Source organism: Plectropomus leopardus, chromosome 2 (genome assembly GCF_008729295.1).
Source record: "Plectropomus leopardus isolate mb chromosome 2, YSFRI_Pleo_2.0, whole genome shotgun sequence".
NCBI classification, from domain to species: Eukaryota; Metazoa; Chordata; class Actinopteri; order Perciformes; family Serranidae; genus Plectropomus; species Plectropomus leopardus.
The window spans coordinates 7,855,608-8,133,811 of NC_056464.1; the positions used below are offsets into that span (position 1 = coordinate 7,855,608).

The following is a 278,204-nucleotide window of genomic DNA, read 5'->3' on the forward strand; positions in this document are numbered from 1 at the left end:
CAATACCATAACTAAATTAAATTTTGCTGAAAAAAATTGACTGATGTTGGTTTATTATTTGGTTGGTTTATTTCACTGTCTGCAGCAGAGTTTGGCTCTAAACACTGTGAGAGCAGATTGAGTGACTGCTTATGTTGCTGGAGCAAAGACAGAAAGGAAAGTGAAAGAAAACAAACTGACTTTAAAAAGTAAAAAATGAAAGGTGCATGAGAGAGACATAGATCAAGACATGGACCAAAACATTAACAAATAATTGAGAAAATATGTTGAATTCAGATTAATTCAAATTTTATTGATATAGCGCCAAATCGTAACAAAAATGATTTGAGGACACTTTATTTTATTTATTTATTTATTTTATTTTTTGCAGCTCTACATTTTATTGCATTACACTAAGTTGTAATTCATTATTTTTTTCCGCCCCATTAAATGTGAGGAAGGGTAAACTAAATAGGTTTTTAGAAACACTTGTCTGTACGTTTAATATGTATTTAACGGCGCTACCAACTTCGCAGCAGCTGAGATTACTTTACTGCACACTGTTGTGTTCTGGTGTGTGTGTGTGTGTGTGTGTGTGTGTGTGTGTGTGTGTGTGTGTGTGTGTGTGTGTGTGTGTGTGTGTGAGCGCGTGTATGAATTGTAACATGCAGTTATCTACTGTAATACTATGTTTTGCAGTAGGGGGGCTGAATGTGTGCCAGTTTCTTTGCCCTCCTCCTCCCGTCCAGAGGGGCGGGGTCCACATGGCACATCAACACTAGCAGCTAGCCGCAGATGTAACCCGGCGACCCACACTTTGTTTCCGCTCACTCGGACCGCTCCCGTCGCCGGTAAACTAGACTTCCACACCTTTGTGAACGAGGTGCCGTTACATAAAGTGTTTTCTTCGTCTGGTTATCTCCTAAAATACACCGCGGCTTCGAAGTCACCCGTTCTCCGGTCAGTCCGATCCCGTCGCCCCCGGGAGCAGAGGATGTGAACACCGGGAGCTGGAGGAGGACACGGCAGCTGTGTATCATATGTTATGTACGTAACTTCTGCTTTATTCTGAAATATTTGTTTTTGGCTCAGTATTCCATTGAAATACAGTCAATTTGCGGTTGAAGCATCCCATGTGTTTACACTAAACATACTAATGTGAATGCAATGTGCCTGCTGGGACTCGTAGTGTTTGACTTTATGACCAAAAAGCACTTAGAGGTGCTATTTCCTCCGATGATATCAACTTAATATTCCCAAAGTGACATACACAGCGTTCATTTGCGAGTTTGTGGTGACGTACTTTGGGACTCTTCTTTATTTTTCAGAGGAGGAGGGTGGCTGGGGTGGGATTGCACTTGTTTTTTTGCTGTTTTACCTTCCCTAAAGCTACAAATGTAGCCTATTTTTAGATGAAAGTTGAAGACAAAATCCTGCATTGGTTTTCCACTCTTGTTTTGCATGCTGGTTAGTTAGTAGTCAATAGGTATTTTACAATTTTAAATGAGACAAATAATTAAGTGGTTTTGATAAAATATTGCTTAAGCTCAGAATTGGGTAATCTTTATTTTTTAAATTTTTTTTAATTTGTTTTTCAAATATTGAACAGAAGCATCCTATACATAATGTGTTCATGTCGGACTTACTAACTGTTTAGCCATGATAAATGGTGTAATTTTGGCAAATTTGAAAAAAAAAATAGTTTTATGTTTCCCAAACCAGCCTTTCGAAGTCATGTTTTCTTTGATAATCTGCTGTAAGTGAAAAACAGTCCCTCCACAGTGCTTAAAAAATCATTTGACATGGCTACCTCATTTTGCCTCTCCCCCTCCCCTCGCATTTATAGGCTATCAAACAGTCCCAAATACGATTTTTCTTTTCTTTTTTTATGTGATATTACAGTGATAACATTTTTCATTCCCACTACGTGGTTTCTTTGACTTTTTCCTTGTGATAAAAAACAGTTCTCTTCCACCCAGGAGCATTAACTCTTTAAAACCCACTTCAACATTAGTTTTCTTGTGCTGCATTCAGTCACCTCTCACAAGCTATTTAAACCTTTGAAACCTGAGCAGATTGGTTTGATTTCTTTCCAGAAACATTGGAAAAAAGAGCAGTGACCAACTGGAAAAGAAATGTCCGACAAATTGCAAGAAATTAGTAAAAGGTGAAGAAGAAAATGACCTGAAAATTAGTTTCTAAAAAAGAGGGAGTGTTATTAGAAAATTGGGAAAAACTTGGGAAAAATGTGCAGAAATATATTCATAATTGTTTTAATTATATATTTGAAATTATTATACAGGAAAAAAAAATATTTTTTGACACCTTTTCTTTTAAGTCATTATCTTGTTTTATTTGATTATTTATTTTTAAATTTAATTTTTGCTGTTTTTCTTGTCGTTTTCTGATACATTTTTTGTAATTACTTGCTATTTTTTGGCCATGTGTTTCTTATTGACTTCTTCTCACTTTTTTTTTTTAAAGAAATCAAACCAATTTGCCCAGGTTTCAAGGGTTAAACCCCCAACAAGTGAACAAATGTGAGTGATGAGGATGTTGTGAGTTCCCAGGTGCTCTGTGTTTGGCTCATTATCTGCAGCAGCAGACCCCTGCTGCACGTTACAGCACACTGTATGCCTACTATCTGAATTAATTTCCTTCTTTCTGCTTAAAAAGATGATTGTTCTACTTGCATTTACAGCAAAAAAAGTGTGTTAATGTTCACTCAAACCCCTACCACCTGAATGAATATTTCAACATAACTCGCAAATTAAAAATACAGTGGCTCCCTGACTTACATTATGCATCGTTACACGCTGGGCCGCGATTGGCTGCAGCTCTCCATCTCTCTGTGTGGCAACAGCCTTCCCATCCGCCCAGCAACTCCCTATTCCTCATGCTGTGGTGCTTCTCTGCCTCCGAGGGCCTTTTCTGCAACATCCAGCGTGGTAACCATGGCAACGGCAGCCTGACCCTGGGTGTGCTGCTACAGTTACTACAAGCTTGACCTGAATTCGTCATCTGAGGCAGGCGCACATGACTTGGGCGACTGACCTGCTTCTCATTGTTGACGGTCAAGCAGCTCTGAGTGTTGGTGGAAGCCGAGGCGTCAATACGCTGCTGTCCAAGGATCAGTAATGATTGGCCTCGTGTTGTTAGCGGAGTCTGTGTGTTTGTTATCTTATCTCTTGAGCGTCGTCACAGGTTTGTTTAGTTGCATTTCTGGAAGTGATTGGTGAAAATAAGATGTGGCTTCTGTGAAACAGCCGGAAATGAGTTTCTAGCTTGCTAGTTTCTATAAAACGCAAAGCAAAAGTAAAAATGCCAAAAAATGTCTGGTTTTAGCCTCTCCATTGTGAGGACTGCTGCTTTTCTTTTGTTCATCTTCTAGTGAATGGGCTTCCTTTGGCTTTTACTTCGTTGGTCACACAAAAAAAGACTGAAATAATAAAAATTATGAAGGCCATTCATAACTTTTTTTCTGACATTTTATTGACTGAATTTGGGATAATGAACTTGCGTTGATTTGGAGTGGTGGTGGGATGTCAGAATGGTAGGAATCACCAGAAACCCCACAATATGATATTTTGAGGATACTACATATATTGTGATATATTAGGGTTTTATCGCCTTTGCCTCAGCTGTAGATTATGTACACTCATATGACTTGATGATCACTAAAATAAGGCAGGGAAAAAAGTGGATATATCGATATCGCCACTCATCAGACAAATGAGTTGTTATATTTGACATATCAGATATCTGCAGAAAATCTGCATCTCTTTCTCCTAATCAGTGGTCCATTTTTAAAAATTGAAAATGTGTTTATGGTGGTTATAATTGTAGGCTGCCACAAATTAAGGACTTTGTGGGACACCCAGTCTGTTTCTTTATAAGGTGAAGTTTTAAAAAATAAAGTTTCTCACTTCACTTTTACTGCAACAAGATGTAGCCATTATATTGGGAAAAAAAGATTTGTAAAAAAATATTTTTGTATCAATACTTGGCGTCACTGTATCAGTATAGTATTGTCAATTGCATATAATTGCCTGGTCAATTTTCTCCTTCACCACTACCAGTTGATAAACAAACATTAATAATGAATATATAAATAATTAGCCTGGATCTCTGTCAGGGGGCCCAGAGGACCCATCTCTGGCACTTTCATTTATTTATTTATTTTTTACAAACAAGCACTATTTTCATGCTTTGTATGCACTCTGGCACCTTATTTACATACAACAATTTGGGTGTGAATAGATATATTTTTATTGTGAATTAGAAAATGTTTGGCGAGCCACTCGGCACTCTTTTGTGGGCTGCATTTGGCACATGGGCTGTAAGTTGAGTATTACTGGACCAAACCACCAATCAATTGTGAAAATAATTGGCGGGCGAATTGATGATGAAAATGATCTTTATTGGCCCTCTTCTCCTTGTGAACATTTTGATACGAAACATTATGCTGACATGATGGCTTGTATCTATGTAAACGTACCTGACAGTTTATATCCCCGGCTGCTCCCTGCATCATTTTGTCGAACAGGAGAATGTTTTTCGGCTCGGTTTTGACCTTGTTTTTAATGTCACATATGTGCCCTTTTGCTTGGGTTGCTGTTAAGTTGGCCACCTTCCACATGCCTGCACCATCAACCCCAAATCTCTGCCAAATCCATCCTCTCCTCTGAAATATCCAAGTATAAATCGCAACACACCTCCTGCTGTCCTCCTATCATGTGACTGGGGGCAGTTATAAGTGTATGTAATTCATTTCTTAAGGGATATAAATGAGCAGATGTTGTGGATTTAGATGCAGAAAATGAAAGCCTTCACGGAGCGATCCCTGCACAGCCCACGACTCAGCTGTAGGCTCCCTGAGGTGTTAGCTTGTTGTCGGAGCCAGACTGTGTAGGAGGGCCTATTTCTGTCCTTTCTCCAAGGAACCTCTCTCTCTGTCTCTGCGTCTCTACGCCACTGAATGCAGAAGTCGGCCTCTGAGCTTCTCTGCCTGCCTGTGTGTCTGTCATTGTCATCCCACCTCTACGGCCCAGCCTGCAGCATTAAGAGAAGAGTATCGACTGACAGGATAAGCTATTGATTGACAGTCTGTGTTGATGGAGAGAAATCAAGCTTCTGTACATGATTAGTCAAATGATCTATAGGCTTATTAACCTTATTTAATTTTTTAATTTTATGTTTGCTTTGACTTTATGATAATAAACTGAATATCCTTGAGATTTAGACAAAAGAGGCAATTTAGATGTCGCCTTCAGCTCAGGGAAAACTGATGGATGATTTATCACAATTAATTATCCCCAAAATGGGGTAATGGATTAATAAAATCTTCAATGATCATTTTGCAGATACCTATAGTAATTATTTTGAAGCTTTCAGTCGCACAGGCTTTAGTTACAGCATGAAACATACAGTACTGCAGCACAGCAGTCACATGTTGTAATAATCACAGAACTCTTCCACTGATTTTTTTTGTTATCTGCGTCCAAAAACAATCAAGTACTGGAATTGTTTGACTGGATGAGTTCCAGTACTACATGGTACTGGTTTACTTGAGTTGATACCATAAAGGTATCAAGTACCAATACCAGGAGTGTATAAAACATTCAGTGGGGATAAATATATCAATTAAATAATCAATGATTCATTGTTGTAAAGACAAAACTTAGATACATATTGCCATCATTAAGTTCTGCCTTTTTTTTTTTTTTTTAAATTCCCATGGCGCCTGCGTTACCTTTTCTGTCCAAGCTCACACACTCGTTCCTAAACATTCACAGTGCTAGTGAACTAGCACCAGGAAGATAATGGCAGCATATTTAATGATATTTTGTCAAGTAAGTTGCAGACAGCTGCATTGAATTGGATCAAAATTCAGTTGAGTCAGACATTGTGACATCAGAAAATATGGTATCTTTGTCCTAAGAATCGATATATCGTATTGTGATGAAACTTGAAATTTACACCCCTAATCGATGCCAGCCCTAATTACTAATTCTATTTTTTTCATTGATGTTGAGTATTCTTTTGATTAATCAAAAATTGTTTAGTCTTAACAGCCCAAGGTGACATAGTCACGCTGCTTGTTTTGTGTGACTAAAATGTAAAACCCAAAATATATTCCATTTACAGTGTTATGAGTCTGTATTATCTGTCAGTTGATTAATGTAGAGCTGAAAGGATTAGTTGATTAATCGATTAGTCAGTGGCCAAACAAATCCAGAACATTAGTTCAGTTTTTAGTTTGATGAGTCTTCTATGATAGTAATCAGAATATATTTTGAGTTAGGACGCTTACGTATTCAAGCTTTGGCTTTTGGAATTTCTAATGGCCATTTTTCATAATTATCTGACATTTTAAAGCCCAATTAGTGAAAAGAGTCTGCTGATTAATTGATAATAAAAAAATGCAGCCCTAGATTATTGAACTAATTGTTGCAACCCTCATGAACATAAATGTGTAAATGTTTCAATATATACATTAAATAATAAATATTACGTAAAAACACTTAAACTGCAACTACAAGACACCTTCATCCCCAAAACTGGCCTTCCAAAACACAGGAATACATGTTTGTCATTACCCAAAAATAATGACAAATGCAAGAAAACAAAAATAAACAATTGCAACATGGATACACAGCGGGATGCTCTAAAAAAAATACCAAACTGTCAGCAGCAGAAGGGAAGATTTGTACAATTCTGTCACTACCGTGCTGTAGATCCACCAAGATAAGGACACAGCCTGAAACAGTGTAAAGTCATTGAGGACAGCATGCTGCAGATGTCTGCACTGACCTTAGAAAAGGCATTTGTGCTGAAGCTGATTTTATTTCTTCTCTGTGTGTCTTTAAAAAGTGCTCTATTGTCAGTGTGTTTGGGGCCAGGAGGGTCTGGCTGCCCTGAAACCATGTGAGTCACACAAAAACAATGCGATTCTCTGTCTTCTCCCCCACTGCTCGCTTCTCCTCAGAAATTAGACTGGAATCAATAAGGCATTTACAGCCAGTGACCCACATTTGCTACTCTCATACGATGATGGGGGGGATGTCAGGAGGATTCAGCCAATTGTGTTTGAAGGGATTTAAGAAATTCCTTCAGTCCTCGCCACGTCAGAGCTCTTATTGACGTTGCTGTGTTCAGGATGGATTTTTTTCCCTGCAGCCTGTGTTAATGCTGTTTGTTTTGTGTTGCAGACGTGATGGACCAGCAGAGGGCGCTACATTCAGGTTGCCTCGTCTCAGGTGTTCGCACACCTCCCGTGCGGCGCAACAGCAAGCTGGCCAGCCTGGGACGTATCTTCAAGCCCTGGAAATGGAGAAAAAAGAAAAACGAGAAGCTGAAGCCCTCGACAAGTGAGTGTGAAGCAGGACTCGTGCTTCCATCACCCAGCTGACAACCAGTGTTGTTAGACATTGAGATTTGGTTGAGACATCTGGGGACCAAAATATAATGTTTGGACAATGTCTAACTAAAAACAGATGACTATGATATTTTGTTGGTTTAAGTTTTCAAAGCCCTACATTCTCCAAACGTCTCATGCTGACAACATCTAGACGTAGAGTAACAACATTTAATCATAAGGTATAAAGTATGAAACCAAACATCTGCAAAGCAGCAAATTTTAATGTTGACATAACAGGAAATTATAACGTTGTTAGACATAGAAATTATCATCAACGCAGTTATAATTCCAACCAAAATTCATCATCTGTCAACAAGAGTCCAACATCTTTCTGGCGTCATACTAAGGTCTGGTCCTGCTGGTGGTTCATGAATGCAGTGCAGGCAGAACTTGTCATGAGCTCTTTTTTTCACCAGCAGCACTTTATGAAGTTTGAGTCATGAGCTGGATAATTGATCTGTTGATCCGATCGGAGCTGATCAGATTGATTCATAAGAGGAGCAGCTGCTGCAATTGCAAACTTTTAGACCCAGCACAATTGCGGATTAACCTTCACTTTTACTGTGCCTGCTGCTCCGTCTGTGCCCAGAATACTCTCTGTACTCCAAGATTGTGATGCAGTGAATAAACAAATGGTATATATATATATATATATATATATATATATATATATATATATATATATATATATATATATATACATATATATATATATATATATGTGTGTGTGTGTGTGTGTGTGTGTGTGTGTGTGTGTGTGTGTTCTAATAGCGCTTCTAAAGAACGGATCAGCTCCAAAAATGTAAAATCTATTTGTGGCTGCAGATGTTTACATTTATTTGCTGCAACAAATAAATAAATCTGTGGGAAACCCTGCTGTACTCAAACCTGACACTTCTATATATTATTATCTGGACCCAACCTGAGCTAGACGCAGCTAAGGTAACGTTATTTTTATTACCATGGTTACAGCTTGCTTGTATACGGTGATTGCACAATTAAAAGGCACGCACACACACACACACACACACACACACACACACACACACACACACAAACATAATGTAATTTCAAATCTTTAAATGTATTAGTCCTGAAAAATAATTTTAAAAATATAGTTTAAAAAAATACCAGTAATACTGTCTTCTTTGGTGGTCATTGTGTCAGTGAAATGAACTGAATGATCGAATTGTGGAGGGTCTTACCAAGCTAACTATGTGTGTAGCATGTCCATATTGACAAAAGTTGAAACATATATAAATATTGTATGTGTAATCCAAGCAGCTAACTAACCTTATCTTGTGTTATCTAAGTTTTACGGTAATGATTTTTGAGTCTTGCTGTTGGCGTATGTTAAGTCTGAATGTCTACAAACTCTTCTCAAACGTTAACTGCTGAACTACTTGCAATCCAACCGTAGTGTTTTATTTGGACTCATCGTGGAGGGACAGCATCCACCAAGGATGGCTTCAGTACTGTCCTCTTTTCAATAGTTCTTCCAGTAACACTTAAGTTACATTTGCTGCTGCTGCGAGCTGAAAAGGCAAGATCGTCCTGAGAAACTACACCAAGCTTCGGGTAACTTTAGGTGATGGCAACGTTTGCTTGACATCCTCCATCTTTAGCCAGTTAACTTTAAAAGATATTTATTGGCTGAAATAGCCAATATGTCGTTTTCAAGTGATGGCATGTGAATGACAAACTTTTGCACTGTACAAGAAGTAGCCAAACAAAGACAATGGGTCCCTCATTCCCAGGCTGAACCGGAACATTATTTGTAAATGTTTTGCCTGACCCATCAGGTCCTATTGGGCTCGGGTTGGGTCTCCACATATTATTGGGAACAGTGACACAGAGGGTGTATTTGAAAATGGACTCTGGCTTGTTCATGTTTTCATTGTCTGTGCAATCAGTGGACCAGTTTGATAAATGTTTGTGTTGTTTAGCGGTGGAGAAGAAGGCAGCTGTACGACAGAAGAGAGATGACCTCGTCAGGAGGAACCCCGGGGAGACGGAGACAGGTGCAAAATGAGAGATGAAAACACACACACACACACACACATGCACATGACTCCAGGCTGATCACGGTTCACTTGTTTAGCCACATGATGCTCCAACTGCTCTGCAGACTCATTCCTGTCCTCTTCCACTGTGCGCTGTGTGCAGAGTCAGACCTTGCTTGTGGGGGGAACGGTGAAGATCCAGACACCCCGACTCACTCTGATGTAGAGGACAGAGACGAGGAGCCCGTGGCACCTCTGGCCAGCACCAGCGAAGACCTGGGCAGTGATTTAGAAGCCTCAACAGGTACATTACCGAGGTCTGAGAGAACACAATCAGAAAATGTATAAGCACAGCACTTGCTTTGATGCTTTTTATGTTACGGTTTAGACAATTACACATGCAGAGAGTACAAAGAAGTAAAACAAGGTAACTGTTGGACTTAAAACTGCTCTAATCAAAAGCTCTAAGCTGTTTTAGGATACGGGGAGATCATTTCTTTTTGTTTGATCACATTATAGGTATAGTTAGGCTTTCCTTTCCACTTCCCCATTTATTATATAAAAAACAGAGAAAACAGTGAGAGACTGCATCAGCAAGATGAGAGAGAGCAACAGTGGTGCAGTGCTGTGAGAAAGCCAGTGAATGTGAGAAATTAAACCTTATTTTCTGATTGTTTCACCGTCAAACACTCAATGGATGATTTATGCTGGAAACAGAAGCTCTTAGTTTCATTCTCCTTCTTTGAATTTTATACCTTTTGTACCTTTTATACCACATCCAACTTGCAGCAGTGCCATGCAGCAGTAAATGTCGTCACAGTGAGAAGACAAAACCTAAGAGGGTTTTTTTTTGTAGATTAAGCAGGCGGGCACACTGAACTGCAGGGTGCAGAGTGTGTTCACCATTGCGACCAGCTGCAGCCGTCGTCCTGTCATGTTACGTTTTCACATGTCAAGCGGACGAATTTGCCTCATCTTCATGGGTCTTTAGATCTCGAGGAAACACAGATTACAATGGTCATGATGAATCTTTCAGTTCCTACAAAAGTTGTCCCTGGGGCTACAAGCTCTGCGAACTTTGGTTCAAAACATATCACAATTTGAAAAAAAGAAAAATATAAAGGATCCATATCAAAATGGACTGTTGAAGTGTTTGCGTAAGAAAAAAAAGATCTGCCAATAGATCGTCACTGAGTATTGGCCTCAGAACTCCTGTATCAATTGAGTAGTGCATGTCTTTGGACTGTGAGGGGAAAGCCAGACATGTAGAGATTAGAACAAACAAAGCACAGAAAAAATGCTAAATTCAAACCACAGACTTTCTTGCCATGATGCAACAGTGCTAACCTCTGCACCACTGTGGAACAGGATGTGGAGTGAGAATAAGAGCACCCTCCATAATGGACTTGAATTATCCCATGGTGCATGGTAAAATTAATGTACCACAACTTCTATCATGCATTTTGCAAGAGATGAATATAAACAAATTAAGCTGTGATGATTTCCTGTCAGTGGCCATATCCAGTGCCAGTTTCGTCATTTTTTTTCAATTTTATTTATTGTTGTTTTATGTACATTATCTATAAATGTATGTACACAAGAAGTAATCAAAGGAATAAAGGTTAGAAAAATATTATTAGAAAAATGAAGGTAAGTTAAATAAGTACATGAAAATCTCAGGTAAAGCAATAAAGTGTCAATGTCAGGCAAATCAACAAGGTGTAAAAAACACAAAAAAAGGTTTTCAGCTTGTACATATGTTACTTCAATAATGCTTGTATTTTAGGACATACCATTCTTTTGGGGGAATCCTCCATTCTTGTATTTTTAAAAAAATATTTTTTAGGCTCTCACTGAATATACTCCCTTTCAACATTTAAAGTTTTCTTTTTTTCTTAAGTTTTCATTATTGCAAATCAAAATGGAATACTTCTCTATGTTGTGGCTCCACTCAGTAATTTGGGCTGATAAAATGATTGATTATTAGTGATTAAATGAGCGATTCTGGTTGGGAAAACTGCCTTGCCATGAAAATCGTTCCTGATGCAGCTACTGTACGTGGATGGCAGCTCCAGGTACGCCATGTCCCTGATTGTCCACTAGGTGGAGACAGAGACTTCCTAAACAAACCAAACCGCCTAATCACCACTGCTGTCATTTCAGTGCAAGATGTGACTGAGGACACGAAGACGGTGGGAGATCCCAATCAGAGTGAGGACGGAGAGGATGAAAGCACCTCACTGAGCGATCCCGGTGACGGGCAGCCGAAGGGGAAGGCAGAGGCTGTCGAAGGGAAACAGGAGGCGACGGCGGCCCAGCCGGGACGAGCCAACACCTCTCCTCCACCCAACCTCCCAGTCAAACTGCTCACCAGACTGGGCAGCCTAGAGAGTGAGTTCACCAGGAGAGCTCTGGTGTGAGGCCCCGCTGGTCTGCAGCAGTCTCATGTTGATGATTTTCCTTCCCAGGTGCTCCTTCAGTGCCAGTTAAGAAGTCCCCAGCCACCTTACCCAGGAACTTCACTCTTCCCAAAGACCCTCATGGCTCCCTGTTGAGAGGCAGGATGTCCACACCCACTGGGTCCCCCCATCTCGGGGCCCTACACTCCCAGCTGCCCCCTAGCTGCATCATTGAGGAACTGCACCGCGCCCTGGCCACCAAACACAGACAGGACAGGTCAGACTTTGGAGCAAAATGTGCAGCATTTGTAGTATATGTACTTGAAAGACTCTATATTGCATCTTTTTGTATATAGTTTTTATTTTGTTGGTGTTAGCACATGAGAGCCACATTATATGGTGTATTTGCATATTTTTACATTTTTATTTAATTTATTTTATTTATTATTTCCATTTCTAATGAAAAGCAAATCCATTCAAAAGTAAGGGTGTTTGAAAAAAAATGATACAACCTAGTACACTGATACACTGTGTAGCAATATTGTGTAAATACACGGACCCCAGGTATTGATTCTTTTATTATATAGCTTACTAATATTGCAAATACAAATACAGCTTTTGGAAGCCAACTAAATCGATTGCTTTTTCAGTCCACAAGATACATTTCACTGCAATAAAAGAGATTGAACTGATGAACGCTATCGTATTAGATAAAACAGATTTTGGCAAAGTTTTCCTTTCGCAGTTGAAAAAAGGTAATTAATCACAATATTTATTATAATAATATCATATCATGGTGATCCCATGATATGATATTATGACATAATGATTCCCATACCTAAATGATATGGTGTTAGCTACATGTGAAGTGGTACAGCAGATTCACGGTTTGGTACATAGCTTTTTTGGGGGTCAGAATTTGGTACTGTACATTTTGGTACAGCAAGGAAAACAAAAATAATGTAGAAATTAATTTTGTATATTTATTCTGAAAAATGTTAACAGTCGATTGTGGCTCATTGGCCATTATCCCCAATGTAAGAGGTGAGGCACTCAAATACTGCCATATTGTCACTTTCAAAAACTGAATAACACAAATGTAATGTAAATGTAATGTTCTATCATAAGACTCTGACCTGTTTATATTTCCTGTTATTACTTTGGCATGGTCCATATTGGTAGTCGGAGGCTGCCTGAATGCTGTGGGGAGAATGACTCACCTTCCAGTCTGTTTGTGTTATATTCCGCTAATCGACACATTTGGGTGATGTCGTCATAAATGGAATGTTGAAATGTGGCCACTCGAATGGCCACTTTAGGCTGGCTCCAAACCAGAGTCAGTCCCCGTAGACCCCCATGTGAAAATGCCCAACTTTACAGCAGAAATGAACATGTTCACAGTCTGGTACAAAAAACAGTTTTGGTCACTTTAGCTAATATCAACATTCAAGACAGCTGTGCAAGGGGTGAAAACCAGTTTACATTTTATGAAGGTCCAAAGTTATTCATATTTATGTGTGGGGCCATTTGAGTGACAGGCTGTCTGCCGATAATGTTGCTCTCACCCAAACATAGCCATTTCTAACTCCAAAAAAACAAGATGGTGATATTCCAAATGCCACACTCGATGCTTTAAAACAGCAGTTGACAAACCAATGGTTGGCGTCAAGATAGCTAGGTTCATTATTTATACAGTCCATGATTTAGATTCAAATGGTTGTCAATTGAGTTTGAAAATATGAGAAGAAAATATGGAGATTTGCTTTCTTAACCTACAGTTAAATACTAACACATTCAATAGATCTGTCTATCTATCTAAGAATTCTCAGCAGCCATGGAATAATGAAGTTGTAACTGACAGGCTTGTCTTGTGATGTGTGAACTCAGTTTCCAGACAAAGGAGGCGCGCTCCTCTCTGAAACGCCGGCTGGATGGCCGTCTGTCCCGCACGTCCAGCACAGAGAGGGAGCCTGCCGGGGAGTCGGAGAGCAAGAAGGAGTCAGATGAGAACAAAGAGAACTGGCGTCTGGACGAATACTTGAGTGACCAGGACAGCTGGAACGAGTCTGTCATCTCTGGTAGGTCTGCTGACTGCACACACGCGGTGCAATATTTGCTCCGCTATTATCTGACGCTTCATGTGCAAAGCCAGCAAATTCTGGGCACCCTGTCAGTGGATAATGAAGCAGCATAATCTCTGCTGATGTTTGTTTACAGTGGGAGCATGACAAGGAGATTTACAGCGGTGATGAATAGCGGACTTACTGGTGTTAAATTTCAGCTGCCCGTCAACATCTGCTCTGGTGGCCTAATTCTTGGCCATTCATGTGGGTCATTGACGCAAAGCCGCGTGCACTTAACATGTCTGTGACCCGGGGGGATAAAAATATGGAAATGGTAGACTGTGAAGTTATGATGGATGTGACAGACACACACACCACCAGCATGAAAGTGATGTGATGCAGATATCTGCAATGTTTGTAATGTCTGGTGGAGGAGATGTTGACAGAAAAGGGAAATTAGATTTGAATTTACAGGACTAAAATTAAATTTTTGCAAGACCCCAAAATATCTATCAGTTGTGCTGACGACATTAATTGTATTGCAACGTCAAAACCGACCCAAACTGACTCAAAGCTGTGACTGTAAACTGTGATGTATTTTGACTGTTTTCTATGTGTCTTCTCACTTTTAGACTAGATGACTAAGTTTTAACTTCCATTTAACCCTTGAAAACAGACTGTATGAGGTCACATTATTCTGTTTAAATATATCTATAATAAGAACCTTAATAGCTATAACAATTATTCCTTTTGCAGCAGAGAGCCAGGACTTCTCTTTTCTTTCCCATCATGTCATGACCTTATGTGCAGTGCAAGTGTGGTATTTTGCTGCAATTATGCTGGTATTTCCTGGTAATGACCACAGGAGGTTGCTGTTTGCACAATGTCATTGAGCTATGTTACCCGTAGTGCCAAAACAAAATTTTTGCACTCTGCTTATAAAAATGAGCATATCTCAAAAGCTAAATAATATACATACATCAAATAACTTATGGAGTGTTAACAAGTAGTTTGTTTCTATATTTGAAAAAACAGTGGATCAGTATGTTTTGTGTTTCTGATGGAAAAACAACTCTGATGTTTTTTAAAAATTTCTAATGCAAAGTTAAAAGGGTTAAACATTAGGAAAATTAGTCGTAGGGAACACCCCTTTCCTTATGTCCTAAGAGGTAAGGTGACAGATAAATGTTTGCGAGCAATGTTGGCCAAAACCTACGTATGGCATATTATCTCCTACATATGGGATGTTATTTTCCATGCAGGAGATAATGCCTCCTATGAACTGACGAATGAACAATCTGTTATGGATGAATTAACGTTAAAATCGGTGCCTCCTTGCCCTCTGTGAACTGTGGTGCTGAAACAACAGCTAATAAACACCCAACTTGTTGGTTGGTATTTGAAATGCTTGCAGTTGGCCTATCAGAGTGTTCTGGTGGCATTGTATTGGTATCTTTAGTGCAACAAAACATTGATCAATCTCTCTTTCCTTTGCTCACTCAGTTGCTTTCTGAGTAGACTACGTATGTGTGTGTCCTTAGATTATCCATTAGAGTCCTGCCAGCACCACACAGTCATATTATGGTTTAAAGTGGACATTTGTAGATAATTAACTAAGATAAAATCATTTGTTTATGCTGCATTTGGCTGGGCTGTTTGAAGCACTAAGCACTTCATTCTGCATGGCTTTCTCCCTCTAAAAGCAGCCTAAATAAGCCTAAAAGTTTATCTTCTACATTGGAGGTATTATCTCTTTCATTGAAGGTATTTAAGTATTCAGATTAAAATTGTACATTATGTAATTTTTTTCTACATTGCCGCTCAGGGCTTCCGTACTGTACTGTATTCAGTTTGTTGTTAATAAATATGTTTGTCTGTAGCTAATTTTTTAAACAGAATTGTTTCATTCATTCATGATTCAGAGCTGTACTAAAATCATGAAAAGGTCTAACACTTAGTGCACACTCTAACATCTTGAAATAAGTACACAGACCTGGATTTAATTAATAAGGTGTTAGCTTAGGTCTTATGAGTGGACACAAAAGCACACTGTGTGGTGATTAGCATCAGTTCAGAAGGTTTAGCTGGAAAACCACTGTGTTGCTCCTGACCTTAATTTGTGCTCCACAACAACAGGGACCCTCCCACGCAGGATGAGGAAGGAGCTGCTGGCCGTGAAACTTCGGAACCGACCCAGCAAGCAGGAGCTGGAGGACCGCAACATCTTCCCCGTCCGCAGCGACCAGGAGCGGCAGGAAATCCGCCAGCAGATAGAGATGAAGCTGGCCAAGTGAGTTGCTCTGTGTGGACCCAGATCAGCCTGCCATCAGCCCCGCCCCCTCAGCCCCCCTCACCCTCCTCTGCACCATGTATGTCTCTGTTTTCATCACTCAACATCACTTTTGTCAACACTTTGGCTGGTGTGTGTTTCCCCTCCACCATCCCCTAATACATGCTCATTCTTTACATATCACAAAGGCTTTTCACTGCAGACGCTCACTGCAAAGCCAAAAGAAATCTGAAAAAATATCACCTTAAAATCTGAAGGTGAACCCACTCAAACTCAGTTTAATGACCATTTGTTTCAGTTTACCTGCAAATAGGATTTTTTGACAAACCATTCAGTGCTCATCATTTATCCACATTTACCCCATAAGCATCCTGGCCATATGTCTGAAATAAAAGCCAGGAAGTCTTGCACACTTAGCTTAATCCAGTGCAAGTCATGTCTGTCCTGCAGTTATAGGAACAGTGTTTATGTTTTAAAGGGATTTAGTGGCATCTAGTGTTCAGGATTTCAGATCGCAACCAGCGGAAACTTCTCCCGGTTAGAATTCCTCCAGTATTCATTGTTGAGGACGTTTTGACCAGGAGCTGAATTATCTGCAGAGGTCTCTTCCTCTCCACAAGAAATGGACCCAATGATTTAAACCAGTAAAAACACTGAATAAAGCAGTTTCATGTTACAAATCAGTGTTTCTTAAACGCTGTTCGGTATGTCAGGGACGGCTTGTTAGCCCAGCACCTGTTAATGCGCGCTCAACTTTTTTCTCAGATAACTTAAGCTCTAAATGTTCAGGAGGTTTTTTTTAGCAGCTGAATCATCTGTAGAGGTCTCTTCCTCCAAAACAAACTGGTCTTGTGATATAAACCAGAAAAAATGGAATTTTCACATTTTAAAAAAAATCAGTGTTTCGGATACATAGATGCTGCTATCTTCGATGCCTGATGCGAAAACATGAATGGCCTTATTCAGAGCCAGGGTTTTGCTTTTCTTTGTTCTGGGCTGTTGTAGAAACATGAAATAGACAAGAACTGGCTTTCTATGTAGACATAAAAGCCAAATTCTAGGGAAATGAAAACACAACAATTCCTATTTTCAGATGATTATACACTAAAGAAAACAAACTTATTATATTAAATTATTTTTCTGCCAAAAAAATCCCCCTAAATCCTACACGCAACCTGTGGTGTTTTTTGACCTGAGATAAACAGCAGTGTGCAGACAGAGCCAGGAAAGAAGAAACCGGTAAACGTGGATGTAAACAATGCAAGTTTCAAACAAATTAAAATCAGCTGTAGAATTGTTTATCAGGAAAGAAACTCACTTTACATGTTAGACCTTAATGATACACAGAATATGTTTTTGTGACTGACAATGAACATAAAAGAAAAAAAAACCCTCAACACTTTGTATATTATATTTATGCAGGGTAAATATTAGCACACCTTTTAATCACTGTATAGTACGGTACACAGTCCCAACAATGGTCAGTTACACAAAGAACCGGAAAAGGGAACAAAGCATCTTGACTTCTACTTTCCTACCAATGCACTGTGTGTATTGCTGTTTATCCGCCGCCTCTGTCTCTCACAGTTCATCATATCATCTTTCAACTCTCCGCGCATCACGGCGCTTTTCTCTCTATCATTTCTGATGCATGTTGCAGACATATACTAACAAAAGTCTTGAGAACTATGTGGTAAATTGCAGAAAATGTGACATCGTAAACAGTCACAACAAAGGGTTTTATTCAAATTTTTTCCTCTCTTTTCCTTGGACGTAGTGTTTCTGGGTCAAGTGGTCGGATATTTGGAGTGTGGAACAGGATTTTCTGAAAGGCAGAGGAGGAATGCGACAGAGAATATAATCGTATTTGTCGTGTTATGTAAAAGGCCATAGGCTGCTATTATGGTGACTTTAATAGGATTAACAGTCAAATCAGGTCTGTTTTTTTGTGAATAATACAGTGGCAGGGTGTGCTGGTGGGCTTATGCAATGCGCGGGGTGGGAGGAGAAGGCTTTGTGTTTTTGTGTTGTGTATGCAACGTAGTGACTTTATGTTAAAACAACATGGCTGCCTGCTGATATGTAAGTCAATTGTGGGGACTTGACAGTAGAACTGCAGCTCTCTTGACAGTGAGTTGTAGCGGTTTACCGTGCTGTTGTAGCGGTTTGCACTTTCCCCTCTTTCGACTATTAACACATTTAGTTGTTTTTCATACCTTTGTTAAAACAGGCAGCTGTGATAATAGCCTGTTAGCAAAATGTTCACACTTCACTGTGTGCTGAATGCTTTAATTTGAGGTTGACCTGCTTTCAGCTGCCAATTTGGGTTGAAACAGGAGCTATTCTTCTCAGAAAATGACAAACAAACCCTAAACTTCTAATTAGCATTTTCAAAATGCATCATTACCTTAAATGACAGCTCGATATAGTCGGTAGGCCTGTTGACTAGATGCAGCTTGAAAAGACCTAAGAAGCCATCACATTGTTAACATCTGTTTATGTCAGTTTGCATCATAAGAACATTATAAACACATTATAACTGCATCACGGAACATCCTATTTATACACAACAGTGTTCCATTAATCAGTATTGAGCACATTAACACACTTTGTTGTGGGATGTACTTTAAAAATGCTTGTTACTAACTATGTTTTAATTTCACTGCAACCATTTCCACCACTTCTTATTGCAGTGACAGAACTGAATGCCCTGTAAAAACACTAGTACCCTCCTGCCATTAAAACTGATGTGTGCTTGCACGGCTCTCAAAAGTGGGTAAACCCACTAAAAATAGGCTATAGACTGCTTTCCCATTGCCAGTAGAGCAGAGCTGTGTACATGGCTCTGCAGCAGACGAGTGTGCCTTTCTGTTTGTGCGTGGGTTTCTTTGGTGTGTCATTTCAAAGTCTTGGACGGGCCGGAGAACAGTTAAACAGTAGAAAACAGCATGGACAGCAGTCTGTGAAAACTTTCATTTGGTGACTCCTCTTTTTATATCTCTCTTATTTATTCAGTTTCTCTTTCAAATTTTGTGTTGACTTATTTGGATTGATGTTTTAGGTACTTAGGAGAGACAGACAGTAAGTAGTGGCGGAATGACGTTGCATCTTACTAGTTAAAGAGCTGAAATTAGTGCGTTCACCTGGGTGTTGTGTTTCCATCAATGCTGATCAGAGCTGCTGATTTGACCCATGTTGTAGCGATTGTACACTTTCCCATTGCATAAAAAAGCCGGATGTTGGCGGGTATTAGTGGTGTCTGAGACTTGACTGTTTGGGTTCAGTCTCATAGCTCCTGCAACAGCACTATTTTCAGTGAAAAGAACCATAAAAAACCCTGTTAAAGAACTGCAAAATAGATGCCTGGTACCGAATAATGCACACAAACTTAGCAGCTGATGATATTGGAACATTTAGCAGCAAAAGCCAACTTTTTCCCTCAGGAGTTGGTGGAGACCAAAATAGGGCTAAAATGAGGCGTGTCATTTTAGTCCTGTTTATTTACTTTTTATGAATTTTTTAATTTTTAATTTTTCTTTTTGAATGTATGATTAAAAGACTCCCATTTGTTATTTTACAACCACTAGTCGAGCTGACTCTGTAGATTCATATGATTTGAGCCAAGTTATTCACGTTTTGTTTTTTGGCATAGATTAATTTTATAAATATTTACTTATGTTTATTTTAATTGAATAAGAGTGCATTTATGTTTCTTGTAAAACAGTACATGCACCATCATTGTTTGTGGTGTCTTGTTCAGAGTATGTGAGCGGGGCGGAAGGATTTTTGTTGGAGTGCTTGAGTGGATTTTTTAAAAAGTTGAAGCGTCACCTTATCTCCCACTCCATCCCACTCATAAACAAACGGAAATTCTCACCGCTCCGCTCTGCTGCATGCTCTGTTCTTGATAAACCTTACAGTGACTGTGTCAATAGATAATAATAATAAATAAGCTCGAATGATTTTTAATTACATAGTCCGGGACAGTCAGGACTAGGCTTTTAAGTATTAAACATAACAGCTTGGTAGGCAAACATATGCAATAATAATAATAATAATAATAATAATATGCAATAATTAAGATAAGTGTACAGTATATGATGGAACAGTGAGAATGTGCCAGAGACCACCAAATTTGGGCTTTTACAGCCTATTTTTTTCTTGTGGAAAACCCTGCTTTCATTAACAGAAAGTCCAAATAAAAATAAAATTTAGTTTATTGTGTAAAGCTAAGCTTATGCAATTGCCGTATCTATTAGGAGATTATATTGCTTGTTGTACTGCAATCAATTTTTTTTCCAACAAAACGATAGTGTTTGTGTGGCGGAAGCTGTCGAAGGGTAGGGGGTTTGTTTTTTTGGCATCTGTTAGAGGCATCTGTAATGCCTGTGTGTCATTTGTGTCTCTCTTTCTAGAGTTGGATGTTTTTTTGCGAGTCCATGAACGCAGCAGGTGGAGCTCTGGATTTTTTTTTGTTTTTCTTTTTTTTGCTCAGCAGCAGTTTGTTTCTTGCAGAGTGTATAATTAGTTATTCTGTCGATCCATTCACAGCTGATCAGATCACATCGATGTATAAAGCGATCTGTTTTTGAGGTGAAAATAAACTTTTAGACCCAGCAGAATGAATGGTGCAACTTTAAATGCATTTAAAGCATTAAAACTGACTGCAGCTTAAAGTTGCCAGTAGATTGAAAACAATAAGCAGGCAGCAACAGTGTTACTTGTCATTTGCTAACGTAACTTAACAGCTGCAGTATGTGATATAGCTTGTGTGGCATGAAAGTCTTTCTATTTGCTGCTTGCCTTGTGTTTGGGAAGTTTAGTCAAGATCTGTTAGGATTTGAGCAGGACTCTGTTGTGTTGTCATCTAATCAGTCTTATTGGGTGAACTTCTGGGCATTTTTGGCCATTATTAGATAGGACAGCTGTATCGTGAAAGGGGGAAAGAACGAGGGGATGACATGCAGTAAAGAGCCGAGGGTGGAATCGAACCCGGAGGTGCTGGGGCAAGGACATAGCCTTTGTACATGGGGCACCCGCTCTACCAGGTGAGCTAATGGGCACCCCCAGGATGTTGTCTTGTTGAATAGCAGTCCTAAAAATACTCTGATGAGAGATGGATTAATATTCTTTCTTGTACCTTATTTTTGTTACCTTCTAGCAAAGGTATAAAAAAAACATAAAATATAATCATAAATGTTTTTATTTTCTGTTAGTTTATTACAGGGCTGTATGTTGGGCAGGGCAGTTAAGAAATGCAGGTCTGCAGCATATTTTAATATACTTAATAAGAAACAGATGATTAATACAGTATACAAAGCTTCTTGTAAAAACAAAATATGTATTTATTATTAATTCATAATGCTTTACAGACTAATGCTTCACCACAATATACTTTTAAATACATTTTATATTCACGCTTTCAAGAGTCCATGTGTCCATGTTTTCATCCACTTAAACTGATCCCAGGCTCATTTTCTGTGCTCAGGACCTGGCTACAGGTAATACAGTATCAAATAAGATAAGCCTTTAATGATACCCAGAGGGGAAATTCAGGTGTTGCAGCAACACAAGGACAAAAAATAAGCCCAGATAAATAGTAAAGAAAATAAAAACTACTATAACTACAAAACTCATTACTCAGGGACATCAGAGGAAGACAGTGTGCTCATGTTTACAATCGAGTGTGCCTGTTAACCAAACGCCTCCATTATAAAGAGACTTTGCAGTGGTGATTTTGTGTGTAATTGTTCCTTGGAGTGTGCCACAGTGGGTGCTGAGGAGGTGTCAGAGTCGAAAACAAAGTCATTACATTTCAAAAAATCTGAAGTCACTTTGCCTTCATCACCCATGGAGTGGCTCCAGAAAGTGACATAACATCACAGATGGTTTCTTTTATTGGGTCCTTCATGCTCACACATTCTTATTTTACTGTCAAGCTAAATTAAGAATGTCTACAGAGTCGTAGTGGAGTAAAAGGAAGAGAATCTACTTCTGAAATATAATAAAGTAGGAATTCAAAGTAACAAAAACTGAAATGGTCATGTAATGTACAGGTACCTCAAAACTGCGCCGAAGCACCATACTACAGTACAAAGTTATGTCGATGTCCAGTTATGCCGGTCCAGTCCGGTGTTCAAGCTTTAACAAGTTTAATTTCATGCAAATTGATTAAACCAGTATTTGTCGTTACGACATATTTGAGCAAATTAAAAAGTTGCCTATGTTAGCTGAAGGCATCACAGCACTACATGTAAATTGTACTGTAGGTTCAAAAATGTAGAGATTTAATTATAGATTGTTTTGTGATTCTCCAGGTATTCCACAAAAAACATTTTTTCATTTTTAATTTATCAATGAAAGAAAGAATGCAGAATTTTTTTTAAATTGGCAAATTAAGTTTTGAAATTTAGTGTATTTTTAGTGTCATCTTCATTGAAATGCAAATCGATTGTTTCAATTAATTTATTTATTTATTATAATTAATCACTTAAAAATGTGTATGTTCCAGTGGCACAACCCAGGCTGTAGAGCATCTTCATTTATCTAAACAATTGCAATTTTTGTCTTTTTTTGTGTAGAACAGTTCTGAATGAGAGAATGTGAATTAGTTTTAGGGAAACTACACTTCTGGTTGTAAATGGGATATAGATTTTGAGCTACAATCTGGTAAATATGTAGGTGCTTGCAAAAAGTAACAACTGTTTCATTGATATCTGAAATAATACTATATGGCCTGTGTAGAAATAGTTACTCCATAATTTGTGCAGCATAAAGGTCATGATTGGACTCAGTGAACTCCAGGGAGATTGCCCCCCTGTGCGTCCTGGGCGTAGTTTCATTACATCCCCAGCGCCATCACACAGGTCAAAGCAGCTAATTAGAGAGATGAAGACTTTGAGCTGAAAGAGGCAGAGAGATGGTTTCCGCTCCTGTCCGACCACACTGAGAGGGGAAGCAGCGAGTGTTTGATGAGGCCTAATTAATTTACGGCTCAGCCTTTTGCTCCTCGCTTTGTAACTAAACTGTGAGAGATGAGTAAGGCAGGGTGACATTCACACAGGCTAAATAATAATACTGTCCATGAGCTTCTCTGAGCCTGGCATCACGCTCCTCCATGTGCCTTTTTCCTACGCCCTCATCTGAGGCATTTCACAGCTGCTCGTCAATCTGGATAGTCGGAGCAGCTACGCGTGCATCTGATGTATGTGACGCTATCATAAACCAAAGCTGTTCCAAACACGCCTCGCTCCATGTGAGTTCTTTCGTGTGCACATGGACAAATTCCAGCGGGTAATTGCGGAATAGCGAAAGGCTTTATGCAGCATGAAGTTAATGACTGAACTTCTGTACATACCAGAGAGGATGCTGGGAGCACTCTGGCCTGCAGTCTGCAGGGGGCATTATTGTGGGACATGGCCACAAAGTGCTTACATAAACTGAACTCCTGATCACTCTTGCATAATAAAAACAGGAAATGATCAATTATGTGTCATAAGGGGGGAAGTGTGACAGTGGGATGCTGGGTTACGGACAATATGTACACAGTGCTGGTGAAGAACAGAGGTCAGAGCAGCGGGTTTGTTGTGAGCCAAGTTCCCTGCTGCTCATCGAGTTCACTCAATGTGTTACATTACTGCACTGATTAATTCTCTGACAGGGGCATCTACGTTAAGCACTTCAGATTTTTTTGAGTTGGGGTTGAGGTACTTATCCACTGAGTCAGTGTATTACTGACAGTGGATGTTGTTTAGCATGCTTCCACTTTTGGGGACAGGAAAGAGTCTGTCATGGAAGCTAAGGGGCTGTTTACACAGCAGTAGTTTGTAAAGGTCAATTGGGTTTACCTTTAGAAGAGGGCATTCTGCGATAGAGAGTGTTTTTTGCTCTGCTATCACTTGTGTGAGTGCCGAATTTTAGTTGCCTGTTTATTTACTTTATATATCAGGGCACGGTTGGACAGAGATCTGATATCATTTATGTTTGTAGAGTATTTCTGTGTATGTATATTATGTTTATTTATACTCAACTGATGTATTGTAAGGGGAAGTGATGTTGAAGAGGGGCGAGGAGTCAGTGTCCGCACTCGGTGTTTGGGAGGTCGGCACTAGGAGCTCCAGATGCGTTTTTTGTTAAAGGGTTTCAACTGCAAATTGTGGATTTTTTCTTGCATGAAACGTTTGAAAAGGCCACACCTTCTGTCACTGTGTAAACTGGCAATGCACAGATCCTGTGAGAACAGTGAAGTCACAGCCGCACTTTGCTCATGCACATTACATTTCAGACAAATAGCCGATCAACACCCTGTAATTTGGTTGCTTTACAATTAAGCATCACTCAAAGTAACAGTCCCACTTCATCGTCCATCCAGACAACGCTGTCGGCTCTGATATGTGCGTTCGACATCATCCTCTGGTCTATTTATACTCACCGCTCTGGATAAGAACACCTTTGTGTGCATGTGCGTGGTGTTCTTCTATGGTGTGTCATTACAAAGTTACACTGCCAACTACCGGCCTTGCATGCATATTTCTGTTTTAATAGGGCCGTTTTTGTCTAAACGTGTCTTAAGTAATGTATTGCTATAGAAAACCAGCAAAACCAGGGTACCTGCAGATCCTAAAAAAGTCATTTTGAAATTATTATTATTAAAAAAAGGCATTAATTGTTTTTTTTTAAAATGCCTAAAATCAAAATTTCAAAAGTCTTAAAAATGCTTTGACTTGGGAAGTAGGATTTTACGAAATAAAAAAATCCAAAAATGCATTGTAAAAAAATAATAATTTACTGAATATTTTACCAGAGCAGAGGATCCGCTGTCTGCTCTTGCTGTCATTGTACTCTGTCACCAATGGGCAATTGCGGTTATTGTAAAATTGGTATTAAATTTCCATCTGAGTGGCATTAAAATAAGTCTTGCCCTAAACCATAGGGACTTTGAACCTAGAAAAAAATCAGTCGAAGTGAACACTATATTGAGAGTATTTTCATCTTGTTTTATGCTGACAGACAGCCCTTTCCTTCGGCATGTCATTTTCTCAACCATAAAACTTCCGTTTTCATAAGCATCTCTCTTTTTCAGCTCATTCAGTCTCCCCGTGCAAAACTTCTTCTGTATACTCTGGGTCATAATGGTATCCTTTTATCTCCACAGTGAATGACATTACGTCATCGCTGTCATAATCTTTTTTTTTTCTTTGGTTTTGTCGTCTCTTACATAAACCACCGAAAGTCTGACCCAAACATCTGATCTGCGTTGTACCACAGCGAGTGGAATGCTTATGCCTAGGAATAGAGAAATACAGTTGAGAAAATGTAGTGCCAAAGGACAGTGGCTATCCATGCAAGGTAAAGTAGTGAAAACATTGTCAATATAGCATCTGCTTAACCTGATAATGATTTTTTTAAGAACTTCCTTTTTGGTGGCTAAAATATGTTTTTCTGTTAACCCTAATCCAAAGCAGTATATTACTTAGCCTCAGAGTTAGCACTCCTGCTTGTTTCTCCAAACTGGGAGCGTACTGATAGACATGTATTGTGGTTAATACATTGACTATGGAGAAGTACCTTTTACAGCCTTACTCCAAAAAGGTTTTTATAGTAGTAAACCATCCAATAAAGCAATTTGAGCTCTTCAGGTTCTGGTGTTGGGCAGCTTATCTCAGGAAACCTCCCATGACACACATAAAGTGGTCTTTTTTATGTTCTCATTAGCAAAACACTAACAACTAGATAGTTTGCATTAGCAGTGATTGCCACCGTGGGTGAACTGAAAAGAGAGCCACCCACAGAAACTTCATCAGCAGAAAGTCTGAGTGGGAGGCATCACACAGGGGGACATAGTTAGGTCTTTTCCAGGGATCTCTGTAAAGTGCAGAACAACAAAACAGCAGCAATTAGCACCCAAAACAGAGCCAACAAAATAGTATCTTAAAGAAATAGTTTGGATTTTTTGAAAAAAAGTTTTATGAAGTGCTTATCCATAGACAGTATATTGCAGTACAGTAGATGTCAGTCAGCATGCCCCCAGTTTGGAGAAGCAGGCAGGACCTGAACATAAAAGCTAATTAATGTACTGCTATGGAGGGCCCAGCAACAAAACAAATTTTAGCCTGTAGGAGCAGACCTGTGTACACAGTGCTGCAGCAGACAAGTCTGCCCTTCTGTCAGCTTGTGAGTGTGTGTGCATGTGTGTGTGTGTGGAGGGGAGTTGTTTTGTTGGTGTGTCCAGGTGATGTCGCTGATAGGCCAGAGAGCAGGTAAACAGTAGACAACAGCAGAAACATTGGTATGTGGAAACTTTATGGTGGTTACTTCTCTTTATATATCTCTTTCAAAGTCAATCGCTCTCTTAAACTTGGTGCAGACTAATTTGGATAGTTTTTTTCAGCGCTGCTTAGGAGGACACAGATTGTAATTGGTGTTGGTGCGTCATTGCATGTCCTAGGTTAGGAGCTGAAATTAGGACATTTACCTGGGTGTTGTGTTTTCATCAATACCGAGGTGGTAAATACCTGTGTCTACTGCAGAGTCATTTTACCGCGGTATGAATACTGATTATATGCATTCCCATTGCACTACAAAGCCAGATGTTAGCAGGTAGTTAGCGGGTTTTCAGTGCAGTGGGAATGAAGCTTTACTACGTGATCGAAGCAGCAGTAGACCAGCAGCTCCTGTGTTCAGAGATCTAAAATGACTGTTTTTCTCAATGGAGTCTGGTGGCTTTGACAAGAGCATAGATAGGAAACTGAAGCCATTAGCAGCTTTCCAGTGGTAACGGGCTGTGTGACAGTAAGGTAAAGCGGTAAAAATACTCTCAATATAGCATACAATTAAACTAATATAGATTTTTTAAGGTGGGACTTTTTTTTTAAGTGGCTAAAATATGCTTTGCAGTATATTGCTTAGTTTCCTTGTCTGACCTCAGTTTGCTTCTCCAAACTGGGGGCATGACTACTGACATCTACTGTATGTAATACACTGACTTTGGATAAAGATTCCCTGTAAAGCTGTAGTGAAACAGCTTGAATCAGGTATTATAAAATAACATTAAGGCACATAGACACAGAAGATTTATGCTATTTTCGAAATAGTTTCTGTCAGGTTTTTGCTTTCTCCTATGAAAAATGCTTCCAGCACAGAGAAATGGACTCAAGTTTCCAGAGTTGAAAAAGAGCATGATTGTGTGCAACAAGTGTCCGTGCTAACAGAAAAGGCTGTGGCAGAGTTCTGTGTGAATGTCACCATGGGGCCAGGTCCTGTGGCAGACGCTGTGTCTGCAGCCTGGCTCCGCTCTCTCAGGTGCTGCAGTGCTCAGCTCTGTCTGTGACTGACGGCAGGACTGGCTGGTCAACACGAGTCGTTGAGATGATCTGACTCAGAGCCGTGGACAGCTGAGGCATGCCATTGTTTGGGGTGACGGCACCATGTGCTCGTCTGCCAGCGTCTCTGTCCTGCTGACCACATGGTCTGCATGAGGACATGACGAGCCCCTCCCTGGCAGCCCGAACAGAAAAAACAACAAAAGCTGAAGGGACCCTCTCTAAACATCCATCCTGTAGCAGTGATTGTTCCATGCCGAATGAATCATACTGAATCTGTCGCATTGAATAAGTCGTGCTGAATGGAACAGGGCAGTGTTTGTGGAGGTGGATAGCACACTGTGTCCTGTCTGAAGCATTCACGCTGTGTTTGAGTGCTGTTAAGGGCCTTGGGCAGTGCAGCTGTTTGTACAACATCAGGAACAGAACAGCCTTCATCAAGGACTGAGAACAAACAGTCATTTCCACCTTAACTCCTCTGCAGAGCAGCAGCACCCAGCCAGGCAACACAATGCAGAGGCATTCATCTGAGTTACCACGTGCAGAGTCGACATCAAGGGTAAACAGAAACAGAGATGAGCTGTCTAGCTGTTTGTCACAACTGGACTGAATTGCTTTACAAACTTTTGTAGATTATAACTTTGATTTTAACCCTTAGAAACCTAGTTAAATTGTCTTGATTTTATAATTTTTTGTTTTGAAAACTGGGAAGAAGAGATTACCCAAAAATGAGCAAGAAATTAGTAAAAAGTGCAAAAATTACCTGAAAATTAGCCAACAAACATAAAATGGTGAAATTAAAAAAAAACAACAACAGGGAAATGATCCAAAAAGTGCCTAAAATATTATAATAATTCTGTAAAATATCTTTAAATATATAATCACGATAATTATAAATTTAGTGTAATTTTAGACATTTTGCCAAGCCTTCTTCGAAAGATTGGAAGAATCGAAGAATTCGAAGAATCTTTTTCCTGCTGTGACGTTCTGAAACAGTCAGACATGTTATAATAATATCCTTTATTTTTGGTCTGTGTCATGTAAAGAGTGAAGTTCAATGATGTGAACATTGTCAATCCCAGTCTTAAAGTGTGTGACGAAAAATTCACATTGTCTTTAGATTTGAAAGGGTGTCAGGCTTCAGTTTTATAATAGTTATTTTAAAGTCCTCTAGTGTATGGTAGATAAAAGTGTACATTTCTGCATTGCTGCACTGCAGTGACATTACCTGGAATACAAACACGGTGAGGACATGAGACACAAAGGTACAAAATAGGTAACTGGCATTAACCATTTGAAACCTGGAACAACATCTGTTTTCTTGTGCTGCCTTCAGATGCTTTTCACAAGCTATTTAACCCTTTAAAATCTGAGCAAATTGGTTTGATATCCTTGAAAAAAAGCATGGGGATAATGGCAAGAAATATTCCACTAATTGCAAGAACTTAGTAAAAGATGACAAGAAAATGACCTGAAAATTGGGGTATTTCAAAATTATCAAAACACTAGGTAAAAATGTCCTGAAAACTAAACTTCTAATTATTCCAATTGCATATATTCTGAATTGTGTTACCTAAAAATGTATACATATTTCTTTCATCATGTTCTTTGGGTAATTTTCTCTTTTTTTTGTTCTTGTTTTATGTTTTTTTTTTTTCTTGGTTTGTCTATTTTCAGATAACTTTCTTGTAACCATTTTTTAAAATTTGCTAATTTCTGGCTAATCTTTGGACCATGTCTTCTCATGGTTAATGCCTTCCCCCTATGTTTCTGAAAGAAATCAAACTAAAATGCTCTGGTTTCAAAGGGTTAACCTTGTAAAAGAATTATTTTAAGCATCACTTACAAATAATATATTTAATAAACTGCATTTTTCCTCTTCTGTTATTCATCAGTTAATTGTACATATACATGGATAGATTTGAATATGTTACAAAGTTGTGTCAAAGGTTGAAAGACCGAAAGAGCTAAACAAAGCTAAATGTCTTTTTTTTACATGCAGTGCATGTTTACAGTGTGCAGTGCTCTTCTCATTTGTCCTGTGATGCAACACCTCCTCTGATATACAGTGTATTGAATAGCTCTCGGCATGTTGCATTGATTTGCAGTACATAAGCGCAGCACTCTGCAGCAGAATGCAGAGCAGTGGGCTGGCCCGTGACAGCAGAAGGGAACCCTCTGTTTCTAAATATAGCTCGCATTGGCAAAATGCTGCTGCAGCAGCCATAATCAATGGCCCATGTACGTCACAGCCCAGCTCTCCTTCCCTCCGCCCTGGTACCCGCTGATGGAGAGATAACACTTTCTCTCTCCCGCTCCCCTCTCATTGAACCCTCCCCACTCCCCCTGCGGTGCTGTTCTGGAGAGCTGGACACAGTTTACTGCAATGATCTACATCTCCATCTCTGTCCCCTGTTACATGCGTCTATGCAGGCATCCTTGGCCGTGCCCTCAGCTGAGGACACTGTTATATAAATATGACAATGCGAAGACCTTTTATAACACTGGTGACATTTTGCTGCAGCCCGCATGATCCTCTGTGAAGTTGTGAGAGCGTGATCATGGGTCTGATGACTTAAGAAAAGTCCCTGAAGCATCAGTGCCCTGAACTCCCCCGAAGAAACGTGTGGCTTTTTATTTTTAGAAGGGCAACTTTTTGAATCTTTTTGAAATTGTTACCTTCTACCTGTCATGTGACAACCCTGCGGGTGACGACGCAGGAGAAAAGAGAGGGAGAGGAGCTGGAGCTGCCAGCAGGAATATAAAAGGAGGATAAGCAGATATTTTGAAGTGTATTGTATTCTTTTATGAGCATTTTTGTGCAGATTGTAAGTTTAGTTGTGCAGTCATAGCTTGGTGGCAGAGCTGCTGTGGAAGCAAAAAAAATGGGTGAATTAAAGCCAAAAGAGCAAAGCCAAGAGCCACAGTGTTAGACTGTAACCCAGTGCACACATTTACATGCACACTAATATTAATTTCTTATTTTGAATACGAAAATATTCTGAATATAATATATTTTGAATTGTATGCAGGCCATGCAGACAATATATTCTGCATTAGGTCTTATTCTGGACATAGCATTTTCAGATTAAGACATGTGGCGTATGTTGGTAATATTTGGGTTTTCGGAGCATTCTTTGGTCATGTATACAGCACATTTTGAAAATGTGTCTAAATTGGAGTTTTTACAGCGGTTTGCTATACATAGCCTCTTGCCTGTTTATGGGCCGCCCAGTGTGTTGTCATGGATACATTTTACACAAACCAACTAAGTAACGCTGTGGGGTGGAGTTGAAACACCCAAAATAAAACCCCACAGTTTTGCTCTGAAGGAGAAACACATTTAATTCTAATCTTCTTCTCCTAATCATGAAACCTTGGATATCAGTAGGTGTTTGGATATGCACTAAATCCTGCTCCTACATTACCCACAGTGTAATGTAAAGTTAGCGTGTGTTATGCTAATAGCGGCAAATGTAGCCTCGAGCTTCCTGCGTCAATCAGAGATGAGGAGCGTCTTCAGCTGACACTGACTCAAGCGACATCATTTGAGGCATTTTGGATATTTTTGACAAAATACTTTGATATCGATATTGCAACAATATTGTAGGGATGACTGTTGGTGCTTTCATAAATATTTTCACAATTAAATTTTTGATAAATAATCCTCAGTATTGTGGATCTAAAGTGGGTAAAGGCAAATAATAGAACAGCTAGAAAAGTCTGGTAAGTTCTGAAAATTACAACAATTTACTGTAATGCAGCCTTTAAAACAAGGGAAATTCACAATATTACAATATCAAAGAATCTAGGACGATATCTTGTCTCATATTTAATTTTAATATAATGTCGATAATATTGCCCAGCCCCCAGTTTATGATACGATTAAGTTAAGCCCTCACCTTAAAGCTTTCACTCACAATAACCACTTAAAGAGGAAAAAAAAAAAAAAAAAAAACAGAAAAAAACTAGTTTTAGACTATATCTTGTGATCCAGAAGGACAAAGATATAATCTCAGTAGATCAAGACGCTGTGGATGGAATAAGACATTGTTTACATGACTTAACGTGTGTGAACAAAAAACACTGTGCTCTGGCCAGATAAGCTTGTCTGAACCTCCAACTTTAGTCTAGACATGTAGCATAAAGCTATTAACATAAGCTATTTACTGTAGCTGACTGACATAACAAGATTATGAAAATCATGTTCGTGAATTCATGAATTGGACTCATGCCATTGCTATGATTGTGTTTTATTTATTTCCCCCCCCACAATATTTTTATTTAGATTTTCCATTATGTAAAGTACAGGTTTTTTTGCAATCATATAACACATTACATAACATATAATTATATCTTAATACAGAACAAAATAAAAAGAGATAGAACAAGAAAAAAAATAAAATAAAAACAAAAGTGTTCTGCATATGATAAAAAATGGTAACCTATACAAAATAAAGTACAATAATTGCGATAAATGCTGAATATGAGAGGAATTTAAAAGACAACAATTAAGTAAATAATTTACACTGGCTCAAAATCTTTACTTGATCTTGTGATAGATCTAAACACTTTCCATAATTTATCAAGGGACTCCATATATTCTAAGATATGTGCTGATTACCTTTTAATATTTAAGTTATGCTCTCTAATAGAAGACTTGCTAACATCAGTCTTATCCACGGATTCGTACTTGGTCTGTTAAAGCTTTTCCATAAAGGTGCAATATATATTTAAGCATAAAGCAAGCTAAAGTCTATAAATACTTGTTCATTTTTACTATAGTTTTGTTTCACTGGATACAGGCCCACCAAAAAAAAACCTTTGGGTCCAGTGGTTATGTTTTATTTAAATTTCCACAACAGCTCTCTGCAATTCAGATCAGCTGTTAGCTCATTTACCTACTTGTCTATGCTCATTAAGGTGTAACTCCCCAAGATCATTTCTGCCCCAGTGAATTATCTGTGCAGCTAAATCTCCAGTCAGCAGATAGTGACAGGAGCAATGGTACAGGAAGAGGAAGGCAGAGGGAGGAAGACACCCAGCAGTGATGGCGATGATTTCAGGAGCAGTGTTTTCCACAGTCCGATGAGCCACGGAGGAACCAATAATTGGATATTTGTGGCACATAGAGCAGTTTCTGCTGACACCACATCTCAGCTGCTTTCCACAATCGCTATAAATAACTGACACGGCAGCTGACTGCAAGACAGCAATATTAGCATTTTAGAAATCCCAATGCTTGTGCTTACAGTCCAGCTCTTGCCTGTTTTATTCTTCGTGAGTCACTCTGAACAGTTAGATTCAGTGGAATATTATTGTATGTCCTGAGATTTTCAGCCAGTGTGTCCACAAAGGAGGCTGCATTGATAATTTCACTGACTTCAAAAGAAACGTGATTGTTAATCCCATTCACGTTCCTTTGCAAATATTCGGTATTCGACACAAAAGCAATTTCCAGGCAACCAAGTCAGTCTGATGGCGGCTGGCTGCTCTTCCTCTTTGGAGCTGCAGAGAATATTTTCAGTTTCGTAATCCCTTTCACCCGTGATGAAATATTAATGCAGGCTCCACTTGGGTTTCCCTCCCTGTTTTTTTCCCTCCTACGGGCACATAAACTCAGCCAGGCCAGTGATCGCTTTGATACCAGAAATGTCTGTATGTTCAGCTTTCACAAGAGCACAGTCATGTCCGATGCAACAAAGACATGGCATAAAATTAAATAATTAAAGTATAATCGATGCAGAAATGAGGACCCAGGAGTCCAAACCAAGCCACCAATGGGTGGAAAATTTCAGTATCGGAGTAAAAGTTTTAGCTGTCCCCACTTTGACCTTTTTTATTCTTTTATGTAATGCTGTTTGTGTGTGTGTAAGTGTGTGTTTGACCTGCAGGAGGTAAGGGTTTTGTTAACTGGAGCATATTTTCGGATGAAGAGTGCAGAGAGAGTTATTGAGTGTCCTCTGTCCCCCCCAGACACTTCGGAGAGAGAAGGAAGCTGTACATGTATGGAAGTAAAATGGTGCCATCATATCAAAAAAGAAAAAAAAATGCTTGCTTTCTTGTCATGATACGAAGTAGTTCTTGTTATAACAAGAAAATGTTCCTGATATAACAAGATCATTTTAGTTGATAAATAATTTTCTCGCAAAAAGTAATGTAAAATTATTCAGTTTCAACAAAAAAACCTTTTGTGATATCAACAAATTACATGATCTTGTTATATCGTAGCAATTTATCTATATAACACAAAATCAGAGTATCTTGTTGGTGGTGATTATCATTCGTGTGTGCACTGCTGTTTTGAAACTTACAGTTCGACATTTGGGATGTCACCATCTTGATTGTTATTACACGAAAAGGGTTTTTTGTTCTTGGAATGGAATAATTTGGTGAGTTCTAATAATAAGAAAAATCTATCATTTTTACGACATTTTTCACAAAATTAAATATTGTTATTTTAAGCTAGTCTGTTGCAGAATGTATGCTGAACTTGTGTGGCCACAATTGGCAACTTTATTTTTCTGTTTCACTATTTATTTGCAGTTAAGTTTGTCACATTGATGACGATGATGATGCTTATCACTATTATTATTATTAATGTTTTTTGTTTGTTTTGTTTTGTTTCAGCTAACAGGTGTTAGGTTGTGTAGAACTTGAAACACACAAAACAGCAGCATTAAGTGTGTTTTGTTTTAAACTGCATTCATTGCCTGAAGGGGTGATAATATCATGTAAATAATCCAGTTTCTCTTAAATCCTTTCTGTTTATTTCTGTCCTCACTTGGTCTCCCTCCCCCAGCACCATCTGCTTGCCTTTTTACTATCCTTTTATGTGTAATTGCTCTTTTTGCATGCTTTTGTCCAGTTATGGTTACAGGCTCTCTCTTCACCTTCCTACACATGTATTTTGAGTGTAATACATTTGCCAAATAAGAGACAAAACACACACTTAACAAAGGTTGTTTTTTTTTCAAGTGAATTTTACTTACAACAGAAGTATTTCTGCCTCTTTTTTCCCAAATTTTCTATAGATATCACAATAATATCATTATTGTGAACTCTTTTGGCCATGATAATAGTGCAGTGAAAATATGATATTGTGCCTGCCCTGGATGCAACTGTAAAAAAAAAAAAAAAAAAAAAAAAAACTGTAGGTAGGAACATCAATATGTCTACATGTGCAAGTCTGAACTGCTGCTGCTATTTCTTACCTCTCCTATAGGTAGCTCAGTTTGATAGATGTGGAACTGGTCTGAAAACGGCCGCAAATCTGCAGCCTACTAAATGTGAATCAGTGTGTTTGTGAGTGACTCACAAGCTATTTATTTTATCGTGTGTGTGTGTGTGTGTGTGTGTGTTCGCAAAGAATATTTTGCAGCAACACAACAGTGTAACAGTGTGATGCTGTGCTATTTTTTTTAAAAACAAAAGAGCACTATCACTGAATATTTGTTTGCCAAAATCCCCTTGACTCCCTTTGCTTCCACCCACTACTGTAGCTGAGAACACGTCTACAGTCAGCTGAGGGTTAAAATACTTAAGACAGCATGTAGTTTTTGTCTGTGCGGTTTTCACACGAGGAACGTTCCTCTCAGGATGTGCCTCTCCACTTTCTATTTATGCCTTTGAAGCAAGCGGCATCACAGCCGGGCATCAATCCAATTACACGACTGGAGTTGGCAGATATTGTTAAGAAGTTGGAGAGACGCAAGCACCGGATGACACAGCCTGCACATATATGGCATGAAGTGAAATCCTCAAATTACACGTTGTCACCGCTTTAGACCATCCCTGTTCCACATGCAGTAATTAACGTTACACAATGGGTTTTTTTCTCGGGATCTGGCTGCAAGTACCCTCTAATTGAGATGTCAGAAGTCTCAAAGCCTCAGCACCCACTCAAGGAGCAGTGGTTGTTTTTCTCTCCTCTCTCGCCCTAAGTTGGGGTTAGATCATCAGTGATCAGGAGATGCAGCCCGTGTCATCTGCGGCTAGATTTGTTTGCTCGTCAGCTTCTGCTACATTTCTCAGGCTATAAATAAACATATACAGTAGGGTGTATATTTGCTCTCTCAGTCTGGCCTTTGTCCTTTTTTACAGCACTGATTATGGCTTCCCAGTTGACTGTGTGAGTGTTCATTATGCAAACAGAGCCACAAATTGATTTTTAAATAGGGTTCATCTGCCATGTTGGCTAATGGATGTCCATTTTTTAAGGAAATCAATATTTGGTCAGTTGTTTCCGGACAGTTAATGTACTTTGAACAGATAAGACACTCAGCTCTGACTCAGACATTTAGCCGAGCGAGTGGCATTGCTCTAGGGGTGGCCGTGTCGGTCTGTTTGATACAAATATTCAAGGTCCCCAGATGATGAATTCTAATGACTCTCTCGCCATCATGACATTTTCATTTGTTGTTATGAGTGAAATACCTCCACAACTATTGCATGGATAAAATTTGGTGCAGACAGTCATGTTCATCTTAAGATAATTTTTAGGACCTAAAAGTCCGAACCAAGGTCTAAGTCAAGGTTTGTGTTTTTGTTACATGGTATTTATTTTCATAAAGTTGGTTTTGGTTTTGCATTTTGATGATGCAGGAACACAAAAAAATTATACATGACATACCTATGTCCTGTCGCCATCACCTACCTGAGCTGCGTCTACTTGACATTGATTGGTTTTGTGTCCCATCATCCCGTATCCCCATTTTCACATCCTTAAAAATGATTGAAAAGGCTCAGAGCTTTTTCCAACTGATTCTTTCTGTTGTTGTGTTGCTTTGTTCATGGACGAACTGAAACATATACTGTACATTTTCTACCACTTGACAATAGGCTTGGGCGGTATGGGATATTTCATATCTTCGTGCTTAGCTGAAATTTCACCAGGGCAGATGGTATATGGCAGTATATACTAGTGTGGTGCTAATGAACTACCCGGAACAATGTCCGAACCAAACAACTAAACCTTGATCTGATGAGAAGAGGTAGTTTTTGTCAGAATGAAACTGAACCATGCTTTGGTTTGCTTCTCGGCTGAAAACTTTTTTTTGAATGGTTCTGACTTTTGCTTCAATTACAGGAAGTTTTGGCAGGCTGTTGTAGTGTATCGCAACAATACTACGCTGATACTGCTCTCTGTCCAAATCTTACATTGAGCATTTCAAAAAGGTAATTGCTTACACACATTTCCACTTTTGCCCTCTTTATTCCTCTTATTTCAGATGTGTGTGCCCTGCAGGTTACACCACATTTTCTTTACTGCTCCTTGGTCAAAAAACTCTTGACGGTATGGAAAAAACACAGCAAACTGAACCAGTTCCAAAAACTTTAACGATGGACAAAAGTTTTGGAGTCGGTGAGCACACATGATTGACACGGTATGAGGTTGTATTTACTTTTAAACCAGAAACAACTTTGACTCTTTGAAGGTGTAGTGGGAGATACTTCAGGGAAGTGAAGCAAGGGAGCAAATATGTCTACATGTTTCCTTGTTATGTGTATTTTTGTAATAAATAGAATAAAACACACAAGACTCATTGTGCAAGGTGTATGGGCATAATGATTTTTATTGGATGATGGATTAAGAAAAAATACATTCCAAAAATATTTACTTGGTGTGCAGAGTCCTTTAGTGTAGTCTCATAATTGTTAAACCTAGATTTAAAACCTAACTTAGGAAACAGCTACTGTGAAAGGTAATGGTGTATGTACAGAAACCTATAGTCCTCTTTAGTGTTAAAGTTTATGGATTGCTATTTGAAGTTGCCTCGTACACACTGAGCTCCCACCAGGATGTTCAAGAGCCAGACATGACCCCTCCCTCCCCCGTCCCCTTGATCTGTGGATGTGCGCTACAAGGCAAAGCCTCTCAGACAAACAACTGGCTAGATAAAGAATTGATTCTAGATTTTATGTCTGAGCCTTTGAATGTGTTCCATTCATTTCCCATCAATAGCACTGTGAGTCCTTGAACAGACAGAGTTTTAAAGGGCAGCTGGAAGGCTCTTATGTGATCAGCTTTTTCATAACTTGGAATGTAGTAATGAGTGCAGTAGAGTCTTCATTGTATATATATATATATATATATATATATATATATATATATGTATACAAGAACCATTTTCCTCACACCCAGTCTTTCATATTCTTGTGACCTAGTAACAGTTGAAACATCCAGGTCAACACTTAAACACGACCGTGTCCTGTTCCAAGTTACATAAACGTCAAGCTTCTGGTAGGCTACGATTAAAGAGGGTTCCTTTAATTATTCCTGGCAAGTACTTCCCAGCCACCCCCTCGCATCCCCCGTCCCCTGGGTGTCCTGGGCACACTCCGACTCCACATCCGACCGTGGCGCTGCTGTCCTCGGGCTCTGCCACTGAGGGGAAGAAGCGCGGGATTAGGATACACCTCAGTGGGCAGTAGCAGGCCGCCGCCTGGCCCGTGGCGCCTGACTCATCCCATTCTCCTCCACTTTTCATGGGCTGACATTCCCATCAGCACCTGCTCTCACAGGCAGCTCATTGCTTTGACATGCTGGTGAGTTCTCCAACAAAGGAGGAACTTTTACCTCTGACCAAGCAGAGTGGGTGAATACTTGTGAAGCGCGAATCGCTGCAGGAGGCTGTGACTAAAGGCCTGTTAGAGCTGTTTGGCAAAATAGAATCAGGCTGACTCACCCCAGCTTTTCTGGTGTTTAGCGTTTTTGTTATCTGCGGCACCTAAATTGTCAGATGTACACATCAGATGCATCTTTTCTGGCTTTGAGCGTGCGGCTGCAGCAGATTTGATTGGCTCTGTGAACTGAGGCAAATGCTATTGACCTGAAATGTTTTCCACTGCAGACCACACATTCTGCTATAGCTCTGCTCCATATAGCACATCCACTCCCCTCAGATTCCATTGTCATGTCCGTGGTCCTGTTTTGTAAGCCGTCAGTGGTCCCAGTTAGAGCTGAAGCTGTCACAGAACGGGAGGCTTATTTTAGAAGTACACTCTGGGTGCCATCCACCCTGTCAATTACAGGGGTGTGGACAAAATGATGCAGCTTATAAAAGGTTTTCCATGATTTTGTCCTTGCCATAGTTTAAGCTCAGCTGATATTAATCAAATGCAAATAGGTTGTTACGTCTGTCAGAATTACAGGTGATGATATGGAGAAAATCAAAATCGAGATATTTTTGACCAAATACCTTGATTTTGATATTGCAACAATATTTCAGGGTTGACTATTGGTGCTTTTACAAAATATTTACACAATGAGATTTCTGATAAATAATCATCAGCGACATATATATAACGAAAAAGTAGGTCAAGGCAACTAACAACAGCTAGAACAGTCTGGTAAGTTCAGAAAATTACACTGTAATTAGCCTTTAAGACCAGGAAAAGACAACACCTATGATATTAGGATATCCAAAATCTATGACAATATCTATCATTATAAAGCCTGGCCCTAATTACATTGTTACAAACTGTTTTTAAAATGGCTACATGGACTTTTTAGCTCTTATTCCATCTGCTGTTTTCAGTGTCAAGTATTGCTGAGCATGACTTTACATTTGAGTTAGTTGCAGGCTCGGTGCATCTCATTAAGAAGCTAAAGGGTGCCTTTTGCCCCAATATCACACAGTGAGGGGCATGACTAAGCATCTTCATTTAATGTCTTTGGAATGAGATCAGGCTGTTACTAACTGTAGCCACAATATTTTCTAAACCTCAACTAAGTGTTCTAGTTGCCTCACCTTAGCCATACCTTGGCATTAGCATTGGGCACGGTTATCCGTGGTTTTGCTGAATCGTCTAATATTCTTGTCCAGAAATAGCATATAGCATTGATGCATGTAAGAATAATACATCTAAATGAAAATAGTACAAATAACAAATAGAAAATGGTGTGTCTGCGAAGTGTTTTTACATTTTTAAAGATTATACTTAGTTATCAAGCCTATCAAAAGTCATCACAAAAGTTTTCCAAAATCCCTGTTACGATTTTTTTACTTTGGAAGAGCAATTGGAGGGGTTTAGTAAGTTACTCAGTATCATTTTGACAATTTAAAGATGATGCCAGCTTTCCTTCGGTGAATCCAGGCTTTAAAAACTGTCCGTCCACCTCAATAATTTGGGGGATGGGGGTTGTCCTGCTCCGAAAAAGACACTGTGTTCCCAGTAAATGCAATGTCCCTTTCTCGGTCAGCACTTTATGCTCCTGAGCTGGTCAGAACAACATCTGATCTAATTTTCTGCTCCTTCAGTCTGCTGTACATTGTCCCTGCTGCTGGTGTGAATCATAGTTTCATCTCCTGGCAGTTAGAGTGTGAATACATCGTGGTCTGACACTTTGTCTGGGTGATTGTAAAAGTGGATTTTATTATGAGCTCCCTCACACCTTTTTCTCAAGTGTGTCATGACTGATTATCCCTATTTAACCTGTTTTTTCAGGGAGGGTCTGTTCTGTGCACCCGTTGTGTTTAGAAACACTTAGCATCGCATTAGTGCATCTAGTCGTGGTTGCATCTGGGGGCTCCACAGTTAAGCATTTTTTGTCTCCCCTTAGGGCAACGTGACAGCTTGTGAAAAATTCTGACTAAATGGTACTAGTAGAGAAAATAGAGTTTAAGTTTCCAGGCTGGCCGGTAAACTGTGTAACAGGTAGAACAGAAGTAATGCTTTAGTTTTGTGCCTTATTAGGATAATTATTTTACCCAAAAAATCACTGTGAAAGGACCTACATTACCTCTGAAAAGACTGCCTTTGGACAATCTCATGAAATACTGCATGAAAATGTGTTCTCTCAGCTTTCTTATGCATTCAAACTAGTCTGTTTTAGAAAATTATCCTAAATTTGATTTTTATGAATTAAATTTTTTATTTTATATAGCCCACTATAACAAATCACAATTGGCATTTTGACAATTATCTGTATCAGTGTTTTGTGATAAATTAGCTATTTTGACATATTATTTTTGATAAAACATTTGCTAAAGGCATTTAAACAAGGTTTTGATTTTGAGTTTGTCATATTCCAAATTCTAAATATTGACAGAAAGATTTTCATTTTTATTGTAAATGCACATCGGTTCCAAATATCTGTCATTGGTCTCATTACATATTTATAATCGGTATCGGAATTAGCCATGAAATACCAATATCGGTCGGTCCAGGCTGTATACTGTGTATAGCAGAGAATGTTAATGTGATGGAAGTTAGAATGTGTCTCTGTTAGTTACACTAGTGTCAGAAGGTCCAATCGCAGCAACTAAGCTAATTAGTTTAAGCAGGAGTTTAGCTGGGGGATGTGGTGGGGATCCTAATGAAGAATAACTAACTTTATTACCAGACTGTTGGTTCATTTTCAATTTTTTTTTAAATAACAATTAAGGTAAAGCAGTGATGTAGCTTTAACTTCAGAGGTCTTTCTCAGCTGTGAGCTAGCCAGTTATACTTAGCCAATAAAAAATGTTTTCACAGAAATTACACATTTTATTCTATTATATTTTGAAATTATGGCATAGATTAAAAAAAAAAGAAAAAAACAAAGTCAATTCAGCTCAGTTTCGTTCACATTTAGGCTACTGTCTTGGTCTGGGGACTTAAACTAGTAATCTTTAAGGTAGAATACAAGTATGTACATATAAAAGATTTTATCCAGATAGTTAAAGGGTTTTTTGAGTAATAACATCAAAATTGAAAAATGTCACAATTGCCCCCGGTCTCCCCTATATGGGCCATTTTATAAGTAATCACTATCAATTTTGTCCATTTTACCCATGTAAGGAAAGTAAGGAAGGTATTTTTTTAATACATGGATTTGGATTTAACTGTAACAATCTACATTTCCTGTGAGGCACTATATGAGTTTTCTTTGTGGAATCCAGTGCTGTCTTATAACAGCTGTGTGGCAAATTTAGTGGCAGTGAGTGTGTTGGGGGTGGGGTTGATTTATCTTAGAAAGTCATGTGAGGAATCCTACAACTCAGGTGATGTGGAATGCTGAGAACTAACACAAGCTAAATCTGATTGTGCCAAACCACCCTGTCTTGTTAAACACGCAGGCTGCATAGAATGACCACGCAAATACAAATGCTGATATCGTCAACCACATCTCTGATTTCATTTCCTCTGTGACCATGTGACTGCATTTATACCACCATTTCACTCTGTAGTTCTTGTTTGTGTGGAAATCATTCGTTAATTAATCAACCAATTAATTAGTCAATAAAGCCAGGGTAATTTATTAATTATTTAAGTAATGTGATAGGCAAATATGCCAAACATTTGCTGGTTTGAGCCTCTCAAAACTGATGTTTTTGCTTCTCTCTGTTGTATATCTCCGTAAATTTTTGTTTTTTGTTTGTTTGTTTTTTCTTGATTGGGTATCTTTACTTTTAATACTTCAAGTACATGTTCGCAACTTACTTTTACTTAATTTAGTAACATTTTCAATGCAGGATGTAACAGTATTTTGCAGTGTTGTATTAGTACTTAAGTCAGATACTTCCTCCAGCGCTAGATATTGATTTTTATTTATTTATTTATTTTTAAAGCCCTTCAAACCCACTTTGGGGGTCTGGGGTTCTGAGGGTGTTTAAAAATAATTAAATAACATTTAAAGTTGAATATCCCTCGCCTAAATAAAAACAAAACAAAAGCAAGTCCCTTTCTTAAAAAATGATTTGTGCTTAAAAATCTGAAGTACCACCACATTTTTACACCACCCTCTCCCCTCTTATAAATAACGAACAGTCCCTTATAAAGACTGGAATAAAGTGAGTTTAGATGGGTTTGCCTTTAGTTAAAGATTGTTTATAAGTATGTTTTTTTCTGATAGAGCTGTCAGGTCCTAGGTTTGTGTGAGTGCGCGCTCGCGCGTGTGCCCGCATAGGGAATCTCCTCCTCAGTCCCTCCCCTTCACATGAGTATAATGTGCATGTGGTAAAAAGGAGGCAGGCTGTGCTGCAACACTCACTCCACTCAGCGCACAGCTCAGCATCCTCCGCTCCGCTCCGCCGGGATTAAACAACCAACGCTCCTCTCTCTCAACTTCCATCTGACCAACAAGCGAGCCGCTCTTAGAGGGGAAACTCTACCTCTTTTTTCTTCACCAAACTGGCACTGACGCGTGACATTAAACGCGCAGCCTGACTTCTTTCCCGATGTGGAGCCTTACATGTTATAATACCAAACTAAGCCGCTTTTTGGACTCGAGGTGGGACGCGGTGTTTGCGTTTTGGATGTGCGGATCTTGGCGCTCTGCGCACCGGCTCAAGCATCCAAAGTGCTAGTATTAGTGAAAAGACTTTGTGCCACGAAGGGGGGTTGAGGAGAGAAACCCCGGCAGCCTGAGGGGGCAGAGATGGTCCAGAACGTAATTCTGGTGTTTTTCCGCAGGAGACTGAGCCAGAGGCCGGCCGTGGAGGAGCTGGAGAGCCGGAACATTTTAAAGCGTAAGTACTAAAACCATCCAGAGCGGTTTATATCGCTAAAGCCAACAATGATAGGGATTATGTTGGTCTCTGATGACGATCCAACACATTTTCTTCTGTTAAATCTCGCAGTAGAACGTCCCCAGTTTATTTTAGTGTATTTTATTTTATTTTTTTATTTCCGACATTTACCTACACTTTTAATTTGAAAAGCTTCCGATCAGATTTGATTCGATTTTCTGTTGATTTATGTTACTTAAAAAAAAAAAGTTAATCTTCAATATCTCTAAAGTGACTATAGACTGCTCTGATGTGTCATAAATTGGAATTTCAAAGTAAGACGTTTTTATTACTATTAGTTCATTTTTTTGTATTATTTTTATTGTTTTTGAGCTTTTTACAACCAAATTAATTATTCTATTAATCAATTTGTGGATAACTATCATAAATGGTCAACTATTGTAATAGTTGGTTATAATAGTCAACTAATAGTTTGAGTCATTTAAGAAAAAAAAATCCTATTACTTCCCATTTTCAACTTTATATCATTGTAAATTTAATATATTTGAGTTTAAGACTAAGTAAACTAAAGACATTACTACTGGCTTTGAGGAGCTGTGATGGAATTTTTATTTATTTATGATTTATTTTATTTTATTTTTTTAAACTATTTTCTGACACTATGAATTAAGTTGAGAAAATAATCAACAGAGTAGTAATTTTTATCTATTAAAAAATAACATATTTGCAAAAAAAACCCAAAAACATTCAAATACTGACGTCACATCTTTTTTTGTTCTGCAAAAAGAAAAAGCACCCTTAACTATATATCTAGTGGTATTTCTCTGTTATTTCCATGGGGACTTAAAGTATCAAGATGGTTGACCACAGTCAAAGTTGTATGTTGTTTTCCCTTAATGATCTGAACTCATAATTGAATCTTCATAATTCCTTTTGCTCCTTGTTGACACGCTGGCAATGTTTTATTTCGAAGAATCGCTTTACTTGAATGTGTCAGATCGTAGCACTTCAAACTGTGAAACTGCTCGTGTTGTCCTGACGCTACAGAACAGTTATAAAACATCAATGTGAAGAATGGGATTCCCACGTTCGTAATGAACTGAGCCTCCCAAGTCGAGACGAGCCACCTGTGAGCTCCGAGCAGCTGCCTGTTCCATCACTGACCCCCGTCTCTCTCTGCACGGGGACATGTGTCGTAGCGAAACGCGACCCTTCGAATCACCCTGAACCACAACAAATTCTCTGACCCAATATCCTAAAAGCCTTTTTAGTAAAAATGCAAATAGTTGACTCATGTTGCGCCCTAAGTGAAAAACAATCCGACAGTGACAGGTGCCGGCCTCGTGTTAAGCTGCCAAACTAGTTCAACGGCCCCAAAATAAAACTGAATAAAAAAAAAGAGAGATTAAAAATAAATGAAGCGACATCTAGTGATGTTTCTGCCGCATCTAATAAAGATCAATCCTATTAGTGCTCTAATCCGCCCGTGTCTCGCTCTCCAACTCCCATTCAGCACTGATCCACAGCAGAAGTCAGTCCCCGCGTCCTGTCCTCAGCACAGTCTCAACACAGCTTACTGAGGGGTATTGATTATGAGGAGGATCACACACATTAGCTCCGTTAATCATCAGTCCTGACTGCATGTTTACGTGGCCTTTGCTACCATGACTTGGCATCTCCGAGAAGCCAGTCAGTGTAAGTGATTTAGAGCTGCTTTTTGATTTAATATTTGTCTTTTGTTGTGTCAACAGAAAGAAATGATCAGACAGAGCAGGAGGAGAGGAGGGAAATCAAGCAGCGGCTGAACAGAAAGGTAAGCAGTGATCCGAACACGCCAGCCATCACACACACTATTAACCTGTCAAAACACAACCTGAATACCCCACCTGCTTTGGTTTTTAATATTTAGTTTCCATCGCCAATCTCTTTGTTGATTAAATGCATAGATACGCTGACGAGAGCCGATGTTTCTTTTTGTTTCGCAGCTGAACCAGCGGCCGACGGTGGACGAGCTGCGGGACAGAAAGATCCTCATCCGTTTCAGTGACTATGTGGAAGTGGCCAAAGCTCAGGACTATGACAGGCGAGCTGACAAGCCCTGGACCAGACTGTCAGCTGCTGACAAGGTAGCTAAAAACACTCTCCGGTGTTCAGCAACACTGGTATTTTAAATATTTAAAGAAGTACAACTGTTCCATTCAGTGACTATATTCTGACATTTTCCATGAAATAGAGCTGTGTCCGCCCCTCTCCAGGGTTTCTGCAGGTCTTAGATAGACTTAAAATCATTGTATTCACTCCAAAAGCCCTTAGCAAAGTATTAAAAAGTCTTAAAATTAGATTTACAAAAATATAAACTGTTCTTCTGTGCAGGCTTTAAGGAGAAATTACACACCTGTAGACTAAACATGGGATTGTTGTGCGGTGGATTTTGCTGATAGAGGCTGTTGAATTGATTTTATTTCAGTCAGCATCTAAGGATTTAGATTTGTCTAACATTTAAGAGGACATGTTAAGCAGGGGGTCTGGGGTTCCTGCCCCAAGAGATTTTGAGTGTCAAACAATTCATTTTCTGCCCTCTGGTTATTTTTTGTTATGCACCGATTGTAACCTTTTGAGGTTGTATCTTGCCACCAACTACTTTACAGGAGGCATTGTTAGATCCATAAGTTGTAGCAGAAGGGGAGTAACGATACATTGATTGTTCAGATGGGGTGACAACAGAACACTTCCCTTTTTTTCCTTTTTTTATGCCTTAGTGTCCCTTTGAGTCATTCTGTGTCCCCCCTCTAAATTCTGAACTTTTTGCAGGTCACTTTGATGTTCTGCTGCTCCGTCTCTGCCCAAAGTATGCTCTGTGCTCTGACAGCGTGGTACTATAAATAACCAACCGGCACATATATGTCAGCAGCGCTCCTAATGAACGGTCCAGCTCCAAAAATAGAAAATCTATTTGTGGCTGCAGATGTTTTAATCTTGGCAGGCCACCACAAATAGATGAATGTGTGGGACATCCTGTTACTGATTTTAATAGGGCCCTTCAGTTGTATCAAATAGAAATTTAATCATAGCAGACTTTGTGGCATCAGCAAATGCTATATTATTTCTAAAAAATGAAGACAACATCATATCGTGATGAAACTTGTGATTTACAACCCCATTTTTTCAGTGTAAAAGTCCTTTGCTTATTTTATTGTTTTTACTGAAAGGGACAAATGCATGGTCTAAATATTGAAGGGGGTATGTCCCCTGCATCCCCCCAAATTACGGCTATGTCAGCACTATGTCAGTGATGACAGTAAACTATACTATATAGAAAGCTTATCATCTTTTTATGGGCAAGTGTCAATTTAGCACTTAAAAAAACTTACATGAATTAATCAACTATTTTTTATGTCTTATGTCTCTTATCCTGGTCCAGATGGCTTTCTTTAATTGATAATGTCATAAGGATTTTTATTACATACTGCTTTGAAGTACTGGAAGAATTTTTATTGTTCTAGGTCATATAGTTCCTTCTGGTTTTTTATTATGAAACAGGTAGTAAACTGCATTCTGTATGGTATTAAAAGGTCTTAAAACATCTTAGATTTAGCTTTGTGGACCCTGCAGAAACCCTGTCTCACACAATGAATTTTCCGAAGTGACATCCTGGTTTTCACAGACTGCAATATTTTTAGTGCTTGACATCGTCAACAATATTTCTTTGACATGAAACACAGTTAAAATTACATAATCTTCACCTAAACAACAGATGTTTCTCCATTTTTACAACATCCTCATTTGGGCTCACTTCACTTACGATCAGACACACCTGGGCTTACGCTCAAAGTCTCTTTTGTTCTGCAGGCGGCGATACGGAAAGAGCTGAACGAGTTCAAAAGCAATGAGATGGAAGTGCATTCTTCGAGCAAGCATCTGACAAGGTTGGTTTGAGCGCCTGTTGTTCGCTTTTGTGCTCCTTGTGTCTGCTTTACAAGTGGATGATGTGTAAGAGGGTCAGTGTGACTTTGTGAAGGTGCACTATCCCACAGTTTCACATCAGTGAGTGCACACCCTGCAGAGTAGGCCTTAAATTTAGCTGCAACCAGGCCTCTTGAGACGACAAAGTTGCACATTTTTGCACCACCTCTCCACTATAATGAATCGCCATGTATTTTTAGCTTACGTTTTGCTTATGTGAAGACTGTCTATAGCTAAAAAAAAAAATCCCTGAATTAGCCGGGGTTGTGCTTACGCAAGACCCCGTTTTCAAGGAGAGGCCATTGGCTGATTTTAAGAGCACTGTCCATCAGGCTAATAATAGGACTTTTGATTAATGAATGCCCAGTATGTGAATATTTTCGCTCACACTTTGCCCTCTTTTTCGCCTTGCAGGTTCCACCGGCCATAGCAAGGTTTCTTCTGTGAAGAGTTGCTGATACCTGGTTCTGTCAGTGAAGACCTTTGCACGGAGTCTTCCAGCGCCCTGGCCCACAGTTAGTGGGTGTCCTGGTATTTGAGTCCAGTGAACCTTTGGAGGCTATGTCTCTAGAAATGGAGCCGCCGGTAGACAGGGACGCATGCAGCGAGCTCCACTTCTGCTCAGAGGAACATCTCTTTAACCCTCACTTCACCTTGTCAGAGGAGTGGGAGGAGTCGAGGTCGTGTATTCGCCATAGACAAGCAGAGACTTTTTTTTGTAAACAGACTCTTTTGAAAGACGTCCTTTTTGATGCCACAGGGGGGAAATGTGCATGTGACCGAGTCGACCAGTCCCACTCCAGTATCAGTAGTCACATCCCCGAGCTGTGTCTGAGTCTCACTGATTCAGTTGATGCGTTTCATATCAACAGTGTAAACAGAATCCTTGTCTGTGTAAAAGACAAAATTCCCTTTGTAAGCACTATTTATTGTCTGCACAATACAGGTTTTCAATTTCTAACAAACGTTGTTTGTCTTGTTTAAAGCTGGATGTAGGTGCTTCTTCAAACACATTTGAAAGGAATACCTAAAAAAATGATTATTTATAAATCATTTGATCTCGCCATGTCACCTTGAATATGTGAAGAAAACTGTTTTTCTGGCATGCTTCCACAGAAAACAGCTCATATATTGATTCGTTGATTGAGGGCTGCGTTCACAAAACTACATCAAAACATCCCTTTACAGACTCATGCAGTATAATTCAGGTCTCATTAATCCAGTTGTATGCTCAGTGCTTTCCAAACACACGCATTTTCACTGTAACATTTTAGTATTTAAGTCTGGCTTTGAAGAGAGCATAGATAAGTTTCACTTTCGGTTCAGTGTTAAATAGTAACGTTTTGTAAAAAGGCAATGCCTGTATAACAGAACAGTCGATATACATCACTTTACTGTAATTTAGCCCGTAAAACCAGGAATACACAACACTTACACTAGATTACAATATCCAAAATCTAAGACGATATCCTGTATAATATCTTGATATCAATATAATATTGCTATATTGCCCAGCTCTCCATCAGATCAAGCAGCAATTAGTTTACAAGTGTAGGCAGTGACCTGTTGTGTTATAATCTCACAAATAAGGACAAGCATGGAGGGCATTAAGCAGGTTAGTCATGTTCAATTCCCTAATGAAAACAAGTTCACCTCTGTTGATCTAATAGCTGTTTGTGCTGCTGCGTCACAGCAGCAGAGAAACGAGCCACTGACTGATGGCGATGTGGCATCACACTCCCTGAGCTTAATATTCCCAGACAGACACAATTAAGTGATAGGTGCACGTGAGGCCGCCAAAAGCCTCTTTCAGAACCTTTTACCTGATATTAAATGTGGGAAAAAAATATGAAAAGCAACCCTGGCACAGTAACAGCTCTATCAGGCACATTCAGATTGGCAGTGCAGTTTTTAGCTTCACTGCTGACATCAACACGTACATAACGTGAGTCACAGCCCCCGTCCTGGCACGGGTGCAGGGACAGATGGCAGCTCCAGTTAAAATAACAGCGTACTCCAGGACCGCTCACTGTCTGGAGTAACGGGCAGCTACTGGCCGAGAGCTGCTTCAGCTGATAGTGGTCAGTCCGGTCCAGAATGACCCGCTCACCTGTGGAGCTGTGTGGGAGGAACAAGGGATGCTCTCATGGTCGTGAGAGGGATGTCCTGACTTCCGGGTGTCCCCTCAGATGAGTAAAGGCTCAGGGCACGCTAAACATATGTTCAAGAGTTTTAAGCCAACTGTAATCGTGATTCAAAAGTAGGCTATGGATTATGAATCACGTCATGTTTTGGAACATTTCCTTTTTTTCCATATATTCCTGGAAAATATTTTTCCAGTAATTTAGCTGCGTTACGTAAGAACAAAACGCGTCACCATGCACACATGCAGCTTTACATTAACCCTTTAAAACCTGGGTAGACATCATTTTTTTGTGCTAAATTTAGACCCAAGTATTTAAAACTTTCAATCCTGAGCAAATTGGTGTAATTTCTTTCACAAACATGGGAAAAAAATAATATGCGACCTGGCAAGAAATGTCCCATAAAATGTAAGAAATTAGTAGATTGAGAAAAAAAAATTAAAGCTAGGGAATAATTTCTAGACAACAGTATTTCGAATCATCATAAATATACATAATTTCTATAATTTTCTGCTTTTTTTCCACAGGTTATTTCCGTGTTGTTGATGTTTTTCTGTTGGTGTGGTTTTTGCTGTTTGTTTTGTTTGTTTGTTTTTACTTCCCTGTTTGTGTTATACGTCTGGGTTTTTTTAGTGGTAATTTTCTTGTACTCTTTTACTAATTTCTTGCTCATTTCTCGGTCATTTAATTTCAAGTTGCTCATTGCCTTCCTCCCATGTTTTTGAGGGAAATCAAGCCAATTTGCTCAGTTTTAAAAGGGATAAAACATTGCTTCTCCAAAAAAATATGTCATATGCTTTAGACTAGCAATAAACAAATATTAAGGGTGACACAGTTCTTTAATTCCAACACATTATGGTTTTTTAAAGACTCATAATCACTGGGATGCATAATGATGGAATTTTTACATTTTAATCCTCGCTGCAAACGTCACCATTGAGCGTCATGTTGGCTCCTAATATGGTGGCCTCTTATATAACTACCGGCAACAAGCACAAGATGACAGCCCCAAATAAAGGCACAGCGCTGCCAGGCAGCATGGATGTGTGCCCCAACAGCACACTGGCATGACAGCAAAGACTGTCAGTGAAGAACATCGGTACAAACGAGCAACGTGTCAGAGCGATGAAACCCAGGCAGCCCGAAGCATCTGAGGGTATGTTTGTATTTGTTTCTGGTGAAACTGTCAAAGGTTTGGGAGAAACAATGAATTTGTTTAAAGTAGAGCGACACACTAAAGCCTCAGAGCACTGAGAGCATTTCTTGTTGCAGTTTGCCCTTTATTGCTACATGCCTTTATCCACCGGGCCTCCCGGTGACTGCTACAGTCACCGTCTGTGAATTCAGTAATTACAAGCAACCTACACAGACCAAGTGCAAGAGACTAAAAAGTTGCCAGGTTGTGAGTGCTCTCTGAGGGTCCTGAATACAAAGCACATGTCTTTAGAAAAGGGCAACTGCATAACATACACAGAGACGGAGCTACATGTTGTAAACATTCACGGCTCAGCCAAAAACCTGGGGGGGAGGAGGAAGCAGGACCATTTTTATTCCCATTAACAGCAATATGCACTAATTAGGGATGTCCAGATCAAGGTTTTTTTTTCGCCCACGATCAGAGTTATTTGATATTGAGTATGTGCCGATACCGAGTCCTGATCCAATACTTGTTTTTTCCTGGAGCTGCAGAAAGCACACTTCAAGTGCTTTAAAGTTATAAAAATAAATCCAGTGTAAACACTTCACAGACTAATTGCTCTGTAATGCACTGAAAGAAAAAATTTTCTGCATCAAAACTGTTTTTATTTATTTTATTTTTACAAAATAACAAAGTAAACACACTAAAACTATTTTATACTGCTCTTATCACAATCCCACTTAGTGAAGCATTTGGGTTTTATTTTTCAACAAAATGACAAAGTTGAGATATAAAACATGTCTTTTGAAATTGCTCTCAATCCCGCTTAGTGAAGCATTTTCTTTTTTCAACAAAGTAACAAAGACAACCAAATTGTGTCTTCAGAAACTATTCTCAAATCCACTTAGTGTACCTTTGTAATAAAAGAATACAGAACACTAAAAATGAGTCATATGATCACAGTTCCTCTCCAAAGTAGTGTTACAGCTTTACTTTAACATTTCCAGTCACAACAAATAAAAATCTGATCTGATCAGGACATCCCTCGCACTCATTTTCAAACCATTTAAGATAACATAAAAACAAAAACCTGTTTATCATTTAGAAAAAAAAAAAAAATCAAAAACAATCATCCTGTACCGCCTACATCTTTTTATGGATCTAATCATTCTCCCGCCGTCTTCATCGCTCTGAAACCATAACACAACAAATGTTGAGGATGACTCATTTTCACTCCTACAAAGAGGTGATAATTGTCTGATGTCTGACTATTTTTGAGTTACAGAAGTGGGTCAAGAATTTGGCGAAAACAGCCTTGCTTATTGTGAACCCTTTTATTGTTATACTTTGCTAGAATTCACAGAAGTAATGTCTTGCGGACAAATCTGCAACATTTGAATCCATGCCATAATAATCTGGGCTACTCTGATTGCAAATTAAGGATTCCCAACAATGCCAAGTAAATGTGGTCTTCAGTAGTCTAAAATACTAATTGAAAATTAGGCCAAAAGAAAAACACTTACTTAGTTATATTACATATGTTTGGGGAATGGTGTAGAATGGCATAAAACCGTAGTGATTCAGGGATTATGAATCATATCATAAAAACTATCAGTTTGTAGTCCGTTTTTAGTCCAAGTAGTTGTTGATCAATCATATTAAAATGTTAAACAATCAGCATGGAGAGACTGAAATGCAGTCTTGGAAGCCTTCTGCTATCATATGACAAAGAGTTAGCATTATATTAGCTTGTTTTTACATTTATCTGGATTGAGTTAATACAGATCAGCTGAAATGAGGAAGTATTGGCCTGGATATTCTCTACACAGGATCAGCTTGAAATGTTGGCCCTTGCCCTCAGAGGTGTATCGTTGTCAGACAATAGCCAGTGGGCTGTGATATTGGTGATAGGATGGTAAAGGTAAACAAGCATGTTGATCAATCTACAACCAATAGTGCTGTAGTGTTTTTTTCACAATAAGAGATCATGCTGACACTGGTGATGCTGTCCATTAATTCAAAAGTCATACAGTCTCCTCTACTTGAGTTAACCCTTAGAAACCCAAGCAAATTGGCTTGATTTCTTCCAAAAACATGGGAAGAAGGAAATAAGCAACCAAAGAAGAAATGACCATAAAATTACAAAAAATAAAATAGTAAAAAGTACAATAAAAGTACCAATAAGTTTAAAGCATTTTTCTTTTAATTAAACCAAATTGAAAAATTCAACGGTAAAAAGGGGGGGGGGGGAGAAAAAGAAAATGACCTGGAGTGATTAAAAACTAAAATAATTATGTGAAATAATTTTTAATATGAAACTTTATAAATATAGTTTCTCCCTAGCTTGTTTCTCTCTTCCCTAGACATTTTCTTCATCCTATGTTTCCTTTTTTGGGGGGGAAGAAATCGCATTTATTTGCTTAGGGTTTGAAGTGATAGCACAGGATAGCACAAAAAGGAGTAATAGCACAAGAAAAGTGATATCACTCCAGATTTTGAAGGGTTAAAAAGTGAATCAAGAAAGCATCAACAAAAGGACTGATGTTTACTTTGGGCATTTATATAGTTTAAACAGGAAGAAAAACTATGAAACGCTTTAGTTACATGGATCTGAAACAGTGGGAGGTGTAGAGACAAACAGGTGAAATGCTACTTTGTACATTTGCTTGATTACTGTACACAGGAGGTGTGAATCTGAGGTACTTGTACTCTGCTCGAGTGTAAAACTTCACACTTTTTCTACAAGTACGTATCAGGGGTAAATACTGTTCTAATTATTTCAGTACTTTTACTTGACAGCTACAGTTATTGGTTATGGTATTGTGGTGTCTCCCCTGGCCCCTTAGTAAAGAAAGCTGGAGAACAGGGTGCAAAGGACATCAGGTGTGTATGAAAAATCTGGAGTATTTCCACTGCCAGCTCAGCCACAGCTGCAGAGAGCCCAGCTGAGGACGATCAACAATTAAGACCTGCTGGATAAAGAGGAGAGCAGCAGCAGTCAGAGGAAGAGGGACCATGGTGGCAGTGGGACAAAATGAAGAGCACAGCTGCCTGTCTGTTCCTGTGTGTTCCTCCAGGAGGACTTCATCCCCACATCACAAGGGAAGTGAGTACCCAGATTTGGAGTGACATTACAGTATTTTCAGTTGAAAAGCAGTATAGATGGGTATTTAGTGTTGATTGATTTAGGTCAATATTTTGAGTTTTGAGTGCAAGGTATTAAGTGAAGGCCCTCTAAAGACTAGCCCTCTGACCAACTGGCCCCACCCTGATACCTGCTTATCTCTGCCTCTCCTGCAGAAAGCAGCATCTTCAGACAGTGCAGACTATGGGGGGAAGTTCATGGGGCAGACTGTATGGATTGAGACTGGTGATTGTTTTGATTGATGCATGCCTGTCTGTGTTCGGCAAGGATGGGTCAGCACTGTTTTGTTCCTGGCTGCAAACCCCAAACCCAAACCTCCAAACTGCACATTTCTTTAACTTGTAAGAGAGTGTTTTGACATTATTGCACTGCTACTTTTATATAAAGGTCCAGTGTGTAGTATGATTTAGGCATATTATATTTTGGTCATTGGATTTTCTGTTCAAAAATGGGTATGTAAAAAAAAAAAAAAAAAAAAAAAAAAAAAAAAACAAGAATAATAAATGATTATTTTGGATTATTGGATTTTTGTTTTAAAATGCAAAAATTGAAATACAAGGCGTTATTTCAAATACAAAGTTGGTGTGATTTCGATTTTCTATTTAGTGTATCAAAAAACCAAACCACTTAAAGGCAGAAATGAACATAGGCCAGTTTTTTTTTTTTTTTTTTTTTTTTTTTTTTTGTGTGCAGATGTGGTCATAGCAAGAGCGCCAAATACAGTGGATCAGAGTGTCAGTCATGGATGTATTATAGTGAGGTCGGTGCCAGTGAGCACGAGATAAAACGAGGGTGACCACCAGAGCAGCTTTTCTGAAGTGGCGAGAGCTAAGGGGAGCTGAAAGGACTCCGGGGAATTGGTCTCATTTCTGCTTTACAGCTAAATTATTGCATCGTACCGCTGCAGGCTGTATGTTGTTACTGCGGTGTTGCTGTGGAGCTAACGTTAGCGTGTTTCCAGTGCTAGGGCTGGTTAGCATTGACTTGCTGCACAGTGTTTAAAAATGCCTTTGAAGTGACAGATTTTGTAAGTTTGGGTTTATTACTGGTGTTTATATATGCGGTTTAAAGTTGTCATCACCACTGTTGTACCGCTTAGTTAGCTATCTGTTTACCACAGTCTGAAATGGTAAAATGTATCTGGTGGTGAAAGAACTGTCAGATTACACATCTAAATATTTGTTCCTTTTCCTACAGGCCCGACGTCACCCCAGAGAGAAGACTGGCCTTTGCATCAGGCATCAAAACTTCCAGCACTAAGTAATTTTAGCATATTATGGTCTTGTCTAGTACTTCTGTTTTCATTTATTTTATTGTAGCGTATAATGCACATATTTTTAAATAGATTTTTTAAATTGTGTATATAGATTAGAGAGCTAATTGTAAATGTCTGTTTCTCCTGGGAATCAATAGGCATTTATGATTCTATTCCAACCATAAATTTTCTATTTACCCATGTATTCTACCTACTTTGTACTTCAGTCATCTACCAAATAAAATGTGAAAATATGTAAAGTGTCATTTGTTTCATAAGCTTCTCAGGTATTACTTTTGAGACATTACATTCTAGTATTGACTGTGAATCTCAGTGCTACAAATGTTGGTCATTCTATTGTTCAAATTTGTTTCAAAAAGTAATGTGATAATGTAAGGTATGAGGTAGTTTTATGCAAGTAGAAACAAGTCACTTTGTAAAACTTAATTGTAGAATAGTAAAGTTGCATATGTTTTAAAACAATTTGATATAAGGGGTGGCTGAAACACAATCTATTTACAGTACAGCACTGACCACAAGAAATAAAAAATAAAAATACAATTTTAAAGTCTTTTTTCCTTTCTGCCTCTTAAGGGATTTTTTATTTTTTATTTTTTATATACTAAGTATAAAATGAAAAACCAATTATCCCTTTTGGCCATGAAGGAAAAAATGCCTTGTATTTCAATTTTTGCATTTTAAAACAAAAATCCAATAAGCCTTTTTTTTTTTTTTTTTTCTTAAATACCTAGTTTTGAAATGACCAAAAAATACACCGACCTAAAAGCTGGTTGCGAGCTGCAGTCCTTACTCCTGGATGCCATTAAATCCCCCTATATCTTATGCACTATTCAAAATAGTGTGGATACTTTCTCCAGTCCACCACTAGGGGAAAAAAAGCAAATTCACTTTCATATTTGCTGTATTTAAATGGAACATTTTGGTTTGTACATTTGAGCAATGCTGCCATCTAGTGCCCTGCAACTGTGCACCATCTCACTGCCTCACATGCACATGGAAGTGCTCTGGATTAAGTGGCTGCTGAGTGTATGATGTTGCTCCAAAGTAGCACTTGAATCACCAGTGTGCATTTACATTTTCAACACAATGTAAATATAAGTATCAGAAAAAAAATTAGATTATCTACTATCCTTTTGTCCACATTTAGATCACACACTGTACCTTCAATAAGCACTCCCTTCATTTTGTTTCCTCTGACTCATTGATTCCTTCTTTATAGGCTAAAAATGCTTGGCAATGTTTTGGGTGGTCAGATCGCTGCGATCATGTTTAAAGCATGCCATGCAGCTGTAGTGTCTAATGCAGGCGGAAGAATTTCCCCCCTGTGAGCCAAACATTGCAGCCTGCCAATAAGTTCTCTGGCATCTGGCCTCTGATATCAGTGGAAACTTTTTGGTGAAAGGTTAGTGCTTTGGGGGGGATCTAAGGGGAAGCGGGTCACAGTGCCACAGAGGACCTAACACTGCTCGCTGTAATCCTCCTCCAAAAACAAAACAAGCTCCAGAAGAATGGGGTCGAGCCCTGTGGGTCACGGCAGAAAGCACACAGTCACAAACAAGCCGCTCAGCAGATATTAATCCCTCTCCACGTGTGTGAAAGCAGCAAGGAATATGGATTTGTCACTTTCTACATATTGTGTTAAACTTTCAATCATCGAATGAGGTCAACAGACATGCTAAAGTGCAAAGTGAGCAGATTATTATTGTACAAAGGTGTCAGGGGTTTAGACTAAATAAAGGCTCAGCAGGAGGACCGAAATCCTCTCAGGAATTGAACCAGACTGTAATTTTAAAGGGGTTATCTCAGGTCTCACTTAAGACTTAAAATGTAATCAGAAAGCTGTTATAAACTACAGGTGTGGGTGGTGGTGGCGTGCTTTTGTGCTGCATTGTGGAAGGTGTAGGATTCTGTGTTTTTAGAGCTCAACCCATATTAAAAATCTGGCTAACTTGGGCTTCACTGCTGTTTTGTATAAATGCATTACTCAATCGATGACCCGTAAAGGTTTATTTTTTTTTATATATTTAGATTTGTTTCTTAAAGTAATTCCAATAAAATAGAAGATTTTTTTCTCTCAAAAATGTTATTTTTGTTGTGTGACATGTCCCTTGTAGTGGACATTGGGTCAATCGTTTCTACAAAAAACATTTACATTGCATTAAATTCATGCTGAGGGCAATAATATAGGTGTGTGTGTATATATACATATATATGTGTAACTTAAAGAGAGAGAGAGAGAGAATATAATTTTCTGGACATCCTTGTTTTATGATAATTTTCTAATAATGCTCTCTCTCTTTTTGTCATGAATTTGCAGGACATTTTATGCCATGTTGCTTATTGCCATTTTTTTAAAGTAACTCAACAAATTTGCTCAGGTCTCAAAGGTTTAAATGCTTGTGTAAGGTGTCTGAAAACAGCACAAGGTACGTGTTGTCGATCCAGGTTCCAAAGGGTTAAAGGGGGAAACAAATGTGATATACTGCACTGCATTTTGCTTGTTTGTTACATATATCTATGTGCAGGTGGACACTCAGGTAAAATGCAGCATGCTGTCCTCACACTCCCTCGGCACAGTCACCTTGTAACTGTGGCATGACAGTTTGTAGTTTTGTCCGTTGTTGTTGTCCCAGTAATTAGATCCTTTCACACTGTAGCAGATGGCAAATTCTAAAATGGTTCCCGGCTGCAAAATAAAAGGCGGGACAGGCAGGCGAAATCTGAAGATATCAGTTTCTGGAGCGTCGTACTCCCCCCCGTACCCGCTCGATACCCAGGAAGCTGTTGTCACTGTTTGAGTTCTCCAGTTTGTGAAAGAGTAGTGCACTGTTACTACCTTCTCGTAAGCTAAATTAAGGACTTGTATAGTACCTGTTATCCCCTGCTCTGAGCACAAGACCTGCTCCAGACACACACTCTGAGTGCAGAGGCGCTGCAGAAAGTCAGATTCAGCTCCCATATTTTCAGGGAAACAAGGTTTGAAGTAAGGCAGAGACAACTCCAGTGACCTCCCGAACGCCAGTTCGGAGCTCATCAGTAGTCTGAACATGACATGTTGGGGTATCAGGGGGCGCTCTTGAACTTTGAAGACCTTAACTTCCTCTAATTCTAGGCCCAACGAGTCCACAAAGCGTACCTGCAGACTCTGAAATTCCTTTTTCCTCTCTGCAGTCGAAGGAAGAGACTGAGTTCGTCTCCTCATGATTGTCTTGGTCGGAGGATCACTGGGCGAGCTGTGCTTTAAGTTGAGTTCCTTTACTGATGGAGCTCTTGGACCTGGAGGGCGTATCCGGACCGGGGCTTTGGGAGGTTGAGGCTTGGGATCGTAAATATCCCGAAGACGAATGGTGGTGTTTCTAGTGGTAGATGCATTACTGGAGCTGCTGATGAACCTTGACTGGGTCCTGCTCTTCTCACCAAAACTGGCCATGTTTGTCACATTAAACACACCTGGAGAAACAAATCATTCAATACATAAACCTAATCATTAAGTTCTTGAAACCTTTACATGCAAACATGCTGTTACAATCACCAGTTTTCTAAAGAAAACTGTAATTATTTGACAAGACCAATAGTCATGCTTATAGCTTTTTGAAACCTGAGAAATTGTCTGGATTCCTTTCAAAAGCATTGGAAGGCAATGAGCAATGAAAAAGAAATGACCCCCAAATTAGCAAGAAATTAGTAAAAAGTACAAGAAAATTACCTGAAATTTGTAAGAACAACCCCCATAAAAAACAAGTTCTATAAAAAAATAAACCGAAAAAAAAGAACCAAGGCTAACATCAGCTATCATATTTTATAAAAAATACTTTCTAAATGTACTAATTTCTTGCAATTTGTGGAACATTTCTTACCAAGTTGCTCCTCGCTTTTTTTCCTATGCTTTTTTTCCAATTTGCCCAGGGTTTAAAGGTGTAAATACTTTTGAAAGCTGCATCTGAAAGCTGCACAAGAAAAGTGAAGATGATCCAAGTTTCAAAGGATTAAAATCTAAAAAAATCCAAATGTTGCTGCATGCTAAACATGCTAAAAAAAAACCCCAAACCTTTTCAGCAGAGACTTCTTGTGTTCTGTTGTTGATCTGGCCCCTTGCACTGACCTAGTTCACTGTCTGGAAGTTGCTATGAGCCCAACTGCCACCAGATGACAGACAAGAGCCTTCCTTTGCCAGCAAATGCCAGGAATGCTTCACAGGAAACCAAACACAACATCTTGAGCAAAAAATTAATGCAGCTTCTGCAAGCCACAGGCAGCAGATGATCTGGCGAGAGGACTTTATAAACAACAAAATCTGCCTACAAAGCTGCCAGTGACACAAACTTGATCCAAAGACCCAACCGTGATATATGCTCACACCCTTTGAGCTCAGCCCTTGACATATAACATGACCCTAACTGGAGATGGGAGGTGTAGTAGAGTGAATATTTATAGCAGGTAGTGGGTTGTGTCTCTGTTCTTGAAAGATGCCATTCTTTGCTTCTTTATAGGTACTGACATAAAAACACCCCAAATCTATCGTCAGACTACCAACTATAGTTTAGACAAACAACAAAAAATGATAGACTTTAACGAACATTTAATTGCAAATACTTAAAGGAATAGATCCATATTTGTAAGTGGGGTTGTATGAGGTAATTATCTATAGACAATATAGTGCAAGCAATAAATGTCAGTTGGCACGCCCCCAATTTGAAGAAGCAGGCTGGAGCACCCCATAAAACCCCACTTCAAAAAATCTGTGCTTTATCTTTAAGTAGATTTTTAGATCAAGACTTCTTGAGTTGTATTTAAGCTTGAAATAATTAACCATTGATCAATACATTCAAATAATTCTGCTTTGGTCTCTCTTTAAGTTTTTATTTAGGACTATATGGTATTGTATTTGTATTCAGACTGAATATGCTCATATGTTTGTAGCTGTTGGTGCAGATTCTCTGTTTTAGATAGAAGTAAGCCTCTTCTGCCTTTGCCTGATTCAACTCTTGGAACACACAGAGTAAAAAGTCCCTACTATGAATTTTGAAATGCACAAATGTTTATGATACATTATATTTACCTTTACATTAACAATTTTAAACCCTCGAGACATTGTGTAGCTCTGCATGAACAGAGTGCAAAGTGATCTCATCAAGTCATTCTGAATTGGAAAAGTCTCAGGGAAAACTCCGACAGGTCTAGTATGTTCTAACTGCTTCCAGTTCTCTAGTTTCACAGAAAACAGCAGAGGAGTTTTATGACCCATAGGCATTTCTCCTTCATTCTCAGCTCATTCTGTCAAATGGTGAAAAAAAGCAAAAATACAGAGGATACAGATGAGTCCTAAACTATCATCAGTAATCAGATGTACAGTATAATATCATAGTATTGTCTTTGACATATCAAGCACGTGGGTGACCATGCAGGTAGATAACACAGGACAGGGCAGGCTGACAAACTGAAAGACAAACAGTGTTGTGCTCTTCTAGTTGGCAGCAGTTTGGTTTAAATGAGCTCAGAAAGTTGGCAGCGGTGCAGACCAGACATGACTCTCATCAACAGGAGCTGTCCTGACGAGACGGAGGAGCAGAAGCTTCACATTTCCTCCAGAGAGTCATCCACGGCCACATTCCTTCAGGTGCTGCCCTCATACCTGCTGGCCGGACTGGGCATGGTGACGGCCGGCATGCTGCTGGACCATGTGCAGGTCAGTGACACACTGATGTTCAACCACACAGCTCTGTGACACCAGCAGACTACACATGATATGTACACTGGACTACAACATAGTTATCTCCAAAAAAACATCGAATAAGATTTGTTTTAAGTTCATCTCAGTGTATGCTATAACTGATGAAGTGGAAAAGTGTTCTTAGATTATTTCTAAAGAGTGGACCTAAAAAGAACCTAATAATAGGAATATTAGCACATAACTATTCCACCTGGGTGTCTCTCTGGCTCTCATATCTCTCTGAGGTGAATAGACTGAGCTGTGGTGGATGGGATTTGGAGGTCACATTGACCTAATGCCATCTAAAAAGTGACTTTGCCCCATGGGAACAACAGGTCGTGGCAATAAATTACAGCTAAACATGAATTTACAAGTTAATTTAAGCGTAGAATGCAACTTTTTGTGTCATGCGAAGGATGTGGACCCAAGTGCAGGAGATGGCCGGGAATAGGAACTTAAAAAGATCAGTTTAACTGAACATCACATGACCCAATCAAGGATCCAAGAAAGACTGAACTGAAAACCAGGACTTAAAATAAAAACTAGACTGATGAGGGGATGAAGTGCAGGTGGAGAAAAAGGGCAGAGAAGCTCAGGGGCCTCATGTACAAAGGGTGCGTACGCACAAAAACGTGGCGTACGCTCTTTCTCACGGCAAAGTTCAGATGTATCAAGAGTGAAATGACCGTGGAAATGTGCGGTGCCTCACGCCAACTTCATAGCTGGCGTACGCACGTTTCTACAGCCGTTGATACTTTGGCGACACTCAGAGGTGATCCTGGGAAACATAAAATAAACACGTGTAACCAATCCGTCCTCTGAATGATGACTTAATGATGTGCACATCAGAGACACATGAACAATTAACACCAGTGAACAATTAACACACACACACACAAACATACGTGTCTCCAATTACATGAGTGGATATAAAAGCGTGCGCAAAGTGGTGCAAAAAGTACCGCTGAAAACAATGGCAGCTTTAGCAGCATTAGAGGACATTGCAAATGGTGCAATTAGAAGAGAGCGTGTGTTTCGAGACAGAGACGATGTACTGGCACACGATGACGACTGGCTCATCAGCCGCTTTAGGTTCCCGAGGGCAATCCTCGTGGGACTGTACGCAGAGCTGCGGCCGGCCTTGGAGCGCAACACAGCCAGGAGCCATGCGCTGCCTGTGCCCATACAGGTGCTGACCACACTGGGGTTCCTGGCAACCGGGGCATTCCAGAGGGAGCTGGCCGACCGATCGGGACTGTGCCAGTCGACCCTCAGCCGAGCCATGCCAGCCGTATGGGACGGAATTATCCGCATGTCAGCCAGATATATCAAATTCCCATACCATGCAGCTGAACAGGTCAACATTAAAGCGCAATTTGCAGCGAGAGACGGTTTTCCTAATGTAATCGGAGCTATCGACTGCACACACATTGCTATAAAAGCGCCGTCACATGATGAATTTGTATACGTGAACAGGAAACACTTTCATTCCATCAATGTACAGATCATATGTGATGCGCAAATGCAGTTAACCAACATTGTGGCGAGGTGGCCTGGTTCAACGCACGATTCACGCATTCTGAGTAACAGCATGGTTGGGAACAGACTACAAGCTGGCACTGTGCGCGATGGGTGGCTTCTTGGTAAATAAATTTGTCGTGTAATTGTCCTAATATTAGTCCCTGTGATGCGCATTGAGCATGTGCGCCCCCAAATCATATCCCGTCTTCACCGCATCATTACAGCGGTTAGAGTTAGTGACTTGCTGTGTTTTACTGGTTAAACTACAGTTTCAGATCTTTCTAACAAGCCCCTATTTGTCACTGTGCGCAACGTACTCATGTTAATAACCCCGTGCGTAAAGTGTGCATAAAGACTTATCAGCCTCACCTTCTCCCCGGCGCACTTCTGCACTAATTTGCAACAATAGTGTGTGATCCGTGTAAGTGTATAAACTTAATGAATGGAAGCTTAAAATCCCGTCTTACTCATCTTTTGTTTCTTATTTTCTGATCGTGCAGAGAGGGGAATCTCAGGTGCAGGGCTTATTTAAATATGATTTGCGTATTTAAATGGGGGCGTGGACAGGGAGTGGTCGGGTACTCCAACATGTGCGCTCAATTCCACGCTGATTGGGATGTACAAAGGGAATGTGCTTGGATTCATGCGTGCGCCCAGATTCATACATCAGGATTTTTTTGTGCGTACGACGTTTTCTGGATTTGAGCGTACGCCATGTTTCAGTAGGAAATCCACGCAAGTCTTTGTACATGAGGCCCCAGGTGAGGTGAATAAGGTGATGAGGTATAAGAGCATGTAGGGAGCTGATTGGCTGAGAAAAACTGAGGAGCTGGAAGGACTAATGACACTAATTGGGGAAGGTGTAGTGGTGCGCTTATTTGGGGGTTGTTTACTGTGTTCACCCCCTCATCTGGTATCTATGACCTCGTAAGCAGAAAGTAATCTACTTATTATTAACTTCAGTAATACCACACCATAAAGTTTAATAATGCTTAAGAAGTTAAAAGTGACATTATAGAGAAAGATGCCTTAATTAAATAAATAAAGGATTTTTATAAAAGGGCATTTTGAAATTATAATTCTTATTATGAAAATGAAAATTACAATTTTAAATGAATTGAGGGGTAATTTCTTTCATTCGTGTATTTTATGCAATTTATTCATATGACAGTTTATCATATTTAAATGTATTAAATATAGAAAACTTTGGGGCTCTTTTGTGTCTGATGAAAAACAGGACACAAACTTGGATAGAAGGCAACAAATGGAATCACTTCCTTGTTTTTGGTAATGTCATATTCAACACTTACTCAGGCCGAGCCGCAGTGAATCATTGCTGACATTGAGACGTGTTGACAGAAGCTGTAGCTGCCACTGTTTTTGGACAGAGGCCATTGTAAGCATTTTATGAAAAGTAATGACAGGTTGAGGAATTAGAAAAAGCTGTTATGGGTACCTCACTAAACTGTGGTGGCCTGAGTTCAGTTTCTGCCTGCATGTGAGTGATTTAACTCCTTTACTCAAACACCATAAACCTCTAGCAACTACTCCATCTTTCACAGCTGTTGCTTCACAATACAAATTACAGCCAGAAGTCAGAAGGGGGAGCTGCAGAGGGAGCACCCACTCCAAGCCATGTCTCAAGGACATTTTTCAGCTGAATCACTGTCCTTGTGTGTATGTGTGTGTATGGACAATGTCTTACTGAGTATTCTGCTTTGTTTCTTCCATGTTTTACAATATATAGCGTGAAGAAATTAGTGAGAAGAGTCCAAAAACTAAATTTAATTCTGTGTGTCTTTCACAGCTAAATAGCACTTTAGATGCATTTAGAGGCAATTGATTTTTATCTCCGTGCCAGACCTTGGCAAACTGACAAAAAGACAAAAACAGACAAATGAGTGACGTAATACATTGTGACAGAGTGAAGAGGTCCCGCAGACAACGGTGCACGGCAGCCTGTGTGTCTCCTCCAATCGAGGACGATAAAACTGTGTCCTTCCCAGGCAGCAGCAGCACCACGTGTTTGTGACAGGTACAGCACCTGCTGCTGCTCAGAGTGCGTCACCCTCTTATAGTGAGGACATCGAGAGCGGGGAAAGGAGGAGCTATCAAAGAGGGGGAGAGCACAACTGCAGTATCCTCAGTCTGGACTGATCTCAAAAGAAACCAGAAGAAATAAGAAAACTGAAGAAAAAGGAGTCAGTCTCGTCACTTTGCTCATACAGATATCGCCAGCATCTTCCCCTCACACACTCACACACTGTCCTCTGTCTTGTCCCTCCCTTCATCACACAACGCCGTCACGACTCATCTATTCGTCTGGAATCAGAGGGAAGCCCTGGCAACGACACGACAGTCTCCGTGTCTCTTCAGACAATCCTTACCGTCCATCAGCGTCACTTCACTCAGCCCGCAGCCTGGACGGACATCCCTGCGCTCCCCTGATCAAAATGAGGAAGGGGCATCAGAGTGGTCAAGCTCACACGGGGCACCAGCACAGTGGCGAGGACAAAGAGAAGGAGGTGTGGAGGGAGAGGGAGGAAAAGGAACGGCAGCACAGGAGGGCTGAAAAGAAGCTGCTGGCCTTTTGGATGTCCTTGTCCCACAGGACCTGGACACTCTTCAGGCCCCGTGAGAGACCAGGCTTCCAGCGCTCCACCTCGGCCTCTCGGCTTCTGAAGAGTGAGGCATGAAGAGAGAGAGATAGTGTGTGTGTGTGTGTGTCTGTAGTGAGTGTGTATGTGTGTGTGGAGGTCTGTCAGGAGCAGAGTGTCAGAGGAGGCCTCACAGATTGGCTGTCAAGTGGACCCGTGAGTGTGTGTGTTAATATGTGTGTGTATGCCATGCAAGTGGATGAAAGCTTCCTCCGCCTGGTCCACCATTTGCAAAAGTACTTATGTTGCTGCCCTACCAGAGCCGGAGTGACAGGTGAAGGGCAATACAAGCCTGTTGAATCCATCTTTGTCTCGTTTATTTGCGAAACTACTCAAAACTACTTTGTGGAAACTGGTTTCCAGCAAAGAACCATCAGCTGTGACTTTTGAAAGAGCCTGGGGTGAGCTGAAGACAACTTGGAAACTGTCAACTGACTCATTAGTGATCCCTCTGTTGAAATGAATCACTTCATTCTTCTCAAATCAGCTTGACTGATACAGCAAAAAGCTTGGGAGCTCATTTTTGTGGTCCTTCCCTAACAACACTACAACAGGCAGGGATGGGTTAACAGGGATCAGCCATGGTGGTGACCCATCTTACTCTGGAGCTGCGTTTTGAAGGGAAGAAGCTAAGGGGCTTCACATGCAAACTGACCCGCTCAGCCCATGGCTTACTGTTGGAGAGCTCGTGGAGCATCGCAACCCAGATCCTGCTCCCATACCTGGTGTCCGGTCTGGGATTGGTGGCGGCTGGGATGGTCATGGATGTAGTGCAAGTATGGAAAAAAAGTGCTCCAAAGTGTGTCTCTGTGTGTGAGATGGCACTGACATTCATTTTTTGAGTCTTTTGTTGTTTGGGCCTGTAACACTAAATGCTTGACCATGAGGGGTAGAAGTAACACAAGTTAACTGATGAAAATGTATGTGAATTGGAAAATAGATTGATATGTAATTAATCTAAAGGTTATGTAGGTAACTTTTACACTTCTTAATTGTTTTTTACATGTTTATTGCCAATAAGTAAGCAGATTGTAACGTAACACATATTGAATATAATTTAAATTGCATTATTCCATCAATCTCCCACACTGCCAACCCCTCTTGGCGCGCTAAAGTATTGTCCTCGTGGCAGGGAGTCAGGCTCATTTTTGATCTAATGAACAGTAAATTGATCAAATTCTTGTCCTTGGTGCTGAAAAAAAATCGTGGAGGAAAAACTGATGTGAAAAAAGTGCCTTGAGTGGAAAATGTCAGCTCATTGTAACATACGTGATAACTTATAATAATAATAATAATGCTTTTTATTTATAGAGCACTTTTTACAATACTCAAAGGCGCTTAACAGAAACAAAAGCAAAGTCAATTAAAGTCAGTAAAAACCATACAGAATAAATAAAATCGCAATCAGTAAAAGCAAGTCAAACAAGCTTTATCTTCTTACAAAGTAACCAGATCCAGTGTTGCAAAGCCACAGCTAGCTGACTAACCTTAGCTTGCTTGTATTACTGATAAATGCAATGCATTACTTTGTAATGTTACCTTATAATGCAGCGTTACTTTGTCGTTACACCAAACACCGATCTTTACAAAGCAAATACATTGTCATTTTTGTTGCTTCCACCCCTCATATTAAGACAGGTGTATTTAATTCTGAACACCGTGTTGTTTTATGTTTCATGACTCACAGAGGTAGACGGAGTGCGACAGAGGATGAATGTGATACGTAACACATTTCTCATCTATTTATCAAGGATCCTTGCAAACAACAAACAAAAGCATGTTAGAAATACAACAGAGATTACAAAAAAGAATGCTGTCTGCAAAAAATAGACCATTTCTATCTATTGAGCTCTCCTTGCCAAAATAACAAATTTAAAAGACAATTAGACAATCTGCCAAGCATCCTCTGGCTAAAAACTACAATACAGACAAATGTTCATGTCTGATAATATGTGGCCTTTAGACAAGATATGTCCGAAAGGCTAGTGTACTTGTGCAGGCAATCAACAGAACACAATGTACGGGACAGAGCCAGGCAGACAGCAGTATCAGAAGCCTTGTCAGATAGAACAATGCCACCTAATAGCGGCTCCCTGTTTAACCTCTTGTAAATATCTCACCAGCAGCTTGACATGACTGACACCATGAATTATGCAGCAGGTTCACCAACTGCTATAGTTGAAGTATAATGTGATGAAAGATCAAGTTTCATGGGAGACAGAGCATGGAAATACAAGCACTTATCAAATCAGTCAATACTCGCTGGTCGAACAGTTCAGAATGTCTTAATTCTGTGCCACATGTGAGGGGTGGTAAGAAACACGATTAGGCATTTGGATTCTAGACACTTACTATGTATAGCCTTGTAACAAATAATAGGTCACAAAGCCTGACAAAAGATATGCTTTTTAAATAGAAGTATGACACTCATGAGGTCTTGATTGACAATATGATTTTGCGCTGGGAACTTGTGCAAATAACCTGTCATTACATTTTATCTGGTGACAGCCCCGCTGTGTAATACTACTTAGTTTTACTCTGATATATTTAAAATGTGGGCTGCATATGTAGAGCTCGTTGGGATCACTGTGGTGTTTTTCAGCACTGGGAGGTGTTCAAGGAGATCTCGGAGGTGTTTATCTTGGTGCCGGCCCTGGTGGGACTGAAGGGGAATCTTGAGATGACATTGGCATCCAGACTGTCAACAGCAGTGAGTGCAAACACAGTCACAGAGAACACACACACACACACACACACACTCACCTGCACGTAAAAAGAGATGATGACAATTGGATACAATGTAGCCTACACACGTACAGTGGTTTGTATGATATCAAATGAATTAGCGGCCAATGAATTAGTACCTCTCCCTAATTTTAGGAAAAGAATCATTGTTGGGTATTGCCTAGGTATGTACTTGAAGTAAAGTTACCTAGGTTAGGTTTAGGAAAAGAAACATGGTTAGGCACTGTAACATAAAGTTACATACTTGACATAATGTGACGTCGTACCTTAAAATATCTTATTTCCATACAAGACACGATCACTACTTCCTTCTTTACTCCCGTCAGCGCATTGATCACGTGTTTGTAGTGTGATTGCAGCCTTCCCAATCACATCTTTATGTACCAATTACTGGCTGATGATAAGGTAGGTTATGGGTTTTAGGTAGGTTAGGAATTTGGGTGCATTACTTTTAAAATTTATACATACCATGAACATTGCATGAGAACAGCCTGAACTGTGATATTGAAAATTTTTGGTTGTTTTTATATGGAAATGTGGCACACGCTGGCCACCATCTTCCTACAGACTGAACTGATTGTGTGCATATGTAACAGGTATTGATTAATATGCACTTGTCATGCTACCATTCTGTCTGCCAGCTGTCTAACATTAGCAAATTTCCAACAAGGTTCCCACCGTCATGGAAAATCTGGAAAAGTCATGGAAATTCACAAAAACATGTCCCAGGCCTGGAAAAGTCATAGAATTAGTAAGAAAAAGTTTTGAAAAAGGCATGTAATTTTGTTGTGTGTAATGAAATTGTTGCAGCAATCTTCTCTGGATAACCTACCATGTATAATGTAACATAATTGCAAATTTATTTTCTGTAGCTGTCGACCTAATGAAGCTCTATTTGTTTACCATCATGTAGGTGTCTCCATTTTTTTATCTTAATGTTCTCCACTGTCTCTCTGTGTTTGAAAACCCTGCGCAAGTGGGATAAGAAAAAAAAAGGTCCTTGAAAAGCTTTGGAATTTTGTCGATTAAAAATGTGTGGAACCCTGTTTGAAGCCAGATCCACACAAAACTCAGAGAAATATGCTTTGGGGAGCAAGAGCCTTAACCTTGGCATCCATCTATAATAATTATCATAATTATAAGTCACTCAATGAGTAACCTCCTGACTACAGTCCAAGTGATAATGACTCATTAGCTATGCAGACTGTTGACCAATCAGGCCATTTTTCAGGGTAACTCTGTCATGATGTTGACATGTTGTTTGTTTTATATTTGCACCTTGACACTTGAAAACAACTTTGAGGTCTTTCTCAGTGCCATATGATTGAAAAATTGTGTTTCCATCTGCAGGCCAACACAGGGCAGATGGATGAAGCTCAGCAGCAGTGGAGGATGGTGTTGTGTAATCTCGCTCTAATTCAGGTGACACACTGCTCCGCCACACACTCTCCATCCTATTAATAACACACTCCATCATTCCGCTGGCTTCAAGACAATTCAATTTAGTTCAAGAAGCTTTGCTGGTGTGATAAGATTCTTCTCTCACTACGCTAATGCATCTCAGCCAATTAAACACACAAGATGACAGTTAGAGATGGTTTCCAAATTGTAGCTTTACGATATGGGATCGTAAAATTAACAAATTGGGGCGATTCTTCTATTGCCTGCTAATACTTTTTATTTAGGTAACTAGATGTTGTGCAGCAAAATGCATATAGGGTTAGATTTTCACCAAAAGCCCAATATCCGAAAGCCAATTCTTCTGTCAGCCCATTATCCCAAATACATATGGCCATTGTGCTGATGCCGTTTTTCCAAAAATATAGACTACCTGCAGTTAGTATCACTTCCCAGCCACTTTTGAGGCACTGATCCGATGTTTTTACCAAGCCTTCGCTTGATGTGTTTGAGACTTTTCTGCCATCAAAAGAGTGTTTGCCTGTGCCTGAACCACACATTCACCGCAGTATTGTTGACAAATATAACATACATATGGTTTACTGAAATGTATAATGCAAACATTTTTTTCTGGTGATTCGGTTGTCTCACTGCAGAGAGTGTGTATTTTTGGAGAAACAGGATATTGGGGCAAATGGATGTTGGTTTGTGGGGTAATTGGCTGTCAGGACTTTTCAGACTAACAGGGCTATGGAATTTTGGGCTGTTGGAACAAAACAGGAAACTCCCCATCAATTCAGCTAATTTTATGGTTGCAAAACAATGTTATTCATTCTTTTGTTTAACTTATGTACAGACTACTGCAACCAGCGATAAAATTTTCTGTATTTTTCTGACACAGAATTGAGTGTTGCCCTGGTTCCCTCCTCAAAAAGCCTGTGGGATTTTTCCGTTGGAAAGAACGTTTTAAGGATGTTAATCGTTTCAAATAATGTTCCTTTAAGGCTAAATGCTGACTAAGACGTAATGTTTTAACGGCAGCATTCTGAGGATGTTTTGGTGATGTTGAGAGGTGGCAGATCATAGAACGTTCTTTTTATAAAATGTTCCCACAATGTTACATGTTTATCAAAGAAAGAACATTTTCAAAGCAACATTCAGAACATGTCATTGAGGACTAAGATTATGGACCTTTTTTAATGAAATTTAATGTAATGTGGTATGTTGACAACAAAAAAACTTTTAAAACATTTTTTGCCTTAACTTTACGAAAAACTTGCCGCTGAAAATGTTACTAAATCATTGCATTGATTGCATTCTCAAAATGTTTTTGGAACCAAAAAATGCTAGCTGGGTATATTGGCTTATATTGAGATATATACTTTTGATTGATCAATAGCGTCCCTCTCATGTCTCCTTCATTCCCAGGTCCAGGCCACAGTTGTGGGCTTCCTAGCAGCTGTTGCAGCAGTGGGTCTCGGGGTCCTGACCAGGGGGAGGGTGGATGTTACCCAGGCTGCTGTCCTCTGTGCCAGCAGCGTCACCACTGCTTTCATCGCGGCCCTGTCTCTAGGTCAGACAAAGACACAGACTGCCGCAGAGGATGATGGCTGAGAATATACAGAGTACAACATAGAGCACAATAGAGTTAATGAGCTTAGTGCGTTGTTGAACCTCTTTGTAAAGCCTTCATCTTGTGCTCTGTCAGGTGTGGTGATGGTGGCAGTGATTATTGGATCCAGGAGAGTGGGCATCAACCCAGATAATGTGGCCACTCCAATTGCTGCCAGCCTCGGAGACCTCATCACTCTGTCTCTGCTTGCTGGCGTCAGCAGCCTCTTCTTCTGTTACAGAGGTCAGAGATCACACATTACATCAAGAAAGACCTATGAGTCACTTTCAGTACATGGTTTGTCTGCAACAGCGACATGTATGGACAGTAGTTTGAAAAAGGTCTCTAAAGTAGAAAAAGAGCAAAAGATGATCAAAAAAATTACACAACTGCATAGCAACAATATTGTGGTAATAAAGGAGTATTTTGGCCAGACGAGGGCAGTATAGTCAAACTTTGATTCTAGCAGAAGTGTACCGACAGAAGGCAGCAGTAAAACGGTCCTGATTTCTGTCACTCTTTAATCTCTTTTCCACTGTTCACCCTTTTCTAAAAAGACAAAGACAAAAGTGTAATTTCCATTCAAACACCATTTTCTTTATTACATGAAGAGTGTAACCAAATATTTTTACAGATGTATTTTGTGCTTTGTTGCTTTCCAGACATGTGGTACCTGCCTCCTGCAGTGTGTGGCCTCTTCCTCCTCCTTATCCCAGCATGGGTCATTATTGCCAGTCGCTCTCCGCCCATCAGTGAGGTCCTAAAGTCAGGCTGGCAACCAGTCATTTTGGCCATGTCCATCAGCAGGTGAGTCTTACCTGTGACATTATCTGCAGCAGAGAGTCCAGCAACTTGTTGCTCTGACTACAGTTGTTTTGAAATATTTTGATATATGTGATTTCTTTTGTATAAATCAGTAAATTTAGGATTCTATTTTATACTAGTGTCCCACACGGACTTATGTTCTATACCTTGTCTTCTTCCCAGTATTGGCGGTCTGATTCTGGATAAGACAGTGAGCAATCCGAACTTTGAAGGGATGGCAGTGTTCACTCCTGTCATGAATGGTGAGTGAATTTCTTTAAATTTTCATCATTTCATTATCTTTCTGAACACTTAACCTTAACCATTTAATTTATGATGTGAAAGCATTGTATCTGTATTTGTGAACTCTAAAAAAAATATGCTCAAAATCAAGTTTTTGAAATGGAATAACTTGAAATTGGCTGATAAAAATCTTTGTGAATATGAGTTCATAAATACTACAACAACAACAACAACAACAACACTGAGTACTGAATGGTGATTAAATGTACCAATGTATTTTCGAGTTGCTTATATTCTTTATGGTCATAATTTGGTTCCATATCAGTTATAATGAGAATGAAGAGCAACTATTTATAAATAAATTAAAAAATAGATTCGATTAAAGGGCCAGTTTGTTGGATTTAGTGACATCTAGTGGTGAGGTTGTAGATTGCAGCCAACTGAAAATTCTCCAAGTGTGCAGGAGATCTATGGCAGCCAAAGCTAAAACTTGAATGGTCTGCTCTGGGCTACTATAGAAACCACATGGTAGACCTGATCCTTATGCAGATATGAATGGGACACAAGGGCTCTTAGTTTCAGGTTGTGATACACTAATGACAACAATGTAGTTATCAATATTAAATTCCATTTCTGCTAATAAATCCCGCACAATGGATGAAAGAGCCACTTAAGTAAACATATATTCTTAGTATAGGTTCAGTATATTAAGGATAATATAGGTTTCCATTTTAGTTTATATAACAGATTTTGTGGGTTTGTGTTGTGTGCTTATATTTTGTGTTGTGTGCTTATATTTTTCTTACATTTAATATTATAATTAATATATATGATACAGGGTGGTGTCGTGGTTAGCACTGTTGCCCCACAGCAAGAGGGTCCCTGGTTCAAAACCCGGTTGGAACGGGGTTCGGTCCGCGTGCAGGGGCCCTTCTGTGCGGAGTTTGCATGTTCTCCCCGTGTCTGCATGGGTTCTCTCCTGGTTCTCCGGCTTCCTCCCACAGTCCAAAGACATGCAGCTCAGGTTGATTGGTGACTCTAAATTGTCTGTAGGTGTGACTGTGAGCGTGTAGGGTTGTCTGTCTATATGTGTCGGCGACCTGTCCAGGGTGTACCCCGCCTTCTGCCCGATGACAGCTGGGATTGGATCCAGCCCCCCCACGACCCTTACGAGGACAAGCGGTTACAGAAAATGACTACTGTCTGACTATATATGATACATTACATGTCCCCTTATTTGCGACGCCTCACAAAGGAGATAACACTGCAAAGGGTTCATTCTCAAAGACCTAAAATGTTGCATGTTAACAAAAAGCCAAAATGTATAGAAAAAACAATGTTTTCACATATATCCATGTGCATACGGACTAGGCCTTGATCAGCTTTGTGTGAACTAATTTGGCAAGGGCTTGAATGTAATGGGCGCTCATTTTTGTGCACTCATCCTACACTCCAGCTTTAAGAAAGTGCTGAGATGTTTCACAGGATAAGTGGAAACACTGATCTGTTGGTGGTGCTGGATGACAAGTCAGTACATTTAATGTGGTTACTGGTTACATTGCAAATTTAGAGCTTTGCACACACACCCACACAGGTGATTTCCTCAGGTGTAGATTGGATGTGGCTAAGCTTGGAATTTTGTGATATGGGAATCAACTGGGTGACTTGCCTCGCCCTAACAGGTAAAACAAAGTCAGTAGAAGAATGCAATCAAGCACATTTATATTATATAATTATATAATTATATACCTTCATTATATATAATGCATATCTGTTGATTAAACTTCATAACAGTATAATAATTATGTACCTAGCATTAGCATCTCAACCAAAATTGAAATGCTTCTTATACTTACATGCAACAGTATAAACAATTCTATAATCTATAATAATATAACACTGACAGGCTACCTTTTACTTTTGATACTTTAAGTATATTTCTTTCGGGAAATACTTACATATTTTGTAATAGTATTTCTACTATTCTTTTTGTGATCTTACTATTGTTCCTTAATAAGTAAAGTTAACCACCTAACTACTTCTTTCCCCACTGCATAAAATTATGTTAAATTTATTTTAATTTTAAGGATTGAATGTGCCTCAGAGACTGTGCTCCCCACAGAATATGTTCTCAGAGGTCATTTGTACAAGCAGCTTATTACGACCTATATTAAGGTTTATTTTTAGGTGGTGATTTTGACTAAAATAAATATTACTGTGGATTTAATCCCCTCAATTGAAGCTAAAACAATTCATGTAATTTCTTCCCGTCTTTTCAGTAAAGTAATGAACACCGACATGTTTTCCTGAATGAGTAAGCAGATCTGGGATTTGGGGTTATGGTTTCAACACTCCTAATCTTTCAAGAATAATATTTAAGCTTCATAATTAGCTTCATTATTATCAATAATGTCAACTGAAGTAATGTGGAAATTGTCAGAGCATGTAGACGCCCAGCAGCTAATCCCATTATTATTTTAAAGGGCCTCAATTTTGAGCAATTAATCAATCATGAGGCATTAAAGTGCTGCTGAAGTTGAGCAGCTCCCTCCCCATCAAAAAAAAGGTTAGAGAGGCGTTTGGGGCCACATCTTCACTGACAGAAGTTTGTTTTCCACAAAGCAGCATACTAAGTAGAGAGCTATAACAATGGTCTTTACATGAACCACAAGCCTGATCAGAATGCTAACTATGCATTCACTGGCTTTCGTTTGCACAGCATCTCTGCCAAAGACTCCTGCATGTATTACCACCCCGGTACAGGAAGCGCATTTGCATTCCAATTCAGCGCTCTTCCCTTTTGGCCTGTTGACCAGACACCAGTGGTGGAAAAAGTGTTCAGATGCTTAAATTTGGTAGTTTAGACGTAGTATAGATGTCTTTTCTGGACATAGTATAGATGTCTCTTCTGGACATTTGCAGGAAATTTCATTTCATGTTTGTAGTAAGCAACAGCTATAACGTTTGTGGGATTATTATATTAAAAGCTGCAGATTTGTATTACGTTTGTGGTTTATTACATTTGTGGGTGTTACAGGATTGTTTTGCAGTGTTTTGAAAACTGAAGAATGTATTTTCAGGCAGACAGTATGAGAAAAATAATGTGTTTTTTGTACATTTAAGCTTGTAAATTGTTGTAGTAGAAATCCAAAAACAAGTATGAAGTTCTTTGAGTTCTTTTCACTAATGAATACATTAGGAATTTTCAGTGCTGTAGTTCATTATTACAAAGCCAGTTTTAGAAACTTAGTGTAATAATTTGTTTAATGGAGTAAAAAGTAATGTAAAATGTAAGGGAATTGAGGCATAAAGTAGCAGAAAATTGAGATATTTAAGAGAACTACTTCAAATTTCTACTATAGTTCAACATTTGAGTAAATGCAGGCTACTTGTTTCACCACTGCCAGTAACACTTCCCCTGTTTTGTGTAAATGATCCATGTGCTTCACAGCTCTGCAAGCCAAAAGGTTTTGTTCTGCTCCTAATGAACTCGGCCTGAGGGGAGAGCAGTGTTACAATGAATATGGCACAACATCTACGCTGCCTGTTCCAAGCCCTCAGAGAAAGAGTCCCCTGGGATGGCGTGATTAGGGATAACTGCTGAATAGATTTCAGGCAGAATTACTGTTTGGACAGTGAATCATTTTTCCGAAAACTGTTTACTCGGATATTCTGCAGTGACTGCTCAGCCTCTTGTATGGCAGCTTGATGACACATTGGCAAATATTGAAACATTGCTAAATCTAATACATTTCAGTAGCTCAGAACTGATTATTTACAAAACATGCGCACCGTCCAAGTCCAATCTTAAAATGCACTTGTATTTTCTTAGTTTTATTGAATATTTATTATGGAATTGATGAGTGCAACACTTTTCCGTGTCCATGCAGGCGTAGGGGGAAATCTGGTGGCAATCCAGGCCAGCAGGATGTCCACCTACCTCCACTACTGGAGTGTTCCTGGAGCTCTTCCATTTGCAATGAGTGTGAACTGTCCTGGACCCTGTGCCACCCTCTGCTCCTCAGGTCAGACACAGAAAAAAAAACATACATTTAAATGTGCAATGTACAGGTGTAGCGCTTCCATACAAGAAAAAAAAAATACTATGTCAAATTTGTGACATTATTAAAGCCATTTCAGTTAATGTTTTTATATATTAACAAATCAAGTTACTACATATGAAATGCAAGGACTTTTCCAGCAGCTTTCCACTGAAAACCGATGGCAGCACTGTCTCTGTTTGACTTTTTTGTCTGTTTTATCTAACCATTTCCAGTCATGTTTCCGACAGCAAACTTCAGCAAACTAGCTCCAAAAAACTGTGGCGCCATTGAAAAGGGATGACAAACACCCTGATAGAATCGTTGAATTGCAAAACTTATTGGAGCCGTCTGTATGTTTTTTTTAAACTTGCGCAGGATTGTTCCCATTATTTTTTGTTCCTTATGTTCAATATGCTCCTTCAAATAAAGCTATGTATTTGTAGTGGGAGGAAAAAAGGACAACCAGACTTAATCTGAAGAACAATGATTCGCCTCAAATGTAGATACAGATACAAAACATATTAAAACAGGATTGCTCCCGAACTAAAAATGTTGAGTGTGCAGATATTAGTCTATGCACATCATATAATTAGTAACATTAACTGTAAAATAAGAAACTGAAGTAGTAAGCAAATCCCTAACTCTCATATTGACATAGTTTTCAACTAGCCTGCTGGTTTTGATTTTCATGTTAAACATTTCTGGGTGGTGCCACTGCAACACACCAAATTTATGCTATCTGCTCAGCACCAGACACCATATAAATGAAGTTATCGGCTAATTTCTGTGGCAGCTATGGCTCAGAGGTAGAGTGGGTCATATTGGAAGGTCAGCTGTTCTATCCCCGGCTCCTCCAGTCAACATGTCGAAGTACTGAGTAGCAGGTGGTACCATGTATAGTAGCCTAGGCCATCAGTGTGTGAATGGGTGAATGTGACATCTATATTAATATATAAATTAATATAGTGGAGCATATAGCAGTTTCAAGGTTCTTTATGCAACATTCTGAACACTAATAAAATAAATCACAATTTGGTATGCAAAGATAGTGTCCAAAGCAGAGAATGAAATCTTGCTACCTCTGTGTGTGTTGTTATCTGAGCTTCTCTGTGGTTTGTTGTGGTAAGCCAGTCCAGCCAGGTGTACATATTAGCCCATATGTGTATCCAACTGGCTAGCTTATTGCCTCCTCTTTGCACTGCACTCATATAGTGGTTACTGCTGATATAAGGATCGTGTCGTTGTGGAAGCTTAGCATTCACCATCCAGTTCCCTACAGATTAACACCATTAGCTCTGTCGGCACTGTTGGCATTGTTAGCACTGTTTGTGTAGTTAGCACTGTTAGCTGCTGGCCACCGGCTCAGCCACCTTCACATCGAAAACCCTGTCCAGACAACTTTCCTGAGAAATTTCTTAAAATTATGTTTTCAATGAATTTACCTTTTTATTTATATTTTCAGAATGTTACCCCTCCTCTCCTAACCCCGTGCTGTATTTTTTTTTTTTTTACATAGAATGGATGGTCCTAGTATGATGTTATAAGTGTCTTTCCCAAATTGGTAAATGTTAAAATATGTCTTGTATGCTCAAAAAAGAAACTGGGTATATGGAAAATATTGATTGAATAAGACCCAAATCCAATCCAGTCATCTCTACCTTAGGCTCTATAGTTGTTCACATGGTCTCAAACAATTGGGTCATAATTAATTTGAAAATAAAGAAATAGGAGAGCATCTTTTTAGAATTGACACTAAACATAACAGTACATACAGCTTGTTACTTTTTTTTATATCTAGATGTGAACTCCAAATCAGCCAGAGTCCTGGTCCTTCTTGTAGTTCCGGGTCACCTCCTCTTCCTGTACACCATCCACCTCTTGCAGGGGGGGCATACCTCCATGACGCCAATCTTCATAATCTGCTACCTGTCTGCGGCTCTGCTTCAGGTCAGATAAACCAATAAAAATTTTGTTTCCCACACCACACCACCAGAAATAAACTGTGTACTCTACTCTTAGACTTAATGCAAAAACAATGCAAAAATGTCTTCTTCTTCTTCTTCTTCTTCTTCTTTTATTTTTCTCGACTAAAAGTGTTTGTGCAGAAAAAACACAACAAAAACTCACCAAAATTGGCAGGCTACTTGTAAATTTGACCCACTTGTATTCTACTGATTTCAAGGTTGTGCTGTAACAATCAACTTTACATTCAAGCAGTTACATATATATACATAGGTAACTGCTTTACATTTAAGCAGTTACCTATGTATATATATGTATATATATATATATATGTATGTATGTATATATATATAATGGTGTTTTTGGCGGCTTTTGTAACACTCTGGGCTTTAGCGTTTCTCGGCATGCTACTTTATGTGGTTTTATGTGGGGTTTCAGCTGGTTCTTGGACATGTCATGTTTTTTTTTCACCATACTCTAGTATGGCATTTTCCGTCATTTTTTCGACATGCTATGTTTTGGCATTTTCAGTCATTTTTTTTTGCACATGCTATTTTATGTGTTTTTGGCCGTTTTTTGCAACATCCGATGCTATAGCGTGTCTCTGCATGCTATTTTATGTGTCTTTCAGATGTTTTTTGGACATGTCATATTTTGACATTTTTCACCATGCTATAGTATGGCATTTTCCGTCATTTTTTTGTAACGCTATATTGTGCTGTTTTGGTCCCTTTTTGCAAAATCCTTTCCTATGGAGTGTGTCTGCATGTAATTTTATGTTGCAATATATGGGTTTAAGTTGTTTTTTGGGACATTGCATATTTTGACATTTTTGGCGTTTTTTATCGTTTTTTTGACATGCTATATTATGTTGTTTTGGTACCTTGCATTATTGGTGGATTTTTGGACATGCTATTTAATGGCGTTTTTGGCTGTTTTTGCCTGTTTTGTTAAGTCCTTTGCTATGGGGTGTCTCGGCATGCTTTTTTATGTGGTTTAAAATGGTTTTAAGCAGTTTTTCTAAAATAGCATTTTTTGCCATTTTTGCCATACTATAGCCTTGCATTTTTGTTGGATTTTTGAACATGCTATTTAATGGTGTTTTTTGCAGTTCTTGCAACATCTTTTCCTATACCATACTATTGCCTTTTATTTTTGTGGGATTTTGTGACATGCTGTTCGATGTTGGTTTTCATGGAGGCTTTGAATAGTTCCTGGAAGTGTCTGGTGGGCCATTTGAATACATTAGACAGATAGACAAAACTCAGATTTTCACTAAATAGCAGCCAATAGCTGGACTAATTTACAATATACACGGAGCGCATTGTCTTTAGTTTCATTATTATGTTGTTTTTTAAAGTAAAACATGCTTATATTTGAAGATTAATGTTAACAGCTAGGGTTAGATTAGACTAATTAATGTCACACTTGATAGATTCACACATTTCAGCAGCTCAAGAGTCAGAGGCAATAGAAAATAAGCAACTGATTGCCAAATCAGGGTTAAATATGAATAAATTACAAAAAATAAAATATATTGTAAAACATAAAATATATAAAATAAATCTATAAATGAAAATACATACATATATAGTACTTTTAATATATAAAATGTACAATTACATTGTATAAATTTGAGTGATGTGGATATGACATATGGTTATGGTGACATATTTTAAATTGACCATGGTAAATGAGCAGGTTGCTGTTTATTGCTTATATATATATAAACGTGTATTCTATTTATCTTTGTCTTTCTGCTGACTTACTTACTGCAATTAATTAATTTGATTAATATCTAATGAACTCAGAAACATAAATAGCACATCAAGCAGTTGGTATATGTCCTTCTCTTGTGGTGTCCTCTCAGATAGTCTTCATCGTGCATTGCTGTGCTGCACGGAGACGATCCCGGCGTGTAGAGAAAGGCACGCTGACACGCAGATGAGGAAAATGTTGTTGAGTAATGCCAGCAGAAGTAATCTTACACTCACCACACACACTACAACTACAAAGAGTATGTGAGGTTATCATTTTCAAAAACTGCATCTGAACATTTTACCAAGAGAGCACACCATTGAGAGGCCTTGTATATGGTTTTAATAAAAATAAGAAACAGGGAAAGGCTTGCAGAAGACAGGGAGCTGACACTCAGGATGAGGGTGCTGTCTCAGTGCAGGAGTCTCCAGGCTCCATTGAATCCTGTGTAGCTCTTTTGCTGAAAGAAAGAAGGAGAAAAGGACAGGAGAGAGAGTTAGACATACCTTTATAGGCCTGGGTGGAAACCCCTTTGGGAGATGAGGCTGTTTGTTCCCCAACTTCAGTTATGGAACTTTACTAGTTGTGTTAAGTTTGTGCTTCTCATAGTGAATTACTGGCTTGGAAATTAGCTTTTGCTGTGTTAACTTTAGCATTTGTCTATAGTGTTTCATATAATGGGCCTACAATTATTGATCCTTTTTTAATCATTTATCAGACTTTGATCCTTTGTCAGCCTGCCCATCCCTGTTTCCAAGCTTTTCCTTTGTTTAAAAAGGTCTAGGCTACTTCATTGTTCTATGTTGTCACACTACAGTTAATATAAGAGAGTGATTTTAATACAAAGCGAAAACCACTGCATGTGAATGCATAAATTAGTCAGATCTGTGCTCCATAGGAGAGCCTTCATCAGGCTGTGTAATATTGCCCTCTGCTGGATTTATACATTAATGAACTGCATTAAACTAGAGCTCTGTGTTTTTTATAACCCGCTTCGAAATAGTTCTTCCAGCTCCCAGTGCTCCTATTGTACGTTACCAATATACAATAACAAGAAATCACATATAACATCATAATAAAAAATAATGTAATGCAGTAGTGTAACAATGTCAGTGTGTCGAATAATTCCCTATTAAGCCTAGTATGTTTCATTTTCTAAATGACTTAAAAAAAGATAAAATAAAAGCATTTTTTGACATATTTGCCTTACTATAGCTTTTACATTTTTGGTGAATTTTTTTGGCATGGTCTTTGTTTGTGTATTTGACTGTTTTTGAAAAATCCTTTTCTATGGCATGTCTCGGAATGGTATTTGATGTGGTTTGAAATGGTTTTAAGCAGTTTTTTTAAAATGCCATTTATTGATATTTTTGCCATACTATAGCCTTGGATTTTTGGAAATTCTATTTAATGGAGATTTTGGCTGTTTTTGCAACATCCTTCCGACATCCTTAAATATAGCATTTATTGACATTTTTTTTTGGTGGATTTTTGGACATGCTTTTTAATGGTGTTTCAGGCTGATTTTGCAAAATCCTTTGTTATGGCGTGTCTCGGCACGGTATTTCATGTGGTTCAAAATGGTTTTCAGCAGTTTTTTGAAAATGGCATTTTTTGACATTTTTGCCATACTATAGCCTTGCATTTTTTGGTGGATTTTGAACATGCTATTTCATAGTGTTTTGGGCTATTTTTGCAGCATTGTTTGCTATGGTGTCTCCCGGTATGCTTTTTTGTGTGGTTTAAAATGGTTTTTAGCGTTTTTTTTTGAAAATAGCATTTTTTGACATTTTTTCCATACTATAGCCTTGCATATTTGTGGGATTTTTGGACATGCTATTAAATGGTGTTTAGGGCTGTTTTTGCAACAACTTTTTCTAAGGTGTGTCTCAGCATGCTTTCTGACATTGTTTAAAATGGTTTTTAGCAGGTTTTTGAAAATAGCATTTTTTGACATTTTTTCCATACTATAGCCTTGCATATTTGTGGGATTTTTGGACATGCTATTAAATGGTGTTTCTGTCTAATTTTGCAAAATCCTTTGCTATGGCGTGTCTCGGCACGCTATTTCATGTAGATCAAAATGGTTTTCACTGTTTTTGGAAAATGGCATTTTTTGACATTTTTGCCATACTATAGCCTTGCATTTTTGTGGGATTTTTGGACATGCTATTTAATGGTGTTTCTGGCTGATTTTGCAAAATCCTTTGCTATGGCGTGTCTCGGCATGCTTTTTTGTGTGGTTTAAAATGGTTTTTAGCAGTTTTTTGAAAATGGCATTTTTTGACATTTTTTCCATACTATAGCCTTGCATTTTTGTGGGATTTTTGGATGCGCTATTTAATGGTGTTTTGGGCTATTTTTGCAGCATTGTTTGCTATGGTGTGTCTCGATATGCTTTTTTGTGTGGTTTAAAATGTTTTTTAGCAGTTTTTTAAAAATTACATTATTTAACATTTTTGCCATACTATAGCCTTGCATTTTTGTGGGATTTTTGGATGCGCTATTTAATGGTGTTTTGGGCTATTTTTGCAGCATTGTTTGCTATGGCGTGTCTTGGTATGCTTTTTTGTGTGGATTAAAATGGCTTTTAGCAGTTTTTTGAAAATAGCATTTTTTGACATTTTTTCCATACTATAGCCTTGCATTTTTGGTGGATTTTTGAACATGCTATTTAATAGTGTTTTGGGCTATTTTTGCAGCATTGTTTGCTATGGCGTGTCTCGGCATGCTTTTTTGTGTGGATTAAAATGGTTTTTAGCAGTTTTTTAAAAATAGCATTTTTTGACATTTTTTCCATACTATAGCCTTGCATATTTGTGGGATTTTTGGACATGCTATTAAATGGTGTTTAGGGCTGTTTTTGCAACAACTTTTTCTAAGGTGTGTCTCGGCATGCTTTCTGACATTGTTTAAAATGGTTTTTAGCAGGTTTTTGAAAATAGCATTTTTTGACATTTTTTCCATACTATAGCCTTGCATATTTGTGGGATTTTTGGACATGCTATTAAATGGTGTTTAGGGCTGTTTTTGCAACATCGTTTGCTATGCCGTGTCTCGGCATGCTTTTTTGTGTGGTTTGAAATGGTTTTTAGCAGTTTTTTGAAAATAGCATTTTTTGACATTTTTTCCATACTATAGCCTTGCATATTTGTGGGATTTTTGGACATGCTATTAAATGGTGTTTAGGGCTGTTTTTGCAGCATTGTTTGCTATGGCGTGTCTTGGTATGCTTTTTTGTGTGGATTAAAATGGCTTTTAGCAGTTTTTTGAAAATAGCATTTTTTGACATTTTTTTCCATACTATAGCCTTGCAGTTTTGTGGGATTTTTGGACATGCTATATTAAATGGTGTTTAGGGTTGTTTTTGCAACAACTTTTTCTAAGGTGTGTCTCAGCATGCTTTCTGACATTGTTTAAAATGGTTTTTAGCAGTTTTTTTCAAAATAGCATTTTTTGACATTTTTGCCATACTATAGCCTTGCATTTGTGGTGGATTTTTGGACATGCTTTTTAATGGTGTTTCTGGCTGATTTTGCAAAATCCTTTGTTATGGCGTGTCTCGGCATGCTATTTCATGTGGTTCAAAATGGTTTTCAGCAGTTTTTTGAAAATGGCATTTTTTGACATTTTTGCCATACTGTAGCCTTGCATTTTTGGTGGATTTTGAACATGCTATTTAATAGTGTTTTGGGCTATTTTTGCAGCATTGTTTGCTATGGCGTGTCTCGGCATGCTTTTTTGTGTGGATTAAAATGGTTTTTAGCAGTTTTTTAAAAATAACATTTTTTGACATTTTTTCCATACTATAGCCTTGCATTTTTGGTGGATTTTGAACATGCTATTTAATAGTGTTTTGGGCTATTTTTGCAGCATTGTTTGCTATGACATGTCTCAGCATGCTTTTTTGTGTGGATTAAAATGGTTTTTAGCAGTTTTTTGAAAATGGCATTTTTTGACATTTTTTCCATACTATAGCCTTGCATATTTGTGGGATTTTTGGACATGCTATTAAATAGTGTTTAGGGCTGTTTTTGCAACAACTTTTTCTAAGGTGTGTCTCAGCATGCTTTCTGACATTGTTTAAAATGGTTTTTAGCAGGTTTTTTGAAAATAGCATTTTTTGACATTTTTTCCATACTATAGCCTTGCATATTTGTGGGATTTTTGGACATGCTATTAAATGGTGTTTCTGTCTAATTTTGCAAAATCCTTTGCTATGGCGTGTCTCGGCACGCTATTTCATGTAGTTCAAAATGGTTTTCAGCTGTTTTTGGAAAATGGCATTTTTTGACAATTTTGCCATACTATAGCCTTGCATTTTTGTGGGATTTTTGGACATGCTATTTAATGGTGTTTAGGGCTGTTTTTGCAACATCGTTTGCTATGCCGTGTCTCGGCATGCTTTTTTGTGTGGTTTGAAATGGTTTTTAGCAGTTTTTTGAAAATAGCATTTTTTGACATTTTTTCCATACTATAGCCTTGCATATTTGTGGGATTTTTGGACATGCTATTAAATGGTGTTTAGGGCTGTTTTTGCAGCATTGTTTGCTATGGCGTGTCTTGGTATGCTTTTTTGTGTGGATTAAAATGGCTTTTAGCAGTTTTTTGAAAATAGCATTTTTTGACATTTTTTTCCATACTATAGCCTTGCAGTTTTGTGGGATTTTTGGACATGCTATTAAATGGTGTTTAGGGTTGTTTTTGCAACAACTTTTTCTAAGGTGTGTCTCAGCATGCTTTCTGACATTGTTTAAAATGGTTTTTAGCAGTTTTTTCAAAATAGCATTTTTTGACATTTTTTGCCATACTATAGCCTTGCATTTGTGGTGGATTTTTGGACATGCTTTTTAATGGTGTTTCTGGCTGATTTTGCAAAATCCTTTGTTATGGCGTGTCTCGGCATGCTATTTCATGTGGTTCAAAATGGTTTTCAGCAGTTTTTTGAAAATGGCATTTTTTGACATTTTTGCCATACTGTAGCCTTGCATTTTTGTGTGGATTTTGAACATGCTATTTAATAGTGTTTTGGGCTATTTTTGCAGCATTGTTTGCTATGGCGTGTCTCGGCATGCTTTTTTGTGTGGATTAAAATGGTTTTTAGCAGTTTTTTAAAAAAATAACATTTTTTGACATTTTTTCCATACTATAGCCTTGCATTTTTGGTGGATTTTTGAACATGCTATATAATAGTGTTTTGGGCTATTTTTGCAGCATTGTTTGCTATGACGTGTCTCAGCATGCTTTTTTTGTGTGGATTAAAATGGTTTTTAGCAGTTTTTTGAAAATGGCATTTTTTGACATTTTTTCCATACTATAGCCTTGCATATTTGTGGGATTTTTTTGGACATGCTATTAAATAGTGTTTAGGGCTGTTTTTGCAACAACTTTTTCTAAGGTGTGTCTCAGCATGCTTTCTGACATTGTTTAAAATGGTTTTTAGCAGGTTTTTGAAAATAGCATTTTTTGACATTTTTTCCATACTATAGCCTTGCATATTTGTGGGATTTTTGGACATGCTATTAAATGGTGTTTCTGTCTAATTTTGCAAAATCCTTTGCTATGGCGTGTCTCGGCACGCTATTTCATGTAGTTCAAAATGGTTTTCAGCTGTTTTTGGAAAATGGCATTTTTTGACAATTTTGCCATACTATAGCCTTGCATTTTTGTGGGATTTTTGGACATGCTATTTAATGGTGTTTCTGGCTGATTTTGCAAAATCCTTTGCTATGGCGTGTCTCGGCACGCTATTTCATGTAGTTCAAAATGGTTTTCAGCTGTTTTTGGAAAATGGCATTTTTTGACAATTTTGCCATACTATAGCCTTGCATTTTTGTGGGATTTTTGGACATGCTATTTAATGGTGTTTCTGGCTGATTTTGCAAAATCCTTTGCTATGGCGTGTCTCGGCATGCTTTTTTTGTGTGGTTTAAAATGTTTTTTAGCAGTTTTTTAAAAATGACATTTTTTAACATTTTTGCCATACTATAGCCTTGCATTTTTGTGGGATTTTTGGATGCGCTATTTAATGGTGTTTTGGGCTATTTTTGCAGCATTGTTTGCTATGGCGTGTCTTGGTATGCTTTTTTGTGTGGATTAAAATGGCTTTTAGCAGTTTTTTGAAAATAGCATTTTTTGACATTTTTTTCCATACTATAGCCTTGCATATTTGTGGGATTTTTGGACATGCTATTAAATGGTGTTTAGGGCTGTTTTTGCAACAACTTTTTCTAAGGTGTGTCTCAGCATACTTTCTGACATTGTTTAAAATGGTTTTTTAGCAGTTTTTTTTGAAAATAGCATTTTTTTCCATTTTTGCCATACTATAGCCTTGCATTTGTGGTGGATTTTTGGACATGCTTTTTAATGGTGTTTCTGGCTGATTTTGCAACATCGTTTGCTATGGGGTGTCTCGGCATGCTTTTTTGTGTGGTTTAAAATGGTTTTTAGCGGTTTTTTTGAAAATAGCATTTTTTGACATTTTTGCCATACTATAGCCTTGCATTTGTGTGGGATTTTTGGACATGCTATTTAATGGTGTTTTGGGCTGTTTTTGCAGCATTTTTTGCTATGGCGTATCTCGGTATGCTTTTTTGTGTGGTTTAAAATGGTTTTTAGCAGTTTTTTGAAAATAGCATTTTTTGACATTTTTTCCATACTATACCCTTGCATATTTGTGGGATTTTTGGACATGTTATTAAATGGTGTTTAGGGCTGTTTTTGCAGCATTGTTTGCTATGGCGTGTCTCGGCATGCTTTTTGTGTGGATTAAAATGGTTTTTAGCAGTTTTTTGAAAATAGCATTTTTTGACATTTTTGCCATACTATAGCCTTGCATATTTGTGGGATTTTTGGACATGCTATTAAATGGTGTTTAGGGCTGTTTTTGCAACAACTTTTTCTAAGGTGTGTCTCAGCATGCTTTCTGACATTGTTTAAAATGGTTTTTAGCAGGTTTTTGAAAATAGCATATTTTGACATTTTTTCCATACTATAGCCTTGCATGTTTGTGGGATTTTTGGACATGCTATTAAATGGTGTTTCTGGCTGATTTTGCAACATCGTTTGCTATGGCGTGTCTCGGCACGCTATTTCATGTAGATCAAAATGGTTTTCAGCTGTTTTTGGAAAATGGCATTTTTTGACAATTTTGCCATACTATAGCCTTGCATTTTTGTGGGATTTTTGGACATGCTATTAAATGGTGTTTCTGTCTAATTTTGCAAAATCCTTTGTTATGGCGTGTCTCGGCACGCTATTTCATGTGGTTCAAAATGGTTTTCAGCAGTTTTTTGAATATGGCATTTTTTACATTTTTGCCATACTATAGCCTTGCATTTTTGGTGGATTTTGAACATGCTATTTAATGGTGTTTCTGGCTGATTTTTGCAGCATTTTTTGCTATGACGTGTCTCGGTATGCTTTTTTGTGTGGATTAAAATGGTTTTTAGCAGTTTTTTGAAAATAGCATTTTTTGACATTTTTTTCCATACTATAGCCTTGCAGTTTTGTGGGATTTTTGGACATGCTATTAAATGGTGTTTAGGGTTGTTTTTGCAACAACTTTTTCTAAGGTGTGTCTCAGCATGCTTTCTGACATTGTTTAAAATGGTTTTAGCAGTTTTTTCAAAATAGCATTTTTTGACATTTTTGCCATACTATAGCCTTGCATTTGTGGTGGATTTTTGGACATGCTTTTTAATGGTGTTTCTGGCTGATTTTGCAAAATCCTTTGTTATGGCGTGTCTCGGCATGCTATTTCATGTGGTTCAAAATGGTTTTCAGCAGTTTTTTTGAAAATGGCATTTTTTGACATTTTTGCCATACTATAGCCTTGCATTTTTGGTGTGGATTTTGAACGTGCTATTTAATGGTGTTTTGGGCTATTTTTGCAGCATTGTTTGCTGTGGCGTGTCTTGGTATGCTTTTTTGTGTGGATTAAAATGGCTTTTAGCAGTTTTTTGAAAATAGCATTTTTTGACATTTTTTTCCATACTATAGCCTTGCATATTTGTGGGATTTTTGGACATGCTATTAAATGGTGTTTAGGGCTGTTTTTGCAACAACTTTTTCTAAGGTGTGTCTCAGCATACTTTCTGACATTGTTTAAAATGGTTTTTAGCAGTTTTTTGAAAATAGCATTTTTTTCCATTTTTGCCATACTATAGCCTTGCATTTGTGGTGGATTTTTGGACATGCTTTTTAATGGTGTTTCTGGCTGATTTTGCAACATCGTTTGCTAGGGGTGTCTCGGCATGCTTTTTTGTGTGGTTTAAAATGGTTTTTAGCGGGTTTTTTTGAAAATAGCATTTTTTGACATTTTTTGCCATACTATAGCCTTGCATTTGTGTGGGATTTTTGGACATGCTATTTAATGGTGTTTTGGGCTGTTTTTTGCAGCATTTTTTGCTATGGCGTATCTCGGTATGCTTTTTTGTGTGGTTTAAAATGGTTTTTAGCAGTTTTTTGAAAATAGCATTTTTTGACATTTTTTCCATACTATACCCTTGCATATTTGTGGGATTTTTGGACATGTTATTAAATGGTGTTTAGGGCTGTTTTTGCAGCATTGTTTGCTATGGCGTGTCTCGGCATGCTTTTTTGTGTGGATTAAAATGGTTTTTAGCAGTTTTTTGAAAATAGCATTTTTTGACATTTTTGCCATACTATAGCCTTGCATATTTGTGGGATTTTTGGACATGCTATTAAATGGTGTTTAGGGCTGTTTTTGCAACAACTTTTTCTAAGGTGTGTCTCAGCATGCTTTCTGACATTGTTTAAAATGGTTTTTAGCAGGTTTTTGAAAATAGCATATTTTGACATTTTTTCCATACTATAGCCTTGCATGTTTGTGGGATTTTTGGACATGCTATTAAATGGTGTTTCTGGCTGATTTTGCAACATCGTTTTGCTATGGCGTGTCTCGGCACGCTATTTCATGTAGATCAAAATGGTTTTCAGCTGTTTTTGGAAAATGGCATTTTTTGACAATTTTGCCATACTATAGCCTTGCATTTTTGGGATTTTTGGACATGCTATTAAATGGTGTTTCTGTCTAATTTTGCAAAATCCTTTGTTATGGCGTGTCTCGGCACGCTATTTCATGTGGTTCAAAATGGTTTTCAGCAGTTTTTTGAATATGGCATTTTTTACATTTTTGCCATACTATAGCCTTGCATTTTTGGTGGATTTTGAACATGCTATTTAATGGTGTTTCTGGCTGATTTTTGCAGCATTTTTTTGCTATGACGTGTCTCGGTATGCTTTTTTGTGTGGATTAAAATGGTTTTTAGCAGTTTTTTGAAAATAGCATTTTTTGACATTTTTTTCCATACTATAGCCTTGCAGTTTTGTGGGATTTTTGGACATGCTATTAAATGGTGTTTAGGGTTGTTTTTGCAACAACTTTTTCTAAGGTGTGTCTCAGCATGCTTTCTGACATTGTTTAAAATGGTTTTTAGCAGTTTTTTCAAAATAGCATTTTTTGACATTTTTGCCATACTATAGCCTTGCATTTGTGGTGGATTTTTGGACATGCTTTTTAATGGTGTTTCTGGCTGATTTTGCAAAATCCTTTGTTATGGCGTGTCTCGGCATGCTATTTTCATGTGGTTCAAAATGGTTTTCAGCAGTTTTTTGAAAATGGCATTTTTTGACATTTTTGCCATACTATAGCCTTGCATTTTTGGTGGATTTTGAACGTGCTATTTAATGGTGTTTTGGGCTATTTTTGCAGCATTGTTTGCTGTGGCGTGTCTCGATATGCTTTTTTGTGTGGTTTAAAAAACTTTTTAGCAGTTTTTTAAAAATAACATTTTTTGACAATTTTGCCATACTATAGCCTTGCATTTTTGTGGGATTTTTGGACATGCTATTTAATGGTGTTTTGGGCTATTTTTGCAGCATTGTTTGCTATGGCGTGTCTCGATATGCTTTTTTGTGTGGTTTAAAATGTTTTTTAGCAGTTTTTTAAAAATGACATTTTTTAACATTTTTGCCATACTATAGCCTTGCATTTTTGTGGGATTTTTGGATGTGCTATTTAATGGTGTTTTGGGCTATTTTTGCAGCATTGTTTGCTATGGCGTGTCTTGGTATGCTTTTTTGTGTGGATTAAAATGGCTTTTAGCAGTTTTTTGAAAATAGCATTTTTTGACATTTTTTTCCATACTATAGCCTTGCATATTTGTGGGATTTTTGGACATGCTATTAAATGGTGTTTAGGGCTGTTTTTGCAACAACTTTTTCTAAGGTGTGTCTCAGCATACTTTCTGACATTGTTTAAAATGGTTTTTAGCAGTTTTTTGAAAATAGCATTTTTTTCCATTTTTGCCATACTATAGCCTTGCATTTGTGGTGGATTTTTGGACATGCTTTTTAATGGTGTTTCTGGCTGATTTTGCAACATCGTTTGCTATGGGGTGTCTCGGCATGCTTTTTTGTGTGGTTTAAAATGGTTTTTAGCGGTTTTTTTTTGAAAATAGCATTTTTTGACATTTTTGCCATACTATAGCCTTGCATTTGTGTGGGATTTTTGGACATGCTATTTAATGGTGTTTTGGGCTGTTTTTGCAGCATTTTTTGCTATGGCGTGTCTCGGCATGCTTTTTTGTGTGGATTAAAATGGTTTTTAGCAGTTTTTTTGAAAATAGCATTTTTTGACATTTTTGCCATACTATAGCCTTGCATATTTGTGGGATTTTTGGACATGCTATTAAATGGTGTTTAGGGCTGTTTTTGCAACAACTTTTTCTAAGGTGTGTCTCAGCATGCTTTCTGACATTGTTTAAAATGGTTTTTAGCAGGTTTTTGAAAATAGCATATTTTGACATTTTTTCCATACTATAGCCTTGCATGTTTGTGGGATTTTTGGACATGCTATTAAATGGTGTTTCTGGCTGATTTTGCAACATCGTTTGCTATGGCGTGTCTCGGCACGCTATTTCATGTAGATCAAAAATGGTTTTCAGCTGTTTTTGGAAAATGGCATTTTTTGACAATTTTGCCATACTATAGCCTTGCATTTTTGTGGGATTTTTGGACATGCTATTAAATGGTGTTTCTGTCTAATTTTGCAAAATCCTTTGTTATGGCGTGTCTCGGCACGCTATTTCATGTGGTTCAAAATGGTTTTCAGCAGTTTTTTGAATATGGCATTTTTTACATTTTTGCCATACTATAGCCTTGCATTTTTGGTGGATTTTGAACATGCTATTTAATGGTGTTTCTGGCTGATTTTTGCAGCATTTTTTGCTATGACGTGTCTCGGTATGCTTTTTTGTGTGGATTAAAATGGTTTTTAGCAGTTTTTTGAAAATAGCATTTTTTGACATTTTTTTCCATACTATAGCCTTGCAGTTTTGTGGGATTTTTGGACATGCTATTAAATGGTGTTTAGGGTTGTTTTTGCAACAACTTTTTCTAAGGTGTGTCTCAGCATGCTTTCTGACATTGTTTAAAATGGTTTTAGCAGTTTTTTCAAAATAGCATTTTTTTGACATTTTTGCCATACTATAGCCTTGCATTTGTGGTGGATTTTTGGACATGCTTTTTAATGGTGTTTCTGGCTGATTTTGCAAAATCCTTTGTTATGGCGTGTCTCGGCATGCTATTTCATGTGGTTCAAAATGGTTTTCAGCAGTTTTTTGAAAATGGCATTTTTTTGACATTTTTGCCATACTATAGCCTTGCATTTTTGGTGGATTTTGAACGTGCTATTTAATGGTGTTTTGGGCTATTTTTGCAGCATTGTTTGCTGTGGCGTGTCTCGATATGCTTTTTTGTGTGGTTTAAAATGTTTTTTAGCAGTTTTTTAAAAATGACATTTTTTAACATTTTTGCCATACTATAGCCTTGCATTTTTTGTGGGATTTTTGGATGTGCTATTTAATGTGTGTTTTGGGCTATTTTTGCAGCATTGTTTGCTATGGCGTGTCTTGGTATGCTTTTTTGTGGATTAAAATGGCTTTTAGCAGTTTTTTGAAAATAGCATTTTTTGACATTTTTTTTCCATACTATAGCCTTGCATATTTGTGGGATTTTTGGACATGCTATTAAATGGTGTTTAGGGCTGTTTTTGCAACAACTTTTTCTAAGGTGTGTCTCAGCATACTTTCTGACATTGTTTAAAATGGTTTTTAGCAGTTTTTTGAAAATAGCATTTTTTTCCATTTTTGCCATACTATAGCCTTGCATTTGTGGTGGATTTTTGGACATGCTTTTTAATGGTGTTTCTGGCTGATTTTGCAACATCGTTTGCTATGGGGTGTCTCGGCATGCTTTTTTGTGTGGTTTAAAATGGTTTTTAGCGGTTTTTTTTGAAAATAGCATTTTTTGACATTTTTGCCATACTATAGCCTTGCATTTGTGTGGGATTTTTGGACATGCTATTTAATGGTGTTTTGGGCTGTTTTTGCAGCATTGTTTGCTATGGCGTGTCTCGGCATGCTTTTTTGTGTGGATTAAAATGGTTTTTAGCAGTTTTTTGAAAATAGCATTTTTTGACATTTTTTCCATACTATACCCTTGCATATTTGTGGGATTTTTGGACATGTTATTAAATGGTGTTTAGGGCTGTTTTTGCAGCATTGTTTGCTATGGCGTGTCTCGGCATGCTTTTTTGTGTGGATTAAAATGGTTTTTAGCAGTTTTTTGAAAATAGCATTTTTTGACATTTTTGCCATACTATAGCCTTGCATTTTTGTGGGATTTTTGGATGTGCTATTTAATGGTGTTTTGGGCTATTTTTGCAGCATTGTTTGCTATGGCGTGTCTTGGTATGCTTTTTTGTGTGGATTAAAATGGCTTTTAGCAGTTTTTTGAAAATAGCATTTTTTGACATTTTTTTCCATACTATAGCCTTGCATATTTGTGGGATTTTTGGACATGCTATTAAATGGTGTTTAGGGCTGTTTTTGCAACAACTTTTTCTAAGGTGTGTCTCAGCATGCTTTCTGACATTGTTTAAAATGGTTTTTAGCAGGTTTTTGAAAATAGCATATTTTGACATTTTTTCCATACTATAGCCTTGCATGTTTGTGGGATTTTTGGACATGCTATTAAATGGTGTTTCTGGCTGATTTTGCAACATCGTTTGCTATGGCGTGTCTCGGCACGCTATTTCATGTAGATCAAAATGGTTTTCAGCTGTGTTTTTGGAAAATGGCATTTTTTGACAATTTTGCCATACTATAGCCTTGCATTTTTGTGGGATTTTTGGACATGCTATTAAATGGTGTTTCTGTCTAATTTTGCAAAAATCCTTTGTTATGGCGTGTCTCGGCACGCTATTTCATGTGGTTCAAAATGGTTTTCAGCAGTTTTTTGAAAATGGCATTTTTTACATTTTTGCCATACTATAGCCTTGCATTTTTGGTGGATTTTGAACATGCTATTTAATGGTGTTTCTGGCTGATTTTTGCAGCATTTTTTGCTATGACGTGTCTCGGTATGCTTTTTTGTGTGTGGATTAAAATGGTTTTTAGCAGTTTTTTGAAAATAGCATTTTTTGACATTTTTTTCCATACTATAGCCTTGCAGTTTTGTGGGATTTTTGGACATGCTATTAAATGGTGTTTAGGGTTGTTTTTGCAACAACTTTTTCTAAGGTGTGTCTCAGCATGCTTTCTGACATTGTTTAAAATGGTTTTTTAGCAGTTTTTTCAAAATAGCATTTTTTGACATTTTTGCCATACTATAGCCTTGCATTTGTGGTGGATTTTTGGACATGCTTTTTAATGGTGTTTCTGGCTGATTTTGCAAAATCCTTTGTTATGGCGTGTCTCGGCATGCTATTTCATGTGGTTCAAAATGGTTTTCAGCAGTTTTTTGAAAATGGCATTTTTTTTTGACATTTTTGCCATACTATAGCCTTGCATTTTTGGTGGATTTTGAACGTGCTATTTAATGGTGTTTTGGGCTATTTTTGCAGCATTGTTTGCTGTGGCGTGTCTCGATATGCTTTTTTGTGTGGTTTAAAAAACTTTTTAGCAGTTTTTTAAAAATAACATTTTTTGACAATTTTGCCATACTATAGCCTTGCATTTTTGTGGGATTTTTGGACATGCTATTTAATGGTGTTTTGGGCTATTTTTGCAGCATTGTTTGCTATGGCGTGTCTTGGTATGCTTTTTTGTGTGGATTAAAATGGTTTTTAGCAGTTTTTTAAAAATAGCATTTTTTGACATTTTTTCCATACTATAGCCTTGCATTTTTGTGGGATTTTTGGACATGCTATTAAATGGTGTTTAGCGCTGTTTTTGCAGCATTGTTTGCTATGGGGTGTCTCGGCATGCTTTTTTGTGTGGTTTAAAATGGTTTTTAGGGTTTTTTTGAAAATAGCATTTTTTGACATTTTTTCCATACTATAGCCTTGCATATTTGTGGGATTTTTGGACATGCTATTAAATGGTGTTTAGGGTTGTTTTTGCAACAACGTTTTCTAAGGTGTGTCTCAGCATGCTTTCTGACATTGTTTAAAATGGTTTTTAGCAGTTTTTTGAAAATAGCATTTTTTTCCATTTTTGCCATACTATAGCCTTGCATTTGTGGTGGATTTTTGGACATGCTTTTTAATGGTGTTTCTGGCTGATTTTGCAAAATCCTTTGTTATGGCGTGTCTCGGCACGCTATTTCATGTGGTTCAAAATGGTTTTCAGCTGTTTTTTGAAAATGGCATTTTTTGACATTTTTGCCATACTATAGCCTTGCATTTTTGGTGGATTTTGAACAAGCTATTTAATGGTGTTTTGGGCTGTTTTTGCAGCATTTTTTGTTATGACATGTCTCGGTATGCTTTTTTGTGTGGATTAAAATGGTTTTTAGCAGTTTTTTGAAAATAGCATTTTTTGACATTTTTTTCCATACTATAGCCTTGCAGTTTTGTGGGATTTTTGGACATGCTATTAAATGGTGTTTAGGGCCGTTTTTGCAACAACTTTTTCTAAGGTGTGTCTCAGCATACTTTCTGACATTGTTTAAAATGGTTTTCAGCAGTTTTTTGAAAATAGCATTTTTTGACAATTTTGCCATACTATATAGCTTTGCATTTTTGTGGGATTTTTGGACATGCTATTAAATGGTGTTTCTGGCTGATTTTGCAACATCGTTTGTTATGGCGTGTCTCGGCACGCTATTTCATGTGGTTCAAAATGGTTTTCAGCAGTTTTTTTGAAAATGGCATTTTTTACATTTTTGCCATACTATAGCCTTGCATTTTTGGTGGATTTTGAACATGCTATTTAATGGTGTTTTGGGCTATTTTTGCAGCATTGTTTGCTATGGCGTGTCTCGAATATGCTTTTTTGTGTGGTTTAAAATGTTTTTTAGCAGTTTTTTAAAAATAACATTTTTTGACATTTTTGCCATACTATAGGCTTGCATTTTTGTGGGATTTTTGGATGCGCTATTTAATGGTGTTTTGGGCTATTTTTGCAGCATTGTTTGCTATGGCGTGTCTTGGTATGCTTTTTTGTGTGGATTAAAATGGTTTTTAGCAGTTTTTTTAAAAATAGCATTTTTTGAAATTTTTTGCCATACTATAGCCTTGCATTTGTGTGGGATTTTTGGACATGCTATTTAATGGTGTTTCTGGCTGATTTTGCAACATCGTTTGCTATGGCGTGTCTCGGCACGCTATTTCATGTGGTTCAAAATGGTTTTCAGCTGTTTTTTGAAAATGGCATTTTTTGACAATTTTGCCATACTATATAGTCTTGCATTTTTGTGGGATTTTTGGACATGCTATTTAAATGTGTTTCTGGCTGATTTTGCAACATCGTTTGCTATGGCGTGTCTCGGCACGCTATTTCATGTGGTTTAAAATGGTTTTTAGCGTTTTTTTGAAAATAGCATTTTTTGACATTTTTGCCATACTATAGCCTTGCAGTTTTGTGGGATTTTTGGACATGCTATTAAATGGTGTTTAGGGCTGTTTTTGCAACAACTTTTTCTAAGGTGTGTCTCAGCATGCTTTCTGACATTGTTTAAAATGGTTTTTAGCAGTTTTTTCAAAATAGCATTTTTTGACATTTTTGCCATACTATAGCCTTGCATTTGTGGTGGATTTTTGGACATGCTTTTTAATGGTGTTTCTGGTTGATTTTGCAAAATCCTTTGTTATGGCGTGTCTCGTCACGCTATTTCATGTGGTTCAAAATGGTTTTCAGCAGTTTTTTTAAAAATAGCATTTTTTGACATTTTTGCCATACTATAGGCTTGCATTTTTGTGGGATTTTTGGATGCGCTATTTAATGGTGTTTTGGGCTATTTTTGCAGCATTGTTTGCTATGGTGGCGTGTCTTGGTATGCTTTTTTTGTGTGGATTAAAATGGTTTTTAGCAGTTTTTTGAAAATAGCATTTTTTGACATTTTTTTCCATACTATAGCCTTGCAGTTTTGTGGGATTTTTGGACATGCTATTAAATGGTGTTTAGGGCCGTTTTTGCAACAACTTTTTCTAAGGTGTGTCTCAGCATACTTTCTGACATTGTTTAAAATGGTTTTCAGCAGTTTTTTGAAAATAGCATTTTTTGACAATTTTGCCATACTATATAGCTTTGCATTTTTGTGGGATTTTTGGACATGCTATTAAATGGTGTTTCTGGCTGATTTTGCAACATCGTTTGTTATGGCGTGTCTCGGCACGCTATTTCATGTGGTTCAAAATGGTTTTCAGCAGTTTTTTTGAAAATGGCATTTTTTTACATTTTTGCCATACTATAGCCTTGCATTTTTGGTGGATTTTGAACATGCTATTTAATGGTGTTTTGGGCTATTTTTGCAGCATTGTTTGCTATGGCGTGTCTCGAATATGCTTTTTTGTGTGGTTTAAAATGTTTTTTTAGCAGTTTTTTAAAAATAACATTTTTTGACATTTTTGCCATACTATAGGCTTGCATTTTTGTGGGATTTTTGGATGCGCTATTTAATGGTGTTTTGGGCTATTTTTGCAGCATTGTTTGCTATGGCGTGTCTTGGTATGCTTTTTTTGTGTGGATTAAAATGGTTTTTAGCAGTTTTTTAAAAATAGCATTTTTTGAAATTTTTTGCCATACTATAGCCTTGCATTTGTGTGGGATTTTTGGACATGCTATTTAATGGTGTTTCTGGCTGATTTTGCAACATCGTTTGCTATGGCGTGTCTCGGCACGCTATTTCATGTGGTTCAAAATGGTTTTCAGCTGTTTTTTGAAAATGGCATTTTTTGACAATTTTGCCATACTATATAGTCTTGCATTTTTGTGGGATTTTTTGGACATGCTATTAAATGGTGTTTCTGGCTGATTTTGCAACATCGTTTGCTATGGCGTGTCTCGGCACGCTATTTCATGTGGTTTAAAATGGTTTTTAGCGTTTTTTTGAAAATAGCATTTTTTGACATTTTTGCCATACTATAGCCTTGCAGTTTTGTGGGATTTTTGGACATGCTATTAAATGGTGTTTAGGGCTGTTTTTGCAACAACTTTTTCTAAGGTGTGTCTCAGCATGCTTTCTGACATTGTTTAAAATGGTTTTTAGCAGTTTTTTGAAAATAGGATTTTTTGACATTTTTTCCATACTATAGCCTTGCATTTGTGGTGGATTTTTGGACATGCTTTTTAATGGTGTTTCTGGTTGATTTTGCAAAATCCTTTGTTATGGCGTGTCTCGTCACGCTATTTCATGTGGTTCAAAATGGTTTTCAGCAGTTTTTTAAAAATAGCATTTTTTGACATTTTTGCCATACTATAGGCTTGCATTTTTGTGGGATTTTTGGATGCGCTATTTAATGGTGTTTTGGGCTATTTTTGCAGCATTGTTTGCTATGGCGTGTCTTGGTATGCTTTTTTGTGTGGATTAAAACGGTTTTTAGCAGTTTTTTAAAAATAGCATTTTTTGACATTTTTTCCATACTATAGCCTTGCATTTTTGGCGGATTTTTGGACATGCTATTTAATGGTGTTTCTGGCTGATTTTGCAAAATCCTTTAGTGTAATGTGTCTTGGCACGCTATTTTATGTGGTTTAAAATGGTTTTCAGCAGTTTTTGAAAATGGCACTTTTTGACATTTTTGCCATACTATAGACTTATATACTCCCACAAAAATAAAAGGCAATAGTATGGCAAAGATTTCAAAACATAGTATTTTCAAAGAACTGCTGAAAACCATTTTAAACCACATAGAAAAAGCATACAGAGACATGCCATGGCAAACAATGTTGCAAAAAAAGCCCAAAAGACAATTAAATAGCATGTCAAAAAAAAGGCCAAAAAAGGCCAAAGGCCTCACAATATAGCACATTGAAGAACAAAAATGGCCGAAAACCCCATAGTATAGTATGGTGAAAAATCTCAAATTTTGACACATCCAGAAAATGGCTGAAAACTGCATATTTTACCTTGTAGAGACACTTCATAGTATTGCATGTTGCAAAAAATGGCAGAAAATCTCATAGTATGGTATAGCAAAAAACTCAAATTTTGACATGGCCAAAAATTGGCTGAAAACCTCATCGAAATAAATGCCAAAAAATGCCAAAATAGGCCAAAAACATCATAATATAGCATGTCGAACAAATGGCTGAAAACTGCATAGTATCGTATGGGGAAAAATTTCATATTTTGTTATGTCCAAAAAATGGCTGAAAAACGTACATATATTATAGCTTGTAGACATGTACTAGTATAGCATGTCGCAAAAAAGGCCGAAAAAGGCTGAAAAAGGCAGAAAAAGACCAAAAATTAAAAAAAAAAAAAGTAGTTGGACAAAAAAATGGGCCAAAACGGCATAGTATATAGTATATAGTATGGCAAAAAATCTCAGATTTTGACATATCAAAAAAGAAATGGCTGAAAACTGCATATTATAGGTTATAGGGAGACGTCATAGTATAGCATATCGAAAAAAAAGGGCCAAGAAAGTCCAAAAACAACCTAATATAGCGTGTCGAAAATGCCGTTGCTCCAAACGTCTAACAGCGTCCTAGAATATCATGTTAAGGCAGATTATAGTATAATACGCTGATAAAATTGTCCAAAAAGTCAACATCTCAATTGTTGTAAGTACAGTATGTTGAAAAAACTCCATACTAAAGCTCTTCACAAAATGGTCAGAAATTTCATCTCTCCGAAAAATGTCCTAGAATAGCACGTTGAGGAAAATATAGTAACTAAAAACCTGTCCAGAAATTCATTATTTCAATTGCTGTAAGTCATTTTATAGAATGTCACAAAAACACCATACATTAGCATGTTGAAAAATGGTCAAACTCTAAATGTCTAAAAACATCCAAGAATGGTATATTTAGGAAGATTATAGTATAGTAAATGAAAATCTCTAAAAAAGTCATTTCTATTACTGTAAGTCATAGTAAAATATGACATACTATATGTGAAAAATGTCCTAGAATAGCATGTTGAAGAAGGTTATAGTTCAGTGAGCTGAAAAAACTGTCCAACAGTCAACATTTCAATGGCTATAAGTCATAGTATATTATGTTGAAAAAACATGTCGAAAAATGCTCAAAAATGTAATCTCTCCAAATGTCTAAAAACGTCCCAGATGTTTTGGAAGATTATAGTATAGTAGGCTGAAAAAATTGTCTTAAAGTCAACATTTCAATTCTTGTAAGTCACAGTATAGTATGTCGAAAAAATGCCATGCTATAGCATATCGAAAAATGGTCAAACATGTCATCGCTCCAAATGTTGAAAAATGTACTAGAATAACGTGTTGAGTAAGATTATGATACAGTAAACGGGAATAAGCTATAAATACCAATAATTCTGAGCTGCTGAGAACATGTGACAGATGTGACATTTTACAAAATCAAACGGCTGCAGACAGCCTTGCAGATGGCATACATCCAACTAATGAGTTTTGATTACAATAAACATTTGGCTTGCATGACCACATACACCTGTAAACAAACTGAATACATTGCTGTACATACAGAGAAGTATATGTAATTAACTCAAAATAACAATAAGGGTTTTCTCAGTTCATTGCTATGTTGGTCAAGTTTTGGCTGAGTTGATGAGGTGGTGCTGCTTGGCCTTGAACACACCAAGTGTATCCTTCTTCACCCCTGGACACCATATCACATACCATCCTCATCCGCTGATCATGTTCTGAAAATAACAACAAACACAAAACAAAATGCAAGCACGTCCACTTATTCTTGGTTTAAATACATTTTATTATATTTTTAATTCAGGTTTTTAAAAATACATACCTATTTGTTGTCTGTGCTTTCGTCAACAGCTAATGAAAAAGCCTGGTATCTGCGTGTCTCTTCGGCCAGCTGTGTTGTCAGATTGCACGCCAGTTTTTTAACTCGGTCTGCGATGGTGTTTCTTGACAAACCGACGTTTTGAAAAGTCTGTATCTGGTCGGGCTACACCTGCTGACATACTTTTAGCATGCTGCGCTTCAAAAAGGCACCCTCTGAAAGACACTTGGAAGCTCGGGTGATTTCTTCAGCTACAATGAAGCTAGCTCACTGCTGCATCATTTTCGGCCGTAGCTTTTGTAAACATATTCTGCCTTTTAATTTTTGGACAATTTGATGTTTTTCTTGAAGGCTAAATGTAGCATACTTGGCTCCATGTTTGCTGACGTAATTTGCATTAATTCATCACTGACACTGCCTCGTAACACAGAAGACAGGTTTTTCTCCTTGAAACACAAACGTATATTTGCTTTACCATCTTTCCTGTAATTACTTTCCCTCTGCATCATCAGTTTTTCTCTTCTTGGACATTTTGGGATTGTTTGTAGATATTTTTCAACTCCATCACTTGTTAGAAAACCACTTAAGTTAAATGCCAATATGGAAACACTGCACTCTAGCGGCAGGATGCCATCATTTCGCGGGTCACAAAATTGACATGCATGTTACGGACATGCTTTGTATGTCATCCAAAAATAAAAAACACAGTACAGTGTGTTGTCAGAATATCATAAAAAATGACATAGTATAGTAGCAAAGTAACAGCATGAGTAATGTATGCTGAAAAACTTAGTATAGCATGTTCAAAAAAGTATAGTAACTCATAACATTCATTCTGAAATGCTGTTATGAAGTTTTTTCTGTTATTTCAATATATTTTTTATTCAATTTTTTTTACAAACTATATCCCAACCTTTTTTTTTTTAGTTTTTCAAGGTGCTATATCATGATGAAATTCTATACTATGACTGCATTTTCAGTATTTTGGACATTCTGTGCTATGATTTTCTGCATTTTTTCGACATAATATGATACGATTTTTTTGACATGTTATACTCTGACTTTTTGTCCGTTTTTCTGACATACTCTAGTATGACTTTTTTTGACATGCTATAGTATGCCTCTTATTTTCAACATGCCATACTATGGCTTTTCTTTTTTTTGTGACATACTATACAAAGACAGTTTTTCTCAACATACTGTATTATGACTTTTTTTCTTTTTTTTTGTATACTTATGTATACTTATTTATTTTTTAAATATTTTATACCATGACTGAGTTGCTGTTTTTTATCAGAATGGTATGGTATGACGTTTTTTTTTTTACATGCTAAATTACTTTACTATTAATTTCAAAACCTAATATCCCAATCTCTTGTGACAAAAATCAAAAAAGCCTACTATGACCTACATTTGGCAGCTTATTTGTTCATTGGCTAAGTGGTAAGTTATGAAAGAAACAAACATTCAAAAGCTTGCAATCTGCATGGATCATGATCTAAATGCAACTTGTTGCTTTAATTGAAATTTGGGTTTTGTAAGTCTGTGTTTTATGTAACTTTTACAATTAACATATCTCTAATACTCTCATTTGAAATATATTCAACCATTGTCATTTCCTAGGTGGTGATTTTGCTTTATGTGGCCAGCCTGATGGTGCGGTGGCTGTGGCGAAGGGGGCTGGATCCAGACAACTTCTCCATCCCTTACCTCACAGCTCTGGGTGACCTGCTGGGGACTGGTTTCCTGGCTCTGAGCTTTAGACTGATGCTGACTGTCACTTCTACTCGGACAGGAGTTTAACACACACACGTAGTCCGATTACCCTGGATGAACTGTTCTTAATATGCAAGACACTGAAACACACTTGCAAAGCTTACTGGATTTGAGCAACAAGTTGTAAGGTAAGTATGGTATTATATTTGTGCCTCAAAACCAATTGAACAAAACAAGAAATTGAACTTTTTTTTTTTTTGCAAGCACATCCATTTTGTTTTGTTGATGTGATTCCATAAAGGATCATATAATTTAAGCAAACAATAATCTATCTGTGCTCAATAAATGCATCTGTGTGTTTTCTATTATCCATATAAGTGGACAGTAATGACCATGCATCAGTTTTACTCATTTGCTCTTAAATTCCCTGCTCTGTATGCTATCAAACCCCTTGAGCACTTGCTAACTGCATCTCTTTCAACATCTATTCAAATTGTCGTGTTTACGTGTTCTCAAGTGACCATATGAACGCCCACTGATGTGGTTTTTTACTGACTTCTAAGTGGAAATTTTCAGAGTTCCTTTAGAAAGCAGTATGTGCTAAACTTTTCCTTCACCTGATGCAGTAGTGCATCTCTTTTTGCTTGCTATCTTACAGCTAAAGCACAGTTGGTACAATATCCGGTTTGGGGATGTAACACAAACCATGCAGCGGTCAAATTTGTGCACCTCCCTTTCTGTCTGAACAAGCCTTTACAGATATACCACCACCCAGTGCTTCCACGCACCAGTCAAGTTGGACCTACAGTTTACATCCATGTCTGTGAAAACACGGATGCTTCACACACACACATCTTCCCCCCGGCAGCACAGAAGATCTATACAAAGCACAGTTTATGCCATATTTAAAGAATTACAAGAATGAGACAAATGCAAGGTCAGAGCGACCTTGACCACCAAAATCCTATCAGCTCATCCTTAAGTCTACTTGAATGTTCTGTTGCTGCATTTAGCCACTCAGAAAATGCCTTTTTTTAAAAACAAGTAAAGGCTTCAAAATTCATGTGGGGGATATTTACTGACAAATTTTATGCCGGAGAACAAAACACGGCAGTCTCTTTGGCTAAGAGAAGCTAAAATGCAAAAATGCTAACTCATTTCAACATTTTAGGACTAATTTCTGCAGCACTCTATTAAAATAAAATGTAGCACACAGTCTAAAAAAATCAGACCACAGATTGTTTGAAGATTGTTTTACTCTTGATTCGTGATTATAATGCCTCAGCTGGATAGGTGAAATATATCATCAAATATAAATAGTTATCAGCTTACTTCTGGCAAAACCGAGATTTCACAGGAAATTAGTAGAAGTCCTTGAGATTATTATTGTGCTTACATAGATGATAGCAAATACACAAAACAGATTTGTTTACACAAATTAAAGGAGGTTTTGTGTAAAATGAATTTATCCTAACTAATGCGTTTGAAAAGACAATCTGTTTTGGGGACTGAGGCACAAATCTAATGCTGTAGATAATGGGCTGCAAAAACTAAATTGGAAACAACCTCACTAAAGATCGAAGAACAAAGTGAAAGTGTGTCCTTATTTTGCACTTTGATTTCCATATTTGCCAATTCACTGTGGTCAATAGTTGTACTCTGTTCCCACGAGTTGCCCTGGTCTCAACAACACCCAGCTTGGCTCTGTAGAAACAACACCCATCTAAAATGATTACAAATGGGAATAGTGTAGAAACACTCTATTGTAAACCGTTGACACATCTGTACACCTGTTGTCAGCTCTTCAATGTTAGATGGCAAATGATTGTATTAAGGCAATAATTATATATCACTGTAGTGTAAATGTATATTAATACAAATCAGATGCTGCACTGTCTGGATGAATGTTAGATTTGATCTTGTTTATTTTTTGTAGGTTTGTGCCTTTAAACCGTGATAAGCCTTCAGTTCTCTCGTGTTCCTACGAACAATGAGTTTCGTGTCTCCAAATTTCTACTGGTATTTTATTTTTTTGTGCAGCACAGTACAACCAAATATAGCCTGTTGTACTTCACTGTCTCTATGTTAGTATGTGTACCAGATATTGACAATACAGATATTTATTTGTGCTTATTTTTGTGAACAAATGATTTAGTAAGCAACTCTCCGTATGGGGGCATTTTCAATTGTTTGATATGCATTTTTAGTAAATGCTTTACCGATCTGAAAATAGCATCCAAATATGGTTATGATCCTATTTTCACAGTAACATCAAGCTTAACTCAACATCTGACATTTGTAAAAACTTCTAGATGACATCTCTGCAGCCATGATTTGTCATTGAAATAAAAGACTGACATGTAAGTTATGACTGCTGTATTGTCAAAGATGTCAGGTATTACGGTTGCGGCCCTCAAAACCTCTACACAGTAATATTCAATCCAATACTCAAACCAATAAACAAATTCTTGCTGAAATGCATTTATTTGAAAATTGTGAGAGAAACTATATATCTATTTTGGTTTGTCTGACTTTGTAAAGTCAGCAATAACACAATAAATAAAGACAAGATCATTGTTGCACAAATATTTCTTCCTACAGCACACAAAAAGGAAAAAAAACAAAGTCACAGTTACAAAAGTTATCATTGTCTGCTGGGGTCAAAATAAGGCCCATTACCAGAGGCACATGTTTGGGGACATTCACTGTCTGATAGGGTTGGGTACCGTTTACATTTGAAGCAATACTGGTTCAGGTTGAACTTTGGTAATGGTACCCAACAATACATTTTTTTTCAGGTACTTAAGTTTTTTTTGTGATAAGAAAAATTCAGTTTTTGAAAACAATGCAGGGGTGCAGTGTTTCCCTCAGAATGAGAGTATTTGTGTCAGAACTGACGAAGGGGGTTTGTGGTGTGGGATGTCATGAAAGCAAATTTTCATTTATTTTCTTTTCAATACGTGTGTGTCCCTTTTTATTATTCTGTGTGCCCTCTCTTAAGTCTGAGGTTTTGGGGGTCTGTGAACGTATCACAGGCGTAGCTCTCCATCAGTTACTTTTCTCCTCAGCAGTTTGTCCGATGTGATCAATTTATGACAGAAGCAAGTGACTGCAAACTTTTATACCCAGAAAAATGAACCTTTAAGTTTTACTTGAACCTGAACCGGCACCTGACATTCTGCTGCCCCGTCTCTGCCAAGAGTACGCTCTGCGCTATGACAGTATGGTGCTATAAATAACTGAATGATATATATATATATATATATATATATATATATATATATATAGATATAGAGCACTTCACTGCACTCTGCTTTTTTATTCTAAATCCAGCATTCTTACTCAGATATGCTCTCAGGTGCACTTGCATCTGGCACCAATGGATTTAACATGAATCTGTACTCGGTAGTACTGGTGTAATTTAGTCAATACCAAAAGTATTGAGTTGGGTACCCAACCCTACTGTCTGAATATGATTTTAATACTTTCATGAAGTTACCGCAGATTACATTTTTCGTGCAAATTATACTTTTTAAACAGCAGATGAAATTAAGTTAAACCAAAATTTGAGCTGTATTTCACACTTTCAAAGGCAGTGACCGACATCCACTGGATCACTTTACAGTAAAATATGATATGCCTTCTTTAGGCAACAACAGTCATTCTGCAATTAAGCATCCTCTCATACTTGTATCCTTTGTGTGCACAGTTCTTCAGTCTGTAAATATTAATTTACTTTGGACTTCTCAGGATACAGCAGTATTTGCATGTCCTTGACAAGGCCTACACAGAGAGAAACAAGCGTCCAGTCTCTACATGATCAAGTTGAGTCCGTGGATGAGTGATGTCCCAGCCTCATCTAAACTTGAGGTAGGCTGGTATCGAGTAGTTGAAGAGCAGGAAGTCCATGCGATAGAGGTTGTACAGTTTCTTCTGGTAGAAGGGGCTGATGTTATGGAAGAACTGGGCCGCCATGTCTCCTGTAGTCCTCGTGCTCTTGGATGAGGCAGGGAAGCTGACCTGGTCCTCCACCCCAGCCAGCTGTAGCACGTAGCGGGAGTCCTGCTCCAGCGTCTCGTATTTACCCACCACATCGTAGTGGATGAGGCAGGGGTGGCACAGCGAGTGCACCCGCTCCCAGTGTTCGTTGAAGGGCTCTTCTCGCTGGGTTGCCGGGTCCACAAGGTAATAAACAAATTCCTCGAAAGAGACGTCGTTTCCTCTCTCCAGAGCTTCTGGCTGTGGGTCCTGTCTGTGCCGCCGCACTATCTTTGTGCCATATCGTTTATGAAAAGCAGTATTGTAGCTCCGTGTGAATTTGTTGCGATACGCAGAGACCAGCCGCTCAAAGGGTTCACGTACGAAGACGAACTTAAGGTAGGAGCGCAGGCGCTGGTTGATCTGTGAGGTGGAGTACTCCGACAGAGTGCGGAGGTTTCCAGGGATGTGGGCTTCATTGGCAGGGATTGCCAGTGGGTCTCGGAGGGACCCAGCGACACCTGTCAGGACCATGAGCACCCGCTTCCAGTTGGTGCAGGCCACTTTGGGCACATAGCAGTACAGTAAGCCATGCTGGTCATCCACAATGACGTGCTTCAGGTCCTCAGGGATGAGCACTCTCCGTTTGCGGGTGTAGGAGCGGCAGGCTTCATCTAACACCTCCCGTCTGCCCTGATGGATCGCCTGTACTGCTGATTCAGCCTATAGTGAAGAAAAAGAGGAACTGTACAGTGAGAGCTATCGGTGAGAAAATCTAAATCACGCTCCATACAACTTGGTTTTATTTTCATAGTTTTGACTATTATTCAGAAGGTTATAATAAAATTCTATAATGAAATGTGAGTGAGCCTGATGTGCTTTTCTGCTTCCCCAGAGCTGCAAGAAACTCAGGCTGGATCAGTGGAGTTGCAGTCTGGCAAGGACATAGCCACAATCCTTCTTAAAGTGCTACACCCATTAGCACTGCACCAGAGATGTCATCTATTTTTATTCCATGCATTCTTCTTTCTTATAAAAACCAGTGGCCTACATTACCCAAAATGCAACTCAGCCTTTGTGCCTGATGACGTAATGTAATGTACTTTGATTTATAGGAAGACATTTAGGGGAGAGTTGATGAGCATAATGTCAACAAAACCCAAAGCTATAATAGAGGATACTGAATGGCTGTGGTAAACATTATCCAGTTGCGACTTTCACAAGCATTTTAAAAGTTTGTCTGACTGGGATGTGCCAGTTAAATTAGTTTTTCGGAGCTTACTGTAATGGACAGAATTTTGGCAGTAGCGTCTTAAATACTGCTTTTACTGCACAAGAGATTAAGGAGGATATTTTTAAATTAAAACCAGGAAAAGCAGCAGGACTAGACAAATACTTAAAAAAGTAAATTAAAGCACTCCATGCATATTTATGCCCCTATATGTCTCTTTGTCTAACAAGATTTTGAATTCTGGTGTTATCCCTGAAGACTGCATTGAGGTAATTTACCCTCAAAAAAACAAAACCTGTAAACAAACTTTGATCATGAATCAGTTTAATTTAAGGCAGGAGTTTACCACAAAATCAATCCACAGACCTTGCTGTGAGCTGTTTTATGTAGGAACTATTTTCTTTCTACCAAACTTCACCCACCAACTGTATCATCCAACAGAAGGAAGTGTGCATCTACTCATGGACAAGGGGCTTGTGCTCAATACAGATCTAGATGTTAACATTGATGTTAGGTGAGCTTAACAGTAGATGTACATTCTTCTTCTTCTTTTCTTTTTTTTTGTTGTTGGTGCTTTGAGCAGCACAAGCCAAGTGCCTTCTAGTTCCATAACAAGAGAGAGAAGTCAGACATCTCTACAGCGAATATCTCCAACACCCGACACACTGAAACAACCTAAACTGATAAAAAGCACTACAGGTAATAGGAAAAAAGTATGTACTTTTGATGTTGGGGTGAACTGTCCCTTTAAGCATTTGTTCAGAGGAAAAAGACACGTCACTGTAAGGTCAGCCTTACAACACCATACTGAGAGAAACAACCCAGAATGTATAACATTAACATTAGCCAAGTGGAGCAGATAGCCTGCATATTCCCAAAAGATCTCCTAAATGCTCTGAGAAAGTTTATTTACAGATACTTCTCCTCTGGAGGTCTTTATCACGGTGACGTCCACACACTGCCTTAATAAGATCCCGGGTCAGCCAGTTCAGCTTGGCCTCCTTGTGGCACAAACGCCTTATTTACTTCTTTCATTTACTCAGCCTGGCTCACCACTGCAGCGGTCGGAGCCCGGAGTCTCTCAGTTTGACTCAGTGCCTGACACTATGTGTGGCTCTGTATTTACTGGCAGACATTGGAACATCAAGGATAAACCGGACTGGCCAAAGACTGTAGAGCCAACACTGACCCATCTCTTGTGTACTATATGTTTAACAACGTCTTTCCACCTCGGACTTTAATTCCTTCATGTAAGCAATATGGAGATTCTGAGAATATAAAAATAGCCACCAGGACGCACCACAAGACAAACATGCTTTTCAGAGAGAGTACTGAATGCAAACACGTGTCAAATGTGGAAAAACGGCACTTACATCTGAGCCATATGCACTCAGTAACCAAATCCATATGTCCAACTCTTCACCACACCAAAGGCAATCTATGCAGAAGCCTTAAAGATATTGTAGGGAAAAAAAATTAAACATCAGCGAGACTGTTTTATCCTACTATTTGAAATTTGTGCTCAAATCATACAGGTGTTTTGTGGCAGAAAGGAGGCCCTTTTACTGGATTATTTTCACTTGCAATTTGTGAGAAAGGAGTTATTTGCTTTTTTTTTGGTCTTGTCACAGACATGCTTTCTGTGCTAGTCAATATTTTTTTATATTACCAAAGACAATGTGTAATGTGAGGGCATCACCTGTAAAACAACAAGTAATTTTCACTCAAAACTCCAAATTCCTATTAGATCTACAATGCGTCTTAGCGTCTTTCAGCTTTTGTTTTGGTTTTGCGGCCTGACACTTCAACATTTGGGTTCATTCTCACCATGCCCAGCAGTGAACAGCACACAAACACAGTTAGCAACTGGAGAAAAAGCCAAAAGAGCGCTTAATTCTACTTAGTTTTATTAAATCGCCAGAAACATGACTCCAAATAAATGCTGATGTTGACCAGATGTGTAAATAGGCAGCTGTCTGCAAACACCCAATAAGTTTATATGGGGGTTAAAATGGACTGTTGTATTATTTACTGCTTGTTCCATTGCTCTGAAGTAGAAAAAAAATTGAATAATATTAATAATAATAATAATAATGCAAGAATTAAATTAAATGTCAGTGATGAAACTGAGGTGTACGATTAGAATCTGAATGGAATAGTTTTGAGGGTTTTTAAAAATCAGACAAATATCTGAATCTCGGTTCCTATCTGAGCTACAGTGGCTGATGCAACCACAAATGGCTCTTTTTAGATCCAGTGTTTGATTTGTCTGTTTTGGGCTACTGTAGAGCATCATGGCAATAATCCCTATGTAGATAATCAGTTCATTCTAAAGTAATGAAAACACAACTATTCTTATTTTAATGTCTTTCTAATCAAATGAAAACATAGTCATGAATATCATATTGCATTTCTGCCAATAGATCCTTTTAAATCCTACACAGTGGACCTTAAAATCCATAACAAAAACATCTCCAGTAGTCCATAGGAGCTGAATTTTATTTTATCAGCTAAATGGTATGCTAGTGTGCCGGCCATTATCCTCCATTTCCTTCTCCGAGCAAAGGAACACAAAAGCACGGTTATGTATTTATTTACATATAAATACACAAATAAATCTCACATAAATCCAATAATCCAATTCACTGCCCACTTCCATCCTGACAGCTGAAGTCGCTTCCTCGTGTTGAGGGGAAGCGTTTTAAGTGGAAAGGAAGAAAAAAAAATATCACAAGTAATTAAAAGTAAATGATGTCTGCTGGAGCTGGTTTGTGTTCTGGCATGTACACCTTCCTTCTCCTCACAGGGAGATTTAACTGGAAGCAGCTGTTACACCGCCTTACAGCACCGTGCCCCATGGATTCACTCAGAGATACAGTGATTGTTTGGAGCCCCACCCAAGGATGTTCATTAGAGATTTATAAGCAATGTCATAATAAGCTTAACCACAACATTTTTTTTTGAAGGTGTGTTAAGTTGTCTGTGTATTTGTATGTGATCTTGTTTTAAACACAGCGATGTGTGGATTGACACCAGTGATCAATGACTCTGTTGTTTTTATCAAATTGAGAAAGAAGGTCAGGGTGGAGAACCTCATGACAACAATGGAAACAAAGGCTCAGATCTTTGTAGTCATGAGCTCCAGAGACATCTAATACCATTCAGTGTTTTTTCTCTTGAGCTTTCAATGCTTTCAATCTTACGCACATCTGCAGGCATCAATGTCTAGTTTTAACATGTCCATCATCAACATGACGTCATGAGGTACTGCTTATGTTAAATGATCTTTTTGATCTAAGAGCAGACCAGACTTGTTTTATAATAAAAAAATAAATAAAATCATTTACGGACTGCTTTATATGTGATAACGTACCTAAACGGACAGTTCATGCCAAAATCAAAAATACATATTTTTGTCCTATGACCTGTAGTGCTACGCATCAATCTAGATTGTTTTGGTGTGAGTCACCTGGTCTTGGAGATTAGAGATCTCTGCCTTTTCTCCAATATAATGGAACTAAATGGCACTAAGCTTTTGGCTCTCAAAGTTCCCCAGAAAAACATTTGAAAAACTCAACAGCAATTTGTTAAGTGCAGTTTAGTAGAAAGAAATTAGTTACATGAAGCTGACAAATAAACAAGACAAGGTCAGTGGATAATCTTGAGTTACCAATGATATCACTGCGTAGAAGGAAGCGTGCATCTACTCATGGATGAGAGGATCGTGCTTCTGACAGCTCTCAGTAATATCTAGCTCAGTAATGTTAGTTAAGGTAGCTGCACCGATAGGGTGGTGACACAGTTGGTGGGTGTAGTTCGGTAGAAAGAAGATAGTTCCTACATAAAACGGCTCACAAGTTCTGTGGATTATCATGAGCAAGTGGGTCGTGATTTCTGGAAAGGGACATTGATCCTGAGTATTTCAAATGTTGTTGGTTTTTTTTAAAAGATAATATGAAAATGATGAAACTGTATTAACACATAGTTTCAGTACAAAAAACAACACAAAACATTTGTTGATATGTTAGGATGTCAAGAACTACAATCGTGCAGCTTCCTGTTATCCATTTTTTCTGTCTCTGCCAACTCATGATAAAAAGTGTAAGTATAACACGATGTTGTTGTTTGAATAGTTTGAATAATAGTTGACTGATCAGACATCTGATCCGGTATAAATCTGCAGTATCTATTCTTTTCTCATTACTTTCACTTCCCTGTATCTTTAATGGCCACCTTGTGCAGCACAAGAAGAGCTATTATACTAAAATAAAATCTCAACTCTGCAGCTCTGCCACTTCAATCAAATCTGTTTTTCTCTCTCCTCGACAGCCTGACAGTTTACACGATTGAGCAATCTGTTATCACATTACACCCCACCCCTACATTCCTATTGTTTTGTTGATAAACAACCCTATAAACTCTTTATAGATAGTGGACATTACTATGGGACAGCAAAAAAAAACCCAACAAACTTCCTTACCACTTTAGCGATACAAGCTTACTGCAATAACTATTATGTCAATATTGTCTTAATGGACATTTGATTACTGCTGTTTATTGTGTTGAACAGCAGAGGATAAAGACACCACCCTTCACTAATAAAGCAAATGGACACTAAAGGCGCCAGTGTACTCCATCAGAACGGCTTGTCAGACAGTTAAATAACACTAGTGTCCCTTTCCTAGCCTACACAAACTGACACTGTATGCTCCTGTAATGTACAATACTGAGCTCACTCGGTAATAAAATCCCTATGTGCCCACAATCAACTGCTCGTGTTATTATTTGATGATACTGTATGTAACATATGCATAAAAAATATACCTCCATACTCTTTATTTCTCTCTTGCTCTTGATAAATGCAGCTCTTAAATTACTTAGCTCTTAACTGGCTAAAGTGTGACAGTTCCCGTACGAACCCGTAAATCCTCCTCAGTAAATGTCATTGCTGTAATTCAGCAAAGCTGGTTGACCTTTTTTGTCTGCCGGATAAAGCAACAGAACCTGACATGAAAAAACATTACATCAGTTAAGATATCACAAAGATCGGGGTGATTTATGCAGCAGCCCACTACGTTACTCAAAGTGGGAGATACTCTGCTTATAGTTCAGCTGAGATGGATTCAGAAGAGCGGGTGCAAAACAGATGGATTTAATTTGATTGGTTTAAGATGTCAAGAGACAAAAGACATCCATGTTCTTTTTTTATACATCTCTATGCTTAATGCTCATACTCAGGTTCATACATGGCTGAGCATATCCCACACAAAGTGACCTGGCAACCCAACTGGCAGAAAAAAATGTTGGCATTATACGTTTGTACAAACTAAGGATAATTTGTTCATAATTATATAGTTTACAACAATGCTTTGGGTAATGTGTGGTTAGGTTTAGGCACAAAAAACACTTGGTTATGGTGAAGAGGACATCAAGTTTTGGTCAAAAACCCTGCTTGGGAGACACTATCCTAGCAGGAAAAGCAGCAACTTATGACAAGTACACTTTTCATGCCTAAAAGCTGCTGGAAAAACACTGATATGTCACTACAAAACACCAGTGTTTTGTGCCTAAAAATCCGCTAGGTGTCACGATATATCAGTTCATGTATTACATATCCCGGATACAGCCGCTGCCATCTTGCGCTGGTGACATCATGCGGAGCCAGAGTCTGTGCTGATAGTAAGGGCGTTCCCGCCAAAACACCTGTTCAACCAATTGCAAGAAGCCCCATTGAACGTGAGCGCATGGATTGGCTGACACAGCTGTCAATCATGGCAGAAATTCCCCTTTTTGTAGAATCTAATAGATCGTTAAAACCAAACTTATCACATACACAAACACGAACAAACATCAGGATGATGAGAACAACCTTTAGTGACAGAAACCATCTTTTTAGTTTGGCCTATGTCCCGTTCACTAACACGGAGGGGCGGGCTTTATGACCTATCCTGTAGCCAGACACCAGGGGGCGATCAGGTTTGAAAGCTTCACTGTGGGGGAACTGTTATGTTGTCCAGCTTTACAGTCTAAGCAACAGATATTTTAACATGTGCTTAAAGCCATGCTACTGACTTTGTGAGGCTATCGTTACTGTCTGCAGTGCTAAAATCTCACAATATGTTTAATATCACATTTGCCATCTCAATTTAGCATGTTAGCATGCTAAAATTTGCTAATTAGCACTGGACACAAAGTATATGTGAGGCTGATGTCATCTGATGACCTCATGATGGCACTAGATTAAAAGTCAGGGGATCAATAGATCAGTTTTTACAATTCTTCCACTGGGGAGAATGAATATGTGTACCATTTCACAAGAATAAAGAAATGTAAACCAACTTTCTGAAGAAGGCTGGAGGTCGAAGGTCATGTTCTACTTTTAGAACCTACCAATGAAATAAAGGCATTTTCATTTTTTTTCCCTGAACACAAGTGCCTTGGTTCCTGTTTTTTTCTATACATGTAAACCTCAAAGTGACTGCTAGAGTCAAAGTCAGGAAGTCACCAAAATTAAGAGAATTTGGTGCCAGTATATCTAACTTATATGAGATATTTCACTTAATAAGGAGAAACTGACTTTCCCTTTAGTGCCACCATCAGGTCTGAGGATGACCAACGTCCGTAGGATCATCCAACAGGACCATGAATATCTGTACAAAATTTCACATCAATCCACGTGATAGTTGAAAAGCTATTTCAGTCTGGAACGATTTAAATTAATACTGTGTAACACCAGAAGCTACCATAAAGCCACTTTAATGTTAGCTTACCACACTCTAAATTCAGATAATTACATGGTTAAACAACTATGATCCAGGCCTACAAGAAATCTGATGCAACCTGATGAAATAAGAAATGAATGCTTTCCCTAGCATGGAGCTTGTTTGACTTTATTCAACTGAAGTTCTTGTTAATCTACAAAAACTCAATCAGCACATGAATTTGGACTTTTTTTTACTTATCTCTCCCTCAGGATAATAAACTCTTCATCTATCGATTCATTTGCCCAGAGTGCTCATCTGAATTTATCAATCAGAGCTTGAAATTGAGGTGGCATTCTAAAATATGTAAATATTTTGCCAAAAAAAATGCATGAGTAAGCCTGAGAAAATAATAACACATTAATATTTATTGTGTGCAAAGTGAGTTCAGGCTAGGCTTTAATAAGGAGTGATGCTGCTGATGATACTGTTTGTGGTAAGGGAGGACTGACCTGGTCACCGTCATAAAGCGTCTGGAGAGGACTCCTTCTCGACTTTTGTCCACTGCTTCTTTCACCGACCGTCTCTGAGGCTGAGGAAACACAACACATGGTTATATCACTGCCTTTGATCTTCTTGAGGGACAAAGCTTTTATTGAATCTGCCTTTTAATTATACAGCAGCAAAGATAGATACTGTGTTTTGTACCATTCGCAGCTAGAATAAAAAGGGATTTAAAACAAAAGAAACTTTGCAAGCAAACTGCAGTAACAAGGTTCTTCTACAAGGTCATTTTCTTAAACGTGGTTTAAGAAGAAATGTAATTAAAGTTTACCCTAAATCCTGCTAACATAAAGAATAAAACATTTTGCATAGGAAAAAACTATAATTTTATTGGTTTGTTTTTGCCACAGTTTAATCTGCTCCAGTGCTCTTGTAATGGTAGATTAAAAAGACTCCAGTCCAGAACCTATCAATTCAAAGTCCTATAATTTGTTCCTCTATATATAAAAAGTTAATTTTGTCAGACTCTGTGGGTTGAAGACAAGCAGAAAGGCAAAGAACCTAGATAAAGTCTGGCTATGTTGACAAGCATTGCTGGATGAGCTTTCACACCAGCATCAGGTTACACAGCCTCACAGGGTCAGGGCCACAGTGCACTGTTTCACTGCCTGATCGTGACGTTCATTTTGGGCAAACCTAGTGTGGCAATATGTGGCACTGTGGCTTTGTAATCCAATGCAGTGGAAACTTCACTCCAAGGTACTGAAGTCAACTTTACCTCAAACATAGTTTAAAACAAAATGTGACATGACCTCTCCAACAGGTTCGTATCCCGACTGTCAGAAAACATTGGCTAACATTATCAACAGGTAGTAATAATGTTTTAAAGAAACAAATTTAATCTAATGTTCAAAGAAACTTTTCAACTTTATCATTTCAAATAATGTCCCTATAAGTTAAAAGCTGACTAAGACGTAAAATTATAACTGCAACATTCTGGGGATGCTTTGGTGATATTAAGATGTGACAGATCATAGGCTGTTCTTTTATATATAAAAAAAACATTCACACAATGTTACATGAGAACAAAGGAAGCACATTTTTAAAGCAACATTCAGAACATGTTGTTGAGGCCTGAAATTACAGCACATTTTTTATGAAACATCCCTGTAATGTGATATGTTAACAATAAATAAATAAGTAAACAATAATATTTTATAATATTTATAGAGAATGTTACCCTGATTTTAAGAGGGACATTGCCACTGAAAGCATTACTAAAACATTGCATTGTACCATTCACAGAACATGTTTAGAACCAAACATTGCTAGCTGGGATTTACCTGCAGTTTTTAAATTACTTTCTATGTAAAGAAAGGTCTTTACCATTACTGTTGTAATGGTAACATTTTATGTATTTTATTTTATTTTATAGTATCATTTAGTAATTGATTTTACCTTGTATATCTTATCTCTTTTCTTTAATTGTAAATCTGTATCTTTTATTATGTTTTTATAATGTATTGCTCTGTAAATCACTTTCAATTGCCCTGTTGTAAGAAATGTGCTATACAAATAAAGCTGCCTTGCCTTGCCTTGCCTATATCAATCTAATCAATCTCCCAGGAAAGTAAATAAGCATATTTCCCCCCGAAAGCAATAATTTAATAAAGATTTCATCATATTTAATAAAGTGATCAGAGATAACCCAATGAAAACAAGACAACTACTCAAGAAACAGCCTGACTCTGTCCCTCAGGTCTATGCCTGCCATGTGCAATAAATTCAATATGATTCATTTTCCTGAAAATCCTGACTTTTCACCCGGCTCTTAAGCATACAGGCGAAAGTGGCTGGCATGATATCCACTTAAGTATTCTGCATTGACATTCTGTGCTTGAGGCAAAGTGCATAGCAAGTAAAAACACACAAGTTCTCCAGACGTGGCTTACCAATGCATAATCAGTAAAATTGAATATCTTTAAAAGAGTCATGAATCAGGTCAGGAATCAGCAATGCAACTCACTGTTGAGTCAGTGCGCAAGAAGTCTGTTTCAGCTGATCCTTTTAAAGATCTTATGACTGCCATTCTACAGTGTTGTCATTCAAACTAATGTAAAAGTCCCACTAACTGCAGTATGTTTTTCAAGTAGCCTACAGTTAAATCATCCACATCCTCTGTGCATTGTATCTGTATGCGACTGAATTTACAAGTACACGGGACTCATTAGCGGCATTCATTCAGGAACATCGAGAGAATGATGCATTCTCACAGAATACTGAGACTACAGGAAGATTCAGCTGAGTGACCACGTCTGTGTGTGTCTGGCTCTTTCCACACTGTGGTGTGATCGGGCCAGTCATGTGTGCCAAGCTGCTTATGAGCTGTAAACCCACTGACACACTCATGGTGGAGACATGAGCTGATGAGACATGTACAGTACTGAACGTGTAATTATGGCCAAATATGGAGGAAAACAGTCGATCTTGCAAGTAAAATTTCCTACTGGGGTATCATTGTTAAAGGACTGAACCCACTAACTTCAAATTAAATGTGCTGCAGGCAACTCTAACTTAAACAGAAAAATGAATCGACATATCTTTTTTGACATGGCAAGCTAACTGCAAACATGCTATCCAAACACAGGAGCTCCTGTGGCTTAATTCTCTCTTTTTCTTCTTCTTCTCCTTCCTCTATTTGGGCTTCTTCTATGCAATTTTATTCAAGAACTAGATTTACTGCCTCATGCTTATATTTCTCCACATACCAGTCAAGTTACAGATTACTTCCATGCCTGTCCAGACTCAGAAGGCCACTCATGTAGCCATGACAATTGACAATTCTTCAAATATGGATGTTGCTGCTGCAAAGAAGACAGATTCTAAAACACCTTCAATCTTCAACCCGGCAGCACAGAAGTTCTACACATTCAGTTTCAAGCTATAAACCCAAGATTAGTGTCACCAATTTGGTTTTTGAGCAAACGTCTCCCATTACTGTTCCTGAGTTATGGCACTGAATAACAGCAAGAGAAGTGTTTTTGCAGAGCATTATCATGTCACAGGGAAGTTGACCTTTGGTCTTTTGGATATAAGATGTCTTGGCTTCACCATTTTATCCCTTTTAGACATTTGTGTGATTTTTTTTTATAATAAGCATATAAATCCTTAAGTTATGGCCAAAAATGTGGGTTTTAATGTCAAAATTTAATCTAATCTAATCAGCTCACTGTTTAGTCCAATTGGATGTTTGTGCCAAATTTGAAGATATTCCCTCAAGGTGTTCTTGAGATATCTCGATAAGAAAAACGGGACTGACCATGTCAAAGTGATCTGATTTTTGACCACCAAAATTTAATCTGTTCATTGTTGAGTCAAAGTGGACGTTGGTGTTGAATTTGAAGAAATTCCCTCCAAGCCAATTTTTGAGCTATTGCATTCACAAGAATGGGATGGACAGACAGATAAACCAAAAATCTAATGCCACTGGCCTTGGCTATTGCCAAGGGGGAGGCATAAAATGTTATTGAAAAGAGATAATGAAGTGCTCCAGGCTAGTGTTCAGTTAGCAAACAGGTTACCACATCAGCTTAGCTGAAATTTAGGTTCACACAGTTTATATAAAAAAAAACAAAAAAAAAACCATTGACTCCTGTCTTGTAACTTTCCACAAACTCTGGAGGAGCAGTTTACACTGACAGAGATTAAACAACAGAGAATGCTGACACACTGCAAATAAGTTGCCCTAGTGTCTTTTTCTTTGGACTGTCTTGCTTTCTGGCCCCTTAAAGTTCAGCACTGTCAAGATGGCTGGCTATTAACATCAGTCTGCAAAAACCCCACATGCAGATCACTGTGATCCATTTACATTAAACAGACAATTTTACTGTATGAAATGCTGAAGTGTCAATGCCACATTGTGAATGAGATGCCAGCTTATGCCTTATTAGTGGAATGAACAGAGACAGATGCTGCTGCCAAAGGACGTTTTTGTCCTCCGCCTTGAGCTAGCAACGTGATGGGATCATTCTGCTACAGTACACTGATTTATCTGACCTGTTTTCAGAAACCCATTAACATGTCTTTATGGAAACTACCAGTGATTCAGGAGCTCGTTTCCAATATGACCACTCCCACAGCCATCTTTCCTACCCTTCTTAAATGAAACACCAGTCAGCAGAGGTAACGTCTGAAATAATGTTGGAACTGACAAATACCTGGCAAGACTGCGAGTGTTTCAGCAACAAGCTGAGATGGCACATTGACTGGGCTGAAAGAGTGCATTGTGTGTCATCACTCCACTGCTAATGTGGCATTACTCAGCAAGTGAGGAAATTTACAATCTGCAATTTGTTATTCAGCGAAGAGCCAGGAGAAAATATCAGGGAATTAAATGATTCAGTTGCTAAAGCTGAGTTAAGAAATGTCTCCCAAAGTGCAAAAAAAAAAAACTACCAAGACATACACAACTTCGAATGTTATGGACTTAAACCATGAGCGATTAACCAAACACTGTCTCAGCTGTTAGCTCAAATTCCTCCATTGAGCAGATTCACCAACCCCACCTAAGGCTTATTCAAAGGAAGGAGTAGTCCTGTTGGTTTAACCCTGTCTAGACCCAAAACTCCACAGCATTCCTCCACACTTGCACAGAACCAAGGTCTTCGGAAATGCAAAATATAGAAAGGCCGATGTGTGTTCCTCCTGTCCGGGTCATAAACGGAGCTCTGTGTTTGGGTCCCACTGGGAAAACTGGGGCCCCCTCCCCCCTCCTTGGCCTCTCCTGCCAGAGAGCAGCTTTACTGAGAGACACACTGTACAAGGGAAAGCCTGATCCTTTTCAGCCACAAATGTGTGTGTAAAGGGTGTTAGTGCAAAGGCAGAGGCATGTGGGTGGTGTACTGTCTGTTTATTGAGACTTAGAAAAATGTAGGCAGATGTGAGTCTTTCTGATCCTGTTCAAAAAGAAAGGAAGTGTTAGTTGGCCAATTTTGGTATCACCTGCATTTAAACGGGGCCAAAAACTATCTGCGAAAAGTGATGATTAAAAAAAACACTGGCAAAAAATTGACGTGCAGCGGTTATATAAGCAGATGTCACAAGCTGTCCCCACTGCTTGTCTGGATCCTCTCCAATGTTTAAATCATTAACTGGAGAGCTGATTGCTTGCAACACTCTGCTCCACACTCTGACAAGTCCCTAATATGTGCCATGAGTACCTGTCAGTTTGTAGGGAACGTTCCATCTTTGTTCACTGAAAACCAGAATTTTAAATGATGTGGATAAAAAACAGACAAAGAGCAAGTCATGCTGGCAGCTTGGTGAGGAAGTTCTAAGGTACAAGGGTGCTTTGAGCTAAATGCTGCCACAGCAAAATGCTCACAAAGACCATGTTAACTCGCTAGTATTAACCATGTTGGCCACTTCAGTTTATGCGGCATTCACACAGGAGTCAGCAGAACAAGGAAAAAAAGGAAAATATCCTGTTATAGAGTACCCTAGGAGTGAAACCCCAAACCCAGAAATTAGTTAGCATTTCAGTATTCACAGTTACCTTGTCTCAAAGTCAATTTTTTCTGTTTTAATGGGTTTTTGGTAAGATATCTGAAATAAGGTCTGTGGTTAACAGAAGCTAAGAGACTTTCATGTTTTGTTCTGCACCGTAAAGTCCATCAGTAAATACCCTGCTCGTAAGGATATTATGTCTTCAAAAAAAAAGCAGCTGCTAACAACTGGCTGAAGAAGAGGACAAAACTTCACCACACCAAGCAGCACCAAACACAGCTTTACAGCCTTGGTGTGGTGGTGAGGTTAAGTCATGTGACAAGTGTAGTTTGTTTAGCTTTTAACTTCTGGCAATTGCAATGGAAAAATCCCATAGGCTTTTTGATGAGGGAGCCTCTCGCAAAGATATAGTGATGTAATGGCATCCTCAGCAGAGAATGAAGTCATGCACCTCTGTGTGTGCTGTAATCTAAGCTTCTCTATGGTTTGTAGTGGTTAAGCCTGTCTGGCCACACGTGCATGTTAGTGCATGTGTAAATCCCACTGCTAGCTCATCGCCGCTGCTTTGCACTGCACTTATACAGCTGTTACCGCTGATATCAGGGTGACAGTGTTGCGGAAGCACAGCGCACTTACCCTCCAGTTTCCCTGTTCAACACCATAAACTCTGTCAGCACTGTTGCTTAGTGCTGTTTAAGGAGTTAGCACCGTTACTTGCTAGCTCAGCCACATATATTCTGCAAAGCATGTCCCGCAACTTCTATGCTCTTCATGTCAAATAAACTGAATTTTTAATTTGATGCAACTGCCAAGCAACAGTGGCTTGGAAGCAGTTTTGCCAGCATTCAGGTGATATTCCTGGAGTCGTTTTCATCAAGTGGGAGATAATGTGCCTGATGTAAGCAAGTGGGAATTATAATAAGGCAGATGACGTAAACTGTGGTTTATAGAGAAGCCACAGCTGCTGTTGTAGTAAACTGTGTAAAGCACAGCTGAGGCCGATGGGAATTGCATTAGCTTTGCAAGTATTTGGTTATAAACCAAAGTACTGGAAATTCTAACTGGTGGCAAAATGTGTTCCGATGACTCATTTGACTGGATAATTAAACACTTACATTTGAAGGTGGTGTTGAGAGTCAGAGAATCCCCACAGTCATTAAGATTAATCCACTGGGAACCTTGACTTTCTATATCAAATTTTATGGCAATGATCCAACTGATATTTTTTCAACATATAGTTCAGTCTGGACCACAGTGGTGGAACGACTGACTGCCGTTGGTGCCAGAACCACACGGACTTAAGCAGAACAGAATTCTGTCTTATTGAGCACTATCAACACTGAAAGGACAAACTTGCTAATCAAATCAATGGAGGATTTCGGCTCAGAAAGCAGATGGTCTTCATAAAAAAAAGAAATATGCTCTGGGGCGCTTGCTGAATCATCAGCCCCTGCAGCTCTGTGTCATTAATATGCAGCTGGCTTGAGGAGAACAGGTTGGAACAGCAGGGCCACGCTGACCTGTCAGAGGATGGCCCCGGATGGCTGAGGATCTGACAGCAGTTAAAAGACTGAACTGATTTCAAGTGACATCTTCAGCATATAAACATTAGGTCACAGTGTCCCTCTGCGGATATTTCGTTGTGTTTATAATTGGACAATGTCACATACACATCAGACTTTAGGGACCAAAGCTGATGCCATGTCTATATTATGTCCAAATTAGCCCTGGAGGTGTTTCAATGAGGCTGGAGCACTGAACAGTTCATTTTTAAGAGTCTATTAGGGCCTCAAGTCAAGCCCAGGCAAGGAAGGTATGAGGTGGGGGTACCTTTGCTGTACAGGAATAATGACAATAGCCCCAAGGACCAAGCAGTCTCTGAGGTTCTGCTTGATAACCATCAATTCACATCTGTATCTGTAAATGTTACTGGAAACATGTAAATCAGTATTGACAGCGCTATAAAAAATGCCGCGTACCAGACCAACCTGCCCAAAACAGCCCTCTGACTCCTCAGTCTTTGTGTCCGTGTAAACCTTATAGAGGAAACAACAGCTGCCCTTTGTAGTAAAGACACCACATGCTGGAATACATGCTCATCTTAAAGGGACAGTTCATTCCGGTTTCGGTGTGAGTTGCAGTGTTGGGAGATGTCTGCCTTATATCCAATATAATGAAGCGAGATGGCACTCTGTTTATGGTTCTAAAAGCACACCAAAAAAATACATTTGCAAAACTCAAGTCTCTTCCCCGAAATCATGACCCTGTTGCTCAAGATATTCCATAGATCTTGTTGTGAGCAGTTTCACATAGGAACGATATACTTTCTAACAAATTACACCCACCAACTGCATCCCTGCTAAGAAGGAACCGTGCATCTACTGCTGGCTTACGTCACTGAGCTAGCTAACATTACAGCCTAGCTGAAGAGGAAGCCATTAATGTTTACATCACACACTGTCACAAACATGAGCCTCTCCTCCATGAGTAGATGCACACTTCCTTCTGCATTGTGATGCGGTTGGCAGGTGTAGTTTGGTTAAGAGAAAATAGTTCCTAGGTCCTTAGATTCAGATTATTTTCATTGTCACACTTGTAGGCTTCCGGCCCAACTGACACTGACACAAGTGACATCACTTCATCACTTGAGGCAATTTACCAGACTCAGCTCACCCGTTAGGGCCTGTAAACAAACTTTGATCAAAAATCTGTTAGATTTAAAGCAATAGTTCACTTCAAAATCAATTTACAGACCTTGTTGTGAGCTGTTTGATTTAGGAACTATTTTCTTTCTAACAAAGTACAACCGCCAATTGTATCACAATGTAAAAGGAAGCGTGCATCTACTCATGGACAAGAGATCTGTGCTTGTAACAGTGTGAAATGTAAACTGAGCTGAGCTGTAACCTTAGTTATCTTAGTGTTGCCAGGTGAGATAGCAGTAGATGCAAACAAAAAGCAACAAAGTCCCGCCAGTAGATGCTTCTACTAGGCAATAAGGTTGGTGGGTGTAGGTAAGTCAAAAGAAAACAGTTCCAACATGAAACTCCTCACAATGTCTGTGGATTATTTTGACTAACCGGAATATGATTTCTGGAAAGATACATTGCTGTTGCGTTTTTCTTTCCTTTTTTTGATGTTTTGAGCACCACATGTCCAGTGCTGTCTAGTTCTATTATATTAGAGGGAAGGCAGACATCTGCATGGCCTATATCTCCAACACTCTGCAACTCACACTAAAATTATCTAGACTGATTAATAACACTATACAGGTAAGAGAAAAAACCCGTTTTTTTCTAATTTGGGGGTGAACTATCCCTTTAACAAGTCATTTTTTTCTGCAAGTAATTCTCAAAGAATGAAGAACAAAATTGCCAAAGCTGTGAAAATTTGAGATTTTTAAAACTCAGGTTGCTTGTTATAAAGTGGACTTGGACACAAGTTAAAATTGTCTCGGACCAACAGGCAGATTTTATACTTGAGGGGTAAAAACCAGATGTAATGTCTGGCTAAAAAGGTCAGTTTTTCCAGTGGGGAAGCATTTCATGTTCTGTAAAACCACTGTTTCTACCCTCTGTGTCTATGACAGTGCAGCACACTCAACATGTACTGTAAACATAGTCTGCATCTCTGTAATTATCCTAAATTTAGATTGGCGCTGTGATTCCTGCGTGCAAAGAAGGGTACAATTCAGAAAGATGACATTTGATACTGAGTAACTGAACTGGCAGTGCATTCCTTTGTTATGTGGCTGCTCTCTTGCAGCTTTATATAGTCCTTGAACAAACAATACGACCTTTACCCCAGATGGAGCATGAGAGGGAAGGTGTTCTAAATGCAAATAGGACGGACTGGCTGCATATCTGAAACCAATTTAAACTGATTTAAAGCTGACTGAAAGCTTTAATGCCTGAAACATGAGATGCATTCCATGTACATACAGGCTGCTCGAGACTAAAACACTAGAGGGAACCTCTGAAATGCTAAATAATCATCTTCAGATGTTTCACCGTTAGAACTGGGTATCAGTATTTGATGCCTTTAAGGTATCAAGCAAAATAACCACGTGTCAGATTATTTTGCGGTTTGGCTCAGAGGCAGAGAAAGGTCATCCGCTAATCGAAGGTTGGCAGTTCATCTCCGGCTCCTTCAGTCAACATGTCAAAGTATCCTTGGGAAAGACATTGAACCCCAGATTGCCTCTGGTGGCTGCTCCATCAGTGTGTGAGTGAGTGTGATAGTTAAAAGTAGCAGGTGGCACCTTATACGGTTGCCTCGGCCACCAGTTTGCAATTTGTGTGTGTTAATAGCCACTTTTACAAAGAGATCGTGCTATACGGCCACAACGAAGTCCCGCCTCCATACTGACCTTTACACAGAACGAAAAGTTGGCTGCATCATTCTTCTCCTGTGTGTGATTATACACTGGATCGCAGCATCCCGTTATCAAAAGAGGCATAACGGGCATGACGTTTAACAGCGTACGAGCGTTGGCCTCTAGTGTGACATAAAACATGCATCCGCAGCACTTTCTTAACAATAACAAAGGCAAACGTGTTGATCACAATCATTTACCGTCTCTGTTACATGGCAGCTGATCTCGTTCTCTGCTTAATTAGTGATCAAAATGTCACACTTGTGTCGTCCACCATCACGTCTTTTCAGCTTTACGTTAACTCAAACCTTGTTTGGGGGCTGTTACTTCCTCCGTTCCCAGCTCAGAGGCAAGACCAATCTGCCCCCCATTCGACAATTGGATGTTATATACAGAACGGTGAAGTAGCATAACGACGTGATATCCCCACCTTGAACAGGCAGTGTAAATGTGGATAATAGATGAATGTGACTTGTAGTGCGAAAGCACTTTGAGTGATAAAAAATTACTTTTTAATAATTATGTGAATTATTAATGGTGCAAATACAAAGTAAACTTTTGATAGCATACTAGAATAATAACATCAACTGATGTTTCAGTCCCCTAAACGCATTTTGCTGCAATAAAAATGCCTGAAATGAGATGGACAGACTGAAAACTTTCTTCTTAGTTAAAACAGATTTCAACAACGTTTTTCTTTTGGGGGACATAGATGCAGATTAAAATAGGTCATTAATCCTAATTCATGGCAATATATGTTTTCGCAAAACACAGCATATTGTAACACATTTACAATCGCAATAATGTTGCATTGCAAACTAAGTACTGCGATAATATTGTATCATGGGACCTCTGGTAATTCCCACCCCTAATGATGGTTACCTCATGTACGTTTTCAGAAATTAACCCTAGACATCTTCAAAATGCAATTAAGTACATTAACAGTGTACTGGCTGTATGCCAGAATGTGAGGTAAGGTCAGCAGAAGACTAAACAAACTGTGGCTTTAGGTTTTTAGGAGCGATTAAGAGAGATGCCCTGGTTTGTAACATTGCCTCAGCCACTTTTGTTGATCTTAGTGATGACCTCATCAGTCACCATGTTTTGCTATGGCTTCTTTGTGCAAATTCAGAGGTTCTCAAGGGAGAAATTCTGGCATCGGCTAGGGATGATTTAGCCCTAATGTGTCCCTAGGGGTAAGGTGGATATACTGTTTGATTCCCCAGGGACATGTAAAAATAAGCACTAACGTAGGTGAAATATGCTGCTCAGAGTGCAGACGGTCGTCTTGCCACATGCCTTAGCAAATAAAATTCTACTTTTAATTATGGCCTAAAAAGCCCAGCATTTTTTAGAACTTTATAGAACTTCAACATGAGAATTTGTTTCATCGACCAATAATCATCTCTCCAGTGCTGACAGAACCAGAGAGAACCAGAGAGTACAAAGTAGAGGAATCATATTAGCTGTTGCAGCATCTCATTTCTAAAACCCCAGGGTTTCCTACACATTCATTTATTTGGGGCGTGAACATGATCCGTCACCAGAAGAGCATTTTTGGGGCTGGACTATTTATTAGGAGAGCTATTGGAATATATACATGTTCGGTTATTTATAGGGCACAGAGTTGGTGCAGCAGAAAATCAGGCACACTGAAACCTGGCCGTTCATCGTGGTCTTGGTTTTGCCATTGCTGTGGTCCTGTCTGAAGCTGCGTCTGTGTTGTGGGTCCTGGTTGCGCCGATGCCGTGATCGTTCTTGACGCAACTTTCTACTGTCATTATTATGCGTCGTGCCTCCACTATCAGTATACGCATGGACTTTTATCAACACCCACAACATTTGCACGTAACATCACATGCTACTATAGAGTGCCTTTAGTAATTTTACACCTATAATTATTGTAATATGTTGTGCTTTTGTTACCATTATTGTTGTGCATCTCCCCCCTCTCTCACTCTCTCTCCCCGTCTTTCTCTTTCCTTTTTGTCATAATTGTAATTTAATTGCTATTTACGACAGCTATTGCACGTCTGTCCGTCCTGGAAGAGGGATCCCTCATCATCCTCTGCCGCTCTTCCTGAGGTTTCTTCCATTTTTTGCCCCAGTTACAGGGTTATTTTGGGGAGTTTTTCCTTAGTCGATGTGAGGGTCTAGAGACAGAGGGATGTCGTACGCTGTAAAGCCCTCTGAGGCAAACTGTGTTTTGTGATGATGGGCTTTATGAATAAAATTGAATTAAATTGAATTGAATTCTGCTGGTTCTTAGACTTTGCTTTACCTAACAAACATCTGCACAAACGTCAGATTTTGGGTGGCCAAACAGTGGAATAACATCCGTCACATGATGAACTGTGGCCAAAAGATACTTTTTCCCATAGACTTACATGGCAAAGGAGAGATCTGTAGATTAGTGGAATGTTTTTTTTAGCATCACATCCCCCCCATGAAATGACTCATTTACTATCAGGATTTGATCCACTCAGTACAATAACATCTGGAGAGTAGAAGAGCTGCACAACTGAATCATTGTATCCCCATTCAGCAGAATAAAGAACAAGATGAGGTTAAAAAGTAAAGGGTAGAGTACGTACGAAATGTATAACGCCAAAAATGTATCCACGTTGTCGTTGTTGGATATTCAACCCATTTCTAACTTGTTTGGTATGTGATGTAATAGATATTAACTTTTAACGTTTCTTCATCAAAATCAAAGAGAAAATGATGATCTTAAGGACCATTGAAAACAGAGGAGGATAATTCAGGGAGGCACATGGAGCCAGCTACTGTGAATGAAACATCACCACAGAAAAAAATCCCGGAATGCATCAAACGTGACACACCGATGTAGTGTACAATCACCACAGGATTCAAGGCTTTTTATTTCACCTTGAATGCTTTTAGTGGTGTTTACAGCTCATTTCAAGCAAATACTTTCAGAGTATGATAGAATGGAATCTGTCTCCACAAGAGGCTGGTCTTTCATAAATTCCAGCAGCCTTTACACCGTGTCTCACATCCAGAAATGACTGACTCTCTTAAAAACCCCAACGCTCCTCGCAGTATGGGCTATATAAGCTTTTTTTTGGCCCGTGATATAGCTCGGCGTGTCTGAATGAGGCCATTGTATGAGGCAGAGAGGGACCTGGAAGAGGTGAAACTGACCGAGGTCCAGCTCTGCTACCAGCCAGCTGCAACCTCTCCACATAGCAGAGGAAACACTCCACTAATCAGTTTGTTAATGAAACTGTTCCCCCTCTAAGATCTGTGGCTCTTGGAGAAATCCAGACTCAGGTTAGGAGTGTAGAAGGAGGAACATAATGGTAGAGAAGGAGGACATACTGTACTAAGAATCAAGACATCCCTGTACTATCATTTGAATGGCTTAAAACACAGTTTGTCTTAGGCTTTGTTAATTAAAGCACACTTTGTTTCAGAATATCACAGTGTCTCACAGTGCATGACATGAATGGATTTCATTATAATGACGTGGACGTAACATGAGTGAACCTGATACATTACGGGAGCAGCACGCCTGCTGCTCAATGTAAACTATTGAGATCACACCAACAGACCATGCTAGTGGACAATTAGACATCAGGTAGTATTTGTTACACTAAAAATATTAATAATAATTAAATAAATACAATCTTATGTCGAATATTGAAGGAAAATATATTCATTACCTCATGGGACTTCCATAAATGGTCCTTTTGGGGCCTGTTCCTTCCCATGTGGGGGTGTGGGGGGGGGTCAATAAAGTACAGTACCGTGATATTTTCTGTGCCAATATTGTATCAATACATGAATGCTTAGTATCATTTTGTTTTATTATGGAACTAATTATTAGTGCAAACACAAACTAAACTTTCTGTAGTACAATACAATAATAAAATCACTTGCTTTTTCAAGCCACTAGATAAATTTTGCTGCAATAAAAATGCAATAAAATAAATATAAATTGAGAATAACAGATGGAAAACTTGATGTTGTTAGATAAGACAATGGTGAAAAAGTAATAAATAAATAAATTGCAATACATCACAACATATTATATCTCAATATATTGGAAGATATAAATTGCAATAACATTGTATCATGACTTATAAGTAAAATCGCGATAATAGCGTATTGTGGGGCATCTAGAAATTCCCACCCCCATTATCTTTGTCTACAGCCTAAATTAGATCCTAGCTGTTGATTCTTAAATTATTTTTGTTGTTTTTATTTGATTTTTTGTGAATAAATGAGGAAAATTTAGACTTGACATTATTCTAAGAGAGGTGGAGAAGAACGGATGGATTCGACTGTTATATTTAAAATAGGCCTAATTTACTTTGATGGAGACTTGGTGTTCTTTTCTTCACAACTACTGAGGCCTTACACTTGTTTTATTTTAGAGGAAAATTAAATGTTTCGACAGTATTTGCCACAAAGGCTTAAGATTTGAATGCATTTGGCTCAGCTGTGACGCTGATAAAGAAGGAATTCCTGCTCACTCACCTGGCTTCAGACTGCTGTTAAAGTAAAGGATGACCATGATGAAACATCCCAGACACAAGGCAAAAACCATCCGAGTGACTTTGGGTTTCCTCATCCTGAGTCTCTGCAAACGACCGAGCCGCCGAGCGGGATCCAGCTGCCAGGGTTCATGCGAAAAACACGCGTTTTGGGTTTTTTTTGTTCGAACGGCGGGGTCTACTTTATCACCGATAACAGCATCGATCCGGCGCGCTGACCTTTGCCGCTCCTTATCTCCCTGCACATCCTCGTATGTGCAGTGTGGAAGTCGCGGTGGTGAAGAGGGTGAAGGCAGGACAGAGGCGAGCCGGGCTGCGGACACCGCTGCTCCGCCGGCTCTCACGGTTACAGAGCCGCTACAGTCCGCCGGCTCACAGAGGCTGGAACAGGCGGCATTTACTGTCGGTGTAGTCCGAGCACAGGCCGCCGCTCTGTTTGTGTACAGGGTGAGGAAACCCAAGTCACTCGGATGGTTTTTGCCTTGTGTCTGGGATGTTTCATCATGGTCATCCTTTACTTTAACAGCAGTCTGAAGCCAGGTGAGTGAGCAGGAATTCCTTCTTTATCAGCGTCACAGCTGAGCCAAATGCATTCAAATCTTAAGCCTTTGTGGCAAATACTGTCGAAACATTTAATAATATTTAGGGTAAGGTTCTCACACACCTATGTATAATCAGTTAAAAGCATGTACAAAACCTTTAATATTGCATTTTAAAGAGTAGATTCATTTGTGTTTTTCAATATAAGTTTATTTTTGTTTTACATAATTCAAGTAATTGTACATGTCCCTTATGGTGGTCAATCTTTGCCTCAAAAAAAAAACCAAAAAAACTGCAGGGCAGCTAACACAATTGAATTTACTCTTTAAAATGCAATATTAAAGGTTTTGTACATGCTTTTAACTGATTATACATAGGTGTGTGAGAACCTTACCCTAAATATTTACCCTCAAATTTTACCCATTGGATTTTAGATTGATTCCGATTGAGATTAAGAGTTATCTTTAAATTTTGCTTTTTTTTTAATGTAAAGATAAAATAGAGACTGAGATACAGGTTCAAAAATATACGATTGAACAGCTAAATGAATAAATACAATGTAGCCATGACCTCGGCATTTCCAAAATTATGGCTATGCCACTGGATGCAATGGACTCCAGTGCACATAGTGTAATGGCAACGTGAGGCAACTGATGTTCATGCTTTTATTTTGAAGCCAAAATAAAGACATCCGTTGTTATTCTGCTCGTCTCTGCGTGTCTTTACAGCACTTTTGCGTTGCAAACAGCCACATGTGCTGGTCCAAAATGAGACAAAGTAATGAATGAGTCTGTAGTGAGTCATCTGCTACTGATTTTTCCTCTCATCTTCTCAACATTACTTCATTATTTACTGTTAAAGCAAAGTCTCAAATTCTGGTCCTCTCAGATTAATCATTGGCTGGACTGTCCAATAAACTTTGATAGTGCAGTGCCATCCCACCAAAACCAACTGAGACACAAATACAGTGTAAGACAAAGGTCAGGTCACTATAACCCCATTATTGAACGCCACAACATAACTGTACCCTGATAGAAATAACAACATGAATACAAGAATTTACTATATTTCATCATATTTTATCAGGGCGGTATGTTCAGGAGATAAATTCAAATTCATTATAAACACAGACGCATGGTTTTTGGTGATACCTTGGACAAATAAAGTCATAAATGTGATTACACTTGGCGATGCACTTCTGGTGATATTTATGACCACATTTTCCAAATTCAGTTCCTTGTGTCCTCTATTTAAGGCTCTAATTTGAAGCCACTGAGGCCTGAACAGTGAGTCCTGGATGATACAGGAAATTCTTGTCTTTCAATCTTGCCAGTGTAAAGAAAGTTCAATTAAGGGGATGAGTCTGATGGAGCAAATTTCAGCGAAACCTTAATCTTTTGATCCACTTTGGAATTTTGGCTCCCGCACAGTGTGTCGAGCATCAATAAATCTGAGACTGGGATGAAAAGGAAACAACTACATAAATGTATTTGACACATGTCCTGTCTGATGGAGGCATCATGGGAAGTCTGACCTCCGCGGGAGAGAGCACATGACTGTGGCAAGGCCCTCAAAGACTGACTTAAATCCGACATGTGATACGACAGCTCCTATCCTGAACCCCCAGAACCAGAGGTGAAGCAGAGGGCACCTTGTTGCTCCATCCACTGCAACTCATGTTTACCTTATTAGAGCAGGCAGGACTTCCCGCAGAGCTGCTTTTGACCTTTGCCCCTTTTTCACATTCCTCACGTCCATCTTTGCAGGCATCATGGATCAAATCCCTGGGTGAAGTCAGGATGGGTTAGGAGTCACGCGACTGATCAAACCCTAGGCCTGATGGCAAGACGGTGTGAAGCCTGTCAGTGTTTACTGTCTGAGATTGGAATGATGGGTAAGCGTCTGTGGGTTAGGGTTGGTCAGGAGGCAGCACTCACATTCTCTCAGCAGCTGACCAATCAGACAAGAGGTGTCAAGCAGAATCAATACATGGTCAGAGGGTACAGAGGTGTGCTCAGCATGGAGAGTGTGAATGTGATCTGTGAGGATAGTGATAAATGAAAATGACTGACTGACTGACTTCAAAGAGACATAAGACAACCACGACGGATACAGTACGGCCACAAAGATACATAAAAATAAATACATAACCACAAGAGACACAAAACAACTACATTCAGATATCAAATTACCACAATGCAAATAGGACAAAAAGACATCAAATAACCACAAAGGAAACAGTATGACTACAAAGACACATAAAACAACCACAAGGGATATAGTAAAAGTACAAAGAGATATCAAATAACTACAAGGAGAACACAGTATGACTACACACAGATATAAAACAACCAAAAAGAGACACAGTACAACTAAAAAGAGACATTAAATAACCACAAAGGAAACAGTACAACAACAAAGAGACATAAAACAACTACGAGACACAGTACAACTACATAGAGACATCAAATAACCACAAAGAAAACTTTATTACTACAAAGAAATTAAAAACAACCACAAAGAGACACAGTACAAATACAATCAGACATCAAATAACCAAAAAGACACTACACTACAACAAGACCATAAGACTATGAAGTGACATAAAACAACCACAAAGAGACATACAACAACCCTAAAGAGACACAGTTCTACTACAAAGAGACATAAAACAACCCCAAAGAGACATAGTTCTGCTACAATTAGAAATGAAATAACCACAAAGAGACAGTGCATGACTACAAAGTGATGCAAAACAATTGCATAGTTATTTTGTGTATATCTTAGTCTGGGGTGTCTTGCAACTATGTAAAAGTGTTTAGGGAACAAAACTATTTATTTAGGTTTAGAAAAAAGATTATGTTTTGGGTTAAAATAAATTATTTTGAAAAAAAAATGAAAAAGAAAGCTCATATAAAGCTTAATCATCATCAGACAGTTGCTGATGGCCTTTGAGACTGCGTTGTGGCTATTGCATTCTCCACATGGACTGTCCATGTTAGTTACGTTTGCCCTACAAACGTAACTAATCAATACTCCTCACACTACAAACATAAACCAGATCACCTCAGAAACCAAAATTGAATCCCTTTGCCCACAGATTCTACAAACACATGCAGAATGCATACATTTACAGAGTCTGTTTATAGGTTTATATTGTTCTATGTGCCTCATAATTTAGAAGATCCTGGTAATTTTACAGCTGTGAAGTCGAACTTGTTTTGGTTGAATGCGCCACTGAGCAACTTTCATAAAGATGAGAAACACTATATGTATGCAGCATGGAGCCGCTCAAGCAGAAATGAGGAGTGGGCTGCAGAGGTCACTTGAGGCAATTTCACAGACGTCACACAGCTTCTGCTAGGGCCAAACAAGGCTCTATACAACTTGTTTATGCAGTCACACTCCCCAAGACCTCTAAACACATTCTGATGTTACCCTTAAATATGCACAGCCCCAAATGAATGAATAAATTAAGTAAATGTAAGTAAGTGCAACTGAAACAGTTTTCCAACACTGGCTGTGCTGTGTGGTGTCTGTCCAGCAGTGCAGGGGTGTGTGTATGTGAGATGAGGATACAGTGACATAATACAGAAAGAGCAGCTGTGTGTGTTTTTGTTTTTTCTCTGTGTATCTGAAAAGGCTCAACTCCCAGCTGGAGAGACACTATATGCTTCAAGCCCTCCTCTCCCACTATAAAACCTGCCCTGAGGATCCATTAACAAACACATTTTTTGAAGGATGAGGGACACACTGGTTTAAGGGGACTTCATGTACAGTACAAACAGAAGAGTGCAGCCATGTCTATTAGTGCAAAAAAAAGAAGTTTCTAAAATAAAGGATGCCTTGTTTGCATGTCATTTGTGTATGAATGAATAGAAAAATGGGGCGTGCAGTTGCTCACCTGATAGAGCAGGGGGCTCATGTACAGTAAAATGTTCAATTTCGACCTGTGGCCCTTTGCTGCATGTCATCCCCTCTCTCTCTCTGTCTTTCACACTTAAGCTGTCCTATCTAAAATAAAGACAAATGCAAAATAAGTGCTTGAATGACTCATTTGGAAGCAGAAAAAAACAGCAAAAACAATAAGTATTCCTAAAGTGCCTGTGCCTTGATAAAAAATGTGTAATGAATTTCTCATGCTGGAATAAAACATAATGTTCAGCCCATAGAAAAGTTTCAACACAGGGCCAAGACAGGATACCGACATTTGTAAGACTGAGCTGTCCTCTAGAGGCCAATGACTGTAAGCAACATCAGAGTTCACAAAGCTAAAGAGAAGTTAATCCAGAGCAGGGCACGTGAATCAAATTGTAATTCAAATCTATATTTAAGCACATTTTGGGTCTTTTGTTAAAAGCTCATGCAGTTTTATATTGTACACTGTGTTTATTTGTTTACTACAAGGAGAGAAGTCATTTCCGTTTTCAAGGATTGCTTTCCAAATCCTGTTCAAAAGTGGAAGGCCCAAATTTTGTTCCCTATTCTATACAGCACTTAAGAGCTTGTAAATCCCAGGTATCATATACTGTACATAGTTTCTGTATTAAATTCTAATTAAGTGCCAGAAGCTAACATTAAATGATTACTGTCATCATATCTTAAGAAACAAAATGTATGATGGAACCGGTCATATTGCTCTCCTTTGGTATGATGGAAGTCCTAAGATCATATAAAAACATTGTTTTGTATATTTTATTTATTAATTCAATCACTGATGTTAAATGTCTTAATTTATTTAACCTTTCAAAACTGGAGCAACATCACTTTTTTGTGCTGCTTTCAGATGTCTCTCATAACTAGATATACTAATATCTAATAGACCTTTGAACCCTGAGCAAACTGGTGCGATTTCTTTCAATGAATGTTTCATGAATCGCAAGAAATTACTAGATTTTAGAAACTTCTATGGAAAAATTATTGGGGAAAAAATAGGGAAAAACTACATTAATAACCATCATAATTACATATTTAAAAATATGTTATAAATGTTTACAATTTTTAAAGCACTTTTCCCAGGTTGTTTCTTTTTGTTTTCAGGTAATTTTCTTGCATTTTTTTTACTAGTTTCTGGATATTTTTTGGAGACATGTCTTCTTTCATTGTTCATTGCTGTCTTCCCATGATTTTGAAAGTAATCAAGTTAATTTTCTGAGGTTTCAAAGGGTTAAAGGCTTAATGGTTCCCCTAACTGAGCAGTGGTCCACCCCACCTTATAAAGCTGCTAACCATTTACCTTCATTAGTCTGCAATTATTATTTTTTGTCCTGTAATCGTTTTGTCGTATGATGAAAAGCAGAGGGAGCCTCAGGCTTCATACACTTTTCTGATTCTTTCAGGAAATAACAAATCACTCCTCATGACATGACTCAGTCTCAAACTGACATTTTATATTTTAGTAATCATCATAATTTCAACCGATATATTTCAAACTTAACACCTGACTTTATCTCATCCTATTTCATAAAGGTTAATTATTTCCAGCATCACACAAAAGAATTTTCCGCTCACTATACAGTACGCCCACGGCTGTAATATGTGTATGATGTGATTATGTAAGCGTGGGGTTTGTCAGCAGCTTGTGTTGTGCCGTGATGATAAGGAGTGTGTTGTGAAACTAGCAAGTCATAGTGAGACGGGGATGACTTTTGACTTCTCAGTGATTACACTCGGTGGTGTCAGCAAAGGCTTGAGTTTCATTCTGGCAACTCCCCGCTTTTCCAGGACGCTTGAACTACATCCTGAGCTACATTGTCCACAAGGTTGTCTAATCAAAGGAAGCCGTGCTTGTCTTTCAAACGAGGGTTAGGTGTAAATTTTTAACACAATTACAAAGGTCTTACAAAGGTCAAAGTTTTACTACAGACAGATAATATCAGTCATTATGAAAGAGAAGCAAAGAAATTTAAGTTGCAGGAGAGAAGACAAGGCCAGATTGAAGTCCAATGTGGTGAGTCTGTGCTCTCGTCCTGAGCTGTTTCAAACGTCACAAAAAAACCCAAACTTTTTTTCAACAGTTGTAGGTTGCCGGTTGCAAGTTATTCTCAGAAATAAATGAAAATATATGAGCCAAGACACAAAGAAAATGAAAGATGTTGCTACTTGCTTAAGATTTCGACCATTGTTAGATTGATTTTGATTAAATGCTTTGCTATATTCTAAAAGATACTGAATATGCAGAACTATACATCCTCAAAAATATCTGGTTAAACCTAGATGCTCAGAGGACATTTAATTAGTTAAAGAGTCACAAAAATACAAAGAATTTGCTAAATGAACTCAAAGAGTCACAAAATCCCTACAAAGAGATGCAAAAAGACTACTGTCAGAGAATGGCTGCAAAGAGACACAAAATGACTACAGAATCACAAAATGACTAAACAGAGTCCAAAAATGAGTAGAGTCCCAAAATGACTACAAAGAGACACAAAATGACTACAGTCACAAAATGACTACAAAGTGGAAAGATGACTAAGAAGAGACACACAATGACAAAGACTCACAAAATCAAAACAAACAGACTTAAAATCTACAACCACGGAGACACAAAAACAGACATAAACCCACACAAAGAGACACAAACAAGATTAATTTGTTTCACTTTCACCTTTTGTTCTACTACTACCTACTGTTCTGCATTATTGTTTTTGTTCATCAAAGGGAGCCAATTTCAAGGGAACTGCTGGCCCACAAATACTGGACAAATATCTGTTTTTGTTAGACTAGCAATAGGTGACAAATGGAGATACAGGTGGTCTAACACTCCGACCCCTCCTCATTCCTTTGGTTGAATGAAGATAAAAATAAACTGCACATAAAGTGAGTTGGCCGAGCATTACTCAAGCAGCAGGAGCTCAGGTGCCTTTCAGCTTTGAACCCCTCAGCACAGCCTCACACATGTTTAAACAGGCCTCTGTTTTATGTGCTACTAGAATAACAAACACCAGTGAATCATTTAGCTCGTATCCCCGCCAGATTGTCCCCAATCAAATGGGTATCTGCCAAATAAAACCCATCAAAGCCTGAGTTGTCATGGCAGCCCGTGCAGGTGACAGCGGTTTCAGATGTGAGCCGTCGGAGCCAACAAAGGCTTCACACCAGCCCAAACGCTATTGATGAAGACCGCCACTTGTGGAGGCTGAATAGTCCCACAGAGACAAAGACACCCAGAGGAAATGATGCTATTATTTCTCCACAGCTCTCTGATGTAGATGACATGAATAGGCTGCCGATTTTGATCCACTGAATCTGCGAATCAAATAACATGCAACCATCTCACCTCTGTGTTATTTACGCTGCACTGCAGTGAGGCACGGGTGACACAAGGGCCCCTGGGTCTGTGAAGTGTTTAATAGAAATAATAAGACATTATGGAATAAACAATGTTAAATACTTAATGAGCCAATTAATTATCAACAATTAAGAAAATTATTAAAATTCAAGAGTATTTTTAAGTAATTTGCTATTTTATTTTTATTTAATTATATATTTTTAAAAAATGCTCTGTTTAGCTGTCTGCCTTTATTTTATGATGGAACATTTCCTAGCAACACCTTCATTCTCTCACATTTTGTTTCACGGTTAGCAGATAGTAACGTGCATGTGATTGGCTAAAAGACGTGAAGGTGGTGAAACCCCTGACATGAAAAATGACATTTTGAAATAAAATGTGACATGAAAAAAAACAAAAAAACATCACAATGAAAATATAATAAAAACAGAGCATTTTGAGAATTCTTTTTTCAAACTTTAATTAAAAAATTAAAAATCAAAATTCCATAATAGTCAATTCCATTAATATGATTTGATTTTTTTTAATTACTGAATTTGGTCATTTAAATATTTTGCTGAAAATATAGTCATTTCAGATTACTATTTTTCGAATCCTTTCAGGATAACAAAGACACCTGGTGGAGTAATGTCTCTATCTTTGTCATGTAAGAACATATTATAAACTTAATTACTATCACCGGCAATACAATAAGAAAGAAAAGCTTTAAGTGTCTTGATTTAGTGGTTCCCACACAATGGGACACAAACATGTCAAGTTAGTAAATAACACATTATTTTGAAGTGCAGTGAATTTCCAGCACAGAGCTTTTAATTTGAATGGCTGTTTCATATTACTTTCGTTTGTTTGATTTCTTTGTGGTCTAAGCTAACATATTGTTTACATTCTGTGGAACAAAACTGATGGTTTTGGTCATTTATAATGCGTGGACTTTGAACTGTAATGACTAAGGGGAAATCTGGAGCCTGTGACTGGACCAGTTGGGAACCACTGTCTTAATTACTGTTATGGTTACAGCTATCAGTCATATTAGTTTTTTGTGTTGCATCTGTTGTAGAAAATGTTTTTATGGTTATTGTAAATCTGACAGATTACAATTGTCCAGTTAGTGTAATAAAACCAATGTAGCAACACAGATTTTATTATATACATACTAGATAACCTTTACAGCTCAATGGAAAATGTGAGTATTTTTTAAATCACTTGTTAAATAACAGACTCTCGTGAGGAACTGTAGCTCCAGTGAAACAGGTCACATAATATCCAGATCCTCTTTTCCAGTGCAGGGCTGCCAGTTAAGAATATATAAGAAAGTAACTTGTTGTTAATGAAAATTTCATCTGTAAGAACTTTGTTCTACACAAGTGAAAAACATCAGACAAAACTGAAGTTGAATTCATCCTTTATTAAATCTTGAGAGAGAAGTAATCTACAGTGGTTTGACACCAACGAACAAGTCATTTATACAGATGACCAATGTCACTCGCTGACAGCAGTCACAACGCTGTCATCTAGAAGACTGAATATATCTTTTACATACACATAAAGCAGAGGCAACAGCAAGAAGCGACAAACAAGCATTAAATTAATTTAGTATAAACTTGTGAAAATGTTTGTTTTCTTTAAACATATCTTTTCAGTACAATCCAAGTTGTTGTTTTTTTCCATTCAATTTAGCCTGAAGGTGTTGTGATGCGGCACCACGAGGTTTCAAAGGTGTAGATTTTGCGGCGTTTGATCTCTCTGCAGACTTTAAACACTTTGGTAGAGATAAAGGGAGTTCTCTTTAAGGCGGAGAAAGCCTCCACACGGCAAAGACGAGTATTGACAACTATATGTAACTCAGTTTCACCTGAAAGACCTGGAAGAGGAATCTCTGTGGAATGATGAAAGCTCAACAGAAGAGACGATGACAACATTTAATCTACACACACAAACAGACCAGATTGAGTAATAAATTCAGAGCCGTGCATCCATTCAAACCTTAATTGTGCGCCGCTTTAAAAATCTGTCTTACTAAAGTCACTTTGTGTGTCTGCCGTCTGTATGCAGGGGCTGAATGAGAAGTGTTTGAAGTCATGAGTTGGACGAAGGGTTTAGGCCGCCATCAGGCGCTTCTGCAGAGGGACATCGATCCTTGCCCACCTCAGTATTTAAGGTTACGGGCCAGGACGTCACAAACAGCAAAAACACACGCACGTACTCAGCAGCAGTGTGTGTGTCGGTGCTCCTCTGAGAAGGACACGCTGGTGGAGTCCAGTAGAAACATCAGCAGAGTAACCCCGCTGTTCAGCAGGCTGCTCTCATATCAAAACGACCTCAGCCGGAGCTCGCACATCCTCGGCTCTGGCTTCTCTCAGTCACCTCTAAGCTCCCAGCGAGCCTTAATGAGTGCTTTCACTCGTTCAGACAACTGGCCGCGGTGTTAGGTTTGTCCTGAGAAACAGCTGCTCTGTAAACGGAGCAGCTGGAGGTGAGGCTTACAGGTTGAACTGAGATGAGAGGAGTTGGTAGGAGAGTCTAATATGAAAGCAGCCCGCTAAACGAGCAGGGTTTAACCTCAGCAGCCGGCCTGGGTGATGTCTCCACCAGAGCTCTTGGTCACCTCCAAAGTGGTGAAGATCTAAAAGGATAAAGAGAAACGAGCGTCAGGAGGCACAGCTTTAACTGCAAGTTTCAGGAACGCACACTGGACTTTTTTAAGGCATGCTGGAATTAAAAACTTAAAAACTAGAATCACCATAGTTTCAAGGTAAACACCGAAGATTAGTGTCATAAAATGTCGGACCAGATGTCTCCCCTTCTGTTTCTGAAATCTGATGTTTCAGTCATGGCCAGAGAAGTGTTTTTGCAGAATTTTATGATGTAACAGTAAAGCTGACATTTTGGATACAAAATGTCATCACATCATCATTATAACCCGTTTGACATCTGTGCAAAATTTAATGTATGAGTTTCTGAGTGGCTGCCATAAGCATGTTTTGTGAGGTAACAGTGACCTTGACCTTCGACCACCAAATTCTGATCAGTTCATCCTTGAGTACAAGTACACATTCGTGCCAAATTTGAGGAAACTACCTCAAGGGTTCTGGACATATTGCGTTGCTGAGAATGGGACATACATATAAACATACGGGCAGACAACCCGAAAGCATAATGCCTCCAGCCACTGATGTCTCCGCTGTGGAGGCATAAATGGTAAAAAGTGCACTTGTATCGCACTTCTCTAATCTTGTGACCAGTCAAAGCGCTTTTAGACCACATGTCACGTTCACCCTTCCACACACATCCACACACATCCACACACATCCACACACATCCACACACATCCACACACATCCACACACATCCACACACATCCACACCCTGGCGGCCGAGGCTACCATACATGGTGCCACCTGCTACTCTGTAACCATTCATATGCACTCACACTCCGATTGCGGAGCATCTGGAGCACTTTGAGGTTCAGTATCTTGCCCAAAGATACTTTCACAGTAGGAGGAGTCGGGGATCAAACCACCATCCGTCCCATTACAGAATGACCCGCTCTACCTTTAAGCCACAGCCGCCGCATAAAAACCAAGACTCACTGGTCGAATGGTTCCTGAGTGAACATTGTGGTTTGGTTGAAAACAGTATTCCCATAAAAGAATATTAAACCTGGACACAACATGGTCCAATTAACACTTTTCTGCTTTCATTTAGAATGAAGACATGTGGGCCAAACTTTAATGGTAATGCCGGTAATGTAAAACATCAAACATTGAGCAGCCTAATGTGCTGCAATTATCACTGTGCTTCATTAACATAATGAATGTGTAACACTGAGATCTTTAGTTAAGCTAATTCATGCACAGCGTGTATCACAGTGGACAAACAAAACAAATATTCAATTATTCATTCAGCTTACAATCTGTGAAAAATAAATAAATAAATAAAACTAACCTGACTGCTCTTCAACAGCATGATAAAAAGAATGCGAGGCCTCTTAAAACAGACCTGTTAATACTTTAAGCCGTTGCCTGTGGCTGCCCTGCTTCATGTATTCTGATTAAATCTGTTTCCGGCACAATGAGATCATTCACATAGATTTAGAGTGAAAAACGAGCTGAGCGAGGGAGCAGGAAATATTTTAGCAGGAGGCAAAAAGGTTCATGACCCTGGCAAAGCTAAGCAAAGTGCAGTAATTTTGTTTTTATCGCACATCGGCAGCCAAATGCAAATCTTTCAAATCAGCCTGCCGTGTACAGACAGGACAGCTACACACGTACACCGCTTTCTGTTTGAGTTCAACACGTTTGTCAAGAAAAAAGCCTTCTACTCTTTGGCATGTTGTCATCTCCTGCTCATTCTTACTGGTAAGTCAACACAATACTATTGCAACATGTTGTACAAAACAGTGTTTCATAATTACTGTAGTGTTAGGCTTCTCTTCATTTTGCTCCTGTGTTAGTCTGATACAACTTAGACTGCTTTGACACTTTTCGGATTTTAGTTATGAATGAATGAATGATTGATTTCTGTTCCATTCATCATAAGAAACAGATTACTTCAATATTTTAAATATCATAATTTTTCAATGTATTGCACAAGTTAGAAATTCAAGTATTGTGACGACACTACTGCAGTTTTTTTTGTATTCCTTAAAAAAATGTTTCAGGGTTCCCACACATTGTCATGGACAAAATTTCAAAACTCTTTCATGACTTTTCAAGAACCAAGCATACACCAGGCAGTTTTTTTAAACATACTAGCTTCAAACTATTCAACCATAATTTCAGCTCGATGCTATGCATGAAGGGAGAGATGAAAAGCAGGGAGACAACTGAGAAGTGAACGTGATAGTACACGTGATGAAAACATTACATCGACAGCTGCAGAAAAGACATTTGCCTCAATGTTACGTTACATGGAAGGTTATCCACGAATATTACTGTCATGATTTCATGACGCTACAAACAATTCCATGATTTTTCCAAAACTTTCAATGATTTTTACTAATTCCATGACTTTTCCAGGCTTGGAAAACATGATTGTGATATTCCATGACTTTTCCAGGTATTCCATGACCATGGACACCCTGATGTTTCCTGGATTTTCCTAGTAGGATGTCCTAACTGTTACAGTTTTTTCTAGAAGGCAAACATATTCCGCTACAGTAAACAAAAAAAAAAACTGCACTTTGTTAAACGTTTGACTGGTATTTAGATCATTTACAACGCTGCTTCACTACTGAAGAGCTGTTTTCAGCTTTGCTCTGAGCAGATGAGCAGAACCTCTTGATCTACTGTAAATCCTGATACATGACTGCAGAGTTGACCTCTTACCTCAGCACAGGTCGGGTGGATGCCGATGGTTCCGTCCAGCTGCTCCTTGGTGACGCCACACTTCATGGCTGCACCGAAGCCCTGCGTCACCTCTCCGGCATTTGGCCCCAGGTAGTGGAACCCGATGACTCGATCCTACAGCGTGACAGTGTTACAGCAACGTGATCATTCATGTGACACAACAAGGTGTGCAAGTTGCCAGTTGTTACGGGCTCAGACATGATAGTGTGTGGAAAAGTAGTAATAGTCGTACGTTGGCCAGTTTGTTGCAGATGATTTTAGCATAGCATCTGTTGTTGTCTCTGCCGGGCACAGTGAACTCCAGAGGCCAGAACAGACTGTGGAACACCTGAATACACAGAGCAGACACAAAGGGATGGGCTACATTATATGAGCAATACATAAAATCACCTCAACATTCAGTCCCATTAATTACACTTATGTAGGTTGTTTTTTTTCTTCTTTAAACCTTAAAAATAAAGAGGAAATGTTTTGTTATTCAACTAAAGCTGCAGACAAAGAGTGAATAGAGGAGCTCATATTACTGTAAATGTGTGTAATTATACACCATACAGGTTCCTGTCTGGCTGGCATAATGACCAATCTACATGCACAGACAAGTCAGGGTAAAGATCAGCAGATACAGTGCCTTGCAAAAGTATTCATGCGCCCTTGGCGTTTTTCCCATTTTGTTGCATTACAACCTGCAATTTAGATGGATTTTTATTGAGATTTTTTTGTAACAGACCTACAAAGAATAGTGAAATTGGTGAAGTGAAATGGAAAAAAAAAAGTTTTAAAAAATTCTGAAAAATAAAATAATGAAAAACAGTGCTTGCATATGTATTCACACCATTTTCTATGATGCCCCTAATTAAGACCTGGAGCTACTGATCACATTCAAAAGTCACATAGTTTGTAAAATAAAGTCCACCTGTGTGCAATCCAAGTGTCACATGGCCTTAGTTTGTATACATCTGTTCTGAAGGGCCCCAGAGCCTGCAGCACCACTCAGCGAGGTCTTCCACCAAGCGAGTGGCACCTAATAGACCAAAGAGCTCTTCAGACAGGTGGGGGACAAAGTTCTGGAGAAGTACAGATCAGGGCTGCGTTCTAAACAACTATCTGAAACTTTAAACATCCCATCATTTTTCATTATTTTATTTTTGAGAATTTTTGAAAACTTTTCTTTTTTTTCATTTCAATTCACCAATTTTGACTATTCTGTGAGGGTCCATTACTAACAAAAATCCTCATAAAACTCAATTTAAATTACAAATTGTAATGCAACAAAAAAGGAGAAGTAACTACTTTTGCAAGGCAGTGTAGCAACAAGCAAATTCAGGTTGCAAGAATCAACTTGCAGGAAAACCAAACAAAACTAATCTGACTGGATGAGTTCTTTATCCGGTCAAAGGCAACTGCACACACCTCAGTCTGCACGACAGCATAAACATTTACAAAACACGATCATTTCAGTCAGCTATGTAGAGAATTTAAAGAAAACTGAGGAGTTTTAAATTAAGGAGAAACACTGCAAATACATTTCTACCCAAATCAGTAGAACTTTTGTCTTAGAGGTGCACTTTACTCCAGCCTGTCACAAGGTTCACACTCAGGTGAACCGGATAATAAATTATTCAGGTGACTGTGTGTGCGTGTGTGTGTGTGTGTGTTACCTCGAGGTTTTCCTGCCCGTAGAGCTCAGTGGCTCTCTCTTCTGACAGACCGCAGGAGCCGTACTCCAGCGGGGTGAAGACGGTGGTGGGGACGTTGACGTAGTCGCACTGCGCAAAGACATACTATTTATTACTATTTGTTAGGGGAAATGAAGCATCTTGCTGCCTCAAGTCACAAAATATTCCAGTGATAATTGAGGTTGAAATTGATTTTTATGGAAGGTTTCACAGTATTTTAATAAGCTTTAGTAAATATAGCAGATCAGGTTTTCGCTGTAGACTCAGACTGCCACACCTGTGATCAAAAAAGGTGTCAAAGTCAAACAGACAATTATTTCTGCAAAGTCCAAATCAAATACAAAAGGTGCAATAAACTGTAAACTATCCACCTCTGTTGCTGTGGCACTTCTGAGTCATCATTAATATTTCTGATCGTGACAAAATCAGTTTAATAATGGAGATCACCTGCGTGGACTTGGAATTTCTACGTACTTTATAATTAAATTCCCCTTCAGAATGCAACAATGCAATCTGAGCATTATCATTAATATAAATCAAGAAAGAGCTGATGATGGTTTTACTTTCACTATTACTTATCCAACTTTACTTGCTCTTTTGTTTTGCTTTTGTTTTTATTCTAGTTGTATATATCTCTTTTTATTTATTTTTTTTCTTCTCTCTTTATCTGTGCTTTTTTCTCTCTTTGTGCTGCTACAACACCTGCTATTCCCCTCTGGGTATTAACAAAAAGGTATCTGATATAATTAATAATAGAGTTTTTTTGTTGTTTATACAAATTATAATTTCGATGGCATCACTATCACATACTATTTGCTCAGTTTTGATAATTTTTTTTTTAAATTCTCATCCGTTGGTTTTTAAATGCCTTCAAAACTGAGCACCAGATATTTTATGCAAATGTATCAGCAGGCAGAGCAGTGGTTTGAACAGCAGGGGCACAGCGAGCAGCAATTGTAAAATCACATGTTGGAAGACCTCCTTGGGGCAGTCAGCTTTTTCCATAAAAGGCTCAACATGTGAAACACTACCAACCAAAATAAAATATTTAGTATTTAAAAATGTCTTTTAGTTGCGTGTTGTAAGTGTGTGTAACATTGATATTTGTGTCTTTGTATTTTCTTTACTGTAACTGTATGTTGTAATTGTAATCTTGATGTAAATATTCACCTTTTTGTCTCTTTACTGTAACTCTTACTGAATGCAAGTTATTATATGTAATCTTGATATCTTTTTTTTCCTTTTTCTTTATTAAAAGCCTAACAAGGGACAAGAGTTGGAAACTAGCAATAGCTATAAACTCTATATGTGAAACATCAGTTTCTACAGCTTGTTTGTAACAGGCTGAAGTTGTACTATGTTAATTTGCATTGTCCCTATCAAATAAACCATATAAATAAATAAACAAAATGGTGTGAGTGTCTCTAAGTGCTATTGTACCTTGACTGTTGAGCCCCCGTACAGGCGTCGTGCCAGCAGCTTGCCTGCCTGGATGGCTACAGGTGTCAGCTCCCACTTGCCTTCCAGGATGTCTCCGATGGCGTAGATGTGGGGCACGCTAGTCTGCTCTTCATCGTTCACTGGAATTTTTCCATTCCTGTAGAAAAATTGTGTGGAGGTTACAAGGAAGAACAAACCATAACTGATAAAAATGTTATGGATTTTTGTAGCGAAGAATTATTTTTAAGGAAAACAGTCCAGAAAGGCAGATTCTGAACCAGAATCTTTTCTCAATGCTAGAATTTATTCCTACTTATTCCATATATCTTGACAACAGAACAGCCGTATAAATACGGCAGAGGAATGTGTATCCTTCACAAGGCAGAAATCAAATTAAGTGAGCCAAAGGTCATGTGAACCAGAATGGAGAAACATAACTGTAGCAAGGATTTATATAAGTCTTATTTACACTGTACAGCAGCTGAAAAAGCAAACCTGCTGATGGCCCCTGAACCCAGCGGCCCTCAGGCTGTGTGTCGGCTGCATCAGAGTACTATAAGGTCATGAGACTGGGTCCATGTGACCCACCGAGTGCTCTTTTAAGCTGGCCTCATGCTGTCTTAATCCGTGTTGGCCTCATAGGCTGAACTGTTCAGTCATTCACAAAATAGTGGAGGGACAACATCCTCAAAGAAAAGGCCACTTTATCTTCTCATCTTGGAATAAGTAATCAAATTGCAAAACACAGCGACTTAATTAGATTGCTATAACCTTAACTGCAGTTTTCAAATTCAAGCAGAAAAAAAGGGACAACAGAAAATGTATATCAAAGACATAAACCCAATTTGTGTCCAATAATATAATCTATACTGACAATGTATGCATAATGACGCCAGCATGAAAAGCACTTCCATTTGGATAATTCATTTTTTACAGCATTACAAAGCAGCTGATACACTATACAGGGACACCCCTCCTCTCTCCCTATCAAATCCCCCGACGCACTCACACACCACCCCTGCAGAGAGCCATGGGACGGCAAGAACTGCTGAATCACCATGACTGTAGCACGAGTCTTAAAGGCACAGGCCGCCCCATGTAAAGGGATGGCAGTACCAGTATGCAGGAAAAGAAATATATATACAATAAGATCATAAACTTACTTAGAGTTGACTTTGACCCCGGTCTTGGCCAGGCCAATTTTGTCTGTGCATGCATCTCGGCCGACTGCTATCAACACCTTAAGGACAAAGAAAAGGTGTGTCGTTTAAAGGAAGTCCTCGGGTTGTTCCTGAGAGGAAGTAGCTGGTATTTTATTTACACAAGGATGGCTAAATGAAGGCTTGAGACAAAATACAAGAGGTCAAAACTGGAGAAAAGAAGAAAAAGTACTGCAACATATTAGTGTCTTTGTTTAAATATTTCTCACTCTCAGACCATTTTACACAGTTTGACATCAACCCTGTGTGACAGCTTAAATTCAGAACAACATGGTAACTTTCTCATTTTTTGAGATTGGCAGCAAAACATGATGGTTATCTTTGATTTTTAATGTATAAATGTCAAAGATCAAATTACATCAGAATTTGAAATTTACTGATCGTGTAGAAAACATGCTCGCATCTTCCAGCCAATCACATGTCCCCTGCCTCTTGGGGAAGCAAGCTCTGACTGCTGCCAGATTTATCCAGTTAGCATGTTAGCTAGAGCAACAACAATGTCAGAGTCATTCTGAATCAGCCTTCTGGCTGCTACTGAAAAAAAACACAAACAGAAAATAACATCTCATTATGTTTTTTGGCTTAACAAGGCTGCCTGACTAGTTAGGCGGGTTGTGAACTTGAATTATTACTCAACGCCAAAGTTAAGAGGCAGTGTGAATGGCTGCAGCTAATGTTAGCTATTGATTCTAAAGATGTTTCTCAGATAATAAAGACAAACAACTCTGAGGAGTAAAAATACATAGTGTTTCTCTGCAGATGCTTTAGTAAACACAAGCAAACTCATAATGTTTGACGATGTTTGTATTGTATTGATTGTCCTCTATCTCTGGGAGGAAACTGAAAATTCAATAAATATGAGAAAAAACAGAAGGGGGGGTAGAAGGGGTGGCGATGACAACGCCACAGACATATAAAAAGACATGGAATAATAATAAATGGAATAACATTATGAAAAGTGATATAATGTAATAAAATTGTGAAAAATGCCAATATGAAATAAAAACAGACTTTTAAAAACATGGACATTTTCAGATAAAAATGTCTATCATAAAATACAAAATTATATCTGATCAAATCCAGTTATGAAAAATAATTTCATAATAAGGCATTGCATTTTGACAATTTCTTCAATTATTTTACATGTACAATTTCGTTAATATCATTATTTATTTCATAAATTATCATTAATAAAAAATAATATTTTTATTTATTTATTTTTGAACAATTTGGGATTACCTGCAAAAATGGCCCCATTCAGAAACAATCAAAACAATTGCAAAAGTACTCTACAGCAGTAACAGATGGAACGAATGAGCTGATCGATACATACAGTGTTGTACTCTCCCTCGATGATCTCATCGGTTTCTGTGGACTTGGCTGTCACCTTCAGCCTGCCAGGAGTGCCCGCTTCCAGCTCCTCTATCTGACACACAGACGCAAGACAGTCAGACATGTAAAAAAAAAAAAAAATTTGTGCTTCCGCCAAATGTCTAGCCGAGATAAAACTTATGATGCACGAGGGTACGACAATAAATCTGCACAGTTCAATGTCTGCTGACTACCAGCTGCCTTCGCTGCCAGCGGAGGCTCCTTGATTAATATGAAAATGTTGAAATATCTTCCCTAAAATGGTCAAATTAATAAAAATTGAGCTGAAGAACATGCTGTAATTTTGTTCTACACATTTCCACTGCAGCTTGCTAAGTTAAAACAAACATGCTTCACGTTGCTGTGTGTGTGAATGAAAGTGCTGAATCCGCTGAAATACTGTCAGTCTAGTTAACACTCACCTTTGTAGGGACATATTTGCGGAGGAACTTGACACCGTGCTCCTCCATGTGCTCTCCGGCGCGGTTGGCCATGTCCTGGTCGAAGCCCCTCAGCAGGATGGACCGGACCATGATGGTGACATCGAGACCCAGGCCGGCCAGGAAACCACCGCACTCCAGAGCCACGTACGACGCCCCGATCACCAGTGTCTTTCCCGGGCAGTGAGGCAACGAGAAGAGGTCGTCACTGGTGGAGAAACACAGACAGACAGAGGAAATCAAACTGAGTGGGCCTTAAGCACGAAAATGCAGCGCTAACTTCTCAAACATTTGTTTGCTTCTAAGCAACTGCGGCAAAAAGAGAATTTCTGGTTAAAAATAACATTGAGACTGATGATCTTTGATGCTTTTTCCAAGTGTAAAATATGCTGCTGTTTGAAAACTAAATTTGAACTTCATTCTTGACTCTGTCCACACCTTTCTGCCTCAACACCTTCACAGTGGCACAACAACCTTTGTTTGAGGCTTTTTGGGCCTGAATAAGTAGCATGAGGCCATTTGTGGGTTCCCCTAAACCAAGAGTATAATCAGCAAAGACACCTGAGGATGGTCTTGCATAACATTTGAGATAGCTGTGAGATTAACGGGAGCCCTGAAACAAAGCCACCTGCGGAGGACACAAGAATCCAGATAATTTAAGGGCGTGTTTATGTTTTCAGAGATCTCACACTGTGGCAAAGGACACTTTCCAACACACCGTCTGGTCTTAAAAATGAGCTTAAGTGGGGCTTCCAGGAACAAAGCCTGTCATTAGATAAGGCTGGTGGTGTTACAGCCTCCATGTAACTGGCATCTCACCTTGTGATACAGTACTCCTTGTCTCCAGGGATGCCCAGGTAGCGCGGCCTCTCGCCTGTGGCTAAGACAAACGTAGCTCCTGTGTAAAATGTCTCCTTCCCTCGTTTGTTTACTGCCTGTCAGAAAATACAAACAGAAGCTCTGAGATTCTGTTGAAGCAAGGAACAGAACGACAAAGTGCAATTTTAATTGAATCATCAAGCACAGTTTTTTGTGAGTGATGCAGGATGTTTTTTTTGTTTTAGGTGCAGGTAATCATGTTATCACAAGTAAGAAAGCCACAAACAACGATGCTGAAAGTCAGCCAAAAAGGCAGATTGAATCTTTAGCAAAACCTGTTCAAGACAAAAAGTTTAAAAAAAAATAGGCTGCCAGGACAGGCTTGACAACATTTTAAAGAAGACAGTTAATTAAGCAATAAGCAAATTTGACAGGTGAGGAGGAAAGAAGGGCTGTCCTGAATACTATTTTCTGGGCCCAGGGGCTTTGGCATTGTTTAACAGCAAATAATCAGAGCTTCGGTCAGCGGATGGATGAGGGTGCGCAGACAACAGCTTGTGACAATTCTTCTAATCATGGACAAATTATTATAGACCTACAAACTACTCATAATAACCTGAAAAAAACCCTGTGAAACAGAAGCAGAGCATACTAACTTCAACAAATCTGACATTTAAGATCGACTCTTCACATTAAAATGACATTCATCCTCTGCAAAAAAGAATATTCAAATAGCTGAAAATTCGAGTTGAGTTTGCAGTTACAGTTTACGCCCATGTCTGTGAAAACAGATGCGTCACCCCCCCCCCCCCCCCCCCTTACTTAACCCTTGACCTTCACCCACCAAATTCCATTTAGTTTATACTTTGAGGAAACTCCTGCATTTTTTAAGATATTGCATTAATGAGAATGAGATGGACGCAAGGTCACAGTGACCTTGACCTATGACCACCAAACTCTAATCAGTTTTTCCGTGATTCAAAGTGAACTTTGTGAAAAATTTGAAGAGTGAAGTGTTCTTGAGATAACAAAGTAAATAAATGAGATGAATGAACACAAAAACTCGAATCAGTCATCGTGGATTCCAAGTGGATGTGTGTGCCGAACATTCACGAGAAGGAGATTGGCGAGGTCACAGTGACCTTGTCTTTGACCACCAAAATCGAATCACTTTATCAATGAGTCCAAGTGATCGTTTGTGCCAAATTTGAAAAAAAAAATCCCTCAAGGTTTACTTGACATTTTGCGTCCACAGACTGAGACAGATTAGTTCACAGGGACATTCACCTCTGACCTCTGACCACCAAAATCTTATCAGCTCATTGAGTGCAAGTAAATGTTTGTGTCATATTTGAACAAATTCCCTTGAGGCGTTCTTGAGTTGTCACATTCACAAGAATGAGATCATGCCTCCGGTCACAGCCATCGCTGGCACATAATAAAAAGCTGAATATCTGATTTATAGAGACTTCTGATGCTCAAGTTTCTCAAAAGTGGAAAAAAATCCCGGTTTAACATCTGTGCAACTACATTCAAGAATCCTTCATATCACAAGCTCTCATTTACCTTGATTTTGTGCGGTTCGATGAACTCTGCATAGGCGTTGACATAGGTGACATTCTTGTCTCTCAGCGCCACCCTGTAGCCCCAGTTCAGCGAGCCGATGTAGTTGTTCACCGCCGTCTTCATCGTGTCCCAGTTGTGCTTAACTGAGTACAGACAGATAGACGCCCATCAGTAGAATCAGTGGAACACTAACATGTGTCGATTGATAAGGCTTGCCTCTGATTTACCGCGCCAAACCGGTGCGATGTCCCCCCTTCGTGACCTCCTGGGTCGCTGCTCTGAGCCCTCACCTGTCTCTTCGAACTCCCAGCCGAACTTGCGTGCGTCCTGCATGGCGGTCCCGAGCATCGCTGTCTGGTGCATCAGCTTCTTGGGAATACAACCCACGTTCACGCAAGTTCCCCCGAGACCTGATCACCACAGCAGAACACATTAAACAACAGGTTGATATGGTCAGTTAACAACCAAACTAGATCTGAAAATATACTACACGGCATGAATGTAACTCGGTATCTTAAAGTGGAAGTATCTCACCCCAGGTGGTTCCCTTTGGTGTGGGCACAACATAGTCCAGTACCATGACCTTCTTCCCCAACATAGCAGCTTCCTATTGTAAACAGAGCCGAGGTTAATGCAACATTACATGAATCTGTAATTTACGAAAGACATTTCTGCAGCCTGCATGAAAGTTAATGGCTAAGATAACACTGTGAATGTGCTGCAGTTAGATGTGTCACCTTTGAGCAGGCCAGGCCTCCAGATCCTCCTCCGATAACGATCAGGTCGTAGTCGTAAGTTTCACTTTCTCCGCTCAGTAGTTGCTGCAGGCTGCCATCTTTGTGAGCCTAACAGGAACATTAACACAATGTTGCACAAAATGTATGATCCAGTTGTGACAAAATGCGTTAACTCATTTCAAATATAGTTACAATGACTAAAACCATCAAATATTCAACAGAGCTTTCTTGTGACAAAGTGTCCCAGTAAGAGCAATGCTATCTCAGTAGGAATTCACTGTTTATTGTCATGGCTTCTTGTTAGCCATTTTCAGCTGGCCTTGATTTTTTATCAGATCATTGCGACATCAAATGCAACACTGAGGTTGCATTAGCCAGCAGATATTTAGAAATAAGTCAAAAATGTCTATTCAAAAAAAGAGGTTGATACTCAGAATACATGTTGGTTGTGCCCTAAAACTGAACCTGTACAGTGCTGGTTAGGCATGGTGTCAATTGGAAACATCAACAGTGCGTGCTTTGTGCCTTGTGTTAAATTGAATTGAATTGAAGGCTCTGTGAAGCATGTAAATAAATTATCATTTATACCAAAAGCATGACAACAGCACGTCTCTTGTTCCCTCTGCTCTGTCACTTGAGAAATTTAACAATACTGACATTTTGAAGTCACCGCATGTAAAGGCAAAGGAAAATCGATGTTAGTGCCACCTTTCCAGTGTTGTCTGCCCCACTGCTTGACTGCACTTGTCACACTCACTCAGTCGTCTTATCAACGACATGCATCCAGAACACTGTAGAAAACAAAGCCGAAGCTAGACCGGACACCACCAAACGGCAGGCTGCGGTCAGGACGCTCACCACGAGACACTTCTATCTGGACCAGTGATTCATTTCTGATAAATATGTGAGAATGAGTAACGATATTCACCAAGCATTGTTTCTAGGCACAGCTAACCCATTTAAAATGGCAATAACTTCACTCAACTAAGCCAATCATGTCGACTGATCTGTTTGTTTGTTCGCGTTAGAGAGATGTGAGAGAGATGACAGCATTCAGCAGCTGATCGTCCTGTTTTCTGGCTACAGTCTGTATCTGAGGCTGCTTTCCCTGCTCTCACCAAGCAGCATCCCATTAATTTAGACCTGCGAGTCAGTTTTCTCCACTATGAACATTATTAACACCAAGTGCTGTATAATAAGCACCTGCTCCTGTGCATGTGAATCTCAAAAACTTCATTCTGGCAGGAGTCACAGGTGCTTTCCTTTTATTAGGAAGTAAAAAAAGTTTGTTTTAAAAAAAAAAACTGAGAAAAAGAGCTGCTCAGAGCTCTTTTTGTGATTTTCTTCACAAGATTCTGACGTTTTTCTTGAAATGTAGACCTTCAGTTCATTGTGCTCAGACTAATTTTATTTACGGTAAAGATGTCTACTGGTATTTGTAATCCACACGAGTATAATGTGTCAGTATGTTAACCCTTTGAAACCTGAGTAAAGTGGTTTGATTTCCTTCAAAAATGCTGGGGAGAAGGCAATGAAAAACACGTCCCAAAAAATAAAAAGAAATTGGTAAAGTGTTGCATGAAAATTGCTTGAAAATAAGCAAAAAACAAAACAAATCAACAAGAAAATGACCTGAAAAAAGTGAAATATATATATATAAATACATGTATATTTCCTTCCTGTGACACAGTTTGAAATATAAAATTATTATGGTTACAAATATAATTTTTTGTACATTTTTCCCTATTTTTCTTTGATAATTCGCCACCCTTTTTGTAAAACACAATTCAGGTCATTTACTTTGTCACCTTCTTCAAATGTATTACAATTTGTGGGACATTTCTTGTTGCCAAGTTGCTTATTGCCATGTGAAGCAACGTGTTATGGATTAAGTTCCTTAAATGGAAAAGAGCTCATAGCTTGTGGTGGTTAGATTTGAGCAAAAAGGTTCCTGTGCTGTTTGTCAACACCTAAATGCTGTCAAAAGATGAAGTTACTGCTAACCACATCATTAAACCTGCCGCCTGCACTCATTTAAAGAACATTTGCCTGTCAGTGGCGCAACATAATGTATCCAGCAGCACAGGAAAACCATTGCAGACGCTGTTTATATATTTACCAAAAAACAAGAGTTCCCTCCAGAAAGCCCACCGTGTTCCTGCCTCAGGACGCCTCAGACAGCATTATCACATTCACAGTTAGCGACTTTCTCACGTTTCAAGTAATTGCTCACAAGGAACACAGATGCTCACCAGCATGACCACTTGGCACACCTCGATGTTTAGGTTACGCCCGTTTCATTCTTGTTATATCTGATGTGGCAAAGATCCACCAAGTATTATTTTGATATGCAGTTGGGAGGGAAGAACACACTGTGCACTTCAAGGGTAATTTTTTATGCAAATAAAAACTAGTTGGTTGAGCTTCAGCCTGAACCAAACCAGCTGGTTTATACGCAGTTACCGGAGTCTGTAAGTCACTTAACTGTGTAAAATTTCTTAGCAATCGTGTATTAAGGAGATATGAAACATTTACAGTAAGAAGAAAATCTCTTTTAAAGCAGTCCATTAGATGCACAGAATTGCTCCTCACCTGCATTGTTTTGTCACAACCGCCAAGGTGCGTCTTGTTGATGAAGACGTTAGGAACAGTTTTCTGTCCTGTCATCTCCAGCAGCATGTCCTGGTAGTTGGTCCCATCCTCTGGACAGAAGGGTTAATATTGTTTAAGTGCAAGTTAATCGGGTAGTTCAATAAAAACCAATCCTTCAATACATCTTCCTTTCATATGGTGATATTCTTACTACCTTTCCATTAGGAGTCCAACCTTACACAAAGAATATGCAAATAAAAGGGGGAGCATGACATGCCATGAAAGAGTGTATCATTTTGTGTTTCAGCAAACCTTCAAGAATCTTTCTGAGCTTACACCATGGCCACTTACTACAAGTACAATGTTTACACTAATAACAGTAACAACAAGAGTAATACTAAAAATATTTAACCCTTAGGGTCTGCTTTAATAATACATACACTCCCTCTGCACACAAAATGTGCCTTTCAAAATCGAGCTTTAAAAAAAATTATATTACACAGGAATATTATTTTCTACTTTCACCGGGTTGATTTTTTAACCAGCATCAGTACTAATCTTAAATGTACACATTAATTTTCACAATTTTAACCCTTTGAATGCCAGGTTTTTGTCATGATGTCTATATACTAGATGAAAAGTAGAATTTTTTAAATAACAGCATAGGGTATAAAAATGATTTGCAGCAACATTTATTGTGACAGTGCATCTAGTGGCAATAGCATGTACTTTCTCCATATGCCAAATGTGGTAACAAAAAGGGCATCAGGTGGAAAATAGTAAAAATGACAAATTCCAAAGCAAAAGCCCAAATGACACCCAAAAACAATACAATGCATGTTTTTGTATTTTTGTACTGCTTTTTTGCACTTAATAGTATGAATGTAACAATTTTGTTTCCATTGTGTATTTTAGACTTATTGTAGGAGCTGAGCTGGAAATTATAAGATCAAACAAAAATACACAGTTTTGCCAAAATGTATATCAAATGCACAAACAGCCAAAATTAGCAAAATATAAAGAATGAAAAGCATGTAAAAAGCACCAAAGGGTTAATACTCCCACAAATTTTGAGATTTTCAGTCAGATCTTTGCTTGCTAACAGATTGGTCAGAATCACACGCACCAGTACCAGTGGAAATACTCTTTTCCGCCTTAGCAGAAAGATATAGCTATGTCTTACAAAATTTGATTGTTGTGAAGTCAAGTTTCCTCTTTGTGGGCAAAGTTTGGCTCAGCAGTCATTTCACAGATTTTAAGTAATTTTAATCTAGCTGAATCTAGTGGCACAGTGTCGTGTGCATGCAGACAACGCAATTTTCTGAACTGAAGTTGTGTTGGTTAACAAATATTATGATTAATCATAATCTTAATAGTGATAAAGTTTGTCAATTATTCATCGATCAGTTATATACTTCCTTCAACATATAGACGAGACCGTGACAGAATTAACGCTGCAAGACAGAGCAGCAGGTTAGAGTTTACTGAGATATGGCACAGGGCCAAGGTATCTTCAGTGAGTGACTCAGCATGTTCGGAGCTGCTGCAGGGGAAGACAACATCCCTTCCACATCATGGGGGATGATTTTCAATAGTGTGGATACAACCTCAACCATTAAAAATCATTTTCAATCTACATCATAAGAAATTAAGCAAGGTAACACTGGCTACACTTCACTTTATATCTATAAGCACTACATACTCATTTATTAAATCGTTTATAACACCTACCTAAACACATTTGATGCAGATTTAAAGACATGTGCATCTCTTTATGAATATGCAGTGTTAGTCAACAATGACAACATCCTCTATAAAAACATATTTTATATTGTTACAGCTGTGTTTTACATATGTCATCTGTTTACACACCAGCCTCCAATTATGGTTTGCAATTGTTCAATCAAATGCTAATTACATTATAATCTGATGTCAAACATTTATTCAATGCTCATATATGTCTTATAAATGTTAAATAGATGGGGTAAAGTGTTATCAGTGTACCAACTGTGTAACAGAATGCGACATGGCATAATTTTTTGCACTTCTAAAGCAAAGTGAAGAAAGCATCTCAATCTTACCTATGAGATCCAACTCCATCACATTACATTCGACTTTCAGCTCTTTGAACAGGTCTTTCACCTAACAACAAACAAATGTGGAAAATAATCCATCAATTTCCTCAGTCACATGATAGATATTATTAGAAATACACAAGACAGCAGTACAACTCGAAACGTCCTATCCTATTAGCAAAGATAACCTTTAAATCGCTTTATTTGGACGTCGACACACTCATTTGTCATTACTTAGTCACCAAACATAGGTTCGCTGCAATAAATATTATATAATCTTGTTAACTGTTAGCTAACCCCCCCGTGTGTATGTTATTATGTGACGTTATCTAGAATAAACAAAATCGTAAAAGTGGGGGCTTCAAAAAAACCAGGGAAACTTTGTAAACAGATGTGTGTCGAATTGACAGTGTCTTATACTTCAATGTAAAGTTGGCTACAAAATATGACATAACAAACGCTAACTTTTTCAACAAGTGCAACCACATTTAGATAAGCGGCTCTGAGATGATATTATCTCCAACACACATCGTCCCAACGTAACTTCTGTTTAACTGTTTGACGTTACTTGTGCAGTGTGGTTTGGCTATTGTAATAAACTGCATTCAGCCTCCATAAAAGCAAAGTCAGAGGCTCCACTGACGTGACCAGGAAAACCCAGTAAATAGACCAAGCCCGTGTAGTTCGCGGGAGAATATGGAAGTTTCCGGCCAGCGTAAGCAAGGGCTCCCCCTTTGATAAAATACAAACCTTACCTTCACACAATACGGACAGTAGCTTTTACTGAACACCATCACTTGGTTGGAGTCAATAAGCTGCTGTATCCGAGATTTGAGTTCATTCTTCCCGGTGTCATTTTCGATGGGAGGCATTTTCAAGGTATTTCCGTCTGCCTGCGCAGAGCAAGCCTCGATAGACGGCGGACGAGAGAATGAAGAGAAACCCCGAATAAAACCGCTCCAACTCTCTCTTAGAAAAACCTACGAATGTCTATCGGTCTGTTTTTTTCAAGAGAAAGTACTAGAAAGCAGCCGCACCGCAGGTTTGACCTCGGCTCCTCTCCCCCCGCCGTCAGCAGACTGTCTACCAACCGCGCCAAATGTCTTTCAGCATTTCTTGTCTCGCTACTTTGGGTGCGCTCGATATGTGACACCGTGTGCACCGCATTTCCCCGTGCTCATCATTGTCAACAAGAAGAACTCCACCCACACGGCCAACGCCGTGCTTCAAAACGTTCACACCTACTCAAACGTCATAGGGTTGCCTATTTACATGCCGTAAAAGCACAAGAACTGAAATAATCTAGAAATATTCTCGCCGAAATCAGTATTTATTTAGAAGCCTGTTTATGTAAAAAAAAAAACAACTAAAGAATACATACCACTTATGGCGACGACAACAGAAAGAAGGGGGCCTACAGGCGCCCCTGGAAGACAGCTAATCTTAAATGAAGAAAAAAAGTGACCTGAAAAAGAGCATAGCCTGTGTCACCAGATAGCAACTTTGAGTTTGAGTTAATACTTGATAATGTGATGGGTCCTCTGAGCATTCCAGATTTTTACTCCTACATTACATTACAAATGTTTGTCCATGAGCTAATACGCTGATATGTAGCGCCATCTGCCGGTAAAAATAGTCTACGACAACTAACAGGTGCACTGTGTGTCCCCATACAGTTTCTAGTCTACTACTGGGGTTCCTCCTTCCCCAACAAGTTGTTTTTGTCTAATTAGAGGTCATTCCCATGATCATGTCAGCATTTTATTATTTATTACCATAGATCCAATTTTGCGACAGAGCCAATAGATGTGATCTAGAGACACTGGTGATTACCTGAAGACTCAGACCATTTATAAGATAAATGCACTGTATGTTACAGTAATGGAAAATATTATGATCTGAATTGATAAAGATTGCTGCCTATTTAAACCAGTCTCAGTACTGTAACATTATATGTTCAATTTACTATGATGATTTCACTCAAAGTAGTCAAGTAAGTGAGTTAGTAGGCCTATTGTACTTTTCTTCTTTTCTAACAAGAAACAGGTCAGTAGAAAGAAATGATTTTTTATTTTTTTTATTTAAAATTTTAAGTTTCAGGCCTAAACTAGGATTAAAAAAATCCAGAATGAACTCGGAAAGACAATGTAGATGACAGCGAGCCCCCTGGGGAATGTTCTCATTATGGGTACATTTCCTGTTCAGAACTGAAAACGTCATAACTCCTCAGTCTTCAGATCTTTTTAATAAGATCCAGGGTTGCCAGATAATGGAATGTCTTTTCCCAACTGGTGAAAAACTGTTACTATATAAAAGAGTATAAATGATGCTTAAAAGACCATTTAGCTGTTGTTTTGTAACTGCTTCTCTCCATGTATTCCTTTGCATGTATCAATGTTTATTTGTTTCACTCACAGTGACATGTAGCCCACCACTGCCATTTCTGAGAATGGAACCTATAGACCAACTTCATAAAGAGCTGCGCACACACATTCACATACAACCACATACACGAACATGCATATATAGACTTTTATACACATGCTGACATTTTTATACTTATAAATTGTATCTAAATCCTCAAACCACGTTTTTTCAGTTGAAAAGCAATATTCATGGGTATTTAGTAGAGCTGTTGATTGAATTATGTCCAACTCTTGACATTTGAGTAAAATTCTATATATTGTGTTATAAATATGCATGGTGACTGCCCTCCAAAGGCTGAAACTTGCTATTGCAATTGAATTTTGCTGTTGATTGATCCTGGTAGCAAGAGCCTGCTTTCATCACCAACCGAGCCCCTGTCGCTGCCTTCTCACCAACCGAGTTGTGTGTGCAAGGGGCAGGGAGGTGCTGTGGATCGAGAGGCAGCAAAATTAGGTGACTGAGCGTGTCTTAGTCCCTTTCCCCATTTTTTAAGACTTTTTTCACTTTCCACTTGAGTGGAGGAGGCACTCCAGCCAAAAGTGGGGGGTTTAGTTACACTACATAACGTTTTGAGTATTATTGTTGTTGTTTGTAATCACCTTTATGGTGTCTCTGTGGATTAACATTTGTGTTTCTTTTAACATTGTGAAACTTGTTAAAGTCCCTGCACTGTATATTATGTTATTATTTATTTATTTATTTGACATTTTTCAATATTTTGAATAGAACAACAAAAATCAATCAAACATCAAAACGTAGAAAATAGCTCATTTGGATATAAAAGACAAAACATTCTGTCGATCCACAAAATGAGTCTTCCATTCATAGGGAGTAGCCTTACACTTAATAGCCTATGCTTGGCATGTCAGCATTTAAACAGCTTTTAGTTCAAAATGTACTATGGCCCCAAAAATTTCATTTAAGTTTATTAGTTTTATTAGTTTTATTAGTTAGTTTTAAAAAAATTAAGTTTTTTAAGTTAATCAACAGTCACTTTGTTTGTTTTTTTTTCAGATCACCTCAGCATGGCAGGACTATCGCACAGTTTATAGACATGCGCCAAGAAGGAACTGTGCCTGAAAAACTAGTGTATTTTTATTAACAGACAATAAACAAGCAAACAAATGGTAACCTAATAGGAGACATTTCCTGCAAGTTTTTGAGAATCAAGACGGTATCAAATTTTAACTAACAGTTTACATGTGTTGTGTTTAAACCCCTGACTTCTAGATAGCAGTGTGGTGATCTATCTTCAGCCACTTGACTCTCCCACTCCAATGTGGCAACATATTGCAAGTGTGTTACTAAGGCTGGAACAAATACAGATCCTACTGTTTTGACTGCATCAGAAGTTACATTTTTCCTACTCAATTTTTATGTATATGGTTGAGTGTTCTTTCTGACATTTTTTAAGATTTTTAACCCACATGATGCAAGAGTATTAACACCCCATATTTTCACATTGTCTAATCTGGCTCCCACTTGTTTTCGGCTTTATTTAAAAAAAAAAAAAAATGTATAAAATCGCCAGACTAACAACAACACAGATATACATGAGAGTACTAAAAGAAAAAAACAGACATACTACACAGTAGATAATAAATAATAAACATTGTATCAATACATGAGGCAAAAAGATATTTAAAATTTAATTTAAAAAAAATCAGTCAAAAAAAAAAAAATTAAAAGAGGGGTGTGAGCCTAAATTTTTTTTGCTTGTGAATAAAGAATTTCTCCATTAAAATAATAAGAAAAAAAAACATGATTTAGATATTTATTACATTTATCATCATCACAATAGCCAATTATATCTTTGAGGGTAATCTGGCCCCCATTCCAAAAAGTCTGGACACCCCATGACATCACAAGTTTGAGATTAATTTCTCTTAATTCAGGCTTTCAGAGAGTATTAGATCGTGTTGCAAATATTAAACTATTTGGACTTTCCTAGTCCATGGAAATAACATGTTGGAATTCTTAATTTAGATGTTACTCCCCTTTATATACTTTCTTGTGATTGATTCCCTTCTTAACCACGTTTTTGGAAGAAATCAAGACACCTTGCCGAGGTTTCAAAGGGTTGATCTTGTAGAGAAACCGCTTTTAAAGAAGCAAAGCCTCGGCATTTTTCCGCGGCTGCCCTGTTGACGTCACGCTGCTGAATCAGGTACGCATCATCAGAGAGACGTAATCTGCTCACATCGTTTTCAGGTGAGTGTCGTTGGATGACTTCCACCTTTGAAGGCAGATGGGAGTGGAGAGTTTTGCAACAGTGTGCGCGATGTTGGATGAGCGGATCTGGACACGCAGAAACTGTAGGCATTAATTCCTCGGGCAGGTTTGAACAGGAGCGGACTCCCTCTGATGATGGTGGTGATGATGTAAGGAACTAAACGTCCAGCTGGGTTTAACACCGCCTGTCTGTCTTCAGACCTCTATTGTTGCTCCACCTCCATCGCCTTGAGTTTGAAGTCGCATTTGAGCCGCAGCGAAGCAGTTTCTCAAGAGGAAGCGAACAAACAGGAGGCGGATTACTTTGAGTGAGCAAACAGAGAAAAGTTAACCATGGCAGAGAATAAAATGGGTCCAAACCTCCAGGCTGGAGCTGGATTCCTCGCCAAACGGGTCCAGAAGTCTTTGAATCGAGCTCAGGAGAAGGTGAGTCAGACAAATCAACTTATTTTGGGTCCGTTTAACTTAAGATCTGTGGAGTTGAAGTACTGACATTAGTTTGACAAAGTATGAGACTGACTTATTCAAGCATTTTTTGTCATCTAAGTTTACCCCGTGGATATATAAACTCATTGGATGTAATCAGATGATTGCTGATAACAGATTTTTCTTCAGAATTACTCACATTAAGGTTTCTTTTGTAACTGATGTATTAGTCTGGGGGGTGGGGGGGTGGATGTTCTGTAAGATTTGCAGCAAGGTTCCCAAACAAGGACAAGCAGCTTTTTCAGGAGACTAGTTTATTTAACTTGTAATGATGTGCAAAAATAGCTGTATTGCATCTGAAATATGTTGAACTGTTTCTCTCCTTATCTATAATTCGGTTATCTAACTCCATATCAAACTGTAACTCCTAATGAAATGCTTCCAGGTGAGTGGACACAATCATGTCGAGCCTATTTTCTGGATGTCATCATAACAAAGATATGTAAAAACCTGTTAAAATAACCATAAAAGAAAAGGAAAAGTTGTCTTCTACATTCTACATTGAACCACATGGTTCAATGTAGAAGACTGTCAAGCATGTGCTATAAACCTTGTCCACTGTATGTTTTTATTGGTCTACATTTGAATGATTGCCCCTTTGATTGTTAACATTAATAAAACTCAGCTCAGACTTTCCCTGGTCTAAGCATCATAGTGTTGTTCAGTACTGTACAGCTGTGTGTGGACACAAAAGCTGCCACTTCCTGACTGTGCACTTCCTCTCGCTCACTGAGCCTTTCTCGCACTTTTGTTTGTGGTTGACTTGTTTGATTTCACTGCTGCTCCACCTAAAAACAGTAGCTGCATGCACTCTGAAATTGAAAGATCGTAGCCTACTTTGGGGAGTCAGGGGGTTTCATATGGAAAATGGAAGTACAGACACAAAAATGAGAGCCTTTTGATGCAGATTTTAAGTTAAAAGTCATGTGATGTGGCATTTCAAACATATGCATGCAGCGAACTGTGAAGGACTCTGTAATAGTTGGACATGCGTGTCTAATTTATGAGAGGCATAGGACCATTAATTTGTTTAATATTAATAGTTCAAGACTGCTAAATTACCAGGGCTCATACACCCCGATTTGTACTGACAAAAGTAACACTGTTTCTAAATTACCTAAAATCCTAAAAGCCAATTTTGTTACGGCAACTTTTTATTGGCCAACATTTAAACAATACCTGCAGTGAGCTGATATGGGCCAATATATCAGCATGGTCAGTTATAGAATAAGCCTCCAGTTGAGCACTGCACTCCTAGAACACTGCAAGACTCACAATGGATGGGTTTTTTTTTTGTTGTTGTTTTTTTAAACAGCAGAACTCGAGATACAATCTTTTTTAGTCCATGCTTTCGTCTTCCTCGTCAAAATCTGGTTTCTAGATTATCCACAGTGCCAATGAACTGCTGTCAAGACATGTAAAGCTGTAGCCACAATCCATTTGGAGCCAGCCTCCAGGAAAAGTGCCAGGCTTTGAAGTATATTTTAGACAATGTCCAAACATGAAATTACAACTTCTGGGTCAGTCACGTGATGTCATGGGGAACCAAAAAGACCTTTTTCCATAGACATACATTTGGAAAGAGACAGTTGATGCATTTTTTTGAGCATCACACCACACAAAATGATTCATCGACTGTCAGGATTTGATCAATTTAGTGCAATAACATTTTGAAAGTCTGGAAGAGCTGCAAGATTAAATAATCCAGTATCCAGTTCTCTTACATCGATGGTTTAAAGCCCACACATCATGGCCCTTAAAAATGCAGCCACCACCAGCACATTATAACCACCAACGCAATGATTATTTGAACCCTGCTACATCATGATATTGTAGTGAAAAAATATGTGGCCAAAACTAAAAATAATCCACTTTGTAATTTATTATACATGAAGGCACTATTCACCTTTTAAGAAATGAGACCTTAGTCATATAACCCTAACCTGAACGACCTCTGTTTTAAGCTAAGACTTCATAGCTAGCGTAATTTTAACAGCATTTTCTTCAGGGCTTTCGCTTCTGAACCAAGAAGAGAAAGGGCTGATAAAGGACTGATGTGGAAGTATTGTGGGCAACACACCTAGCTGGTGAACGGGTTGCACATCTGCTGCTGTAGCTGTACCTAGACTACTCAGCTTAGCCAGAGAGGGTGCGGTGTGTTATGCTAGTTGTGGTTAATGTAGCCTCAACCCTCGAACTTGCAGTAGATGAGGAGTGTCTCCAGAACTCACCGTTGTCAAATTCTGCGTTCCATTCAAAGTCGGAGGTCGGAATATTCCCAGTTAAAACTTCCAATTCATAACTTCCAAGTGTTCCTGGTGAACAACACCAAACATAAAGAAAAAGCATGACAGGCGGTGATGAACTGGTGTTTCTGTGGCCAGGCCATTGACAATTGTAAGCAGGGCCGCCTCTTTGAATTTTAATAATATATTAATATTAAATACTAATATTAGAAATTAAATATATACTTTACGTTGCCTTTTAGTTGATTTCTTACCATTTACAGTGTGCGCCTCTGTGGATGCTGCCATTGTTGTGTGACGTCAGACCACTGAAGTTGGGGTACATGGATTTGCCCTGAGTTCACAAGTTGGAACTCCGACTTCGAGTGGCGTTTTATCGTACTTTTTCTAGTTGGAGGTCTGAATATTTTGACCTCAGAATTTGAATGGAATGCAGCATAACCCAATACCCCCAGATTTAAAAAAAAAATTCAAACTTGTAGTCTTCAGCCCCAACGGACATCACCTGAGGCAGTTCAACAGATCATTTGCATCTCCCTCTGGAGCCAAAAAAGTCTTATACACGGGGTGGGTTAAAGAGTATGTATCCACCCTGAATAAAACTTTTTCCACATATGCAGTAATACTCCCCAACACCTGTCAACAGATGCTGAATAAATTGTTGGGAGTTCCCCTTCAACTAATCTAGCTCTATTATTCATTAATGCTAGGAACCTATGTCTGATATTGAATCTTACTCTCTTTCTCAGGTTCTTCAAAAACTGGGCAAAACCATGGAGACCAAGGACGAACAGTTTGAGCTATGTTTCCAGAGCCTCAACAAACAACAGGTACACCAACACGTAACCTTTCTCACATGAGAAGCTCTCTTTCCAAGGTAGTCCTTTGCTATTTAGTGCAACACACAAAAAGGTTCATGTAAAGTGCTTTGCTTTATTCTATTTTTGTAGTTCCAAACATCTCTAGCTAAATGAAGCACTGTCTTAAAAAAGGGACTACTGGGTTCTCTTTGGATGTAGTTGCGCTGAGATACCAACCCACAAGTTCACACAATCAGTTCAGCCTTGACAACAGGAAATGCTTCTTATCTATCCTGCGTAAAAACTGCTTGTTATGTCTCCTAGACATCTGTACACAAGCCATATTCTTGATACTGAAAGAAATGTGCAGATTCAAGAAATTATCCATTTTAAGGATGCTCATTAACTAATGACTAGGGCCAGTTTTAGTCTTTTGAAACAACTGAAAAGTGAGACTGTAAGTTTGGAAAGAGGAAATGGCACAATCCTCCTTTTGGAAACAAAAAGTTAAATTTAAAGGCAATAAAATCCCCCCTCACTCAGTGTGATACACTCAAAGACTATGTTGCTAACCTTCTTGTTCTGGTATGACCATATGCTAATGTTAGCTCACTAGAGACAGTTATAGCTCTGTAATGAAAAAATATTAATTTAGTGCACTGACTGCAGGTCTCATTTTTACTTATGGTACTGTAACACAATATTTTAGCCATAATCATGCCATAAGGGACTGTTTGTTATTTCTGACAGAGGAGGGGGCGCTGCGTTGAGGGAGCCACTTCATATAATTTTTTTAAGTTTTTCTATTGTTTTGTATTTATTTTACATATCCTCTGAATCCCAAACCAGCAAGAGGGTTCGAAAGGCAAATTTCTTTAAAAATCTCCACAAATCACATAATTTATCATAGCCAAAAATGGTAAAATTATTATTTATCCATGTATTTTTTGAATTATTTTAAATTGTATAATTATTTTTTTTATATGATGTAGTTCCCCAGTTACTCAGGGAGGTTCAAGGACAAATATTTGTAACACTGCAGGATATGAAAAAATGAAGTTGCTCCCTAGCCACCCCCCTGCTCTGATAAATAAAGTACAGTCCCTAACTCATGGCCAGGGCAAACGTTACACAGATTCACCTTTTAAACTGCTTAAAGCTCATTCACTGTTTAATGCAACAACATTTTGGAGGGAAACCGACAAGGAGCAACAGGAAGGAAGTCTACACGCTGACAAGACACGCTGCTTTCACTTCACCACTGCCATCGCCACATCAAATGTTGTGATTGTTATTTAATTTTAAACTTGACGTTGTGGTGAGACGATCAAGCATTGTCAATCATGTGCAACTCGACGTAGACAAAGTACACTGCAAGTAAAAGCAGCCTGCAGTCCAACAGAAGCACGGTGATTTCATAATTCGAGGTAGTGGAGGAAATGATGTAGCATGAATGGCACTGATCTGCCATTAAGATACTGCTACTGGGCGTGACTGAATTTGACTTCTTTGTATTTCTGCACACAGATCGACGGAAGCAGGTTGTTTAAAGATGTGAAGGCCTACCACACAGCAGTGAAAGGTACGTTATGAAAGCACATCCAGCAAAAACAGACCCACAGCACAGTGTTAACAGAACACCACTCTTTGCTGAGGACAGTTGGTGCATAAAAGGGAAGTGGATTTCTTCCATTCTTGGACCCCTGTGTCGACTTTTGCAACTCTGTCTGCGTTGCCATGTCGTACAAGAACAAATAAAATCCTGCAGTGAAAATTGCAGACTCAGCACTGCATATGTGATTCATGCGCAAGAAACTGCTGTGTTTCTCATGTTGTCAGCTATTGCTCCTGCACCACGAGCTCCACTCAGGAAACCAGTGTTGTTCTGACCTTCTCGGTGTGGGTGTAGCAACAACGCCACAAACCCAAAAAAACAATACAGCCACAATGCTCTGGGCTGCTGATGCTAAATGATAAGTTGATCTTTTTGGGGTTATAAATAGCCCCCCCCCCCCCTTTCATTTTCCCTGATTCTTTCCACAGCTGTTCATGAGACGTCTAAGCGGCTGTCTCAGACGTTGCGAGAAATCTACGAACCAGAGTGGAACGGAGTGGAGGATCTCGCTGTTATTACAGAGGTATGTTCATATTGTGTTTTTGTGGATGTTTGCTTGTACAGTATCCTAAGGGCAGCAAAGGTCCACAAGGTAATGTGATGAATCATGTCCATTTCAGCAGGTTATTTCCAGCAATTTGGTCTCACCAAGCAGGTTTAAAGCTACAGTAGGCAACTTTTATGAAAAAAAAAAAACATAAATATTTGTCATATATGCAGACGCTGAAGTAGCTTGTCCACGCAGTAGTACACAAGACTGATAATCTGTAATAAAATCACCAATTTTGCATTTGGCTCCTCCTAGTGCTCCTTATGGCATTTGCAATAATCTATTGTACCTGAACGAAATCAACCGTTCAATGTTAGAGGAGTCTTTCACTTGGTGTCAGTCACTGTTTCTGCAATGCTGGCATCTTTGCTCTGATTGGTTGTTTTTGTTCAGGCATTGTAGATTTTTGCAAATACCATTAGGAGCACCAGGAGGAGTTAGAGGAATATGATTTTTTTAACCATAGATTATCAGCCTCATGTGCTACTGTCAGCATAGGGTGACAGTTTCAGCAAATATGACAAAAAGTTAATTTTTATATAAAATGTACCCACTATAGCTTTAAAGAAGCTTGTTTTGAGTTACCATGGAAATAAATGCATCCAGACTAAAGTGGTCCCCATTTCACAAGGAGGCATTTATGCAATGTTTAGGTTTTAAGTAGCTTCAAGTGTGTTTTGGGGGGCAGAACTCATTAACAGGTTGAACATGACAAACATCACATATTATGGTCTTATTCACCTTGATGTCTAACATCTTTGCAAACAGATACTTGTTTAAATATCCAGCAGCAACATTAGTATTCACTCAGGATCATGTCTCTGGCTACCTGGCGAATTTAAATCCAATTTAAGTCCTCCTTTTCGCTCTTTTTTGGTCCCGACCAATTCCTGAGGATAGTTTTTGTATCTTTAGTTGCTAAGTGCTACACAAATGTCCACCAGCTAGTTAAACTAACACCAGCTGGAGACATAGCCTACTTAGGGGAGATGTTGTTGTAGTTTAAAGGTGACAAACATAAATCCCGATGTTCAAAATGAAATGATGCAATAGAGTAATTTATATTAAGATGCAGCAATATGTTTGTCATTCAGTTTTTTTAATAGCAATAACTGTTTAACCTTTCTTTTCCATCTCCAATGGAAAATACTGTACTTCCAATGCTGCAAAATTGGAGCAATAAAGAAAAACTATCATGAAATACTAAAGTCTAAGTAAAATTGATTTTTTTTTTTGCAATATTTATATTTTTATCTGTCATGATGGCAGCCCCCTGTTATGCATGCATTCTGGTTTCTGTCAGTGTGGATGGAGACCTTGTTTTGACACAGTGAATCAGTCTTGCATAAAACCGTAACGTCAGCCTTCTATCATAGGCAGGGTCAGATGGCAGACACACCAGAAGCCAGACTCTGACAACACCCACATTAGCTCTAAAGTCTCCTTCTTATCGAGCTTACAGACATTAGAGCATGTCTTGCTCTTTATCCTCAGCTTGCTGAATGAGCCACCAAACAAACATTCACTGTGTAAAAGTGCACTGCTGAGTCAGTTAGCTGGCTAGATACCTAAAAAGCTGCTCAGCTGCAGCATAGTCATAATATTTCTCCATAAATGTTCTTTCTTCCTTTTTTAGAATAAAAACTAACAAAGCCTTTGAAACATGTTGGCATTATTGTTTTCTACAAAAAAGTACAATTTAATTTCAGTATGTATTGAATATTTTTGATTGGCTTTCTTATTTCTAAGGAATTGCTCCTCTAGACTAGTGTTGATGTTGGTTTTACTGATATAAGGACGATCATCTCCTTCATAGATCATTTGTTGTATATTGTTCGTTTAAGATTGTCAAGCTTTACACATTGTGCAATATATACCAATTTGCATATTTGCTGAAATAATATTTGTGGTTTGGTTACAGTTTTTTCATTATCTTGAGGCACTTGTTACAGTTGTACTGATGTGATAACAACTGCGTTTCTTTAGAGTGAAGACTTGCTGTGGAACGACTACGAAGAGAAACTATGTGACCAGATTGTCCGCACCATGGAGAACTACACGAGCCAGTTCCCTGAGGTCAAGGTACCCTGAGGCTTTTTACCTGGGACCAGTTCCTGCATAAAACTGCACACAAATACTAGAATGGCCTCTGGGGGTTCTTAGATACCACCAGTCAGATTTTAATGACACACACAGAGATTTTGGATGACATGTTCACCAAAGGAGCTCTTGCCTTTTTTTTTTTTTCAGGAACGAGTAGCTAAACGTGGCCGCAAGCTGGTGGACTACGACTCAGCTCGTCACCACCTGGAAGCTCTACAGAGTGCCAAGAAAAAGGATGAAGCCAAAATAGCAAAGGTAGCATTTAAATTAATTTGTACGTACCACAGAAATGCATAGAGGTGACGGAAAAAAGTGTGGTACAAATTTTTTTTTTAAATTAAACTTCAAATTCTTTTTAACAGGCGGAGGAAGAGTTCAACAAAGCCCAGAATGTCTTTGAAGAAATAAATAACGAGCTGAGGGAGGAGCTGCCGGTTCTCTATCAGAGGTAGGAGTGAAATCAACACAGTCCAAGGTCACACTCAGTGGAACCACACAAGATCATGATGAGTAAAGTTATCATTTCTGCGTACGGTTAATAACTTAGAAGCTGCCATGTCTTGTTTGGTATTCCAGACTAACACAACGTATCAGGGCTATGTTGAATATACGGTATATGAGCAGGGTGTGCAGATGTGCAATTAAACAATTTAAGTGGTTTTTAAAAAAACAAACAAAAGAAAAATATAGAGATTTTAAGAAATGTGTGGTTTCACCTTTTTAAAATCTTTTCAGTAGGCATTCAGATATTGAATGAGGATGCATATGAAAGCACACAAAATAGCTTCATTTATGCTTCATTTATGCAGAAAAAAAGGTTTTCACACCACATGTCTTTTTATTTTTGTTATTTTTTTTCTGAGGCTTTCATGCCTCTAACAGATAGCAGACAGTGGAGTGATGACAGGAAATGAGGGGAGAGAGATGTTTGTAAAATGTACAGATGGAATTAGAAGACATTTTTACAGAATGTTTGTTAAACAAAATAACTTAACTCGATTTAGTCATGTATTGAAGAAGACCAATGGACTGAAAGAAGCTGTTTTTGCCTTTGTAGCCGGATAGGTTGCTATGTGACGGTGTTCCAAAACATATCAAACCTGAGAGATGTCTTCTATAAGGAAATGAGTGTGGTAAGTTATGACACATCCTATTACTTTCACACTTGCGTACAAGTTATATGAAGTACATAAATGTTTAAAACAAAAAAAATAACAAAGTAGGCCCTTGCACAGAGCTGCATCCTTAACTCTTACGGCCCACTTTAATATTACACACACACACACACACGTATCACTCTGCTCACACAATGTGCTGTTCAAAATAAGGCTATAAAAAAATAAACATTAATAAAATTTTCGTCAAGTCAACTTTATTTATATAGCACGTTTAAAAACAACCAGGTTGACAAAAGTGTTTTACAGGGTAAAAGGCAAATACATGAGAATACATCACACATCCTAAAACAATATCAAAACAATCAGCAATAACAACAATAACAGTAAAATCTGTTGGGATAAAAACATTTTCATCTTAAACGAAGGCCAGGGAGAAAAGATGTGTCGTCAGTAAAGAATTAAAATGCTCTAGCATCGGACAGGTTTTGACATTTTTTTCATTATGCTACTATATTTTTAGATGAAAACGCGCGTGCGCACACACACACAAACAAAAAGAATTATTTTCAATATACTATATGCAAAGTAGATTTTTTAATATCACAGTGACAGTGCACCTTGTGGAAATAGTATGTATTTTCTCCATATGCCAAATATGGTGGAACATAGTAAAAATTACAAATTCCAAGGCAAAAGCCTAGAATGACACCCAGAGATGACAAAATGCATGTTTTGATGCTATGATGGCTGTGCGGATGTGCAAAGTGCAGTTTGAATGGGTTTCAGTGGCACATTTTTTTTACACTCAACATTATGAATGTAACAATTGTGTTTACACTGTGTATTTTAGGCTTATTGTAGGAACTGAGCTGGAAATTCCAAGATTAAAAAAAAATACACAACATTGCCAAAATCTATGTCATATGCATAAGGACAGCCAAAATTATAAATAAAAAAAAAGCAGAATATAAAGCGCGTAAAATGCACCAAACAGTTCTTAAAGGTTAGAGTAATGTTTAGGTATGGTAGGTTTGGTATTTGTGTTGCAAGTTGGTTTGTGAGTTTATGTTGCACGTTGTGTTGCAGTTGAACCGTGAGCTGTACAATGTGATGAAGAAACTGGAGACTCAACACTCGGGAAAAGCTTTCATCATCAAGGGTCTGAACAGGTAAGGCACCATGTTGCACATGTTTCCTCACTTGTGTTTGCACTCTTCCCAACAATGTCTCGTCTACTAAGTAAAAGAAACACCTACATAATGCTGCCTGTCATCTGTTTTTGTTCAGTATGCTGGAGTGCTAATAATGCAGGTTAAATAGATTTAGAAAATCTCCAAAAATAACAAATGTACTTTTTCTTTAAATAGCACAACAGGCAAGTCAAAGAAGAGAAAGTCTCTGGTTATCTCCAACCCCATCCCTTGCAACACAGCTTTCCCAGCCGACCACGTCTCCATCCACTCATCCTCCGAAAATGGAAAAGACGCCGTGCCCTCTTCTCCTGTCAAGCGACCTCAAAGCGTGTCTGAAGAAATCAGCTTACCTGAAGAAAACTCAGTCTCATCCAAAGATGTCAACTCATCAGACTCCGATCTCAGCTCCAGCAGCGCCAACACACCCAGGAGACAGTCAGTGTGCGACAATGAGAACAGCGATCAGAGCACAGGGAGTCTGGAGGAGGTGGAGGCAGAGGCAGAGGCAGAGGCAGAGGCAGAGGCAGAGGCAGAGGCAGAGGCAGAGGAAGAAGCTGAACTTGCTACGAACCAGTCAGATGACTCTGGGGTGGGAGTACCAAAGTCAGAGGCTGCAAGTCAGGAAGCGTCCAATCCCTCTGATTCTGCAGATAGTGCCCCACAGAGTCCAGAGCAGGAGACTGCGAGCGAGCCGCCATCAGAGGAGGCCAAACCCAAACCTCCACCGGTTCCGGCCCCTCGCGTGTCCTTCCGTTCCACGAATAAACCCGTCATCCCACCGGCTGAGGAGCAGGAGGAGACAGAGGATGCATCAGTCCAGCAGGAGACAGCTGACTCAGGAGAGGACTCCAGTTCCTGCAATCCCCCAGGCTTCCTATACAAGGTACACAATGTTGATTTAAGGAAGGCAACATTTTGGTAAATACATTCATTTTCTTTCAAGGAAAAACATGACAGTGTCTTTTTGACATAGCCAGGCTGGGGTTGTTCCCCCCTGCCTCTAGTTCTTAATGCTGAGCAGGGCTTAACATGTTCAAACTCCAGAGAATAAAATAAAATAGAAATTTGAGAACAGCAATGTCTCTTTCCAGAAACCATGACCGTGTTACTCAAGATAATCCACAGACTGTGTTGTGAGCAGTTTCATGTAGGAACTATAAGCAAAATGCATTTAACTCAATTGTATTGTGTTAGAACAAATCTTCGATATCCCCAAACCTGGAAACTGTTTTCAAACCCTTTTAAAGCTAAATTACTGTTTTACACCAGGGGGTGGCATTAGAGAGCCATGCAGCGTCTGAAGACGGCATGCTGCAGTTTGAAAAGGGAGACGTCATCCTGGTGCTCACTGACTCTCAAGAGGTTTGTAATATTCTACTAAGCAAAGTTTACTTTCTGTGGCACCTTAGACATAAAAGATTACATGTTTCTTGGAAAATCTACTCACTTTTGTAGAAATTTGACCATTTTCTGAACCTTATGATGTTGTTAAGGCAAGTATGTGGTATTTGTTCTTTTTGTTTGAGGCATATATGTGTCCTACTGGTGATCTACTTTTCATCACATGCCTGGGTTCTTTTTTTTTTTGAGAGATGATTTTGAATGTTTCCTGTGGATAACTATCCAAGGTAGTATCACATTGAGATATTTCCACTGCAGATAAAATGAGGATTGACAGCAGGAAATGTTTGAAATGTCTAAAATGTCTAAAATTTAATATATCAGCTAAACATCAGGCACCGTCTTCACAGAACCTCCTGAGCCTGAGGCGAAACAGTCCACGAAATAAGGATCCCATCCACTCGCCAACAAATCAAAATAATTCAGCAGCATCGCAGATGACAGTTTGCACAACTGTCAACTGCTTTTTTTTTTAATATGCTGGCGACATGCCGTTGGCCGATGGTGAATTGTCTGAGAATTTATCATCAAATCAAAAATGCACCTTTTAGATTCACATTTGTTTCAGTTGAATAAGTGTACACTAAATAATCACCAGCATAAATGCATGAATTAAGCTAATTTTTATGGACATGGAGAGATACCTGTCAGTGTGTTTAAAAGGAGACTTTACCCATCAAAGGCTAAAGTTTTCAATCACAAAACAGTCTGATTTATTTTGTTTTACTATATGAACATTATTTTTAACAAATTAAATTCAATTAATGGCTTTTTTATATTCTATTTTTATATTATTAAATGTGTAATTTAAATTATTTAAACTTCAATTAGATTTCTTTTAGTTGTGATTCTATACATTTTATGGTAATTAATTCGTTTTACAAATAAATTTATTTATTTTAATTTTGGGATTGATTTAATTATCCATTTGATTTATAATTTTATCTGTCTACTTTTTTAATTATTTATTTTATTTGCTAACACGTGCACTCGATCAACCCTGTCCCTTCTCTTAGCTTAGGAGTTCTCTCAGTCTCTCAGCGGCTTTGTGAATGGCTCTCATGTGGAAACTTCTAGTCACATTGAGATTCCTAATAGCAAGAAAAGACGTTTTTTGAAAACAACCCCAAATTTCATTGTTCGTCCCCAAGAAAGCAAGAAATCATTCCAAAAGCAAATCGCAACACTCATTCACAAAGTATCTGATCAGAGGGTGGATTTGTTTCCTTGAAATCTATCGCATGTTTTCTATGTCTGTGTCCCGCAACAGGACGGCCTGGTGAAGGGGATCAGGGAGGAGAGCTGGAACCAGCACAGGGATCTACAAAATCACTCCGGGATCTTCTCGGAAAAACTCCTCCAGCCTGTTGAGGCAGAGTGAGGCAATACTCAGTCCTCAGTCTGTAATACTTTATTCTTTCATCGTGCAGTTGGTGACTCATACACACACACACACGCACACACAAGCACACACACAGAGGGAGTGAACCCATATGTTGTGGGTGCAGAATCTGTATAAACAGATGAGCACAAGTCCCACGTGGACCCTCACATGCTATGATGTTGCAACCTGTGGAACAAAAGTGACTAAGTTTTAGAACATTTTGTAAAAGATGTTTGGATTGTTGAATGTTACAGTATTTTCCCCGCTTTGCATTTTTCAAAGTCTTTCTGTGAAACACTGTGAAACAAAACAAAACGTTTTTATACCGATGCTGTGATTTTGTGTAAAATTGCCCTAATAAAGTTTGAAATAAAAGAGGAAAGGATGTCATTCTGCAGATTTGAATACAGTATTCGGCTGATGTGGGAATTTTCAACCTTAGAGAAGTGGATACATACAGTTAAATGGGATTTGCATTTTGTAAATAAGGGAAATTGCTGCCATAAGACTGCAGATAAACAGTCTGGGCTTGAGAAAGACTAAAATGATTCACCACAATGGAATGTGAAAATATTGTCAAGACCTGCAAACTGAGACAGACAGACTGATTGACTGTGAGCAGTTTATGGAAGAACGGTCTGTCTTTTATAAAAACATAGTGAGCTGGGGCTCACTTCAAGTTTGGTAGTTCTACTGTGTGGAAATGAGAACCCTCAGTGTGCTAGAGTTTTTAAATATTACCAGACACAGTATATATATATATAGTAATAACTGGGATCTGTCATTTTAATGATGTAATAGACAGGGTTAATGGCTAATTAAAGGTGTTTCTGAGGTTGCCTTCTGTTCCACATGAGAATATACTGCTGCTGCATGACTCTTGTCAAAGTCACTATTATTGGAGTAAACCTCATTCTGCACCATTCCTGCCATCTGAAGTCACCACAGTGACACAGGGACTTAGTGTAATACTGGCCTGACTTGGATTAAAATCCCCCTTTGCTCCTAATTCCTGGAAGAAGAGCATGAGATCAGTGAAAGTAATTTTTTTAAGTAATTCTCTTATGAAATAACATCTGGATATGAAGTGATTTACAACTTACGTGGCCTCTGATTTATGGCTGTTATTTTTGCCGGTGAAGCGGAGAAAACGTTTACTTTCTCTGGAACATTTTGCTCAACGCAATACTAGCACATCTATCACAATTAACCCTTTGAAACCTGAGCAAAATGGCTTGATTTCTGTCACAGACGTGGAAGGAAGGCAATAAGCAACTTAACAGGAAGTTACCCAAAATAAACAAGAAATTACCCAAAATAAACAAGAAATTACTAAGAAGTTACAAAAAAAGTTCTGAAAATTAAAAAAAAAAGTAAAATGTTAAAATAGTAATAATTAAAAATTAAAATTAATTCTGGAGATTTTTTCCTTTTTCTCTCTCTCTCTCTGTCTGTCTATCTAAACTCTAAATTTGCTTGATTTCTTCAAAAACATGGGCAGAAAGCAATTAGCAATGAAAGAAGAAATGACTGAAAATTAGCAAGAAATATGTAAAAACATAAATACATAAATAAAATAACAGGGAAATGACCTGTTACATAATTTTAAATATGTAGTGATGGCAATTAGAAATATAGTTTCCACCTTTGCTTTTCCCCCCCATTTTTTTAAAAATTATAAGTCTACTAAATTTGTGGGACATTTTTTACAAAGTTATTTTTTGAGTGAAAGCGCACCAATTTGCTCAGGCATCTGAAAAGCAGCATAAGAAAAATGATGTTGCTCCAGGTTTTTAGTTAATAGCTCTTTTAAATTATAAGTAGCTTTTTAAGGTGGATGTTACAGGTTGACAACAGCATTTTTAACAGCTTTTTAATTTTCTTGATGCTTCTTATCAAAGACAGAATAACAATGTTGTATTTTCTTTCCAAACAGTTTCCTCAACAAAAACATTTTACTCTTGGTTTGTCTTTCAGTCGCAGTGAAAAGTGACTGAGGGATTGACAGAGGAACCAGACATTACTGTAGATCACCGTAGACACTTCTCAGTAGATCATTTTTCAGGCATCCCAGTGGAATATAAACTGACAGATCAGGACAAGGACAATCACTCACAACTCGCCCCTTCTGACCGAAATCCAACAGTAACTGAGATGGTGTTATTTATAGAGCTGCTCTGTCACTGAGAGGTTAATTTAGCAAAGTGATATTCACAGTGGAAGAGTCTGGGCTGTGCTCCAATATGAATATAATGCGTTGTTACTTTTTCTCAATGAGGGGCCTTTATCTGGGCGAGAACATGTCAGAGGCCTGTTTCTACTGCGCTGGCCTCATGCTGCTCTGCTTGTTTGCTGTGTGAGTTTTCCTCGTGGCTCCTCTGGGGATCGGGCGCGTAGGTTACACAGGGCTAACTTAGCTCGGGTCTATTAGGCGGTTGTGTTGTGTTGACGTGGCGGATGACAGATACACTTGGATAAAGTCCCCAGGAGAGCTCTGGAGTTTCAACTGCTGCTCGGTCACATTCCTCGCCAGCAGAACTTTCATTGTATGCAAATGCATAGGTTTCCAGTGCAACGGCTCAACTTCATACTGCTGTGAGACTATCTTGAGCAGAATTAAAAGTCTGCAGTGTACATAGATCATACATTTGCACCGGGATAGCACAAACATTGCAGAGACAGGGTTATGAATCATGTGAAAAACCATGAAGGAATAAATTACTCCCTGTGGGGAAAAAAGAGAGGAAATCTTTAATCTTAATTTCTTCCTGTAACGATATTCTTTTTCCTCTTCCCCAATGCTCAGGAAGAGTAGAGGTCAGGGAAGGTCAGAGGTCATGTTGAGCAACACACAGAGCTGCTCAGCTACACTTTAGCAGGGTGGATGTGTGCTAACACTGGAGTTAGGTCCTTCAGTTTAATAACAGTATTCCAACCTAAAACACAACCTTACTGCTTGTTGGGTGTTCCGGGATACTCAGTTTGCTGTGCACAGGTCACTTTTGCAAACTTGAGGCCACTTTAACTTCAACTTGATTTATGTTCCTGGAGGGCAAATGGACGCACAGCAAATAAAAACGCTTAAAAGGCATGAGTGAACACATGAAAATGTACATTTATAACAAATGAGGTGAGCTGAAACAACAGTGGACACTGGAATGCAACTATTTCAATGTAAAAGCATCTCAAGTACAACTGAAGTAAATAAAGTGCATAGTATTGCTGAAAGATGGGTAAGATGGATCAAAAGATCAGCATCTCCCCATCATGACAAGGTTTCAATATAAAACACCCTACGTATCTGTAGACGTGTAAAAAAAGGTCATCCACAAAAAATATCATAATAATAATCCTTATCGTCACATCATCATCATCATCGTCATCATCACACTGTAAACTAGGGACCATATTCACAAAGCGATCAGGTATAAGGAGTTTCTCCTAGTGATGAGATCCATTTATGTTGTTGATGCAAACACATTGACCTTTGCATCTTTTTAAGGTTCACTGTGGAGTTTTTGACCTCTTTAGTGCCATGGAGATGTTTGTCTATGAAGGGGTCCCTTGTTTGCATGCACAAACAATATCCTTTCTTGACAATGGTTTCACAACATATCTCTGATTCACAGGCAGAGGTAACATGCTGCAGCAGTGAGCCAAAAAGACAGTGAAGACAAAGAATGCAAGCCAGCAAACGTGGCTGTTAAACTACAGGCTTTTCTCATTTCTAGTTCATGCTCGATACATTTCCTCGCCTCCTCTCCTCACGTCTTCCTGTCCCTCCCACCTGAGATGCAAGTGGAGGAAGGAAGGAAGTAGCACGAGGCAAGAGGAGTCGAGGCAACAACAGGTATTTAAACAAAATGAGACATCTGTGTTGTCAGAGCCGTCATTTTAGAGTGACGTAAATTAAATATGTCTTGTGGCACAGCTGCACTTGTCACGCCTCTTTTATAAGCCGGAAAGACTTCCGAAAAAGAAACACCTGTGCATCTTCACTCATGGCTTTCCAACAGGCCACCTCTCCCCTGGAGATGCATTTTAGCATCCATCAAGATGCCACACTGAGATCGGGCAGGAGGACGGAGAAGAGATGAGACGAGGAGAGGAGCAGAGGGGGCACAAAATATAGAAATTATTATTATTATATTTACTATATGTTTTGTTTTGTATTTTTAAATTTCGGTATTTTTTCACTTCATGTTTTTTTTCTTATTTCAGTGTTACTATGTCATTTAATTTCACCAAAAAAAAAAATTAAAAGAAAAGAACTGCATTCAACTAACACATTTTCATCCCAATTCATCACATATTGCTGCCTTGTTGTATGTATGTATTATGCTCTAGGTATTCTTCTGCATCTGCTGTTGACGGTACAGGATGCCACTACCAATACTGGGATGTCAACAAAAGCACATGGTGGGATTGCGCTACAAAAGCACATGATGTGTAGGAAACAAAGGCATGGGTTAGGTTTAGGCAAAAAAGGCACTTGGTTACTTGTATAAAAAATACACCACATTCAGACAGTAAGCGAACACTGACCTCTCATGGTAAAGTCCGAGGTTTTTAGGGACCTTTGTGCTCCTTATATTTCATCATTACAAGCAGCATTTCAATTTGACATGGTCCAGCCGTGTATCATGCGGCCTAACAAGTTCCATGCGTCTGAGTTCTCACCTGACACTGCCCGTCCACGTGTCGTGCTGCCGTGGCAGGTACCGGGCGTTATCAACACTTCTGTCTGGCCGCTGTCTCAGCTGACGATGCCCAGCAGGGTATCATTCATCCGCAAAAAGTGGCTTTTGGTGTAAAAATCACCGCTAAAGCACTGGTATTTAACGACCTCAGAATGAGAACAGGCCGATTCAGCACATTTGTTAGACCTCAAGGATTCCCACAGTGCATTTTGGTGAGAAACACCAAACGTAAACACAACTTTTGTAATCCACTGACACTGATCCCTAACCTGTTTTAGTGAACATAATCACACAGAGTCGTCTGAACCTCTGGAGGCACACATTAGCGGCCATGTTGTTTTAATTGTGGTAATCCTGTTGCTTCCTGTGTGCGTAGGTGGCCTTGTGTGTGTCTGTATGTGGAGGGAAGAGTGCTCTTTCCTCCATCATCAGCACTCGAGACAACATGCAGACACTCCTGGTCCTAGTAGGCGTGTGCTATGTCTCTTATCACCTTTCCTCTGACATAATGCAGGCAGTCCTGTGTGTGTGTGTGTGTGTGTGTGTGTGTGGGTGTGAGTGTGTGTGTGTGTGTGTGTGTGTGTGTGTGTGTGTGTGTGAGTGTGTGTGAGTGTGTGTGGGGGGGTGGGAAGTAATTTTGGCTGTGAAAAGACATAAATAAAATCCCCCCACACGGCTGGCGAGTTGACCAGCGGAAAATGAAACCCTTTAAACTTAACAAGCCTCCACATAGCAAAATAATTGCAGAAACGTTGAAATAGGTGCTGCAGCGAGCTTCTTTTCTCAGGCTTTTTCAATTAGTCTGCAGATGTAAACTAGCTCAGCAGGCCTTTGAGCTTTTGCAGTTTCAGCGTGCAACTGGTAGTTTGGAACATTCTCCTTTTCCACAGTCTCGAGCCAGATCAGTAAAGGTCACCCATGTTCACTTTTTCCTCTTTTCTCTCTGGATATAAAGTAAAACAACACAGTTCACACTGAGGCAGAGAGTCTGTACATAAGACAGCAATAACCTTCTCTCAAATCGGATTCATTTCTCTTTAATATGATAACTGCCTTTGGTTAGAGGGACAGTATTCACTGTAAAGTAAATTTAGAGAGCGCAGACTTCATGGTTAGCTTTAATGTTTAGCTCTCTGTGAGGTTGCAGAGCAGAGACAGAAGAGAGGTCATCACAATGTGTCTAAGTTTAAATGCACAGTCAGACTTTGAAGTCATAAGGAAACAGCGCTTACTCTAAATGAACATATTTCAGAATGTTGAGAAATAAGACAAGTAGATACATCTCAAAAGTTTAGTAAATAGTGAGTATCATAAAAAAATTAAAAAGGCAGGAATATCGGTGTGGCTTGTGTCTTCTTTGGTTGTTTTAAAGTTAAAGTTATGTTGCAATATTGAAATTAGCCATAAAGAACGAAAAGTTTATTCAGCCCAGTTGCTGGAAAAAAATGTTGGCATTTCAGAATTCTGCAATCAAGAATAATTTACATTTGTGAATTTCATTTGTATCATGGGGGGGACAGTTCATGCCGTGTCACTTAGGCGAGACGCCTGTAAACTACTGAAACCTACTGTTTGAGACCAACAAACACAATTTTATTCTATCACTGTTTTCCAGCGAGGATAGTACATGAAAAGTGGTTGTTTTTATGAAATTGCTGCTTTTCCAACAGGATTGTGCCACTAAACTGGGTATTTAAGCCTTTTCCTAACCATAACCAAGATCTCTGAAGTCTAAACCTCTGAACCTACGTGCTACATAATAATGTACAAATGTAACATATCTATCAAGGCCAACACTCATTCCAGTGATTGGGTTTATATATTACATTACTGTTATGGGTGAAAGTTTGGTATGCCCATTTTTGTGCCTGTTTTTGTGTTCTTTTTGTGTACTTTTCCAGGTGCCACCATGCAGAGAGTGATCTAGCACACCTGTGCTCAGTCAGCTGATCAGGAGCAGGCAGTATATGAGGACTGAAGAAGCCAAATTTTGGAATCAGTGGGTTAGCTTGTGTGGGTGCTGTGTGCATGTGGGATTGCAGACCAAAGAAACTAGTGTGCAACAGAATTGGTGATCTTAACTCCTGTTTTGGAGGTAGGGTGGTCAACTTTTGCGTATTCATTTATTTAGCCCTTTAATTAGTATGGCTTTCTTTTTGTTAAACTTTTTAAAACCTTGATTGTACACCTTTAATGTTGTATTTTTTGTAAATAACTTGCAACTTCTTAATTCAATAAAAAAATTTTATGCACCTACTTTCGCTTGTCTTTTTCTGTTTCGCCCAGTTTCATTTATATTATTAACCCCCTCATCCCCTAGGCCAGATTGGGAAACTTAAACAAATGAGGGAGACCATAATTTTCTTAATATCTCTTTAAAGTTCTGTTATTTTTCTTGGAGATAGTACGCATTCATATATTTCCTCAAAAAAGTTGTTATGGTGAATGTCTTTACAGCATATTTCAATATTCAGCAGACACAGATCACTGTCTTGCTTCAGGCCACCTGTTTTGGGCCACCTGACTCACTGGAGTTTCCTATGAACACTTGAATGCACCAACACAAAAGCTGTTTTTAATGTAGGCTGGGGTTTTTTTTTCATGTTTGACCATGCAGCAAATGGCATAACTATGACACACAAAAAACAACTTGAAACTTTTTTCATGTCTGCCCATACATTTTCTAAGTGTAAATTTGCCTTAAAAAAGGAAAAACCCCATTATACAATGGAATGCTTTAATAACTGTAATTTACTGTCCTTGAACTTCGGACTACTCATTGAAAAGATTTCGATCAATGCAAAATCAGCAGTTACTTCACCAGATAGTAAAGCAGTGTTCTGTCTGGGAATACAGCTGTAGACCATCTTACACTTGTACAAAACACTTGTTGAATGTTGAGGCCAACAGATTGCAGTTCATATTTCATGCCAGTAGAGGTCAATAAAGGTCATAGATTGCTTGATCTCTTTTTAAATCACAAATATAATGCAGTACTGCATATGGTACTTCCTTATTTTATTGTCTCACAACAGCTGCACTAACTCTAATTAAACCATTTATAAGCTCAAGCACTGCCAACTCAACTGAGGGAAAATGTAATAAAAAAACGTATAAAAAATCATTAAAGTTAAATAGACTGGTTAGATTTTGCAGTGAACTACGGGTCAGGCAGCTAATAATATCATAATGTCTGTGCTAATAACTTGTCAAAATATGATAAATTTTCCACTGAAATTGGTTATAAATGTTGCTATTTTAGCCTCAACATGAAATAAACTGCTGGATAAAGGCACCCAGCAGCACATTACTACATCATGGCATTTGTTAATTTATGAGGGGAACTAACTGTGATATTATCAGTTGCCACAGGACACAGCGTACTACTTCTGTGCCATGTGAAAATCTGTTTTTACACGAAGAAAATGCTCTTTGTCCAAGTTCCTGTTGCCTTTGGCAGGTAACACATCTTGACTCACTGCTTTTGCAACTTAAGGACCCTCCTTTTCTATAAGCTACACACACACACACACACACACACACACAAAACCATACAACCATGAGGAGACTCTCAAATAATCACGTACTTATGCTTGCCTGCCTGTCAGTCTGCCATGATTGCAAGTTCACTTCCAACAGTGTGATGAGAGACAGCGCTGGAAATGGATGTCTGTGGGTTTTCCAGGTTTAGTCACAGTGAATTCTGTCCTGACATGTCGAGTATGTTTGAACAAAACCAAAACTTTCTGACAGCACGTTCCTTGTGAAGATTTCTTGTGTTCTTAACATTTTGGATGTGTCGTAACATTCATCACCGTCCTGTTTCCGCAGCTAACTCTGTCTTATTCTATTTACGTCGAACAGACTGAACATGTAAAACACTCACCTACATGATATTAATGTCAAGCGTTATAGCGGCTAGCTAAATCACAATTGTCTGATGTGAATCTGCTATAGTAAGTAGGAAACAATGTACAATTTTGGCACAAGAGAGACAAAGTCACAAGCACGAATCTCATGTCTTAGCTATGAAGTTCTGAGTTAAGTCCAATGTCCAGATCAACAAGTCGAAGTCGTAGATGTTGCATTTTGATTCCTAAAAAAAATGCAGTTTTAAAATGTTCAAACCGTAGTAATAAATGCTTGTGTTTATTTAAAAGTTTCTAACATTTAATATGATCAGGTGTGTTTTGATATGCTGATCAACTTTTACCCCACATCATTGTCTATAAATCCCCAAACATGATGAATGAGTCTGAGGAATGAGTTTTTCTAGAGTTTGAAATTTGGGCCACAGTCTGGATCTGTGTAGGGGGTATAAGGGGGTCATCGAAGTTTTTCCATTTTGTTTTCTTAATAACAAGCTTTATTTAGATGTTTTTTATTGCACTTTGTCACCTTTCTTAAATTTAACGTATATGTCTCGAAAAAAATAATTATGTCCTTTACTTTCAAGACTAATTGTGAGTTGAGAAAATTAAAAATCTTGTTAGCGTTTCGGTATAATCTGACACACTTTTTGCAAATTTTATACAACATGGCTGGCTGCTGTCAGACTGAATCATCGGTCAGAAAAATGACAAGTTAGAAATTTATTTAATTTGTTTTTACCATCAATTGCTGTCACTGTTTCCATGCTTTCTGACTTTTCTGCTGCTCTGAAACGTCACGCAAACGTCACAACTCAGGTATCATTGACATTTGTGACTTTGAAGGCCACTCATGTGCTCTTACCTCGTATGTCCGATATTTCCCGAGGAGCATTTGAAGGCAGCCATTGACACTGCTTTGGAGACTCCTCCTGGCTCTGATTGGTTGTTTTTGTTCAGGCATGGTGGATTTTTGAAAATGCCATTAGGAGCTCTTCGAGGAGCCAAATGAACATGTTTTTTTTCACAGATGATCTGCCTTATGTACTACTGTCAGGATATAGTGACAGTTCCAGCAATAAATGCCTACTGTAGCTTTAATGATAACTTTGTATCATATTATTTTTGTAGTTTTTTTTTTTTTTTTTTTTTTACATAAATATGATAACATATTGAGTTTTTTCAAGGATATTTGTAAATCATTGTTCTGTCATGTCTTACAACATTACAGCAGTCTGTTTTCTTTGGGGGTGCAGACTGTCTAATATTGAAAGCTCCACCCCAAATGAGGTTGCAATCATTCCCCCTTCCCTCCCTCCTTCTCCCTCCCTCTCTTTCCCTCTCTCTTCACTCTCTCTCTAACTCTGTTTGCCTTCCTTCACATTTAACCATGCACTGTGGATCAGTACACGGGACTTGTTGGAGCTGAAGGGATTATTCAGGACACCAATTTATGATTATTAGTCTACAACAGGGAACAGCACGGATGATGCGTTTTGCGCTTCGGTTATTCAATGAAAGAAGAGACGCGCAAAAAAAGAGATGGGCACCGTTCCTGGACTTTCACCTACCCGGTCATGGGGAAAATGTCATTACTCCGCGTTGGTTGTACCTGTAGTGGTGGTTTGGGTCCAGCTTTGCGCCGCTTTTAACTTGGACACGGAGCAACGCGTCGTTTTCACCGGACCACCGGGAAGTTATTTCGGGTATTCAGTGGAGTTCTTCAGTCAGTCATCCAGGTAAAGTCTTTATGCAGCATCACAAAGCTTCATGCTCTCCCTCACTTTGGCAAGTCAGTGGGAGGACGTTTACAATAGCCTGTTCTTTACAGTTCAAAGTCACTACTTTATTATAGGCTACTCTATTAATAGTATTGTGGGGAATGAAAGAGTAAGTGACCTCTTCAGTTGAGTGGCCATCAAAACTTTTAACTTTATGGAATCACCAGCAGCCTGGAAGCTTCCTCATGACTACTTTACACTGAGATCTTTCATTCTACTGTCTCTTCCATGATATCATATTCTACAATACAATGTGTCTGTGCTTCTAAGTCACTTCTTCTTCTAAATCTCATATTTATTATATATTATTATATATCGTGCAATATTTACAGGCGATTATTATAATATTCCGATGAAAACATTGAAGTGTTAGCCTATATGTAGTTAGAAGGGGTGATACAATATTATCACGATACTTAAGTCACGTTACAACTTCACTGCGGTTTTAAACATGCTGCAACATGCACAAGTACTGCGGTAATATTGCCATGTATCATTTTTTTCCAACTGTAAATCATATTCCTGAAAGAAAACTTTGTCAACATATGTATTTAGGGATCCATGATAATGTCGGCAGCTCAGTATCGGTAGATATTGACTTTAGATTGAAATAGATTGAAACGATATCACAAACCGTTATATTTCTTTTTTATTTACATGGTGAACGTGTACAAAACGTCAACCTTATGTCAAGTGTTACTGCTATTTTGCAAAATGAATGAATAGGCACATTATGTACACTGAAAAGCATCATATTAAATGTCTCTATCTCCTGGTGGGTCATTACCACAAGCGTATGCCTAATATGATGCTAATTTCACTACAGAAGAGACCTGATTATCACAACAAATATGTGGGGATAAAAGTGGATAGAACGATATTGGTTCTCAACCAAATGAGTTTTTATATATAGGCATATTGGATATCGTGCATCCCTATCTGTATTATGTAATTAGGTTTTTAGTCTATTTATTTTAATTGCAGCAAAATGTTTCAAGTGGACTGAAAAAACAATTGATTTCATTATTCTAGAAGGCTACCAAAACCTTAATTTGTATTTGCATTATTCATTATTTATATGATTAAAAAATCAATACTTGAAGTCCATGTAAAAATATGATATTGCCACACAAAATATTGCTATACTACGTTGAATCCCCCCCCTCCCAAGTAGGCTTGTGAGTCTAAGTGACTTTGTCAGAGTCATTGATATGATCTTATTTTTGTAAATGTAGGGACTTAAACTTGTATAAACGTATATGTGTTTGCACAGCAGCCTAACTTGGTTTACTACTTTCAGATTAGTTACAAAACTTTCAAGAAAATATTTGATCAGTCGTGTGTTTAATATTTTTCACAGTGATATAGTGATGTAAATGTTAGGGTATGAAGTTAAATGTCACAAATGTCGCTCATATAGGCTGAGCATACATCTCTCTCTCTCTCTCGCTCTCTCTCTCTCTCTCTCTCTCTTTCACAAACACACACACACACACACACACACACACACACACACACAGACATACACACACCCACACACTGGATTCAAGCCCACGTGTGATTGGAAACAGACATATAAGTCTGTGTTTGATTCAGAGAGGAGGGGGTTAACCTACAGAAAAGTAAGAAATATGCTAATCTTCAGAATATATCCTATAGGGACAGTGGGGGTTTCCTGCTGGGTTTTTTGTTTTGTTGACAGATGGGGAACTGCTGAGTTAGATAAACATGCAAGTCTTCCTTTACGCAAAGCCCATACCGTCACCTGTTTTTGCTCATTGAGAAAACTCTCCCCTGGGCACTAGTGTGGAAAACACACACACACACACACACACACACACACACACACACCTAATCCAAATATAACTCTGATATGAAGGAAGTGTAAAGTATTTCAACCGACTAGATGGTTCTCCATGAATTGGCTGCACAGAGACACTTTGTGCCTCTCATGTAAGTATGCAGTGATATAGGCCCTGTTACACTCCAGTATTTTATATTAGAATATAAAATAAACATGAGTGTTTTGCTGGTGTTGTAGACTATGTACTCCAGCTACCTGAAAAGCTAACAGTGTCATTTTACAGGTTAGCCTACATTTCTCACATGCTCAGTTAAGGTAAGACTATTCAGGGTTTTTTATAAGAAAAATTCTTCTTTAACAGGTTGAACTTAAAAGCAACACAATTCAGTTGGCTCAGTTCAGTGCATCCAGAGGTATTACTGCTTCAGCCTTGGCCTTGTAAGCTTTTGGTGGCTAATGTTAGCTGTCATTAGCAAACTTTAAATAGACTGTTTACTGTTTTTTACTACTCTAGCATACTTTTACTACTTTTACGCCATGTTTTGCTATTTATTAGAATCTCAGTTTGCACTTGTCACCAAAGTGGTTGCCGTTAAGCAATTAAGCCACAAAACTTTTAACAGAACAAACTGTTAGCTAGCTAGCTAGCAGGCTCAGTTAGCAAACAGCCACCAGCGGGCTAATGCTAACCACCTGTAAGCATAAATCAGATGTAAAACACACAATATACAGAGAAATACTGTTACTTTATTTGGGTAGTTAATAATGGATAATAATTCCAGTTAATAGATAAAGTATGATGCTTCACTGTAGTTGAGAGTAGCTATCAGTATAAAGCAATAAGATTGGTTCGACATAGCGTCACCTGGACTGCACATTATGAATTTGTCATACCTAGTTATTTATTATTATTTATTTCAATAACTGATGTGAAATACCTAATATCTAATAATTGATTTAAACTCCCCTTTTTCACCTCTTCATGATAGGGCTGAAAGTTTTATAGGAAGTCAAATATCATTATATTTTTGACCATGCATCTCGATATTGATATTACAACAATATTAGAGTTGACCATGCTTTCATAGAATATTTACACTGAAAGACTTTTGATAAATAATCATCATTAATCTGGACAGAGTGACTGGGTGGCGTAAGGCAATTAATAGAACAGCTAAATTCAGAAAATTACATCACTTTTTTGTAATACAGCCTTTAAAACCAGCAAAAGACAAAACTTACAATATTACATTATTCAAAATCTAAGATTATATCTAGTCTCATATCATGATACTGACATAATTTAGTGTTTTGCTCAGCCAAAATTGAGACAGTCAAATACACTTTGGCTCGCCCAGCCAGAACACCCTCTCAACCAGCTGTTCACAGCTGCTGTTGTTCAAGAGCTGAGGGCCTCTGTAGGGCGTGGTACATCACCTGATAGCCATTTATACATGATGACAGAAATCTACTGCATATCAGCTGTTAATCTGCTTTATGATAACCTGCTGGGAAGAAGCTTGTAGTATCTGTACAATATTTGGTAAAGTCTTCTGTTAAAAGGTGCTCAGGGCTTTGCCTTCAGTGTCTCAGTATTCCCTTACCAGTGATGGAAAGTAGTTAAGTACATTTACTCAAGCACTGTATAATTTTGAAGTACTTTAGTTGAGTATTTTCATCTTCTGCTATTTTATAGTTATATGTCCACTACAAATCAGAAAAAATATATTTTTACCCCACCAAACCTATTTTATAACTAAAATTAATTGAAATTAGCCTTACCTTTATCAGCTGTATGAACACATGACTACACCATAATAGTAATCCAAAAACATGAGTGAAAATGACCATTCTGCATATTGAGTACTTTCCATTTGTTCTTTTACTTATCTACACTTTTGAATGCAGGGCTTTATCGAGTAACAGAATACTTCTGCACTTGGTTATTGCTATTTTTATGTCAGTAGGAGCACTTCTTGGAGGTCTCACAGACTAAAATCACTGTTGGTTTAATGAATGTTGATATATTCCTGTGAGGAAATTGGTTAAGATTCTCTCAGTTTTCTCAACTAAGCTTCTGGCAGTTAAGAGGCCATGTTATTGAGTCACTACTGAGATGCTGATTTAGACCGATGTTTCCACACTCAGCCCCCTTTGTCTGCTTATAAGCTGAACATTACCTAAATTTGTTTCTGTGCATCTTCATGCATTTGACCGCTTACAGCTACTGTTGAACATCTTCATGTGAATGTAGCGGTTCTTGTTTTGTGGTGGGTAAACAACGCTGCAGGGAAAAGGATGCTTTCCTGAATGAGATCAATGTTTTCTTTCTGCTGTTGGAATGATTCGGCTTGTTGTCATGCATTCAGACAACCACTGCACTGTTCGGTTGTAGAGCGCCTTGTTGAAAGATGCTCCTGTTGCCTACCATGCCATCTCTGTTTTCAATGTCTCAACACACATGTTCATTTTTAGTCAATAAATCTAGACTAGGAGGCAGATGTCAGGTGTGTTGGTAGAGCTGGTTCACTTTGACCAATTTTGAGGTAAACAAGAGTGAACTGAGGGAGGCTTGAAAAACCACCTTAAATATTAAGCTGTGATACTTATATGTACTGTAAGCTTTGTCCCTGTGACGATATTTAATACGTCTGTGATTTTCATGTTTTGACGTTTTGCAGATGCTTTATGTTCTCCATACCATTATTTTATGTCAAGATGTTTGGAAGGCATTTGATTTTTGTTACTTTACAACACAACTTAAAACCATCAAAATATCAACGTCATTTGTAATCACTATTTTATGTTGAATTGACATTGGCAGTAGATGTTCTGACACTGATTTTTGGTCGCCTGACATCATAACCTGTATTCAGCTGGCCACAACGTCACCGTTGTGGCCAGCTGAGAGCAGGCGAACATTTTGGATTGAGAGTGAAATATCTCCACAACTATTGTATGGATATTTGCTGTATTTGATTCACACATTCATGATCCCCAGAGGATGAATTTTAAATGATCTTCAGACTTTTCATTCACTGCATCAGGTAAAAAAAAATCTGTTTGTCCAATACTTTGGTTTATGACCAAAGCTGCAAAGCTAATGACAAATCTACAAGCTTCATCTATACTGCTTACAACATATGCAACATATTAGCATTGTCATTGTGGGTGTGTTAGCATGCTGATGCATTGTTTCCCACAGAATTAGATTCTGTTTGTGGCGGTAGCTGGTGAAGAATGAGTCTGTAGTGTGGAAATGGGACACAGCTGTTGAAATCCTGTGATGTCCATGAATTTCTTTATGTTTACCAACCTGTCTTTGAGCTTTACATTGAAGCCATATGAAGCCACCAAAGGGCGAATGTTGCTAGCACAAATTCTACTACACAGCCAGTCATAGTCAGTGCTGTGTTGAGTTTTACTCTTATACATCCAGAAAATCTTAATCTGGATTTATCTTGGTATTAGAACAAGTTAAAATGATCAAATGTCAATATAGGTGGATATTTTCTACTGCAGCCTTTAATTTAGTGTTGCTTTAATGTAGTGTCAAGCCAATGAAACTGTGCATTTGACTATAGGAAAACACACTAATTGAAAAAGACAGATTATTCTGGGCCACCCACATATGCATGAGATTAATGAATGTATTTACATGCACACCAAACAATGCAGATGCTGGAGTTGGGGATCTGGCTCATACAAGCATCATATCCTGTTTATTATAACAACCCAGATATGATCTTGAGAAAACTGAACAGGGTTAGCTGGGATACAGAGGCTATGCTGGTTTTTATTGACATATATTGTGTTCATTACTGAATGAAATGGAAGATCATATCATTATACCTCAGTGGTTCCTGACCTTGTTTGGCTTGCACCTCTTAAAATGATATGCAACCCCCTGGCTGATGTATAATATATCTATTCTCTGACTAATTTAACCTGGAGGCATAAAAGGGCAAAATTATTCAGTATTTTGGAGAAAATGACTTGTTTACGAAAAAGAAATTAAGACACAAAATTTTGTGTAAAAGAAATGTTTATGGGGTATAGTAGGTTATGATGCATTCATGGGATCAGTTAAGCTGGGTAAGACCTACTATTAGGATATGACTTGTTTCAAAATAATGTGACCAAATGCATTCACTAGAGCTCATAAATCTCTTAGTAAAAATTACATGTTGCAACTTTGACCAGGCTGTGCGTGTAAGCCATTTCCCTGTTTGCAGATGTTCCTGTTCAATGTGACCTAAAGGCAAGGAATCCTTTTTTTCGGGTCCCAACACAAAAACATCTATCATCCAGCGGATATACATCATGTTTTTGAGGAGGCTGTTGTTGTGCTGTTAAATTTTCATTACAAGTGCTTTTAATTGACTCTTAAATCCTTACATGCAGAGATCACAGGGGGTGGCAGTGGGTTTAAAGTTCTGTACCTTTGTAAGAGAAGGCCATTGAAAGCCTGCACCCTGGCCGGCTGAGTAGCTGTGGAGTGAGTGGTTTATAAGGAAAGCTTATCCAGCCATGTAAATATTCCTCTTGTGCTCTCCAGACGTTTTGGGGGATGGGGGGAGTACAGAGTCTGTCTGATCTCTGCTAATGTCATCAGTCACCAATGTCTTAAGTTGTGCCATGCGCTGTGGGCCAGGCCTTTTTAGCAGGGCTGTCTGCAAACCTTAGCTGATTTGTAATGCACACACACATTTGCACATGTAAATTTGCATGTCTCTTGTAGGTTCTCGCTTTTCAGTTATTTCCAAGCTGAGGAAATTTGCAGATAATTACATTAGCTAGCGCTGCGAAAGCATTTATTTCTGAAAAACTTTACAGATTTGGCACAGGACCGTGTATTTGTAGTGCAGTTGTACATAATACATATTTTTTCTCTTACCTATAGTGATATTTATGGGTCTAGATTGTTTTGGTGTGAGTGGCCTCAATATCAATGTCTCTTTCCAAAAATCATGACCTGGTTTCTCAAGATAGCAGTTTCATGAAGGAATTAATTTCTTACTACCAAACTACACCTGCCAACCGTATCACTGTGCAAAAGGAAGCAGGCATGTACTCATGGACAAGCTTAATGTTTACAACTCACGCTCGCCCATGAGTACATGCCTGCGTGTGAGTTGTACACATTAAGATGTCCTGGGCTGGCCTATAACGCTATAGCTCAGTGGTGTTAGATGAGCTAGAAGTAGATGCACATTTTCTCCTACATGGTGATTTGGTTAGTGGGTGTGATCTGGTAGAAAGAAAATAGCTCCTACATGAAACTACTCACAACAAGTTCTGTGGATTATCTTGAGTAACTGCGTCATGATTTCTGGAGAGAGACATTTCTGTTGAGTTTATCAAATGTTTTTTAATTTTTTTTGGCACTTTGAGCTCCACAAGCTGAGTGCCGTCTAGTTCTGTTATATCGGAGAGAAGGCAGACATTTCTACAGCCGATATCTTCAACACTCTGCAACTCACACCAAAACAATCTAGACTGATATGAACAGCACTGCAGGAAAGAGGGAAACTATGTAGTTTTGATTTTGGGGTGATCTGTTCCTTTAAAATGATCACATCTCTGTCTGGATAATGTTGTAAACTACACAAAAACTAACCAAACAGGGCGTTTCAATTTATGTTTTTCATTTCTTATACCAACTTTCTCGGTTTGACGGCTCTTGCCTTTGCTGTTTTGAGTCACTCTCACCTCTCATGTCAGCATTGTTTCCAGCAGCAGTAGATAGCTATTTTCAGAAAGCAAGCCCTGATAAGCACACTGTGCAGCACCTGCGCAGCAACAAACAGCACACAGACACATGATAGAAGCTAGCTGGTGAACATCTGCTATATCAACTTTATGAGGTGATTATAGCTCAGTGTTTTGTTTACAGCTCGTTGCGCCAAAAATAATGAATGCAGGTTTAAACCTAAAATTTTGACTTCAAAGACACCCCATTGGTGCACGTAAATGAATGAATAATTCTTTTAATTTTGAATTGAAAAATGGCTTTGCAGCACTGCAGTGTTTTTGGCTCCTTCAAAAGACTCCTTTAGGTACACTGGTTTGCAATTCATACAAATATTAACACAGAATAAGGCCGACTTTGACCTCACGCTGAGGTTTGAGAGCTTTAGCTTAACCTGATGTGACATTATGTGAACACTATATGAACACTGTTGATCACAGACAGATGTTTAACCTTCCAGGCACTAATGCTGGACACAGAGTGTTTTTCCGGTATCTAATATTTAAAAACCTCCATGTCCAACTGATAATGATCTGGGATCTGCAGAAATACAGCCACTGAGGTAATAGCTGCAAACTGATCTTTAAACTGATAACTGATACCAAACAGTTGTGCTGTACCTTATAAGCTGCATATAACTAGAACAGGGGATGATGAGAGAGGAGTCAGCCTTGATAACACATCTATAGGCAGTACTTAGGGTTACATCTAACTTGTTATTGTAGCTGATGCAAATGCATATGAGTTTACTGTCAATCAACACAAATGTTTCTTGGTGTTATCTCAGATGTTTCCTGCAAACACTACCTCCCCGCAGTTCAACATTTTGTTTCCCCTCTGATGTCTAGTATCAACGTTTTGATCGGCGCTCCGAAAGCCAACACCAGCCAGCCCAACATCACTGAAGGAGGAGCAGTGTACTTGTGCCCCTGGAGCCAAGCTAACTGCAGCATGATCGACTTTGACAAGCAAGGTAGGGTGTCTTGTTAAGTCTAAATTGACGGCCGGCCTCTTTGTACCCAAAAAGATAAAAATATGAGATGTTAAAAATCAAGCTTAATATTTAAAATCCAGGGGAGAGAATTCTCCCTACATCATAATCACAGCAGTAGTTGGTAACTCACATTGTTCCACGATATAAAAATGTCACTCTCCCCGATGGTGCTGTTAAACATTCGAGACAGGACTGTGCAGTAAATGCCCAGCCGCCTCTAACCAGCCATAAAAGAGGCTGAGAGGAGCTATAGGTAGCATCCTGAGTTTAGCACCACTGTGTTTGACCCTGAGGTCAGATGTCTGACTTCTTGCCATCTTAAAGCTCCTAATCTAACGCTTCTCAGTTTTGACTGAAACCAGCCTTTGAAGTCTTAAATGACGGTGACTGCGGCTTTCCTCCACACCACCCCTCGCTAAGGTCTCCATTTTGGGACACCGGCTGTGTTTTGCAGTGTTTTCACAGAGCTTTGATTTCCTCCTGGACTCGGGCCCAGTGTTGTACAGCGCTCTTTAATTAGGGCAGAGTCATTACAGGGACAAGGACCCCAGAGGAACTGGGGCTGCCCACAGCTCTGCCGGAAAAATAATCGCCTCCATCAGAAATGCAGGAAGCGATAAGGACCACCGTTTGAGGATCACAGGGTCGAACTTATCGTATATGCTCGTGCATGCTGATAACGAGTGCCGGTTTACACAGACCGAGAGCTGTGACTGAGCAAACTCTGCGTACATAAATACACACCTACTAACTGTTTACAAATGGTCTCTGCAGACGGCCTCGGAAACGTGATACAGTGTAGAAAAAAAACACGCTAAACCACACTTATGTTCACACACGCATTTATCTACACACACGTGCTCAAGCTTTTTACATTTAGTAGTCTTGCATTTCCCATTAAAGGCCTCAGGATTGAGGACACAGCCCAGACTTCTTAACCTAAACAGGCACAGTGAGCTGTAGCCAGGAGAGTTTAATGTCACCACTCTGCGACAGGCAGATAAGTGTGATATAAGGTGTTGGGTTTTGTTTAAATGAATTTTCAAGGATGCTGAATGGCAACAAAGGTATGACAAAAATCTTGCACGCCTCTGCACCAGCGATAGCCAAGGCCGGAGGCATGTTTTTGGGTTCGCAGTCCGCCCTCCCTACATTTTGTGAACACGATATCTCAAGAACACCTCAAAGGGATTTCTCTAAATTTGGCACAAACATTTACTCAGACTCAAGGATGAACTGATTAGATTTTGGTGGCCAAGAGTTTAGGAAAACTGTGACCTTGCATCCGTCTTAGTCTTAAAACATGATATCTCAAGAAGGCCTTGAGGGAATTTTCTCAAATTTGGCACAAACGTCCACTTGGGCTCCAGAACTAACTTATAAGAATTTGGCTGGTCATTGTGACCATGTGAAACATGTTTTTTGGCCACAATTCAAGAGTTCATATGCTAATTATGACCAAATTTCACACAAATGCCTAATAATGATGAAGTGATTACATTTATATCCAAAAGGTCAAAGGTCAACTTCACTGTGTCATCATAATATTTTGCAAAAAGACTTTTCTGGCCATTATTTAACATAGATCTCAAGAGTAGAAGAGGAAACATTTGGTCAGATACTGAATTGGTGGCACTCATCTTGGGTTTCCACCTTGAAAATGTGCTGATTGTATCTTCTGTGCTGCCGGGGGCAAGATGTGTGTGAAGCATCCATGTTTCACAGACGTGGATGTAAATTGCAAGTGCAACTTGACTGGTGTGTGAAGGCATATAACCACAAGGCGGTAATTCTTGTTAGGTACTTAAGGATAGGAGCAGTATTTTCAAGTCAGGAATTTGTTTTTACAGTCTTCCATAGGACATGAAGGCAACCTGGCTCTCCTACCTGGCTTAAAGGTGTTGCAGGGAATAGCAGGCCAAGAAGCAATATTTCATTTTTCCACATTAATTATTATAAGAGCACGCTGTTGTTGAAAGCAAAAATCATGGAGGTGTAATGCTGCTGAGGCTGCAAAAGTAAAACATTTGGTCGGAAAACTGCGCACACACACACACACACACACACACACACACAAACACAGACTTTTAGTATTCCACCCCCTCCCTCATCACTGTTCCTTGCCTTCGTACTGCCAGGGCCTCTTCTTAAAACAGATCCTGACAATGAAGTACAGCCGTTTGGGTTACAGTAACAACAAGGTCCAAGTCCCTTTGAGCTGTTTGATGTGTGCCATAGCATGGAGGATGGATTAAGACTGCAGACCCGGGGAACAAGGCCATAAAATATCCATGTAAAAAGCCAAGAACATGTGGGGAACGCTCTAAAATGAAGCCCCGACAGCACAAAAATCAAACGCCAATGACAGGGGGATCTTTGACTAAGTTAAAATAGCAGCCTCTGACATCATTGAAGTTTCTCCCAAGTTAGTCAGTCATAGAAAAGCTGCGTACGACTGTGTAAACATGTTATTTAAGGTGTTTTTTCTTCTCTTTGTTCTTCTAGGCGATCGACATTTTTATATAAATGAGGTCAACACTCAGGTTGAGTTCAAGTCCCATCAGTGGTTCGGAGCTACTGTGCGTTCCCATGGTAACAGTGTCCTGGTAAGAGTGGGTTAGGTTGATGGGTCTGTTTGGATACTGTACATTATGCTGTGTGATTACAATGTAATTAAACAACTTTTTTTGTTGATGTACCAGTAGAAATTTTTCAATATGGGGTTTTGAGACTCGTGTGGGGTTGCATGTTGTACTGTACAGCTAAGGGCTGAATATTGGAATTTCATACGTTTAATCTTAGATATTTTGCTCGATACCTTACAGGTACTGAGCCAAATAACTTAGTGCCTTGTAGTATCAAATCTTCTCCAGTAAAAGAATACCTGCATTTGATCTCTATGTACCAAGATCGACTTTTTCAGTAGCTACAACCCATACAATCTATGTTGTGGTGAACACGGTATGATTTGATGGAGTTTGCAGGTCCGTGTGCCACCAAAACATTCACAAGTATGGCTATACTCAATGTATCCTCATACTATAGTTTGTATGATATCCTATGAATTAGTGCCCCGCAAATTATGTTACGGCCTTAATGTAAAGCCACGCGATTTATGTATAGTTACGGGAGGTTAGGTTTAGGCAAGTAAAGTTACTATGCATAGCTTTAGGGAAAAAAAAAGATAAAATGACTCAAAGTTCACTCAAAGTTTACACGGTTCCTGAGTAAAGTTTGGGAGGAAAGTCTTGCCCCATCCACTGACCCAACCTGTCTCCTCACTGATCTGTTCAGGACCTCTTTGGTCTTTACTACTGTCTACCGCATTGGTCAGGTGATCACAGCGTTCCAAAATATGTGGATTATGTGTGAATTGCTGGCTCATCTTTATGTGAATCTTGGTGCATTACTTTTTGTCGAAAAACATACACAGTGCATGAGAACAGTGTGCTATACTACACGCCAATCCATTCACATGATAGGTATCAAATGAAGAAGAAAAAAAAGGATCTCCAGCCCTAATACAGACTAGGTCAAAGAACTTTCTTAACGACTCCGTTTGTGCTTTTATAATGGAAAACAAGGTAAACTCACATAATAATCTGAAAACTCATTAAAAAAAAATACCATACAGTATGTTTTGGCACCTAAAATATTGTGCTCAATTAGAGTCAGAGAAAACTGAATTTTAACAGTAACAATAATGGTTATATTCATGATATCATGCTAACTTAGCCAATGCAAGAAATGTACAGGTCCCGGTCAAAAAATGTATATTTCATGTCATGGAAATTAGGTAACAATTTTGTTCTTGAATCGCAGGGTAGACAAGATGGCAGTAGTACTACAATCCTGTCTCAGATTCAAAATGAGCACTAACCCACGAGTATGGTAAATGACATAAAATACAAATGAAAAACAGAGCAGCACACAGCTGCTGCTTCAGTGTGGGCCAATAGTAAACATTTGAGACTTTGAGACATTCTTGAGCAATGCTATTTCTAACAACCCATTATCCCACAAAGTCTAGTTGGCTAATGTGATGTAACCTTTTGGCCATGGCAGTAGGTACTTTACAGCACACATTGTTTCATCCATGACTTGTACTTGCTGTTGTGTTTAATTTTTGGCACGAAAGTGACCCACCCTCCAAACTTTTCTGAGTATTGTTCTCACTGGTCCCCCATGTTTGAAAGACTCTAAGGACAGACCTTCTGTATGTAGTTATAGTTGCTTAGCTATGATTTCACAATTGATGTTTGAGGAGTTCAGGGTCAGTGTAATTCTTCTCAGCCAAAACATGTTCAGGTTGTATGCTTTTGTCATTGAGTTGTGTCTCTGTGTGTTCTTCCAGGCTTGTGCTCCGAGGTATTACTGGAGGACGGAACATGACACACCCTTCGCTGATGTCACAGGAACCTGCTACCTCTCTGTAGACAGTCTCAAAACATTTGTGGAGTACGCCCCCTGTCGAACAGGTCAGTTACTGCAACAATAGCCAACCTCCAAGGGAGTATGGCCAACAAGTTAGCAAACTTACCTTACCTCCAACAAACACTGAGCAAGATTAGCATTTGTTTGTTATCATGTGTCTGTTCACCTCGTCAGTGTGAGACTTATATTAGATATTTTATCAGCTCACTTTTGGTCTCTGTAAGCTGAGAATGAAGCATTAATGTCTATTTTGCTGCAATTTGAGTCGGACTCTTTCTCTGAGTCATATCTGCTCAGCTTCTCTGTTCTTGGTTGTGGTAGTGCATGTGTGTAGTGTGTATCCTGCTGGCTATTTAATTGCTGCTGTTCTGCACTGTGCTTTTATGGTGGCTCATGATGGCAGAATAATGTCATCATCGAGAGCGCAACTCCCACCTCCTGGTGGCCCCATGCTCAACACTGTTAGTTCTGTCAGCACTGTTGCTGTTGTTTAGCACAGTTCAGTCTGCTAGCACCATTAGCTACTAGCTTCCGCTCAATGACCTCCATGTTTAGAGCCATGTGCAGACAGTGCTGTCACAGATTCTGAATCATAGAGATGCTCTGAATGTTGCAAAAAGCTCTACTGATTTATTTTAGGGTTAAATACAGTTTTGGGTGCTGCAGCACCCCCAGCACCCTTACTTCCTGCAGTGATAGATATAGAGAAGTGTGCCAATATATGTACTTTGATGCAAACCTATGACACTCTATATGGAGGAAAAGACAAAGGTTTAGTTCAGAATTAGTCTGAAACAGTTTGTTTTACATTTTTATTTGCTTTCTGTTTTTTTTTACAGTTGGTATAAAATGGGCTTCCATAAAATATTCAGAATACAGCTAGCAGAGAACCAGATAGCCAAAACAGGTACCAGATGAAGCCAGAGCTATGAATTTACCCCAAAACTTTGTTTATTTGTTTTTTCTTCTGTTGTTTCCAAGGTGTCCAGTTTTGATATGACAGACATTATACTGGTTATTTCTGCCCCTCAACAGAACAGACTGTTTCATCATTTTCATAGTTTTCATGAAACAGATAGGTTATTAGTGTTTCCCTTGTTTGTTGCTGTTCTCTGCAGAAAGACATGGACCTGTTGGACAGGGCTACTGCCAAGGGGGATTTAGTGCCGACTTCACCAAGGTAAGAGAAATATTTGTTGGAGTTTTTGCTGGTTTCTACATAATCACATAGCTACTGTTTCTCTGTTTTGGTTGATGTAAGCAGTGTACATGAGATTTGCAGAGTTTATTTGAAACTCCTGGTAAAACTTGTGACACACAGACTCCTCAGCTCTGGCAACTGTTGTGTGTTTCAGGATGGGAGGGTTGTGCTTGGAGGACCAGGCAGCTTTTACTGGCAAGGTGAGCTCACAAGAATGTGGAACAGCATGGATTTTTGAGAGATATCTTTTAATAGATTTTCCTTTGAATGAATCATAAAATCAATCTTTGTCTCTGATCAAACTTTAATGGAACAACTCAGGAGCCAGAGTTCAAAAGTCACACATCTTATTTTAACCTCTGACCTTTCACCCTTTGTCACCCATATATCCCATAGGTCAGCTGATCTCAGCAACCACAGAGGAGATTGTTAAGGCCTACTACCCCTCGTACTTCCTGCTGTCAGTCGCCGGGCAGATTCAGACACGACAGGCGCAGGGGAGCTATGATGACAGTTACCTGGGTGAGGACGTACACTTGAGTCAAAAAGGATAACTAAATATGCTAGATAGACTGTACTATCTCTAACAGTACTGCTTCTGATGTGACACATTTTACTTATATTACTATTGTTGCCTCTAATATTAGACAGCAGAAACTACGTTTATTGCTGCTATGCATTTTTACACCTGCCAGCAGCAGGACCTCATGATCCAAGTTAATGATTTTGCTGATCGTCCTAACAATTTGGGCAGGAACTACATATCTTATCTGCAGAGTGCCGTGACATTTGATGTGGATATTCATGGTTCCCAGATGTTATTATCTGGGGTTTTAGTGACCCCATGACCTTTTGTCTAACATCACAATGAGGTCAACATTTTGGCAAGGACTTTGGAAAGTCCCTGCAATGGAAAAAATTAACACATTGAAAACTAATGATGGGATTTTCACACAATTTGGTTTGGATTTCTATGGACTTTATGTCCAGTCCCACAAGGCCAAAATGTAAAAATTAAAAAAAAAAAAAACGAATAAAAAAGAAATCTGACTGGAAAATCATTCTAAAATCCGCCCATCTCATTCAAACTCAGCGGAGGAAGAATTATTTCCATTTGGGACACTCCATGAGCTTTCCACAAACACCACCCTCATATCAAATTGTCAACTCTATACACAGAAAACTGAACCATTGGATTGCAATATTTCTGCTTTCTTTATTCAGTCTCTTGACCTTTCTTCTATCAGGCCAAAATATCAGCAATCACTTGACTCATGACATGACTAAAAGTTACAGTATGTCATAATCTCTAGATTGCCATTAAATATACTGAGCACAATTATGCTCCTGAGGAGACATAAACCTATGATTATTCCTTGAGAATAATAAATGATATTGCAGCAAACAAAATACACTTGTATAAACAAAGTTTGGGTTGAATTTGTGAAGAAAACTTTGTTTTGCTTGCGTGCTTCCAAGTGAACGAAGAATCCAAAAAACAAGAAAATTCTTGTTGACTTCAAGTAAAGGGTGCTGTGCTTAACAACAGCAAAACTACATCAAAACATCCATTTACAAACTCTGTAAATACAAGTCATTTATCAGGTCATATACTCAGTTAGTCTTACATATTAGTCTTAGTCTTACACTTCTACCTTACAAGTAGTGTACTTGGGCAAGTGCTTGCGTTTGAAGTCTGTGTGATTTTGCTGAAGTGTTTTAAACAGTAAGGTTTTGGAGAAAATGCATGTGAGAGTTTGCAAACATGTTTTGAAATGAATTTTCTCTGTTTTTGGATTCTTCGTTCACTGTGGAGGCATATGAAGAAAAAAAAACACAAGGCTTCTTTACTAATTTGACATGACATGATATACATCATTTTGTGGGTGAAGTATTCCTCTAAGTAGCAAAATTGTCATTTATACTCACACTGCAGGGCTTAAGGTTTAAGGGCCACACTAAACTGAAAGTGTGGCCCTCAGTGATCTATTATAAAACATTTCTTTGCATCCACCACTTTCAGCCTCAGCTGTTTTCTCTCATTCATGTTCTTTAATCTTATATCTCCTGCAGGTTACTCTGTGGCTGGTGGCGAGTTCAGTGGGGATGATGAGGAAGGTGAGGGTCATATTTACAGTACAGAGCCAAAAAATGCATGGTTGAGTACAGGGTTTGCTGACCCCCCACCCCAAGCTGTTTAATGTTTAACTGCTCAGTCTCATTTGACCATCTTTTGATGGAAAAGTTTACAGGAAGCAATAACATTTAACCCCCAAAGAATCATACATAAATCTCTTAAGTATGTAAACAGTGTTGTTGTCACAGTTGATAACCTTTTGCCCCTTGCTTTCCATGTTGCAGATTTCATCACAGGAGTTCCAAAAGGACTCATGCTGTATGGTGTAGTAAGGAGTCCTCACATTTTCATTTCACATTGCAAATATTCTGCAGAGCATTAAGTATTAACATGCAGTATACTCAGATAATGACTTTTTTCCATCTCAATTTAGGTGACCATATTAAATGGAAGGGATCTGAAGTTTCTGCTCAACATAACAGGGGAGCAGGTATGTGCACATCTGGCTGGAGATTTTCTGTAATAGCCTGGCCACTGTTTTTTTCATATGAGAGTACACATTTAAAGTGGCATTTGTAAAAGAGGGCTGAAGATGAAGGAATTTGCCCCGTAGAGAGGAGGCCTATATCAGGGTCAGAGGTCTGGCTTACAGTATACACAGCTCATGGTTTCTGAGAGCTGTAAATCAAACCCAGAAACAGCAGACCAGGATAGAGTTCATGTTGTTACTGTATTGATTCAGCATGTGCTTTGGAAACTGGAAGCACAGAAGAGTGGCAGCGTCGGTGAGTCAGACACTGGCTGAGCTTACTGTCATATGTCTTAAAATATAACCCACAGATGAATTATATTTAAAACTAAATGTCACCAACTCCCACACAGTCATTGAAAATTGCTTTCTAAAGTTCAGCTGAGACTAATATTAGGCTTAAACTGTCCGTAGAACAAAGTAGGTATCAAAAAGTTTTTAGTATGAACTTCCCTCTTTGTGATTCCACAAATAGCTAGTCAGACTTGTGTCCAAATGTAGTGCAAATTTGACAGAATTTCCAGAAAGTTGGCAAAAGAAATGGCAAATTAGTGTGTGTTTTGATCCACTTCTGTCATGAGAATAAAAGTACTTAGACATAAACTGTGGGTGGAGCTAATACTCCAAGTGGGTACCGTTAAAACATCACAGAGGAAGACAGTGTAATGAGATGAAATCATTAAAACAGTGCCATTAAAACAGTCAAACCCAAGCAGCAACCTTCATGGCTGATAAATTACGCGAATGCAGAAGTAGAGATTTGAAATAAACAGGTTTACAGCCTGGTACCACAAATGGTTTTGGGGGATGATTTTTTATACAGCTCACCAATTTACATTTTCTGAAAGATTAAAGTTGTATCTAAGAGTGATGCCGTTTGGTTGATGGTCAGACCGAAGCACTAACCCAGAATGTCTTAATTTGACAACTTGGGAATGAGACTCAACAGTCAACTAAAAGTTGCATAATATTGCTTTAAGTATTTTTTTCTAATTTCCAGTGTTTCATGTCACATTTTAACTGCATTTTCCCATAAAAACAAACTGAATTGCTTGAAACACTGAACGTGCTTTGTCTAACTAAGACTGCTAAAGCTTCATAGTTGTCTTAGTTGAACTTTGGAACATATTTTTACATAAAATGAGGAATGTGGATTTTGTCCCTCGTTACTTACATTGAAATCACTTCAGGAAGGGTTTTTAACATACAGCCAGCATGGACAGGGAGAATGATCACGTCGAACAAAAACTCAAGATGCTACTCACATTCCCATATGTACAGTGAGACAAAGTACACCATGGGGAAACTTTTTTTGTGGCTTCATCGTGTAAGTTCTGCATGATGAAAGTGCATGTGACCCTGCATACATGGAAATGCATGTTTGTGTTCGTGTGTGTGTGTGTGTGTGTGTGTGTGTGTGTGTGAGAGAGTGTGAGAGTGAGAGAATGTCTTCAGTGTGGGAGGTCATCAGCGACTGCCCAGTGGTGTCAGAGGGCGCTGGGTAAACTGTTAAGTCCTAGTGAGAGTGATCTGAGGTAACAGTCTCTGCTCTCTGTGGGTGCATGCTGGTGCCTCTGTGGGTTCTTGGACCGTGAAGTCGAAGTCAGCTGCAAAAACACACCAGAGGGTCTTTGTGCAAAAACGCTGTGGTTTGATGAATAAAACCTCAAGTTTTGTCATTTGTCGTGCCAGCTAACAAGGATTTCTCTGTTCATCCATGTTTCATTTGCTTATCAACCCATGTTGTATCCAAAGAGCATTCTTTATACTTAATTTGAGCAATATTACGATTTTATGAAGACAATAGAAAAGTGCCAAGCATCAGGATTTTTTCTGTTCATACCAAGGTAGCTTTACTTAATATCTCTGCAGGCAACAGATCATTATGGGCTAAGTAGCAAATCAATTAGCCAGACTGCTGTGGGTCTTGCTTATTTTATCAATTTTCGTTTTCATAAAAAAAAAAAAATATGGATACTGGTCAGTTTTCTCATATTATGATATGCTACAGACTCTTAATTTATTATATGCTGATTCTAAAATAGTACAGAGGTTATATATAATGTATTCTGGTAATATGAAATTTTGCTGACATCTGCTTAAAGATTATTCTTGGTATAGGTTATGTTTATACGTATACCAAAATACCTGATAAGTCATTTAGAGTCCTATAGATAAATTATGCAATGCAGCCATAACTAATAAAGAGTAAAATAAGAGACATGTTTTTTTCAATTTTATCAGCCACTGAATATTGAAATTTAAACACCACTGAATTAAAAGCACAAAATGTTTTACTTTGAAATACATGTATCTGAATTAACTTCTATTAAATAAAAATATGTTTTCTTAATTTGCAGTTTCAAAAGCTGAATCTAATACATTTAAGCAACAAAATCTATCTTTTTTTTAATATAGAACTTTGTTTTTGAATTTTGAATCTGAGTTTGTGGACACTGAAAAAAAAATCTCTTGAATCACAAATCAAGAAATTCCCCAATTGAATTTTAAAGCAGTTAATACCGAACAAATAAATTCAGATAGACTGGTTTTCAAAGTAACATATATTTAAATTCACACACCTCTACTATTTTCATAAAAATGTAGGTCACTTCTGTAATATGAGAATATAAGAAATCTAGTCACTGATAACTGTGAACACTGATCTGTGGACAACATCTCTTAGCTCGCTGATCTCACCTCAGCCGAACATTCCTGGTGCTTCAGCTCTACAGGAAGTGTTGATCATATTTCTCTGAGTGTCAACTGGCAAAGCAGTACTCCTATAAGGTATCAGAGTGAATTTGAACTCTGTCCTGAGCCTCAGTTTGATTTATGTTGATATGAGCTGGTTTGCATGTGCGATAGGCTGCAGGACGACAACTCCAATATTCAGTCTTGTTTTTCAAAAGGGTCTCGACTCCTTTCTGCATAGCTACGATTCACTTTGAAGTGAGAGTCACCCAAGGATGAAACGTGACCCTAATTTATCATATGTGGTATGAAATTAAACCGGAAAAACCCAAGCCCTGTGAGCATTCTCTCCAAGTGAGTTTTAAAGGACTTTGAGTCCCCGATCCTCAGACCCCCTACCTCTCCCCAAGCTTACAGAAGCTCTAACACTGAGCTCCATGAAAAGAGAGAAGTGAAGACCCCAGGGGATTGTGGGATTGAGAGATTGAAGAGGAAAGCTTCTGGGGGTGGTGTTGGAGGCTACAAAGGAGAAAAAGTACATGGAGAAACAAAATGAAAGAAAAGAAAGGGATCTATGCATGGTGGTGTGATTACAGGCTAACTGGGTCTTGTTTGTAATGTGTTCCAGATGGGGTCCTACTTTGGGTACGCGGTGGCAGCCACCGACATCAACAACGATGGGTGAGTGGATGGAGTGACGGTGAGACAGATGATGGAGAAAAAATGGGGTGAAATGACAGAGAAGCGAGAGAATCAGAAGCTAAAACAAGAGGCCTAAAGTGAAGGATGAGGTCACTGAAACAGAGATAACAGTGGGAGTTTTTTGAAAGTATCCCACGCTTCAGTTCAGTCACCCTGTCACTCTCTCTTGTGTCATGAAAGTTTCTGAAAATACTCATTCCTTATGTAGTTCCTCTCAGTGTGAAGTTTACCCATGGTTAATTTCACTTCCTCAACCGAGGCACACAGCAAAAATTTTTTTCAAAGTTTCAGTGTAGCCTGTAAATATGACTGTTTACTGGTAGTTGTATGTCATATTGTTTGTTTTATAATTGCTTTTGTTTATTCTTTTTATATTGCTGTTAATTTTGTATCAAATGAGCAAGAAAATCATTATCTAAAGTCCACAACTTTCAAAAAGAAAGAACAAAGAAATTTCTTCATTTTCATAGTTCTTTTTCTTTGTTTCAACCATGATGTGGGATTTAGTTCTTTTATTCCTTTTATCATCATTTTTAAATTCTTGATTCCCTTTTTATCATTGTTTTCAGCATATAATCCGGCCGCCCCTACCTATGTCTCTGGCCCCGCTTAGCCAACTCATGTGATGTTTTCTTATTTCTATCCACCTTCAATCCTCTATTTTAGAAGATTTTCTAAGAACAAAAGGAGATTTTATCAAGTGAATAATTTTTTAACCTGTGTGCCTGTGCTTTTTGAGCATCCTTTTAGAATGCTGTGATTTTATCTTTACATAACCCAAAGCAATCACACTCCTCTTGTCTACACCTAAGCAATCCAACCAACAAAAGCAATGAGCACTAACCAATCGTAGGGACAGTAGGGCGGGCCATTCCTTCGCTATCCTAGGATTACGAAATTTGCTTCCTTAACGGCGACTGCATAAACAAACATTCCAACAGGAAATACACTTGGACCCATTTAAAGCGTTTACATCGGGACGCTTTTCATGTAGAGCAGGTCTAGACTATGCTATTTTAATTCAACCAACAATTAACACCGTGAGCAAGCATGGCAGAAATTCCCACCAAGATTAAGCACTTTGGTGGCAAGTGGCGAGTAAAAACTTGCATTTAAGGGGCAGAAACCTCAAGCAGAACCAGATTTTATCTGGGCGGCTGTCTACCGGTTGAGTAGCTTCACATTATTTTACAGTAAATACCAGTGGGAATTCTTGTGTTTTCCCAGATACCAAATATGTCTTAATTAAGGAACAATTTGTATAAAATGATACATTTTTTTTGTGATGAGTCATGTAGTTGAAAGTGTAAACATTATATAGCTTCAATAAAGATAAGATAAGATAAGATAAGATAATCCTTTATTAGTCCCACAGTGGGGAAATTTCCAACATTGCAGCAGCAAAGGGATAGCAAAATAGCAAGATAACTGTGCAAAATAAACTATATTAATAAATAAGTACAAAAACGTGCAGGATGAAGATGAAGGAAATAAGCACAGAGGACGACATAAACAAACAATATATACAGTATTTACAACGCCGAGAAACTCAACAGTTAAAAAAAGAATGTTCACAGTTGCATGGGTGAAAGTGAAATTGCACTTGTGGTACAGAGCTGTAAAGAGCTGTAACAAAGTGAAACGAAAACTACAATATGATCTGGTTTGTTCCTATATCTATATTCCAATAGAACCCCTTCTTGTCCATCGTCATCCCCTTTATTTTTCTCCTGTCCTTGTTTGCCTCTCCAGTTTGGATGACCTGGTGGTGGGAGCTCCAATGTTCATGCGTCGAGGGTTCAGTGGGCGTCTGGAGGAGCTGGGGAAGGTGTATGTGTACCTCCAGAGAGGCCCTCTGCTGCTGGAGCCGAGCCAGTCCCACCTCCTGGGTCAACAGGCCTTCAGCCGCTTCGGTACCTCGCTGGCTCCTCTAGGTGATCTCAACCAGGATGGATTCAATGGTAGGTGTGCTACATACAGTGTGAGTTAACTGTTCGGTAACAATAGCAAAAATTAGATACAGTTATTACCATTATGTTATAACAGTCATTTAAAAGTTTGCCCAGTGTCAGGTTTTTTACATCAGTTGAGGTCATCATAAAATAGACCAAAATTCCATTCCAAGTGGTGTTAAAAAATTCTTTAAAAGTCCTCAATCTAACTTTCCTTACGCTGTAGGAACCCTGAGCCAGTCTCAAGAAGTAAATTACTGTGACCATTTTTACTGGCCCTCAAATCCACTAGTCCTCCCATCCTGGCCTGTGACAACTGTTACTTCTAATTTTCTGATCTAGGAGCTAAGTATACGTTGTGCAGGACTCACGGTAAACTGCTTTGTCAGCTTTAGCTACAGACATGAAATATAGATGCACAAACATATATGTGTTACATACAGTATTTGATTCTTCGCATATTCCGCTTTTTACAATCAGACATGGCTATCGGCTGTCCCTATGGAGGAGACGACCAGCATGGATTGGTTCTCATTTATAACGGTCATGCCGGAGGCCTGATGGAAACGCCCACACAGACCCTCTCTGGCCAATGGGCTTCCAGCTCTTTCCCTGCCAGTTTTGGCTTTTCCCTGCGAGGTAACAGAGATCTGGATCAAAACGGCTACCCAGGTACTTCAGAAAAACTGTCAGCCGCCAGGCATCCAATAACACTTTATCCTCCTCTCTGATGTCTTTATTTAACTCACTTTCTTTTCTTGCAGATCTGATTGTTGGTGCTTTTGGGGTTGATAAAGCAGTGCTATACAGGTATGTCAAAGCATGTAGGAGAACGGAAAAGAATTTATAGACATTTCTTTTTATTCTTATTCTTTTATGGTCTTTCTCTTCAATCAGGGCTCGGCCGATAGTGAGTGCCAGCGCGTCTCTTACAGTGCAGCCGACCATGTTCAACCAGGAAGAGAAGACTTGTGAGCTAAACACAGGGAATGAAACCATCACTGTGTCTTGGTATGGATGTCGACATTTTTCCCTTAAAAAAGTTCAGCTCCGCTTAAATCTTAATAGGATGATTATACACAGTTTAATCCAACATACAGGTTTTGTCATTGTAGCGGAAATATCTTTTAATGTTTAACAGAAAGCTTAAGGGTTTGAGAGCAGTTAAAGAGCTTTTTAACATAACAGAACATGGAAAAGTCTTGCAAATGTTATGTAACGCACATATTACTTCAGCTTCGGCTTTCCAAACTACCTCACGAGAATGTCAAATGACTTCATGTTTGCCAGTTTCCTGTCCAGCCTGCTCTGAGCTACACACTCAGTATTCTTAGATCCAGTGAAGAAAAAGGGGAAATTCACCCCGCTTTAGTCTCAATGAAGCTCTTTCCACAAGTTCACTTCAACCATCATATTAAATGTGGAATGTTTTTAGACTGCCGTTGGAGACATCTGCAAAACTGGCTGGTGTTTTTCAGTGTCTGCCCTGTAGGTTGATACAAGTGAGTCTTGTTTTTGTGTTTTTTGGTGTTTTTGCTGCCTTGGTAACTAAAAAGGGGATGAAGGGAGTACAGAAGAGGAAGTGGGAGAAAGGTGGAGTAGTAGTGTGGAAAGATGAAGTGCAATTATTACCATTGAAAAGCTTGGAAAAGTGTTGTAACTTTCTCAAATGAATGAGACGTTTTTTGGCATTAACAGGACTGCTGACATAGCATGAAGAGTACCTTACCGTTATGTGTTATACGACCACACAAATATTTATTACTATTATCTTTTGTCTAATGATTTTTTTTAAGCATTTGATACTTTAAAACTCCTGGTCGATTTGGTAAAATCTGTGGTTACTGTGTTAACAGTATTTGTGGTTTAATAGTGAATGGTATTTTCTTCTTTCTCAAAAATAAAACAGAAAAACTGTTTACAGTGAAGCCAAAAAACTCAATATGTTTCAGTAGTGAAGTCAGCCAATATTAAATTCAACCACAATCAACCTTTTCTTCGTGCTGTGAGGTCTGTCGTCAGCCTCTACTGAATGGAATCAGTGAGACTGACAACTGTGTAGTTAGTCTTGCTTAGTCGTTTTCCAACAAACTGCCACATATTTGACTTTTAATTTTTTTAATTGACAATTTTGATTGACAATGACAAGTGTCGCTTAAGGCACAGTTCAAACTGGGAAATTTGTCTCTCTCTATTGTAAACATAGGCTTCATCTTTTTCCCCACACAACTGGAAGGGACTTTGCCTCTCTATCTGAGCCCTGTGTGGGAATGGCGGACTCTGCCACTACCTATTGAAACTACGATATAGTGGATTTATAAAAGATTTAATATCTGAGTGTATTTACATCGAATGGCTATTGCAAAAAAAAACAAAAAACAAAAATGACCATAAATCTTATCAAAAACTTTATTTGATTTCATCAAAATCCTAGATTATAATAATAAATAATTATGAATTCAAATTTTAAAAAAAACTATGTACAGATGTACCTCAAGTAAGTGTAAACACATCTGTATCAGCTCAACGTTAATTTTCTTCCCCATATTTCTGTCTGTGTTCAACCTCCAGTGTCAGCATCGGTTTCTGCCTGCTGGCTAATGGGAAGCACCTCCCCTCTCATCTAGGTGAGGCACGCACACACACACACACACACACACACACGCACGCACACACACACACACACACACACACACACACAGATGGTCCCTATTACCTTGCTTTCTTTGTGCAGCCGCAAGTATGCTGGACTTCACTGTGGTCAATTTGGCAGTTAAGATCAAGATAAAAGAACAATCATGTAAACACAGGGTAACTTGGTGGGCTCCGGCAGTTTAGAAAAGTGTGTGTGTGTTTATTTTAAGTGTGCGGGTGTGTGTTGTCTGTGCTCTCTACATAGTTATTGTCATGTGGGCCGCAGCAATGCCCTGGTTCTGTATACTGTACAGAGGACAAAATAAGTGCTTTACCATTATCATGTTTACCACTGTATGTGTGCTCATTTGCAAATGGTGAGGCATGCAGATAATATGTCTGTGCAAATATGTGCCTGTGCATAAATTTACATGCATTTTTGTGTTTAATACGACCTTGAAGATGTACAAATGATGTACATATTTACATGTATGTGTGTGTCTGTATATGTGCATATTTTCAAGGATTTGTGGTTGAGGTTCAGCTGGACAGCGAGAAGCAGAACCAGAAGGAGTCCATCAGGAGGACGCTGTTCCTGGACAGCCAGCAGCCCAGTCTCCTGAAGACTGTTAGCCTCGTCAACGGAGAACGCTTGTGCCATGACACCAAGATCTATCTGCGGGTCTGTCTTTCCACCTAATTTTTTCCTGTAGCTAAACCTAACCCAAATTTAGTGTATTTTATTGAATGTAGGATTTGTAGTAAACTGTACATTGGACAAACATGGAACAAACTGCTACAACGTCTAAAACAACACTTGCCTTATATTGATCAAATATATAAAGTTACAGAACTATACAAGCATTACCATCAATGGTAGACTGGACCAAGAAGCATATACTGATATATAGCGTAATGGGAGTAAAACCCTAACCCCCCTACGCCTAACCTCATGCTGTCATGTGGAGATAAAAACTGACAAACCATTTACTAACTTTGAAATATTATATGTAAAAGTCTATGAACTACTAGTCCAATGTTAAATATCTTTTTAGTTGTGTATTTGCCTTATCGCCAATGTTTTCAACCATGTTCAAACATAGGGAAATCTGAATTATTAACTACGTCATTTGGTAGCCATATCCTCATCCATCAGGGTTTTGGTTGTCTGCCAGAAGCCATCATAAATTGACTATTTATCCAGTTTTTAGCCACATTTTTACAATACACTTTTAGATCTTGGATATTTTTAAATCAGTGTTTTAACTAGACGAAGGATTTTAGTCATTGACATCTAGATCTTCAGTTACTGGATAAACAAGCTGAACAAATTTTAGCGGCAGCTTGACTCCAGTCCCTGTTGCGCCAAACAGCATCAGAAACACTGATTTTAATGTTAAACTTTAGTTAGTATTTTTACCAGTTTAAAGCAATACTATGCAACTTTTAGTTGATTGTTGAGTCTCAAATCGTCAAGTACTGACGTTTTGGGTTGATGACTGGGAATGAGCATAATGTTGCTTTAAATCACCAGGTTTGTTTGCTTTGGAGAGGAAGAGACCTCTGTGGATAATCTGGCTCCTGGTAAAAAAAAGACAAAAAAACTCCTGAACGTCTGGATCTTAAGTTATCAGAGAAAAAAACTGAGCACACATTTGCAGGTTCTTGGCTAATGGCCTGTCTGCAATGAGTCAAACAGTGTTGAAGAAACACAGATTTTTAATGTAAAGCTGCTTTATATAGTGTTTTAGCCATTTAAATCACCTGGTCCCTTTGTTGAGAGGAAGAGACCTCTGCAGATAAAAGCCTCTGAAGGATGAACAAAAAGGAACCCTAACTGAAGGAAAACCGGGAGAAATATTTTGATTGAGAGACACTTGGAGACCCACAAACTTACACATTTTATTTTTGAAAGTACGGCGCACTATTTCTCAGGTCAGTCATCTCAATATTATGCCTTTTAAGTCTTTCACAAATTTTCCGGTTCTTAATCCTGGCCCTCAAAGGCCAGAGTCCCACTGGTTTTCATTCGACCCGTCTAATCAGAGACTATGTTGCACCTGCAGCACCAGGTGAATGTAATTAACTGGCTGCTAAGACAGAGGTTAAAGTCATTTCCTAATATATGGGGTTTGAAGTTTCTGTTTGAAGTGCTGTTTGAGGGGAAACTCGTACAGTACCAATCTTCTCATCTCGCAGTGGCCATCTGATCAAAGTGAACTCCTGCCAAGAGCACTTTAGTCACACTCGTAGATGTTCACTGTAAGAACAGAACGACCAGAGCACTTTGCTCTGTGACAGGATAAGAGATGGTTTGAGTAGAAACTGCCAACCATCCACTCACCTGTCAGTCAGAACGTATCTGTTTGTACACCACTTCTTCCTTTTAGGGGCCCACAACATTGCTGCTGGTTAAACTGAACTCATGTCACATCTTAGAGAAACTTAAAGCAAACTAAATTTTACATTAAGGCCAGTAGTTTCTGTGACATCTGCTTTTGATTTTGGAGAATGCGGCAACTTTTTTTTTGTACATTTACTTTGAAGGGGATTTCACAATAATTGGCAAATATAAGAGTTTGGAAATTTCTACCATGACAACATATTTCTAACCATCTTTTGCCCTAATCAGAAGGTTGAGCTTGTTTCAGAATATTGAGAACAGACACTGATACACCAGACAAAGGTTTATCAGTTATTGGAGAGAGAAGGCAACCCATTGATTTGTGTCATTCGTATCAGTTTCTCACACATCTTTCCCTGCTCCAGGGTGAAGAGGAGTTTCGGGATAAACTCTCTCCTATTTACATCAGCTTGAACTACAGTCTGGATCCTCAGGCCCCAGTGGACCAGCATGGCCTCAGGCCAATCCTGAATTATGAGACAGAACAGCGTATAGAACAGAAGGTATGTGTATTAACTTATGATTCAAAATAAAACCATAGCCCAAGGGTGACGCAGTATGTTAAGGTTCAGTATGTTTGATTATTTTCTAACTTTTGCATTAAAGCTGTAGTTGTTAACTTTTATAAAAGTAACTTTTTGTCATATTTGCTGAAGCTTTGACTGTGGAAAACAACCAAGCAGTGCTGGGGAGTTTCTAATGCAGCTGTCAATCACAGCTCTTGAACAGGGGTCAAACTGTCAAACTAGGAGGTGTTAATTAAATATGAATTAAGACTTTGTTGCTGCATTGCTTATTTCTCGATTCAGCCATTTTTAGAAACATATTTTAGTATACTGTGTAGCTCTAAAATGTTTGTGACCAGGCTGCTGGGTTGAAAACAACTGAGCAAAGCCTAAGCACATCCCACCGACTGGAGCCTCGTGTTCTTGATAGTTCTAGGGCTGTTGCTTGAACTAGAGACTGTAATTCCTTACTTTTGTATGCCTGCCTGAGTATAAAAGCGGATCAAAAGAGAGACCCACCACCTACTCACAGACTAAACTCCCCTGTTAAAACGAGGCAGTGCTGATCAAAATGTAAAACAAGATTTTATTACTGTATTGCCTATTTCTCACCTAAAATGTCTTCAGAAACAGATTTTAGTATCCTGTCTGGCTTCTATATGAGTTTGTGATGTGGGCACCACATTGTTCTCTGTAATGCAAAAATGGAGGCTGAGGAAACGGAGATTGAACAGTTAAACAGATTGAAATTTATCACTTTTGAATGTCCGACACCACGGAAAAAGAGTATAGAAGCGGATCAAACTCAGTCTCTGTCAAACTCAGACCAAACTCCAATCAAACGGTAAAACTAGGCAGTGTCAATCAAATATAAACCAAGCCTCTGTTACTGTGCTGCCTATTTTTGCTTTCAGAACATATTTTACGTTAATGTTTAACTGTAAAAAAAACACCCAAGTGCGGATCTCTTATTACCGGCCATATTGGTTTACGGACAAGCTAATGGGAGCATTTGTTGGACCCTTGTGGTGCAGTGCTAAAAGTAAATCTTTTCTCTTTTTTCTCTGGTCATGTAGCACCATTTTTAAAAGCATTTGCATCTGTAACTGCATGGACATTTTTTTATGGAAAGACCATCTTTCCAGCAGTGAAATACTTCTTAAAATATTTCAAAGTAACATTGTTTACATGCTTGAACATTATGCACAATGTCAAAAATATGCATGTCAGAAATATCAGATTACAAATGAGAACTATCCAACCTGGAAATCCAAGACGCACAGCTCTGTTTCAACTCTTCATAGGAGTTCAACTTCCACAGATATGAAGTGTATCTCAAGAGGTTGAAAGTGTATCTATGTATTACATTACCGCACTCAACATCTGGACCACACCACTTAAATGGCCTCACGCCATGCATGTTAAGAACTAAACAGATAGTCACCACAATAATTAGCAGTGAAGAGAGAGCAGAACAGATGGCATGATGAACGTTTTCACAAAACCTTACCAAACAATTTAAATTGAGTACAACAGTGGTTCTCTGTACTGTATGAGTCTAAATTCAGCCTCCATACCACCACACATCTCTCACTGTTTACATTCTGCATGCAGAAAATTTATTTGAATGGCAACGGCGGAGGTTACGGGCCGCCGTTTTAAAATTGACATCAAATGTAAGGCCCCTCTACAGTGCCGAACACCATATGGTTAGAGGTTCAGGGTCAGCCCTGGTAGTGCATGAGCTGATTACTGCACTCTGGTCTCCATTGGTAGTGCTTTTTGTTTCCTACATGAAGAGTCATGGAGGACTGACGAGTCATGGCTGTGCAAAAACACAGAGGGAGGACTGACAGCTCCGTTTTGGGTGGGGTGGCGCTCGGCTCTCACACATCTGGTTGTGGTTTGTTTATGTATGTTGCCAGTGGTCTCCTCCACCAGGCGAGAGCCAGAGCCTGAAAACGTGCACATGTTTATGTGAGTGATAGAAGGTAAAGTGAGTGTGATGTGGGTGCGTGAGCGTGCACATCGTGTACTTGTTTTTTTCATCTTACAAACATTTAAGGCGACATCAGTTTTTTCTGTTGCTCTCTTTCCTCCTGTGAAAGGAATCAACAAATTTTTCTCCCATTGATCTTTTAGCCAATGTGATGAAAACTTCATCCATGTTCTGTCCTGTGGGCTCTCATGCTTTGTAATAACACTTCAGTTATTATTGTGCCTTTTTTGCATTCACTTGCTCTTGTCTTGTCTCGAATAGATGCATTTAAATGAAGTGGATTCGGCTTTTTAAGTTAATCAAAACAGTACAATGAAGGGTTGTAGGAAATGAATCACAGCTGATGGCTTTGCAGCTATTTTTTATATTGTTGCAGTGATGTAATGAATGATGTGAAATCATCGCTGGGTGTGGTCACTGTGCAACAGGCCACAGTTCTGACCACACTTACAGACATTTTGGTGTGTTATTTCAGTGGTTTAAGGAGTAAGAGTATAGCTGATGGACATGTACTGTAGTTAATAATTAACTTTTCCTGCACTCAGTTCTCCACCTTTTCAATGCCACTCTTCGGTCGGTGCCGTTATTCTGATTTGGGATGATGGTCTGTGTGCCCTGACTAAGAGTGCCATCTAGTTCCATTATATAGGAGAGAAAGCAGACATCTCTATGGCCGAAATCTCCAACACTCGCCAACTCACACCATATCAATCTAGATTGATAAATAGCACTACATGTTAGAGGAAAAATATGTATTTTGGTTTTGGGGTTAAACTGTGCCTTTAAGAGCTGCAGGGAAACATGGATCAAACGTTGGAGGATGCAGAGATGACAGTGAAAAAAAAGATGAAAAATTGTTAGAAGTGGAGGGAAGATAAGTTGGGACTCATCACTTGATCTTAGAAAGTCTATTACAGAGCGTGTGTGCCCCTGTCTGTTTAGTGTTAAATGACCGATGGCCTCTTGAGTCCTGAGTGAGTGTAAAAGCAGCGACTTGAATGAGGAATCTCCTCTGAGACACTGTTAACCAGTGCCAGGCTGATTCTTTGCTCTCTGTAGCATTCTTTTGGAATCTAATGTTTCCCATATGTTGGAGACATGAGGGTACGGCAACAATGACACTATGAGAGAAATGGGGGAGACAGAAAAGGAGAAGAGAGAATAAAGCAAAAGGCTGAAGGGACACTGGAAAAGACAATGCCCCCAAATCACATTTATCTTTTACTGTGGTTTTTACCAAGTCATCTGTCATGAATAACTAAAGAGCCGATTAAGCCCTGCTCTCTTTTAAATGTGAGGTTTTTACTCGTTATGATCGAGGCCTTCCCGCAAAAATGTAATACTTGTTTGGACGGAATTCATCATGCTTTCATTCTCCTAAACCTTCATCATGTTTTCTCTATTCTTCGTTTTCGATGTTCCCACATGTAAAGCGCAAATTGCTTTTATCCAGCGAACATGAAAGGATGCTGCTTTCATGCAGCTTTCTTGGCATCTGGTTGTTGCAAATATTGTTACAGTTTTGTGCATATAAGGGAGAGATGTGTAGTCTATATCCTCTCTTATCCTTTCATTAAATCATGAATCTAGTGTGCAGGCTTCTGTAAACATCCACTTCCTCAAAAGCTTTTCCCTCTCCATACCTTTGGACTCTGCTCCCAGAATACCTCTCTCTCTTTCACCCATCATAACCATCCCTCGCTCCTCCCTCTTCCTCCGTTTATCTCTCTGCTTCTTTTCTTTCTCAGGCCCAGATTCAACTCGATTGCGGAGAGGACAACATCTGCGTCCCTGACCTCAAGCTGGCTGTTTATGGGTGAGAGGAAGTCGCAGTTCTATTACTTTACCTGATTCGACAAACAAAATTCTCCAGTCACGCTTTGCTGTTCTGCTTCGTCTGTAAATGATAAAAACACAACAGAAATTGAAAATATACCCAAATAGTTTTTCCATTTGCCATGTGCAACACCCAGTATGCTGGGTCTTTCTTCTGCTGCACTTGAAGTGATGCATTTTATGTTTCTGGTTAGTGTGGAATGAACACAAAAAGATCTGCATAGTTAGCATGAGCTGCAGTTACACTTTTGGCTGAACAGACAAAGTAAACAACACCCCTTACTGGAACCCCACACACAAAAAAATGCCACAGCACAGGCCACGTGGCTTAAAGCTGTGTTAATTGAGTTATTCGGCTGTTTGAGGAAGTAGAACAAGCTATAGACTTGAAATTATATTGATATGGCCAAGGCATTAGCAAACAGTAGCCTATTAATATATTCAGCAGATAGAAAGCAACATTAGAATGCATTAGTATCCCTGTTTTTTCACGACCCAACGTATGTAAGTTTGATATCCATTGTCCTTTTAGCTCATTTTTTGGTCTCCACCAACCTTGAATGGAAATATCTGCCTCTTTAACTGGCAAAGGCTTCATTATGTACCAAGCCAGCTGCAAGAATAAATAATGGCATTGCATGTTTCTGCAAACCACACGTGTTAAGTTTCTAAGATGATAATTTGGTGGATGTAAATGTATGGTTCGATTTAGGCACAAAAACAAAAAAAAGCTTACGGTTAGGAAAAGATGATGTTTTGGTTTAAAATGCCTGGTCTTGGGTGCAAAATTCCAGCTTGAAATGCAGCCATGTCTCAGTAGAAAACAACTGCTTTATTTACTTTTAACAAAGCAACAGGTAGTTAAGAAACACCCCTGGTAGGTGACTAAGCCCCAGTTGGCATGACTCAGAGAATTAAAGACAAAACTGTTAAGACATTATGAACAGCTCGTAACATACTTTCTCCGAAGTGCAGATAGAGAGGAAAGATTCACACATTATTGTTAATAAATCATGTATGTACGTATGTATGTATGTATCCTTGTTCTTGAATGGACGTCAGCCAAATATTTGGAGATGTCTCAATCCATTCACAGAGAATACACACACAAACACGCGCTCTCTCTCTCTATCCTCCCAGACAGCTCTGACAGAGGAGTGTTTTGCATTATGATGGCCATGTGATTTCTCTTAGCTGCAGAAATACAATCAGAGCGAAAAAGTCTCCCACGAAAACTCAAAGATCTGCATTTGTCGTGGCCACGGGACCAAACTCAAATGATTCAGCACTTTCACTAAACTGAATTTCCCTTCACTGACATACTATAAGACGCAGCATTTTTCTCTTGCTAGCCAAGAATTTGCAAACAGCAGGATGTCTAACATTCGCAACCCTGTCACTGGTGTTTCAGTTGTATCCTCTGGCTTCAATTATGCTTTTATGAGCTTCATAATCCACCGTTATATTTTCCCAACACATGAAACTCAGTTTCAGCTATACAGCTGTAGATTTCTGTCTGTTCTCAGCATCTGTTGAGTGTTGGTGTTAGGGTATCAGTGTTGTTTCCTCTGAATTTGCTAAACTTGCCTGGGCTTAATTAAGATCATCTGGTGGTTGTCTTACCTAGCGAGGGGTCACTGCGTCCAGTCCCTCTGAAGATGGGGGGGGGGGGGGGGGGAGGAAACAGGGAATGCAAGAAGAACCCTGATTCTGACCCTCAACCAGACTCCTTTCTCCTCTTTCTGCTCAATAGGAACATGGATTTACAACCACAAAGTGTAGCTGCAGGGGGGGGGCCAGAGTCACAGAGTGTCGAGAGGATTTATCACTACACTGAAAGTGTGTTTGCACACAGGGGCGTCACTGTGAACATGCGTAATAAGGAGGGGGTCGGTTTCCTGAGACAAATCACAGTGATCAGATTTGGGTCATTTCCCAGGTCAGTCACGGACAGATATGCAGGAGAAAATGGCCCTTGGGGACTGTCTAAAACAGAGATGCATTGTCTGGAAAGACTTCACGTCCCTGCTTTTCATTACGTTTTACAATTGCTTCTCGGGCATTTTGGTCATGCCTCGCACCAAGTCACTTCAAATGAACATGGCAGCGGAGGTAGTATGAGCTAAACTGCCAGGAAATAAAGGTTGTGAAAGGAAGCTGCTATTTTTTTAGCAATTTGATTCCAGTAGATAAAAATGGCCCTTTCAAAGCCGACAAAAAATAATAGCTGTAATAGATACTCATGGGAAAAAAACACTTTAAAAAATATGGCTTTGCAAAAGAACAGTCTCTATGAGGCTGGATACTGATGAGTGGTGTTGCCTTGAGCTAAATGTCAGCATGCTAACATGCAGGGGCGTGGTACTGGGGGGAAAAGTGCGATTACCTGGAAATTGGAGTGAGGCCCTCAAAAAGCCTGGAATAAAAGATCGAAATGTATATGTATGTATACAGTATATGTGTGTGTGTGTGTGTGTATTGGAAGCTCTTTAAGACCCATCTGTCCCCTTAAAGGTGCAAAATGGTCTACTCCCCCCCGCACTAGGATTTCTCTCAAACCCAGTTAGACCCGAGTGACTGCTTAACCTGGAGAGCATAAGCCATCGACTATATAAAGACACCGCATCCCCACTTATTATGCTTAAATGAAGCTTAAGTATCCCGTGGATACGGATGCTGCATTGAGAGTATTGTCATTGAGTGCCAGATTCTACGCAGTAGCAATATTCACGGTGGGGGAGTTCACGCCAAAATAACTGTCCAACCAATTGCAAGCAACCCCATTGAACGGGAGCACATCAATTGACTCTCACAGCTGTCAATCTTGGTGGAAAATCCCCTATATGTAATATTGAATAACTCATTAAAACCAAATTTATCACAAAATCAGTCACTTGAACAAACATCAGGGTGATGAGAACTACCTTCAGTGTCAGAAACCATCTTTGGGAAAAATGTATTTGGTGTGTAGTTTTTAGTTTTGCCTATGTCCCATTCACTGACATGGAGGGGCGGGCTTTTTGAGCTATACGGCAGCCAGACACCAGGGGGCGATCAAGATTGAAATGTTACACTTTGGTGGAGCTGCCATGTCATCCATCTTTAGTCTGTGGCATAAACATACACTAGCATGTCTTTGCCCAAGACAGAAAAAATGTCGCTTCAAAAAAGAAAAGATAAAGAGAGAAAGGAGAAATGGATCAAGATGGGGGGGCAGGGGGCTCACATAGAACGCCTACGCGTAGGGCACAGATTTTGGTGCTTATAGTGACAGTTCTGTTGTTTAATGTTTGATTTATTTACTATTAGTGCTGTAAATCAAAAGGTTCATTCAGAGAGGATATTATATCTATGCTTTAGACAACAATATGTTATTTGCTGATATCACAAAGTGTGCCATGTACAGATTTATCAGTGACAGGATTTCAATTCAATTCAGTGATTAATATGAGATGATTTGAGCAGGCCGCTAGTATCGTTTGAATGTTGATAAAGGAGGTGCACTTATATGGAAATGGTGAGAGACTTGCCAAAAAAAAAATAAAAGATGTAGAGTTACAAGACACATCTGAACCTCTTTCATTTTCAGTACTTTAAGGTTTAGCTTATCATTTTTTCATACTACCAATACATACTGACTATGTGTTACATGAAAGGGGTCACTCACAGTAATAAACCCACATAGAATTATCTGCCGACTGCATTTTTCCTCAGCTCTATGGATCTACACATTTAGCATCTTTCAGCCGATTGTTTTGTTTCTGTGGTCCTTAAATTTACGTTTTGACTGAGTCTTATTGCTCTCATCAGCATTTGCTTCCCACTTCCAGTCTCGGCAGGCAGCTTTTTTCAGCAAAAAAAATGCCCCAAAATCCCACCGTCCACTATTAAACAATAGACAGGCAGCGTTAGCAACTAGCTGGTGAACAAAGTGCTGCACTAAACAGTTAAAGAGTGAGTCATTTCCCTTTGGAGTTGATGGAGACCAAACAGGGCTGTAACTTCTGGCACAGTGTAATACATGTTTTGAACTTCGAATAACATTCATTGCACAGACAATAAATGTGTATGCATGGACATAATAATATAATTAATAATCATAATTCTTTTACTGTTTTGTCGACAACTTTGTTGTGATTGTGCTTCTCCTCTCACAGTGACAGAGCAGAGGTTTACCTGGGTGATGAAAACTCCTTAAGTCTGACGTTCAACGCCAGGAATGAGGGAGAGGGAGGGGCGTACGAGGCGGAGCTTTATGTGGTGCTTCCCCCAGAGGCTGACTACAGCGGGATAGCACGCAACAATGTGGTGAGACTGATTACTGTTTCTGCAATTATACCTAGAGCCCTTAGCTATAGTGTTAATAATTATTATTTTATTATTACTGAACTACTATTGTTCTCCAAATTAAGTACAAATACCAAATATTTGTCTTTAAAATAATATATCGTGCGGCATATATGCTCATTATTTGAGTTTTCTTTGATTGAACAACAACGTATCACTTGAAAACAGTGCTGCTGCTGGAATCAAACACAGAATAAGAAATATGCCAAAAAGTACCAGAATCTTGTTGTGGCAGACAAAATCCTCATGTCCGTCCACCAGAACCTGTTGAGATCTCTTACTGAAAACTGAAAGCACACTATTTTCGGTGATGTGTTTAGTTATGTAGTACTGTTAATATCAGAGCTGACAGTATTTGATGTTTTTGTGTCCTCTCCAGAGCTTCACTCAGCTGACATGCAGCTATGAGGCAGAAAACCAGACCCGCTATCTTCTGTGTGATCTGGGAAACCCCATGAAGTCTGGTACCAGTGTAAGAGCCAACAAAGCCCACATGTTGCCTTTGGCTTCATTCACTTAATATGTCTCAGCACAATTCATTCAAATTGTTCTGGCACAGCATAATTAGAACACAGCCTTTTTTTTTTTTTTTTTTAAATTGAATTTTTTTAAATTACAAAACATTAATCAAATTTTCATGTAGAAAGTCCCCTGTTTCCACAAGCACGGGAATACCTGAGGCCAAGCTTTGTTTAAATGTTTTCACAGTGACAGAAACTGCTTGTCAACTTTTCATAGTTGGACTTCAGTATTTTAATAACGGACAGACGCCTTTTTAGATCTCCTGAAAGCTGTTGAGGTATTATAGAAAAGTGTTTAGTGCATGGTAAAGTAAATAGATTAATCAATTAATTAAATAAGAAAAAGAAAAACAGAACTAATCCAAACGAAAGAAATCTCTTTCATTTTTCATTCATTTCTCATGTTCTTTGGACTAATTGTATACATATTCTGTGGTGCATTTCTTAGTTATGGGCCGGCCTTCGGTTCACTGTGCCCAGACTGAAGGACACTCACAATACTGTACAGTTTGAGCTCCAAATACGAAGGTAAATGCAATGCAGATATATGTTTCATTCTGAAACAGCTACAATTATTTTCTTAAAATCCATTCTTCAGTTTTCTTTTCTTTTCTTTTCTTTTCTTTTCTTTTCTTTTCTTTTCTTTTCTTTTCTTTTCTTTTCTTTTCTTTTCAACATTTGACAAGTATGAAATTAACAAGGCAAGGTAACTTTTTTTGGAGGGGCAAAATCGTCCAAAACCAATAAAAGATTATCTCCTAAGAAGGAGAAGTGATATCCTATGCGGGAAATAACATGCATTACATAGGAGATAATATCTCATACATAAGAGATAAAGTGCAATGCAAAAAAAAAGTTTCACCTTGCCTCTCAGGTCTTCAATTCATTATCTTTTATGTAGGAGATAACATGCAGTTTGTAGGTGATAGTATCTTGTACACGAGAAAAACTAAAATGCTAAAATACAAACAAATTTTTTTTTACCTTGCCTCTCAGGACCTCAGTACAGTTTTGATATTTGTAGGTATAACTATTATTTCTTTTCTGTTTAAAATAATTACAAAATCAATGAAACCTTGACAAAATTCTATGCTGAAAAGTAGTTATGCACTGTTTTGTCAGGCCATGATTAAATGTTTTTGAACTGAGTTTTTTTTCTGTTGTTGTCCATTTTAGTAAAAATGCTAATAACTCAGAGAGCGAAGTTGTACTGTTTGAGCTGGAGGTGGCAGCTATGGCTGACGTCATCCTGCAAGGGTGAGGCTTTATTGCCAGTTTTCCTCTGCATCATAACATTACCACCATATAATTGTTCTCATTGTGGTTCGTCCAAATGAACTGCAAAACAAAAAACAATCTTTGCATCTGTCTGTTGCAGTGTCTCTCGCCCAGACAAAGTCATCTTTCCCCCGCCCAACTGGAGAGTTAGTCAGAGTCTGAGGGAAGAGCAGGACGTCGGCCCTGAGCTTCAGCAGGTCTATGAGGTATGACGATATGCATGTTTTACAAATCATAGTTTAGTAACCTAAAAGCAGATAGTGATTTAGTATATATGGATGATGCGCAAAGATTAAGTTGGTTATATACATATGAAACATTCTGATTAGCTCGTTACCTCGAGAAAGCATGGCGCGATGACAAAACAAGCTCTTAATCAAGATAAACTGTAAATTCGTAAAAATCTGTAAAATTCATTTTTCACTGTATAATTCCCTTTTATGCAAGAATATAGGTCATACATTATTTTGTAACTTAATTAATTTTATGTACCCACTTTGTCTTTCTTTCTGTTTTTGCTGATGTCGGTAAAACCGTAAGATGACGCATTTTTTGAACTGGGATGGCCAGAAACGGCAGAAATAAAAACTAACTAACTACTCTAATATATCTGTAAATATAATGAAATTGTGGGTAGAATAAATTCCCATAGTGGTAATTAAGAACTGAATGAAAACTCAGTCTTTCTCTTTCAGTTGGTGAATAACGGTCCCAGTGTGGTCAGCCTGTCCACATTAGAGGTCAAGTGTCCTCTGAGGGCTCACGGCCACGAGCTGCTCTACCCTGTGGAGGTGGTCACTGAGGGGCCGCTCAGCTGCTCCTCCAAACACACCTTCAATGCACTGAAACTCAAGGTGAGGACACACACACACACACACACACACACACACACACACACACACAGAGCTTGGTTTGCATGCTGAGACCATGGTCTATTTCTGAACATTTGACTGTGTTTGTTTGTGACTCTGGCTTTATGCATGCAGGTCCAGCCTCCTGCAGCAGAGGGGCCCACGTCACTGAAATCCAGCACGGAGCACCACATCCGGAAGAGAGAGGTGTACACAGATCTTCTGGCGGAACAAGGAAACCTGGTGAGACAGCATGGAAAGAATAGGAAATCCAGCTGTGAAAATAAGAGAGATGATGTTTTCTGCTAAGCTGTTTTAATGCTGGTCCACGCACATCCACAGACACAGTTCATTTACAGGTGCACACACATATATACAATATATTTCTATATTAAAAGAGTACTCTGGTTATTTAGCACTTAATTCCTATAACACAGTCACAGGTGTGGTGGACAGTTAAAAAACACTTCATTGTTTCCTGTCAAACCATGGTCCCTACATTACCCACAATACAACTGGCAGCTGACAGTTTAGAGATTCGGGTGTGTAATTCCAGTAAAAGCTAATATATCCTAAAACAACTAGCCTCAGTCTATCCTTATGTCATCCCTCCATACCACTCTGCTGAACGAGATATCTCAAGAACAGCTAAATTTGTGCCAAATTTGATATGTGATGTGGAAAACCCACATTTTGTGCTATTTTTTTTTCAAATGTAGTATGTATAGTATATCCCACTATATGTAAAGCATCTTTGAGGACACTGAAAAGCAGTTTATTAATCTGATGTATTCTCATCATTATTATAACATGTTACATACAAAAGGTCAAAGGTCAACTTTACTGTAACATCATAATGCTCACAAAATCCATTTTTTCGGCTATTATGCAGTGTTATATCTCGGGAACAGGAGGGGAGACATTTGGTCAAATACTGAATTGGTTAAAATAATCTTTGGTGTCTTCTGCACTAATCCTGAAACCGCTGATTGTACAGATCATATGTGCTGCCGGGAGAGAAGATGTATGTAAAGCATCCATGTTTTAGAATATGTACCTTTGTTGCAACAATATCAATATTTGAAGCACTGTCAGCTGTCATGTTTACATATGAGTCTGGACAGTCTGGATGTAAACTGCAACTTGACTTCTTGGTGGAGGCACACAATCGCAATGCAGTAATTCTAGTTTCATAAATGCAGTCGTACTCCTGTAAACAGACTCTGATGTATTAAATGTTCAGAGTTTCACTCTACATTTTTTAAACTTTAATTCTAAAAAAAACCCTAGTGACACGCCTCAAGTTTGTTCTGACATAAAATGAGGAAAGATTGATATCAAATTTGTATTTGTGTACCCAGTTGTAGTGTTTAGCCTTACAAAGACTGAGTGCAAGCGGAAACTATTTACCAAGTTATGTCAAAGGAAACAATGTTCCTTCCAGCAGCTCAAAAACTGCAGTATTTTTACTTTTTACTTGACATAGCCATTTTAGAAGTGTAAGCCAACAATATAAGCCGTTTTGGGTGGGTTTATCTTTTCTTTTCTCACTTCCTGAGAGCAGTTGTTCCTCGTCGGGATAGAGGAGTTGACTCCATGTGTCCCACAAGGACCCCAGGAGGTGTTTGTTTTTCTCCTTCTCTTTCCTCCTTGACTCAGCATGTGGAGGGAATCATGGTGATGCTGTTCACTCTCAGAACACACCACAACAGAGGCTCTTAAACTGAGTCAATAGCTCTTGTGTTGGGTGTGCAGACCCACAGGGTTTCTTATGGGAGTGTGTTTTCATTAGTGTGCGGCTCTTTACTGAAGTGCACTGTGCCTCTTTTTGGAGTTTCACGTGTGGGCTCCACACATTCATGTCGTACACTAAACCACAAGAGTCCAATCAGATTGTAGGAAGTAGCAATGGCCTCTGACAAGAAGATTTGAATTATAATGAGATTATTTCTTTCAACGGAGGAAATGAGGATAGATGTAATGAGCTCTGGTCAACATCTCCTGCTGCTCGCTGTAATTGTTTGTGAGATGAAGTTAATTAGGTTTGTGATTTACAGGCTTCTTTTTGTGTAGCTTACGTCACTCACTGTAATGTTTGACAGTTAATCTTTTGGTATTCAGATGATCTCCATCTTTAAACGGGAGAATCTAACCTCATGTTGAAAATTTTTCCAAAGATTCATGCTACACTGTTTGGTAGTTTAATGTTAGATTTAGTATTAAAATGACTATTGAATAAGTATCAACTAAAAACATTTTGTTTTTTCACAGACTCCAAGTTTGGTTTCAGAGCCTAATTTGCAAAATAAGGCTTCAAAATATGCTATTCGGGTTTATTTCTTTAAAACAGTTTAATGTGTCACTTGAGTGATTTTAGATCTTTAAATTGATGCCTACACATCTGTTTTCCTCCAGAGTTTTATGTAGAATGAATGAAGTGAAAAACATGCCGGTGTTATCAACCATGACTAGAGACACAACACAATGTGCAGCCACCTCTAGAAACAGAAAATCCTATGAATAGATGTCAAAGTGCCGCTTACGCTACTGACTACTTCAGCTTTACCAAAGATCAAATAAATGCGTATTATTTTTACTTTTTTTTTTTTTGACAAAGAAATGTAGAGCCTACTCTATGTTTATAATCAGGGGTGATCAATAACATAAAATTCTGTTGCAATTCTGTATTACTGTAAACCAAGTAATACAGGGCCAAAATAGCTGATATCAATACCAATATGTATGTGTATTTCTATGAATATGTTTACATTGCTTTATATGCTGCTTTGTGTTACTGCTGGGTACTGTACAGACTGTAGGTGGATTTCCATTACAGGTATGAGTGATGTCATGTGACTTCTCCTCTCACAATAACATTCCAAGAAGCATGGTGATGGGTGTTCAAAATTGTAGCAGGTTTATTTCTATTGCAGCCTCCTCACTAACCATCATTATTTCCAATTGAGGGCGATGTAGGCGTATTGTGCGAGCGAAAATGGAAAGGCAAGGCCCTTACACATGGGAGCTGCATCATATGAGGGATTTCTGGGAGATGATAGTCCACAATTTCACTGAGGAATTGTGGATTCAGAACTTGCAGGTGATCTGCTCAAATTTGTAAGAGCTTTGCGATGCAATAAAACCTCTTCTAGCACCTGATATTATCTGTTTGATATACCTACCCAAAAATAGTCAGTGATACACATCAGGAAACATCTTGCAAACTGCTGGCCCTCATGTTACAATCTTTCATGTGTAGAAATCTGCAGCATTTATTGAGCACTTTTATGCCCTAAGTTTAGTTTTAAAGGCAGCGCCTCCCAGCCAACATTAGCACTCCTGTAAAACTGTGGCAAGTCTGGAGAGAAGTGCAGTTTAAGGTCAGACTCAGGGAACAAATAAGCCTCTTGCTGTCCTTCCATGACCCGTGAGCTTCATAGTTTACATAGTGACACATATGAAGTGAGCACCTTTAAACTTTGTCAGCAAGTGAAACTGTCAGGCAGTGACAGACTGATGACAGTTATGAGTCAGAGGGAGACGCATAGCTTTGGTGGTCAGGTCCCTGGCCCCTGCACTGGAGCTATACTTGGGCAAGACGTTGAACCCCAAATTGCTCCCAATGGGTATAACTTTGGCGTGTGATAGACTGTGCTGTCGGCACACTGTTGGCAACTTGTGTGTTAGCTTCGACCACTAGTATATGAATTTGTGTGTGAAAAGGGTGAATGGTGCCTGTAGCATAGTCTGTTGTACTGTTTTACTAGATGGTATATTATTTTATTATTTTTAAATTTTTTATCTATTATTACTTGTTCTGTTATCCTTTCATTTACCTTTTATCTAGCATTGAGTATTTTATTTTTTTATTTTACTCGTGTGTTTGTTTGTCACTGTGTGTTTGACTGTGGCACAGACGTGTTCGACGGTGGAGTGCTGGCAGCTGCAGTGTAACGTCGGTCTGCTGGAGAGAGGTGCCAGCGTTATCTTGACTGTACGCTCCAGACTGTGGGCTGAAACCTTCATCGAGGTGAGACTACAGGATACGCTGCTCTACAGTGCAGCTCTGCTGTTATCTGTTAGTGCAGGAAAGAGAAAATGAAAACACTTAATGGATGAGAGAGGAAATATGAAGTCAGACAATCTGTGTGTTTATACTGCCCTCTGTTGGACAGGTTGTCAAACAACAATTACATCCAAATTTATACAGTATTTGCTAGACTGTACACTGTTTTTGTAGTATATTTTAGTAGTTATCCAACAAACTCATTCCCATTATCAACTTATAATAAAAGTCCTTGTTAAACTGTTAAACGTTTTTTTCAACGGTCTCTTGTTTGTCCACAGCGGGCCTATAAGCAGTATGTTTTTGAGTGCTCTGTTCAGTACAAGGTAGACAAGATGCCTTATGCCATTCCTCCTAAATTCAGGCCATCAGGATCCAAAAAGGTAACTTTATCAGTTTTTTAATTGAAAAGATTTATATGTGAATGACAGTGTAAGCTGGTACAAATCTGCAGAAATTCATCTGCTCGGGTTTCTTTGTTGCTTAGGTGGTGATGGCTGTAATGTGGAACAAGCCAGACAGTCTGTTTCCTGTTCCAGTGTGGATCATCATCCTGGCTATTCTAGCCGGGTTGATATTACTCGCCCTGCTAATATATCTTCTATACAAGGTAAGACATAAATAACTCTGCGTACACCAAAAGATAACAGCATCTGACTGGCTGAAATGTGCCAAAACTTAACATCAGGACACCTCAAGTATAGTTTAAATGGGGGTCAGCTGATATCACTACCAGGACCAAATGACAAAATTATTGAACCGAATGGTCTCTTTCGCCATTCTCTCCAAACCATACCCATACGTGTTTAGTAAAATGATTAGGCTCAGATTTCAGACTGAATCTATCTGGCACAGATTATACAGTATGTTTAAAGGGAATGTTAATATTTCTTGTCAAAAGACACAAAACCACCATGAAGAAAGGCAAAACCAATACAAAACATGCCAAATTTTGTAGAAAAACATGCAAACCATTACAAAAACACACAAAACATAACAACATAACAACACGCAAAACCATGAGAAATCATGCAACGCCACTAAAAAAAAGGCTAAACTTCTATAAAAGCATTACATAGATACACAAAACCACTATTAAAACACACAAAACCACAGCAAAAACATGTAGAATTACTACAAAGACCTGCAAAACTACTAGAAATACAAACAAAACCACTGGAAAACAGATAAACCTCTACAACAGCATGCAAACCACTACATAAAAATGCAAAACCACTACAATTACATGCAAAACCACTCCATCAATATTCAAAACCAGTAAGAAAACAAACCCAAAACACCCTGAAAAACATGCAAATCCACTACAAAAACACGTAAAGACTACAGATATAAACCAACGACGATGAGATGCTACAGACTCAAAAGAGAGTCAAAACCTCTAAAAAGAGACAAAAATGTCTGTGAGACAACCACGTCGGTGGTAGAGACACAAAAGAACTTTGAAGAGATACATAGAGCGATAATACAATACAAAGCGACAATTTACACAGTACACGAGACCCATGAAAGAGATGTTTATCTCTACAGATATCCCCACCCTCACAGTCCAGACTTTTTGTCAGATTGATTTGTATCTGATCTTCCTCTCTCCGCGTTTCCCTCCAGATGGGCTTCTTTAAAAGGTCAGATCCGTACGGGACAACCATGGAGAAGGCCCAGCTCAAACCCCAGGCGTCCTCTGAGGCTTAGATCCAAGAAGGAGCCTCCCCTGCAGCTGTTCCGAAGAACTGGAATTATCCTCACATTCCCAAACAAACAAGGAAACTTGCTAACGATAAGGAGGCAACCCATTAATGAAGGGACGATTATGGTTGCTGTATCACTGGAATACACAATATCTGGTCCTGCACTAAAATGCCAAAGCAGGAAAGACTTCAAGGCTCATGCAGTTGAATATGCACTGCTGTTTTGGACATGAATTTGTACAAAAGTTTTATGAAGCTTCTGCAGGAAGAGCAGCAAGGATCTGCTCCTTGGAAGCTTGTGGACAAATGTTTCTTTAGAAAATACTCTTTGTACTCTGTGTTGACCTGAAAAAGATTATAGCCCGTATCAGTACAGGAAAAAAATGCACCTCCAACAAAAGGCACTAAATGCTACAGTATTTTTTTATTCCTAAAAGGTGTGTTTTAAGCCATGTTTGCAACCCCAGTGTTTGATATTTCTTGAATTGCCTGCCTTCGGATGATTTATACACCACTCTTTATTTATGGCACAGTGTTTTTCCTTTTGCTTGTTGAATGTTGTACTGTACCGCACGACAATCCTGATGAAACTGCAATGTTTAACTTGAATCATTCCTCTCCCATATTGGGAGGTATTTTGTTTATGTGGTAATGTATGTAATGTATTCATTGTGTTATGACCCATTGGTGTTGTGGCCCAGAATAAAGCCTAATTTTGTATACTCACCCAAAATGTTTTTCATGTGCTAGTCGTGAGTAAGCAAAAATAAAACAGCTGACATTAGATATCGTATGTTACAGGGTTCCCTTGGATCCTTAAAAAGTCTTTAAATTCAATTCTTGAATCTATAAATAAGGCCTTAATTGGTATTAAATGTCCTGGAAATTAAAAAGTCTTAAAAATGCTCAGATGTGGAAAGAAGGATATTATGATCTATGTTTGTCTGACGTTGCATCTAGAATTTTAGAATAATTGGTAATATCTTTTTTTTTTTCATATTTAACCATTCTAACCAAATTTAACATCAAGCGTGTAAGAATATAAGAACCAACAATATTCATAGACATTAACAACATCCAATCAAATGTAAATGACCATGTTAACATAATTTTATTGTTTTCTGTGTTCCATTCTAGAAATCTGAAATCACCTAACTTTTTAACTTGGAAAAAAAACTTTTTTTTATATTGAATTAAACATTTGGGCAAAATTGCCCCTCAATCAAAGTAACTGATGTCGGTTCATGTTTATTTCTTTTTAGTTTCAGTTATTGTAAAACTGGTGTTAAATTGAATTCTGAGTGGCATTAAAACATTCTTAAAATGTCTTAAAAGTAACTTGTCACAAGCTATAGGAATCATGATGTTAAAAATAGAAAAAAAGCCAAATATTAATCATTTACACCAACAACAGTCATCAAAGACATTATAATTTAGAATGAACATGCCATATTTTGTTATCTCAGGTTTTGAGATGAGAGGCAATGTCTTTTTATGTTACATAGCTGCATTTATCAGTCCATATTTAGTACCATATTTAGTTAAGTAAAATACTTCATTACTCTACTGCATTACCTCCCTCTGCTGGTGATTTGTGTAACTACCACTACACACAACCTGTTTTCAGATGCCATCACTGACAAAGTGGTCAATGGGTTAATATGACTCAGTGTATACAGTTTCTTTAGATGGCACTGATATGACCCAAATACCAAAATGTGACATTTTTAGAATACTGAAGCCATAATTGATACAAAAGCTGCAGAGTTAATGGCGAGCGCAACATGTGCTCTATCAACAGACAGAGCACGTGATATGAAAACAATGATGTGAGGGGATTTATGAGACTACCTGTTTATCTCTGCGAGCTGTTAGCAGCAACATTAGCTTCTCTGTTTCAACACTATCAGGCTGAAAAAAACGAGGACGCAGGCTGAAATTGAACAGCGCTGTTTGGAGATGCAGTGACTTAAACCAGCGGTGAGTGAGAAAAAGTACAAATGATACATGTAAATTGTTAGGCTAAACTCTAGCCGCTAGGCTAATATCTGCAGTGTAAAACGAGCTAACTAGCAAAAACAGCTGTTTTTGTCTGTGACCTCTGACAGTTATCCAGAGCTGAGTTTTATACTTTTGTGAAAGTGTCTTCTTGTTTATCCATGTTTTATAGCTGTTGGGAAAAGTTTGACTGTCGAGGCTTAAAGCTGGATAGCTCTGAAGTGTTAGGAAAAAGATCATAATTTGGGTTTAAATTAAAACATTTTTGCCAGAAAGAGTTTACTAACTGAAAGCCCTGAAGGTTATCTTATAACGTGTTGTTTTTATGTGTGTTAAAAGACTCACTTTCAAGTGAAGTCCAGGTAATATGTGAAAATTATGCTCATTTTTTTTCATAAAGTCATGAAACTTGGTACACTTCCGTAGTTTGTGGCCCTGAATAAATCAGTGAATAAATTAATGGAGATGTGGCAATAATGCCTCACTGTGGCCATGGACTGTCGATATTTCTTATGCAATATATATTTATATTATATATCTGTTCACATTAATTTAAGACAGATTGGGAGGTGCAGGGCTGTTTGAGTGACAGGTTGTCTGCGAGGCGTTGCTGCAGTCTGAGACTCAGATCCATCACTTGCTCCTCTGCAGCTCTGCCTTCTCGTTCAATTGTGGTCATTTTTGATTAGAAAAATGCAAGACAGCAACACTGAATTGCTGAACTTTAGGCTTTAAAATGGCAGACCGCAAAACCAATGGGTGACATCACGGTAGCTAATGTCCGTTATTATGCGCCAGGGATGAGATTTTTCTGTAGAAGCTAGCATCGCCCTGATTCCCTTGACAAAAAGACAATGGGATTTTTCACAGGATTATTGCAGGAAATAAGCTTTGTGGCAAACAAACATTTATGATACTTACTTGTTCTAGATGAACAAAGCTTAAATAATGTTTGTGTCCGAAATGCATTCACCAGTAAAAAGTGAAAAGCTAACAGTAGGCTATAAATGAACTACACCACAGTTGCATGACTTAACGTTGCCACCAAATCAAGGCTGTCAAACCGTGTTTGATGTGATGACATTCTGTTGTGTCTTTTAACGGCTTGTTAGCAACCACCTTTTTCTGGATGCAGAAAAAAGCTTCAAAGGTCACATGTGGGTTCTTTACTGACATATTTTATGTCATGGAACAAAACGTGAAAGTCTCTTAAGCTTGCGTGACCCACAGACCTTATTTCAGGCATCTAAACAAAAATCCCATTGACTTGAAGAGGAGGGAACCAGGAGGCATCAAATTCAGAATAAGTGTATGTTAATGAAAAACAATGAAGTTTATCAGTTTGAATGTTAAATATCTTGTCTTTGTACTGAATTCAATGGCGTAATGGTCAAAAAAGATTTTCAAATCCTTGCATTCTGTTGTTTTACACAGCATCACAACTTTTGGGGGGTTGTAGATGAAATGAAAGGCACCAGCTGCAGTTAACCCTTTGGACTCGACTTAATTACAGAAAATTATCCTCAACGATGGAAGGTCATAGACAGTAAATCTTTAAAACATGTAATGGTGGAGCGTTATTACAGCTGATTTAAAAAGAGAAATGGTCCGATAAAATTATTATTTCTATTATTTTTTATTATTATTATTATTATGGGGGGGGGGGGGGGGGGGGGTTATTTATTTACATTGGGGTGGGGGGTGGGGGGGTTTATTTACATTGGGGTGGGGGGGGGGGGGGGGGGGTTTATTTACATTGGGGTGGGGGGGGGGTTGGGGGGCATTTATTTACGTGGAAATACATTTTTGAGTGAACCGGATCACCCGGAAATAACTCGTGTTGTTGTTTTTTAAGGGAAACCGGATCACCCGGAAATAACCCTTGAGAGGAGAAAGGATGTTACTCCCCTCTCCTCTCTCTCGCCTTCCTCTCTGCCGTTTCTTTCTTCTGTGTTTTCAATTCCTCCTTTTGTCTTTTCTCATCTTCCTTTCTCTGTTTCTTTTCTCTCTTCTCTCTCTCCTCCCTCTCCGTCTTCAGCCTTTTTTCTTCCTTCTTCATTGCCTTCTTTTCCTCCTTCTTCATCTTTGCCTTCTCCTTGTCCGTTTTTTGGGCAAGCTCCTGGAGGTTGTGGTTGTCCTGCGTCAGGAGCTTGATTGTCTCATCCATTTGACCATTTTTCAGGCGCAACTCCGCCTCCTTCTCACTGCTGGTTTTCAGCAGCTCCTGGAGGTTTAGGTTGCGCTCCTCAAGGTCAGTCTTGTCCTTAGTCAGGAGTTCGATGTTCTCCTCCATCTGGCGAATTTGTTGGCGCAACTCCTCCCCCTCCTCACTGCTGGTTTTCAGCAGCTCCTGGAGGCTTAGGTTGCGCTCCTCAAGGTTAGTCTTGTCCGTAGTCAGGAGTCTGATGTTCTCCTCCATCTGGCTCATTTGTTGGCCCAACTCCTTCTCCTTCATGCTGCTGTCCTTTTGGAGCTCCTGAAGGACGAGGTGACGCTCCTGGAGGTTGGTGTTCTGTTCTGTCAGGAGCTTGATGTTTTCCTCCATTTGACAGACTTTGTTTTGCCAACCCCCTCTGGCAAAGCTCTCCTCCTTTGCGGCCAGCTCGGTGTTCATACGAGCTTCCAGAGCGGTGAGTGTTACTGTCCACTCTGCCTCGCTCTGGATGTGCTTCAGGTCTTTTTCTTGGAGCTTGGTTTCGCACTCCAAGATTCTGGCTTCAAGCACTTTCTTTTCGGTGGTAAGTTGTGCTACCAGATTGTCCTTTTCCAGGCAAACCTGGCGCACCTCTCTGTCGTGGTTGTCTTGCAGAGTTTTGGTTTTGGAGTTCATCTCCTCCACCTTTGCCAACCACATCTTGTCCCACTCTGCTTGGGAGGCCGTTAAATTGTCTGAGGCAAGTTTGAGGTCACTGGCTTCCTTCTCCCAGGTCTTCCTCAAACTCCTGGTCTGCTCTCTCCAGAGCTCAGAGACCCGGTTAAACTCAGCACTCCAGTGGCGCTTGACTTCCACGGTCTCTCTCTGTGCTTTGCACAGTTGGTGCTGAAGGGAGCAGATCAACGTATCCTTTTCCTCCAACAACTTTCTGGTGTCAAACTCGGCCGCCTGAGAGTGGTGGTCTTTCAGTGCTTCAGACAGACTTTGCTGAAGTGAGCGAATCACCTCATCCTTTTCTCTGGCCAGTTTCTTCTTCTCACCCTCTGCCTCTTTTCTGATGGCCCTCTCTGACTTAAGAGCCTTCAGGATTTTCTGTTTTTCGAGGTCCTTGAGGGCAATCTGTTGCTGCAGAGTAGCAATGTCCATGGGCAGCTGGCAGACATTGTGCAGGTCCTGGATCTGTGTGGTGAGAGCTGGAGTGAAGGGTTCTCTCACCTGCACCTCCTGAACTGAGCTATCCTGGTCTGACATGTTGTTGTCCAAGTTGCTCAAAGTCACAGATGTAATATGTGTGAAAAAAGTCTAGCCAAGGTCAGCCTGACACTTCAAACTTGAGACTTCAACTACTTAGTAGTAGTTGTATTTGTCTAAAGTTAAGGCAGACTGGACTAGATCAACGGAAGGCTGAAGAAAGGTTTCTCGAAGATGTGTCTGGTGAAGAAAATCCTCGTCTCTGAATTGATGATAGTCGCTTTGCAAGCCTAAGGTATTTGATGCAGTACCAGAGAGTTGCTGAAGTATTGTGTGTCAGCTGACTTGTCAGATTTACTAACATAAGATCCTGGTGCTTACATCATCAAAGGATAGAATGTGATGTCATTGGCCGTTCAACTCCAAAAATGTGACGTCACACTGTGACGTCACATGACACGGCAACGTTACATCACACTGTGACGTCACAGCGCATGGTCACATGATCTATTCCATACTTGGTCACATGACATATATGCATATAAGATTCTGCAATTGTATTTTATTTGTTTATATCAACAAGCGACAACAGATTATGATTAGTTTGTTTATTTAATGTTTTTTTTGGCTCCGCCGACACAAATTGTTCCGCAACCGCTGGACGTGACAGCCGTTGCCTAGCAACGCAAAAACATTTTCCTGCACGCTGCTTGCTAATTTGTGTTAGCTCGGCCTGCATGTTATGCACAGAGCAGCTGCTCAGTATCATGAACATTTATCTGCGATTTCACTGAAATCAGAGTCTGTTAACAGACATTTTGGCGGCCAGTGTGATTCACGTGAGTTAGTTTGATCAGACAGGTCGTCGCTGCAGCGTGTGTCCGCTCGCTGCCGTCATCTCCGTCACCCTGTGTCCCTGTCTCACTGCACATCCATCTAACATCTGTAGCAGCTGCGGCCGTCACAGCTGCCCCCTCCTGGGCTTCCTCCTAACTTTGAGTGACTCCAATGCATGGACAGTAAGCTCAGCCTCAAGCCACACTTTAAAACTCCCGTCATCTCTCTCTCACCTCTCTCCTCTCTTCTTCTCTCCTCCGAACAACTGACAGCTATGTGAATAGCGCAGACTGGCTTTTTGAACCTATGCTTACACCATACTATAAACGGATGGATGGATGGATGGATCAGGGAACCTTGATTGTGAGGTTTTTAATGCATGGTATTGACCAAAACCAGCAATGCCAAGCTAGTTATTTTATGGCTTTCCATAGAAATCACAATGTCCTGTGATTAGTGTTGTCCACCCATAGCTTCAATACCTTACATGGCCATTGAAATGGATGGGGAATAATTTTCTTAATTGCAGATGTAATGTTAAAACCTATTAAATCAGAATTTAATAAATAAAAATTGATTGATGAAAAACTGATGAATTTGGGCCTATTCTTAGTTATGATATAACAAATAGTGGACTTATAGTAATAGTAGACTTGTGCATGATAGTAACTTTACATCAGCTATAGTTGATGGAATATGTTGTATTTCTACGCATAGATAACAACAGACATAGTGTTATTTGGCCCTCTTGTCGTTTAGTTAAATTGACACAACTGCAGTCTATAATGAAAAAAATGGTTGTGTTTGTATTTTTTTGAATGAATGTTTAAAAAAAAAAAAAAGCTACAAACTACTAAAGAAAATCTCATTTGAGCAACTTAATTTTTTAAAGTGTTTTCAACTTAATAACTCCACTTCATAATTATGGTCATGAAGTGCATAACATTTGTAATTCTTTTTAAACCCCAAAGAAAAGCTAGTTAGAACAACCTAATTTTGCTACCAATTATTAAGTGGTGAATAAAAATACTTTGATTATCGAGGAAAAGCTATTTCCCCTAACTCAATGTACTTCGTTGGTTGATCCAAAAGATTGCTCTTTTTCATAAACATTTGTTTTAAGAGCTCTGGTGGGGGTCATTCAGAGGACCGCCGCTTTACTCCAAAAGATTTGACTGAATAAACTCAGAATCTGTGTGGAACATCTTCATCTATCTTTTTGATCTGTGGGAAAGCACTGAAAGTATTAAAAGTATTGAAAGTAATAGCATATGACTGATCTTATGTCTGTGTGGGGAGATTAAAATAATGAATGAAGCCACTGTTGATGTGCCACATGCATAACATGCATAACAAGACACAGCTTCCCTCTCATATTGACACATGTATGGCTCCTGTTTGATGGACACAGGTCTTTATATAATATATATTACAGATGCTGGAAACAAACTGAGCATCATGCCAGTTTTTCAGACATCATTATGTAATTGATGTGTGGACTTCTGCCAACTAAGCAGCACTTGCCAAAAGCCTGGTAACACTGCCAGTGTAACCCTGGTTATTTCGCATGACCTGGAAAGGTTGGACTGAAGTGCCGTTTGGATATTGATTCATGCAATAGTTTTTTCAGTTTAGGCCGGCTCCTAACTTATCTCCTGACACCCTGTATGTTCATGCTTCTCTGTGTGCATTTGACATGTTTCTTCTGTTCCTTTTGTTAACTTAAACTGCACCTTTAAATAAGAGCACTAAATGCTTCCTTCAGCTATTGGTGTTGATGTGTTTGCACTGACATTTGTGCTGTGTGTGCATGTGTGGTTCTGCTGAGTTCTGCTATATGGATGCTTCCCCCAACCTACAGATCGGGTGTTTTGTGTCTCTCCTCCTCCTCTCCCTCCCTCCCCTTCTCTTTCACTGCATGTGTATGCGTGCAGCTCCATTGCTATAAAAGCCACACCGTCACGAGGGCGCTATACCCTGCAGAGGAGCTCAACTAATTCTGAGTCTGAGAGAGAGACAGACGAAACAGACCCCTGCACTTGCCTTCCACCGGGCTGTGAGTACCATGTTTGCTGTCTTGTGTCAAACAGATCCTAGTGCCTCATTTACAGTAGAGCATGACATTAGTGCACGCACTGCATCTTGTATTCCTGTGACTTTAAGTCTGCGGGGGCAGATGACTCAGCTGTTTGTGTTTCCTCAGTGAGCCATGAAAATGTAGGACAAATGTGCAACCAAGCGGTGTTTCATGCATGCAAATTGGCTTGACCAGAACGTTATATGTCCTCTGTGCCTCGGAGAAAAACCTCCACAGACACATCTCTCGCAAAAAAACCCCAAAACCAGCTACTTTGTGAAATAGTTATTGTTGTTTCTGTTGTAACTTATTTGAATGCCCAAAAGCTCTGAATAACACTAACATGAAATGCACAGACACAAAATTGATGAAAAGTAACATTTTGGGGTTTCTGATGTGGAATGTACCCCTATTTGTGATGTAATAGTGGTTAGAAAAAGTTTATAATATAAACATTATTACAGTCTCTTCCACAGTAGAATTATTCCAAATAGATCATATTTTTGTGTCACTCGGGACATCAATAAAACAGTCCCAAAATAGACCCTTGAACCACAGCATCTCGCTGTCCCAGATTGTTCCTGCTGACTGGTGTGTGTTTGATGACAGGTTGATCCTCTGTGATACCTCCTATTCAGCATGTAAAGAGAATGGCTTTTGCTCCATCGGTTGTGCTGTGAGTCAGCAGACTGGGTATTAGTGTTTGGGTTTGGAATCTATGGATGGCCTGACCGTGTTTGGGACTCTGAGTTCACCTTCATACGGACTGCTGTTATTTTTAATCCCACTGGATCCAACACTGTGTCTACAGTAATTTATTTTAAATAAACACAAGATCTCTTAAGTCAGTCTAAAGCAGTTGATTGCTTTTGTTTTGCAACCGTCCTTGCATGTTGTGCGCCAGTTTGAGAGTAAAGAGTCTGGGTAAAGTCAATTCAGACGTTTGTTTCAAAATACATTCTAAATTTTGGAAACTGATTGTTGAAAAGATGTTACAAAGACCCTTTACTATATAGTACTGAATTGTGGAGTTAGACTGTTGACTGTTTTTTCACCATTTTCCTGTTTTAAGATTTTTTGGGCGGCCTAAAACCATAGCTCGATGATGCACTGGAGCTATATCTCATCTCATCATAACCCTGCCCCTGACAATATAGCAGAATAAAAACAAGAAGCATCATTAGCATAGTCCCGTGATTGGGCGTGGCCTCTGCTCTTCCAGGGGACACGCCCCCAGCGTTTCAGATCAGAGAATACTGTGCATTTTTTCATGATTTTGAGATCTTCTTCTACATACTTAGCGATTTGTTTGGTTATTCAATTGTGGTCAGGTGTTTAATAACATCCTTCTGTGATGTGACAAACTTATATTTAATATAAATATTTTAACTTTAATATGCGGATATAGCAGCCTCAAGAATCAGGAGGCAGTCTGGAACAAACTGAAACTGCAACCGAAACAAGTATTGATCTAAGTTGCTGTCTCCTTTCCCTCCTGTGCAGGCCCTGCCTTCTCTCTTTAAGCTGTAATCATGGCCAGAAACCTGCTGAAGAATCCCAATGGGGAAGGTAAGAGGTCATTTTCCTCTTTGAGAATTTGCAGCTATGTAACTGGATCTTTTCTGGGGTTTAACACTCCAGGTGGGGCTGTGTCATTGAATGGGAGTCTAGGCCTGGGTATCGTTTAAAAAAATACAATGTAATGCCAGTGCCACTACCATAACTCTCAAAGTGATACTGACACCGAAGGAGTACTCAAGTCAATACCCATAATGTGAATGGAATGGCTTGTAGTATAGCTGTACTTTTGGCTTTTGATTTCAAACTGTGCTCGATTTTGGGATGTAGCTTCTGCTGTTGAAGTGTGATCTCCACAGCTTTGAGAGTCTTCCTGGTCGCACACACAGTGACAGGGCTAACTGTTAGCACCACACAATCGACGTTACCTTAAAGGTTATTATCAGGTTTAATGACAGAGCTGAGCCATTTCATGTCAGTGTGAGTGTCTTGGGACTGTTTAAGATTTTCTGTTTATGATGTTAGCCTTTTCTGCTCTGTTAGCTTGTGCTAACTGGGCAGTACAAAGAAACAAAAACCTAGGTACCTCATTGGCTTTAAGATGCGTCTTATTTATTAATTATTTTATCAGTTAATTACTTAATTCGCAGTCTACCATTGAACAGTCTGAGGCGGTTCAGTTCATTTGATTATCCAGAAAGCTCTTGTCTCATACTTAGAAATTCTTCCTAATCTAGTGTACATCTGGGCACTTTTTGTATTTGTATACACAAAATCCACATACTATGCAATTGGAATGCACCACATACTTACCTTTATGTCACGCTTAGTATGTAAGTATATTCTGAACACAGCCTGAATCCGATTAAAAAGATCTGAGGGTCACTTGCTGTAGAACTGCGGTGTCTGTGCCAAAAGGCCGACTATTTTTATTCGCTTAGCAAATAAATATATTTATACGTGGCCTACCATTCATTTGCTAATCCTAGCACGTGAGTCGGCACACAAACAGGCTGCATCCAAGACTGTCAGACTGGAAATAGCCCAGCCATGATTTGAATATCACTCACTGTTTACTGGTTTGATTGATTGTACTTTACTGTATAAACCACACAGAGCTAAAACTGGGCTCATACTTAGGGAACAGATCAACACTTTGGTAACTATGTTTACTCATTTCTTGCCAAGACACAGAACAGAAGATTGACACCACATGTATGGTAAATACAAGGCTCCGGCCAGGAGGCAGTTAGCTCACGACAGACTGTTATCCTGGTGCACCATTATGCTATGGCTTCCAGGTCGATTGACATATTTTGTTGAAACATAGCTCAGAGCCTTTGCAACAGTCTTTGAGCTATGTTTTCTCTCATTTGGTGGGTGTGTCAGAGGTGTACCCAAACAATCAGCAGTGTCATGAATGCATACCAAATTCTGGAGATCTTTATTTAATGTGCATAATACTTTTGTTTTAATTACACACTTGCTTTGGCAATGTAGACATATGTTTTTCCATGCCAATAAAGTTCCTTTGAACTGAACTAAATTCAACTCTGTTGTATTGAAGGGCAATGCGCCTGTGTGACAGGGTGTTTTAAGGCATCTCTGTGTCTGTACAAATATATATTTTATAATATTTTGTCAGGGCTGAACGCAAACCTGACTCAGTCCAAATGTAACAATATCTGTCTGATTTTCTTCAATTAATTGGTTCCCAGCCTCCTGTCTTTTTGCATAACTTTCCCTGGGTTAAAGTAAGTGAAGTATTCACACAAGCCAGTGTTTAACAGACAGATGTGAGCAATATCTATCTTCTTATACAACTCTTGACAGTAAAGTGAGACATATTTCCCAAAATGTCAAGTTGTTCCTTAAAAAACTCTCTATTTCTACTACTGATTTTTTATTTTTATTTTTTTAACAACTGTATCTTATGATCGTCATTAGCTGCCACTTGAGATGCGGTTGTAAATGGCCCTTATATTTCGTCATAGTCACCTTTGACCCTCACGCCCCAAGTCTAACTTTTACATTTGGAGAAAAATGGGACACGGTTAGTTTTTTTTTGTTTTTGTTTTTGTTCCTGGTCAGTCTTAACTAAACCTGCTCCTAGAATTGAACTTAACTCACTCAAAACTTGGCCGTGTACACCATAGAAAATACACATTACTGCAATCTGCAGCCTCAGACTGTACTATTTCATCCCAGAGGAGCTGGAATTCTGGGAGCTGACGGAGAACGGTGGCAGTCAGTGGAAGGTGGAGGACATGCCGGGAGACTGTGGCTATAACTTCTGCAACGAAGGAGTGACCAAATACTTTGCAACCTCCTTTGAGTGAGTGTTTATTACTGTGTGTTGTCATGTGACTATATTTAATCACTTAAAAATGTCAACTCACCACAGCAACGGTTTACTGAGAGAATATCTGTCAAATACAAAAAAAAACATTTTTATCACTCTGAATGAAATCTGATGTTACAAGTACTAAAACTCAAATTACATCCATATATTTGTTTTTATTATTATTATAATCGCAAATATTGTCCTTTCAACCCATTTTCATACAACTTAGAACAATCAGGTAAATATATACTGTATGTATTCTCTGATATTTGAATGTGGCTTATCTCAAAATGTTCAACTATTTCTCATCTATTTAACACATAATACATTTTCTTATCACGTCAAAGTGGGTTGACTGTTTTCGTCCTCCTGCTCTCTGAAACACTGTGCGTCCCAGGCTGTGTCTGAAGAGACAGGTGATCGACTTGTTAGCAGAGGATTTCACCAGTGAGCAGTTGGACGCTCAGCCTGCCGTCACAGTGGAGGACTGGTAAGACCAGGAAGGGCTGACACGCATGTCTGCACAGTGTGTAAGTGGCTGTGTTTAATAGGCGGTTCATCCTGCAGGTACTGCGGAAGGTCAGATTGTGGCTGCACCTACCAAATGACCGTGTGTCTGCTGGATGAGAATCAAGAGGTCATCCAGGAGTTCAAACCTGAGCAAGTGACTCTGGATCCAGACTGTGACGACTGCTCGTGGAAGCAGGTACGCAGAGAGGGAGGTGGGGGGGTGGTACATGCATGAACAACAGAGTCATTCTGCATTATTTAGTCCTTCATTTAAACAGGGAATCTCATTGAGATCGGAATCTCCTTCAAGAGAGACCAGTGTACAAAAATAGCATATAGTTCAAACAGATGCACAATATACATATTTACACTTTAGAAAAAGCCATTACAAGCAAGCGCATAACTTTTTAAATGTTCAAATGGAATAAGAGAGTCTAACTTTAGTTACAAAAGGCTAAGTTCATTAAAGGAAAAGAAAATGCACAATAAATGGTAACGCTCATTCTATACATTTTCATTCCCCACAATCAGCCGTGGTTCTCTGTCACTCACCATTGTAAGAGTTTTTTTTCCGGCTTTTAGACCCATGTAAAGACACCCTGATAGACAGGGTTCCACATATAGGAATCTTTCAAATTAAATAACAGACCGTGCTGTTTGTCAGTGCTCCTCTTATCAGCAGCACATCATTTGTCTGTGCCTGTGCCAGGGCTGAATGTTGTTCCCAGTCGGACCCCGGCTACAACAAAGCTTAAAACATGGCGCCAGTGACTTTTTTTTTTAAAACAACTTGGTACTTTGGAGCTTCAGGACACTTGGATTACTTGGGACTAGCAGTATGTAGACATTTTGTGGTTTTTATTATGTACTTTTTTAACGTTTGCATTGGTTACTATTTGCCTGAGTTGTTTGGGAGGTGAGTGTCACTCTGGCAGTGCTTTGTGAACTATAAAACCCGATTTTGCGTCAGTGTGAGAGTTAGTAGATAATGACTTAATTTTCATTTTTGGGTGAACTATCTCTTTAACGTGAGGGACACATTGTGGTTTTGAATAAAATGACTACAATGCTAAGCTTAGATATTAGGGTTAGGGGAGCCGTATGCCTCTCGCCAGGACTCTGACTGCTGTTTGAAGGTGGTGGTGAAACCGGATCTCCGTCTGTCTGTGGCGATCTGCACTGCTGTCTGATATAGAGGCAGCAGAATGAAATTGAGACTGTGTCATGACCAGTTCAAACTCCCTGTAGTCGCGTTAACTAGCCATCCGCTTTCATGTTTTAGACGAGTTGGTGTTCACAGCTGATACATACCACACCACAGTACTCATGAGCTGTACTCAAGACCGACTTTTCAAGTGGACCAAAGTATGGATTGGTGTACTGTGTGTGGGTATGATGTACAATGTTCACAATAATCAAATGAACTAAACTTTGGGGGTCAAGTGTGCTCAGATCCAGGTCCCTGCTCCTGATTTGAAAATCCCCTTCCTTTTTTGCTCCCATTGTAAGTACTTCAGCTGCTACAAGGCGCTGTCTACAAACTTGTTTTTGGACCTTCGTTGAATTAACAGTGTCTTTCACTCTCTGTTTGAACTCCAGATCAGCCATACATTTTCTGACTACGGCCCTGGATTGCGCTTTATCACCTTTGAACACGGAGGACAGGACACCAAGTTCTGGGACGGTTGGTTTGGAGTGCGAGTCACCGGGAGCTCTGTTACTGTCGAGGTCTGAACGAGAGGAAAAGAGGAGCTAAAGGAGAAGGAAACTAAGTAGTTAGCAACACTGAGAGGTAAAGGAGGAACAGAGAGCTAGAGTAACATAAGGACTCCAGGATGGAGTTTAGGTTTCCAGGTTTAAAGAGGACCAGCTTTGCCTTGTGCACGTAGCTCACACCTCTGTATATCATGCATATTGCTGTTCATGCTGTGAGAACATACTGCTGCTATGAAGACTGTACTGACAACTCTGCAAAAAGCGCTCACGGTAGCATGGTGGCTTTACTAACTAAACTAAAGTATTAAAATTACTGCTTGCAACACAGTCATTAATATGATCTGTTAAGCACTACCTCTGCACTGTGACTATCCCCGGTCTGTGTTTGGTGGCTGGAGGTGCTGTAAGCAATCAAGTGGTTTAAATTTAAATTGGAATAAAAATGATTATTTACACTGTCAACAACATCACCGCCTGTTTTATGAAGCTGAACTTTCATTTAACCCTTTGAGACCTGGATGGACATCCCTTTTATTTTGTGCTGCATTTAAACACCTTTCATATATATGTAAAGTGCCGAAACCTCAGCAAAATGGTTTAATTTCTGTCAAAAACACTGGAAAATGACAATGGGCATCTTTGCAAGAAATGCTCTGCAAATTGCAAGAAATTCATAGATTTAAAATGTATAAGAAAAGCTAAGGAAAAATGTCCAGAAAGCTATAATTATAATTATCATAATTGTATACTTAAAAACTTTATTTTTTATGCACTTTTCTCTGGTTTTTTTCTCAGGTTTTTTTTATACTTTGCTTTTTTTATTGCTTGCCTCTCTCCATGTGTTTGAAAGAAATCAAGCCAAATTTCTCAGGATTTAAAGGGTTACAGATCCAATCGACTGAGCATGTGTTTATCCTTCATCCCTGTATGACTGAATTGCTGCTGTTAACATACTTTAATAGTTTTTGCTTGTGGTTTTTCCTCATTAACAAGAAACTGACTGCAGGTTGGTGGAGATGTTTCTTTCTTGCGAGCAGTGGTGGACAGTGATGAAGTACATTTTGTCAAGTACTGCACATAAGTGCAATTCCAAGGTACTTGTTTGCAATAGAAGAGTAAGCCTGCAGAGGGGATGCAGAAAGCTGCATAGAAGTGAAGTGAGGACTGATATGACAGGATGTTGAGGGTTTTTTTTTTTAAACCACAGTGTTGCACGACTTTTCCCTCAGAAATTCTGCTGCTGTAAATCATAAAATCCTGCATTAACTTTTGAAATTGTCATTCAAAAAAAGTTACGTATAAATTTAGAAAAAAAATCACACTTATTTGTTTTACTTAAGTGTATGGGTAACATGCAGAAACCATAAAATTAACTCACTTTTTGTTTTTTAAAGAAACATTTTTATTTCCATTCAGTCAAAACTGTGTAACTCAAGTGAACGTTGACACACTGTAATTAACAATATAAATACTTTACAGTCATCAGACATAAATAGAAGGTGTTCAGATTGAAAAACTTGTCAATGTGACATTAAAATGCAATAATATACATGGAGAAGATAGTGTTCAGAGTGAGCACCAGTAACAGTGGGCTATTAAAGCTGGGGTATGCACTTTACAGGAAAAGCCCAAAAAAACCCCAAAACAGCAGAATCTGAAAACACATCCTCCTTCCAGAGCTCTCCCCTCTGTCAGAAGCCTCTGCCATGGGATAAGCACAGGCACACTCATACAGGAACCCAGCGCTTCCCTTTATTTAAAGGGATATTGCCCAATGACGAAAGAATAGTGCTAGAAAAGTGCCTACCCTCAGATTTAAGGGCGCTGTCTACTTTAAAGCTACATTAAGCAATGTTTATAAATCATTGATGTTCTGCCATTGTAGCTGTAAATTGCAGTCTTTCAACAGTCACTTATGTTGTTGGTATTTTGTCAGTTTAGTGTCATATTTGCCTTAATTATGGCCAGCGTAAGTGCAACACTGCATCAGATCAAAGAGCCAAAAACAAGGTGAACTAGCTGTAGCACTGTTAGCAATGGAATCGCAAATTGCCGCTTCAGTGACAGAAGAAACTAATGAAATAAAAACATTTCAGCCATCATTCACAACTTTAAAACTTTACTGTCTTCACATGAATGGACGTTTCTCAGAGAAAACTGTTTTCCCCAAAAAGCTTACAATGTGTTTTTGACTTGAGATGGACGGATGATGAAAAAAAAAAGCCCCATGCTTGTTTTCAAGTGTGCCGTAAACTGGTGTTCTGATCTGATCAGCTGAAAAAATGTATAATCTTTGCTCTTTTTTGCCCTTTGCAGAGCCAGTAACACTGGTACCTTTTGGGTGACTTAACAGATCATCTGTGATTGAACAGGTCAACTTAAAAATCTCAACATGTGAATTTACACAGTACTGAAAAAAAGGAGATGCAACGATTACATAAATGTGAAAAAAGTTGATATTTAAGCAAAGGAAATGTAAAAGACCTGATGAAATATGCAACTCAGCTGCAAGTTGTTCTTGTTTGGATACATTTGCCCACAAAGCTTTCAGTTAACAAAAATACTCTCTGGCATATTCATAGTCAGGAATTTGAGTCAGTAAAACATGAAGAGCAAAGATTGTCTTATTGAACATCAGTGTAAGTGTGTGATTGTGTGTTGGTGACAGTGTGGGTGCGTGGGTGTGTGGGGTGTTTGCAGGGTGACTGGTCCTGGTCCACATCAAAGAGGAAGGCAAAACTCATCATTCTCCTTGTGATTGCATCTGTTTACAAAAGGCCTCAAACTGCTGCTGCTCCAACTCTGTCATCACCTTGTTTAAGGCATAAATCTGTACATAAACACAGGAAGAAAACATACGCTGTTGTTATAAAGGAGTGAAAGGTAATGTGACATGTCATACATTTGGCATACTACCAGAATAAAATCATTTGGATAGTAATATAGTGCACAGCCATGATATTCAATTTTTAGCCCGCAGGCTAAATAAGGTGGTGGGTGGCTGAGGATTTATTTTGTAAATAAGGTGCCAGGGTGCATAAAAAAAGAATGAAATTAGATCTTTTTTATCACTAGAGGGCACTAGAAGGGAGGATACTCCTGGACCCAGGGTTCTCGCAGATCCTTAAAGTCTTAAAAGGCACTGAATTCATTAATGTAAAAACAGGTCTTTAATTAGTATTAAATTGAACTAAAACAATCTTTAAAAAGTCTTAAAAATGCTCAGACATGGGAAGCTGGATTTTATTTTATTTTTTTACATTGTAAAATCTCAAATTAATTGTTTTGTTTTTTTTTATTAAGGAATTTAATTTATTTCTTTTCCTAAACTCATCATGATAGAAACCCAAGCTGTGGAATCTCACATGTAGAGTGAGAAACACAAAATCGTTCAGAAAACAAGCCAGAAATTCCAGGTATTTTCCACTTCTGTTAAAACAAATAGATACCTTTATGAAAATACAACATTTTCAATATCTTCCACTCTAAAAAAGGGTTGTTTTTCCCAAAATTTAACATAGATAATTAACTTTTTCAAAAGGCAGGTTTTATGTTACAATAAACATTTGTGCAAAAACAAAATTGTCCTTCAATTTAGTTAATAGGAAGTTGGTCTTACACTTAGCTCTGAGTGGCATTAAAAAAAAAAAAGTCTTAAAAAGTCTTTAATCTATGGTGCCTTAAGCTGCAGGAACCCTGCCTGGCCCTCTGTCCCCAAATCCTAGAAACGCCCCTGCATACAGCTGAGCTGTGCAGCCTGTTGAGACTGGATTCGTCTCTGGGCAAATATTAGTGAGGACAGCAAACGTAAAAAAGGTTGAAACAAGCAATTTATTTATTTTATGCACCGACTGAATGCTATTTCTGTTTGATTAATAACTAGTCCCTGACCTCCTGTCATTTTGCAAAAGTGGCCCAGGCGCACAGCCAGCTAAGTATCTGCGCTGTACTGAGTGTGCGCCAGATTCAAACATGGTGGTTTTGGTCACCTCTGCTCTCTGTCGTTGTTTGAGCTCCTGCTGTGCGGACTTCTGCTTGGCTCTGTCTCCTCTGGTCGGAGTAGAGTTCAGCTTTGGCTTGTCTTTGCGGCAGGCAGGCTCCATGGCGACAATCTACCTGAGAGGTTTAAGGTAAGAAGATAATTCACATTTTGACAATCTGTTTTTTGTTAAGTTCAAGAAAGTTTTTTTTCTGTAAAACTGCAAACAAGACAACTTGCAAACTTGACACACAAATCATCGACAAAAAGCTTCAACTTGACTGACATAAACTGCTTATCGCTAGCAAACATAAACGCAACTACGTACAAATTATACAATTACTGAACGCGTTGACGTTAGTTAAAAATGTGATGGAGAGTGCAGGTTCAGTGTGTGGAATAGAGTACATCCTAACAGTTAAGAGACGTTTTAAATGTTGTATGTTGGCCATATGCAGCCTTAAATTTATATATTTAATTTTTTACTGGTTTGGTGTAGAGTACACGCAAGCCAACCTTCTGTTAAATTAAATGTTAGCTATTTGCACAGTTAGCTTATGTTAGCTTGTTGTCGTTTAGGCCACTTTTAATAAAGCAACGGTCCAAACAGTAATGACATATTATTCCAGTTAATGGCACACCTACCCGTGAAGTACAAATGCTGGGAAACAGTTAATATAGTTTGACTAACGGTAAGTTAGCCAATATGTTGGCTGGAGCTAGCTAGCTGCTAGCCGCTCAGAACAGCTGTTGCCAATGTGTCACCAATAAACAAATCCGAGTTTCTCGCAGTGCTTTTTTGTTCAAAGGTTCCGGCTGTGTGACATTGGTTCCGCCTTTTCTTCTTCTGTGTTTTACTGAGTTTAACTAAAATCTTAACCGCACCATACCGCCAACAAGCACTATTGTCTGCAAAATAATATATGAATAGAATTTAGAATAAAGAAGATTAAAAAAAAGTTAAATCAATAAATCTATTTATATTTTTCTACTCTGTTCAGTTTCATAATTTTAACATCTCTCCTACTCAGGTGACCTTATCTCAGGTTAGTCTGTTTACTTTCCATACAGTGAAGCCAACAAAAAAATGCAATCTGTTTTGTCATAAAATCTCCAAATGTCTTTTTTTTTCTTGTCATTTTTATATATCTTTTCTGACCCCAATGCGCACAGAATTAAATAATGATTTGAGCATGAATCCATTTTGCATTTAAATAGCTTGTAAATAAATCCCAGAAGAGCTCACATGTTCTTAACTTAACAATAAAGTAAAGGAACAAACACTAGGGGTACATTTCTTTAAATAGTGGATGCAATGACAACAGGGTGTTCAGCTTCCATTCATTTCCATTCATTTGAAATGAACAAACTATCCTTGCTTTATCTTTCGAAAATACAAAAAAAAAAAAAACACAGTAAACTCTGTGGGCTTTTTTATGGGAAAAACTGTTGTGACTTTGTCACATTTTGCGATTGTAAAAGCCAAAAATGTAATTCAAATCACATGTATTGTATTTGGGGACTGACTGTTATGTGTGAGAGCAGGGCTGTTGCTGGGATATGATTTAGGAATGGTGCGTGCTGTTGTGCAGAGGAAGATTATAGGCTTTTCTATGTCAAATGCAATGTCGTTGAGCTTGAATTAATAGCAAAACCAGCTTTGCCTGCTTTATTAAATGTTTGCAATTTTTTATAGTATACTAAATGCAGTTTCCTCTCAATATTTTTTTTTGTAGTGTAGTAGTTTGTAAATTTGTCTTTGTGGCACGACAGAGCTGGCCCTACACATGCAGTGTAGTGCACTGGACAAAGGGCCACGCACTTCGGTTTAGCAAGTGGGGCCTAACGTGCTAGGGCCCCAGCTGCATTCCCATTGGTTGGTTTGACAGGCGCGAGGGCAGGCACCGTGCAGGTACTGCTAGTTTACTTTAGCTTAGGAGGGACTGATTTGTAGGTCTAGTTACATTGAATCGTGTGGACTATTTAACTACTGTGTGAATTAGCACTTTACCCTGAGAGCAGAAGGTGGAAATTAAACGTTTGGGACCGCATCAACCTGATGACTTCATCATATCTCAAGAGGGAAAAGATGAGACAAGATTACTCAGCCAGGAGTGGTTCAAAAGGAAAACTGCTGTGCTAACCGCTAGCACAGCAAAAAACAAAGCCCTGTTGTGCTTTCCATGTCTTGCTTTTTGCGGGGAAACTGTCTGGACAGTTTTGGATTGAAAGACTCCAAACATCTTTCAGAAAGGCTAAAAACATGAGAGCTGTTTATCGCATGTGGAAAATGCTTTAAGGCTTATTTGGAACCAAAAATGTTACATCGCAGCTTGACAGCGCATTAAGACGAACAACACAACCGACAGACTGAGGAAAACAGGCATGTTGTCGGCAGAATTCTAACATGCTTAAAAGTTTGTGGAAATTGCCCTGCGTGGACATGACGAGTCTGCCAGCTCGTTAAACCCTGTATTTTTAGGTGACATTTTTGTCAAGATGTGTCAGGGAGACTCCAGGCTCCGATGCTCAACCGTATTTTAAGGCACTTCAGCAATTATTCAAAATGTGTGGTGGACTGGTATATTGACTGTCATATATTAGCTGTGCGCCGTTCATGGCGTGAGTTTTGCATTTTATTTTATTGTACTCATGTGGGTGTTGTTTTGATCGTGATGATGTTGATGTTGGTGATGTCAAATTTCTTGTGTGGCCCCACCAGAATTTTCATACCAAAATCACCTCTGCTTAGGATATCCTTACATCATGACCTGCAGCTACAAATATTATTCCTTAAGCTTCCCAGAGTGACCCCCCCCATCTCATTAGTAATGAACAGTCCCTAAGGAGGGGCCAAAAATCTCAGAGGGAGACATCTTAAAATCCTATCAATATAATGAATTATTTATGTGTAAGTTGGAAATTAAATTAAACTTAATAACAAACGTAGCCAGGTTTGACCTTCTATGTAAACAATACATATTTTTAATATTTATATTTAATATCTATGTCATAACATGCTAAATATATTTTTTCTTAATATATATATTAGCCAAAGATCATCTGCCGGATACTCATCATCAGGAGTACTGTTGATCCCTGGGGAGGAATTGTGGTTCATTACAGTCGCTCTGATGCCAAGTATAGAGAATTATAGCAAGGAGGAATAAGTACAAGCACAAGTATATAAAAATATAAATGTAAAAATAGAAGTAAAGTAATGTTAAACAATAAGCACAATATTAAATATTAAAAAAAAAACAAAAGTATGTGTAATATGCTGAGTCTGTTAGTGTGTACAAATATAAATGTAAAGAAACACATTAACAGACAATTAGCACTAGCATGTGAACATTTAAATTATAATATGGATACTGTGATGAGTGTAGAAAATGTATAACTGTGCCTTGTGCAGCAATACAGTGTATAAAACTAGTATGTAAGTTCAAAACATAAAAAATATGTAAACGTGTGCAGTGCTACAAGCAACAACAGAGATGCACAAAAGTAAGAAATACTGGTAGTAGTGAGCAGTAAGTAGTTAGTAGTTAGTTAGTAGTAGGTTAATATTCTGCTGTCTGAGTGCATGACCGAGAGACTGATAATGTACCATTGATAAGTACCACTACTTCATACTCACTAAACACGTCTGACCACCAGATGTCGCTCCTGTCTAATAGTCCGGTTCTATTCTTAAGGGGTGCATGAGTTTGTAACACAGATATTTCAGGTATGTGACATCATTCAGCATTGACCTGATGTGTGTATCCGACTGTGATGGTATATTTGGATAAAAGAGTTTGTCAGGAGAGCTGACATTAAACTGAGTTTGCTAAAATCTTTAGTGTCATTAAGTCAGTTCCTCTTACACCTGTGGAATGAATGAATATTTCGATTATTTAATGGGTTTTCCAAGTGTTTTTCCCCTATTTTCACTTTTGATTTTGACTCTGACTGTACACACACACACACACACACACACACACAGGCCAGCTGACAGTCTTGTCTGGGCCCGGGACAAGATAATGTTAGATGGGCCCTCCCCTCCACCACCGCCGGGTTTTTTTGTCACTAAACATCACCAGTTATGTTTGATATATTGTGATAATGCAATAAATAAGGTATTGTATACGAGGGGAAAATCTTAGCTCTCCATGGCAGCTGAGATTTTAGTTAAATATGACATTTATATACTTGTCACAAAGGACCTGCTAATATTATTAAGAGTTATGCATACACATTTTCTAATCCTTATACATGCAGGAAAAATAGACCAGGGAAGAATAAATTAGGCATTTTAATTTTAAGAATTTTCTCTCTGTCAACTGATAATACAGTAAATAAGCATGTATATCAAACTTTAAATGAAAACTTTATCAGTTCAACGTCATGCTAGAATTGTCAGTTCTCTAACTTCAAAACCAAATGAACATCTCATAACTGACATTAGTTCCTCTCTTCTCCTCTGTCTTCCTCTCCTCACCTCTCTCTCTTGTCTTCCTCTCTTCTCATGTGCTCTTCCTCTCCTGTCTTCATCTCCTCACCTCTGCTGTCTTCCTCTCTTCTCTTCTCATCTGCTCTTCCTCTCCTCTGTCATCATCTCCTCACCTCTCCAGTTTTCCTCTCTCATCTGTTCTTCCTCTCTTCTCATCTGCTCTTCCTCTCCTCTGTCTTCCTCTCCTCTGTCTCCCTCTTCTCTCCTCTCCTCTCCTCTTCTCACATCATTTTTAGATTTAAACTCTAAATGCTATGCGCCTAGCTTTCCTTGTGGCAAAATCATCTATAATGTCTTGAAAGTCCAGTTTCTTGGCAAGTTGACGCTCTATGGAGAGCATTGCCAAACCGTTCAGCCTCTCCTGGGACATGTTAGAGCGTAAATAGTTTTTTATAGTCTTCATTTTACTGAAGGCCCGCTCACCTCCAGCCACAGTCACAGTTGGCCATAATGCAGGATCGCTGAAATTTTGTGCCTGATAATCAGTCTCTGATCCCTGCTCAGCGGACAGCTCCCGCTCTCTCCCTCTCTCTTCTCTGTCACCTGCAGCCTGACTCTGCTCCTCCGCTCCACCGTGACACACCCCCTCTCTCTCTTCTCTGTCACCGGTAGCCTCACTCTGCTGCTCCGGACTCGGTCCAGAGTGACACAGCCCCCCTCTCTCTTCTCTGTCACCGGTAGCCTCACTCTGCTGCTCCGGACTCGGTCCAGAGTCACACAGCCCCCCTCTCTCTTCTCTGTCACCGGTAGCCTCATTCTGCCCCTCCGCTCCACCGTGACACAACCCCCCTCTCTCTTCTCCGTCACCCGTAGCCTGACTCCTGACACCTGACTGCTGCTCGCTCTCCCTCCTCTCTGTTTCTGTCAAAGATAACGTGTTTTGTCAGGCTTTTGTACAAGCTAGGCTAATGGCCGTTAACATTAGAGCTGGTCAGTTAGGCTGCTTTATAAGGTTGGCTGCACTACTTACCTTGCTCTATTCCACTCGTCCCAGCTTCACTGTCGGCACATTTTTTAAAATATTTGTTTAGAGCATTTCTCAGCCCTTTGTTTTCCTCTTCTCTTTTTCCCTTTTCTTTCCTTTTCTGGGCACCGGACTTGTGCTTACCAGACATTTTGATTGTAGACCCGCGCGCCTTCTCAACTTCAAATTAATAACAACATCAAAGTTTGATCTGGGCCAAACCATTTTTGTGTTTGGGGTGGGAGGGTTCATGATCACTATTTCTCAAGGACAACTAGGAGAATACAAATAAAAAAAATAAATGTGATTGAAATAATAGTTTTCCACTATTCTGACAATTTTTTTAATTCCACAATTTAATGAGGGCCCAGTTGTGGGCCCCCCCTCTCCCTGGGCCCGGGACAGCAGACCCGTTTGTCCCCCCCTATCGGCGGGCCTGCACACACACACACATACTGTACAGACTCCTCTCAGGGCACCTCTTCGCTGCATAAATCAGCTGCGTGAGGAGTGAGTCTGACAGCAGCTGAGGGGTGGTCCAGAGCACGTTTATCACCTCCGAAACAAAAACAGTCATTACGAAGGGACAGAATCACCAAACACTCTCACATATGAGATGAGAAAATCGTCCTCTCAGACCCAAACTACCTGACAACACTGCAGTCACTGGGGTCGCTGTGAACTGGGGTCTGAATGTGTGCATGCGTGCCCTCTGGCAGTGCTACGCCATGGAGATTTATCACGCGGCATACCAACGGTTTACCTGGATTTATTCTCCAACTACAGGAGAGCGCTCTCCCTAGAAATAATATCCTGCCAAGAACAACTTCTGCTCAACGCTGCAGACAACAGCCAGACCCGCTGCTCCATATGCACAGCGGCATAAAGCAAAAACATGCTTTTATAAAGCTCGGCTATCAACAGAAGGGGTTAAATGCACATGTACATATCACTGCCTTTTTGGTGAATTTAAGTATGACTTTTTTGTGTCTGCTTTGCAGCTCTCTGTCAGTATAACACAGAAGGTATTTAGACTTAAGAAAGGTCACGAAATATTTAAAATTTCCTGCCATAAACCCCCAGGGGTCACGGAGGGGAAAATCCTCAGCGTGTGATTTATCTCTAATAGAAAAGTTCATCAGAAAAAAAAACAAAAAACGGTTAACAAAAATGTGCTGTTTGGAAGTCATCGTGGCTTTCAGAGAGCGTGCCTCCCAGAGAAAAATCCAAAGTAAAAGACGTCACAGTGCTGACCATGCTGTTTGATTGACAGGCGATTTCTGGGAAGAGCAAAGCACAAACACCCGCAGTGATGACCGAATCAAACTTAGCAACAAATCACCAGTGGTGCAGGTGCAATGAGCGACAACACGGCGCCTTAATCAACCTGCCGAGATGTCGTTTATACTGCGCAGAAGATGTTTAGTCAATTCAGAGGTGACAGTCTAAGTGTCAGATATACTGTTTATGTATAGCCTATATTGTGTAAAAAAACAGTGACGTATAAAGTTTGTGAAAACCTCAAATCTTGAGTTCTCCTAAACAGGAAATGTCTTGTGCTGTGCACTTCTGATCTGGGCTCTGTTTCCTTAAAGCATCCTAAGACTATGACCTTAGTCCCATTGTAAAGGCCATGGATTGTATATTAAAGATGACAGCTCACCAAAAGTGAGGGCAAAATGGATTGAATACATTTTTCCTTAAAATAGTTTCTGTGGTTTTCGGTAGTTCTTCTCATGCTTTTGTTGGTTCAAGTGTTTGTTTTTCTAAAAAGGTTTAGGGGTCGACAGCCTGGCCGATTATTGGGGGTGATAGTTGGTATTTTGTGGAATATCTGTATCTGCATTTTATTTTAATGATCGCCGATTAAAATTGATAAATGAAAAAGTGTGCTTGTTACACTCTACCAGCATCAGGAAAGGCAGCCTGAGATAAATGTAAATAAAGTGTCAGAGTGGCAGGAAGTTTTACTTTGTAAAACCTCAGGGAGCTATTTTTATTTATTCATTTTTAATTAAAGTTTTCATAGAACTTCAAAAGAAAAAGTTGCTTGGAACTTGAGGTACAAGTTTTTTATTAAATATTTGCTGAAGGAATTTAAACAAAGTTTTGTGTTGGAGCTTGTTATATTCTAAATATTGACAGAAATATTTTAATTTTTTTTTGTGAATGCATATCGGTTCCAAATATCAGTTATCGCTCTCATTAAGTACTAATAATCGGTATCCGCCCTGAAAAAAACAATATCGGTGGACACCTAGTTTGGTTTTAATTATCTATTTGATGCTATAACAAAAGGGGAGTTTGACATCATGATTGACAGCTGCATATGCCAATGAGTGTGCTTGTGATCAATGACGCTGCTCGCAATTGGTAGGACAGTGGGAACTTGATACCGTGGAGAGGGTTGCTGCACAGACACCAAATTACGTAACTGGCGCAAGATGACAGTGCCTTCATATTTTAGCTTCATTTTTAGCTTAATAGCAGGAAGTGGAGATGAGTCGTCCATCTTTATATACAGTAACTGATAAAAGTGCATTTACACAATTGAATGTCTGAGAAAAAAAAGACAATCATGAGAGAAACGTGGTGAAACAAGCCTGGATTTGCAATCGCTGCGACCCGGTAAAACACTTTCGCTGATGCCTAATTTGGAACTTTAGTGACCAAAGTCTCACAGTGTAACTCCTGCCACGAGACCATGTCTACAAAACAGCCAATCAGAATACAACATGAAATGAAGCACTGCTGCTGTGAGTGCCAGTGCCAATTTTTAAATAAAGTTTAGTTGAAAAAAACACCCACACTCCTCTCCTCCTCCTCTTTTGTGGTTTTCTGATGCATAATGTGTCAGCACTATTTCCAGAGATTGTTTATTGCTTTGCCACATTTTTCAAAACACAAGTTTGGCACAGATGGATGACATGAGCTGATGACACGTCTCTGCTCTCACAAGCATTTTTCTATTTACACAGTAGTGCTACAACCAGCTCAGTCAACAGAAAAAAAACGTTGGCGTGGTATGTTTCTGCAAAGCATGAAACCTTTACATTTGCATGTTTCATACGAATCATATCATGAATTCTAAGGTGCCGTATATGAGCTGACTTTGTTGTCTGGAGGTAGATGGCGTGTCACTGAGGCAAAATGCTGGCCAAGCTACAGACCACTGATCGAGACAAACACACAACAAACGCAGGGTGTGATTAAGAGTCATTTCTGTGTTTCCTGCAGCTTTTTAGACACGAAAATCAGTTGTTTGACTGAACGCTGGATTTCCTGCCTCAATAGTAGCACAATTTTATTTTTTATGTTTTTATACTGAGGTATTGTTAAAACCATAATAACCTTAATATAACTGTATGTTAACCACAGCATTAACTTAAAGTTTCAACACACCTGCTACATGATAATGTAAAAATGTAACATATCCATGGTTTGCAGAAACATAAAATGAACACAGTTTTTCTGGTGATTGGGTTACTGTAATCACCACACAATCTGAAATGACTCAAAACTTGTTGTCACAGTACAACAGATGCTTTGAGTCTTTGGGCTACCTTCCACATCCGCTGTGCAGTCCCATTCACTGATTCAACAACAAATAACAAAACAAGCACAAAAAACAAACTTGGAGAGAAATATATATTAACCAGTGGCATAGCAACACGTTTCCCATCCCAACTTGGCAAATATCGCCGCTTGGTCAGTACCATTCACATCGACATATGACGTGCTAGGTATCCTTCTTTGTCTGTTGTTGACATTCCGTTGGGTTGAAACTCTGCCGGTAGTGATTTTTTCATCTGAATGTGATGTATTTTTTTTCCTACACCTTTGCCCCCTTCCCCTAATCCTAACCATCAGTACCAGCATGTGTGTATGTTGAGGTCTTGGCATCGGTTGCCATGTACATGAATTGTCTAAACATAACCACATGCAGTGTAATCTCGCCATGTGTATTTGTTGACGTCATGGTAGTTGCATCCTGGAATTTAAAGAGCATATGCAGAGGGATACTTAAAAGTCCACTACAAAGTGGCAGCATGATTATTCGGGATGAGAATGTGTTGTATTTATGTTTATTTTAGGTTTAGGCAACAAAAGTATGCGATTAGGCTTAGAAAAAAAACATCATGACTTGGCTCAACATTCATACAGAGAGCAGGCCCTGTTCCACAATGTTCCCGCCTTTATGTCTCTAAAGTAACCCAGAACGAACAAACAAAACACTGCCTCTAGATAGGGCCAATCGGGTATTCACCGTAGTTCTCCTACACACTTAGCACACAGAAGTTTCAGTTGATTGCAATCTGCAACCTTCCCTCTAGATGGCACTAAATCCCACACACTGGACCTTTAACGGCCTGCAGCCTGACATTGGATGTAGAGCAGAGGGAAGCAGTGGCAGACAGAGGAGGAAAAGAGATGAAAATGTTAAGAAGTAAGGGAAGAGAAGATGGAGAGATGGTTAAAGTTTTATAGAGTGGCAGAGAGGGCTGGGGAGGGGAGGGATGAGGTGTGGAGAGACGGGCCAAAGAGACGGCAGCGGCACAAGTGTGTGTTAGGAGCCTTGTTCTTCTAAATTAAACTCTCTCTCCAGGGGGAAGCGCAGCTCTGACTGCTCTTTCACACCAGCGGCCCTGAACACACAAACTCACCACAACCTCCTAACCCCGCTCGCCAGTCCACTGCCAAAAAACACACACACATACACAGTACGCACACACGTAAGCACAGTGTGTACAAATCCCCATAGACATGTACATGTGCGTGCACACAAAGTCTTTCAGAACTAAAAATAAACAACCATGGTGACTGTGCCTAAAATAACTGGACACACACAAACACATGCGCACACGTACTCTTACTGTACACGCATACACAAAAGCTTTCACGAATACACACACGGTTGGTTGCTCTCTTCACACCTGAACCCCAATAGACTTGCAGCCGCCAAAGCAAACCGCAAGCGGCAATCAGAAAAAAAAGAAAGAAAAAGATATGGACAGGATATGACCTGACAAGCAGGGGTCAGTGTGAGTGATGCCGCGCACACACACACACTGACACACAAACATGAGAAAACACACACTCTGTGCCCTGTCAGCTTGTATTTGAGGTTTCTTTTTTGAGGCCGGGAAAGGTTTTCAGATTTTATGCCTTCTTAACACCACTCTGCTGCACATATACGGTTAGAAGTAGCTGCCTGGTACTGTGGCAGATCCAGAGAGACGAGTGCGTGGCTCAAGGGCACCTCAGCAGTGTCTGTGAGGTGTTTAATGAGGAGGTGAGATATAGCGATAATGAAACTTAATGTCTTTCATTTGTGAAAAGTCAAAGAAAGAGGATGATCATGTGGTTTTATTATCCCTGACAGCAAACTTACTGTTAAATAATAGGGGTTGACATGCAGAACTGTGTCAGGGCAAGTCTGTGTCAAGTCTCAAGTCTGTCAGAGCAAATCACAAATTAAGTCTCAATACCTAAGCCAAGTCCACGTAAAAGCATTGAGGTCAAGTCCAAGTGAAGTCACAAGTCATTCACATCAATTCTGAAGTCAAATTTCCAGTTCTTGTGACCAATTAAAAGGCAGTCTTTATGTCCTTGAGACCAATCCAAGTACAAGTCTGTCAGCTCGGCTCTCAAGTCAACTTAGAAGTCCTTGAGTCAAATTCCAAGTCACGTGTCTGCATCAAGTGTGAAATCAAGTCTCAAGGCCTTGTAGTCAAGTTCACATACAAAGTCACAAGTCTTTCACGTGAATTCCAAAGTTAAATTTTAAGTTCTTGTGGTTAATTGAAAGTCAAGTTTTAGGTTGCTGAGGCCAAATCCAAGTACAAGTCAAGTCATCAAGTTTCAAGTCAACTTATAAGTCCTTGAGTCAAATTCCAAGTCAAGACACATCTCAGTCTCAGGTCCTTGTAGTAAAGTCAATGTAAAAGCCTTGAGGTCAAGTCCAATATAATAAAGTCCTTAATATCAATTCTGAAGTTAAATCTGAAGTCCTTGTGGACAAGTTTAAAGTCCTTGAGGCCAGTTCCAAGTCAAATTACATGTCCTTAAGTCAAATTTCAAGTCAAGTCACATGTCTTTCACGTCAGGTCTCAAATAAAGTCCCAAGGCCTTGGAGCCAAGTTCACAAAAAAGCCTTAAGGTTGATTCAAAGCTGAGTCACAAGTCTTTCACATCGGTACTCAAGTCCCTGTGGATCTTTCAGATCAATCTTTCAGATCAAGTCTTAAGTCAACTCTCAAGTCCTTGAATCTTGTCTTAGTAGGTTAAATCTGAAGTCCTTGAGGCCAGTTCCAAGTTTTGTAAGCAAAGTAAAAGTCTGGTTTTAGGTATTTCAGATGTGAATATTGCCTCTGAAATGAAAATGAAATTTGACATTTTTTAAAAAAACTCCTTGTAATGTGGGCTATAGGCCTAACTATCAAATACTCAAGATGTGTGACTATGCAACACCTGCATCTTATTTTTTGTTGTTCTGGGATGTTAAAACTTGCTTTCAAGTCACAAGTCAAGTCTAGCCTTTGGGGATAAAGTGAGTCAATTATCACATCAGTTAAATTCAAGTCCATTTTTGTGACTCAAGTCCAAGTCTGAATTTCAGCTTTAAACCCTACAGCTCAAGTAATATGCCTAGTCATATTGCACCAGCACGTTATATAATAGTGTGATTATGGCATGGTGCAGTATATTGATTTTGAATGTTTTAAGTGATATCAGAAATACAATCAGGTTCTATCAGCTACACAAAATAATGGTGGTATAGGCCTAAATAATCTATTTTTATTTGATTGTTAGAATTTTCTAGCGGGGATGTGTAAAAATAAGTTGGAAGTAATGCTTGTAGTGTGGAATTATGGCTTTGGGTGAGGCAGTGGGTGTGTACACATAATGAGGTTGTTGTTGAGATTTTTGCCCTTCCTGTAAAGTAGAAGTGGGTGCAGAATGCTTTGGTACATTGAGTGATCCATCTTTGTCCTCCCAGAGTTGATAGTGACTTTTTGCAAACACTCAGGGGAAGTCCTAATGTCTACCGAAACCCCAAACTTTTGTATTCTACAGCCGACCCCGGCCCGCCCCCCTCTCAGCATCAGGATCCTCCTGGAGCCTGAGGGACTTTAGACCTTAATCTCCTGTCTCCTCTTCCAGTCTTTCACATAGCAAAACAGACTTGCTCTGTGCTACAACTGATCTCATGTACACGTATACACAGCGTTTTGTAAAAAATGCTCTCTCCTTTGACAAATGTAAGAAGGTACTGAGTGACATAAACTGTTTGTTACATTGTAGTGAGGGTGTGGACCTCAAATCTTGTACTGTTACTGTGTCCTTGAAGTTGATTTGACAAGACAGATACATATTCTAGTGTCCAACACACAGAGCTGAAGAACTTTTTCCAGTAGAAATGTAAGAAAGGAAATTCTTAGCTAGAAAGACATGAAAGAACAGGGAAAGAGGAAGAGATTGAGAAGGTGTCAGCATCGCATGTTGCTGTAATTTTGGACAAAATTTGCAACAGTGTCTACAGAAGAATTTCTGTATTCTTCACAGCTGAAGGAAAAAGCTGTAAAAACCTAAGGCGAGCCAAGCCGATAAGTCATTTCAGGAGCCATCAGAGCTCATTGGCAGTTGTCACTGTGTCCAAACGCAGGAAATGAAGGATTGACCAAATGCAGACAAAGCAGGCAGACAAAAAATGTTGTTTATTGTGAAGGTATATTTTTTAGCCTTACAGGCACACACAAGGTTCTTGAGGCAGGCAAGGGTCAAAACTGGGAAGGCAGTCCACACAGGCAAACAAATCCAAAGGGGAAGGCAGGAAATCCAAAGTCTAAAATCAAGCAGAAGGTCCAGCAGGCATGTACAGGTAACAGGATTACAGGCATCAAAGGCAAATGGCAAGAAGCAACATGGGAACGTTGACTAACTGGCAGGCAACGAAGACGAGACCTGAGCATGAACTGAGAGGCTGATGTGGGAATGAGATGCAGAGGAAGGCCGGGCAGAGCAGATGGGAGCAGGTGTGCAGATGGATGGGGCAGTCTGATGATGGGGAAAGAAGGTCAGAGAAAAGTCAGAGTGCATGGATGGAGTATGGCAAGGAAGAGACCTGGGGAGAGAAGGGACAGAGAGACACACTGTGAAACCCTGAGCTACTTGGTGAGTGGAGTCCATTAACAGACAACATCAACTAGTTAAAAGATGGTTAGTTTGACAGCTGTTACATTGTATTTAACCAAAAATGTCCTCTAGTCCACGAGCTTCTGTAATTCAGTGCAACCTCTTATTGAGCAGTGTTATGTTATATTGCAATTTACTGTCCACAGGACAACCTGGCATCCACAGCTACTAGAAGTTGAAACCTTTGTGACTTTAACAAGGCTAAGTCATGATTACTGTGTGAACCATAGGCTGTATAAAATACTGGACATAGCCACCATAACTTCAAAAACTGGTTGCTGGACTTTTGAAGCGCTGAGTCTTGAATGTAAATGACATAGAGTGGATTTAATCCTAATACTAGCTGCTGGCTTGGTTAGCATGGTGGATTAGTAGATCTTTTAGTGCAACCAAACACTGAACGAGACTTCTACAGGTGACCAAAGTTTTACCGTTAACTTTCATGAACTGAAAACACACTGAAATAGTGGCAGCTACAGCGATGCCTTTACTCTGTGAATCACGGCATGGTAACATTACTTAACCAAAGATGTTGCCATTGTAGTGACTTATCAATGAAAGGCATCCACCTGTCACTCAAAGAGGCCACACCCTAAATCATGCACACCTATAAGCTTAAAAAAAAAATAAACAGGTAGGATATATAAAAATTTACCCCTTGTACAGTTGGCACGAATGAGGAATTAGCCATAGAGACCAAACTGTTTTTTTTTCACCAGGCTGTAAACTGGCTGTATTACTCCTCTAAAGTTAGGCATTTTAACCATGGATGTATAAAGAGAATAAAATACATCATTGTAAGTGGAAGATTTTTACCTTGTAGGCAGCCTACAACATTTGGCTACTACAAAAACTGACTTCAAAGTCAGACAAACTTCGTGGGGACCTGATTTGAACATGGAGGTCTGTAGGGATTGACTGTTTTTTTGAGCCAGCCTCAAGTCGACATTCAAGGAACTGTAGCTTTTGGCACTTCCATGTTGGCTTCCTTTTTCAGGCCGTTTCAACCATAGACTGTATATAAAGATGGACAACATGACAGGTCCCCCAGAGTGAAGAGTAAACATCTCGATCTCCCCCTGGTGTCTGGCTGCAGTAGAGGTCATAAAGCCATGTAAGTGAATGGGATATGGGGCAAACTGAAAAGCTCAAAGTACATGGAAGGTAGTTCTCATCCTCCAGATGTTTGTTCAAGTCATTGTTTTTCTGATAAGTCCAGTTTTAATGAGTTATTCAGTTCAACAAAAAGGGGATTTTCAGTCATGATTGACAGCTGTCACAACCAATCCGTATGCTTGCATTCAACAGAGAGCTTGCAATTGGTTCGATGGGTATTTTGGCATGAACTCCCCCACTGCAGATATTGCTACTACTCAGAGTCCAAATGACATCACCAGCGTGAGATGGCAGTGGCAATATCCCAGATATTTTAGCTTCACTTAAGCATAGCGGGGATAAGTGGGGGGCGCGTCATCCATATTTATATACAGTCTATGGTTTAATCTTTGTGTATTTCCGATAAATGTAGTCATCTGGACTCCTTCGGTTTTACTAGTGCACATTAATCAGCATTGATGTTAATGTCAATTTAAGTACACCGTGTGCGAGGTGGTGTGTCTGTCTGGATAGATCAGTGCCTATTTTAAGTTTATGTTAAATTTATGTATTCTCTTGTAGACTTATCAAGACATGGTCTCTGATCCCATGCCTCTTCAGAAAAACCTGTTCAGCAGGGCTGCCCTGTGTTTCCCACACACATTTTCAAATGTACTTCTAATTGCCATCACTCACCTCGTACACTCCCCCTTCTTCCCCTATCACCCCCTTCACCCTCACACCTCAACGGTGAATAGAGGGGTGAGAGTCGGGGACAGGAAGGAGTGTGGAGGAGTGAGAGGGGTGAGGCTGATGAAGGTGATGGTCATGCTATAGGAGGAGGACAGAGGGGAACAGTGTATCCTTTAAGTCCATGTGAGAGAGACAGCGGGGTCAGTGTGTTTGGCCTGGCCGGGTCTCCTCCATCTCTCTCTCACTCTTTCTCTCACTTTCTCCCTCTCTGTCCCAGGAGCTGCTTCTCATTAAGCCTGTTTGTTTTGGCTGACACACAGTGCCACTTAGCAGCAACACACTCGCCCACGTGTGTGCGCGCAGTCACAAATGCGTGACACACACACACATACACACACACACACACACACACACACACACACACACACACACACACACACACACACAGACACACAAACACACACACACACAGAGTGTTGTTTGTTTTGGCAGTGACCAGGTGGCACTTAGTAAAGCCTCTAAACGCCAGCGATCAGCCGAACACACCGCTGTGTTTACTTTTGCCGAGCGGACACAAACACCCCCCTCGATCATACACACGTCTAACCAGACAGAATGTGTGATGAATATGAGCATGTGCACAAAGAATTGATATTCTATCCATTTTCACCTCCCATAGATGTAATCATATTCTCCAATATCCCACCTAACATTTACTTTGCATTTGGCTAATAGTTCAATTTAGCAGGAGAATTTAGTCAGGATTTTTTCAACAGGTGAACAATGTATTTACTGTTTGTCTTTTTTTTTTTTCTGGCAACATTATACTGTCAGCACATGTGCTAAAACACACTAATATTCTATTCAAATCATGCTACCTATGTTCTGCACATCATCTATAGATTTGTACATCCAAACGCATAATAACTGAGATTATTTTCATTACTCATTGATCTGATGATTGTTTTCATCAGTTTGAAAATAATTGTTTTGTAAGTCACACACTTTTCAATTGACTGTCACTTCCAAAAAAAAAAACTGATATAGTTTTAACTGAGTTTGATGGATCGATCAGGGAAAATCATGTGCCCACGTGTTATGACGATTACCAAAGCGAGTGCACAGCCTAAATATGCATCACTTACACAGATCAAAATAGATTGCATCCTATAAATACCACAGGTCAGAATCAAGGGGTGCATTTATTAGGTAAGCTTCTAAAATTGTGCTAAAACAACATACTATCATAAAGTGATTGTAGATAATCAGTTTGTAGTCATATTACAAATGAATTGATGAGACCCTCTTTTTTTCAAGCAGTCTTGTGTGGTTGTTAAATCTGCACCAGTTCAATTGACAGCTATCACACAGGCCCAAACAAACTGTCTTAACAAATTTTAAAATATTTTAAATAGAACACCATATTAAAATACCAAGATCTTTAGACCCATGCAAAGTGGGCGGTTCTTCAAGTAATAATTCAAGTTGTTCTACTGTTGTAGGTAGTTTTCAAATAGGGCGAGGTTGTGTGATCACACGTTACGAGCCAGCACCAGCAATTAATTAACATACAAGCTAACTCTTACCTGGAATAGGTGAAACAAGAAAACAAGTAGACATAAGACAGAAAGGACTGGTTTCATAAAGGGAAACACACCGGTCCGTCAGGTCTCCGGCCGTGTTCATGCTGGATGACGAGGCGGCAAGCCCAAGCTTCGTCAAAATTTAGATTAAGTTTGGTTGGTATAACAAACAAAAAACAAAACTGGTTGCATTCAAGTCGACGAGAAAAGAGTCACCGTGGAGTCCGGTAGCTTCAACAAGTTGCCGTCCGTTTGTCTTCTCAGAAACCGCCAAATCCGCCATTTCCCTGTCTCTGGTGACGTAATTTAAGAGTGACACAGGACATGCTCTGTGCACGCCTCAGGGATGGTGCGTTTGATACAATCGGTAATCACAGCTCAACCCCAAATGTTATTTCCCTCATGAAAACCAGTCCACTGAAACAGAAGAGAAAATAAACAAAAGAAGAGGAAAGCGACATGTCCTATCTCTCCTAACACACAGCATCATGCAAGGTGCAAATCTGGTCCAAATTCAGTCTGAAAGCATCTTATGGGACATGGTTAAAGGTAAAAAGGGACACCTCTATCATTGTGTTGGATTAGGTTTATAATTAGGTTTACTGTTGATTTTCTCTATTACACCTGAGGCATACAGTGTCATTTGGGTGTCATTGGGCAAAAATCTCATCAGAAAAATTAAAGCACAATTCAATTGGTTTGAGAGAAATCCTGCAGAGAAAGTTACTATTCCAGCATTGACAACTTCTTACCAAAAAGAGAGTCTAAAAGAGAGTCTGACAATAAACACAAATAAATGTGTTAACACTGAAACATTTCAGGGGTGAAGAGAAAATCGTAACAGTTTAGCCTTCTGCTAATGGGAGTCAAACTCAACGATGTGACCCCATGTTCACGTTTATGTGGATAACGTTAGCTAGAACCCTCAATCACAGTGTGTCCTCCGCCTCACTCCACACAGCTACAGACCACCTCAGTGGGAGTACAGGAGCTCCAGAGGCGGACCCCCAATCAGCGGCCTCAGCAACCTGAACCCAGCTGACGCAAACCTCAGCCCAGACTCCTCGCTGGATCAGCAAACTTTCTATTGCTGCCATTACACAGGTGAGACCTGGCACTACCACTAATCACCAAACGGCAGGACTGTCGGTGGTTAGCGAGCTGATTCTTGTATTATTTGATTAAACGGTGTTCAGGAAAAGCTGGATCACTGTACGAAGCACATGCATATGCCCGTGGTCTTATGGTAGGGGGGACATTAGGACAGAGAGGAGACAAAAGAGTTGCAGGAGGAGGGTGTATTTTCAAATTCTGCCTTTTTTTGGCCTTTTCACAGATTTCTGCCTACCCTAGCTTTAACAATCTCACGCCAACTTCTGTGTGCCACAATCCAATTTGCATAAGTGAATTACATGAAAACAGTACTACCACTGCATAGATTTGTGTCAGAGAGGATCATAGATCACACACACACACACACACACACACACACACACACACACACACACACACACACACACACACACACACACACACACAGTGGCAGTGTTTCTTGTGTTTATGTTCTGCTGAACACTGACACCCGTTTAGTTTAGATAGAATCGATAATACCCCTTAAAGAGCCTGTCAAAGCGAGGCTGCTCTCGCCCACAGTGGGCCAAGCCAGAGAAAAACATATGCCACACGGTCATTACACTCCGCAACACACACTCCCGTCACTGTACACGCGCTGAACACACCGAGCAGGAAACAAACGCAGCGTTCTCTTCTCTCACCAAGTGTAATTTGGACCCCAACCCTCCCAATTTTCTGTCTGGGACGGCCTGTGGACGGGCTGTGGAGAGCAGCGAGCGTACAGCACTGTTAGGTTTAGGTTTCCCTGCCTGTTTCCCTACACGCACCAGGAATGTGATAAACAATACATGCATTCTTAGGATCTGGCGCATTCACACACATACACATATATACATATATACATGTAAACATGCATATGCAGCATGACACAAACGTAAACACACATACAGACAGATCTGACCCTGCCTTCGAGCTGTTATAAAAACTATTGTACATAGGTTGAAACCCCATGGTCTCCTTCACACACATACACACACACAGCGGGACTGTGAACACACACTCGATTCAGCAAACATTCTCCAGAGCGGAGTGTTTCCCAACAGGGTCCAGGCACAGTGCAGCCCTGTGGTCAAAATGTTACAGAATGATGTTGGATTGTAACCAACAGTCACTCTTTTCTTTGGAAAATGGGGATCCCTTATGCAACGTTAAAGCCTGAAAATAATACACTGCTGGCAAAAAAATGACATTATTGCAAGTCGGGCATACAGGAACATTCACTACTTGACATCAATATGAATCATGTTACAATATCAACTGTGTGAAAATGAATAATACCCGCTATTGAGCCTAACCTCTCTGAACAGCTTATTAAGGGACCCAAAACTGGTTGGCTTCATGAGGCTGAAATAGTTGATACAAGAGTGGCGTATTAACCTCATGTATTTTTTATCTTTTTTTTTTTTTAATTAAGATTGCCGACTTGTCATTTCATAGAAACTTGAAAAACTGCTGTGATAAATTGAGGTCCTACAGAGTTAGAGGGTGGAATTAGATATTTTGGGTGTCTAGGATTGTGGGAAAAATGTCCTTTTCACACTAGAAAATATCTGTGTTGACCTTGATAGCAAGTCAAAGCCTGTGTATATGAAAATGTGGAGTTAAGTCAACATTGACATTTGATTTGAGAAATGTTATAAAATAAGTCATCAAATTCCAGAACTTATAATTCAGTTCAAAGTAAGATGAAATTCATGAAACCTGAAATTACACTCTGCAGTCCAATTAAAAATTTGAATTTTGATTGTTAGTCAGTGTTTGATGATGTCTAAGAGTTTTGTTCTGAATTGCAGAAGCATAGTTTTGTTTTTTTTTTTTGGATCAAGCATCTTTGACAAAGAGAGTCCCCTTACTATAGTTACTACCTGTGTCATGGTTTGGTAACCATGGTCTTTGAGGAACAAAAACTCTTTGGCCTAAATTGTTAAGTAGGCTAGTAAGCTTATAGGTGAATGAGTCTCAACTCAACCTGTCAGCTCTTCACTCCTCGCAGCTGCAGCCTGAGGCCAGCTCTTTCCATCCTTCAAATCGTGAACTCAAGCTTTTTCGTTCTCAAAATGATATAGAAATACGTTTTTACCTGCAGGTATTGAAGTACTAAACAAAGCTAGCACAAGATGATGCACTTGGCACATTAAACTTTGGAGTAAGTGTGTGTGTGTGTGTGTGTGTAAGGCACTTTGTCACAACTGTGACAGTACTTCTTATATTTTGATGCTATTTTATGACTAGATTATAATTGTAATGTATTTTGTTTTATGTCATTTAAATCTGTACTGCTGTTATGTCTTGTCTTGGAATGCTGAATTTCCCCTCTGCACAAAAAAATTAACCCTTCAGTACTAACTGAATAACCTTGAACCATGAACCTTGAACCTCGGGCTAACTGCCATTCCATCAGCTTGTGTAAAGAGTTTTCTTTATTGGTCTTACTGAAAAATTAAATGTTTTCCTGGGGATGTATATTCTAAGTTAAATGAGTATCTGCAACAGCATGTGATAAAATAATTATTACCCTTAAAGACTCATAGAAAAAGCTTTAGATCCCATTACAGGAATTGTTCATCCCAACATGAAATAACATATTTTTCTTCTTACTTGTGGTGCTATTTATCAGTCTAGATAGTTTTGGTGTGAGTTGCTGAGTGATGGAGATATCAGCTGTAGAGATGTCTGCCTTCTCTTCAGTAATGGAACTAGATGGCAGTCGGCTTGATGTGCTCAAAGCGCCAAAAAATACCTTTTGAAAATCTCAACAGCAATGTCTCTTTCAGAAATCATGATGCGGTTACACAAGATTATCAACAGAGCTTGTTATGTAGTTTCATGTAGGAACTATTTTCTTTCTACCGAACTACACCTGCCAACCGTATTACTGTGCAGAGGGTAGTGTGTTTATACTTACAGGTCACCTAGCCCCACTGAGTTAGTTAACATCACAGCTTAGCAGAGGAGAATGCCATTAACATTAACCATATTTCATCTGTCACAAACACAAGGCTCTAATCCATGACTGGATGCACTGTGATATGCCTGGCTCACACTAAAACAATTTAGATTAATAAAAAACAATACAGGTACAAGGAAAAATATGTATTTTAGATTTTGGGGTGAACTGACCACTTACGTTTTTAACAGCATGGCAGTTCCTTAAATATATCATGATAACTTTGGTGTCTCTGTTATCCATCACATCTACCCACCTTCTTTTGAGTCATCATTCCATAAAAACTGCCCCATCTGAACTTATTATGACCAGTAAACTTGCCTCTTCTTTTGAGTGCTTTTACAGTCATATGCCATACTAAGACTTAACTCTTCAGAAACCGAACATTTTTATTTACATTAACCTGTTGTGTACTTTATATATCCAAAAGACACTTTTTCTTTGGTCATGAGGAACTCATTTGAAGCAATTGTTACTCCGTATCGCATTTATATGTAGCTTTTCTCTCACGTATAGTATTGTCTCAGTGTGATGTTATAGTGAAACAGTTTGAATTTTAAAGTGAATGCTGTTGGATGAGCTTTTCCAAATGAAGGTGAAAAGATCTGTTGGCCAGTCAGCTGTCACAGGTTTAAATGTCCCAGTAAAACTTAAACTGACAGCAGAATATTCACAACACATCTACCTTAGCAGTAACATTGGGTGCTAATGAGGCGTTCCATTATTATATATACATACATTACATTTTTAATCAACTAAAAAAGCTTCTGAGTGTCAGTGTTAGCTTTTGAGAGACTTCCCAAAGTTCCCGGAGACTTGACATGTCTGTCAATTCATCGTTTGGACAATGACAATAACATCGTCCACATGATCCCGTTGCTGCACTGCTTCAGTGATAGCGCTCTCGTTGAATTCCAGCTATTGATTACGGTGGAACTTTGGATGAACAGTTACCAGAACTTGACTGACACTGAGTACATGTGCTGCAGATGAATTGAGCTGCAGTGTGCAGTTGGTGGCGTGTGGTGGCGATTGAGGTGCCAGGTCAAGGGGTTATGGTTTCTGTGGGACGTCTGAGGACAGTGTGCAGCCTGGTTAGACCCAGCTGTCAAAACACACACACACACACACACACACACACACACACACAAAGAAACATGCACTCCAAGACAACCAGGTGTCTCCGTATGAATGAGTGTAGTGTATACCACCTGTACACACACACACACACACACATACACACACTAGTTCGGCATATAACCACAGCTCAGACAGGTGAGGCTGAAGTGTGTATCAGCATTGTGTCTGTGTGCAGAGCAGCTTCCAGAGGGGGCACTGTCTGCACTTAAGGAGCAAACCACTAGGTAGACCAATTACAGCTGGTAACAAACTGTGTATGTGTGTGTGTGTGACTCATTTTGTGGGGCAGTCAGGGTACTGTATGTACACATGTGTTGACTCAGTGAGATTGGCGGCTTGGTCTCTTGGGAGCCGTGGCTTAGCCGACGCCGGCGCACTGTTAAAGCTAAACACTCCTAATTGAGAGGGACGCTTACAGGCCCTCCTCTGTGTGTGTGTGTGTGTGTGTGTGTGTGTGTGTGTGTGTGTGTGTGTGTGTGTGTGTGTGTGTGTGTGTGCATTTCATAGAGAGATGGAGAAAGTGTGAGTTAGACAAGAAGGTATGGACTGAGAAGAACACAGCAGTCTTGCTGTGGTAAATAAAACAGGGGAAAATGCATGAGCGGCTCTTTTTGCCATTTTGGTGGCAATTTACTGATGTCTAAAAGCCAAATGAAGTGTATGTGTTCACTATGATAGTGTTTGTTTTCTCACTGAGGCACTGCAACATTTTCTGTGGGGATTGTGCCACCAAAACCCAGCATTTTAATCCAAAATGTGATCTTTTCATAACCATAATTAAGTAGTCCCAGCTGGCACTGGATGTCAGTGTCACATCAGAAAGACTGTGGACTCTTGCATTGGACAGACGTTGAATTTTGTTTGGAATGAAACCCGGGTTGACGAGATTTTCAACGTCTAACATCGTTAAAATCTCACTTTGTGTGGACATTAGTATTACGACGTTTTGCAGATGTAGGGTTCTGTTCCCCATACCTTACGACTAAATGTCGTTATTCTACATCAGGATGGCATTAGCATGAGACATATGGAAGATGTTGGATTTTGGTTACTTAATAACAAAACTTAACAAAACAATGTCAAATGTCAACAAAATATCAATGTCTTACGTCAAATTGAGGTCATTAGATATTAGCAGTTGGCAATTGTCCTGACATTGAATTGTTGCAGCCTAAATTCAACTAAATATCAAAGTCTAATGACATTCGTGACCAGTTTTTGTGCCTAAACCTCATCACATGTCAACCATAGTGTTGTTGAAATATAAAGAAATGGAATTTTTCAACGTATCCTCTGCATATTATATAATATATGTTGACTAATGTATTCATGGTTCAAATTAACGCACAATGCCAGCATTTATTCTGGTCATTCTAGTTGAATGTGTCAGAAAAAATGTTCTGATTAGTCTGGATTGTCCACGGACCTCACTGTTGACAGCTTTCACTGGAGCATATATATGACAACTGTTAACAGCTAAGTATTGAAAGTCTTCAAACTTGCTATATGAATTTTAATGCATTAATGCAATGCAGAGAGTTCTGGTTTGATATAAAGTCAAAGAAATGTATTGAGAAGGCCTGCTGTTTTTAATAATTCTTGCATTTCTTTGTACAAATGAGGGCTTAACCCTTTGAAACATGGATTAACATCAGTTTTCTTGTAGTGTGCTTAGACACCTCTCACAGGTGTTTCAACCTTTGTACAAATCGGTTTGATTTCTTTCAAAAACATTGGCAAAGGGCAATCAGTAATTTTCAAGAACTGAAAAAAACTGCTAAAAAAGAGAATCATTGGAAAATTATCGAGTAATTAGGGGAAATTATCAAGAAAACTATATACATAATATTACAATTATAATTTGACAATCATGTTACAGAAAAACCATACTATTATTATTTAATTATTTTGTTTTATTATTTATTATTTATTTATTATTATCATATATTTTATTATTTATTTAATTAACAGTTATTTTATTATATTTTATATTACAATTATTTATTTTTATTGTATTTATTATTATTTTATTATAACTAAGTACATATCAATAATAATAATAACAACAATAATAACAACAACAACAACAACAAACAACAACAACAACAACAACAACAACAACAATAACAACAACAACAACAACAAACAACAACTATTATTATTATTATTATTATTATTATTATTATTAATATTATTATTATTATTATTATTATTATTATTATTATTATTATTATTATTATTATTATTTATTTATTTATTTATTTATTTATTTATTTATTTATTTAAATTTCAGCACTTTTTACAGATCGTGTCCTGTTTTTGTTTTCTTACTTTACTTTTTCTTACTACTTGTGATACCTTTAGGTAATTTTCTTGTAACCTTTTACCAATTTCTTGCAAATTTTTAGTTTGTTTATTATTAAGCTGCTTATTGCCCTCTTTCCATGTCTTGAAAAAAAAATGAATCCTGGTCAGCTTGAGCACCACCCACCAGCCGTGAAGGCCCTTTTGAAATCGCTTTGTTTCTTATTTTATTTAATGTATTTTTTTGCCCCATCCCAAAACAAAAAGAAACCAAACCAAACTTTAAAATGAAGGTAGGAACTTGTAGGAACTTGTAATACATATGTGTGGAGAGCATCTTAAGAAGAAGTGTACACATATGGTCCCACCCCTTCTCCATAACTCAAACAATTACCTCAATATTCATGATATTGTTATCTTCTTGGATTTATTTAAAAAGAACATATAATTTCCAATTACACTCTTAACTGCAGATATTTCCCTCCACATACAGCAGGTTATGTCAAATAAACGCTCAGTCTTGGCCTAATGCCAAACCCAACTTGTTATAGTTATACCGCCAGAAAACATGTTCAAAGATATTTTTTGGCTGACATTTGATGTGAACAGCTTCTCCGAGCAGGAATCCTGTATCTGCTGTCTCTCCCTCCCACATGATGTGAATGCTGCGTTTAACAGGGCAGGTGCTGCAGGTGTTGCAGATCTGCTCTGGGCTGCCTCGCTCGCTAAGCCTCGTTCAATGCGGGCACTGTTAAGTGAGTGCGTGATTCCAGCATTTTAGCAACTCCTCTGGCTGCTTCCCTCGGACGATTACGCCAGCAGGGTTTACTTAAGGATGGGAGCGTGACAGCTGCTGGAATGCCTCTACTCTGCCCACGGAGAAGGGGACATGGGTCACACCAACACTAGAGTTACACAGGCCTGGGCAGCACGGTTCCACCAGGCAGCTGAAATGGGCTGCGGATCAGAGCGGCTCTTGGCTACAGATGCTGCCATGGATTGTATATTGTAAATGTCCTGTGGAACATTTACATCCATCCTTAACTTTTACACATTTTTGTTGGTTTTATAAATATACAGTAATTCTTTAATTTTTTCATTAATTATGGGCAGGAAGAAATGTAATGGCGTGATCAACTGGGTTGTAGTTGCTCTTTTGTATGTGCAGGATAGAAAATGCAGGACTCACCCATTTAGGTAATTGGAATATGATCAAGTTGTTTTTGCATGGTATTATTTTAGATCATTATTACAAATTTACTGTATCTATCATTTTGTAACAGACTGAAGACAGTAATTGTGTTTCTTTCGATGTATTAAACATTTGTGCAGAAAAAACCCTGCATGGTTTAAATAATCTTTAAATATCGCAAAAAAAATGAAAAAGACTTAATCATCTTGAAGCATGTGACTCAAGACCTATTCGCACGGTACTGGTGTTACCTGGAGACCTTGTAACTTGTAATAATTGCTGAGGCTGTCTGTGATTTTAATACCTTGCGAATCTGACATGTCCATAATTTGTCAAGTAAAAATGCCATTACAAATGATCTACAGTATTTAGTCAAACAAAGAGATTGAGTGATAATATTAGTCCCGGGGAAACTGGCATGTTATATTAGTGATTTGGTGGCAACTGCTGATGGGCTTTTCTGCCTCTTTCCAGAGGCTGCGTTGGCAATAATAAATGAAAATTTTGACAGCATTTTGGGTGCAGGAAGCTCATCTTCTTACATAACATGGATACCCATTCACAGAAAAAGCAAGCTCAAATCAAAAATCTCATTATTCTAATATTTCGCATTTTATCCTCCTAAGAAGCGTTAACAGAATACCTGGCAACAATCATTGCTTACTCTGAATGCAGCTGTGTGGATGCTTCTCTGTTCTATTGTGTCGGAAACTGTGATTTGACAAATCACATGCATCTCCACTTCCAAAGTTTCATAACGCAGTAATTTTTTCACTCATGTTAACGTACAGTCGCTGACTGACATAATGTGTTTGAGGTCTTGTCACCGTCTCTAAAAGCCTGTCAGAAGTTTGTGTGCTGATCTATAGCTCCCCGTTCTGCAGAGGCTCACCTGGGACCAAACATAACTTGTCCAGCTGTATTTATTTCCTGGCTGGCAGCTCAGTGATGGTGACGGTGGTTCATGTTAGTCACGGCCTGGCTCCTTCAGAGCAGCCACAGAGAGTTACTCTTGGCCCGGCTTCAGACTCGACCCGAGACCTGATTGGACGTTCAGGACACCAGCCGGATATCAAGTCTTTGGACATGCATTCACAGAGCTAACGGTTTATTTGTCTCTGCCTGTCTATGTGTGTATTTACTTGTTCCAACAACGGAGGAATAGCGCAATATGGGTAGAAATTCATGCCGTGCGAAAAGGTTTATTGACATGACCAGCTGCCACGAATACACATGTGATATAAAGATGGAAGCTTATCACTTGCAAGGTACCCAGAGCAACTTCTAAGCAGTTTATGTGTGGGGATTTTCTGCTGACTGTTCCTCCGCGCCATGGAAGAACAGAATCGGCTGGGCAAGAGCCAGATAAACAACTCAACATGAAAGGTGAGGAGGTCCATTAAGCAAATTGACTGAGAAAGTGAATTGACGTTGGAATGGACTTTAGCGTGAAACTGGCACTCAGAGGTCCTTCGTGCGAGACAGGCATGCCACTCACTCAATCCGAAAGTTATAAACACACGCAAACAGGTTCAGGGAGGTGGGTAAAGAGAGAGCCACTTGGCATGAATCTGTGCCCTTAGCCCATAGTGTCATGCTCTAGCTAGCTGCGAGAGATAAGAGCCTTCAGATCTCCAAAATGTGAAGGTGACTGCAACATGGGACCATGGCTGCTTGGCTCACCATAGGGGATGTCAGTCACTTAATCAACAGCGTATACAAGCAGGCTTTAAAAAGCACATACACATGTACAGAAAAAAAAAAATCAAACCTTCGAACAATGATAAGAAAGAGACAATCTTAGCCAGTGAAAGATTTGATGAATGCAGATTGTTTACCGGGAGGATAGTGCCACTCCAAAAGCACAAAAATCTCTCAATATTCTGGTCCAAGTTGTCTTTTTTTTGGCAAACTAAGACCAGATTGTTGAGAGATTTGTGCTGTGTGAGTGGTGCTTTTGCAGTTGCTATATTTCTAGCAGAACATCCTCTTAACTCAGAAACCCCATCCCCTTTAAAATAGTTTCTGTAGCCTGCTCCTAATTTTTTTTCAAAGACGCATAATTACATTCACTGGCAATTTTTTCTCCAATCCAGGAAGTGTGATATCCATTCCTGTGTGTGGCACAGGCAGAGTTTAAGCAGGTAATGAGTCCGCCTATGTAGGTGCAGCTCACTATCTGAATAATGCACCTTATAAATAGCAGGGAATTACCGATATGTGCCATGCTGACTTCAGGCCAGGTATCTGTTAATGGCCCAGTCACTTTCTGCTGCCTCAAAACAACAATGTGCCAATGATGCGCCTGACCACACCTCATTTTAAGACCTACACACGGGCACACAGAAAGGTGAAAGCACTTGGCTGTGACCGTCAAAATGACAACTGTGTCAGTCTAAAACTAGCAATCAAAGTTGCACTTCATTGCCTGCTGCGTTATGCGCAGAAGACAGGGCCCCAAAATGTTCATAATGCAAAATTATCATCTCTTTTACATATGATTTGTAAAAGCAGATCTCAGACTTCATTAAATTATCCTTATTTATGTATTTATTATATTTAAATATAGATGCAGTTACTTAATCTTTGTAGACAGCTTTAGCCAGATGAGAGTGACAGTGATGCTGCTGGCTGTCTCATGGAACAACTGCATTACAGATGTCCTGCAGGGTTTGGTGTCCAGCTGGACAAAAAGAGACTGAGCATCTTGAGAGACAGAAAAAGGCCGACTGAGAATCAGGTTAAACTTGGGAGGAGAAAGTGTATATGTGTGTGTGCATGTGTGTGTTGGCATGAGCACAGTACCACAGCTGCTTGTCATTTGGGCCTTAGCACGCATGGCCACCTGTTCTGAATAAAGTGGTGCCCCCCCTCCTCCCCTTTGCTCTCCCGTGCATTTATCATGTAGTTTACAGTAAGGTGATATTCAACATGAGGGCCATGTTCCCCATGTGCTGCTCCACTACAAATCATAGAGCATCTGATGAGTGTGATAATATGCAGCGCCACAGGGTCTTTTTCACCTCTCCTTTCACTAGTCATTTCCTCACACATCAGGTGAGACATTGACGTTCTCACAGTTTGATGCAGTTTGTCCAGAGTTCCTAAGAAATCCTTTCACATTTATGAAGTCCATGCTCTTTTTTTGGCATGACATGAGACTAACTCTTCTCTACAATTTCTAATTCTCCCAGAAATTTCTAAAATCCTCAAACTTTCCCAGTCTTGACTGCACTCCTCGTTGGTCCAAAATGTTCCTAAAAATTAAAAAACCAGTGGAAACCTTCGATTGTCTGTTTTTCCACGATGCAGTCCTTTTTAATTACATCATCTCCAAAAAAGGAAGGTCAGTGGGTTTATACAGGCCTGGTCTCTTATCTCTCTGTGATTAGCCAGTGTCCTCATGCTTTAATACTTACACTGTTGGATAACACAGTCCTCTGCCACATTTTGGCATAGGTGCATTGCTGCTGCTGTTGTATGTGGCAAGGTGCATTCACCAGTATGGGAACTGTGGTGAAGTGTTTCGCTATAGCAATGATGAAGGAGCTCTTATATATCATGGTACTGTCTGTATCAACATGAAAACAGCTTACAGTTATGTATACTGGGTTTTGTGGCTCTAAATGTTTTATTATCTTTGCCAGCAGTAAGCCTGGAGGCGTTATAAATCAGCCTTACAATAAATCAGCCCTATATTTTGTGTGCACATGTATGACCGAAAACTCAAGAACTTCTTGTGGTTGCAGTGATTCACAATTTTTGGAAAAACTTGTTTTATTGACTGTTGTATACAGTCACTACAGATTCTGCGCTCCTTTAATTGTCCGGTTGGGGCTGCAAAAGCTTGTGGAAATTGGCTCAGCTAAAAACAACCAGCCTCACTGTCTGTTGCGAGCCACATTTTGGCTTTCATCATTGCTCAAAATCTGACATCCATAAAAAGGTTTGGTCTCATTTTGAGTCGTAGCATCTGCACATTAATTCCATACCAGATATTTTATGATGAAAATTAGGCATGCTATAGTAAATCCCCATTTTTTGTTATGTTCACCATTATTTTGAATTTAAGGGAGCTGGAGAGGGTCACCTAGCAGAGATCTGCACTCTCCTGAGTGCCCATTTTTAGTTTTGATGTATTGGTTGTGAGAGGCATTATTGTTTTCCAATAGTGTGTCCATCTGTCCCATTTTTGTGAACACAGTATCTCAAGATGGCCTTGGGGGACTTTTTTCCATTTGGCACAAACATCCACTTGGACTCAAGAATGAATTGAATCAATTATGGTGGTCAAAGGTCAATGACAATATGAGCTTGCATCCATCCCATTGTCCTCATAGCAATGTCTCAAATTTGAGGAAGTTTCCTCACAAACATCCACTTAGACTCAAGAATGACCTGATTAGCATTTGGTGGTCGAAGGTCAAGGTCAATTTGACCTCACAAAACATGTTTTTGGCCATAATTTAAGAATTCATATCCTAACTATGACAAAATTTGAAAACTGTATCCAAAAGGTCACAACTTTACTGCGACATTGTAATGTTCTGCAAAACACTTTTTGGTCATTTGGTCAATGTCATAACCCGGGAACAGATGGGGAGACATTTGGTCAGATATAAAATTGGTGAGATTAATCTTGGATGTACACCTTCAAACTGTGCTGAGTAGGAGACCAATCTAAGCAATAGGTACTAAATTGTAAATGCATAATAGACAACAGAGGTTTTCGTCCCTCAGCACAGATACAGACCTCAAAACAATCTCCATGTTGTTTGCAATAAGCATTCCTTCACCCATGTGTTTTATTGGATGATGTGTATAAAAAGTGTGTGCATATCTACTGTGAATACAATAAGATGTAGTTTTATTTTTAGGGTACCTTTTTTGTCATGCTAGCAGCATTGCTCCTGTGGTTAGCAGTATCAGTCAGTTGCTCTACCACTTTCTTACAGCCTCAAATATTTTAACAACTACTGGATGGATTGAGATAAAAACACACACATATATATATATATATATATATATATATTTTACAAACATTCATGGTTCTCTGAGGATGACTCTTTTACAGATACTTTGAATGTTCCTCTTGTGCAACAAGCTGGTTGACATTTCTTGTTTCAACTGTAATATTTCAACATCTACTGGATTTTATTCCCATGAAATCTTGTAGAGATGATTGTGGTCCTCAGAGGAAGAATCCCGATGACTTTAGTTATCCCCTGAATTTTCCTTTAGCGCCCCTATGAGGCTGATTTTTGTGGCTTTGAGAAATGTCCAACTTTTGGATGGATTGCCACAAAATTTTGAACAGATAATTATGTCTTCCATCAGCAGTTCCTTTGATGACTCCCTGACTTTTCCAAAAAGTCCTCCAACCCATATTTGAGTGAATATATACAGTACTTAGCCTCTCTCCACTATTGGAGTTATGCATGCAGTCAGTGTTAAATAAAGTCTCAACAGGTATCTTTCTTGTTCTTTGCTCTCTGTTTTATGTACAAGAAGTGCAACAGTCACTATTTCTGTTTTGGCAAATTTGTCCATTTGGGATAAGGTATGGCAAAATATTGACTCAGTTCCATAGCAGGACTCCCCACTACCTGTGTGTCAGTGATAGTCCTGCTCCTGGCAGAGAAAAAGCCCGGCACCATCAGATAACAGAGGTGCTGGAGCATGCACGGTTCTACACAGGTGAGGTGTATGTGTATCTCAGGGGTAGTGTAGCGTGAAGAGAGCAGAGCAGCACAGTAGATGACCCAGATAAGAGGATTATTAGTTTATAAAACATCTCGCCCTGCACAGCTGGGCCAGGATCAAGACGAGCCCGCTGTGGTCTTGCAGTCCGTACCACTGGGGGTAGTGTGATCAATCATCACCCTGCAGCTCATCTGCTCCTCTAGCGTGTTTATTTACATCATATCTTCACATCTCCTCTTGTTGTACATGCAGTATCTCAGTGTCAGAACTGTTGCTGTGGCATTGCCAGACAGCTGAAGTCTACATGTGCCAGCTTTTGGGGGCAAATAACCTGCTGCACATTCAAGTGCTTTTGGTTAGAAAAGAGAAGACTGTCATGTGGTCTCACTATCAGCTGGTTGAAAAGGAACAGTTTTGGGGAAGCTTTTGCTTTCTTGCTGAGACTTATAAGAAGATTGACATCACTTGTACACAGGTCTATTAAATATAAAGCTACAAACAGCTGCTAATTAGCTTAGCCTGTCCGGGTTTTGGGTAAGACGCAGAATTCTAACTAACGTTCAGACCAGCTTGTATGGTTGCTTGCTGCTAATGGGCCGTGTATGGAACGATTACTAAACAGGCCTACCAGGCAGAGACCCAGGTGCCCAAATGTCACTCAGATTAAGATGTATTGACCAGGAAGAGACACAAAACAACCACAAAGAGACATGGAAAGACCAGAAAGCCAAAAAATAAAAAACAATAAAAATAATAAAAAAAGAGACACACATCTACTGCACAGAGACAGAAAACAATTCAGAGAGATGCAAAACAAACACAAAGAGACTCAAAAGGACCACAAGGAGATGCAAATCACGAACAGAGACAAAAAAAAAACTACATAAAGGTACAAAACAACTACAGTGTGACACAAAATTACCTTGACACAAAACTAAACTACTATGGGACACATAAACTGCAAATAAACAAAATGAACAATGTAACACAAAATAGCTACAAAATAGGGCATAACAACCACAAAGAGACACAGCATGATTACAGAGACAAAAACAACAGTTTAAGAGAAGCATAAAACGTACAAAACAGCCACAATCTTACATCAGATACACAAAACAGTGAGACAAAACAACTAAAAAGAGACACAAAATGACTACAAAGCGTGACGAAACATCCATGCAGAAAAACAAAACCACAAAAAGGGGCACCACAGCTTGAAAGAGATGCAGGCCGACAACACAAAAAGACACAAAACAATTATAAAGTCTATACGTCTTGTAGGAAAGGTGGTGGGGCCTTTTGCATATCTGTCCCTAAGGATCTGTGAATTTATGTGT

General features: G+C 39.0%; 8 protein-coding genes and 1 long non-coding RNA gene across 11 annotated transcripts; 6 read left to right on the forward strand and 3 right to left on the reverse strand.

Annotated features, from left to right (window-relative positions):
* The first annotated feature begins 775 nt into the window (after positions 1–775).
* On the forward strand, positions 776–47,858 carry phactr3b (phosphatase and actin regulator 3b). The gene is made up of 13 exons (XM_042493853.1): positions 776–1,026; positions 7,191–7,349; positions 9,346–9,420; positions 9,566–9,706; positions 11,566–11,793; positions 11,871–12,078; positions 13,689–13,879; positions 16,001–16,154; positions 42,875–42,930; positions 44,682–44,743; positions 44,916–45,056; positions 46,780–46,856; positions 47,308–47,858. Exons 1-13 carry the CDS (start codon positions 1,020–1,022, stop codon positions 47,321–47,323), a joined length of 1,515 nt encoding a protein of 504 aa, XP_042349787.1. The 5' UTR covers positions 776–1,019; the 3' UTR covers positions 47,324–47,858.
* A 2,211-nt stretch (positions 47,859–50,069) lies between these two features.
* Positions 50,070–54,830, forward strand: LOC121953773. The gene is made up of 3 exons (XR_006106527.1): positions 50,070–50,193; positions 53,022–53,281; positions 54,518–54,830. It is a non-coding gene; the product is annotated as an uncharacterized LOC121953773 (long non-coding RNA).
* Positions 54,831–56,995: 2,165 nt separating this feature from the next.
* On the reverse strand, positions 56,996–58,698 carry ppp1r3db (protein phosphatase 1, regulatory subunit 3Db). Its single transcript, XM_042511524.1, has 2 exons — positions 58,645–58,698; positions 56,996–58,046 (listed from the first exon to the last, which is right to left on the reverse strand). Exon 2 carries the CDS (start codon positions 58,024–58,026, stop codon positions 57,130–57,132), a length of 897 nt encoding a protein of 298 aa, XP_042367458.1. The 5' UTR covers positions 58,027–58,046; positions 58,645–58,698; the 3' UTR covers positions 56,996–57,129.
* Positions 58,699–63,751: 5,053 nt separating this feature from the next.
* LOC121952610 (solute carrier family 41 member 1-like) lies at positions 63,752–103,932 on the forward strand. Its single transcript, XM_042499388.1, has 10 exons — positions 63,752–65,260; positions 67,087–67,194; positions 68,580–68,651; positions 70,056–70,200; positions 70,336–70,482; positions 70,902–71,046; positions 71,227–71,306; positions 75,177–75,311; positions 77,128–77,276; positions 100,883–103,932. Exons 1-10 carry the CDS (start codon positions 65,066–65,068, stop codon positions 101,060–101,062), a joined length of 1,356 nt encoding a protein of 451 aa, XP_042355322.1. The 5' UTR covers positions 63,752–65,065; the 3' UTR covers positions 101,063–103,932.
* Positions 103,933–104,250: 318 nt separating this feature from the next.
* Positions 104,251–128,206, reverse strand: si:ch211-236h17.3 (carbohydrate sulfotransferase 11). Its single transcript, XM_042497245.1, has 3 exons — positions 127,773–128,206; positions 113,398–113,477; positions 104,251–105,676 (listed from the first exon to the last, which is right to left on the reverse strand). The coding sequence occupies exons 1-3, from the start codon at positions 127,864–127,866 to the stop codon at positions 104,831–104,833; spliced, it is 1,020 nt and encodes a 339-aa protein (XP_042353179.1). The 5' UTR covers positions 127,867–128,206; the 3' UTR covers positions 104,251–104,830.
* Positions 128,207–137,005: 8,799 nt separating this feature from the next.
* Positions 137,006–155,997, reverse strand: txnrd3 (thioredoxin reductase 3). Its single transcript, XM_042499400.1, has 16 exons — positions 155,660–155,997; positions 154,911–154,971; positions 152,830–152,939; positions 150,238–150,345; positions 150,035–150,107; positions 149,791–149,910; positions 149,501–149,643; positions 147,935–148,050; positions 147,098–147,323; positions 146,638–146,730; positions 145,248–145,324; positions 144,085–144,241; positions 142,627–142,734; positions 141,201–141,296; positions 140,948–141,082; positions 137,006–138,243 (listed from the first exon to the last, which is right to left on the reverse strand). Exons 1-16 carry the CDS (start codon positions 155,774–155,776, stop codon positions 138,181–138,183), a joined length of 1,803 nt encoding a protein of 600 aa, XP_042355334.1. The 5' UTR covers positions 155,777–155,997; the 3' UTR covers positions 137,006–138,180.
* Positions 155,998–159,575: 3,578 nt separating this feature from the next.
* bin2b (bridging integrator 2b) lies at positions 159,576–172,837 on the forward strand. 2 transcript variants are annotated; one of them, XM_042499411.1, is made up of 12 exons: positions 159,576–159,989; positions 163,045–163,125; positions 164,623–164,677; positions 165,139–165,233; positions 167,247–167,342; positions 167,511–167,618; positions 167,726–167,811; positions 168,421–168,496; positions 169,568–169,650; positions 169,849–170,557; positions 170,944–171,036; positions 172,346–172,837. In XM_042499411.1, the coding sequence occupies exons 1-12, from the start codon at positions 159,897–159,899 to the stop codon at positions 172,454–172,456; spliced, it is 1,686 nt and encodes a 561-aa protein (XP_042355345.1). In that variant the 5' UTR covers positions 159,576–159,896; the 3' UTR covers positions 172,457–172,837. The 2 variants fall into 2 exon arrangements, with proteins under 2 accessions (XP_042355345.1, XP_042355353.1); XM_042499419.1 differs by lacking the exon at positions 170,944–171,036.
* Positions 172,838–182,389: 9,552 nt separating this feature from the next.
* Positions 182,390–227,822, forward strand: LOC121952645 (integrin alpha-5-like). Its single transcript, XM_042499446.1, has 30 exons — positions 182,390–182,767; positions 191,214–191,338; positions 193,865–193,965; positions 195,714–195,837; positions 196,912–196,973; positions 197,149–197,194; positions 197,391–197,516; positions 199,068–199,112; positions 199,356–199,399; positions 199,505–199,561; positions 202,923–202,975; positions 204,749–204,957; positions 205,429–205,620; positions 205,713–205,758; positions 205,846–205,959; positions 207,520–207,575; positions 208,107–208,264; positions 210,352–210,489; positions 214,240–214,307; positions 218,485–218,635; positions 219,054–219,146; positions 219,644–219,723; positions 220,372–220,452; positions 220,574–220,679; positions 221,169–221,327; positions 221,460–221,567; positions 225,241–225,354; positions 225,672–225,773; positions 225,878–226,000; positions 227,017–227,822. Exons 1-30 carry the CDS (start codon positions 182,571–182,573, stop codon positions 227,098–227,100), a joined length of 3,162 nt encoding a protein of 1,053 aa, XP_042355380.1. The 5' UTR covers positions 182,390–182,570; the 3' UTR covers positions 227,101–227,822.
* Positions 227,823–228,751: 929 nt separating this feature from the next.
* Positions 228,752–241,907, forward strand: fbxo2 (F-box protein 2). Of its 2 annotated transcripts, XM_042505405.1 has the most exons (7): positions 228,752–229,076; positions 235,212–235,333; positions 236,858–236,923; positions 239,081–239,207; positions 239,614–239,706; positions 239,784–239,922; positions 241,326–241,907. In XM_042505405.1, exons 3-7 carry the CDS (start codon positions 236,887–236,889, stop codon positions 241,458–241,460), a joined length of 531 nt encoding a protein of 176 aa, XP_042361339.1. In that variant the 5' UTR covers positions 228,752–229,076; positions 235,212–235,333; positions 236,858–236,886; the 3' UTR covers positions 241,461–241,907. The 2 variants fall into 2 exon arrangements, with proteins under 2 accessions (XP_042361339.1, XP_042361346.1); XM_042505412.1 differs by lacking the exon at positions 235,212–235,333.
* Positions 241,908–278,204: the final 36,297 nt, after the last annotated feature.

What these genes read in the sequence shown, in the direction of transcription:
- bin2b (XM_042499411.1), top strand. Translation starts at nt 159,897, where the DNA reads ATGGCAGAGAATAAAATGGGTCCAAACCTCCAGGCTGGAGCTGGATTC. An exon ending in TGAATCGAGCTCAGGAGAAG is followed by an intron (nt 159,990 to 163,044) that starts GTGAGTCAGACA and finishes TCTCTTTCTCAG; the next exon opens with GTTCTTCAAAAACTGGGCAA. An exon ending in TGCTCACTGACTCTCAAGAG is followed by an intron (nt 171,037 to 172,345) that starts GTTTGTAATATT and finishes GTCCCGCAACAG; the next exon opens with GACGGCCTGGTGAAGGGGAT.
- LOC121952610 (XM_042499388.1), top strand. Translation starts at nt 65,066, where the DNA reads ATGGTGGTGACCCATCTTACTCTGGAGCTGCGTTTTGAAGGGAAGAAG. An exon ending in TGGTCATGGATGTAGTGCAA is followed by an intron (nt 65,261 to 67,086) that starts GTATGGAAAAAA and finishes GGTGTTTTTCAG; the next exon opens with CACTGGGAGGTGTTCAAGGA. An exon ending in GTAATCTCGCTCTAATTCAG is followed by an intron (nt 68,652 to 70,055) that starts GTGACACACTGC and finishes CTTCATTCCCAG; the next exon opens with GTCCAGGCCACAGTTGTGGG.
- fbxo2 (XM_042505405.1), top strand. Translation starts at nt 236,887, where the DNA reads ATGGCCAGAAACCTGCTGAAGAATCCCAATGGGGAAG. An exon ending in TACTTTGCAACCTCCTTTGA is followed by an intron (nt 239,208 to 239,613) that starts GTGAGTGTTTAT and finishes TGTGCGTCCCAG; the next exon opens with GCTGTGTCTGAAGAGACAGG. An exon ending in ACGACTGCTCGTGGAAGCAG is followed by an intron (nt 239,923 to 241,325) that starts GTACGCAGAGAG and finishes TTTGAACTCCAG; the next exon opens with ATCAGCCATACATTTTCTGA.
- ppp1r3db (XM_042511524.1), bottom strand. Translation starts at nt 58,026, where the DNA reads ATGGCCAGTTTTGGTGAGAAGAGCAGGACCCAGTCAAGGTTCATCAGC.
- si:ch211-236h17.3 (XM_042497245.1), bottom strand. Translation starts at nt 127,866, where the DNA reads ATGAGGAAACCCAAAGTCACTCGGATGGTTTTTGCCTTGTGTCTGGGA. An exon ending in TAACAGCAGTCTGAAGCCAG is followed by an intron (nt 113,478 to 127,772) that starts GTGAGTGAGCAG and finishes GTGTTTCCTCAG; the next exon opens with CCTCAGAGACGGTCGGTGAA. An exon ending in CGCTTTATGACGGTGACCAG is followed by an intron (nt 105,677 to 113,397) that starts GTCAGTCCTCCC and finishes TCTTCACTATAG; the next exon opens with GCTGAATCAGCAGTACAGGC.
- LOC121952645 (XM_042499446.1), top strand. Translation starts at nt 182,571, where the DNA reads ATGGGCACCGTTCCTGGACTTTCACCTACCCGGTCATGGGGAAAATGT. An exon ending in GTACGCCCCCTGTCGAACAG is followed by an intron (nt 195,838 to 196,911) that starts GTCAGTTACTGC and finishes TGTTCTCTGCAG; the next exon opens with AAAGACATGGACCTGTTGGA. An exon ending in TTAGTGCCGACTTCACCAAG is followed by an intron (nt 196,974 to 197,148) that starts GTAAGAGAAATA and finishes TGTGTGTTTCAG; the next exon opens with GATGGGAGGGTTGTGCTTGG.
- txnrd3 (XM_042499400.1), bottom strand. Translation starts at nt 155,776, where the DNA reads ATGCCTCCCATCGAAAATGACACCGGGAAGAATGAACTCAAATCTCGG. An exon ending in ACTGTCCGTATTGTGTGAAG is followed by an intron (nt 154,972 to 155,659) that starts GTAAGGTTTGTA and finishes GTTTGTTGTTAG; the next exon opens with GTGAAAGACCTGTTCAAAGA. An exon ending in GATGGAGTTGGATCTCATAG is followed by an intron (nt 152,940 to 154,910) that starts GTAAGATTGAGA and finishes CCTTCTGTCCAG; the next exon opens with AGGATGGGACCAACTACCAG.
- phactr3b (XM_042493853.1), top strand. An exon ending in GAAGCTGAAGCCCTCGACAA is followed by an intron (nt 7,350 to 9,345) that starts GTGAGTGTGAAG and finishes TGTGTTGTTTAG; the next exon opens with CGGTGGAGAAGAAGGCAGCT. An exon ending in GAGCCGGAACATTTTAAAGC is followed by an intron (nt 42,931 to 44,681) that starts GTAAGTACTAAA and finishes TTGTGTCAACAG; the next exon opens with AAAGAAATGATCAGACAGAG.